The 240,963-nt window shown below is 41.8% G+C and overlaps 1 protein-coding gene, 1 long non-coding RNA gene and 2 pseudogenes across 2 annotated transcripts; 3 read left to right on the top strand and 1 right to left on the bottom strand.

Moving 5' to 3' along the window:
• Nucleotides 1–328: 328 nt before the first annotated feature.
• Nucleotides 329–239,749, top strand: MACF1 (microtubule actin crosslinking factor 1). Its single transcript, XM_054721590.1, has 99 exons — nt 329–437; nt 19,198–19,259; nt 34,481–34,570; nt 38,807–38,884; nt 42,473–42,565; nt 62,794–62,960; nt 63,960–64,072; nt 64,175–64,281; nt 64,667–64,786; nt 64,935–65,030; nt 66,024–66,151; nt 66,235–66,328; nt 66,533–66,687; nt 67,332–67,608; nt 68,817–68,945; nt 70,292–70,369; nt 71,184–71,345; nt 72,985–73,089; nt 73,687–73,782; nt 75,847–75,972; nt 78,430–78,582; nt 79,633–79,787; nt 84,137–84,263; nt 84,797–84,980; nt 85,425–85,594; nt 89,796–89,974; nt 90,603–90,741; nt 91,833–92,026; nt 93,243–93,405; nt 94,834–94,917; nt 97,414–97,521; nt 97,713–97,811; nt 99,897–100,049; nt 100,341–100,429; nt 105,616–105,751; nt 109,496–114,910; nt 115,812–115,961; nt 117,234–117,449; nt 117,530–117,679; nt 121,605–121,838; nt 124,112–124,261; nt 125,112–125,345; nt 126,880–127,083; nt 129,300–129,818; nt 130,575–130,751; nt 131,009–131,132; nt 132,433–132,641; nt 132,981–133,298; nt 135,087–135,253; nt 137,413–137,569; nt 139,398–139,515; nt 144,406–144,468; nt 145,129–145,370; nt 146,176–146,305; nt 146,985–147,184; nt 149,986–150,481; nt 151,151–152,622; nt 181,523–181,684; nt 181,877–182,047; nt 182,690–182,856; nt 186,670–186,829; nt 187,159–187,485; nt 188,404–188,488; nt 189,287–189,528; nt 190,390–190,596; nt 191,819–191,938; nt 192,385–192,492; nt 196,021–196,239; nt 197,239–197,442; nt 199,063–199,294; nt 203,917–204,143; nt 205,581–205,703; nt 205,801–205,902; nt 206,514–206,615; nt 206,708–206,881; nt 206,972–207,127; nt 207,427–207,624; nt 208,471–208,599; nt 209,275–209,448; nt 211,851–212,006; nt 212,093–212,299; nt 212,429–212,548; nt 212,949–213,118; nt 214,177–214,336; nt 215,314–215,508; nt 215,854–215,982; nt 217,100–217,243; nt 217,704–217,892; nt 219,007–219,127; nt 219,712–219,875; nt 221,397–221,559; nt 222,720–222,874; nt 223,679–223,753; nt 224,864–224,881; nt 227,897–228,014; nt 234,388–234,599; nt 235,117–235,227; nt 237,349–237,478; nt 238,186–239,749. The coding sequence occupies exons 1-99, from the start codon at nt 329–331 to the stop codon at nt 238,440–238,442; spliced, it is 22,446 nt and encodes a 7,481-aa protein (XP_054577565.1). The 3' UTR covers nt 238,443–239,749.
• Nucleotides 86,679–86,779, top strand: LOC114235067 (U6 spliceosomal RNA; annotated as a pseudogene).
• Nucleotides 95,331–108,477, bottom strand: LOC129150391 (uncharacterized). The gene is made up of 3 exons (XR_008557139.1): nt 108,372–108,477; nt 99,285–99,318; nt 95,331–95,477 (listed from the first exon to the last, which is right to left on the bottom strand). It is a non-coding gene; the product is annotated as an uncharacterized LOC129150391 (long non-coding RNA).
• LOC103294759 (sterile alpha motif domain-containing protein 13-like) lies at nt 202,116–202,451 on the top strand (annotated as a pseudogene).
• Nucleotides 239,750–240,963: the final 1,214 nt, after the last annotated feature.

The following is a 240,963-nucleotide window of genomic DNA, read 5'->3' on the forward strand; positions in this document are numbered from 1 at the left end:
TTGAGTCAGCCCAACACTAGCTTAGGCTCTCCTTTCACTCTCCTGGTTCCTCCTTCCCCTCCCCCGCCCCCTCTGGCCAGTTGTTTCCTGGGCTTCGCCTGAGATACACTGTACAGCTTTAGTCCCTGTCTACCACTGCGTGCTGAAAAAGGCAGGCGGGATGGAGGAGAGGCCGCCAGGAAGTTTCTGACACACTGAACTGCCGGCTTCTGCCTCTGCTGATAGTACAGGAAGGACAGCAGTAACCTCAGTAGAAAGGCATTCAGAAGCCTGCACCGAGCTGTGGGCTTGTGGCTAACTCACTGGAGGAGAAAGGACCGGCCTGGAAATGCCTCTTTTAGATTCATCTTATTTGCCATCAGCCATCTTTATTTTGACTCATGTTCTTGGGATTGTTGGTGTTTTATACTGGAAGAGATGTGCCAGAGGCAGAGCAGGTAACTGGTATTAATTATTCTTTAAATCTATGGTGGGGCTTTTGAAGGTGGGGTAAATGACGGAAGTCTTACCAGTTGCTTTCCTTAAAGGGCCAGTACATCCTTTCAGCTGGGATGCTGTCAGACCTGTGTGTGTGTGTGTAGACCTACTGAGAAAACTGGTCCCAGGGCAGCCAGTGCCCATTTTAGGACCCACACTCTTTCCTGTTCTGTGACGCTGCCTGGCTGGAGGGTGCTGGTTTGATGAGGTGATGTCTGGGCTCGAGGCTGAGGGAAGTGGCAACTATGCTGACTTGTGTCCTTCCTCAGAGAATCAAGCCCTTCCTTTCCTTACTTTCTCAATCTCAAAGTGGTTTGGGGGTCTTTGTTTTTAACCTAAAACATCCATTAACTCTGTCACCTTCCTCCAGGTTTAGAGGTGGGGAAACTTGTAGGTTTAGAGAAGTTTCTGGATTTGGCACAGTTTCGGGTGAGGAAAGACAGAAGAGGAAAGGTCAGTGAGGAAACGGGGTGCGTGTCCTTGCCGAGGGGCATCTTGGAACACCTCCGAGGGTGCCTCTGTTCTCCTCGATGTGACTGAACCTGTCCCTTTCCCCTCAGGCAGCTATACAGTGTACTCACGTCATCCCGTTAAATGCAAGGAAGTTAACTGTTCTTTTCCTCAAGGGACTGGGCCCAGATATGAAAAATAATTTTAAAAAATGGTAACAGACCCTTCTTTACATCCCATATTGCTATTGTTTACATTATTTTCCTTTAACTTCTAAACACCCAGCGCTGAGGTGTGCAGTGTGTAGCTGATTCTGAACCTCCAGAGTTGAAGATTAATAAAGTCTAACTTCTGCTGGAGTACATCCTTGGGTCCCAGTGCCTTCAGTACTGTCATTGTGATCTGCTTACTCTTCCAAGCCAAGTGTCGAGATACTGTTGCTTTGTCTCTTACAAGTTAAGATGGAGGTTTGATGACATGACTTAGATTTCTATTAAAAGTTCATGAATGCTTGACAGAATTAGAATTAGATTCAGTCATTCCCCAGTGTCCTTTCCAGTAAGTCCCAGAAAAGTTTTGACTAAATATTCAGATCCCAGTAAATGTATCAGCAAAAATAGGAGAACATTAGAAATATGTTTGCTTGTGTGGTAGTGTGTTTAAAAAGATACCACCAAATGGCTTTCCTGAAATGTGAACCTGTATTTGAGCATAAAAAGACATGAGTTAGTTATTCAGCCCTATATAATATTTCATACATAATGAGAAAAGAAATATTCAGAGGTGGAATTGATGTTTTCCTTTCCCTATGCATTATGGTAATGACATTTCTAAACTTATAGTCGCTAATATTAATTAATATTTTAAAAGTTTTCTTCAGCCCAGCTGGCATGGCTCAGTGGTTGAGCATCGACCTATGAACCAGAGGTCATGGTTCAATTACCAATCAGGGCACATGCCCTGGGTTGCAGGCTCGATCCCCAGTGTGGGGTGTGCAGGAGGCAGTCAATCAATGATTCTCTCTCATCATTGATGTTTCTATCTCTCTCTCCCTCACTCTTCCTCTCTGATTTCAATTAAAAAATATATTTTAAAAAAGTTTATCTTTAGTGAAGAATTTTTTATGGACCTTAGGAGTCATAGTCCTATCTTTAAGTGCTTAATTTTTATGTTTTAGAAATATTACTTTCATAAATAGCCGTAAGTACTTTGAAATAAAAGGAAAAATCCTATATAATAAAACCCTAATATACAAATCAACTGAGCGGTGGAACGACTGGTGGAATGATCGGTCACTATGACGTGCACTGATCACCAGGGTGCAGACGCTCAATGCAGGAGCAGCCCCCTGGTGGTCAGTGCACTCCCATAGGGAACAGCAAGCCTGGCTTCTGGCTGAGTGGCTCTTCCACAGGGGGAGTGCTGCTCAGCCAGAAGCTGGGCTCACAGCTGGCGAGCGCAGCGGTGGTGTCAGGAGTCTCTCATGCCTCCGCTGTAGGCGGGCGGTAAGGAGCAAGGGGTCTTGGACTGCGAGAGCCCCAGACTGCGAGAGGGATGTCTGACTGCTGGCTTAGGCCCGGGATTGGGCCTAAGCTGGCAGGTGGACATCCCCCAAGGGGTCCTGGACTGCGAGAGGGGCAGGCCGGGCTGAGGGACAACCCCCTACCCCCAGTGCGTGAATTTTGTGCACCAGGCTTCTAGTACTTTATAAAAGGTTTTTATTTCTATGAAACAAATTCATTCCAGTACCTAACAGTTATATTGGGAATGTGCTATGTTCAGTTTACCTGTAAAATTAGAGCAGTGGTATTTCAGTTGGAGACTATGGATACCAAAGCTTCCATAGAAGTACTTAGAAGATTCTGCACCCATTTTATTATCATTTCAGTTTTCAGGCGTAGTTTATTTTATAATTTATTTAACATAACATCTGTACTCTAATGTACTACCTTCTGATTGGACATCACCAGAATAAAGTTTCTCCATCATTTCAGTGTATATATTTATACTGCTTATCAAATGTACATTTGATTAAAAAGGTGAAGATTGTATCTTCTGATTTTTTTTAAAAATTGGAAGTGTGTATGCTAGTACAGAACATACTGCTGAACATAGGACCTGTGCCTACTAAATTCTGGGCAAGGCTCAGTTGTATGGGCTCAAAGTGCTCCTTCTATAATAGTGAGTGGGCAACACACATCTAAATGATAATATTGTAATATTGGCTTAGTGTGCACTAAAATTTTTATGTTTATTGTCCCACTTTTCACATTTACATATCTATAATAATAAAAGTGTAATATGCTAATTAGACCAGACGTCCTTCCAGATGACCTTCTGGATGAAGCTGGGGCTGCAAGGGAAGTCCAGGTCCTGGGTGCCTGCTGGTGGCCGCAGGGAAGCCTGGGTCCCAGGTGCCAGAGGGAAGACGGTGCCGGCAGCCAGGGGAAGGAAGGCCAACTCTTGCACGATTTTCGTGCATCGGGCCTCTAGTTCTATAAGAATGTACATAGCTTTTAGATATTGAAGGTAGTTAACTTGGAAACAGATATTTCTGCTATGTTTTTAGGCTTGTGTATAAATATATTTGAATAATATTCTAAGATTACAAGGCAAACTAAAACTGTGACTTTGTTTCTATTTTTATTGATCAGTTTAAAAAAATAATTCCCTGCAATAAAATATAACATAGAAATAAATTGGATGCTAAGGTTGCTATAACTGTAATTAATTAATCTCTAATTTCAATCAAAATTACCTGGTGTTATTTGGCTTTAATGTAAGTAACATAAATGTGAACCTCTAAAATTGATTTATGCTATTAAATACTGCAGTTACGTGTTCTTTATGTTGCGTTCCATATAATATTTGTTTGACTAAACGTCCTCTTGTCAGAGTTGAAAACCGCTATCTGGATATTTTCTGAGGTTCCTTTAGCACTGCAATTCCAAGATACTGTGTTATAGTAAGTCCTTACCATTTGTATAGATTTCTTGTTTCTTCTACTCTTAAAGTTGGTAACATCTGCTATTTTGCTCTTAGAGTTGGAAGGTACCTTACCTATTAACTAGTCCAATTTCTTACTTAATTCTACCCTTGTCAGAAATCATTCTTTCCCGGGCCTGTGTGGCTCAGTTGGTTGGAGCATAGTCCCATACACCAGAAGGTGGCAGGTTCGATTCCTGGTCAGGGCACATAAACACATGTTTCCTGTTGGTCCTTGCTTTGTTGGGGCACATATGGGAGGCAGTAAATTAATGTTTCTCTCTCACATCAGTGTTTCTTCCCTCCCCACCCCTCACCCATTGAAAACATATCCTCCAGTGAGGATTAAAAAACTTACTTAAAAAAAAAGTCATTCTTCCTTTGCTTGAAGGGATCTGATTGTTGAACATACATCCTATGATCTATTCATTGTGTTGGTAACTGGGGAGTTCTTTTTTAAGCTGAAACTTGCCTCTTTGTAATTTATGTCCATGAGTGCAAATTTAGTCTAGAGAAGATCAAGTCTACTTTCTCTTCTAAGTGTCAGACTTACTTATATTTGAAGGCTGTCTTCTTCAGCCTAGGGATTTACCTTTTCATTACTATATATGGTTTCTTAAGTCCTTATCTTTCTAGTATTTCCATTGGCCAGTTAAATTATTTTTGCTCTGAAAATGTGTGTGTGTGTGTGTGTGTGTGTGTGTGTGTGTACAGGTAAAGGGAGTGCAGCACTAATCACTGATTACTATTCCTTAGCTTTTCTTAGCTATCTTTTTTCTAGGGGTTATGGGTCCATTGTGAGATTTGGTTATATAAATACATGGCTTTTACAGCCATGTTCCCAAGCCACTGTCTCTTCAGCAGATGTAAGCAAGATACAGAAAGACATAGACAGTCTGTACGGAAGCCATATAATACTTGTAAGGCAGAGCTTAGCATTCAATTAGTATTTAGAATTTTAAACAGTTTTCAATACTGTTTAATGCTGTTTCAGCACTGTCCACACTTGCATTCACATGCATTATCTCATTCCCCAGTTTTCCTCCTGTTTTAGTTTGTGTCTTCAATTTTTCATTTTTCTCTCTAGGACTGTTCAAATAATATCTTTCCCCTATGTTTTCTCATCCCACAACTACCCCTAATCTATCTTCTATCTGTAGCTGGAGTGATCTTTCTAGTGTACAGAGCTGTCTGTCACTCTCCTGCTTAAAAATTCATCAGTACTTCTCTGCTTTTAAAAGTAAGTTCAAAATCTACAGCATGGCCTGAAAGGCTTTTCATGATCTGCCCCGGCCTTTTTCTCTAGTTTCATTTCCTGTCTTGGCCTTACAAGCAGCTAGTTAGTAGTCCATCATCATTTAAAAGCTTGTAGAGCTCTACCTGAAATGCCTGTATCCTCTTTTCAACTGGACTCCTTGATGCTTGTCCTTCAAGGGAAGTAGTTGCCACCTCTGGAAAGCCTTCCTTGACTGAAGTAAGATTTCCTCTTCTGTGCTTCAGTTGCACTCTGTTAGTACTTCTTCAAACCTGTATTGTCATCTTGCTTAGCTGGTCTCTCTCTCCCCATTAATTAGATTATATTAGACTGGATGATCTTTAAGAACACCAAAGAACAGGGACTCTTACCTCAGTTTCTCAAGTGTTTGAGACAAAATAGATGTTAGTAAATTGTTACCTGAACTAATAAATAAAGGAATTAAGGTAGCATTAGATGTAAACTGTAGCAGTTTAACCATGTCCTGTTCATTTTTGTATTTATAGGGCATGGCTTAGCTAGAGTATGGCCTAAGGTGGTGCTCATTATAGGTTAATTGAAGGATATAGAGTGGCCCTGTGTTTTAGTTTATTAATATCTCACATTGTGATGGTATAAACAGGAAAGGAACTTTATAGTTACTTGAAAAGAACATTTGCGATTTTGTCTGTTTGCAAAAAGACAAATTTTTTTCCTCTCTTGGGTCTTGTTTTCTTTTTTTAAATATGTTTTACTGATTTTTACAGAGAGGAAGGGAGAGGGATAGAGAGTTAGAAACATCGATGAAAGAGAAACATCCATCAGCCGCCTCCTGCACATCCCCTACTGGGGATGTGCCCAAAACCAAGGTACGAGCCTTTGACCGGAATCGAACCTGGGACCCATCAGTCCATAGGCTGACGCTCTGTCCACTGAGCCAAACCCATCAGGGCGGGTCTTGTTTTCTTTATCTGTAAAACAAAAGGTCTGGATAATCCAATCTCTCTGTCTCTCTGTCTCTCTTTTTGGTGTTAATTCTCACCTGAGAATATTTTTCTCATTGATTTTTTTTTTTTTTTTTTTTTTTTTAGAGAGAGTGAAAGAGTGGAGGGGGGAGGGGGGAAGGGAGGGGGGAAGAGAGAGAGAGAGGGGGAGAGATTGGTTGCCTCCTGCATGCGCCCTGACCAGGGCTGGGCATTGAACCCACTACCCTTGACTGGGACCCTTTGGTGTAAGGGCTGATGCTCCAACCAATGAGCACACTGGCCTGGGCAAACAATTCAATCTCTTATGATTTTTTCCATTTTTAATATCCCACTAGGAGGACTAGTTATAATCCCTGGATCTGGACTGTCACTTTTTTTTTTTTTAAAGCAGCTCCATCTCCATCACACTGTTGAGTCGTTAAACTTAAGATCATTTATAAAATGGCTAAACCCTGTACATGAATTGTTGTCACTCCTCCAGAGACTGCTGTGCGTTTGGTTTTCTTAAACTTCTGCATGAGACTGTAGGTATCGTAGTTAAATTTTGTCCTGTGAGATTTGGTGCAGCTTTTTGAGATTGCTTTTAACTTTTATTTCTCCATTTATAACATTAGCTGAGCATCTTCCATTTGTATTAGCTAAAAATTTGTTAAGCTTATAATGGCTACTCAATAAATAGGTGACATATATTGAATATATATTTGCTCAAATAACTAAAGCATTTGATGTTTTAATGAAGATAGAATTTTTATCTTTTTCTTTCCCTAGCTTTTTTTTTTCTTTTCTAGATTTGTGCCATGTGGTAGAAGGACCACTAAACTTGGAGCCAGAAGATCTGGGTTCTAAGTCCTGGCTCTTCTGCTTACTACTGTGTGATGCTAGACAGGTCACTTAGTTCCCTGGGACTTCAAATTTCCAATCTGTATGAGAAGAGGAAAGGTCTCTGATTTTCTGTGATTCTGGCAGTGTGATCATCTGGCTTATGCTTGGATGTGGTATGGAATTGTGGCTGAGAGCAGGTTGAGAGTTTGGGGTCAGACTGCCTGTGTGTTCAACCCAGTTTTTGCCCTTACGGGCAGAATAACATTAATCTGTTTTATCAGTAAAATGAGGTTAATAATACTGCATGGTTGTTTTGCGTTAGAATGTATTCAGCACATGGTAAGGACTGTATAATTGTTTGCTATCATTATTATAATTTATTTTTACTAAAGATATCACTGAAGCCCTAACTGGTTTGGCTCAGTGGATAGAGTGTCGGCCTGCTGACTGAAGGGTCCTGGGATTGATTCTGGTCAAGGGCACATGCCCGGGTTTTGGGCTTGATTCCCAGTAGGAGGCAGCCGATCAATGATTCTCTCTCATCATTGATGTTTTTGTCTCTCTCTCTCTCCCGTCCTCTCTGAAATCAATAAAAAAATATAAAATTCTTTTCAAAACAAAAGATATCACTGAAGACAGTACTTTCTTGTGGGCTGTTGGGACAAAATAAGTGCTTGTCTTTATCATTGGGAACTAAGAAATGAAATAGAAGCCAGTGTGGGATTATATAAAAAAGTTAGTGATGTATTATATGAATCATTGTGTTACATATTAGAAAGAGAGGCTCCTGCATCAGCTTTAATATTCTTAAGTAGTGGGTGATTTTGGCATTTTAGGAAATAAATATATCATTTTAATTTTCTGTGTGATTGTAAGAAAGTCAGTAGCTATAAATTCTCAGATAACTTTTGGTCACGTGGAAATATTGGCTTACACCTCTTCCTTCCACTCAACATTTTAAAGATTTACAGGTGGCAGCCAGACTCACTTTTTCCTGCCTCTAACATCCCTGGACATCTAGTGAATGATGAAATGACTAAAAGTTGGGCAAAAACAAAGGGGAATGGCTCGGTTAATCACTATACTAGTCACTATACTAGTACAGTTGGTCTCCTCTGGATAATTAAGAGCTGACTCTCCTAAAGTTCTCTCTCTGTTTTCAGCAGCAGCTTCCCCTTTGAGACTCAGGACCTCCTGGGAACCTGAAGGGAAGGAAGGCCTGGTCTCTTGGAGCTAGACTGACCTTGTCCCCAACACTGCCCCCTACTTTCTTCAGTCTATAGTGCCTTCAGGGGAAATAGTTCTGCTTGGATGCCAGGGAAGTGAGGAGAAGGCAGACTTTGGTTTACCTTCCTTAGACCTTACCCAGTAATGATTATTTGATTTTTGGAGACTGTGAAATTACTATTTCTAGAAGTTGCCCCACATGTTCATTTGGGACATGCTCTAAATCACCAGTTGACCATAGTCAAGTGTTTTTATTTCTTAATCTTCCCAGAATATTCCACCTTCTTACATATATAGCCTGTTTAGTTATTTTGGTTTAGGTCCCTCTCAGAAACAGCAGGGTATAACAGGAGGCATAGCTTTGGAGTTGGATAGAGGATATGAAACCTTGGTTAAGTTATTTAGCCTTTTAAAGTCTTAGTACTTTCATCTCTAAAACAGAAATGGTAATATCTTTCTTAGAGTATTGTTGGGATTAAATAAAATGATATTTAAAGTTTTTAGCACATTACCTGTGAACTCACAGTTACAATAGATGCTCAATTAATTTTAGCTTAGGTTATTGAGTGCCTTCTAAGTGTGTTAGAGATTGGGATACAAAGACAAAAGACCGTCCCTGCACGAGAGGAATTTAAATCTGATAAAAGGAAAGGTTACTAAATATGAGTCAGGAAATGTCTATTCCTTCCTGTTCTCTCTTCCCTATTTCTTATGCATTTCTTTTCCTAGGACAAGGTAAATTCTAGGAGGACCGTTCCTCTCCAGGGCTGACTAAGAAGAGTCTACTAAGAGGAACAAACTGAGTAGAGTTGTCACAGGTTATCAGGGTGACCGGGAGCTTAGTCAAGGAGAGATAAAGTCAGCCCTGAGTCCCGTTATTAGTAAGTAGTAACAGGATTATTAGCAGTTTGTAGGGGGAGGGATGCCCAGCAGGGAGTGAAGGAAGCTGTCAGGGGACTGAGGCTGGTCACAGGGCTTGTTGAACTTACTTTTTTTCACTTGCAGTCTTCCAGGCTAATCTCTGGAAACTTGCTTTCCTGGGTGCTGCCCCTCCCTCCCTGCCTTCAGGAACAGGATTGGAAGAAGCATTAGCCTGAAGGAGTCATTCTATTTAGGGAGCTGGAGCAGAGGGCCAGTGATTAGGCCCTTATCTGCAGTGAGGCCTTTCTGAGTGGCGTGGGGCCTGGATTGGGTGTCTGTCCTGATCGTGGACAGAAGCTTGGCTTTTCTGTCCCCTGGTTGGGTCAAAATTGTGAAGAAGCGATAGATGGGCTGGGCCATCTGAATAAAAAAGGCCTCATTGTGTTTCTTCAGCATTCCAGTGTCTGGTACAATTAGCCAAGACTCAGAAAACAAGTTGGACAAACAAGCAAGCAGCCTCCACTGGTGGATAAAAGGATTTCTGGCACAGCTGAGTTAAGTGCACTGATTGTGAAGGCAAAGTGGGAAGGTCTGGGGAGAGGAGGGGATTTTGGAATAGCATTCCTGGTTGGATGCGGGGGGAAGAATGGAGCAACCAGGAAAACAGTATTTTTGAAGTTGATAAAATCTGCTGTGCTAATCTACCTGAGAGGCTGGCTGGGGCTGGGCTACTCTGTCAAGTAGGTGGAATCATGGTCAGGGAGAGATGGTGACTCTTCCCTTCGGGCAGCTGTAAATGTGGGGAAATGAAGCTCCCTTTGGAATGTAGGAAGCTGTTAGCAACTGACAGTGTATGGCTCTCTCCCTCTGTGGGGCCTTCTCATTTGGTTAACACTATGTGTACTTCTTCCTGAGAAGAGGCAAGCCCGAGGAACGGTTGTTGGGCAATAGATGCACTGTTTCTGACTTGGCAGCAAGCCATTTACCTCACCAGCTCTCCTGTGATTGTCTATGTTACACCAGGTCACAAGCTTCTGCTCTGCAAACAGAGGGTAACTCAAAGACCACCTTCTACCTGCTTACTCACTTAATAATAACTTGGCTGTACTTTTACATGTGAAGCGCCCATCTCTGCTTTTTTGAATAGGATGCTATTTGCCTGAAGACCTGGACCCAGTTTTTGGAAGTGCCCTAGGGAGGAGCTTCCTCTCTGACCTCAAGGCGGGGAGGAGATCAGTAGGAAGTAGTGGGTGGAGCCATTTCTCTGTACTTCTGCTGTCTGTCTTTCTCTGTTCATCGAACAGCCCTTTGGCTATCTGTTCACCTCGAAGGCTTTTTTAGGTGCACAGGCCACTAGCTGGAGGTTCTTTGGGACACCCTCCTTTTAGGTGGGGTCAGCAGACACAGGGGTGCCATGTGGTCCAGTTACCAAGATGAGCACGAGTTCAACGCCCACCTGGTTTGTCGCATGTGCTGTATGGGTTAGTATGTGAAGTTTTTTTCTTTGCTTTGGCCTGAGAATCTCAAATAGCCCTTGATCTCATTGACTCATAGTATTGCATGGGCTTTGAAGCCTTGTAGGTATTACAATCTTTGGGCTTGTTAAAATGTGCAGTGAAATAGACTGGGGTGCCCTACTTCCTGGGGAACTTCTTAAGCTTGTAGTGACTGGCAGTTAAGAGCCTAAGCTTTGGGTGTGGGACTGTTTTATAGAGCCTGAATTTATGCTAATGCTTTTGCCTGAGTCAGGAAACCACTTTTAAGGTTAAGTTGTATAGTTCTGAAAGTCCAGGGTGTATTTTTAGCAGAAGTTGGTTGGTTTCGGAGTCCACCTCTGAGCACACTTGAGGGGGTACGGAAAGGGAGGAGTCATGGCCTAGGTTTCCTCTTTGGAGCCGATTGCTAATTCTCTTACACTTACTGTCTCTGCCAGCTTTGAGGAGGGACGAAGGCTTGAAGGTGGTCTCGGATGAGACCTAAAGAAGGGTGGGAGGCTAGAAGAGTCTTTTTTGCTGTGGCTTTGATATCTCATGATAAAGGAAAAGAGTTAATTTAAATACGTTCTGTGACCTTGATTAAGTGGCCTAACCTTTTTGGCTATAAGTTTTCTTGGCTTCTAACTGTAGGGTATACAGACTGGTATTTGAACTAAACATCAAATCATCAGTTCTGGATAAAATAAAAAGACAAGCAAAATGTAGTGTGCCTTTCATAAAGCTAAACTTATTTAAAGAATTGTTCTTTATTCTGAAATAGTTTCCTTCCTACATTTTTGATACTAAAATGCCCTTTACTTTATGAAAGAATTGTTGTTAGGTGGTAGTTTGTTTTTAGATGTCCTCATTTAGCAAAAGAAAGAATTGACAACTTTTTGTTAGGTTTTCTAATTCATCTGGAAACATTTACTCGTTTGTGAAATCTAAGTTTGAGAACTACTGGATTGATAATCTAATATCTTTTGATTTTATATTCTGAGTCTTTAAAGCAGAACAAAATTGTGACCCAAGTAGGCAGATTTTCACTAAAATTGAAATCGCTGGGACCTCAGAAGAAATCTCAGAAGGAGAGTAGCTGAGCTAGGTTCAGATCCTGTCTCCTGACTATTAGGCCAGTACTGCCAGATATTTAAGTGCTTTTTGAGAAACAAAGCTGGTACTATACTAATGTTTGGGGCACAAGGAGGGAATATTCAGTTATTGCCAGGTAGTCTAGCTTTTTGTCTTCCCGGTAGTATTGAGATGTCCTCCCTGCGATCTAGGGAGAGTCTTCTGCATCTGAAAGTGCTTAGAGATGAAAGGGTCCCTTTTCTGTAACCAAGTGTAAGGAAATCTAGAATCTTTATGGAAAGGTTCAGGGCAAAAACATATCTGCCGCTCACCCTACCTCTTAATCCCCTGGTTGCTTCAATTATCTGCATGAGGCTCCTGCTCTACCACTTAACAGCTATATGAACTGGAAAAATTGCTTAACCTTTCCATACATTGTTTTCCTCATTTGTTAAAAGGAGATTAAAATAGACCCTAATTTATAGATTTCATTATGAAGGATATATGATATTAAAGCACTTAGCCCAGGGCAAGCTCCCCAGGTGATTTTGATATGTCTGATTCACAGACTGGTATTTGGGAACCATTGACCTAGTCCAAACTGCTCATTTTATAGTTGAATCTCAGACTCAAAGAGGGGAGATGAATGGAGGTACCGGGCCTAGGAATCAAGTAGAGCTGAGTTGAAATTTAACTTTATTACCTTGTAATCTTGGGCAAGTTACTCTTTGGATTTTATCTTTCTAGTAAAATAATATCTAGCATACAGAGTTATTGAGCATTAGAAACAATATGTGTAAAATGCTGTTAACGATTAATATTATTAGGAGGCTAAGGAGTCATTGAAGGATTTTAAGGTGGATAGTAACAAGATCAGTAATATTAGAAAGATTGCTGGCATCATTGAGATAAGGGTGATGACTTAGTCAGTTTGGGCTGCTGTAATAAAACCACAGACTGGATGGCTTAAACAACATATATTTATTTCTCACAGTTCTGGAGGATGGAAGTCCAAGTTCAAGGCAGTTGCAGATCCGATGTCTAGTGAAGACCCTCTTCCTGCTTCATAGATAGCTGTCTTCTCACTGTAATCTTCACATGGTAGAAAGAGGGCGAGAGAGCTCTCTGGGATATCTTTTGTAAGAGCACTGATCCCATTTAGAGGGCTCTGGCCTCCTCTCTTAATATTATCTGTCACATTGGGGGTTGGGATTTCAACATATGAATTTGAGGGGGAGGTACAAATATTCAATTCATAACAGATTGATTATAGCAGGGAAATTTGTTAGAAGCAGGAAGAAAGGAGCAGTTTTTGACAAGTTGAGCTTGAGATGAGCATGAATTTTTTAGGAGGCTATTAGACATATGACTGGTACTTAGGATAAAGGCCTTAGCTGAAGATATGGATTTAGCAATTATCAGTGTATAGGCTATAATTGAAACCATGGGAGTAGGTGAAATTATTATGGGAGAATGTAAGATAACAGCTATTCTTAACTTTTTTTTTTAAGCTATGTTTTTTGGTTTGTTTGTTTGTTTGTTTGTTTGATCTCACAATGTATATAACACCCAACATTTTGCATTTAGTTTTAGGTGATTTGGAACATCCTCCTCTCTAAACCAAAAAGAAAGGAGGAAAACCAAGGTAGAATGGAGTGTCAGATTCAAAAGGGAGAGTGGGTTTAGAAGGTGAAGGAATGACTAGTAGTGTCTTCTGGGTTGGCAATTAGGGGGTTGTGAGGAATCAATTTCAGTGAATTTGTGGGGCTGGAAGCCAGGTCACATGGCGGAGGAGAAGGTGAGCAAGTAGACAGTGAACCTTGTCCAGGAAGCCAAGGGGAAAGAAAGAGAAGTTAAAAGGTATACAAACTAGGGATAATGGTTGGATTAAGGTTCCTGAGGAGAAGGGAAGAGGAGAGGATCCAGATTTTAGGTGGAAGAACTTGCTTAAATTATTGGGAGGGACATCTCTGCCAGTGAAATGAAAATAAAGAACAATAGGTAGTGGTAACTTGGTGGCCTGTAGTGGTCTTAATAAGGTTGGACACAAGTATTAAATCCTTCTAATTAAGTAACCCTCAAGTGATTAATTGATGCTTCAGTGTGCTCAATCTAATAATTTCCCAGTGGGCAGTTGGGTTCTCCTTTGTCAGTGTATAGCCTTTGGTGGGACTAAGTTTATAAGAAACATCTACAAGAATATCCCCTTTTCTGTGATTGACTGTTTCCCTCTCACATAGGGTACCTCCTACAAATTCTACCTCCAGTGTTAGGTAGAAAATCTTAGCTGGGCCTGGAATTAAATGAGGGATTTATGTGGAGGGTGCCAAACTTAAATTTATTATAACCTTTGGAACTCTGAGCTATTTGGAGCTTTCTGAAGGTCTGTGATAAAGTTGCTCTTTGGCTTCCCTAATGAATTTCCTTGCTAAAATATTAAGATCTTTAAACTTCAGGCACTGCAATATCCTCTTGTCATGATGCTTAAATCAGGAAAGAACTTTCATGTAATTGATGGGTCTGCAATATAGGATCTTAAGAAAGGATCCTTCAGCTTTGGGGCAAAGTTGTTCTATAAAACCTTTCTGAGGAACTATGGCTCAGGTTTAAGCAGGCTAACTGATCTTGGGAAGGGCTTGAAATCATGTAGTCCTTAGGAATTATATTCAGAATAAGTACTTGCACCTTTTCCCCTGGATTGAAAGTCAGTTTTTTAGATAATTGGAAGCATGACTGATGTGATACCATCAGATTTCCTTAGTCCACTATCCTCCTGGTAGGGCTTAGTAGGTGAACAGAGGGACTCTTTATAGTAAAACTGTTAACGTAAAAACACTCAAACCTGTAAAGAATTTTTGTGAGTTTATTTGAGCCAAACTGTCGACAATTGCCGGGAAGCAGTATCTCAAGGGATTGGGATAGTGCTCCAGAGAATGGCCGTTTCTCACCTATTTTTATACATTGCAATCAAGGGAAGGGTGGTAGGTGGGTTACATGAAACCCATTGCTGATAGATTAGAGAGGTGGGAGAAAGCAAAGGGGGCGGGGAACCCTGGGATTGGATAAAAAGTAAAATGATAGACACATACTTAGGTGGGTGCAGGATAGTTAACAGTCAACAATTAACATGATAACAATAACAAGGAAGGAATTTGTGGTATCTGTCCTGGCGCACCACGGGGTCCAGAAAAAGGGAAGTTACAAGTTACCCAGACATTTCAAGGATATGTTATCATAGATGCAAAAAAGACAGATGGCTCAGTTAAGGTAAAGGCTGACCTTGTCAGTGAAGATACTGGCCTAGGAGGTGACTACCCACCATAACTGCTTTTAATTAAAGTTTAATTTCAGACCATCCTTTGTGGTTACTTTAGGTCTTTGAGTTTGCAAGACTGCCATGCAGGCCTTCCCTGAGCTTGTCAGGTTAGCACGTGGCCCCTTTCGTCCACAAAACAGTAAAGACTTGATCATGCTAGTCACATCTTTAGGTCTAAAAGAAATAAGGCAGTGGACTAAAAAGAAGTCACATGAATTCCACCTCTTCTTTAAAATATTGATTAGTTTAAAAGTAAATCTGTTAATCTTTTCTATCTATGTATTGTTTAACCTGTTACGGCAAGCATATATAACTTTTATAATGAAAGAAATTCTAAAAAGAAATAATAAAGCGTGATTTCTGAGATAATTTTGTAAAATTAGAAACACTATTATTCTTGGTTAAGAAGGTAATAAATATAGTGAAACAGTGGCTCTGGCATTGGTGAAAATGTAATGGGCGGAGTTTTTAGTTAGCTTTATGTCTGCACGTTTCAGCACACAGGTGATACTTGCTGGGATGTTGGGGTTTTTACATATTGGACTGGACTCTTGTAAGATAACTTTGTTCTGATTTCATTCTATGTATTTCTTTAGCCAGTCTTCTAATATATTGGCCAATTTTGTTTTAGTTTTAGGTCTAATAAGTTTTAGATCTTTAGCTGTTAGAAGCTGTGGGATGTGGGATATAAAAAAGTAAAATATGGTCTCTTTCCTTAAGAGTTAATGATCTTATTAGTGATGTAAGAATAAGCTTTTGAAAAGTTCAGAGCTCTATACAATTATGTAAGTGCTGATGGAATGATTAGCATAGTAAGTACCATAAAAATTTGGAGAACAAAGAGACTACTGAGAACTGGAGTTGTCAGGAAAGGTTCTCAAACACAAAACTGATCTTGTCATTCTTCTATTAAAAATCTTTCAGTGCTTCCCTTCCCTTTATCAGTTTCTTGGTGATAATGTTTGGACTCCTGTGCTTGTCATGAAAAGTCATAATTTGGTCCATGGCATCGTATCCAGTTTTAAGTCTTACCACTACCTAATACACATCCCGTCTTTCAACCATCCTTAATATTTGCTGTTCTTTGAGCATGAATTTGCAGTAGGTGAAACTTCATGTAGTAGCTTTGTCCCTTCTCTTGTTAACTTCTTGTTAACTTCTCTTGTTAACTTCTTGGTAACTTCTCATCTTTTAAGGTTTAGTTAGTCATTCACCTGGAAACTTTCTCTAACCGGCTCCCGTGCTTCCTTCCCCTTCTCAGATGGGCTGCTGTGTTCTTGAGCACTATGTGCTTTCTCTGTTACAGCACTTAACAAATGTATTGAAGTTACTTCTCTTCTCTGCTAGACTGTTACCTCTTTCAAAGGTAGAGACTGTGACTTTATGTAACATAGTCTGTTCCAAGCAGTGTAGGTCCTTAAAATTTTTTTCATTAAAAAAATAAATGAGTGAGTGAATGAGCTGGGTTTTAAAGAATAAATTGAATTTGAAGAGGTGGAGAGGAAGAAAGTAGCATGTCACAAGGAGAAAATAACTAGTATGAGCAGTGTGTCAGTGACTTCGATGAGACTAGTTGCAGGCTGATTCTGATTCAGTCTGTGGATGATACAGGCTTGGAAAGGATGATGATGATGATGACGATGATGGTGATGATGATGTTGGATAACTGAGTCAGCATCTAAAAAGATCAAGTGAGCCGAAACCGGTTTGGCTCAGTGGATAGAGCAGTCGGCCTGCGGACTCAAGGGTCCCAGGTTCGATTCCGATCAAGGGCATGTGCCTTGGTTGCGGGCACATCCCCAGTAGGGGGTGTGCAAGAGGCAGCTGATCCATGTTTCTCTCTCATCGATGTTTCTAACTCTCTATCCCTCTCTCTTCCTCTCTGTAAAAAAATCAATAAAATATAGTAAAAAAAATAAATAAAAATAAAAAGATCAAGTGATTGAAATATGTTGGAATGACAGTGATTAAATCTAATAAAAGTCCTGGTTTCTTCCTAGCCAGTTTGGCTCAGTGGACAGAGCGTTGGCCTGCTGACTGAAGGGTCCCTGGTTTGATTCTGGTCAAGGGCACAGGCCTCGGTTGCAGGCTCAGTCCCCAGTAGGGGGCGTGTAGGAGGCAGCCGATCAATGATTCCCTCTCATCATTGCTCTATCTCTCCCTCTCCCTTCCTCTCTGAAATCAATAAAAATATATTTTTAAAAAATTCTGTTTTCAAATACTTGCAGGACTCTATGAAGTGAAAGATAGATTATACTTTTTATTTTAACAGTTCCAAAGAGAGCCAATAGTTAGAATTTATAAAGAAGTAGCTTGTGAAACTTTATGGAACTATTAAATTAGTATGTGTTCTGTTATGAGGTAGTGACTTCTCTATTATCTTGTTATTTTTTTTTGTTTTTGGTTTTTCAGTTACAGTTTACATTCACTATTAGTCTCAATGTGGCTTCTTCTGTAGATCATTGTTTATAACTTCTGTTCAGCTAGTTTTCAGTTGATTATTCAGGTTGATTGATCTATAACTTAGTTGTAAATCCATCTTGGCACTGGGAGAAGGTGAGTGAAACTTCCACCTACTCCACAGCCAGCTTGGATCTTCGTCTGTTATCTTAAGTTTTAAGTGTCAGGAATATTGTAGATGGTTTGGACAGACCTTTTAACCCTGAACATATGATTCTTTATTGTTGAAGGGATTGATGTATCAGCAAGGAATTAAACTATATAACTTCTAAAGTACACTCTAATTCCTAAGATCTGTGGTCTATAGTAGGACGAGAGAATTGTTCCTTGAAAAGCAGGAAAGGATTCAAGGCTGAAAAGAAGGATTTGAATGTAAGACTATTGAATGACTGTAAACTTAGAAAGTAAGTAGATGTGCAGTTCGCCTGAAGTAGAAAGAGAGCCTGGCATTGTTTGGAATGATACCTGTGTAGCTTTTAATAGGGAGCCAGGAAGAAGGGAATGCTTGGGCAGAGGAGCGAACACCTAACTGAAGTTTGTGTGAATTACTAGAGAATCAGATTTGTGTAATTCTGCCACTTTCTTCTGACATGTTCTCTGACTTGGAGGAGAAATGGAATTGTTAAGCAGTGGTGATAATTCAGGTTTGGAGATTGTCATGTGAACTGAGTAGTAGAAGGTTAGGCAGGTGGGAGTTGCTGGGGTATTAATGATGGCAGCTTTGAATTGCTTAACCATGTTGTCTAGCATAGACTTGGATAATGCTAGGTGCTCTTAATACAATAAGAATGGAGTATTGGAGGTTGAGAATGATTAGGAGGTATGAGAGACTGATAAAGATGACTGCTAAATAGTTGTGTGACGAAGGAATGAGGCCCAGGATGTGGCATTGTGGTGGCTGGATATGAATTGGAGACGAAGGTAGGGGAGCCAAGCAGGCTCAGATGCATTGTCAGCAAATATGTTGAAGTAATTTGGGGTTCCTGCCAGATGATACATGTGGAGACAATAAATGTGAACCAAGTTGTCAGGGAAGGTTAAGGCAAATTTGCCATGTGGAGGGGGCAGGAAGCAGGAAATGGTCGACTGATAGTGAGGATGATTTGAACAAGATGGTATAGGAAATGGCATGGACTTCAAATAAATAGAAAGAAGTGGGGAGGATGGGTCTGTGTCCTGGAAGTGCCTCTGGGGAATTGGCAGTTGTGGGAGAAAGTGAGTTCGTCACAGGATTGGGCCTCTGTGGAGCAGTCATTGTCAAGTATTGATAGTTTCTGTCAAAGCAGTGGACAAAATTGAGACCAAAGGAGAGTTTGCCTAGAAAGAAATGCGGCGAAAGGAGGGAGGGAGGAGATGTGCAGTGGGGTAAACGGGGCAGCTTTGGGAGTTGGGCTGGTTGGTAATGGCTGGAGAGGAAATTGGAATGAAGGCAGTGGTCGGGGAGGAAAGCACTGATCGGGCCGAACGGCATATGAAGAGTGAGATTTAACCACTGCAGTTTGAGTGTCCCAAATGCCAAGGCCACTCCACTCTTTCTGTTGGTAGTTTTCACAGCTTTGGCCTTTTGGAGCTTTCTGTAGGGGAAGCAGGGAATCCCTCTGCTCTCCAGAGAATTATGACGCGAAGGAGACTTTACCATGACATGCTTTTTGAGTCCCGTGATTCTGTGTCATGGTCAGGACAGAAGAGAAAGTTCAGACAGGCCAAACCCTCCCAACAAAAGACACTGTTTCCTTGTCGGTGGAAATTGTCTCCATGGTCCTGGAGGAATCGGGGTGTGGGAATTTGTCCCTCAGGTAGTGCTAAGCCAACGTCTCTGTGTTCCCTTTACAGATGAACGGGATCGCGTTCAGAAGAAGACATTCACCAAGTGGGTCAACAAGCACCTGATGAAGGTAGGAGGCGGCTCTAGCACGTCCGCTGCTGTAACCTGGGTCTGCCGGCCCCTTCTCTCAGATAGGTCAGACTGCTTGCCCTGGGCTCAAGTTGCTGGAGATACATGTGACTTTTTATTTTTATTTTTAAGATGAACATAGTCATAACAGTATGGAAACTTTTACTGATCAGTTTTTTGGCGAGGACAGTAATATATGACATTACCTCAGAAGGCTGAGGTTGAGGATATTGTGGGGTGATTCTGGGATTCAAAGAACACTTTTCAAATTATTTTATAAGCCCCTGTTTACATTTTTATTTTTAAGTCTAATTACTATGTAAGGATGGGGCAGTGGATTTTGTGTTCTCTCTCTCTGCACAAATCTTAAATGTTCAGTTTAAGAATTTTTTCATATATATATAAAACCACCATGCAGTTTAAAATACAGAACACCTCCCGAATGGCAAGGGTTGGGGGCAGATTTTATTAATTATTTTTAAACAGAGAAACCAAGGTAGAGACCTGTTAAGGATGCAAGTAAGGATAAACAGTATGACTAATGTGGCAGTCAAGGTTTGAAAACTGTTTTTAGTTATAATCATTACTACTTTGGGAAAGGTCACAGTGGCCTCTTTTTTTTTTTTTTTTAATATATTTCACTAGAGGCCCAGTGCACAAAATTCGTGCACGGAGCGGGGTTGTCCCTCAGCCCAGCCTGTACCCTCTCCAATATGGGACCCCTCGAGGGATGTCCGACTGCCAGTTTAGGCCTGATCCCAGTGGGCAGTCGGACATCCCTCTCACAATCCAGGACTGTTGGCTCCCAACTGCTTGCCTGCCTGCCTTCCTGATTGCCCCTAACCGCTTCTGCCTGCCAGCCTGATCACCCCCTAACCACTCCGCTGCCAGCCTGTTTGCCCCCAACTTCCCTCCTCTGCCAGCCTGGTCACTCCTAACTGCCCTCTCCTGCAGGGTTGATCACCTCCAACTGCCCTCCCTTGCAGGCTTGGTCCCTCTCAACTGCCCTCCCTTACAGGCCAGGTGCCTCCCAACTGCCCTCCCCTGCTGGCCATCTTGTGGTGGCCATCTTGTGTCCACTTGGGGGCAGGATCTTTGACCACATGGGGGCAGCTATATTGTGTGTTGCAGTCATGATCAATCTGCATATTACTCTTTTATTAAATAGGATAGAGGCCTGGTACAGGGGTGGGGGCCAGCTGGTTTGCCCTGAAGGGTGTCCCTGATCAGGGTGGGATTCCCTTGGGGCATGGGGCGGCCTGAGCGAGGGGCCTGTGGTGGTTTGCAGGCCAGCCACGCCCCCTGGCAACCCAAGCAGAGGCCCTGGTATCTGGAATTTATTTTCCTTCTACAATTGAAACTTTGTAGCCTGGAGCAGAGCCAAGCCTGGGGCTCCCTCCGAGGCCGCCGGCAGCCATTTGTGTTGGGGTTATAATTGAAACTTTGTTGCCTTAAGCGGATGGGCCCTGGCCAGGGTGTGTGGAAAGCTTTGCTTCCCCTGTTGCCGGCGGCAACCCTGGCCTGCTCTCTCAAGCTCCATTCTGCCGCCATTTGTTTGAATTTGTTTACCTTCTATAATTGAAACTTTGTAGCTTGAGTGGAGGCTTAGGCCTGGCAAGGGCAGGCGGAAAGCTTGGCTTCCTCTGTTACCTAGGAAACCTTGCTCTCTGTGGCTGTAGCCATCTTGGTTTGGGTTAATTTGCATACTCGCTCTGATTGGATGGTAGGCGTGGCTTGTGGGTGTGTCAGAGGTATGGTCAATTTGCATATTTGTCTATTATTAGATAGTACTAGAGGCCCTGTGCACGAAATTCGTGCACGGCGGGGAGGAGGGTAGCGGGGGGTGTTGTCCCTCAGCCCAGCCTGCAGTCTCTCCAATCTGGGACCCCTCAAGGGACCTTCATTTTTTCCTTCAAGAGTGTGGTGGAAAAACCCTAGATTACCTTCTTGGATTCTTATAACCCAAATTACCAAGAACACTGCAATTGGTGGTCTACAGGGAGCTTAGCCAATGAGTTGTCAGAAAAGGTATTTACTCTCAAAATGGTTTGGCTCAGTGGATAGACCGTGGGCCTGCAGACTGAAGGGTCCCAGGTTTGATTCCTGTTAAGGGCATGTACCTTGGTTGGAGGCATATCCCCAGTGGGGAGTGTGCAGGAGGCAGCTAATGGATGTTTCTCTCTCATTGATATTTCTGACTGTCTATCCCTCTCCCCTCTTCTCTGTAAAAAAAAAAAAAAATCAATAAAAATTTTTAAAAAAAGTTGTATCCTCTGCAGCTCATGCAGCCCCTGGGTTGTGTCCACTGGGCTAGGGGCGTGTCCCTGCCACCCAGTGGTGGCTACCGGGGTCTCCGCACACCCCAGAGGCCAGCAGCCATCCCCCTGTGGAGAGCGCTAGGCTGGGGGCGTGGACACAATCTGCCACTTGGTGCTGGAGCTTGGAAAGCCTCTGGGGCGGGACGGGAACATCCCCGTCTCCAAATGCCCCAAGGCCAGCAGCCAGCCCCACCATGGGCCCCAGGCTCGAGGCTTGCAGGGACCCTGGGCAGCACGCAGCGGTGGCCGCCAGGGTCTCGGCAAACCCAGGAGGCCAGCGGCAGCCTCCTCAGCAAACCCAGGAGGCCAGCGGCAAACCCAGGAGGCCAGCGGCAAATCCTGGGCGCCTGGCTGGGGCGTGCCCCAAACCGCTTGCAAAGGCTCCTGCACAAAGCGGGAGTTTGGGGCCACGCTCCCAGCCAGGCGCTCAGGCTCGGGGCTTGCAGGGACCCCGGGCAGCACACAGCAGTGGCCGCCAGGGTCTTGGCACACCCCAGAGGCCAGCAGCAGCCCCCGGTCCTGGGCGCCTGGCTGGGGGCGTGGCCCCAAACCGCCGCTTTGTGCAGGAGCCTTTGCAAGCCGCTGGGGGCAGGGCGGAACATCCCCGAGTCGCTATAGCGTCTCGGGGATGTTCCCGCCCACCAGGTTGCTTGATGCCTACACCCATAGGCTCTGAGTGGCCAGGGGGCGTTCTGGGACCCCTGCCGCTCAGGACCTAAGCACGGGCCTACAGGCTAGGAGTGGCCTGGGTCTGGAGGATGTTTCCTGGACCCAGGCCGCTCAGCGTCCGCATATGCAAATTAACCACTATCTTGTTCGCTCTGATTGGCTGTGGGCGTATCGGAGGTGCGGTCAATTTGCATGTTTCTCTATTATAAGGTAGGATTGATTTTTTTTACAGAGAGAGGAAGGGAGAGGGATAGAGAGTTAGAAACAGAGTTAGAAACATCAATCAGCTGCCTCCTGCACACCCCCTAATGGGGATGTGCCCGCAACCAAGGTACATGCCCTTGACCAGAATCGAACCTGGGAACCTTGAGTCCACAGGCCAATGCTCTATCCACTGAGCCAAATGGGTTAGGGCTCATAGTGACCTCTTAATTGCCATAGCCAATAGCCTAGTTTTGTCTTCCTCTTATTTGATTTCTCTGTAGCATTTTCATACTGTTGATTGACTTGCTAGTCCTTAAAGCTTTCTCTCACATTGGCTTCTAAGACACTGCTTTTTACTGAATTACCTCTTTCCTCTTATGCATGCCCTTTACCTGCCTCTTTCACTGGCTTTTCTTCCTCTGTCTGACTCTGTGTTGATGTTCCCCAGGGTCCTAACCTTGGCCATTTCCTTGTTTTGTTCTCTGTTTTCTGATTGGCAGTCTCGTTTGGTTGCATGGAATGCAAGGAAGCACAAGTAGAAAAGGATGCAGGGCGATCTCACAGAATCTGATGTCTAACTGCATCTGGGCTTTATGAAAACTAAACATTATCGGACAGCTCCTGTCCCTTTTTCTTTTTATGAGGCCTTGTAAGCTCTCATTTTAATTTTTTTTCTGTATGTCTCCTACATTTATTTCTTTGCATTTCTCCCATTACTTGTGTTCCTCAAGGGTGATGCAAACCCCTGCAGCTACATGATTCTGAGGACACAAACAGGAACGCCTGATTGGCAGGGGTTTTCTTTTCCTCCATGGGTCAGGTCCCATCTATAGTTCAGTAATTAGGGGAGATGATTACATAAGTCACACATGGCTCCTTAGGGCCACTTGTTTGATGGCATGCAGGTGAGGGTGATTTTCAAGCTGCAAGTTATGGATGAGGAAGTGATGATAGAGCCCTTTCCTGAATTCTTCCCTAAACCAAGGACCTGCCTATTCCCAGACCTATCCTTTATTCCACATATCCCAGATTGCTAATAGTTTTACTCATATACCTAGCTGTCCAAGTTGGGAACCTAGAAGCATGCTATATTCCATCTTGCCAATCGTCTCTCCCTCTCACCAACTCCAGTCAGTCATGTCCAACTCAGAAAGAGTTGCACTGACTTCTCTTCTCCATCCTTATTAACCTCTGCTCTAGTCCAGGGCTCTTCATCTCTTGCCTTAACCACTATTAGTTTCCTAATAAAGTTTTCTATAATAATGGTTATGATAACAGTAGTGGTTTATTGAGTGTTTACTGTAAATCAAACATTCTGTACTAAATCCTTTACATGGATTATTATATCATTTAATCCTCCAGTGACCTTTAAATTTTTTTTCAATTACATTGACATTCAATATTATATTAGTTTTGATCCTTCAGTAACCTTGTGCTGTAGATTCTATTAATACTCCCATTTTAGGTTAAGTAGCCTGTATAAGGTCACACCACTAGAAGGAGGCAGAAGTGAAATTTTAGAACTTGGGCCTTTGTAGTACTGGCATTGGCTTCTTCCTACTTTTCCAGGTTTCTAGCATCATATTTCTCTTGTACCTTAAGCTCTTGCCAAACTATGTGCCATGCTATTTTATGACTCTGTATCTTTGCGCATGCTGCTCCCTCTGTGTGGAATACCTTCCCAACTCTGTTCTGCCTGGATAAAACCAGCTAACACCTCCTTAATATTTTCTTGACTCTCCCATATGGAATTGACTACGCTTTGTGCCCTTCCCTGTACTCCTTATGTACTTCTGTTACAGCGCCTACAGCATTTATCTTTCTGCTAGATTATAACTTGAAGGCAAATACTGTGTCTTACTTTTTCAGCGTGAGGACAAAAAGGAAGGGGAGGGAAAAACTGATGTTCTCCTCTAATCCTTTCAGTGTGTGTACCAGTTGCCTCTTGTTTGATGACATGTAATTCTGTCATGATGTAGAGCCCTTTACAACTGGTTCCAATCTGTTCAGCTTCATTTCCAGGCATTCTCCCCCGTGTAGCCTGTGCTGTAGCTACACGAGACAGCCCACTGCTCCCTGAACACTGTGTACTTTCACACCTCTTTGCTTATCCACTTTTCTCCCGCTAGAATGCATGTCCCAGCTCCCTCTGCCTGACTTTTACCCACTTACCCGTCAAGGTTCAGGTCCATTATCACCTTCCTGAGATTCTGACCTTCATCCCTTGGACTAAATTAATTGCAACTTCATTTCTATTTCATATCACTTTGAAGATGTGTGTTCACACATTGATCTCCTCTGCTAGAGTGCTCATTGAGGGATAGACTATTGTGCTACTTTCTCTACCAAGCACTGCACCAGGGACATAGAAGTATCCAATAAAGATTTGTTGCCTTGAATAAATAATATTTTGATAGTTTTATAGCTTACATGGCACAATCTTATCTGACTTGATCCTTGTAATAACCCTGAAAGAGGTAAAAGTATTTTCTTTTTTCAATTTTCACAACTAAGGAAAGTGAAAATTAGGATGAAGTGACTTCCCAAGATTATACAGCTAGTGACTGGATGGAGCTAAAGATCACTCATGAGTCTTCTGACCAAAATTACTGCTTCTTTCCACTGAATATGCTCCCAACTTGCCCTGTGTTCATACCTCATCTTTGACACCTGGAAGAACTGAATTTATCCTGCCTCAAGCTTATCCCCCTAAACTCTGTAGTTGACTACAAATGCTCTAGTTCCCTGCTATTCATCTGTAGCCCATGTTGCCTGTTGGACCTCTCCTTTGCCTCAGTGCTGTGTGATGACAGGAGGCCCAGGGAGAGAGAAGCTAGACAAACACATCCTAACATTGTTAGAAATTGGAGACCAGCCAGAGCTTTACTTAAATCCCTGGCTACCTGTCATCTCTTCTCAGACTTCCACCCTTAGGTTCCAACAGCATGTTCTCATTTTAGATGTTTCAGAGGGAGAGTCACTGCTAATCAGAATCATTGTTCCCATGCTGGAGTTCTTTGCACTTTGGGCTGAGAATTAGGGATCGAGATTTGTTTTTTATAACTCAAGCATTCTTTGCTTTATTCCCCAAGTACACCCAGGTGAATGTTGCCATTGGCAAGCAGGCTGATATAAGATCAAAAGAACCCAGCCTCTCAAGTTCTAGATTTAGTCAACCTAAGATCTTTTGGATTCCCAAATATCCTTTTGTTCTGGAATAAGCAAATTTTATCTTTATATTTGAGAACACTATCTGTCCAATCTTAAAAGAGATTTACTAAGTATGTAAGCATCTGAAATATAGCAAGAACCTCATTTAGAGAACCAGCAAAAAGAAAAATCTGGAGTTTTAGGCTATTTTTAAAAGATCCTTGCCATATAACTAGGTCCTGGTAGCTGATAAAGTATATCACCACAAAGAAAACTTCAAGAAAGGATGAGAGGATGTGACGGAACTGAGAGCATGAGCTCCTAAGATGGAGGAGAAATGCTTTCTGTGGTCAGTTTCTGTTGACTTCAGAGAAAGGCTAATATTTAATCTAGCAGATGGAATAGTTTGTTCCATTTTTACTCATGTATGCAATCTGGAAGCCACTGGCCTTCCTGGAATTTTAGTTAAGAATTCCAGATAAACCAGCAAAGGTTTTGAACTCTATTTTTTACTGTTTTCAGTTTTTCTCTGAGGCTCTCTAATTGAACACAGGGTAGTAGTAGACAGCCACTCTCTCCGGTGCAGCCTCTGTTGTAGCCACATGAGACAGCTCACTGCTCCCTAAACACAGTGTGTACTTTCACACCTCTTTGCTTATTTTTATCTGTGGGAAAGGTCGGAAGGAGACGAGCAGGGAGTTTACTTTAAGAGACTGACAAAGTAGTGTTGGTTAGACACTGAGAAAGGAATGTTGCTTTTGTTGCCCAAGTGCGACCATATGGTGGTGGTCTGTGGCTATCTCTGCCTGGACCTGAGTTTTCAGATCTTGATTTCCCTCTAAGTGCATCTAACCCCCACTAACGGTTTTCGGCCTGCATCTGGGCTTGGAGTCAGTTCCCTGTATCCAAGTGCCTGTCTGTTAAGGAAAGCTACCCATTGTGAATTTTTAGTCATCCTCGGGGGATCTTGGTTAATTAATCAGACTTTGCTGGTACCACTGTTAGGTCTCTCAAAACAGAGTGAGGGTAGAATTCTTATCTGCAAAGAGCCTTATACTTTGTTCCTCTCTCAGTCTACTTACCCCAGCAGGGATTCCAGCCTCCCTTCGTACTCCCTGCATTTGAGCACCGTTCTTTCCCGAGTGAAAAGTATAAGTCAACTGTCATCTGTATTTTTTAGCATTAGGCTTTTTCTTGAGAATAAATTTGGCTACTGAATCAATATGGAATTTCCCTCTTATAGTTTAGAAATATGTAAATTCAGAAAGCCATAAGTTACCAGGCTCACTTTCACTTTTCCTGTATCCTTTTTAATAAGTGTAGATGAGAGTTAATAACATACTCTCCTCTTTTAAACTTTCTCCTCTGAAAGAAAAATAAATAAAAATAAAACTTTCTCCTCTGACCTATTTGCTGCTGCTGTTGTTCTTCAACATAGTTTGGATCAAGAAAATTGAGCTGCTTGTGTTTTCTTTTAACAGTCTTAGAGCAAGCATGTCAAACTCAAAGGCTAACACGGGCCAAATAAGATTTAAGTTTATGTGGGCTGCAAAAAACCAAAAGCTTCAATTTTCATAGAAGCGTAGGTTTATTTCGATAGAGACATGCTGAATACAAAGGGCTGAAATAAATGAGTAACTGTTAACATAAAATAATAGAACATTTTAATAAAAATTAATATTTTTTCTTGAACATTAACTTACCAGACACCGAATAACTGCACAAATTAATAAGCGTAATGCAAATAAACCTATTTTTCTTGTTCTCCGAAAGCAAAATATTTCCTGTTGTGCACACCAAACAAGTCAGTCCAAGACTAATGACGTGGCAATCGGCTGCTAAAATATTCGCTGCTAGTATTAGTGGAGAGAAATGGTGCGCCTGTGCGTAAGGTACTTAAAGGAAATGAATGCAACACGATTGTAGTAATCAGTCATTAGTGAACGTTGTAGTTTGTTATTAATAATTATGTATAACAGGAAATTGTAAAAATTAAGTTATGAAATTTTTATTAAAATGTTTCTTACATACCATTATATTGGCTGGGTCGCAAAAATATTCATTGTGGGCCTTGAGTTTGACATGCTTGGTCTTAGAGATAAACTTTTCTAGATCAGGTTTTCTGCAGATATCAAAGAATACTACATGATAATCCTTGGTTCTTTGGGGCGGGGGTCAGTCCTTTTATAATTTAACTAGAGGTCCGGCGCATAAAATTCATGTGTGGATACAGTCCCTAGGCCTGGCCTGCGATCAGGGCCATCTTCCCCAGCTGCCCCCCCCCCACCCTCACCCCCCCCTAATTCCCCCGTTCGCCATCAGGTGATCGGAGCCTGCTGGCTGGGGGGAGGAACTGAGAGGTCAGCCGTTCCACCCACCCCCGCTGCGGGTTGCCCTCTGTGTGGGGTGACTGGTGGGGCAGGAGCCTTGGCCTGGCGCCACCTGCTTCCCCCGCCACCCACCCCCGGTTCCCAGTTCACCATTGGGCGATTGGAGCCTGCCGGCCAGGGAAAGGGACCAAGAGGTGGTCAGTGCACCTCAGTGACTGGTCAGGCGGTCGTTCTGCCATTTGGGTCAATTTGCATACTACCCTGTTATTATATAGGATAATGTTACTAACATGTCATTTCTGCCCTTCAAGTCTCATGGGAGCCTTGTGAAGGGAAAGAGCACTGAACTCAGAGTCAGGAGACAGTGGTCTGACACTTCCCAGCGAAATTATATTAACTTCTCTGGGCAACACTTTTCCCATCTGTAAACTGAGAGTGTTAGAGTTAAGTAATCTTTAAAGTCCCTTTGGGCTCAGATTCTGATTCCAAGCACTTAAGTGCAATTTATTGCCTTTGCTAAAAAGCCACTCAGAAATTGGGGGAAGCTGTTTCTCTTTACTTAACTTCAAGCCAATCTTTAAAAAAATTGGAGGGCAGAGCTTTCCTTGGCTTATTACTGCATTGGGGGGTGGGGGTGGGGGGCGGTGAGGAGGATTGACCTGGGTTAGGATGGACTTGGTCTCTCAAAATTCATTAATTTTTCAAGATAGCTTTTTTGAGATTTAATTCACATATACAATTCACCCATTTAAAGTGTATAATTCAGTGGCTTTTAGTGTATTATCAGAGTTGTATAACCATCATCACAATAAATTTTAGAACATTTTTATCATCCCAGAAAGAAGCACTGAATCCTGTAGTCATTACCCCTAACCCCTCTATATCCTCCCATAACCCCAGGCAACCATGATCTACTTTCTGAATATAGATTTGTCTATTCTAGATATCTCGTATAAATGGAATTATACAATATGTGGTCTGTTTCTTTGTTCCACTGGCTTCTTTCACTTAGCATATGTTTGTTTGTGCTTTTTACCAAAATATAGGAAATTTTTATTATATGTCAAACACTGTACTGAGCATTCTAGGGACAATATTTCTTAAAAATCTTCAGAGCAATTTTGAATACATAGGTTTTATGATCACAACTTTATTTTTTATTTATTTTTATTTTAAAAAATTTCTTTATTGATTAAGGTATCACATATTTGTCCTCATCCCCCCATTCCCATCCCACACCCCTCCCCACTCATGCCTCCACCCCCCTGTTGTCCTTAACCACTGGTTAGTCTCATATGCATGCACACAAGTCCTTTGGTTGATCTCTCCCCTATATCCCCACCCTCCCCTACCCTCCCTCTGAGGCCCGACAGTCTGATCCATGCCTCCTTGTTTCTGGGTCTGTTCTTGTTCATCAGTCTATGTTGTTCATTATTTCCCCTAGATGAGTGAGATCATGTGCTACTAGAAATACACTTATAAGAACTGAAAATGAGACAAGCAATAATGGTTATGCTGAAAGGCAAATGAATCAGTCTGTAGTGAGTTTCTTTTTGGGCCATCAGTTCTTTTGGGACCCAATTTCAATGTCAAACAGTTCCTTATATACACATGTCAGCAATGATATTTCAGTTCTGGATGGTGGACAAATGGTGGTAATGCAGGTCCGACCCTCTCTGGTTTGGTCCTGGGCAACCTGCAGTGATGCACAGCTGCTGACTGCTAGTATGGCAAGGCGACATCAGCATCTTCCATCTCTGGACTGCTTCTCTTCTGTCTTCATGACTGGAGTAGTCCTGTCAATTCCTCTCTGTTGCTGGAATCCACATGGTCTCGGAGTTGTTTTCTGAAAATATACAAACATATTCTCGACCAAAAGTCAATACAGGAATATTTTCTATAAATTTGACTTGGGATCCTTTTTCATTTTTTGCCCAAATGATTTTCCTCTGGCTTGTTTTGACACCATAGCATATGTTTTCAAGGTTCATCCATGTTATACCATATATCAGTACTTATTGCTGAATAACATTCCATTGTATGGATGTACCACATTTAGCTTACCCATTTATGAATTGATAGATATTTGGGTTATTTTGGCTACTATGAACAATGGATGCTGCTCTGAACATTCATTCATGTACAAGTTTTTTTTCTGGACATGTTTTCAGTTCCCTTAGGTATGCACCTGGGAGTGGAATTACTATATCATATGGTAACCTGTGTTTAGCCTTTTGAGGAACTGTCAGCCTGTTTTCCAAACAGCTACACCATTTTACATTCCCACCAGCAGTATATATGAAGGTTCCAGTTTCTCTAGATCTCCATCAAACAAACAGTTATCTGTGTTTTTTTTTAAAAATATTTTTATTGATTTCAGAGAGGAAGGGAGAGGGAGAGAAAGATAGAAGCATCAATGATGAGAGAGAAGCATTGATCGGCTGCCTCCTGAACGCCCCACACTGGGGACTGAACATGCAACCTGGGCATGTGCCCTGACTGGGAATCGAACCATGAACTTCTGGTTCATAGGTCGATGCTCGACCACTTAGCCACGCTGGCTGGGTTGTTTTTTAAAAATTATTGTAGCCATCCTAGTGGGTGTGAAGTAAGTATCTCACTGTAGTTTTGATTTTCATTTTTCTTATGGCTAATGATATTGAGCATCTTTTCATGAGTTTAATGATATTGAGCATTTTTTCATGTGTTCGTTAGCCATTCATATATATTCTTGAGAGGCAGTCACTAATTTTGCCAGTGATTTTCACAGGGAGTACCAATAGTCAAGGACCTGGATAGTTGAAGTTTTCCACTCATTTGTTGACAGAATAGCATTATTGTTTGTTGGAGACATACATATTGACGATTCCTCAGCACTCTTGGCTTTATGGCTGCCTCTAAAACTTTTATGCTTAGTTCACTGGACTTTTTCTTAAGATATTTGTGGAAAACTTTAGAGTCAGCCTAGTATTTGCAGAAGAGGTAAAAACTTTAGAATGGGGCAGACCTAGACTTGACCTGCCTGGCCATTTACTAGCAGTATGACCTTGGGATATTAATTGAGCCCTCCAAATCCCATCTCTGCATTTGAAAAATTTCTGACATAGAAGAATGAGTAAATGTTAGCTAGTTCTTTATCTTCTCTTGGCAGAGCTGTGACCAATATGCTTCAGAAACAGACTGTTGTCCTCTGTTCTTGAAAATTCTCCGGAAACATAAACATTAGAACAGCTCACCCCAATCGCCTTTTCTATTACCTCTGTCTGTCTCTCTCTCTGTTTCTTTTCATAGTTTTTGTATTAAAATCAGAGAAAGACTGAGAGATATAATAAGCTAGTTTTCCACTAAGTTTCTTATAAGGTTGTTGAATTTTGCTATTTACAGACATAAAACATAACTGGAATTTTGAGGCCTTCATGTGAAATTAACTTCACATTTCAAAGTGTCTCCTTTTTCTTTTCAGTACTCTGTGGTATTTAGTGTCCTACCTATAACACGATCTCACTTGGTCCTCAACCCTACTATAATTCATTTAAATAATTATTCAGTGCCCATTTCCAATTTTTATACGCTGTGTTCAAGTGTTATCTATCAAAGTAAATCCTTCACTGTTGTCTCTTTTCTTCTTAAAATTTAATACCAAGTATTTAATATTTTCTGATTTATTATTTTAACCTATCGTTCCTTTGTAATCTGATTTCCATTCCACCACTCTTTAGAAAAGTATTATCACAGAACACTCTTATTTATAGGAAAATTAATAAAAACCTTTCTTAGTCCTCATCCTCCTTGTTCTGCAGCACAAGATACTGGTGATCACCCTTCCTTGATTATACTTCCTTGTTGTGTTTTTTTTTCCCTACCTCTTTCACCCCTCCAGCCCATTCTTGATTGCTTTCCCATCTCTGCCTTCTAATTTTGGCTATTCCCTCAGGCTCAGTCCTTAGCACTCTGCTCTTTTTTTCTTGCCCCTAACCCAGAAAGCCCAACATTTCCCATATCTCTCGCCTAGCACCTCTATGCATATGACTTCTAAACTGAAATTCTCAGCTGACCCAAATTGAATTCTGGTATTTCCAGCTGCTTCAAGAACCATTTCCATTTGTAGCTCCTTTGTTGCCATTTTTAATTCAATGTATTTAAACCTTTATTGCTGAAAGTATTACATATGTCCCTTTTTCCCCCCATTGACCTCTCCCACCCCGCCCCTGCCCCTCACCCCAGGCCTTCACCACCCTATTGTCTGTATTTAAAATTGAATTTCTCAAATCCATTCCCTTTCCAACTCTCATGACTGCTTATTTCTGTTAGTGAGGCACTGTGGTTGTTCCAGTTGCAAAGTTTGAAATCTTGGACCTGTTTGAGGGAGAGGTCTTGAAATCTTGGAGCCACTGGTGTGCTTGGAACCAGCTTACATGGACTCACAAGAGCCAAATGTTAAATTTTGTGAGCTTGTTGCTAAGCATAGCCATTATTAAAAATTAAATTATATAAACTTACAGTTAAATACATTCTACTTAAAATAAAGGTAGTAAATACTCAAAACTCATTACTTCATAATTATTTTACTACATGTTATTAGTGTCTATGCTCTTGAGGTTAATTATGTAAATTGTATCTCTGTGATGAAAGTACTATATAATGGTGTGCTACTGTACTTTTCCTCCCGACATCACACTTAGTGATAAATTATCAGCTTGAAATTGGTCATGGTAGGAGTATTTACACCCTGGAAACCAACAAATGCAGTAAGTCTGAGCTGGATGTATTGTTTTGTTCATTGTCTAGACTTAAGTGATGGAAAAAAATGTAAATGTTGCAGATTAAACTAAAAAATGTGTCATGTCTATAGCGAGTACCTTGTAAATAGCACAGAAATTGAAGAAATGTCTTTTAGTATTTGAAAGCTATTATGCAGTCATCATGAACCATTTCCTTCATTTGGGTAATCTGCCTGCCACCTTATTCCTTAACACACACACACAAACATGCATACCTGGCATATTTCCACCTCTGTACCTTGTCTTACATGTTTTCCCCATCTTCTATCAAAACATTTTGTAATTTTTCAAGTCCTTTCTCTTTCAGGAAGTCGTCTTACCAGAGATTTCCAGGGTTTATCTTTTCTGATTCCGTTTCTATTTTGAATGCTAGATATTACAATGGGAAAGGACTGTAGTTCAGTTTTTGACACAGATGTAGAAATCTCAATATCCTAGTCTCTGCTTGAAAAATTCCAGCGACTAGAAATTTACTGCTTCTGAAACTAATCCTTTTTATTGTTGTCTAGAAAATTATTTATTTCATGTTGAAAATGAATCCTCTTCCTTGTAATTCCTACTACTCTTCTGATTCTGTGATGTGAGTGTCACTCAGTGAAGTTATCACTAGACTTGGAATCAGAAGACCTGCCACTTGCCAGAACTATGTGACCTTAACATCACAGAGCCTCAGTTTCTCCTGTAGAATGTGGATCATAAACAAACCTCACAGGGCAGTAATTTGGATTTAGTAAATAAAGGAGATTATGGCTGATTATAAAGCATAGTAGTTCATGGCAAAGCCTAAAATTCGAAAAGACCAAGCAGGCCAGCTTTCCACTTGTGACATTGGGCAGGTTATTGACCTCTCTGTGCCTCATTTCCTCATGTGTAAAATAGGATAATAATGAAACCTGCCTTATAGATGTGAGGGATAGAGGAGATAACGTGAAGAATTTTGCACAGTATTTGACTTTAACCATACATTTTTTCCAAAGTGAGATTTGTTTTTCCATAGTTTCTGTTGTAAAATTGAAATTGTTTTTCCCCAAAGGGAAATAATTCTCAAATTCACTATTAGAAATACTTGGTAAGAGAGGGGTTACATTAGATGTGCACCTATGAAGCGCTGGTACCTAGCATTTTAGTTTTCTTTGTAGCACTCTCTGGAAGCCTCTTCTAATTCTGGCTGGACTCATCTGACCAGCATTGGCCATTGTATCACTTTTTTGTGTTTTTTTTTTTAAATCCTCACCCGAGGATATTTTTCCATTGATTTTTAGAGAGAGTAGAAGGGAGGGGGAGAGACATAGAGAGAGAAACATCGATGTGAGAAAGACACAATGATTGGTTGCCTCCTGCACATGCCCAGACCAGGGTTAGGGATTGAGCCTGCAGCTGAGGCATGTGCTCTTTGACCAGAATCAAACTCGGGACCCTTTAGTCCATAGGCTGACGATCTATCCACTGAGCTAAACTGGCTAGGCAGTACACATTTTGATCCATAATAATTCCTGAGGTGTTTCAGGATGATTAAGACTCCCTATCTCCTTGTCCAAACTTTTAGAATATTGTTCAGGGTTGGCTAGAGGGTGTCATAAATCTGGCTTCAAGTTTAAAAACACACTTCTGGTAAGTGTTCATGTGTTGTATTCCAACCTGAAAATTCCTGAATTTTATTATTGTTTCCAGCTTCAAATTTTTAAATTTGTCTTTACAGAAATTCTTGTGTAGATAATAAAATAATTTAAGATTAAATAAAAAGCAGTCTTGTTTTACTCTCTTGCACAGGTCCGCAAGCACATCAATGATCTTTATGAAGATCTACGGGATGGCCATAACCTGATCTCTCTGCTGGAGGTCCTCTCAGGCATCAAACTGGTGAGCTTCTCTCTCCTAATGAGTGACCTCACAGGTGTGGTCCATAAATGACGTATTGGTCCATCTTGCTGAGTGGTAGGGCAGTGGCCATCACTGCTTGCTCTGTTATGTGGGAGGAAGAAGTAGAAGAGATTATTGGTGGACTTTATGTCTAACTCAGACTTACAGTTTACATATGATGTGTTTTTATCTTAATTCAAATATTCTCACTTATTGATAGGTCCAGGTATTGGTTATATTCATTTCATAACTGCTTATTTTCTCCTTGTTTTTTTTTAATCCACTTATAGACACTAGTAGTATTTTAAGAATAGGAGGTTCACATTTAAAGGTTTTTAAATAAGGTATAGTTTTCTTCCTAGAGTTTTATTTCTAGTCTATATGGAGTCTTTCCTATTTATTGTGAATTGTTTTATTTTCTGTTTTCAGCTCAGGTTCTAAGTTTACATTTAAAAGCCCAAGTGTTTTTTGTTGTTGTTTGTTTTCAGTTCACCTCCCTTCTGTGATACACTGAGTCTCACAGGTGTGGAGAAATGCTGAGGTTGATGTCTGAGCACAGCCCTGGAGACAGTATATTCGGGCTCCTTGGACAATGAACTATGCCTGCCTCCTCCTAGAATGTTTAAACATTGCTTATGGGAAACACCTACACATCTGAGGGCAAATCTCATGGGAGCCTCTTGGCTTGTCAGATGATAGTCTTACACTTGCTTCGTTTGCAGGATCAAAAAAAACTCAATTTCCATAGATTTGAGCCACATGGAAGCAGATGATCCTTTGCAGTTTCTGTTCTATCTCTAGCATCACAGACGATATAGTTTTCATTGAGAACAGTCTAGGGTTGAATACTGGAAACATCTGCGAGGAAGGAGAACTGAGGAGAGGTGCACAGCTTGAGTCGTCTGGGAAATTCAGCCCACCCACTGCCATTGGTGATTCTTAGTCATTGTTGTGTTTTGAGTACAGAATTTGGCACATTAGATTTTACTCCCTAAGTAATACTGAGCTTTTTCTAGGATTGGGTTTGGATTCCCTTAGGCCCTGTGTTTTGTTTTGTTTTTAATCTTTATTGTTGAAAATATTACGTTTTTAAAATCTTGATTGTTGAAAGTATTACATCTTTCCCCCATTAACCTCTTCCATCCTGCTCCTGTCTGTCCCCCTCCCCACAGGCCCTCACCACCCCATTGTCTGTGTCCACGGGTTATGCATATGTGCATACAAGTTCATTGGTTGATCTCTTCTCACCCACCCTCCCCTGCCTTCCCTCTGAATGGCTCTGTGTTTTGGTTTCACATCTTTTTTGCCTTGCAGTAGAATTAATTTTATAATTTTTAATGGCCTACAATTGACAGATGCTCTTATCAACATGGCCCTCACAAGGTGAATTCTAGTTCTTCTCTGGCCCTCATTTATAAGTCTCACATATATTCAGAATTTCACCTTCACTGAGCTGGACTTTACTCTTCAGTGCTCACCAAGTTATATTTTGTGCAATTTGCCCAGTTCTTTGATGAACTTGCAGTGAACTTATAGTGGAAAGTGACATTTTTGGTGACATTGCTTACAAAACAGGTTAAAACCACTTCAATGTAATTTTCCTAACCTTTGAAAACCTACAAGTGTTTATGGAGATATTCAGAGGATATCATTTTATCATTGAAAATAATCCAAATATCTCTTTCATGGTTATTCACATTATTTCTTTCTCCATTGATTCATAAATCAGAGAGGGTGGGTGGCTATGGAGGATTGAAGATGTGTTTCAACATGAGACATGCTCAATAAAACCATCTGTTCTGGTCTTGCATCTTTTTGGGTGTGGGAGGGTATTTTCATCCTTTTTGTTTAATGTTGCATTCATTTCCTTTTCATTTTTGTATTGTGCATTTTCTGTTACTCTGTCATGTCGTTGCCTTGGTTGGTGGCCAAAGGAGCCAGCAGGGCTGAAGACCCTCCGTCTGGTGAGCATGCCCTCCTGGCGCCATGCAAACAGCGAGGAGCAGGAGGAGGAAGATGATGATGATGTAGTAGGTCCTCCCAGCGATGCCAACATCCCAGCTGGCATTGCAGGGCCGTCAGAGAGTCTGAGGTTCTCCAGGTCTCCAGTTACCAGGATCTTCCTCACTATCCACCTGGGAATTTGGGTCCCAAAGAATGTGGTTAAAACGAAGTATGTCCCTGGCACTGTTAGATGATCCTGAAGTGGGAATTATTTTGCTTATCTGAGAACGGTTGGCACAGAAAGAATAATGGTGTTGGAGGTGTCAAGTTCCTTTGAGACCTGGAGACCCTTAGCTTTCTTGTGGCCTTGCTGTGTTGCCTGAGTCCAGATTGCAAAACTGTGGAAAGTTTAATTGATAGCATGGCAGTTAGTTGCTTATCCAGACTAACTGGTAGGTACTCTCTCTCCACCTCTCAAGCCTCTAGGTTTTCACCACACACCATGTCATTTGTTTTCAAAGTAGTCTGTTGTTTGCAAACCACTCACTGCATGGAGATACTCTGCCTTGGTCAATGATATTGCTAGTTGCTGCAGAGGACACAGATTTAACCTGCATGTTCTTAAGGTTATTTATTTTTAATAATTGTTCTTAATCCTCACCAAAGGATATGTTTATCGATTTTGTGAGAGAGAGAGAAAGAGAGAGAGATTGATCTGTTGTCTCCTGTACGTGCCCCAACCAGGGATCGAACCTGTAACCTAGGTATATGCACTCACCAGTAATTGAACCTGCAGCTTTTTGGTTTACAGAACAGTGCTCCAACCAACTGAGCCACCCAGCCAGGGCAAGGTTATTTATTTTTGGTGGGGAGTACATAGGAGTAAAGATTAGGATGTGTGGAGGGGCATTTCCTGCTTGTAGGCCATAAATTATAGCCCATAATCTTTCTCAATAAATAGGATTAGGCAATATTTCCATTCCCTGACCTCCGAAAGTCATCTTTTCACTTCACTGATCTCCTTTCCCATTGCCTTAGAATCTTCAGTTTCACAGGCTCTGCCATTTTTTAAGCCATATTTACAATAACAGCTGAAATGACTGAGGAGAGGTACTTGCTAAAAAGACTTTTCCTAAACCTTTGATTTCAGAAGTTGCCCAGAGAAGCGTCAACATCCTTGTAGATTATCCTAGTTTGGGAGTGTTGCTTAGAAGTGTTGGGGGCGCCCAGGGAGATCTCTCTGCCTTTATCTTTCCACCTGTTGGGTCATTTTTTGTTCACTTCAACTTGGGAGAAGGTTTCATCTGCAGGTGCCCACAACAGAGCTACTTTACATTTTATCAGCCTTTAATTAGTCCCAGTTTGACATTTACACATGAACTGGGTATAGTCTAGTGAGAGTGAGGTTTTAGTCCCAATGTTAGGAAGATAAAAGCAACATTGGAAAGTAAGCAGGAGGAAACATTCCAGAAGTAGATAGCCATCCTGCATGTGCTCTTTGGGCAAACAGACCTCCGTACTTTGGAGTGGGTGGCAGTGGGGCTATGGCTAGGATACCAGAAGCACCGGTGGAGATGGCTCCTCTGCTGGGGCTGTGTGACAACCAGGACTAAGTGATCGGCAGCAAAGTCCTTTGGTTCTCATGTTGAACTTCCCTATATCACCAAGGTTTTGTTAACTTGGGTATTTCTTACTGGAGTAAAGGGTAACTTTTCTGCATGGACACCCATCTTCCTGGAAAATAGGTTTCTTCCTGATTTTTGCCTCTCATTTTGGATTTTTTAAAATGTATTTACTGAGCATATGTAACTCCTCATTCCTTAGTTTAAAATTATCTACCTCTGGCATCTTTTGTTAGGTTTACAATAAGGTTTGCTCTGTCCATTACTGTGCAATATGCAATTATGACTTTCCACTCTGCCTTTACAATAGCATTTAACTGTGATTTTAGGAGCCAAAGAACCGAAGTCTTTGTCCAATCAATTTCACCTCCAGAAACAGGTTCTGCCATGTAGGACTGCAGAAGAACCTGCAGAGAAGCTGCAGCATTGGTTCAGCATTAGTAGTCAAAACTTGCCGTGTATTCACGGGAATTATAGCGGCTAATAAGGCCTCTGGGAGGCCTAACAGCATGGTGACCCAGACAGGTCCTGCCATTGGAGGTGCTGTATGTAATGCTCCCACGCCTGGCTTCCACCGTGAGGAATTCTTTGTCTTTGAAATGCAAGTGGAACGTGGTCTGGGTGGATAAATTGGTGTAGCTAAAATTAACACTCCCGTTTTTGTTTGCAGCCCCGAGAGAAGGGCAGGATGCGTTTTCATAGGCTGCAGAATGTGCAGATTGCCCTGGACTTCCTAAAGCGGCGACAGGTAAGAGCATCCCGTGGTTCCTCATTCAGCCAGGAAATGTTGGTATGAAGTTCCTATTTAGGGAACTTCTCCGTGCCCCTAGAAAGCCCTCAGTAATTGCTAAATTGGACTGACCCAGTTCTGTCGTACTTGATAGTGAGAAGTTGTATTTTGGTTGGACAAATCATTTGGTAGTCTTTACACAGAGCTGTGGCCTTCCTGAGAGGGAGAGTGTCCACAGAGAAGAGTTAGATGCTAAAGATTGAATTGTGTGAACCCACTTTAGATGGAGGTCAAAGGGAAGGTGAAAGGTAAACCAGCAAAGAAGATGGAAAAAAGGTGTAGCACCCAGGAAAAGGGAAAACCAGAGTGCCACATTATCATGAAAATTAGATGCGGGGGTGGTGTCATGAAGGTCTGAGGAAGAGGTCTTGGCTGTGAGACATTGATGACTTAAGAGAACAGTTTTAATAGAGCAGAAAAGTGTTTAGAGTGTATTGGACCTGGATACAGGAAGGGAAAGAAGGTTATCACTTTCTAGATAAGGAAGGAAGACGTATTTTTAGACATAGGAGGAGAAGACAGTGAAGAGAGAAAGACTGAAAATGAGTGAGGAGAATGAAGAGCCATGGAATGCTAGCCCTACGAGTTTTCATTTATAGCTAAGGAAACGGGGACAGGTGAAATGACCTGTTCCAAATCACAGAACAAGTTAGAGCAAAGTTAGGACTTTAACCCAGATCTCCTGATGCGTAGTTTAATGCTCCTTCCTCTATCCATGCTGTTTTCTACACACCATCTTTCTTCCCATTGCTTCCTTAGTTGATGGAACTAAGTCCAGGGGGTGAGGGATGCGATCCAGAGCACAGCGGCGTGGTTCTCTTTGAAAAAGAAAAAGAAAAACGCCTCTCTTCTGAGATACAAGGAGAAGGAAGGATGGCTGGATAAAGATACTGTACAGAGATAGTTTGTGGTGGAGAGGAAGATGGATGAGGGGGTCAGAGTTCATCTGCTTAGGGAGAGCTGTATGGAAAAGGTTTGGGATAGCTACAGTTGCTAGGCAACAGCAGGGGACAAAAGAACATTAAATGGTATGCATATTTTTGAAGTTCATTTTTTTGTCACTCTTATCAGCAATTTTTATTAACTTGGGAAATTTTCTTTCTGTTTATTCCCCCAGCAGTTTGCTTCTTATATGATACTACTGTATTGTTGTTTCTCTGTTTATTCTAATGCACTGTAGGCCCTGTGAGGACAGGAAACATGAATTTTACTTAGCATTTTTATCTTCATCACTTGTCATAAAAATGGTCCATAATCGGCACTTCATAAATATTTGCTGAAATAAATTGACAAATGAAAAGCAGTAGGAGGATTGGAGGCTAAAGTGTTTAAGGTACTAGAGAAAGCAGCATTGAAATGTCTGTGTCTAGAGTTAGAGGAAACCAGAGGGGGCTTTAATGAACAAGGTAAATTGAGAGGAATTGATATGACCCAGCAATCCGACCCCTATTTAGAAGCCTAAATAAGGACCAAGCGTGATTTGGTTACTTTGGTGGAATGAAAATGTGGGCAGGCAAGAACAGCGGACCCAGAGAATGTGGGCAGAGAGAACTCTAGAACAGTTCCTTGTAATGGTGGTGTACAAGTTGTAGCTGTGCAGGTGGCCGATGCAGAGGAAAAAGGAAAGTCATTAGAATTGAGGAGGCAGATAGGGTGATGTTTGGGTCATTGAGATAAGTGCTAAAATCACCAGGAAAGACGGTAGGAAGACGGTGGGAAAGAGGAATAGGAGCTCGGTGCTGAAGTCGTCCAGGAAAGGGTTAGCAGAGATTGGGACGTGGTTTGGCCCAGGGGGATGGACTTCAGAATAAAAGGGAAAACTGATGGAGGTGGGCCTGAGGAAGGTGGACTCAGCTAATACTGACCGACCAGCTGTGGGTTGTCAGTGATGATTGGTTACAAAAACTGCATTCTCAGATGGGAAGGGCAGCTTCTTCCACCCCCTGAGGGTGACTGAGATACAGAGAAGGGAAAGAACTTGCCCGGGTGTCTTAGTCATTCAGGCTGCTCTAGCAAAAGCACCATAGACGGGGTGACTTATAAACAACAGAAATTTATTCCTCACAGTGCTGGAGGCTGGGAAGTCTAAGATCAAGGCAGATTCGGTGTCTGGTGAGGTCCAGTTCAGAGATAGCTGTCTTTTAGCTGTGTCCTAACATCATGGAAGGGGCGAGAGGGCTCGTTGGGGGTCTCTGATGTAAGGACACTAATCCCATTCCTGAGAGTGCCACCCTCCTAACTTCATCACCCTAAATGCCTCAATTCCAAATACCATCAGGTTGGGAATTAGGGTTTAACATCTGCGTTTTGGAAGGCACATGCATTCATTCTATAGGACTGGCCACTGTGAGTGCAAGGGACGATTGAGGCTTCTGCTTAGTCACTGGGGTTCATTGGAGTCGCACAGGTTTCAGTTCAGTTGAAGAGATAATGGAAGGCAGCTCGAGGACAGTTTGCTGCGATTGAACAGGAGCTCCGGGAGGGTTTGACAGAAGAGGCTCCCAGGGGTTGAGGTGGTGGCAGAGGACTGGTTTTCCCAGGCCACTGTTGGATTCCGCACTGGAAGGCCCACATCCCAGGAAACCCCTCCGTTTCCTGCTCACTGGATGGTTGATCACCCTAGTGGGGGAACAGTCTGTTTGTGTGTGCACATAGTGTTGTTGGAGTGAGATTTCAGGAGTAAGGCAGATGCTATGGGAGTCAGTGAGCAGGGGGGAATATCAGTGACAAAGTGAATGGAAATGGAGTGAAAATGGAGACTGGAGCAGATCAAAGACTGATGAGGGAGAAGAGGCATCCCTCCCTCCCCCTTAACTTTAAATAAATATGGTTGTGATGACTTAATAAAAAAGCAACTTACAATACCATGTGCTTGCAAGGTTGCTTTGCTGCTGGGAATGTAAAATAGCACAGTCACACTGGGAAATAGTTTGGCAATTTCTTACAAAGCTAAACATATACACATATGACCCAGCAATCCCACTCCTAGGAATTTACCCCAAAGAATGAAAACATATGCTCAGAAACCTGTACATGAATGCAGGAGTTTTATGCATAATTGCTCCAGGAAACAACCTCAGACCTTCAGTGGATGAAATGGTAAACAGTGTTGTGTATCGGTACAGTGGGAGACTGCTCAGCAATAAAAGGAGCTACCTATCGATTCATGCAGCAACTTGGATGGGGATCTCAAGGGCATTGTGTTGAGTGAAAAAAAGCCAGTTCAAAGGATTATATACTGTATGATTCCAGTTATATGTCATTCTGAAAAAAGCAAAACTGGAAACAGATCAGTGGTTGCTGGGAGTTAGGAGTGGGGGCAGGGTTTGACTACAAAAAAGGGCAACAGGGTGTCATCTTTTTGGGATGATGGAACTGTTCTGTTATTCTTATTATGGTGATAGTTATACAAATCTATACATGTTTTAAAACTCAGAATTGTACACTAAAAGTCAATTTAATTGTATATAAATGATGAAAATCTATAAAAATGAAATCAAAACGAAAGTGACAGAACTCTGAGAACAGCTTTTCTTTCTTTTTCAGGTGAAACTAGTGAATATTCGCAATGATGACATTACAGATGGCAACCCCAAGCTGACCCTGGGCCTGATCTGGACCATTATTTTGCACTTCCAGGTAGGGTCTGTGAAAGTTAGGGTCCTGGTTGCTTGGTTTGGACATGGCCTAGAACTTGCACTGTCTTCCACAGGCACCCTGAGCCTTCCTTCTCTGTATTTGGCAGTGAACAAGGGTGACAGTGGGAGTTGGAAAGAAAGATAAGGATTGACTTGGAAATAAAGCTTTTGCAGCCTAAACCCAGAACTTCCTAATCATTTTCATGATGATCATTTTCATGATGCAAGGGGATTTTTCACTTGTTTTGCTTGGTCCTGTCATTGGCAGTGTGGTTATTAGAAGTCTGCTCAGCTGAGTCAGAACTGGCTCTTTAGGTACTCAGAGTGTGAGGGTGGGGGGCAGATGTTGATTGTGATGCTTTAAAAGGGTGCAATGAAGGCTTTTATTTTTTTATTTTATTTTATTTTATAATATATTTTATTGATTTTTCACAGAGAGGAAGAGAGAGGGATAGAGAGTTAGAAACATCGATGAGAGAGAAACATCGATCAGCTGCCTCCTGCACACCCCCCACTGGGGATGTGCCCGCAACCAAGGTACATGCCCTTGACCGGAATCGAACCCGGGACCCTTGAGTCCACAGGCCGACGCTCTATCCACTGAGCCAAACCGGTTTCGGCGCAATGAAGGCTTTTAATCCTGCTTTGATGTAGACTTTTCCTCGTCTCTAATGATCTTAGAACAAGCCTGGTTAATGTAACACTGTCTTAGTCATTTGTGCTGCTTTAATGAAATACTACCATAGACTGGGTGGCTAAAGAGCAGACATTTCTTTTTCATATTCTGGAAGTTAGAAATCTGAGATCTGGGTGCCAGTATGGTTGGATTCTTGGTGAGTGAGGGCCTTCTTCCTGGTTATATCCTCACAGGATCTTTCCTTAGTACATGCAGGCAGAGAAAGAGATCTCGTGTTCTTCATCTTTTTATGATGGCATTGATTTCATTATAGGGGCTTCACTCTCATGACCTCATCTAAACATAATTACCTCCCAAATGCCCTACCTCCATATCCAATCACTCTGGGGACACAAACATTCATTCCATAGCAAGCACCTAAGTAGCTGGATTTGTATATGTGTTTGTAAGCACAACCTTGTAGCACTCATCACACCCAAGAACAGTGGCGTCTTGGTAGTGTTCAGTCACAGGGCTTTCCTAAGGCCAGTCCTTTTCAAGTAAGTATAGCCCTATCTTTATAAAAAGACTGTCTGGAATCACTAACAAAACTAAGCAAAGCTATTTCTCAGGCAATTCGCCCATACCCAACTGCTGTACAGGAGGCTGATTAGAGGGAGCACTTCTTGGGCAGGTGAGAAAAGAAGGCTGATGTGGTATCTCAAAGTATTGACTCCTGGAGTTGAGGCCTTGGGATGTCCTACTTGGTGAGTTAGCGCCACCTGCTGGTTCAAGGCAGAACAGCAGGTGTACCATAATTCCTAAGAACTTGAGAAAATTCTGAGAGTTTAGGGCTTATTTCTTGGGGCTCTGGTTTGGAGCTCGTGCTGACAATTGACAGCATGGTAGGCTTAGGAAAGTGTGGAGGTAACATGTATCTTTGTGGGACCACGGGGTGGCCTTGGGCATCCTTTGGATATAGGGATAACCAGGGACATGAAATTGGCAAGATGTTCCTTTGCAGGGTGGGAATCAGAATCCAAACAAGGTGCACAAATTGCATTAAATTTTCCTCCCCATTTCCTTGCAGTTTGTTGAATAAATCAGGTCTTTTGTCCTATAAGGTTAATAAAGATACTGATGGCATCTCTGGCATGTCTTCTAACACTGTCCACCCCTCTATCGTATTGCCTATAAGCTGGGGGGTTTAGATCGAGACCCGAGGCTCAGTCACATTCAGGTTCACTTGGGGTTGGGGCAAGGATGGTAGTGTTATGCTGTATACTTTTATTGCTGTACATCAGGAGACATATAATGTCTGTAGTCTCTCTTTTCATGATAAGATTAATTAGTGGGGTCAGGTGTTATCAGCCTGATCCAACCATTCTGCATTCCCTGTTAGCTCTTCACCTAATAGTTTTAGCAGCTACTGATCATCATTGCCAGTTCCATTATTTCATTAGAAGTTGCAAAATAGTGACACTCAAATTCTATAAATTTTTTTATTATTTGTCTGGAAAATTTCTATAAAGAAGAACTTCACCATTATCAGTTACCCTGAAAGATAGCTCCTATGGGAGAGGTAAGATAAAAAATAAATAATCCCAACTTTCCCTCTGTTTGCCAGTTTTTAGAATAATTAGTTGGTTCTCTGAGATTTTCCAGAGATGACCAATGGAAGTTTTTTTGTTGACACTCTCCCCCTTGCCCCCCCCACACACGCAGTTATTATTCTTTATAATACTCAGATAGCTTCATCTTGGGCCAGTAAGAGCCTTTTCAAGTTGAGATTCTGAGTCCTTAGGCACGAACCCTATAGTCTTTTTTTTCCATTTTTTCTGATGAGATGAGATGAGATGCACTCTTTGTACATGTATTTTCTGTCCCAGACCTGAAATTAGCGATTTCTCCAAGGAACTCAATTCTTTTTAAAAAAATATATATTTTATTGAATTTTTACAGAGAGGAAGGGAGAGGGATAGAGAGCTAGAAACATCGATGAGAGAGAAACATCGACCAGCTGCCTCCTGCACACCCCCTACTGGGGATGTGCCCGCAACCAAGGTACATGCCCTTGATCGGAATCGAACCTGGGACCCTTCAGTCCAAAGGCCGATGCTCTATCCACTGAGCCAAACCGGTTTCGGCAGGAACTCAGTTCTTAACCGACATTCTGAGTGCTCCTGGGTGGCCGTTGTTTCTGACTTTTTCTCTGGACAGAGCTTCCAACATTGTGTACAGCAGGTCCTCGGGTTACGTCGGAGATCCATTCCTACGGTGCGACATAACGCGATTTTCGCCGTAAGTCGGAACCCACCTACATAAGCACCTACATCACTCACATGGAGCACATACACAGCAGTAATGCAGTGAAACAGTAAAAAAATTTAAAGGAAAGATAACAATTTCTGACCTTTACTTGTGGTAAATAAATAAAAAACATAAAGCACATATGTACATACATCAAAATGACGGAACTTTTTTTTTTAATAAGTAAATGGGAGGGAGGTGGTGATGTAACCACGAAACGATGAATGTCGAGTCTGATGTAACTCGAGGACTGTATTTCTCTTTAAAAAAAAAATCATTAATTTATACTGATATTTCTAATACAGATTTAGAATTACAGTTTTTATCTTTTTCTTTGACTTTGTACAGGGGTGGGCAAAAGTAGGTTTATAGTTGTGAATATATGAAACAGTTAATAAAAGTATTGTAATAATTATAACTTGCATGTCCTTTTCCATATGAACAACTGTAAACCTACTGTTGCTCATCCCTGCATTTATATTCTTTTTTCTTAGACTGAAATCTTGATCGTAACACAGTAACATATCACATATTTCCTTTTCTTTTTACATATGTACACATATGTCTGTAAAATCATACGTATTTTATATATTTGAATCAAAATAACAATATCAGTGTTATTATTAACAATATGATCACTAAGAAGTTTATGATTTCTTTGCAGTTTTTTTGTCCTTAATGTAAATTTCCTAAGGACGTACAAATAATTATATTTTAAAGTCATTTGAAATAATTTATTTGTATTGTTAAACCAGCAAGTCAATACATAATTAGGCTCATTTGTTTTTATTTGCTTTCAATGTTTAGGGATTTTTTTCTCTTTCAACTTTATTTTTCATTATATAGATTATATTATATACATTATATGTTTATATTGTTCCAAAGGGGAATTCTTAAAAGTGAGTATAAACTGTATTCAAAGAGGTCTAGTGTTCATCTCTGCTCCCTCCATCCTGTTTCTTCCCTTTCTCTATAGTTAGCTAACCTTAAACATTTTTTTAAATCCTCACCCAAGTATATGTTTTTGTTTTAAAATAGATTTTTCCAGTGAGAGAAAGGGAAGGAAGGGAAGGGAAGGGAAGGAGGGAGGGAGAGAAGGAAACATCTATGTAAGAGAAACATTGATGGGCCCCAACCAGGGATCTAACCCACAACCTAGGTATGTGGCCTGACTGGGAATCAAACCTGCAACCTTTGGTGCACGGGACAATGGCCAGGGGTTAACTTTTTAAAAACATCTTTTTTGGTTATTTTATTGTTTTGTTTTAGGAAAATACATACTTAAAAAAATTTATTGAGGTATATTTTACATACATGAAATATTGTATATTTCAGTGATTTTTATGAGTTGTACAACAATCACTCTAAGCCAGTTTTAGAACATTTTTATCATTCCAGTATTATCCCTCTTGCTCATTTACAGCTCTCTATTCCCATCCCTAGCCTCAAGCAACCACTACTCTATTTTCAGTCTCTTTAGATTTGCCTATTCTGGACATTTCACCTAGTGGAATCATATAATATATGATCTTTATGTTTGGTTTCTTTCACTTAGCATAATATCTTTGAGATTCATGCATGTTGTAGCATGTGTCAGTATTTCATACCTCTTTATGCTGAGTAGTATTCTGTTGTATGGATATACCATATATTTTGTTTGTCTGTTCAGCAGTTGATAGATATTTGTGTTGTTATGTTTTTGCTATTATAAATAGTGTTGCTATGAATAGTTGAGTACTAGTTTTTGTGTGAATCTAAGTTTTCATTTCTCTTGGATATATACCTAGGAGTGGAATTGCTGAGTTGTATGATGAGTTTATGTACAACTTTTTAAGAAACTGCCAAACTGTCTTCCAAAGTGACTGTACCGTTTTACATTCCCACCAGCAATGTGTGAGGGTTCCTGTGTCTCCACATCTTCACCAGAATTTGTTGTCTGTCCTTTAGATTAGAGACATCACAGTGAGTGTGAAATGATATCTCCTTGTGGTTTTAGTTTGCAGGAAAATGTATTCTTTAATCGAATTCTACAAACATTTACTGAAGACTAGCTATAAGCAAGGTCTTAGGTAGAGTTTGTGGGAAATATAAAACTGAACTAGGCACAGAATCAATCCAGTTCGACTATATGGTTCAAAGGAATGACAAGAGACGTACTATAAAATAACTTGATAGAGATTAAACAATCAGGGAGGTATGGGACAGGGAGGTGGAAGATAGCCTGTACTCAATAACGGATTTTATAACTTCCAGGGCTTTTGACCTAGCCCATTGCTCCTTACCCTGTTACCAGTTTTATTGAAAGACTAGAGGCCCGGTGAACGAAATTCGTGTAAGGGGTGTGTGTGTGTGTGTGTGTGTGTGTGTGTGTGTGTGTGTGTGTGGTGTGTGTTTGTCCCTACCGGGATCGGGCCTAAACGGGCAGTTGGACATCCCTCTCACAATCCAGGACTGCTGGCTCCCAACTGCTCGCCTGCCTGCCTTCCTGATTGCCCCTAACCACTTCTGCCTGCCAGCCTGATCATCCCCTAACCACTCCCCTGCCAGCCTGATTGATGCCTAACTACTCCCCTGCCAGCCTGTTTGCCCCTAACTGCCCTCCCCTGCAGACCTGGTCACCCCTAACTGCCCTCCCCTGCAGGCCTGGGTCCCCCCCAACTGCCCTTCCCTGAAGGCCCGGTCACCCCCAACTTCCCTCCTCTGCCAGCCTGGTCACCCCTAACTGCCCTCCCCTGCAGGTTTGATCGCCCCCAACTGCCATCCCTTGCAGGCTTAGTCCCTCCCAACTGCCCTCCCCTGCTGGCTATCTTGTGGTGGCCATCTTGTGTCCACATGGGGGCAGGATCTTTGACCACATGGGGGCAGCCATCTTGTGTATTGGAGTGATGGTCAATCTGCATATTACTCTTTTATAGATAGGATAGAGCAGTGGTCGGCAAACTGCAGCTCGCGAGCCACATGCGGCTCTTTGGCCCCTTGAGTTTGTGGCTCACGAGCCGTGGTTTGCCGACCACTGCTCTAAGGTATCACCCAAATCATTGTCCTAAAGCAGTTGTCGGCAAACCACGGCTCGTGAGCCACAAACTCAAGGGGCCAAAGAGCCGCATGTGGCTCACAAGCCGCAGTTTGCCGACCACTGGGATAGAGGCCTGGTGCATGGGTGGGGGCCAGCTGGTTTGCCCTGAAGGGTGTCCTGGATCAGGGTGGAGGTTCCCTTGGGGTGTGGGGCAGCCTGGGCGAGGGGCCTGTGGTGGTTTGCAGGCCGACCACGCCCACCGGCGACCCAAGCAGAGGCCCTGGTATCTGGGATTTATTTATCTTCTACAATTGAAACTTTGTAGTCTGGAGCGGAGCCAAGCCTTCTGCTCGCTCCGTGGGGCAGCCATTTCTGTTGGGATTTATTTATCTTCTATAATTGAAACTTTGTAGCCTTAAGCAGAGGCCAAGGCAGGCCAGGGCAGGCGGAAAGCTTGGCTTCCTCCATTGCCGGGGAAACCCAAGCCTCCCTCCTGCTCTCTGTGGCTGCAGCCATCTTGGTTGGGTTAATTTGCATACTTGCTCCTGATTGGCTGGTGGGCGTGGCTGGTGGGTGTAGCGGAGGTATGGCCAATTTGCATATTACGATTTTATTAGATAGGATATAAACAGCTCTGGCTTTGTCTTCTGCATGCATATTGGCTACCTGCTTTTCTCTTTTGCTATTTCAAGCATAGTGGAATGTCTGTTTTGTCTTCTCGTGGATGGAAGCTTTTCTGCCAGAGTATTTTCTCAGATGCAACTGATTACTAATTCCTTTCTTTGCTTTTTTGAAGTCTTGGTGTTTGCATATAGTACTATCTAAGTGTTTGGGAGTGTGGGAAAAGGTTCTCTGTCTCTGCAAAGCTTTTGGTTGGCTGATAAAGAATTATATAGAGCTGTCCTCCTTGTCTTGCTTCAGATAGGACGTGATATGTATCTTGCTAGTTAGGTATCATTGTGGTTTTCTAGTCTTTTATTATGGAGTGTCTATTAACTGTCTTCACCAAGAACATGTGCTATATAAAGCAAAATGGAAATGCAGAGTACAACTATTAAATGTTAGGGGATCAGTAAAATAGTCATAATAGTTTATCTTTGTTATTGGTGAAGTAGAATAATGATATAGATAGAGGTCATGGTTGTCATATCAAGGGAGTATTCAGTTGAAGGAGAGGCTGGTTCCAGATAAAAAAATTTGCTACTACTGCCTGGCTGGTGTGCCTCAGTGGTTGAGTGTGGACCCCTGAACCAAGAGGTCATGGGTTTGATTTCTCTGTCAGGGCACATGCCCAGGTTAGATCCCCAGTAGGGTGAAGCAGGAGGCAGCTGATTGATGTTTCTCTCTCACCAATGTTTCTATCTCTCTTTCCCTTTCCCTTCCTCTCTCTCTAAAAATAAATAAAAACATTTGTAAAAAATTTGCTACTTACTGATGTGACTGGTAGTATTGATAACTTTATAAAGATGTTTATGGTTTCCAAAATGTTTAACACATATTAAAAAGAGATGTGCTAAATGGTAGGGATTCTTTTTATTTAAGTTTTTAGTTATGAAAATTTCAAGTACGCAGAAAAGTATATAACATCTTCATGTGTGTGTGGTCACCTTCAAAATTAAACAGATGCTAATATTTTTGTTACATTTACTTCAGGTTTTTTTCTCTTTCTCTTTAAAGAAATAAGACATTTTAGATACAGCCAATTTTCTTGCTCCCTCCAACCCCCAGGTAAATACTATCCTGAAGTTGATGGATGTCATTCCCATATATGCTTTTGAACCTTTCTGACAGAAGCAGTATTCATAAGCAGTATGCGCTGTAGTTTGAATGTTTTTATGTTTGACCCAGAGGTATCTTCTACATATTCTGCTTTTTTCATCTAAACTCTGTTTTTGAGGTTTATTCATGTTGATAAAGGAGGACCTGATTTGTTCATCTTGGACTGTAATGTGAGTGGAGCCCCTGCCACCGTGCAATAGCTATTGTTTGCAGTCTATTATTTAATTGTATGAAGAAGGCATTCATTATTGCATTTGACATCTGCGAACATGTGTCCTGGCAAGAGGGTGTTTTGGATAGCTACCTGGACTATAATTGCTGGGTTGTACACGTTCCTTTATTTTGCCAAATTACTCTCAGAAGCACTGCATGACTTACAGTGTTGTGTTGGATAACACCTAGTACCATTTGACATATTTGTTGTGTGGATCCCTGCACTAGGGTGCAAGTTTCATAACAGCAGGAATTTTGTCTCTTTTGTTTTCTGTGACTGGCATAGAATAGGCATTCAGTATATGTTGAGTGAAGGAGTATTTTATGAATTTGATCTCAAAAAGTGTGGTTGGGTAGTCTAGAGAAATAGACTGTGATGTCTGTTTTCCTATACCCATTTCCTGATGAGCAAACAAACAGAGACCAACTGACTTTTTTGGGTTTTACATCTAGATAAAGATAAGTTCTTGGAAGTCAGAATCTAAGGAAATTAGTTTTCCAACTCTCAGTTGTTTATTAAATACTAGTGTATATCTAGCACTGAAATGTGAAAACTTCAAGGAGTTCAGATCAAGAGTGGTCTTAGATGGGTGGCCTTGAGGATTACTTTTTGGTGAACTTTACGGTGCTTAGTTCTTGGCATATAGATGAGGCACTGTGCGTCTCTGGAATGAATGAGGGAGCTCTTTCACTCTGGAGTCTCACTCTGGCTGTCTTTGTGGGATTCCTATGGAAAGTAAACAGTTAATGAGAAAAAGCCAAAGGAGAAGCCAGGACCAACAGGTAGGCCCTGCAGGTGCTTTCCCAGAAGGCAGCAGGCCACTTGTTGAGAGCTCAGCTAAATGAGAAGAGACCCAGGGAGAGTCCTGGTGATCAGAGTGAACGTAGTTAAGTAGTAGAAGCAGAGCCTCCTGCAAAGAAAAAGAAGCGCCCAAACGTTGGACCTTGGAACATGCCTTTTCCTTAGAGCAGGCGTCCTCAAACTACAGCCCGCGGGCCACATGCGGGTGTTTTTGCCGTTTTGCTTTTTTTACTTCAAAATAAGATATGTGCAGTGTGCATAGGAATTTGTTCATAGTTTTTTTTTTAAAACTATAGTCTGGCCCTCCAACGGTCTGAGGGATAGTGAACTGGCCCCCTGTTTAAAAAGTTTGAGGACCCCTGCCTTAGAGCCTAGTCAAGAAAAAGAGTCTGTTAGGCCCTGGTGGGTGGCGGTGGTGGTGGAGTGTCTTTTAGCTCCAGGAATAAATGGGAAGCAAAGGGGTTTACTGTAGACCAGGCACTGAGCCAAGCACTTTATAGACATGATCTCATTCACCTTTTCTACAGCCCCATTTAGTAGTTGGTGGCGTTCATATTTTACAGGCAAGGAAACGGAATCACCTAACAAGTTAAGCTGCGCAACTGCTAAATTAACAGAGCTGGGAATTGAACCTAGGTCCGCCTTAGTAAAATCCCTCTGCTCCTTTCCTAGCCAGTATTTCTTTGGAGCAGAAGGAAATAAAGCCTGATTTGTCCGACATATGCAAAAGTTTAAAAAGAAAATCCTCCCAGATCAACCAAAGGACTTGTATACATGCATATAAGCCTAACCAATGGACATAGACACCAGGGGGGTGAGGGCATGAGTGGGGGAGTTGGGGGAGCAATGGGGGATAAGGACACATATGTAATACCTTAATCAATAAAGGGGAAAAAAAAAAAAAAGAAAATGCTCCCAAAAGTCAATGTGCACAGTTCTGTCAGGCTTCTCAGAAAAACCTACAGCAGCAACAGTCATATTAAACAGCTGTCTCTTTTGGCCCTGAGTTGATCAGTGTCAGGAATTTGGTTTGCTTGTATTTCATGAATAAAATTCAAGCTTAGCCCTTAAGGTATGCATCTTAAAAGTTCCAGTTCTCTTGGTTCTCTTGGTTGGAGGAATGAAGGCCTGGTGCCTGCCTAGAGAATTGCATTGGAATGCCAGATTTTTGGTGAGTAAATGCTATCTGGTAGGTAGCCTGATTAAGTTGATGTCGCAGGCTAATCTCCTTGTCTTGTTGTTTGCTGTGGCCTGTGATGGCCATAAGATGGTGCTGCAGCTTTGCAGTTGGCAAAGGCTGAGGGAGAGCTGCCACTGCAGCTGTGAAGCACAGGTCGCCAGCAGGGCCTCAGAAGTGGTTGTGTGGGAGCTGTTGATTTAGGGCTTCTCGTTGCTCTCCTTTTGTGAGGGCGACTTTTCAGTGTCCAGGGAAGGTGGGTAGAACTATACTGATACAACTGTTTAGGGCTGACGTAGCTAGCGCTAGGCAGGCTGCTTCTCGCTGTGTGGGCTGGATCCTTTTGGCAGAGACGAAATAACTGCAACTCAAGAAACTCACATAACCTCTTCCCTTCTACTCCATTCAGAGCCCTTTGGGTGGTGGTGTGTCATCTGTCAGGCACTATACTGAAAACTGGGGTGGACAAATCCCAGTGACATAACAGGGTGACTTTTGAATCCAACTTCTTCTAGACCTATTCTTCACATTTCCTGCCCTGTTGCAATTTAAGGAACAACCATCCGGGCCTCATTTTAGCAACTTCCTCCCTTGCTCCTAAATAGCAAAGTGTTACCTCTTTGTTTGAGACCTGGGTCCAAGTGAGTCTAGTAGCCAATTCAGAACAGTGGGGGACCTTCTTGTTTTACGTAACCAAGTACTGACTTCCATCCCTGCCACAATTAGAGCTCGTGTGACATGGGATTGATCTTAAAAGTCTTAAACAGCAATTCAGGTTCTGGCTTTGCCACTTACTAGCTGTGTAGCCTTGAGCAAACTAATCAACTTTCTTAAGGCTCCTGTCAAATGTAAAATAATAGTTTTGACCTTTTATGGTTACTATGAGAATTAAATAAGATAATCCATAGCTTAGCACAGGGCTCAGCACAGAGCCAATGCTGAAGTAGTTAGCTGTCAGCAGCACTACGTCCTCACATAGCCTTTCTGTTGTATTTGGAAGTGGTGTCCTTACCGAGTGGTCCAGATCCTGCACTCAGAACTGGTTTCCAGGTTTTTCCTGTGTGTCATTGGTCAGCAGATTTAACAGGTATTTTTCCCTCCCTCCCTCCCTCCCTCCCTCCCTCCCTCCCTCCCTCCCTTCCTCCCTCCCTCCCTCCCTCCCTCCCTCCCTCCCTCCCTCCCTCCCTCCCTCCCTCCCTCCCTCCCTTCCTCCATCCCTCAATAAATGCTACGAGAGGCTACATCTTTAAAGCCTGTGTTTTTTAACTCTGAGAATTAGGCTCTAGTCTCTCTTAGGTTATAATTTGATTAAAATAATTTTATTTCTGACCAGAAAAAAATAGAGAATATGTCTATCTTGCTAGATATTTTCTTATAGACGTCTTGGTACAACAGTTGAAATCTGTTTCCTTTCAGAGTCTGGGGGCCATAATTGCAGCATCCCCAGCCCTTGGCCCTTCCGTTCCTGGTTGGTTCCAGTGCTGGTTTGCTTTTTCCCTTTTACTCCTCCTCCTCCTTCTTCCTTCACATTACCTTCTCCCGTGGCCTCTCCTCTTCCCCCTCCCTTTTCCCTTTACTCTTACAATCTCCCCCTGCTCCTCTCCCTCCCTAATTTCTCCCCTCCCCTGGTTTCTAGCTCCTTTTTGCTTTCTGTTTGTGTTTCTGAGGGCAGTGCTCCAATTACCTCATATTTGGAGAGATGAAGCTGCAGCCAATCCGGTTTCTGTCTGCTTTTAGGTCAAGTGATTTCTGAACTGCAGTGAGATGCTTTGAATTTGTCTTGTTGCAGCTCTGAGCCTGTAAGATGGCTGTCTGAATCGGCAGCGGCTGGGAGAGACAGAGAGAGGCGGGGAGGGAGGGAGAAAGAATTGGAAGGATTGCCGGCACAGTGCATGTTTTTAAATGTGCATCTAATCCGATGAAACCACGGTTGGGATTTCTCTGGGATCCCAGGACTGGCTTAGCTGCATTTTTGCTGAGATTAGGAGAGAAAAGCGATGGGAAATTCATTGGGCTGTGTGAAGGAGCCAAAAAATTCAGTAGCTATTCCTGAGAAGGCTCCTCTATCTCCTAAGAAAAGGGTTCGGTTCAAAAGGAAGTGGAGGGGGAAGAAAACCCCTACTCCAGAGGTATCCCCTGAGGAAGAACCCTTGGAAGGAACCGGAGTCACTGAAGAAACAGAAGCCCTAAGGAAGTTAATAGTGAGTCTCCAGAAGGAGGAAGGAGTGGGAGGGGTAGAACATCCCCCTCCAGACATTTTAGTGCCTGAGGACTCGGCCCCCAGCTCAGGAGTGGGAGATCAAGGGATGATCCTGCAGGTGAAGGAGAGATTCCAGGGGGAGATCCAGACTGCCCACCTTTTGCTAGAGAATGACTCATCAGTTGCCGGAGGGGTCTGGGATTCCCCGGAAGAGGGGATGACTGTCATCGCTCACCTACTTGATAACCCAGCAGAGAGGAACTGTGAGAAGTCAGTGAGCCAACTGGTGGAATTTCCGAGGACAGCATCCTGCAGCAGCAGGGCTGTGCTGCTGCCTTTGCAAGGAGAGACTGCCGTGGAGAAAGCAGACACTCCGCCGGGATGTCAGAGCAGCACCTTCCCCAGCAACACAGGAAATGAAGACCAACTTCCAGAGGGCTGGAGTGTATGGGGAGGATCCAAGGGTATGTTAAGTGCCTCTGAGACAGGTTCCTGGATTGCAGAGCATTCTGTCCCTTCATCACTGTCGGAGCAGTCGAGGGGCCACAGAGGCGCAGAGCCTGTCCACATGGGTCGAGTACCCCATGAGGGTCTCAGACTGCCCGCTTCTCAGAGTGATTTGTCCATCAGTGGCATGACTGTGAGCATTTTGCCCTCCTCTGGCTATGGCAGCAGTGGGCCGCACTTATGTGGCATCCGGCCTAAAGATACAGAACCGGAAAGGAGCTCCGTGTCGGTCTCAGAAGAGGACGGCACCCTTTCTTTGGAGGCAAGCCACACCCCATCATGGGGTCTGGAGGAGGTAGGTGGGCCTGTCCAAGGGATATGCAAGCAGCTGTTTGGATTCCTGGCCCAAAGCTTATTTAAGTGGAGTGGAGTGAGCAGTGAGGATCTTGGGGCTTCTTCTCAAACTTGGGCCGATGTCAGGGACTGGGAGTTAGTGACTGCTGGGCTTGGCAAACAGTCTGCCTGAGGTCTGCCCCTGGATGCTTGGAGCCAAGCCTTGTCTCTGGGGAGTCCCTAATTCCGGGTAACCAGGCAGCACAATTGCTCGAGCTTTCTGGTGGGGCTATCTCAAGGTGCATTGCTAGTTAGTACTTACTCTCGGGCAGGTCTGTTTATCAGCTTCCCCGCACAAGGAGTTTGTGGTGTAGAGTCTCTGAAATGAGTGGAGAAGGGGTGAGGAATGTTGAAGGGCAGAGGAGCTGACTTCAGTGTAATTGCTCTTATGACGCTCTTACTAGAGCTGATGCAATCCCACTCCTCGGGGACACAGCTAGTGACAACACTCATTCAGTATTTGTAGAGGGGGACAGGGATAGTGGTCCTTCGGTTCCTAGTTCCGGCATTAGATGAAAGGGACATAGAGTGGTCTGGAGATTAATCCAGAGAGGGGGTTAGGGCAGTTTGAAGGTTTGAGGCTAGAAAAAGTTGGTTTTTGGATTGGATTTGTTTATGGCTCTGACAGGTTTTTGTTCGTGAAGTATATATGAAGGCATTGGTGGTGGTGGTAGTGATGGTGCTGGGTGCTGGGAATGTTTTTAGGATCAAGGAGCAAGTGAGAATTCAAGAGCTCTGAACCCTGAGAGGGAAGGAGGACTCAGCAAGGCCCTGGGTGGCAGTGACTGAAGTTATAATGCACCAGTGACCAAAGAACTTTTGTTGGCATGTCACCCTCTGCAGCAGAAATAAACACTTTAGGATCCCAGAGCAGCAAGAGGCGGGAGGTGAAGTAGGGCAGCCGCCTTGATGTCTGCACAATAGGGATGTGGCCTACCTGCTGGTGCCTGCTTATCACCAGCAGCATGAGGCTGGGGAGAGACACACACTTTAAGCTGATGTGTTTACAATGTCCTCTTTGGGGAAGAGTTTCCTGCATAAAAAGGCCCATCTCAGTGCCCTTTGTTATTACAGAGTTTGGAGACTCCCAACAGTTGCAGGGGAAAGTGGCCACTGAAAAATATTCATTATATGGCTAGGCAAGAGGCCTCCCTGGACTTTCCCATATAAAAGTGTATATGTGTGTGTGTGTGTGTGGGGGGGGGGGGTATGTGTGTGAAGGTGGGAAGGAAGGCAACCAGATTGCTGGGGTGGGTGTACAAGTATTTGAGTTTCACTAAATAAGAAGGAATATCAAAGTCAGCTTTCGTCTTTGTGTGGAATGGATCTAGAGTAGTTGGGGATAAAACCAACTGCTGAACTGGTTGCTCTTTTGATACCACTAGCGTTGAGTTGAAGTTGTGGAGGCATCATAATATTTTAGGATTCATGCTGATAAATGAGAGAGATTTTTAGAAAGTTAGGAGTATAACATTTTAAGGGAAATCAGTTCTAGATAATGGACTGTAGGTGACCATGGCACTTTTAGTATGGGATTTCCTCACTGGGAGGGAAGGTTCAGAACTACTCCATGAGGAGTCTTAAAGAAAAGATTGGCCCGGCAGGCGTGCGTGGCTCAGTGGTTGAGCATCAGGAGGTCACTATGACCTCCACTAGGAACCAGGAGGTCAGGGTTTGATCCCCAGTCAGGACACATGCCCAGGTTGTGGGCTTGATCCCCAGTGTGGGTGTGCAGGAGGCAGCTGATCAATGAGTCTCTCATCAGTGATGTTTCTATTTCTCTCTCCCTTTCCCTGCCTCTCTGAAATCAATACAAATATATTTTTAAAGAAAGGAAGGAAAGAAGGAAGGGAGGGAAGGAGGGAGGGAGGGAGGGAGGGAAAAAATAGGTGGGAGAAACCTTTGGACCATGATCAGTAGTTTGGCTGTATTGAGAGTGGTGTGATTGTTTTGCTGTTCAGTATGTTTTGTGTGCTTTTTTGTTTTCAGTATGTTAAAGCAGTAACCCTCTTCAGAAAATAATTCAAGTTCCAGAGAGGTGTCTGTCCTTGGCATAACTCGGGCCATACAATCTCTCTTGTTGGTCTGTCCAGAGCATCGTAATGGGACTAGGCTGTGGCTGGACATACACTTTGCAGTGGGTTTTGGTTCTTTTCAGGATAGAAAGAAATGGAAACTCATTATTCTTGTGGGTTTTAGATAAAAGAAGAGAAATGGCCTGCTTTCTGTTCATCTGGTATAGTTGATTCTCTCCTTGTCAAGAAATAGTTAACACAGAAGTAGGATGGCAGGGGTCAGCTGTCAAGAATGGTTTCAGAGTGACAAGTAGATGAGGATTTAGAGCTGGATAGGAGTGGGTTAACAGCATTGCACTTTGATGTCAAACCAAGGCCTTCTCTGGCCCATTCCTTCTCTCAGGAGAACTCCCTACTCCATCAATATGCACAATACCTGGCTTTTTGGAACAAGGAAAATTGTTGAAAATCCCATCCTCCTCCCTATCTTGGCTCCCACTGCCAAGTTCCTGCCCACACTGTTAGTGGATTCTATTGAATAAAGAATTTGGCTCTATTCCAATGTCCTTGCCCCACACCCTATAGACCCTACAATCTCGGGTGATAGTGAGATCTATAATTGGGGGCTAGTAATGCTGAGGAAGAGATCAGTTGGTATATTATTTTCTGGGCTCATTCTTTCAGTTTACAAGTATCCCTTTCCGAGTTCTCCTCCTTAGTTATAGGGAAAGTTGTTTTACTAATATTGGTTTTGTATTGCAAGAAGAGAGCAAAATTAACTAGATGATACTATTGTAGGAATGTAGCAGTTAAAATTATAGCTAAGAGTTTTATTTAAGAAAGTATTTTTTCTTTTTTTAAAATTTTTACTTAAAAGGAATCATCATTATTTTGTAGGTATAACAATGGTGGTATGATTATATTAAAAAGAGTGCTTATCTTTTAGAGATACATACTGAAGTGTTTATGGAAGAAATGATGTATTTGGAATTTGTTTCATAATAATAGGGGATGGATGAAGTGGGTAGAGTATAGATGAAACAGGATAAGTTATGAGTTGATAATGGCTGAAACTGGGTTATGGGTATGGTCTGTCTCTTTTTGTATGCATTTTTAATTTTTCATCCCAAATGGAAAGTTAAGAAGAATACTGGAAAAATTATTATATGCTGCATGTACAAAAAAGGATGAATATCTAGAATACAGGAAGTGTAGTATAGGAGTAGTGGTTACAAGTGTGGAGCTAAGTTGGGATTTTTGTTCTACTACTCACTAGCACTATACCTTGGAGCAAGTTACTTAACTTCTCTGTGACATAATTTCCTCATTTGTAAAATGAGGATAAGTATAGTATATACTTTGTGGGGTTGCTGTGAGAATTATATTTAGTAGAATTGAAAACTATCCATATTCTGTGACCTAGGATTTCCATTCTAGTTATTATATTCCCTAGAGGGAGCTTCAAGATTCTGATTGGAATACTGACCCCCGACCTCTATCTGAGTCTGATGTTGGTTAAACACAACTGTCATTAGATACCTCTATCCAGGAATTTTTCATGAATAACTGTTCTGTACCCTCTTCTGCTCTCAAGTGAAAGTTTTTAAAGTCTGGTGCCTTCTCTGTTATGGGATGAGGTCAGCTAGAAACTTCAGGACATGAGAATCAAGTATCTGTTCATTATACCTAGTCTCAGTCCCTGAGAGTTATATATATAGGCTTATCCAACATACAAACTCCTCAGCCTGGTATTCCAACCACACCTACTACCTCATCATCTATTCTATCTAATCTTTTCTCCTATATCAGTTGCCAGTTTGCACCTTCTTATTTTAATAGGTCAACCCCTTAATCATCTACTATTCCTGTTTTAACTTATTTTAACTTCCAGTCTTTGTATCCACTTTCTGCCTAGAATTCATTTCCTCTTTCTCTTCCTCTGTTCTATAATATCCTTCAAGTGTGTGTTGAAATCATACTTCTTTAAGAAATACTTTTTATCACTTCAATCCATACTTAGTATTCATTCTGCCAAGATCCTCTTTTGGATATCATCATATGCTATATTATTGTTGATCTTTTGGGTCTTAAATTATATGTAACTTTTTCATGTGATCAACCACATATGACTAAATATAAGGTAAGACTTTTTTCCCTCCGGAAATTAGCCCTCAGAAAAAAGAGATTCTTTTTGTATTTGACTTTATAAAGTCTTTCTTATTGGTCTGTCAGTGAAATCATAGTTATTTCATTGAAAAGGATGAATGAATTTGGGTCACCATCTGCTAGTTCAATTTACTAGTATATCAGTTTTTGTAGAGATCAACTGACATAATTGATTAAACAAAAGGAGAGACCAAAAATTTAAGGAAGTTTTAGTTACTGTTCTTGGGAATTTAACCTCCTAATTTGAGGTGTTAAAGATAATTATATATAAGTAGTAATCACATTAAAAACTTAAAATTGCTCAGATATTTATAAAACACCCACAGACAACAAGTGGTCACATTACAGAAATCATAAGTAAGCACCAATAGAATGAATGAAACAAACAAACAAAAAAAATCCAGTGTTAATGCAACTGGATTCTTGTGGCTGAGAGTGAAATTTCCAGTGACTGCATGTATCTCCGAAATCTTAGAAATGTAGAAGATGTTTTCTAGAATATTCAAACAACAGCTTTATTTTTTTTAAGTAGATTTATTGGTGGAAAAGACATTGATGTCAAAGATGCAGAGTTTGAATAACATGGTTTTATGAAATGTAAAAGTGAAAAAGCATTAAACTAATGCATTACAGCCCTAGCTGGTTTGGCTTAGTGGATAGAGCGTCGGCCTGTGGACTGAAGGGTCCTGGGTTCGATTCCAGTCAAGGACACATGCCCGGGTTTCGAGCTCCATCCCAGTAGGGGGTATGCAGGAGGCAGCCAATCAATGATTCTCTTTCATCATTGATGTTTTCTCTCCCTCTCCCTTCCTCTCTGAAATCAATAAAAATGCATATTAAAAAAAGAAAAACATTAATGTATTAGATGTACCACTTAATTTTTAAACAATTGTATGTGTAAATAAATTTCAAAAAGTGTATGTATTCAAGAGAACCACAAAGCTTCCCTTCCTCCATTCCTTTCTTCCATTCACCTGTTAGCATTTGGGAAAGTTTGCGGACTGCCTTATTTCAGCCAGATATGGCATGTCTTAACTAAGAACTTGCAGAGCAAGCATGTCTGTTTTTTGTCCCCCCCTTTTCACCTGGCTAACTTCTACTCATATCTTAAAACTCCGCATAGATGTTGTTGTCTCAGAGAAGTTCCTTGGAATTGCTAGTTGGGTTACTTGCTTATCTCTGTCAGTGTTGACCTGTCTGTACAGTATATTGTCTCCTCTACTAAATGGCTTGGACTTGAAGCTCAAGGTTGTGCTTTTATCTTGAGATACCAAGAACTTAAACACAACTCCTTGAACATAGTTGTTGATTGCTCGAGAAATAACAACAGAATAAATAAATGGTGTTACGCTTTTTTTGTTCTTCTTTGTGGTGCCTGGAATTGTGTTAAGCACAGATGAGTTGTTTAGTAAATACTTGTCAAATTATTAAGAACTAATGAAGTTACTAGATATGTTTCAGAAAAGGAATGAATCAGGCCTTCACACGGTAGGCGTGCATGGTCTCTGGAATGGCAGTGAGGCTGCTCTCCCTCTCTGCAAGGCGGGAGGGAGAGAGCCCCCCGACACGGGAGCTGGGTTTCTGCATTTGGCAGATTAAGGTAAAAGCTTCTGTGTATTCCAAAGGACAGCACTGTGCACATCATGTGTGAGTATTAAATGAAGAGGGACAAACGCCAAATTTAATTCCTGAGATGGCTGTGACAATAATCCCGTTTTTCTCATTCAGTTCACAGTCTAGGAAGGGCCTTAATCCAACCCTCCAGGGACCCAAACACTTCCCTGTCTCATTAAAGCTTTTGTAGAAAATCCCAAGTAAAGCTGTTCATTGAACTATTTTCAGTGCAATATACAAAGAGACTGTGATTGGCAGATGGGTAATACTATCAGACTGACTGTGGTTGTACCGGACATACAGTCATGCAATGTCAATTAACTGGAATTTCCTTTTGAGTAAAAAACACAAAAACTCATTTTGTTTATTCAAGTTCTATCCCTTTAACTTCAACAAATCTATTTCCTGTGCCCAACAATGTGTTGCCTTAATATGTATGTGAGGGGCTATAGTGAAAGAACTGGGATAGGTCACTGGTGAGGGGTGATCTGTCATTGAAACAATAGCTAGAAATGTGAAGGAGAACTGGAGTAGAATTGGCACCAGGGAGGGGCTGTTTTCACCGGACTTACGGGATGATGGCTTGGGTGCTGTTATCCATTATTGTTGGGTCCTCAGCTTTGCAATCCTGTAGCTGCCCCTCACCCCCTGTACTTGGAGTTGATTGAGTTTTAGGGGAAGACTTACAGTGTGATAATACTTGTTAGAGATTGATTGATGCAATTTAATTAATTTACAATAAGAATAAAAAATTAATTGAAAAATATCCTTGGGTGAGGATTAACAAAACAAAAAAAGAATTTAACTGCCCAGTGATACAGTATTTGAAATGGCCACTCTGCATTTTGTTGCTTTAGGATATTATATGGGAAGGACATAATAATCTGAAGGTTGTCAGATGACTATGGGGTCAGAGCAGAGAGGTGGTGGGTGGAGGATGGATTTGTAGGATGAATTTATCAGCTGGCATTGTCAAAGTTTGGCAGCCTGATTGAAATGTATCTATCAAGGGACGAGAATCTTGGAATGTGCTGGGTAGGCCACCATTTTACTGTCAAAATCTTAGAGGCAATACTTACTGATTTCCCCTTTCAAGACTCCATGCAGGCTACCCATATTCTTTTATTCTCATAGCCTTTTGTTGGACATCTTAGTAAGATTAGCCTGCAGCTTTCTTTCATATTCAATAAAGTATTAGTAAAAGTTCCTAGCCCTGGTGTTTTCGTTTTTTTCTTCCGAATTTTAAAGTATCTTCTGCTCATGTTTAATCTAACCTATTATGAGTTGAGTTTATAAAATTAATATTCAGAGACTCAAAAGTGCCTGTTGTCGATTGTCCCTGTACTGACCACCAGGGAGGCGGTTACTCCCTGCTGCACTTAATGGAGATGTCTGAGAGACCATGCCTTCCCTGCCCAAACCTTCTTCTAAGAGCCGTATGTCTGAAGGGAGAAGGTTACTCCATGTCCTATCTTTGGCAGATCTCTGACATCTACATTAGTGGAGAGTCCGGGGACATGTCAGCCAAGGAGAAGCTGCTCCTATGGACCCAGAAGGTGACAGCTGGTTACACCGGAATCAAGTGCACCAACTTTTCCTCCTGCTGGAGTGATGGGAAGATGTTCAATGCACTTATTCATCGATACAGGTAGATGCAGTAGAATTTCAGTATGCCTGGAGGGGCTTCTTCTCATCTCTTGTTTGTAATTAATTATTATGTCACTTTCCCCCTCAACCAAGAATCAAGAATCTGATTCATTGTATTCATTTAAAAAGGAATGTGTACTGAACTCCTAGTGTTCTAGGCCCGTGATCGGCAAACTGCAGCTCGCGAGTCACATGCGGCTCTTTGGACCCTTGAGTGTGGCTCTTCCACAAAATACCATGGCCTGGGCGAGTCTATTTTGAAGAAGTGGCATTAGAAGAAGTTTAAGTTGAAAAAATTTGGCTCTCAAAAGAAATTTCAATCGTTGTACTGTTGATATTTGACTCTGTTGACTAATGAGTTTGCCGACCACTGTTCTAGGCACTGGACACAAATAGCAGTGAACAAAACAGCAATTCCAAGTTCTTGCTTTCATGGAGGTTATTTGTTTATTAGGCAACATACAAATACATGTTTGCTGTCCTACAGTGGTAAGTGCAATGGAGGGATAGAGAGTGACAGATGGGGGGTTGTGGTATTTTGGACAGAGGGTCAGAGATGGTCTCTCTGATGAGGATGTTGGAGCAGAGCCCTGAGGGCGTGAGTCATGCAGGCCTCTAGGGGTCAGAGTGTTTCAGTTGGAGGAAGTAGCGAGTACAGAGGGCCTGATGTGGAGGTTTGCTTAGAGAGCTGAGGAAGAGCAGGTGGCTGGAGTGAGATGAGCGAGGAAGACAGGAATTTTGAATGACAAAAATAAAAATTAATACACTTTTAGTGGTCATAAACATGCCCCCCAATTTTCACTCTGTAGTAGCTTATGATACCTTTCCCTTGAAACACAACAAGGCTACGGCTGTGTAAGTTTTGAATTGGGGAGTACTGGGCTCCTGGAGTGCAGTTGAAAATGGAGTTAGTACTAGGTACTTTTAAGGTTTTCTTTGTGTGAACTCATGTGTGGCGTGTAGACAGTGACCTTCCATGTGTGTTGGTGGACTTTTACAGGCCTGATCTGGTAGACATGGAGAGGGTACAGATCCAGAGTAACCGTGAGAATCTGGAGCAGGCTTTCGAAGTGGCAGAAAGACTGGGCGTCACGCGGCTACTGGATGCAGAAGGTGAGAGTGGACCCAAGTTAAGTATGTTTGGCAATATTTACTGTTCCTTCTCCTGGAAGGTTCCTTTGTTCTGACTAAGACATTTCTTACCCTTCCTCTCAGATGTGGATGTGCCATCTCCAGATGAAAAGTCTGTAATCACTTATGTGTCTTCGATTTATGATGCCTTCCCTAAAGTCCCTGAGGGTGGAGAAGGGATCAGTGCTACGGTAAAAGAACACTTAAAATACCTTCTGACTTTGATTTGTTTGGGTAGAATGTATTGAGTCAACCATATTTCTCATGGTATACAGAGCATTTTTATACAGAGCAAACTGGATTTATACCGTATTCATACACGGTCATTGTCCTTGGTCCCTGGGAGTGAGTCTGTCACTAATTTTGTAGCATCTAGCCTAGACTATTCTAGGTGTCAGGAAATTGAATCCCATCTTGGGAGCCCTTGAGGAGCTTTGAAACTGGGACTCTGAGTGTTACACTGAACAGGAAAAGGATTTTATGTGGTTTGGGGTGGCCTGAGCTACTTTCTGATGTGCTTGTTTTTTATACTGCTAATCAGAATGAAAATGTGTGGTATTTACCCTTTGACATTAGGAAGTAGACTCCAGGTGGCAAGAATACCAAAGCCGAGTGGACTCCCTCATTCCCTGGATCAAACAGCATACAATATTGATGTCAGATAAATCTTTTCCCCAGAACCCTGTTGAACTAAAGGTAAAATTATGGACTTGCATTGATTTTTTATAAATTAATTCTGAGGAATAAGTCTCGGAGCTGTTGCTGCTGGTTTCTGGGTGAGGTGGTACCAAAATTTGGGCCACATTGTTTGTACCCATTTATTCACCACATTTTAATTTTGTAGGCACTTTATAACCAGTATATACACTTCAAAGAAACAGAAATTCTGGCCAAGGAGAGAGAAAAAGCAAGAATTGAGGAATTGTATAAGTTATTGGAGGTAAGGAAGCTTATCCTTTGCTGAGACTTGGGGGTTGCTGGTTTGCTCTTTTGTTGTGTCTTTGTTAGACCTCCTGCATCCTCTTCCCAGCCTGCATTAACAGCAATATGCTAGGGTGACAAATCTGGCATCATTCTCGGCTGGTCTTGAAAATTTGTGGAAAGGGGCAGTAGAAACCATCTACATTTTCTAAAGGGCCTATTGAAAAGTGAGATACATTTAGCACTGGCTATGTGACTCAGTTTATTGGACGTTGTGCCATGCACCTAAAGGTTGCTGGTTCAATTCCCAGTCAGGGCACATGCCCAGGTTGTGGGCTCCATACCTGATAGGGGGGTGTGCAGGAAGCAGCTGCTGGATGTTTTGCTCTCACATCAATCTCTCTCTCTCTGTCTCTCTCTCTCTCTCTCTCTCTCTCTCTCTCTCTCTCCCTCTCTCTCTCCCTCTCCTCTCCCTCTTCCTCTCCCTCTCCCTCTCCCTCTCCCTCTCCCTCTCCCTCTCTCCCTCCCTCTCTTTCTCCCCTAAAGAAAACAAAGCAGACAAACAAAAAACAAAACAAAAAATCTTTTTTAAAAAGTAACATGCATTCAGAAATTTAGAGTTTTGTGTGAGTTTTCTTATTTCTCAGAGAAACTAAGTCTTCCCTAAGATGGAAAGAAAAGAGACTTCCACTCACATTTTGATTCCTAGAGAATTTGGAGCTATAGAGATGGGCATTTGAATGGGGGTTATTGAGAGGACAGGAGGAGTTATGTAACATGTATCAGGAATGGAAGGCTTTAGAGCAGGAGTCCCAGCATTTAGAGGTGATTGTTTTGCTCTCACCTCAAGGAGAGGTACTGCTAAATATTCCTATGTTGTCTATTATTAGACAATGGGAAAACTGCTAAATGGCTGGGTAAAGAAGCAAGAAGTGATGGCAAAGAATAAATTAAAACCAGGACCTGGGGCATGGCTGTGCTTTGGACTAAAAGGATCTCTGGGTTTTTTTAGGTGTGGATTGAATTTGGCCGAATTAAACTGCCTCAAGGATATCACCCTAATGATGTAGAAGAAGAGTGGGGAAAGCTCATCATCGAGATGCTGGAGCGAGAGAAATCACTTCGACCAGCCGTAGAGAGGTGAGTCCAGAGCCTGAAGCGGATCTGACATTACTGGGATGCTTTGGGCCCTACACTTGACTATGGTTTTGATCTTATTTTAGGCTGGAATTGCTGCTACAAATTGCAAACAAAATCCAGAATGGTGCTTTGAACTGTGAAGAAAAACTGACACTAGCTAAGAATACACTGCAGGCTGTAAGTCTCTGACTGTTTTGTCTCACTTCTTATGTCAAGTTTTTCACTTCTCGCCCTGTGTTCCAGTAGTTGAAGTTAACATTTGAGGCTTCCAGCTGTGCTACTTCCTTACTCTTGGAATTTCAGTGGGCCCCTTGGCTCCCTAGTCCTAGTGGGTGGGAGCAATGGGAGTGTTCCCACTCTTACTCTCCCTTTCTCCCTCAGGACGCTGCTCACCTGGAGTCAGGACAACCAGTGCAGTGCGAGTCAGATGTCATCATGTACATTCAGGAATGCGAAGGTCTTATCAGGCAGCTGCAAGTGGATCTCCAGATCCTACGGGATGAGAACTATTACCAGCTAGAAGAACTGGCTTTTAGGTGAGGAACATGGAACTCATACAGAAAGTTTGCTTACTGCTGAGGCTCATGGCTCAAGAGTCAGGTATTGAATTTTGTGACTTGACCTTAGAGTTCAGGAATACTACAGGTATTTTGGCTGGGAAATTCTCATGGTGGAGGACAAATTCCCCTTATTGCAGGCCCTGCCCACTAAGTAAGTGTAGGGTTTCCTAATCATTGTGGTATCTTATAACACCCCACATACTTCAGAGTGGCCTGCAGGGGTGGGTACCAGATCTGGTTTAGAATGCTGGTGATCTGATACGTCACTTTGTAGAGGAGGAAACTAAGACCCACAAAGGGGATGAAGATCACCCAAGACACATGGCTTATACAGAGCCAAGACTAAGACTTACATCTTTGGACCCCCTAATCTATTGTTTATTTTGTTATACCACCTTCAGGTTATATACACAGGTATTTGCTTCCCTCTAGTTAACACTGTAATTTGATATTTGCCTCTCTGCCATCTCTGTACAATGAAGATGTTAATAATATCACTTTGCATTCATGTAACACTTTCTTTTCTGATATCCTCATCCTTGTCAAATGGATAGGGAAGATTTTATTTTAAAAAGTACATTACAAATGTAAGTCTCCTCCTTTCTCTTCTTACATTTCAGGGTTATGCGTCTGCAGGATGAGCTGGTCACCTTGCGCCTAGAGTGCACAAACTTGTATCGGAAGGGCCACTTCACTTCACTTGAATTGGTTCCACCCTCTACTTTAACCACTACTCATCTGAAGGCAGAACCCCTGACCAAGGGAACCCATTCTTCTTCTACCTCCTGGTTCCGAAAGCCCATGACTCGGGCTGAACTTGTGTCTATCTCGTCCTCTGAAGATGAAGGCAATCTCCGATTTGTGTATGAACTACTGTCTTGGGTAGAAGAAATGCAGGTGGGTGAATATTCCAAATGCTTGTACAGTGCACAGCAACTTATCTAAGAGGACTATGTTGCTCTGTGTCCCTTAATTATTGATGCTGCCTAGGACTCAGACTCCTGTTTTCTTAAATTTTAAATGGATTGGATCAGCTCAGATCCTCAAAATTCCACACTGAATAGCATAGACTTTTCTGACTTAAAGCCATTAGAGAATTTGTTCCCTTCAGTTAACTGTGCTCCAAGTGGGAGCTTGTGGGAGAAGTTGCAGAGTCTATAAATCTCAGTTATTGTTTCTGAAATTTCCTCATTGGCAGAGAAGCTTAATTCTTCACTTTTTGTGTTTGGCCATAACTCTTACATTTAAGCAAGGCTTCTTTGTTTCACAATGCTGAGGGGCACTTGAAAAGAAAACTGTTTTTCAATTACAGTTGACATAATATTATAGTATTAGTTTCAGGTGTACAACATAGCGAGTAGGCATTTATATATAACTTACGAAGTGATCACCCCAATAAGTCTAGTATCCATCTGACACCATACATATTTACTGTAATATTATTGACTGTATTCCCTATGCTGTACTTTACATCCCTAGGGGGCACTATTTACATGTATTCTAGGACAGCGGTTGCCAACCTTTCGGACTTCACAGACCATCAGTTGGCGACAGCTGTTCTTGGATAATGGTTCAAGTTCAATATTGTCCTCCTTATCCTTCTAACCCTTTTGTTTGTGTGAGATATTTCCCATCTTCTGATGATGGAGTCCCCATGTACCAATAAATAAAAACATTCAAAGACAAGCTAATGTTTTAAAGTTCATTGGCCAATAGTTGATGCCGTGAATGAAGCTTATTATTTTCAGATATTTCTTTCTTATATCCATTTTTATTGTGAAATGAAGAGACTCTATAAAGGGAAATGCCTGAACTATAAAGTTAAGCATCTTCAGCCAGTGGAAACACCTTCCTGGTTGGTAAATTTAGGAACATCTTCCCATAATGCAGCAGCAAAAGCCTGCCTCTGCTGCTGTAGCTGGTGGGGTTTAGTTTCTAGCTCCTTGGGGGGTGATTATGGCATATTTTTCTGTACGAGATCATAATGGAGATATCCTTTTGCCAATCCTCTGCCTCTAGCCCCCTTGTCCAAAAGTTGATTGTGACAATTTTCTTTTTCTGCCAACTTAGCAGTAAGTTATTATATATGTGTTTTTCTTTTTCAGATGAAACTGGAGCGAGCAGAGTGGGGCAATGACCTGCCTAGTGTGGAGCTGCAGCTGGAAACACAGCAGCACATCCATACGAGTGTGGAAGAGCTGGGCTCAAGTGTCAAAGAGGCCAGGTTGTATGAGGTGCGTGGCAGTCAGAATCCATTAGGGAGGTAGTCAGGGTGGGTAACAGGGCAGTACGCACGATACAGCTGTCCCTAAGGAGAAGGGGGCTTTGGCAAGGAATGGTAACCATAAGCAGCACTTTACAGCAAACTCCTTTTCACATGAAATGTCCTTTTGCTCTTGAAATAACCTTGTGGGAAAGATACTTTTTTTATTAACTCTTTTTGGCAAAAATGAAGTGATCCTGAAAGCTAAGGTCAGTATTGGTAAGTAGTGGATGCAGTTTCCAAACTCAGACCCTCTGTTCCAAAAGTTCATGCTCTTTCCACTTCACCTTCTGTCTGCAGTAGAGAGCTGGTGTAGAAAAATTGTTCGGTCTCTCTTCTTTACTCATTCTACCTTCCCATTTTTTAATTTCTTTTTTTAAAATATATTTTTACTAGTAGCCCGTTTGCATGAAGATTCGTGCAATAGACCTTCATTCACCTGGCTGCCTGCACCAGTTTTCTGCCGGCACCGGGGACCCAGGCCTTGGCTGTGGCCACCGCCTTCTGCCTTCTTTCAGGGTCGGGGCTTGGCCCCGGGCGGTGGTCTTGGGCTCGGCCGCACCCAACATCCCTGCTAAGGATCGCAGGAGCCGACCCCCTGGTCGTTGCCTGCGATCTGTGCAGGCTCCCCGCTGGTGCCCGAGGCTTTCCCGGCCTTGGGCTCCGCCACACCCCAACGTCCCTGCAACGGTTTCCTAGTGGGCGTGGCTTGGTTGGTGGGCGTGGCTTGGGCGTAGCGAAGGTGCAGTCAATTTGCATATTTGTCTATTATAAGGTAAGATTGCTTTCAGAGAGGAAGGAAGATGGAGCGAGAGCTAGAAACATCAATGATGAAAGAATCATTAATTGGCTGCCTCCTGCACATCCCACACTGGGGATTGAGCTGCAATCCCGTCATGTGACTTGACCAGGAATCAAACTGTGATATCTGGTTCAGAGGTCAATGCTCAACCATTGAGCAACACCAGCTGGGCTCCTTTTTTTTTTTTTTTTTTTTTTTACTTCAGCTCTCCACTTCAAAAAAGAAGTTGAATGATTTTGGAATCCTTAGGCATAGGTTTTGTTTTTTTGTTAAGAAACTTTCCAGAATTACTAGAATAATAAGACAGTATTCTCCCTGCTGAACTGTTCCTCGTGTAGTGCTGCTCCAAGCTGTAAAATCTGACCCAGAAGTTTATTATCTAAGCTTCTGTTTTCTCAGAGTAGGTGGTCTCTACCTGTGTGCAGACGTAATGTTTACATATTTGAAACCATGTCATAAATATAGTTTACTTATCCTATCTCTAATGTGTTCCTGTTTCATTCCTTTCTTATCAGGGAAAAATGTCTCAGAATTTTCATACTAGTTATGTTGAAACTCTTGGAAAGCTGGAGACGCAGTATTGTAAATTGAAGGTAAACTGACTAACTCTGTGTTCTGTTCCTGGAGAATCTGGTTTCCTCCCAACACCTCCTTTCCCTAATTTGACTGTTTTCGTTTTCTGTTTATTAAATTACATCATGTACTTTGCCATTGTTCATATGTATATAATATTTTCTTAATGGAGCAGAACCACTGCCCCAGAAAGTTTTAAGTAGAGCTATCTGAGCTATCCTGCTTTCCCAAAGCAGTGGTTACCTGTGGTTTGTTTGTTTTTTAAAATATATTTTATTGATTTTTACAGACAGGAAGGGAGAGGGACAGAGAGTTAGAAACATCGATGAGAGAGAAACATCGATCAGCTGCCTCCTGCACACTCCCTACTGGGTATGTGCCCGCAACCAAGGTACATGCCCTTGACCAGAATCGAATCCGGGACCCTTGAGTCTGCAGGCCGATGCTCTATCCACTGAGCCAAACCAGTCAGGGCGGTTACCTGTGTTTTGAGACACCAAAACTAAAAGTTTGAGGTTGATAGGGAAGGGACTTCTCCCTGTAGTCTTCCTTCCTGTCATTCAAGATTGCTCAGAGTATGACGGGCCCAGGATCATTCTTTATCCAGGGAGCCCCACAAAGGCCAGGTGAGTTCCAACTTTTAGCTAAAATTGACAAGGGTTCTGGAATCCTGTGCCAAACTTGTACTAAATCTAAGTCAATGGAGAAGCACCCAGAGTTTAAAAAACAAGACACAATTCATTTCCTGAGTTACTCTTCACTTTGATGTCAAGTGTACTATCTTCTGCAGATGAAAGGCTGGTGGTTTAACTTTGTAATCCTTGCTTTGTCTAGGAAACTTCTAGCTTCCGGATGAGGCACCTTCAAAGCCTGCATAAATTTGTTTCCAGAGCTACAGCTGAGTTAATTTGGTTGAATGAGAAAGAGGAAGAGGAACTAGCATATGATTGGAGTGACAACAATCCTAATATCTCAGCCAAGAAAAATTACTTCTCAGTGAGTCTAGCACAACATGCCTGTCATATTTATGTAATAGCAGCAGAAGGAGACAGAGGGTCTAGCCTGCTGAGAGCTAGGGTTCCTGGATTTTCATTCTGCTAGACAGAAATAGGGACCCTGCTTAATGCATCTGTATATGTGAGAAGTATCCATGGAGAGAGGGAAATCCAGCCCTGGAATGAATTACTTAGAATGCATTGAGAAAGGCAGAGTCTTGGGTTCATGGAGCAGCATGCAAGTAGAGTCATTTCAGAAGCAATATAGCTTTGTGGTTAAGATTATAGGCTTCAGAGTGCACTAGACCCAAGTTAACTTATCCCTCCACTTACTAGCTCAGTGACTTTGAGTACATTTTTTAATCTCTCTGGACCTCTGTAAAATGGGATAATAGTACCCCTTCACAGGGATTTATAAAAGACTCAGTAAGATTTAATAACTAATAATCTTAGTATTGTTTAACTGAAGTATACTCTTGGCTTCTCAGAAATGCTGAATTCTCCATTTAATAATTTTTTTGGTCTCAATTTCTTTTTTAAAAAGTAAGTTTTTATTGATTTTTAGAGAGAGAGAGGAAGGGAGAGGGACAGACAGAGATAGAAACATTGAGAGAGAAACACCAATTAGCTGCCTCTTGCATGCCTCCTACTAGGGATGGAGCCTGTAACCCAGGCATGTGCCCTGACTGGAAATCAAACAGGTGACCTCTTGGTTCATGGGTCAGTGCTCAACCACTGAGACACACTGGCCGTGATCAATCTCTTTTTTTGTGAAATGGGAAGGAAAATTCAGCATTGGACTATGGGACAATGCTTTGTATTCTTTTCAGTGAAATATGTATATAAATAAGTAGGGTTATTTTTTGCTACTTTTAGTATTTCTACATCTCAGAGGATTTTTAAACATTTTATAAACCCTCTGCAAATAGGAAACGTTTTTACTAACACTTTAGATACTTTAATTCCATTAATTTAGAAGTGTGGTGTGTTTTTTTTTTTTAATATAAGCTATTCCTGAATAGAGAGTGGTATAGGATCCTTCTGAAGTAAAGAAGAAATAATAGATATGATAATACAATAAACAGTCTGTATGAGGATGGAAATAAAGCCCTGAAAGAAATGTAAATAAGGTGCTTGGAAAGCATCAAGGAGGACCAGTCAAATCTGATCCTAAGGTTCAGTACCCAGCTTCACAGAAGAGCTGGCATCTAAACTGGGTCCTGTAATGTGAATAGAATTTCGAGCCAGAGGTGGACACCATAGTCTAAGGGAATAGTCTTAGCAAAGCCAACCAGTCAGTGATACAGATCCACTGTTGTGTCAGGTGCGGTGTTAGTGGGTGCTGCCATGAACTGGCCACTCTGGCCAAGCTATTTCCTTTCTCTGCTTCCAGTGCTCATCCTGTGTTCTCCCACTTACTCAGCTCTGGCTGGGGTCCCAAGTCCTTTGTGAATCATTTGCCAGTAATTCCAGCATTTTTGCTCTTCTCTGAAATCCTTTGGCATGTATTGTTCATGCATCTCATTTTGGCATTAGCCACAGTGTTGCAGGCTTTTTAAAGGCAGGGCAGGGAACAGAGCCTTTTATTGCTACTCTTCCCTTAATAGCACTTATTGCATAAAGTTGAATTCAATTTTCAGGAGTTGACAATGGAACTGGAGGAAAAACAGGATGTGTTTCGGTCTCTACAAGATACAGCAGAGCTGCTATCACTTGAGAACCACCCAGCCAAGCAGACTGTGGAGGTATGTGACTTGAGAACATGTAAGGGCCAAGTGCTCAGAGGTGGTTGTTTATAAAAGTACTCAAATCAGAGGCTTTGTTCTGCTGCAGGACCTGGAGGAAATGCCCAGGATCGTTTGTCTTGGCGTTTCTCCCTTTTCATCCCAGCCCCCAGAAGACTGCAAACAGTTTTGATGGTCTATGGGCAATACTACGAGAAACAAGATTGAATCCTAACTTCATGGGGAAAATGGCTTGGACCACATATTTTCCAAATAACTGTCCGGATAGGTCCTGTCTCTTGTTGATGTGGTGCCTTTGCCCAGAGAAGTGGAGCAATCCAGGAGGGTTTATTTATGCCTGGGTTTTGCTGGCCAGATCATGTAGTTGCAACCGAGTGTGGAAGAGGCCTTTTCTATGTAACCCCTTCTAACAAAATCATGTTGGATAAAAGACAAGCCTCTTGCTTATGGAAGCATTGAGCGGCTGCCAATCAAGTATCGCCATGTATCTTCTGTATCCTCTCTGTCATTAGCAGCCTTGTCCTTGGAAGGGAGCATTGCACGCGTATTTTGGGTCAATTAATCTCATGCCCTGCTGTCTGTGCTTGGTGGTTGCAGGCTTACAGTGCCGCTGTCCAGTCCCAGTTGCAGTGGATGAAACAGCTGTGCTTGTGTGTCGAGCAGCATGTGAAAGAGAATACTGCTTACTTTCAGGTATGTGGGCTTTGTGTTTTTCTGTGTGCATGTTTATGTGTAACTGTGTGTGTGTATGTTGTAGAGGATGAGAAGAATATTTGTTTTTATTCTGGCAAGAGATTTTGTGTGTCTGTGCATATACACAGGGGTGGGCAAAAGTAGGTTTACAGTTTATATGGAAATACAATAATCCTATCTAATAAAGAGCTAATATGAAAATGGTCATCACACCCTCGCGCCCTGGTGTCCTCATGCCCTTGCATAGGAACTGCTCAGACACTCAACACTGGGGAGAATGGCCTGGGGAACAGCCAGGCACAAATGAGTTCACGAAAAAGGCATGGGGACCAGCCAGGCTGTGGCCTGGGAGAGGGACAATCTGCCCGCCCCGCAGTCCTGGGCGCCTGCGGCTGCGGCCCAGGCAAAGCCGCCCGCCCACGGTCCCCTGTGGCTGTGGCTGGCCCGGGTCCTGGGTGCCTGCAACCATCCGGAGGAGGGAATCCTGGGTCCTGGGTGCAGGGTGAGGCAGAGGCGGTTAGGGGTGATCAGGCCAGCAGGGGAGTAGTTAGGGGTGATCAGGCTGGTAGGGGAGCAGCTAGGGGTGATCAGACAGGCAGGCAGAGGTGGTTAGAGGCGATCAGGCAGGCAGGCAGAGGGGTTAGAGGTGATCAGGCAGGCAGGCAAGTGGTTAGGAGCCAGTGGTCCCGGATTGTGAGAGGCAGTTGGACATCCCCCGAGGCGTCCTGGATTGGAGAGGTTGCAGGCCAGGCTGAGGAATCCCCCACCTCCGTGCACGAATTTCATGCACCGGGCCTCTAGTTAATAAATAATAATGCAAGAATAAACTCTGTTTTGTGTACTCAAAATTGTAAACCTACTTTTGTTCACCCCTATATATGGGAAAGGCAAGGTTAAAAACTGATCTGTGGCCCTAGCCAGTTTGGTTCAGTGGAAAGAGCATCGGCCTGCAGACTAAAGGGTCCCAGGTTTGATTTGGTCAAGGGCACATGCCTGGGTTGCGGGCTTGATCCCCAGTGGGGGGCGTGCAGGAGACAGCTGATCAATGATTCTCTCTCGTTGATCTTTCTATCTCTTTCTCCCTCTCCCTTCCTCTCTGAAATCAATAAAAATGTATTTTTTAAAAAGCCAAAAAAGTTATCTGTGTCAGTGATCTTCTGTTGTATAAACCAGCAACCTAAAACTTAGTGGTTTAAAATAACAATTATTTAGTTAGATCATGATTCTATGGGTTGGCAATTTGAGCTGTGCTCAGCTGAGTGGTTTTTCTCAACTTGCCTGGCTGCAGGCAGCTGGCAGGCAGGCAGACTGGGGGCTGGTTGGTCCCAAATGGCATCACTCATATGTCTGACTGTCTCTAGCATCCAATAGGCTATCCTGGGCTTCTTCACAGTGTGCCTGTGTTCCACAAGCAGCAAAAGAGAGGAAGCCCCAGTCACACGTACTTGCTTCTGCTGTCACATTTGTTAACATGCCAGTGGCCAGAGGAAGTCATGTGGCCATGCCCAGCTTCAAGGGGAAGAGAAATTGACTCTATCTCTTGATGGGAAGACCTGTAAAATATTAGGATCATTTTTTTCTACAATTTGTCACAGCATGCAAAATATACTACTTGTTTTCAAGTGAGGATGGGCAGAGGAAATAAACTATTATCTCTGTTTGGTTTTGTCCTAAGTTAAATCATCTTCCTGATCATGTTGTAATTACATCAATAAATTAAAACATTTGATAACTCAGCATCTAGGCTTTTGTGAACTATACCTCACAACCAAGTGCTGTTTCTAGTCAGAAGTAAAGAGGAATGAGCATTGATTTCTGAGAGGGTGAAACAGACTGACTTTTCCATGGGGTTCAGTAGGCTTTGTGCTGGCCAGCACTATTTCCCGGCTGAGGCAATATAAAGCCTCCGGTTTATACTTTCATGGTCTTTGTAATGAAATATCACTCTCCGGAGAGTCTAATCAGCTTTGCTCAACTCTGCATGGTAGGATTTTTCTTTCTCAGTTAAGATCTTGGTGTTGTGATGTAATGAACACAAGGCATGCCTTCCTTCTATCCCCACAGTTCTTCAGTGATGCACGAGACCTGGAGTCATTCTTGAGGAACCTCCAAGACTCCATCAAACGAAAATATTCCTGTGACCACAACACCAGCTTATCCCGCCTTGAGGACTTGCTCCAGGACTCAATGGTGGGTGTTGCATCAGTGGGATGATTACAGAAACATACTCTGAGAAACAGAGTAAACCCTCTCAGCTGCTGCTGTTTATATCCTTGAAAGCTACAGGGCAGTGGGTCATTGTTATAACGTTTGCCTCACATTCTAATGGAATTTAATCAGTTTTTCTTTCTTTTTTCTTTTCTCTTTTCTTTCCTTAAAGAGGTTGCTAATAAGATTCCTTTGGGTATGTTATTGAAGTAAAGGCCTAGTCATCTCCCCTTGAGCCACTTAGTGCTCATCATACTTTCTTTGCATTGTTCCTAACTATTTCAGTTCAGTAGTTGGAGCCAAAGATGAGGTATAGGGTCGAAGGGGATTGACATAAAATTCTTTTTAAGTCTCTCATGTGAAGAGAATTTTTAAAACAAAAACTCCCAATGAACTAGACCTGAACCAAATTTTTCCTCCTTCACAACGTTCTTTTGGTAATGATGAGGCTCTAGAAAATGGAATTTAATTAAGGACATTAAATCTTTATATATAATGCAATATTCAGTTTATTGATGTAGCAATATTTACTTTTTAAATATTACTGCATTCAGTATTTAATCCAAAACAGTTTTATATTTATTTCTTCCAGTGAGCTATTCCTTCAGGAGTGCTGGTGTAAATCAGCAGCAGGGCTACTTGCATTTAGTGAATGTATTATTACATAGAGTTGGCAAGGCAAGGCTCAAGGTACATCTCACAGTGAGACAGAAATATGTATGTAATGGGGAAATTACTTTTTCTGTATGAGAAGCCAGGGAATTGTCACATTTCAACAGACAACTATAAAGGAAGCAGAATAATACCAAACAGTGCCATTTTTTGTGTGGGTGAGACTTGGGCATTTGTGAGCATTAGTTAATTTTTAAAATATATTTGCAGGTATTGTAAACCTATGAATGGGTTTACATTCAGTGTTTTAACTGGGAAAATAATCTGTTAATTTAATTAATTTGGAATGAAGGGTAAAAAGCTGATTTTCAGATGTTGTCTCTAGAATGTCTCTCTTGGAGGTACTTCAAGTATGAAGGAGGAATATAATAATCCTTGGCTATTATCTCCTCCCTCCCACAGAGTACCTTCCTGTTGTAGGGTAACTCCTCTGCAATTGTTATATCTTCTCTTCTCGAGGGTCGCTGCTCTGTTCCCTCCTCTCCAGGTCAGGGGCATCGGGTTGGCGGCATCATCTGGGCATGGAGTCACCTGGGTCTGCTCCTCAGCTTGTCCTCAGCTTTTCGTCAGGTTCGGGAGCATCTGTCCTGGCATCTGGTTCTTTGCAGAACTTTTACCGCGCTGAGCACTTGGTCTCTGGAGTTTGAGATGTTTGGCTGTGGGTTAGACAGAAATTGACTTCTTTATTGCAAGGAAAATGGCATGGGTAGACCAGCTCTCAAGTATGGAACCGTGTGGCTGTCTCCCTGATATATTCCATTCCTCTTTCTTAACTAATAAGTTAAAGTTGTATTTCTTCCAATCATGCTCCCTGGGACAGGCAAAGGTAGTTTATTTAAGCATTTCTTTCTTTTTTTACTTGCATATTCTTAATTCCTTAATGGCATTTCTTAACATTATTAACTCTTTATTCTCATTACATTTACTTCCATCCTAAGAAAGTCCTCTTCTGGGGAGTTTTTATACCTCAAAATGGGCTTGAAACATCCTGGTTAATCTTTTACTTTAATGGAATTGGCAGTAGATTGCTACCAATTTTGTTGACAAGAGGTTCATTAGTTTTTAAGATAATTGGGTTTGCAGAGACTTGAGAGTTTTAATTTTGCATGGTACTGCTTTCAAACCTATCCAATTTACATGGCTATCGCACAGCAAGATACTAAAAGGTAAATCCTAAATCATTTGTCATGATGCCTTCACCAACTGCATTGATTGTTGGTTGAAGACCTAAGATCTTTCTGGAGAAAGTTTGATTCAGTTTTAGAAACTACCATAAAATATTTGTGGTAGATATAATTATTTTTAAAAACTTAAAGAGCTTAACTCTGGCTTCTCCTAAGCAGAAGGCAAGAACTGGCTTCTACCAGTGAAAAATTGAATAATAACAACAATAACAACATAGTTGTTATTATTGTTTTTGACGTCTATGTTCTCTGAACTTATTTGGGGAAATCCTTTGCTAACTTAAAGCTGTATTTGGCAGCTAGACGTTCTTTTTTTGTTTTATGTTTTGTTATTTTGCATGCTGCTTTATGGTTGGTTAATTGAAAGGGCACAGGGAGAAAACTGCACAATTTGAGTACAAAAGCACCTGGTAGAAGACAAAAACAGTCTCCTTTCTTCTGTATCCTTGTGTTTCTAAGACGGCTCCACCAAGGATCATTTAACTGAGAAGTGACCTTCTCTGAGCAAGTGGAGCACTCAGTTTTCTCTGTTAGCCACCCTGAGGAGCAACAGTGTCCTTCTGATTTTCTTCTCACTTTGTAGGATGAGAAGGAACAGCTTATACAGTCCAAGAGTTCTGTTGCCAGTCTTGTTGGGAGATCAAAAACAATTGTTCAGCTAAAGCCACGCAGTCCCGACCATGTGCTAAAGAGCACCATTTCTGTGAAGGCCATCTGTGATTACCGGCAGATCGAGGTAAGGAGGTGGAAAGGATATTTCTGTCTCTAGAGGGAAGGGAAGGGAGAAGGGAAGCCTTCGGTCAGGACTATGATAATGAGGAAAGATCAAATACTAGAGTTTTTAACATTTAGAATTGAAACAAGGTTCTTTCACTTGGATCATTCCATTCAGTTCATCTTACCCCCCCCCCCCCACCCCCATCCAGTGCATTCTTTATCCTACCACCAGCACTTACAAACAAGTGTCATTCCCCTGCTTAAGTCCCACAGCAATTCCCTTTTCTTTGTAGAAAGTCTGAATTCCTTAACGTGGCTTCAGGGTCCTGAATAATTTTTCTTTACCTCTCTAGCCAAGACTGGGTCATGTCCCTCCTGTGCATTCTCAGTAAATTGCATGTGTCATTTAGTATTGTAGCTGTATATCCCACCAGAATATGTGGAATATAGACCATGTTTGTCAGCTTAACCTTTCTCCATTTTTATCTCTAGTGGCCTAGCATACTTCCAGGTAGATAGTAGGCTCCATAAATATTTGTTATACAAAAGAATGAGTGACTTTTTCTGTACTTTTCTGTCTCAATTCTGTCCATAAAATAGGGGTAATACTGTTGGTTACTTATCATCCAAGAGAAAGAACTGGTGATTCCAACTACTTAAACATTTTCAGGGATTTGGGTGGGACAACAGAAAGGGAGGAGGAGGAAGTATCAAAAGCGAAGTTGTGAGTACTCATGTCCCTTTAATTTTCACTCTAATGGTTGTGTGTATGGAAGATTGCTCTTGGAGGTCTTACTGTCTCCTTCTACCCTTCAGTCACTGAGTTACTTGACATGTAACAGGCATTTCATGAACACTTGCTTCCTGGATTTATTTGATGTCCACAACCTTTCCTGTGTTGTGTATTTTTACATGATATCTTTTTGTCAGAATTAGGGACTCTCACTAAGTGATGGCAGATCTCCAAAATGATTTTTCTTGAGGATTTTGTAGCCTTGGGATCAGGTGCCAGGTAATAATGGTTTGTTGATTTATCCATTAGCAATAACTTATAAATCTGTCTCTTCAGATTACTATTTGCAAGAATGATGAATGTGTTTTAGAAGATAATTCCCAGAGGACCAAGTGGAAAGTGATCAGCCCCACAGGGAATGAGGCCATGGTGCCATCTGTCTGTTTCCTCATTCCTCCACCCAATAAGGATGCCATTGAGATGGCCAGCAGGTAACTTGGCTCAACTGCCACTCTGTACTGCCACCTCTGCTCTTTGACGTGGGAGAACTGATCTCCTTGAACAGAGCAACTAAATTTAAAGTTTCTTTTGAGAAAGATCCTCTATTAGGATATCAAGACTTAGACTGCCAGCCACATAGTAAATTTTCAGTAAATGCTTATCTTCAATTGAGATATATTTGGTGATATATATATCTTTTTTAAACAAGTTCTTGGTTATAAACAGTTTAATCTCGGAAGATTGATTTATGTAGTGACAGCTAATTTTCTTCTTTAATTTATATTTTATTAGAGTAATATGTACATATTTTTAAGAGTTGAAGTATACCAAAACACTTATAATAAAAACTACCAACTACCCTCTCCACCCCAGACTTCTGCTTCCAAGTGTCAATTATTTTTAACTCTTTGAACAGATTTTTCAGGTTTTAATTCCAAATTTATAAATAATGTGATTATTTTTCTGCTATTTTCTGATTTTTTTCAACTTTAGAAATTATCTATTGACTTCCTACTCTAGGATATTAACATTTAACTTGCCACACATATACCTGCATAAACTTCTCCTTTTCCCATCTTCCAAATGTAGTTATGCCACAGTTTTTGTTTAAACTGGTATTTTTGTGTTGTTATATTAAATGGCTTATAGCTGAGCCACACAGTACTGTAGGGGATGGTTGTGAGATTTACCCCTGTTGTGTCTTTCCTCTCTAAACTCATCCATCCTCTGCCACTCTCCTTGCTCAGCTCCAGGAACCCTCATCTTTTTCCTGTTTCTCAAACACCACAAGCATATTCTTGCCTCAGGCCTTTCACTTCCTCTGCTTGCTTTCAAATATTTATGTGATTCACTCCCTCGCTTCATTCAGTTCATCTTACCGCCCACCCCCACTCACTGCCTGTCACTTTCTGTCTCCTTTACTCATCTTAATTTTTTTCATAACACTTAATACAACCTAACAGATTATATGTTAGTTTATTGTCTCCCCCCTCCTGTTAGAAGTTCCAAAAGAGTAGAGGTTTTTGTCTGTTTTGTTTATTTCTGTAGCCTTAGCACTAGAACCATTCTGGCACATAGTAGGTGCTCGGTAGGTGGTTGTTGAAGGAGAGAAAGAATGAGTGGGTGATTGAATATAATTATAAGTAAATTATTTTATTTGCTTTTTTTTTCATTTGCTTTCTTGTATAACTTTTTGTTTTCTTGGAGTTCATAATTTTTATTTTTAAATACATTGTTATTAATTTCAGAGAGGAAGGGAGAGGGAGAGAGATAGAAACATCAGTGATGAGAGAGAATAATTGATCAGCTGCCTCCTGCACACCCCACACTGGGGATCAAGCCTGCAACCCGGGCATGTGCCCTGACCAGGAATCGAACTGTGACCTCCTTGTTCATAGATCAGTGCTCAACCACTGAGCCATGCTGGCTGGGCTGGAGTTGATAACTTAAAAAAATTTTTTTTATTTATTGGAGTGATGTTGTTAATAGGATCATATAGTTTCAAGTGTACATTTCTATGATACAGGATCTGTATATTGCATCATGTGCCCACCACCTAAAATCAAATCATCTTCTGTCACCATATATTAGGCCCCCTTCTGCCTTACCCCCTTCCCTTTGGTAACTATCACACTCTCTGTGTCCACGAGTTGTTATATATCCCATGGATGAGTGAAATCATGGTTCTTAGCTTTTCCTAACTGACTTATTTCACGTAGCATAATATTCTCAAGGTCCATCCATGTTGTCACAAATAGTAGTATTTCATCTTTTCTTATGGTTGAGTAGTATTCCATTGTGTATACATACCACATCTTTATCCAGCCCTATGTCTAAGGACACTTTGGTTGTCTCCATGTCTTGGCCATTGTGAGTAATGCTGCAATGAACATAGGGGTGCATATGTCTTTGCAAAAGACACATTTTTTAGCCAAAACCGGTTTGGCTCGGTGGATAGAGTGTCGGTCTGTGGACTGAAAGGTCCCAGGTTCGATTCCAGTCAAGGGCATGTACATTGGTTGCGGGCACTTCCCCGGTGGGGGGTGTGCAGGAGGCAGCTGGTCGATGTTTCTCTCTCATCGATGTTTCTAGCTCTCTATCCCTCTCCCTTCCTCTCTGTGAAAAATCAATAAAATATATATTTTTTTAAAAAGACACATTTTTTAGGTTTTTTTTGGTGGATACCCAGAAGAGAGATTGCTGGGTCATATGATAACTCTATTCTTAGTTTTTGATAAGTCACCAGGTTGTTTACCATAGTGGCTGTACCAATAATTGTTTTGTTTTTAAGTTTGCTTAGTTGTCTATTTGCATATTATGAATTTATTCCCAAACTTTACTACATTACTGTAAAAGACTGGCCAAACACTATAGGTACTTTCTGTTTTATTATTTTCTCTTGGAAACATCTCTCCAGTCTGAACCTGCTGTGTAGGCCTCAGTACTGCCTCCCTGGCATTTCCCTTCATCTTCACCCTGAAGACTTGCTTTGTCTCTCTTCTGTGTGGACCCTTTGATTCCTAGAAACCAAGTCTTATTTGTTGATTTATTCCCTGGTTTAGGAGAGTACACTCTCCAGGAGCCTACTGAGAAAAAGTCCATGAGAAGTAAAGTTTTTGAGAGCTCTCATATCTGAAAATGTCTTTCTTTTCTCTTCATAATGAATGGGTCAGTTACGAATTTTCATAATAAAATTCTTTTAAAAGTTATTTCACTCTGAGCCTTGAAGACACTGTTCCACTGTTTTCTATCTTCCAAGGTTTGTTGTTGAGAAGTACAGTAGCATTCTCATTCTTTATCTTTCTTTATTTAAAATATATTTTTTATCTTTCTTTATCTTTCTTTATTTAAAATATATTTTTTATCATTCTTAATAATATATTTAAAATATATTCTTTCTCATTCTTTATCTTTCTTTATTTAAAATATATTTTTTATTGATAATAGTGTTATAGATAAATCCCATCCTCTCCCTTCACCCCCTCCTCCCAGCCTTTACCCCCCCTGCCCAAGTCTATTGCCCTATTGCCTGTGTCATGGGCTATGTATATAAGTATATAAGTTATTTGGTTTATCTCTTCTCATCCCCCAACTCTATCTTCCTTTTTTTTTTTTCTCTTAAGTTTATAAAACTGTCAGATTCTCCCTTTGTAGTGAGCAGTACTATGCTTTTGACAGATGCACAGAATTGCGTATCCTCCACTACAGTCACAATACAGATCAGTTTGATAATTTAACCTTTTGAATGAAATATTTTTCTTTCTGAAGCTTTTGAAATCCTTTTTGTCTTTAATCTTTGGAGGAGATGCTCTGTCCTCAGGTGAATCTTTGTGCTTACCCTGAATACAAACTGCAAACTCACATCTTTAAGCACTGGGGAAATTTTTGTTGGATTGTTTATTTAATTATTTCCTTTTCTATGTACTGCTCTTGCTTTTAAGAACTCTCATTTGATCTGAACTGATTCTCTAATTTTCTTTCTGCTTTATATTTCTTTGTGTTTTTGTTCTTTGAAATGTCCTGAACTTTTATTTCAACTTTGCTGATATTTTAGTGGGATTTTTGGGAAAAGGGAAGATCTATAATAATAAAAGCATAATGTGCTAACTAGACCAGACAGCCAAACTACCTTCCGGACGAAGCTGGGGCTTCCAGGGCCGAGCCCCTTGCAGGAATTTCGTGCATCGGGCCTCTAGTAAACTAATGAGTTTAATGTCTTTTATTTTTAACTGACAATCCTGGCTTCTAGTTTTTCATCCTATATTAATATCTCACATTTCTCAATTCAAGCTTATTTGGTATTTGTTGCATGTGTCTGTGTATCTGTGAGTTTGTCTTCCAGAAGTTGAGACTGAATTAGGCATGGGATGCTTGAGAAAAAAATCTTCTCAAGCAGTTTCCCTCTATATACCAGATGATTAATTGCTATTAACTTTTAAACATTTTAGCAGTTTTGTAAATATACCGAACATAGCAAATTACTTTTTAAGTGTTGATGTCATTTTTCAACAATTCCAAGTGAGATTATTTTATCTCTAATTTTCTCTGCCATTGCTTTCTCTGAGTATTTTCTCCCTCTAACCCTTGAAATGATGTTATATTCAGGTAACATTTATGAGATTGCTAAGTGTGTGCTGACATAATATATATAATGCAGCAAATGAGATTGTATGAGATCTCAAGTTATTTTGTTCTAAAGATGCTGTGCATTTTTTTTGAAAGTATTTGGCTTGTTGCCTATCTCTGCTCAGCATATAAGCTCAGTTCTGCTAATCACATTTTTTTCTGAGATGGTCTCAAATTTTAGAAAAGCTATAACCAGGTTCTGTGTTGTTCCTAGAGTGGAGCAGTCTTATCAGAAGGTGATGGCCCTTTGGCATCAGCTACATGTCAACACCAAAAGCCTTATCTCCTGGAACTATCTGAGGAAGGACCTCGACCTTGTAAAGACCTGGAACCTGGAAAAGGTAATTGTGAAAACATCACCCCAGGCTCACATCCTACTGGCAAGCTTTTTTCAGAAAGAACTTTTTTTCATCACTGAGATCCTACTCACCCAATCAGAATAAAATGGAATCAGGGAGACTGGTTCAGGGTTAGGGGCCTGAAACTCTTAGGAACTAGAAACAGCAGCCTGAATGGTTAAGAAATTCCTGATGAAATAACATATTTGGTCTTCTTGGCAGAAGGAGAAAGTTGTAGGCTTCTCACTGCAGGATCAGCATCTCTTTTGCACAAGTGTATGTAGCAGGGGAGTATGGTGAATTAGCCAATATTAGGGTTATGTCCAAGGGGGCGCAAAGGGTGCTTCTGGGGTGCGAGTGCTGTTCTACTTCTTAACCGAAGTGCTGATTACGTGGAAGGTTCACTTTGTAAAAACCAGCATAATTACAGTTATGGTTTGTACATTATTTTGTGTCTATGTTAAATGTAAAAAAAGAAAAAAGGAAAGTGTTATGTTCCCATTCTGGTGACATTTTTTCTGGCTTTTCCTGTCTAGCTTCGGTTATCAACACCAGAGGAGTGCCACCAAGTTATGAAGACCCTCCAGGCCCACTATGAAGACTTCCTGCAGGATAGCCGGGACTCCGTGCTCTTCTCCGTGGCGGACCGCCTGCGTTTGGAAGAGGAAGTGGAGGCTTGTAAAACCCACTTCCAGCACCTGATGAAATCCATGGAGAATGGTGTGTGCGCCTTGGGAAGAGGAGGAGTACAGGTGGAATGAGAGTTCTGAAGGGTGCTGCCAGACCCTGCATATAAACTCGAAAGTACTGTCACCACTAACACTGAAACCTTGAGAGAGAAAAACTCGTAGAGATGAATTCAGATCATGGAAGAAGAGGCCATATTTTAGTCTTTATTGCTAATCAACCCATCACATTTTCTTGTGGAAATAATATGTTTGGGTCCTGAAAGATAATATTTATAATTATCTTTATATAGTTATATAATTCCGGGACTTTAGGATCAGGCAATAGGTTCCCCATTTAAGGCCTTGCTTTCATTGGTGGAATATCAGGTCTGCTGGAACTATTGGTACCCTCTTGTCTGAGGGTGAGTCTGTTTTTCCCAGACTTGCTGATCTTTACTGTGGTGTGTAATGGTCTTCTGTGCTTATGTATTCACAGAGGACAAAGAGGAAACTGTAGCCAAGATGTACATTTCAGAGCTGAAGAATATCCGGCTGCGCCTAGAAGAGTGTGAACAGAGGCTAGTCAAACGAATTCAGACCCCAGCCAGCTCTGGGACTGACAAAGATGCCCGGCAGGACAGTGCATTAAGGATTGCAGAGCAAGAGGTAAGCCCTAAGAGAAAGGGGGGTGTTAGTTGCACAGTAAATGCTTTCAGAATGAATTGGACAGCAAGAGAGTATGGGTCCTAAGAAATAAGGCAATAGACTCATGGCGATCCTACTTCCCGGCAGCCTGTAAGTGCCTTTACCAATGGAAAAGCTTGATTTCAGCTCCCACTGTATTGCTGAATGTTGATTAGTTTCTTACACGGTTGGGAAGGCAAGCAGACTGGTGAGCTGCTCTAAGCGCTGCATTTGGCTTTGTATTTAAAGACTGCTTTGTGGAGATGCTCTCTGCTCTCTTATGTGTATGTTACTTTCTATTACATGGTTACTGCCAGCTATGTGACTCAAAAATGTTAAAGAATCAGATTCTACTCTGAGTTTTAGTGCACTTTCTCTGTGACTTTGAGCAAATTAACTCTCATCTTTAGTTTTCTTTCTTATAAAATGGAGATAATATGTGAGTCACAGACTTGTTTTGAAAATTAAGTAACATAGTGCATATAATAAACTTTCTGGAAAAATAAAATGCTATAAAAATGTAGGGTAGTATTCTTGAAGTAAAAGCAGCAAATACTAGTTGCTTTATTAAGTGCTCAAAGGCATGCGAAGAAAAGTTGCTTTTGGTGTATAGTGTACTTAAAAAAAGAATAAAATGTTTAAGTCACAAGAAACTTCAGTATAAGACAGGTTGTAAAGCCCTAGCCAGTTTTGTTCAATGGATAGAGCATCAGCCCGCAGACTGAAAGGTCCCGGGTTTGATTCTGGTCAAGGGCACATATCTGGGTTGTAGGCTCAATCCCAGGCCCTGGATGAGGCATGTGCAGGAGGCAACCAATTGCTGTGTCTCTCTCACATCAATGTTTCTTTCTGTCTCTTCCCCTCCCTTCCAACTCTTTTCTAAAAATCAGTGGGGGAAAAAATATCCTCTGGTGAGGATTAACAGAAAAAAAAAAAAGAGAGAGAGAGAGAGGTTTTAAGATAGCACCTAGTGTATTTCCAATTAACATTGCTCTAGGAATTTAGAGCGTTATAGAACATTTCTGCTTGGGGTAGTATGAGAGAGCTCTGTGAAGAATACTAGATTTGGTGCTCACTTTTCCAATATACTAAAATTGGAATAATACAGAAATTAGCATGGCCTCTGTACAAGATGACACAGAAATTTGTGAAGCATTCCATATTTTTATTGCCTGTTTGCTCCAGGATCTTATTCTCACAGAATACTTACCATTTAATTAAAATCTACCATCAAAAAAACCCTTAGATTTGATCTGAGAGCTTTAAGGGAATGAAAAGAATGGCTAATGAGGTGTCATTTTTTTTTTTTTTTTACCTTTCTTAATTTTTCTTAAGCTTGAAGAGGAGGTTGAGAGGGCAGTGTAATTTTCATTGGCCTAAAGGGATCTAATTTACCTATATGAATCATATATGAACCTGTAATTCTTATATTGAAATGTTTTACTTTTCTGTAATGATCCGAAATCTATTTGTGCCTACAAAATAAAACATTCTAGGAGATGAAGGTTAATATTCAGCTCTTCTAAAGGACCTCTTTTTTTTTTTTTACTTTTTATGAAATAGATTCAGATATACAAAAGTATTGTTTTTTTCCCATTAACTTTTAGAAAAAGGAAGAGAGACACAGAGAGAAACATCAGTGTGAGAGAGGAAGGAGAGGAGAAAGGAGAGAGAGTGAGAGAGAGATCTGAGGTACATCAATCCACTGCCTTCTGCACACTCCCCAACCGGGGATCAAATCTGCAACCCACGCATGGGCCCTGACCAGTAATCAAACCAGCCACCCCTTGGTGTATGGGATGATGCCCAACCAGCTGAGGTACATGGGCCAGGGCTCAGATATACAGAAGTTTTTATTCTTCACCTAGATTTATCCTTCACCTAGATTCCCCAAATGTTAACTTTTTTTTACATTAGCTTTACATTTTTTTCAACATTTATGTATACATAATATTTTCTTTCTTGAGGGAAACTTCCAGAAATTATGTCCTTTAACCCCTAAATACTTCAGTGTGCATTTCCAAAAATAAGATAGTCTCTTATGTCACCATAGGACAATAATTAAAATTAGGAAATGAATATTGATGTAAGAATTTATTAAAATTTTATCAGTTGACCTAATAACCCTTTTTGGGGTGGCATCCCAACCCACCCTATTCCCCTTGTAAAAAAAAAAAAAAAAAAAAGTAATTTTGGTACAGGATTCAATCCAGTATCACACATTGCATTTAGTTGTGATATCTCTTTACATTTCTTTAACCTGAAACCATTATTTTTTTTTATTATTGTTTAAAGTATTACAAGTAGTAGTACATATGTCTCCTTTTTTTCCCCATTGACCTTCCCCCGGCCTTCCCTACCCCCGGAACATGCCCTCAAACGGTTATTTTTTATAGTCTTTCATGAGCTTAACATTTTTGAATAGCGCAGGCCTTTTATTTTGCAAAATGTCCCTCTATTTGTGTTTATCTGAGACTTCTTCACGATTAGAAATAGGTTACACATTTTTGGTAGGAATACTACAGAAGTGTTACTGTGTCCTTGGTGAATAATACTCAGGAGACGTGTTATGTTGATTTGTCCCATTACTGGTGATAATTTTTATCACTTGTTGATATTTTCCCCTTTGTACTTACTATCAATTTGTGGGGAGATACTTTGAGCCTACTATGTAAATATCTTGTTTTACAGCAAACTTTCACCAACTAGTTTTAGCATCTGTTGTTGACTCTTTTTTTAAAAAAAATATATTTTATTGATTTTTTACAGAGAGGAGGGGAGAGGGATAGAGAGCTAGAAACATCGGTCAGCTGCCTCCTGCACACCTCCCCCCCCCCCCCCACTGGGTATGTGCCCACAACTATGGTACATGCCCTTGACCGGAATCGAACCTGGGACCCTTGAGTCCCCAGGCCGACGCTCTATCCACTGAGCCAAACTGGTTAGGGCTGTTGTTGACTCTTGACTGAATAATTGTTAGTATGACTGTTGCCAAAAAGGCATTTTCTAATTTTGTCATTCCTTTTGCAGTATTTAATTTCTATTCTATCAAATGGAAAGAGCTTGCCTCCCCACCTCTCTCCTTCTTTATGTCAGTATAGATAGACTGATGAATTCATTTTTTTTTCAGTGGTTTGTAGTTTGCTACTACCTTTATTTTGATGTTCAAAATATTCCAAATTTAGTAATTGGTAGCCCCTTCAAGCTGGTTCCTATGTCATTTTAGTGTTTTTGACAGCTTAATTGTTGCTTTAATGGAAGGATGGAATTTTGGGGTTCTTACCCCACCATTTTTGGTGATGTCACTCCTAGTTCCTATGTCATTTTAACATGTCATCATTATTCTTTAAGTGCTTTATTAATTCTTAATAAAACAAAATATTCCAGGTTCACCTTGCCCTAGCTAGCCCCAACCCTGGGATCAGTCATTTCTCCAAGGAGTCCTGCTGCTTTTAGGAGGAGAATGTTATTTAGAAACCAAGATTTGGGTGCTGAGTGTGCTCACCGTTGTTGGGATGTCATTGCTCTAGGACTGCTCAGCAGATAGAGCTAGAAAAATGCATACTTAAAAATACATATGCAAACACATACAAACACACTCCTATGTTTTACACACATATTTATACATGTACATATAAATATACATATGTGTGAGTATGTATATATAAATATATCACAAAAGTATATCAGTATCAGTCTGTCACACACATACACACGCAAAAACAACAACAACATCTATGATTTTATGTGTATCTTATCTCCATCCAGTTCCACGGGGCTTATTCTGACCTTTCCTCCTTCCCTTCCCCAAGACTGAAAAACCTACTTGATATTATCCTTAGCAAATTCACTTATTATTCAGTTCTTACATGTACAGAGAGTACTTTTAGAATTGCTAAGTCTTATTACTAAAAAAAACAAACCTATTAACTGGAGTTCAACATTTACTTATAGTTCTTTTTGTTGTTTGCCTAAAAGTATATTAACAGTCCAGATACATTGTTCAGAAATTGTGTGTGTGTTCTTCCCCTTCCCCCCCCCCCCTGCAGTGCTGTTTCAGAGTTTATTCAACCACTCTCTTATAGATGGCATTTAGGTGGCTTCCAGTATTTTGCTGTTACAAAGACTTCTTCCTAACTTGTTTAATCTCTCTTATCTTTACTGTATGTCTTGTTCCTGACAGCATACCCAGGACGATTTGCAACAACTGAGGTCAGACTTGGATGCTGTTTCCATGAAATGCAACAGTTTTCTTCATCAGTCCCCATCTGGTTCAAGTGTTTCAACTCTGCACTCAGAACTCAATCTGCTGGTAGAGAAAATGGACCGTGTGTATGGTCTCTCCACCGTCTATCTGAATAAGTGAGTGAGCTGAGGACTTGGGTCCAAATGGCAATGTTTCCATTGGGATGAGAAGGGGAGGTGCCTGGAGTGTTTCAATCAAGAGAGATTGCAGATCTTGAAGATTGTGTACCCATGATAAGAGACCATGGCTTCAGTTCAAGTATGAAGTGGGTACATTTGGGCTCCATTGAACAAATGTCAGTGGAGAGTTGATTTGCAGTGTTAGGATTCTTTTGTACCCCATTTCTGTTTGATTAGATATCTCTAAAAAATAAAAATAAAAAAGAAAGAAAGCAAGAAAGAAAAAGGGACACTAAAGAATAAAAAGTAAATATTTAAGTAAACTACGTACAAGTCTTTGAAGCTCTTCCCTCTAACTGCCTATCTCCAACTGTGACCTTGAGGAGAAGCAGATTGTCGATGCTTCATAGTATTGTTTCTGGCCTCACAGAGTCTACCATGTGTGTGTGTGTCCCACTGCCACCTAGAATTTTATTTTGAATTGGCTTAAATTGGCACCACATATACCATGTTCTCTTATTTTTATGAAATTGCTTTTTTACAGTTATGTTTTGTGAACTTCTCCTTTGTGTTCCAGGTCTGTAGCCCATTTCATGTGTTAATGAAAGTGATTTTATCCTCATAGGCTCAAGACAATTGATGTTTTAATGCGTAGCATTCAGGATGCTGAGCTCTTGGTCAAAGGTTATGAGATCAAGCTGAGTCAAGAAGAAGCAGTACCAGCAGATCTCTCAGCTCTGGAGTCCCATCGCTCTACATTACGGGTTCGTTGCTCTGAGTTTCTTAGGAGGTTGACTTAATACAGGGGTAAGCAAAAGTAGGCTTACAGTTGTATGTGAAAGACAGAGTTTCTACTTGTATTATTATTTATTAACTAGAGTCCCAGTGCATGATTGAATCATGCACGTGTAGGGTCCCCTACACGCTTTCGCTTTTCGCGGTGGAGCTGGGTGCCTCTCCGCTGGTGCACCAGGCCTTTCAGAAGCCTCCGGCTCGGCGGAGGATTCTGAAAGGCCTGGTGCCGGAGCAGATAGGCACCCAGCTCCCCCACTTTTGATGGTCCGTGGCCGCTGAGGGGGGCTGCCTGAGGGGGGCTGCCGTGGACACCTGGCTACCATGCCGTTGAGAGGCGCAGCTGGGTGTCCGCGGCAGGCCCCCTCAGCGGCCGCGGATCTGGCCGTTGAGAGGCACAGGGGGCGTGAGTCCTGCCCCCTGCGCCTCTCAACAGCAGGGTAGCCCCCCTCAGTGGCAGCGGATCCGTGCCTCTCAATGGCCAGATAGGCCACCCCCGAGTCCCGCCCCCCAGCCTCCCGCCGCCCAATCGTGGGCGTAGCGGAGTGATGATAATTTACATGTTACTCTATTATTAGATAGGATTATTGTATTATTTATTTGTATTACAACTGTAAATCTAATTTTGCCCACCCCTGTATATCCAGGGCTTTGAGGTAGCAGAGAAATACAGTTTTGGATGGTATGACACTGGTTTTAAGTTTGTATTTGAACTGGGAAGAATATCATATTTAATATATTTTAATATGTTTTCAAAGAATAGATAGGTAAGAAAACCAAGAGTCAGATTGGCTAAATGACTTACTTGGTTTCATAGCTTATAAGTGATAGAGCCAGGTTCCAAACACAAGTTCTTTGCACATTTCTCTCTACTATACTGCCTGCCCTTGGCTGCCCTGTGTGCTTGAGGACATGGAGGCATTTCTGGCACAGACATTATGGGGTCTAGCTTCTGAATCACAGATATAATGTGACACGTCCTTGTTGTCTACCTTAGTCTGAGTCTTTCTTACCTCAGCATGGAATATTTTTAATCTTGTATTGCTGTGCTTGTTTTGAATAGCGCTGGCTTAGTGATGTCAAGGATAAGAATTCAGTGTTTTCAGTCCTGGATGAGGAAATTGCCAAGGCCAAGGTGGTGGCAGAGCAGCTGAATCGTCTGACCCCAGAGCGAACCCTGGATTTGGAGCGCTGCCAGGAGAAAGGCTCCCAGCTGCAGGCACGCTGGCACCGGGTCATTGCCCAGCTTGAGACCCGGTGAGTGGCAGCCCTACCCTTTTCTCCTGTTAGTGGTCAGGGACTAGATTTTAAACAAACTAGGATTATATCTGTGTATTCGTGTTTAAAGGTAGGAATTGATAGGGAGAGGTAGAATGAAATGATGTTATGAATTTTGTTATGAGTCGGCAGTGATGGTCATAGTGCCTCTCCTGTGTCCGAGTCGTACCTGCTTCAGTGATGATGACAGTAGGATGGAAAGAGGACGTGGTGATCTTCTCTCAGGGACAGCACCGGGGTTTCGGGCCTCACTTTACTAGCTTTGAATCTAAATATGAACCATTTTCATAGTGGGCCTTTGCAGAATTTCTTGCTTTCTTTCATTTGCTAATTCATTGGTTTTATCCCTACAACTTGAGATCCTACTTCTGATGACTAATTTGAATAAGAAAGATCGAAAACTACTTATCTGGAGCTAGGCTGGGTAGGCAGATATATAGGGAGAGGAGTTATAGTAACTCATATATAAGTTTGGATTGATTCTCTATAATTGAGTTATTATTCCAGTGCTAGCTAGGCTAACAAAAATGTTATAAGAAATAACAGTAGCCCTAACCGGTTTGGCTCAGTGGATAGAGCATCGGCCTGTGTGGACTGAGGGGTCCCAGGTTTGATTCCAGTCAAGGGCATGTACCTTGGTTGCGGGCACATCCCCAGCAGGAGGTGTGCAAGAGGCAGCTGATCAATGTTTCTCTCTCATCGATGTTTCTAACACTCTATCCCTTTCCCTTCCTGTCTGTAAAAAATCAATAAAATATATATTTTTTAAAATAACAGTAAATAATTACTATTTTTCACCCACCCTACCTCCACTGCCCTCCTCAAGAAATTAGAGTGATCATAAATAATAGCTGGGGTAACCTGACAGGTACTCTGTCATCAGGGACAGAACTGTACACTCAGTACTACCTTACTGGCAACCTGGTAATCCTTGGCCATCTAGGTAAAAAATTTGACAAGGATTATCATGGGATGCCAGGCCCTGGGCAGTTTCTAGGGCCACCAGGACACAACTGTACCATAGGGCACTGGGTACATGCATAACTCTCAGCATAGTATTGGTGTTCCCCTCAAGTAAAGATGTATCCTCTGTGGTTGAGCTCAGCTGGACGCATAGGCTCCTGAGGGAATTGTCTCATTTACTTCATTGTATTGACACCAAATATCTAACGGCAGTTTTTCTCTGCTCCTCCAGCCAATCTGAACTAGAAAGTATCCAGGAAGTTCTGGGAGATTACCGAGCCTGCCATGGAACTCTCATCAAATGGATTGAGGAAACCACTGCCCAGCAGGAAAGGATGAAGCCAGGCCAGGCAGAGGATAGCAGAGTGCTTTCGGAGCAGCTCAGCCAGCAGACGGTGGGTGCAGCAGTAGCACAGTGGAAGTTGGCAGGGGCTGGGGGTTAGTTCATCATAAAAGATGATGTGCTAGCAATTAAGCTTCACCTAAATGGTAAGACATTCTGAGCCCTGTCTTTTGAAAAGGTTCAAGCAGGATGGTCTCAAGATACTGGTGTTGCATTTAGCCCAGATTTAAGGTCCCTTTTAATGCTGAGTTTCTTTGAGTATAATATTGAAATCACTTGATGGACAGGTTAAAATTATTTTGGTTTTGCCCTGGCCAATTTTGCTCAGTGGTTAGAGCATCAGCTCTCACACCAAAGGGTCGAGGGTTTGATTCCTGGTCAAGGGCACATACCTCAGTTGCAGGCTCCTTCCCAGTCTGGTCAGGCACATGCATGAGGCAACCAAGTGATGTTTCTCTATCACATTGATGTGTCTCTCTCTGTCTCTGTCTCTCTCTCTCTCTCCCCCTCTCCCTCCCTCTCTTTCTCCCTCTCTCTCTCCCCCTCTCCTCTCCCCCTCTCTCTCTCTCCTCCCCTCCCTCCCTCTCCTCTGCTTTCTAAAAAAAATTTAAAAATCAATGGAACGAGTATCCTCAGGTGAGGATTAAAAGAAAGTATTATTTTGTTTCTTATTTTGGTTTATTTTTTAAGCCTCACCTGAGGTTATGTTTTTATTGATTTTAGAGAGAGAGAGGAAGCAGTGGGAGGGAGAGAGAAAACACATCAGTTGCCTCCCAAATGCACCCTGACTGGGGATTGAACCTGCAACTTAGGTATGTGCCCTGACTGGAAATTGAACCTGCAACCTTTTGGTGTAGAATAATGCTCCAACCAACTGAGCCAACTGGCCAGGGCTGGTTTATTTTGTTTCTTGATATTTAATTTTATTTTAGAAGGATTAGAATATGGAGGAATGCAAACCCAGGGAAAGCTGTGAGTGTAAGAAAATTATTTCATTCAAAGCAGTTTTTATTTGTTGGTATCTTGGGGTCTATTGTTTTGTTTAGCATTACGGTTAGGTTGCCTGGATTTCAATCCTGGTTTGCTCACTAAGCAAATTACTTAATCTCTCAGTGTTCTACTTCCCCATCAATAAAACGAGCATAGTCTATTATTTGTTCAGCTGACCTCAAAGTTATTGTTGTTAGGATTAAATGGAGGGATACATGTAAAATACTTAGAATAGTGCTTTTCAAAGTGTGGACTCCACACCAGTAGCATCATCTGGGAACATGTCAGAAATGCAAATTCTCAAACCTAAACCCAAACCTACTGAATCAGAAACTCTGGAGGTGGGGCCCAGCAATCTGTGATTTATGCTGTCTTCCAGATGATTCTGATGCAGGTAAGGTTTGAAAACCATACCTTAGAACCTAATAGATGCTCAGCTGATTCAGTGATGGTAATGACAATGGTAATGGTGTGATATTTTGGTTCCTAGGATCTGTTTGCAGAAATTGAGAGAAATCAGACAAAACTGGACCAGTGTCAAAAATTTTCCCAGCAGTACTCCACGGTTGTAAAGGTAACTCTGCCATGTCCCAAAAGGAACATGTGACCTTCCGCTTAGGAAGACCTGCATTGTCACTGTAGGTTTCCCACTGCAGCTCTTCTGCTGCAGGCTGGTCCCAGCCTTCAGTTAGTGCAGCTGGGTACTGCTCATGGCCCACATTGGAGGGTGCTCAGAGAGGCACCAGGTGTCAGCTATGATTTGAAGAGTCTTCATTTGGTGACTCACAGGCCTCTTAAACTTAATATGTCAAAAACAGAATATTTGGGTTTTCTCATCATCTTGCTTATCTCAGGATATAGTGTCACCATTTTCCTATTTGCTGAGGCAAAAAAAACACACCACAGTGACCCTTAACAGTTCTTTTTGCCTTAAACTTTATGTTCAGTCTTTGAAGGAGTTGGCTCCATCTTCCTATATGTCTTGGACTTGACTGCCTCTCATTACCCACCCCTCACCATGTCCCTGGCTCACGTCTAAGTGAGGCATCTTCCTTAGACCACTGCACCGCCTCCGAGCTGAACGCCGGCTTCTGCTCCTGCCCACAGGCTGTTTTCCCACAGTCGCAGAATCACCTTTTTAGAGAAACTACATGTCACAGAATTTCAGACACCAACTATTATATGCACTATCAAAAAAGCAGAAACTCTGCGACTTATGCAAATGCCATTGATTGTAAAACATATTCTAATTCTGGAGCTACTAAAATATGGGGAAAATTTGTACCTTACAATAGATGAAACATAGTAAATTAGATCATATTATTCTCTTGCTCAAAACTTTCCAAAGATTATATCATGTTCATAATAAAATTTTAGATTCTTATATGGTTTATGAGCCATGTCTGATCTGCCCTCCTCCCCATTTCTCTGATAACATCTTTACATAAAAATGACCTGTGATTATTATATATGTATTTGTTTATTATGTGTCTTCTCACTACAATGTAAGTTCCAGGGGAGGGGCAAGGTTTTCTCTGGCTTGATTTCTACTATGTGTGTAGCACTCAGAACAATGGCGGACACATAGTAGATGCTCCACAAATAATTTTTGGTGTACGGGATGATGCTTCAACCAACTAAGCCACCAGGCCAGGGCTATTTTTGAATGAATGCATTTCTTTAGTTAACAGCAGAAGACTTGGTGTCACTAAGATTTGAGTTCACAACCTAGCTTCACCGTTTTCAGGCTTTAGAGCACTTAGCCTCTCTGATTATCTGTTGCAATATGTACACAGTGGGAACAGTAACAACCCCACCGAGTGATTGTAAATATTAAATGGGATAATGTATGCATAGGACAGTGCTGCAAACCTAAATACATTCAGTAAATGGTAGCACGTGCTTATATTATTATTACTCTTTTATTATTACCACTACTATTGTTTTTCTTTAGGTCGCTTAAGGCACCTATTCCATGTTTTCCTCCTGCATTGTTTTCTATGTAGACAACAGAAAGCAGGATATTCTAGGCAAAAGGAACTGCATAATCAAAGGCACAGAGGAATGAACATACAATGATTAGATGAGGAAATAGGGAATATTCTAGTTTAGCTAGGAGGAGGCTGGGCCCAGCCTTAAAAAGGCCTGGTTCAGTTCTTTTGCTTTACTTACTATTCTTGCTACTCAAAATGTGGCCTTTGAACCAGGAGCAACTTGTTAGAAACGCAGAATCTTCAACCTCCCAAATCAGAATCTGCATTTTAACAAGACCTCCAGATGATTTGTATGCATGTTGATATTTGAGAAATTTTCGCTCTAGGTCATTGAAAACTTTTAAGCAGAGGAAAAAAGTGGTCATCTTTGTTTTAGAAAAGTTATTTTGGTTGTCCTAGAAAAGTTACTCTGGTGGAGAGTAACTAAGAAGCTCTTGTACTTGTCTTGTAAGAGATGAAGAGGGCCTGACTAGGGCATCACTCTCAGGATTACAGGGGACATGGCAAGAGCATGGCCATATGAGTAGAGCATTGGTTTAGGGATTCTAATCTTGACTTTGTTGCTCACCCACTAGTTAATTAGGGAAATTCACTTCCTGTCTCTGGGCTTTAGTTGCCCATGCATGGAAAGGATGGTCAGTAAACAAACTGCAAACTGAGAGGTCAGCAACTATGACCCACAGGCTAAATCTAGCCTGTACACCTATTTTCATATGTGTCCCATAAGAGGTGGCTAAAAAAAGGGGGGCAAATAATACTTTGTGACACGTGAAATTTATAGGACCTTCATTCAGCTGTCAGTGTCCATAGGTAAAGTTTTATTCTAATACAACCATACTCTTTCATTTACATATTGTCTATGGCTGCTTTCATTTACAATGGCAGACTTGAGTAGCTGTGACAGAGATAGCATGGCCCAATAGTGTCCATCTGGCCCAATACAGGAAAACTTTCTAACTTTCAGTTTAACAGATCACCAAAATGCCTTCCAGTAATGAAATACTCTGATTTCTGTTACATGATGTGTGTGAGCTATAAAGCCCTATGTAAACATAGTGACATTTCTTCCTTCTCAGGACTACGAATTGCAACTGATGACATACAAGGCCTTTGTGGAATCACAGCAGAAATCCCCTGGCAAGCGCCGTCGCATGCTTTCCTCTTCAGATGCCATCACACAAGAGGTGAAAGGGTGGGGAGAGGACATGTGCCACTGTCTTCCCTTAAGGAGATTCCTTGTCTGGGTTGTGCAGTTTGATTTACAGCTCACCTTTCTGTTGAGCATGTGACTTCATGAAAACTTCCTGTTATTTTCAACTATTTAAATTTACTTTTCTGGTGGGTAATTTATCTAAATTGTTTTTTTGAACCATAGTTCATGGACTTAAGGACTCGCTATACAGCATTGGTGACCTTAACAACTCAGCATGTAAAATATATCAGTGATGCGCTCCAGCGGCTGGAAGAGGAGGAGGTAAGGACAGTTGGGTCCTAAATCGTCTTGAAAGTGGAATTTAAAACCCTGTGTCTCATCCCTAGCCGGTTTGGCTCAGGACAGAACATTGGCCTGCACACTGAAGGGTCCTGGGTTTGATTCTGGTCAAGGGCACATGCTCGGATTTCGGGCTCGATCCCCAGTAGTGGGTGTGCAGGAGGCAGCGGGTCAATGATTCTCTCTCTCTCTCTCTCTCTCTCTCTCTCCCTCTCCTCTCTCTCCCTCTCCCTCTCCCACTCCCTTCCTCTCTGAAATAAAAAAATATATATTTAAAAACAACAACAAAATCCCCCCAAAAACCTGTGCCTCATCTGTCAAAAGGTAAAGTGCACACACAGCCAATTTTCTTAATTCATAGTAGTTGTGTTCTATGAGGTTGCTGAAAACACTGCATTGGTGAATACTGAACTCTTTGCAGCTGGAGAAATATAGGGTTAGGTTCCTACAAGCCTCTGGTCACAACATTTTTGTTCACAGAAAATGCATAAACTTGTATTATGTGTGTTTTTCTTTAAAAACACCTGACAATATATTTTGTTGATTCACTGACATTGAACTCATGGCCAAGAGCACTATAACTCACTCCTAAACAAGACTTATATAACACACATTATCTCCATAATGCACATCACAGCCTTCCTGTGCTTAGGAATGCAAGACGGCACCTCAGCACCGCATTTGGGTTCATTTTAAACAGCGAAACCACTATCAGAAAACACAAAAATAAGAAAACCCTGGCACTCAACAGACACTTGTTTACAGTATGAAAGCTGGATCAAGGCAACAGAGTCACCTTATTCTACCCCAGCTGGGAACATTGGGCACCTGAAATATTTTGCAACCACTCTGTGCATGTCTGGGAATGACTGTGAAAATGCACAAATATTGATTTTGGGGTTATAAAAATAATAACTATTAAATCATGCTTTATTAATGACTTTTATTCACATCATTCCTTCATACTTAAAATATTTCCATATTAAAGATACTTGGAAGTGGGAATGTTGGACATAATATAGTCAGTCCTCATAATTATTCACAGATTCCATATTATGTCCAACATTCCCACCCTTAAGTATCTTTAGTATGGAAATATTTTAAGTATGAAGGAATGATGTGAATAAAAGTCATTAATAAAACATGATTTGGTAAAGGGAAATATTGGAAACATCCAGATTCTATACATGAAATGCTATGAAGCTGTTAAAAATAATAAAATAGGTTTACATGCAGTGACAAGGGAATATAATTAAAACATATTATTTTGGGGGAAAACAGGTTAGAATACTATGTATAATTATGGTCTTGTAATTATAAAAATCTGTGTATTTGTAAAATAAATTTCCATATATCCAACTATGCTTATAAAAAGAAATGCTTTTGGAAACATTAACCCATAGCAATTTTTGCCTGTGTGAATTAGCAAAATACGTCCTTTATGTCAATATCTACCTCACATGATCTCTGTAGACTTTAATCTCTTTACCTGTAAATACAAGAATTATGAAAATAAGTAAGCTGTGTATGTGAAGAGCTTTTTAAAATCACTAATTACTGAATATCCATCACATATAAAACAGTGTGCTTTTAAAGAAAGGTGCTGCCCTACCTGGTTTAGCTCAGTGGATAGAGCATCAGCCTGCGGACTGAAGGGTCCCAGGTTCGATTCCGGTCAAGGGCACATGCTTGGGTTGTGGGCTTGATCCCAAGTGGGGGTCATGCAGGAGGCAGCCAATCAATGATTCTCTCTCATCATTGATGTTTCTATCTCTCTATCCCTCTCCCTTTCTCTCTAAAATCAATAAAGATATTTAAAATAATAATAATAATAATAAATAAATAAATAAAAAATAAAGAAAGGTGCTAACCTGTATATAATGAACTTATATCCCATAGTTAGGCACTTGTGAGCAGTGCTCTCGGCTGGATAAATTATATTTAATTGGGGATTATTTTAACTGCTTACTGATTTAGGTAACTCTTGTGTCTCTATTTTAGGAAATCTGAACTTAGGCAAGTCTAATAAGATGAACCAATATACTGATTTTCTATTTTCTTTTCTAGAAAGTGGTAGAAGAGGAAAAACAGGAACATGTGGAGAAGGTGAAAGAACTTTTGGGCTGGGTGTCTACCCTAGCAAGGAATACACAAAGCAAAGCTACCTCATCCCAGACCAAAGAATTGACAGACATTGAAAAAGCTATTTTAGAACAGCAGGTAAGTAGAAGGTCTATCTTACTCTTCCTGGGTACAATAATATATGATCATGTATTAGGTGGTATAATACAAGTCACATATGGGCCACCCAGGAGGGATTGTTATCTCAGTAAATGTTAACTTATGAAGTTATCTTATAGTTCTACCTTTTTTAAAATCAGCTCTACATAGACCATTATAATCTGAGCTAAGCTGTTTTCACCTTGAATTTTTTAAAAGTTACTTCAAATAATTTTTGATTCTTTAATTTTTTTAGGTTCTGAAGCTTTTCTCTTTATTTCTACTAAATAGGTTCTGGCAGAGGAGCTGACAACCAAGAGAGAACAAGTCTCTGAGGCCATTAAAACTTCACAGATCTTCTTGGCCAAGCATGGTCATAAGTAAGTATTAGATGAGAGATTGTGGCACACCTGGGAGACCAGATCCACCTGGCTAAACCTTAGGGTCATGATGAGAATTCAGGCTGGAGAATTCAGGGCAGCAAGATTCAGATGATGAAGAACTTTGTAGTTCATGTTGAGAAATTTGCATTTTACCTTGTTGGCTATGTGGATGAATCATAAACATGATTGGATTTTGTTGAAAAAGGTTTCTAGAACAGTTTTTTTTTTAATTTTTTATTAATTAAGGTATTACATGTGTCCTTATTCTCCCATTTTACCCCCTACCCCCTACCCCCCACATTCATGCCCTTACCCCCCTGTTGTCTGTGTCCATTAGTTAGGCTTATATGCATGCATACAAGTCCTTTGGTTGATCTCTCCCCCTTACCCCCACCCTCCCCTACCTTCCCTGAGGTTTGCCGTTCTGATCGATGTTTAATAGAGAATGTGTTGACTTGGGGCAAGAGTAGAGGTTGTTCTGATAATATAGGCAAGATATGATGAGGATGGAAAGGAGACAAAGATTCTAAAGATCTTAAGAATGATGAATTTATAGAGTTTGGTGACTAACAAAAATGATCAGATATAACTCTGGTTTCTGGCTTAAGCCATTGGGTGTATGGTGATGCCACTCACCAAGAGAGGTATTACAGGAGAAGTTATGGATTGAGGGAGAAGAGGGCAGCTTTAGTTTCATATGTTAGGAACGTGAAAACCCCACAGGACATCTGAATGGAAGTGCCTAGTCCCTAGTATGTATTAGGAAGCACCTAACACATTAAGTTATCCAATGGGCAACTGCATATGTGAATTTAGAATTATTATTATTTTTTATTTTTATTTTTTTTTTGTGAATTTAGAATTAATACGAGAAGTCTAAAGCGATGGAGATTTGAGTCATCAGCATCGTAGAAACCATAAGAGTGGATTAGTTTACAAGGGCTCAGGGGTTTCTCAGTGCTTTTCGCCCTGTAAAGGAAGCCTTAGAAAAGTAAAAGGAAAATGATGAGTTATACCTCAGAACCCAAGAGAGAACAGAATTCTAAAAAGTAGGGAGTGGTTAGAAGTCAAGACTGAGACCCGTCTATTAAATTTGGCGAGTTGGAAGTTTTTGGTGACTGGTGAAAAGGTGGGGGATGATGTAAGATTTAGTGTAGTGGAGAGCACTTGAAGTGAGGAAGGTAGTGATAATGAAATTAGACACTCTTTTTTAAAAAAATATTATTTTATTTCCCTAACCACTTTGGCTCAGTGGATAGAGCGTCGGCCTGCGGACTGAAAGGTCCCAGGTTCGATTCCGGTCAAGGGCATGTACCTTGGTTGCAGGCACATCCCCAATAGGAGGTGTGCAAGTAGCAGCTGATCAATGTGTCTCTCTCATCGATGTTTCTAACTCTCCCTCTCTGTAAAAAATCAATAAAATATATATATATATATATTTATTTTTTATTGATTTGGGAGAGGGAGGGAGAGATTGAAACATCAATGATGAGAATCATTGATCGGCTGCCTCCTTCATGCCCCCTACTGGGGATTGAGCCCACAACCTGGGCATGTGCCCTTGACCGGAGTCAAACCCGGGATCCTTCAGTCCACAGGCTGATGCTCTATCTACTGAGCCAAGCCAGCTAGGGCTGAAATTAGACACTCTTTAAAGAAGCTTGACCATAGGAAAGGAAAGGAAAGAAATTATAAAGTAGAAATAATTAGAATAGAATAGAATCAATGAAGAGTTTTGTTTTCTTAAGAGATCAGCGGGAGTTAACTGTGTTTATGGACAGTGTCTCAAGGACATAAAAGGAGAAAGACTGAAGTAGTAGGAGAAAGGTGCCAGAGGATGTGAGAGAGGATAAGATTCATCACTGGGTGGAAAGTACACCTTAGACAGAGGTTGAGACAGCTTTTCTTCTGAAGTCTGAGAAAAAGGAGATTAAGAAAGGTGTGAATAAAACATTTAAAAATTAAATAAAAAAGGGAGCATTTGAGATCTTTCTCTCCCTGGCATATGTCACCAGTTGGGCTCAAATAAACTCATAAAAATTCTTTTTTTAAAAAAAGGAAAGAAAGATGTGAATATAGGTTAATATGCCAGGAGTGAAGCCAGAAAGTGAGAGAATTAGTGCCCAGTGGTCTGTATGTTGTCTTTGAAATAGGTAGAGAGCCCAGCCAGCGTGGCTCAGTGGTTGAGTGTCGACCTATGAACCAGGAGGTCATGGTTCAATTCCCGGTCAGAGCACATGCCTGGGTTGTGAGCTCAATCCCCAGTGCAGGATGTGCAGGAGGCAGCCGATCAATGATTCTCTTTCATCACTGATGTTTCTATCTCTCTCTTCCTCTCTGAAATCAATAAAAACAAATTGTTGTTTTCAATCCTCGCCAGAGGATATTTTTCCATTGATTTTTAAAGAGAATGGAAGAGAGAGGGAAAGACAGAGAGAAATATCGATATGAGAGAAATGCATAGATTGGTTGCCTCCTGCACGCGCCCTGACCAGGGCCTGGACCAGGGAGAAGTCTGCAACCAAGGTATGTGCCTTTGACTGGAATCGAACCCTTTAGTCCGCAGGCCAAATCTTTATCCACTGAGCCAAACCGTCCAGGGCTAAAAACATATTTAAAAAAAAGAAAGAAAGAAATAGATAGAGAGGTTGTTTGCCGAAAGGTTGACCAGTCACCAAAAACTTCCAACTCGCCAAATTTAATAGACGGGTCTCAGTCTTGACTTCTAACCACTCCCTTCTTTTTAGAATTCTGTTCTCTCTTGGGTTCTGAGGTATAACTCATCATTTTCCTTTTACTTTTCTAAGGCTTCCTTTACAGGGCGAAAAGCATTGAGAAGCCCCTGAGCCCTTGTAAACTAATCCACTCTTATGGTTTCTACGATGCTGATGACTCAAATCTCCATCGCTTTAGACTTCTCGTATTAATTCTGAATTTACATATGCAGTTGCCCATTGGATAATGTTGAGGGGAAAGAAGGAAGGATTGACTCAGACTACACTTAAATCCAGTGGAGGTCAGAGCCCAGTAGGATCTCTTCTGCATGGCTGTGGGATTTCTCCCTCACTGATTATACTTAGCAACCTGCATGTGGGAGCAGAGTTTGATTGATCTGGGGCTGGAGTTTTATCAGTTAATGAGCATGTAAGGAACTGATGGAGATGAATACTGTGGGGTCTGGAAAAGAGAAGAAACTAAATATAATAGGATTGATTAAGAGAAAATGGAACATCAAGGAAGACTTGGGAAATCTCAGTAAGTTGTAATATAAGTCACACAGTTCATTCTCAAAAACATAATGTATAATGAGAAAGGGAACTTGCAAAATTTACCCGATTCAAGATAGTGATTGCCTCTGGGGAGGAAGGGAAAGTAATGGGGTGGTGACAAATACACATTGGACTTTATATCTGTAATGTTTTATTTCTAAGAAAAGGATCTAAAGCAAACTTGGTAAAATTTGGTAAAGCTGGATAGTTGGGTAATGACTAAATGAGAATTTGTTTAAAATATTTCATTTTTAAAAGCGGTATAGGAGTAAAGAAAGAAAACTGGAAAGGTAGGGGTATAATTAGGAGCTATAATCAGATAGTAGATTCTTAAGTTTAAAAGTGGAAGAATTATCCGGGTGAGGCCTCGTGCACCTAGGCCCGGGTGAGCCCAAGTGGCCCTGGGTCTGGGAGAGGCCAAGCGTCCCTGGGTCCGGGTGCGACCATGTGTCCCTGGATCCGGGTGAGGCCTCGTGCACCTAGGCCCGGGTGAGCCCAAGTGGCCCTGGGTCTGGGAGAGGCCAAGCGTCCCTGGGTCCGGGTGCGACCATGTGTCCCTGGATCCAGATGAGGCCTCGTGCACCTAGGTCCGGGTGAGCCCAAGTGGCCCTGGGTCTGGGAGGGGCCAAGCGTCCCTGGGTCCGGGTGCTACCATGTGTCCCTGGATCCAGATGAGGCCTCGTGCACCTAGGTCCGGGTGAGCCCAAGTGGCCCTGGGTCTGGGAGAGGCCAAGCGTCCCTGGGTCCGGGTGAGACCATGTGTTCCTGGATCCAGATGAGGCCTCGTGCACCTAGGCCCGGGTGAGCCCAAGTGGCCCTGGGTCTGGGAGAGGCCAAGTGTCCCTGGGTCCGGGTGAAGCCAGAGCCTGGGTCCGGGTGAGGCCGTGTGCCCCTGGATCCATCCGGGTGAGGCTGGGTCCCAGGCCCGGGTGAGACCACGCGCCCCTTGGGTATGGGTGAGGCCACGTGCCCCTTAGTCCGGGTGACGCCGTGCCCCTGGGTTCGGCCGAGACCAAACCAGAGGGAGTCGGACCTCCGTTACCGCCATTTGTCCACCATCCAGAGCTGGGGGGTCAGTGCTGACATGTACACATAAGGAACTACTGGACATTGAAATTGAGTCTCAAAAGAACTGTTGGTCCAGGGGGAAGCTCGCTACAGACTGATTCATTTGCCTGTCAGCATAACTATTATTGCTCGTCTCACATTCAGTTCTTATAAGTATATATCTAGTGACACGTGATCTCGCTCATCTAGGGGAAATGATGAACAACATAGACTGAGGAACAAGAACAGAACCAGAAGCAAGGAGGCATCGATCGGACTATCGGGCCTCAGAGGGAGGATAGGGGAGGGTAGAGGGAGGGTGGGGGGAGGGGGAGAGTTCAACCAAAGAACCTGTATGCATGCATAGAAGCCTATCCAACGGTTAAGTTCAACAGGGGATTGGGGCATGCGTGGGGAGAGGGGTGGGATGGGAATGGGGGGATGAGGACAAATATGTGACACCTTAATCAATAAAGAAATTTAAAAAAAAAAAAAAAAAAAGTGGAAGAATTTTAGATGACAGCAGGGTCCAAATTTGCCCTTTATGGGTGGGGCTGAAGTGGATTGGAGGCCATTGGGATTGAGAAAATTGCAGGACTACAAGCTTAGGGTGTTATAGACAATTGGTGACATGAGCATTGACATGGTGACATGAGCATCAAGAATCATGACTTGATTTGAGATAAACAGGAAAACTGTGAGTTAGAAGCCAGTGTTCAGTGAGTATGGAGCTCTGATCAGATGATCCACAGTTAGCACTGACCAAGAAGAATATCATCCAAGGTGGAGAAGTCATGATTATAAAGCCATAGAGGAGAGTTGGAGAAAGGTTTTTCTCTAAAAGAGCTTTAATGCTTCATCTTCCAGGCTCTCAGAAAAAGAGAAAGAACAGATATCTGAGCAATTGAATGCCCTGAATAAGGCTTACCATGACCTGTGTGATGGTTCAGCAAACCAGCTTCACCAACTTCAGAGCCAGTTGGCTCAGCAGACAGAACAAAAGGTACTTTCAATTTTACTCTCCAAATGTTGGGAGGGTACCTTTTGAATGGTATGAAAGTATCCTTGCTAACTGAAAGTCATGATCACTAGCTTTCCATGACCAATGTGACTTAATTTTTTTAACCTCACCGTAGCAGCCATTTGTCTTGTGTTTCTTACCTGGGGTTCCATGATGTGTTGGTCAGTCAAAACTCTGGAAGGCATTTATGGCTAACTCTCTAGATGTGATTCACCATTTTTGTTGTCTTCCATTACATAACTTTTATGTCACAGAGCAATAAGATTATTCCTTTGTGGCATTGTTACTCAAAAGTTGATAGCCAAGAGTTCTGAATATTGAGAAAAAAAGATCATGAACCTCTTTCCCTCATACTATTTTTCATATCTACTAAATAAATAAGAAATGTTTATTTTCAAAGCAAATTGGTGGATTAGCTGCACTGACTGAGACGCTGGTTCCCCTTATCCATGGTCATCTCATCATGTGACATCTTTACCAGTTCCCACTCATGTTCATTTCCTGGACCATATGGAAGTTGTTAAGTTCTTGCTGGTTGTCCTAAGGTCTTCCTGGATACTTGTGTATATGTAAACTTACCATATTATATACATGTGTCTCTGGGATATATATATGTGTGTTTGCCTGCTTATTTCCTATGTTGTGAAGCAATGGCCAACTTACGTGGGGCAGGCCAAAATTAAAAATCATGTGGTAACCAAATTTAGTCTAGATGATGCTAAAAATGATATTCAGATAAATATTCTTTGACTCTGGTCCTTGGATATGAAATTTGTGCAGCAGGAGCTAGAGTTGTAAAGACCATAAGACAGAACCAGCTATGATTTATTTGAGAATAGATTTTCAAAAAGAAGTGCTGGTTTAGCATTCTCTGTGTAAGGTAGCCCACTTTTAATGGCTTGTTGCTTCACCATATAAGGGTGTATGTGAAAAGTTTTAACAATTGCTTGCTGAGAACATCCAGTTCTCAATTTGAAAGGTTAAAGCAAAAGGGAGAAAATAAAGAGACAAGCTGCTGAGCACCACTACATTGAGCATGATGTGTCCCTGTTACCGTTTGTGTTTCATGTGAAGTATTGTTCTGATTAACTGACATCCTTGCTTACAAGTTTCACTAACCCTTTGGAGTTTAAGCACAAATGCACAAAGGGAAAAGAGGACGACCTGTTTGGGGTTCTTTTTTGCAAAAAAAAAAATACCAAAAAAACAAAAGTCGCATGCTGGATGCTAACACCAAGCTTACACTGTGTGTGCCATACGGCTGAGCTGCTCCGTAAGGCTCTCTCTCTTATCTGCTCAAGGCGTGCCCTGCAACTCTGGTAAGTAGAAGCCTTTTATGTTTTTTCTTCTTCTTCCCCTCTTCTTCTGCTTGTTTAGGTCAGGATGCCCATGTTTGGTGGGTCTGAAAAGGATTTCTCTGGATATTTCCCAGCTCAGTGCTTCCTGCCTGTCCTCCAGTTATGAGGGTGTTGGAAGGAACAGTGTGTAGTCTTTTCTCTTAGCCTAGACTCCAGGCATTTCTTCAGTATCAGCATTCTGAGACTCCATGAATCTCACAGAAGAAATTAGAAGTTCACAAGAGAACATTTTCCTTTGTCATATTTTCTGCTTCTGAATAGTTTTACATGGATTTTCTCAAAGAAGTTTTTTCCTATATCTCAAAGGAGTCATATGGCTGTGTAATTTCTCCTTTGCTCTCTATAGAACAGATACCTAATAGATTTGCATAGCATACATTTACCTTATACAAGTTAAATTCTGTATTCTGGGTAAGAAAACAAGGGGTGTATATTGATTAATATTTTAAATAGTATGGAGGATTTGTCAGTTATTCCATTATTTGAACAAATATAGTGATATAGAGAAATGAACCAAATCAGTTTCCTCATTGCTATCCATTCTGTATTCCTTATAGTGTGCAATTAACCAAGCTTGAAATCCTCAGTGAATATTTTAAAATCTGGGGGAAATAGGTTAGAGTTTAAGGGTTTTCTTATAATTTATCAGTCTGTTTGTTTATTCATGAAATGTTTATTGGAATCCTGGTACTGTTCCTAGACTCTGAATGGGCAGAGTACCTGTCCCTCTGGTGCTGCTTCTCACGGAGACAGAAATGAAATGCATTATTTAGGCGTCAGGGAAGTGCTTGGCAGTTGTTTCAACAAGATCCTCTGTGGATAAGTTAAAGAGTTAAATAAGGATCAGAAATTAATACTGACCAAAGAAGGACAGATAAAACTATCCATAGAAAATGCAGATAAAGAACATGAACAAGAAGAGCTAGAAAGTTGGAGAGTAATAAAAGGGATGAAGTGTTGTAAGTGGTAAAACACTTGAATAATTTAATTTTTTAATACCATCATCTATAATAATAAAAGCATAATATGCTAATTAGACCAGACAGCTGAATGACCTTCCTGACGAAGCCGGGGCTGTGAGGGCCGAGACAGCCGCCGTGGCTGCGAGGGCCGAGCTCCTTGCACAAATTTCATGCATCAAGCTTCTAGTTTCATGATAAAAGGCTTCAAAATTAGAATTCTTAAGGAGCTGCTTTTAGGCTTTTTTTTTTAGACATTATATAAGAATTACCTTATTCACTCACCTCAGAACCTGACTCCTTTGTAAGATGTGACTCTACTGTACTTACCCTTCATACTCCTGGATTCAACTGGGAAGGAAGTATAATACCCCAAGATTCAGAGTCAGACTTTGATTTGATTCTAGAACTCACTAGTTTGTGACCTTGAACCCATTACCTAGCTTCTCTGTGCCTCATTTTCTTATCTTCAAACTAAAGGTTAAAATAATTGTTTTCTTAGGATTGTTGTGAGGCTTAAATATTAGTAACCAATAAATATATTAAGTGTCCAACAAGTGATAGTTGTAATCATGGTGGTTACTACCCATTCTAGCCTGGATTAGAAGAAAAATTACTAGTGGTTTCAACGGTGAAGGTCCCAAGTCTGTTCTTTCCTTGACTTGCTAATTTCAATACCTAGAGCTAATTTAACTCAGCCATTGCCTTGGCAAGTGCTAGCATTAACCACCAAGAGTATGACTGCCCCAGTTGCTAAGCAGCTGCTTGAGTAAAATACACAGGATCCTTTATTCAGATACAGAACTGTTGTGTGGATATTGGGATGCTTAAATCTCTCTTCTAGTCCTGTGGACTGGTCCTGCTGAACTCATCAGCAGGAAAATACCACTTCAAGAGGCTTCCACAACACTGAGAAGTTGTTATGTGGGGTTGAATTCTCATTTTGGGGAACTGGTATGTGTCTTAAGAACCTTTGTGGTCCTAGAAATAGCTGTCCTCTCACTTTCGCTGCTTGCTACTTTGTAGAGCCTGTCACTCAGATATGCTTAATGCTGTCATCCCTCAAGTAATCTGTGAACTTCTTCTGGCCATGTTAAACATTCTGCAGTTTAGACAAATTCTTTTTTAGCATTAACTCTGTCAGGCTTCAGAATATTTCCTATACTTTGGGGCCCTTCCCAGGCTGGGTATTTCTGGTGGTCAGAATTTGATATACAGGGTGTTGCAAAAGTAGGTTTACAGTTCCTGTGGAAAATAATACAATAAGTAATAATACAAGAATAAATGGTTTCGCATTCTCAGAACTATAAACCTACTTTTGCCCCACCATGTAGTATAATTCTTTGAATGACTCCTTTCAACACTTGTGCTTCTCTAATTTAATTTTCTTTTTCATTTTTTTCTTTCAGGGTTGCAGAGCAGTTGCTGGGGTGATTGACCTAGGCACAGTGGAGATATTTCCCCTCTTCAGAGCCATGCAAAAGGGCCTCATTGACCAGGACACAGGCCTGGTGCTCCTGGAATCGCAGGTTATCATGTCTGGCCTCATTGCCCCTGAGACTGGTGAAAAGCTCTCTCTGGAGGAGGGCCTGGCCAGAAACCTCATTAATCACCAGATGTACCAGCAGCTCCAGGAGCTACAGGATACACTGTCCGTAATAAGCAGACTTAGTGAGAGCAAAGGCCCTCTTTCTGTAGTGGAAGCAATTGAGAAGAAAATTATTAGTGAGAGAGTTGGACTGAAAATCTTAGAAGCTCACCTGGCAACCGGAGGCTTCAGTCTCCCCCTTAATGAGAACTTTATTAACTTAGAGGAGGCTTTTCATCAAGGCCTCATTTCTGAATGGCTTCACTCAGAGTTAGAGTCTCACCTAAGATCATCCAAGAATTTGATAGACCCCAACACAGCTGAGAAAGTTGGTTTGCTGGATTTGATGCAGAGATGCATTGTCCACCAAGAGTCAGGGTTGAAATTGCTGCCTGTCAAGCAGTTGGCAGGAGGAATGGTGAGCTTGAAATCAGGCCGGAAGGTTAGCATTTTCCGTGCAGTTCAGGAAGGCCTAATAGATAGGCAGGTCACTGTCCGGCTGCTAGAAGCTCAGCTTTTTGCTGGTGGCATAGTAGACCCAAGAACAGGACACAGACTTACAGTGGAAGAGGCTGTAAGACATAATTTGATTGACCGAGATATGGCCTGTGCTATTCTCATAAGGCAGCTTCAGACAGGAGGTATCATAGATACTGTCACGGGGCATAGGCTGACAATAGATGAAGCAGTGAGCAATGATCTAGTAGCTGCTAAGATTGCCCTTGTGATTCTGGAGTCCCTTTGGTCATTCATGGGGTTGCTATGGCCTGAATCTGGAGAGATCCTCCCAATTACAGATGCCCTGGAACAAGGTATTGTGTCTACTGAGCTAGCTCATAAAATCCTTAGTGGACGACAGCACATTAAAGCTCTATTTCTACCAGCAACCACAGAGATTTGGTCCTGGAAAAAAGCAATAGAAAATGGTATATTGGACAAAGATCTTGCCAATAACTTAAAATCAATTTGCATACCTGATGTGATGCCCCACATGCAATTAGCAGATTCTTCAGAACAAAGCAAATTGAACATTAATCCTGGAGCATCAGGTCTGTCGTGCAGCAAGGGCCAAACTGAGGGCATGGCAAGCCACAGCGATACACTGTTGTTCCAACTGATGACTCATAGCTATATTAATGTGCGGAACGGACAAAGGCTGCTCCTGCTAGACAATGAACTGATAGAAACACTAACAACAAAAGGTGAATATCAAGCAAATCCTCTAGAAGTGTTTGGAATTGGACATCAGAAACCAGAAACTTCCAAAGAATTAGAAGAATCAGTGAATGTGGAAATAACAGAAACTTTCTGTGATAGGCCGACTGTGCAGTCACGTGAATTCCACTCTTCTCAGAACAAAGAATATCCCAATCAAACAAATTGCATGGAAGCAGAAGACAAAAAGACCATCATTGTAACAGAAGGTTCCCCTACAGAGAACCCTGAAAAAGACCTATTTGTAGAAGAACGAAAAGTGAGAAATCCAAATGTTGATACTTTGAAGGTCAGAGGTCAAGTTAAATCAGAGGTAAAATGGCAGTTAGTAGGTACCAAAAAGGAAGATCTAACAGAAGTGTCTACCAGAGAAAATATCAGCAGAGGATTTCTTCTTATAGTACCCCCTGAGGAAACAGAAGAGGTGACCTCGGTGGTAGAAAAAGATCCTGTTTCTATTGAAACACCAAATGAAGAGTGGCAGACTCTCAGAGATGCTTCCTTTATATGTCAGAAAGAACAAGCAAACCCACTTGAAACTGAACATATTCCAGGTAAAAATAGAAGACCTCTCATAAAATCCCAAAGCAAGAAGTCACAATTTCAGGTAGAGAAAACTCTAGATTTAGACTCAGAACTCAAGTCTGAAAATGACATAAATGTTCATTCTCTGGACAAAGGAAGTAAGGATGACCATAAACAAAGTCCAGAAGAACAAACCATTATAGGTGGTAGTTTGATGATGTTAGAAAAAACAGATGAGGCAGATCATGGTAGTGAAACTTCCTTGTCATGCAGTCCTCCTTCAGAATTGCTTGAAGAAGCTACCTTAAACAAATTATCTACACAATTACTAGATGGTGGTATCTTTCATGAACAAACAGGTCAACAGCTGTTACTGAATGAAGCAATAGCCAGAGGTATTGTGCCCAGTCACACTGCTGTGAAACTTATGGGAAAGCTGAACATGTTTCGGGGCTTCTTTGACTCTCAGACTTGCGAATCTTTGACAACTGAAGAAGTCATTGATGAAGGTCTGATGGATGAGAAATTACTACATAATGTCCTCATGGCAGACAAAGCTATTAGTGGTGTCTTAGACCCCCGTACCCACACACTCTGCTCGGTGAAGGAAGCAGTTGCAGTTGGACTTCTTGACACACAAACAGCCACCAGAATTTTAGAGGGGCAGGTGGTGACTGGTGGAATCATTGACCTGAAACGAGGCAAAAAGGTTTCAGTGACTTTGGCCTTAAATCTTGGCTTGGTGGACAGTGCCGACCAGACCGAGCTTATAAATCTGGAAAAAGCGTCCAAAGGCAAAGATGCTGAAAAAACTGTTAGGGAGAGATTAATTAGCTTACAAATGGAAACAACTGGAATTATGGACCCTGATAGCAAGGCCCCTCTAACAGTTATGCAGTCCATTGACAGAGGACTTTTGGAAAGAGAGGAGGCCATTCAGTTGTTGACTAAACAGGTGGTAGATGGAGGTATCATTCACCATATATCTGGGATGAGACTTTCTGTTGATAATGCCTTTAAACATGGCATCATTGATGAAGATTTAGCCGAGCAACTCAAAAAAGTTGAGAACTTAAGCCTCCATCAGTTTTTTCATCCTGAAACAAAGGAAACTATTTCCCTCCCTGAAGCTATAAAATTAGATCTTGTTACCCCAGACTTGAAAGGAGAAATACAAGAAATTCAGGCATTGACTGGAAGCTTTGTGGATCTCATTTCTGGCCAGGGATTGACCTTGGCAGAAGCTGAAAAAGAAGGACTATTAACTAATAAAGCAATATTGTCTTCAGGATTGATGCATAGGATTGTAGATCCTGAGAATCACAGAATTGTTCCCTATTCAGAATTAGTAAAGAAATGTAAGATTGATATTGAATCTGGACAAAGATATCTAGAAGTAATTCCTTTCTCAGACATTAAAGATGGAGTGAGTGACAAAGTTCTTACATTGTGTCAAGCAACTCAGCTGGGAAAAGTAGACTTTGCATCAACACTGAAGGTTCTGGAAGCTCAGGCAAATACTGGGGGAATCATAGATACTGCTACAGGACAAGGACTGACATTGGCATCAGTTTTGGAACAGAAATTGGTGGATGAAAACATGGTCAGAATTATTGCATCTCATCAGGTACTAAATGGAGGAATCATTGACATATTTAATGATCAAAGAGTAACTTTAAAGGAAGCTATTGAGAAAAGATTTATTAGCCCTGAACTGGCAACTTTGATCCAAATAGATACTTTAGAGTCCAGTGATCAGGGGTCTCAGATTGAAAAGCAAGATGGAATTGAAGTATGTGAACTGAAGAAGGAATTTCTGAGGAAGGAAACGTTAATTGCTTGTAATCAGACTGCAGAAATGAGTTGTGGTAAAGAAGAAAGTGAAAAATTATTTCAAATTGGAAGTCAGTATGCACAAGAACAGGCTAAAAGGAGAGTTTCTGGTGAGGAGCAGGCAAAAAAGGGCAGAGAAATTTCACTTAAAGAATTTGAGTGTAAGGATCAAAATAAGAGGAGAGCTTCTTCAAATGCTAAAGAGTCTGTCAGTATCATAATTCCTAGTGATTATAAAGGCAAATCATTGGGCCAAGGTTCAGTGACACACCCTCACTTAGAAGTTTGTGATTCTAAAGTCAAAGAGGTGGCTAGTACCAACATAGAAAAAAATACAAATGAAGAGCAGGAAAAAGTAGTGTCACAAATAGAAATTCTTTCTCCTATGAAACAGTCTGCATCAGATTTAGATCATAAAGAAATAAGGGAAAAACAAAGAGAAATTATTTCAGAAGCACAAGAATCAAATTGTGAAACTTCAGGCAAATTTCTGAGTGAGCAGGTTATTCAGAAACCAACAAATACTAGGGAGAAAAGGAAGAGAGAGAAGAAGGGGATAGTTATAGGAGACAGTGTCAAAACATGCAAACCAGCAGTTCTTTCAGAAGAAAAGTTGGACCAAGAAACTGCCATTAGAGGTGACCATGACTCCAGTTTAAAGAGTCAACCAGTGGAAATTGCCATAATTGAAAGAGGGAAAGAAGCTGATAGAGAGGTGGGGTTTTCTATTTTATGTAAAGCTGACTACTCTTCTTCCCCAGTGATACCCAAAGAAGTTTCCGTAAGAAATCAAGATGCTTCAACATTTTTCAACTCTAATCAGGTCAATGAAAGAGAAGTAAAAAATCTAAGCCTCTGCTTAACTGTAAAACCAAAAGAATTTTTATCACAAGAAATTACAAGAGGGGCTCAGAGCGAAGCATTCTCTTCTATGACTCCAAGACCATTGAACTACCAGGAATCAGTTGGAAAAACCCAAATTTCAGACACATCCCAAATTTCCAAAACAGACAAGTCTTTCCAAGGAACCACCAGACAGGAGACCAACTATCATGAAGATTCCTGTATTACTTCTAAGACTAAGGAAACCAAAGATCTGATCTTGTCATCTAATGAACAGAAAGCAAAATCATACCAAGAAGTACCTTTTGACTCAACAAAAGCTCTTAAATTGGAAGAAATTGTAGATTCTAGAGTAGACCCAAAAGAAGTCAGAAAGGACTTCCATCATCAGGATAGCAAAAGTGATAGTGAACTTTATGGGATTCTTGAATCTAAAATCGTAGCAACTAAGGAAATAACTGGAGAGAAATTTCTAGAAATGTCAAACCCTATAGTTATAGGTGCAGAAGCAGGGTCCTTTGAAGGTATGGTGACGCAGGGAGTTCCCAGAGTCTTAGTGTCCCTTCTTCCAGAGAAATTGTTCAAAGGTGTATCTCAAAAAGAGAGTGCAGAGCAACAGGGTGCCACCATTAGTCCCACTATTCCAAAGGCCAGTGAGTCAAAGACAGTGCCCCTCATATACCCTACAATGAAGGTGGATGAGGAGACACCACCAGAAAAGCTCAGAGAAAGTCCTGGAAGTGAACAAACTCCCTTCCTGACTGCACCGAGGGGAAAGGGAAATGAAGGTGTAAACACGGAGCCCTCCAGAGCAACTAAAGTAAGTTTCCCAGTGTTGCATTGTGTTTATGTATGTGTGTGTATGTATGTATATGTATATGTATATGTATGCCCATACATATAGATATACATACATACACACATATATTTTAAAGATATAACTGGTTTAATGATAAAACCCTTGACTGGATTCTGAGTTTATGTATGAATAATTATATGCATGCATATATTTCAGGGCATTAGATAATTCTATAAAATATAACTTAGTTTGGGGAGTATTTGAGATCTTGCTTTCCAGAAATTGTCATAAGTTTGGTTCAAACTCTTATAAAAATTCAAAAAAATAAAGTATAACTTAATTTACCATTATTGTTTTTTTTGTTTTTAAATATATATTTTATTTATTTTTACAGAGAGGAAGGGAGAGGGATAGAGAGTTAGAAACATCAATCAGCTGCCTCCTGCACACCCCCTACTGGGGATGTGGCCGCAACCAAGGTACATGCCCTTGACCAGAATCGAACCCAGGACCTTTCAGTCCACAGGCCGACACTCTATCCACTGAGCCAAACCAGTTTCAGCTACCATTATTTGTTTTTAACACAGTTGTTGGAAACTTAGGCAGTGGCTCGAATGTTTTTCTGAAATTTGCAAGAGTTTTAATGTAGAAACTAACATTGAAGCTAATTTGAAATACTAGGGTGATGCTATCTAAAGTTAGAATAAGTTTTGGAAATTTTGCTAAAAGGATGCTTACAGATTGATAATTATGAGCTTCTGCTCCCAAAGGAAGTTAATAAAATCACTTCTTTCTCTCTTGATTTGAGAAGACATAGACAAAATAGCCTGTTATTTCATCATCAATAAGATCCAGCCTGCTTTAAAAAGCAGACTTAAAGGAGAATATCAGGCCTGAGTGAGTTTTCTTTTTGGCTCCACAGAATATATTTAACCGGCGACTCTGTCTAGAGCATGATGAGAAGCTGGTATCCTATCTGTCTGTATTACGAGACATTGAAATGAGGACCAAACAGATTCAACCTGTGGAGCGTAGCCTGGCAGAGCTACAGGATCTGCGATGTCAGGCCAAGGTAGGTTCCCAGAGACTTCCTTCCTCCAGTCCCACCAACTTGGAGGAAGTAGAGACTATTATGGAAGAAAAAACATTTTCAACACCACAATTTAAAGAACAAAAAACAGATTGAAAAGGTGTAACTGGAGACCTCTGACTGGGAAATACTGGTTCACAGAAACTACAACAGAAGAGACTCAACGGAAGAGCAGTCTGCAGTGTTAACTACAGTAGGGAGACCAAGTACAGTGAGGACAAAAGGGGGATTAGCACCTGAAAGTCACTAGTGACCTTGATAAGAGTGGTTTCAGTGGAGTGGTTTGGTGGGCTATAAACTAGGATGCAGTGAGAATAGATGGGAGATCGGAAGGTGGGGACAATTAATGTACATCGTTCTTTCCAGAAGCTTGGGAGTGCAGGCAAGGAAGGAGGTAGGACACTGGCTAGAGGAGATGGACTGAAAGAGGAATGTTTTGAGTAGATTTGGGGGGCTGAGGAGAAAGAAGAAAAGGAGAACTTGAAGTTAGAGGAGAAAGGAAGTAATCACTGATGAAATGAGGTTCCTGAGAACATAGACTTAGACAGTCTTGAGAGGGAGGAAGAGTAGCTTTCACCAAACCCTAGTGGTTAAGAGTCATCACAGGATTGGAGTCACAATGAGGGAAGAGATTGTAGAGATTTACCAGATCTCTCAATATCAAAGTATGACCTTGGGTAGGGTGGCTGAAGGGGAAGTAAGGAGGATGCCCAGAAGAGCTATCTAGCTTTCCACACTTTATTTCGGGCTTCTCTACTGAAGATTAGAATACTGTAGACTAGCTGAGTAGGAAGGCTGGCTTGGGTTATTTTTATGCTCTTTGGTTCTGTCCCCTTGGAATTTAGAGGGGGAGTTGTCCTTTTTGATTGACTTACTTTACATAACAATAATAAGACATAATGACATTCTCAGAGAGGCAGCCAGCTGTAGTGGACCCAGCACTGCACTGAGACAGAAACCTGAGTCCAAGTCCTGGCTCTGTTGCTTACTGTCTGGCTAACCGCAGACAAAAGTTTACATTCAAGTGCTGAGGCATCTCTTCGGTAAACCCAGAATTACAGTATCTACACAGCCTACCCCAAGAATTAGTGATTGTGAGAACCACATAAACTAGTGCATATATATATCAAAACACCTTAGAAGCCCTGAAGCCTTTACAGTCATGAGGTGAGAGAAAAATATTTTCACAGCTGATTCCTACATAGCAAGATTTCTAGTCTTGATTTTGGAGGTAACTTCACTTTATCCCCTCAGGTGTTAGACAAGGAGCTAAAGGATCTGTCCACCTTGGTGAGTCAGGAATTGGAGTGTGTGAGTCAGATTATCATTAGCCAGCCTCAAGAAGTCCCTGCTCAACTGTTGAAGGCTCTAGAGAAGGATGCCAAGAATCTTCAAAAGTCCCTCAACTCTGTGAGTGACAGCTGGAGTTCCAGACTACTCCAGCTCCAGAATGCTGTGGAAGTGAAAAAGGTAGCTTCTTGTTTTATTCACAAAGTCTGAGCAGGTTTAGAGACTTTTATCATCGTCTAATTTGCCATTTATTTGTTTAGACTAGAGTGTTAAATCAGCACAAACAGCTAGAAGGCAAACTTCAAAATCTGAGAGCCTGGGTTGGCGATACCATTCTCATTCTGAATAGCAAGGAATGTAGCAGTGAAGCAGATGCTGACAGCCTGAATCAGTGTCTCCAACAATGTGAGGTAAAATCTGTACCCTTTCTCAAGCTTTTGTCCTTTGAGTTGTCAATTTTATTTTCCTGCCACAGAAACCAGTACTTATCTTTCTTGGAAAGTTTGATTTTCCATTACAGAGATAATAAAGTCTGCTGTATTTTTTAGGTTGTCATACCTCTGGCACTTTAGTGATTATAATTATTTTTCCTTTCAGCTATTCTCTGAGAGAGTCTACAGAATGGCCTATTATTATCAATGGCCTCTTTATAACTGAGCATCTACTGTCTTTTCCTTGTTTCTGTTTTGCCCAAGATCTAATCCTATGCACACACATCAATTTCAGGAGAATTTTTGGTCAATGATCTAGAATGTGGCTTGGCAAACTTTTTCTGTAAAGGACCAGATAGTAAATGGCCCATTTCTGTGGCAACCACTCAGCTCTGCCATTGAAACGTGAAAGCAGCCATAGACAGTATATAAATGAATGGTTGTGGCTGTGTTATAATAAAACTTTATTTACAAAAATAGTTGACAGGCAAATTTGGCCAGGCACTGTAGATTGCCAACTCCTGATCTAGAGAGATGCTTTTCTTCTTGTTAAGCCCCAAACATAAGTCAGTGAGAGAAAGATACAGGCTCTGAGATACATTTGAGCCAGAGAATTTTCCCCTGAACAATGTTCCTTTTTTTGGGGGCGTGGGGATGTTATACTTAAGATACTATTAGATATTATTCACACAGGTTTTTCCATCCTTTGCTTAAACTCTTTAAAGTCAGAGCAGAACCAGAGATGGTCCCTCCTTTTGTTCCACCCTCTCCCTTTTCCCTAGTCTTAAGAGAAGCAGACATAAAGGTTTGTCCATGGTCAGGCTCCTTGTATACAACTTCATTCCTGTTTGTCTTGCAAGAACTGACCTGTCTTCTTCTTTCATACCCTTTTATTCAAGACTAGGGGCCCGGTGCACGAAATTCGTGCACTGGGGGTAGGGGGGTCCCTCAGCCCAACATGCCCCCTCTCGCATACTGGGAGCCCTCAGGGGATATCCTACTGATGGCTTAGGCCCGATCCCCACGGGAAGTGGGCCTAAGCCACAGTCTGGCCTCCCTTTGTGGGAGGCAACCGGGCTGGTCAGGGGAAGGCACCAGCCCCATCACCCCGCTGCTGCAGCCACTGCCAGTCACCACAGCCACCAAGGTGTTTTCATCAACACGACCCCAGTCCCTTTACCAAGAAAAAATGACAACTTTCTTTAGGCATTTTCAAGATGTGTCTTTCATAGGATATGCATTTCTTTCTTTCTTTCTTTCTTTTTTAATCCTTGTCTAAGGATATGTTTCTATTGACTTTTAGAGAATGTGGAAGAGAAAGGGAAAGACAGAAACATCAAAGTGAGAGGAACACTTTGATTGGTTGCCTCCTGCATGAGCCCTGATCTGGGCCCCGGCCAGGGAGGAGCCTGCAACCTAGGTACATGCCCTTGATCAGAATCAACCCAGACCCTGCTGTGGGCAGGCCGAGGCTCTATCCACTGAGTCAAACTGGCTAGGGCAGGATATGACATTTCTTAGCAGCGGACCTTCGTTTTTTTCTCCAGAAGTGTGGTGGAAGAACCCTAGATCACCTTTTTGGATTCTTGTTACCCAAGTTACTGAGAACATTACCGGTGGCATACAGAAAGCTTAGCCAATATGCAGTCAGAAAAGGTGTTTCCTCTATAGTTCACACCAATCACCGGCTGTGCCCTGCCCAGGCCTAAAGCCTCTGGCCAAAGCTTTAGGCCTGGGAAGGGGACCACCAGCTCCCTGTGATTGCAGACACCGCCCATTGGGCAGGGGACCCCAGCTCCCTGCAATCCACCACAGGAGCAGACCCCCTCGCAGGAGCGGACCCCCAGTTGCCTGCGATCCATCACAGGCTCCCTGCTGGTGCCCAAGGCTGGGAAAGCCTCCGGCGGAGGCTATCCCGGCCTTGGGCTCGGCCGCATCCGGCGGATCTCAGGAGCCGACCACCAGTTGCCTGCCATCCGTCGCAGGCTCCCCACTGGTGCCCAAGGCCGGAAAAGCCTCCTGCGGAGGCTATCCCGGCCTTGGGCTTGGCCGCACCCCAGTGTCCCGGCGACGGATTGCAGGAGCCGACCGCCAGTTGCCTGCCATCTGTCGCAGGCTCCCCGCTGGTGCCCAAGGCCGGAAAAGCCTCCGGCAAGATGGTTTCCTGGTGGGCGTGGCTGGTGGGTGTAGTGAAGGTACAGTCAATTTGCATATTACTCTATTATTAGGTAGGATATCATTGGGAGATGAGTAGCAGACTCTAGTTCACTGACAGGGTATTATAAGAAGCAAGGGTGAGAAAAATTTCTATGACTTACTGGTAGTATAAGATATAAAAACATATAGCATCTCATGCATGCATTGGTTCCTCCCCCCATTATCCTATTTAATAAAGAGGGAATATGCTAATTGACCCTCACGCCGCCACAAAAGATGGCAGCGCCCACAGCCAATAAGGAGGGAATATGCTAATTGATTGCTCTGCCCTCAAAGATGGTGGCACCCACAGCCAAAAATGAGGGAATATGCTAATTGACTGCCCTGCCCTCAAAGATGGCAGTGCCCACAGCCAATAAGGAGGGAATATGCTGATTGACTGCCACACCCTCAAAGATGGTGGCGCCCACAGCCACATGATGGCGGTGCCCAGTTCCCTCAGCCCTGCCTGTCTCCAGAGTCCCCCAGTCCCCTCAGCCCCCCAGCCACCCAGGGTCAGCCGCCTCGGGTGGCAGCTGCCCATGCCCAGGGCCAGCCCAAGGTGCAGGCAAGCCTTGGATGACAGCTGCCCTGCTGCCCAGGGCCGCCTGAGGCTCTGGTAACCAGGGCCGGCCGAGGCTTGCGCTGCTGGCAGTGGCAGCAGCAGAGGTGTGATGGGGTGTTGCCTTCCCCTGATCTCTGGGTTGCCTCCCTGCTCTGGCTTGCCTCCTGCCCCTGAGGGCTCCTGGACTGTGAGAGGGGGCAGGCCGGGCTGAGGGACCCCCCTCCAGTGCATGAATTTTCATGCACCGGGCCTCTAGTAAGTTATATGAATTGTTTCATGGGAAGAGAGCCACAGTCTAAGCCTTGTTTTCCTAGTGATAGTTTCCTAGTCCATGTGTTCACAGTTGAAGGAAGCATGGTCTAATGGTAAGTAACCAAGGGCCCTCCCAGCCTGCTTTGCAGGGTTGCTGACTGCTCTCACTTTCAAAGTGATAGAGATATAGATATCTTAATTGTTTTTATTGCCATTGAAATATCCAGTGTAACAGTTGGTGGCCACTAAATTTTTGTGGGAAAATTGCATGCTTTTAATGGTCTGAAAATAGATAATTTTAGTGTTTAGGCACTTATTACTGCTTTAAGGGAGCAATATAACTATTATATAAGAAAGTCTGACTGTAATCCTTCATAGTTCTAAAATGTATAAGCAACATTTTTTACTGTAAAAATCATATTTTAATGAACCACAAATAAATTGGATATTTTCTCACTTCTGACCTACCAATAACTAACGGCTGGACAAATACAAATAAATTTTGAACCTAAGAAAATAAATTAGGCAGATATAGTTTGGACCAGAAATTTATGTTGTACTTTTCAAACTTTAGGAAAAAAAATTCTGCAGAGGTCTGAGATTAGTTCTGGGGTAATTCTGTTAACAAATAAATGAAAGCTTGCTGCATTTGGATGTCAGTACATAGTAAAGGAAACTGGTTGTAACTCGTGAGGAGTGTGGAAAGACCAGAAGTGCGAGAGACTTCCAGTGCTTATTTGGCTCTAGGAATGATAAGTGTCGGTTACAAAATAACAGAAAATTAGCCTCTCATTGATTATGTTGTTTTTTTATTAAAACCAACAGCTTCTGCTTCAATAGAGAATTAGAAATTGCATTTCTTTTTTTCCCCCTTTTTTCTACTTACCTTAGGATTTGAAACAGCCCATGGCTGAAAGGAAATCTGAGCTGGATGCTCTTGCTTTTGATATTCAGTTCTTTCTCTCCGAGCATGCCCAGGACTTGTCCCCTCAGCAGAACCGGCGGATGCTGAGGCTTCTGAATGAACTGCAGAGGTCTTTCCAGGACCTCGTGGCGCACACTGCAGCTCAGATGAATGCCTTGCAGGGTCATCGTCAACAAGTGGAGCAGGCAGCCCTGGTCAAGGTCAGGCTGAACCAGCAGCTGGGCCCAATTTGTCTTTTGGGATGTCCTGTGTTTGGGTTTTCTGGCCAGTATACATCTACCATGATTCCAGGAGCCTGCGTTTACCAATTTTGAAATGTCATGTCATTCAGGCCATTTTACAGCAGGCAGCTGTTCTGGCTGTTTCTCTTGCCATGTTTTGGTTTTATGTATGCGTGTGTGTGAGAGAATACATGTGTTTACATGTGTATGCATGTGCAAGGATTTTTCTTTTTTATAAGACTCTCCCCTCACTGTGTCTCATTGTCTCTGACTTTCAAATGAAAATCACATCCCCAGACCTCTTTTCTCCCTTAACCTTCTTATGAAGGCTGTTAAAAACATTTAGATACTCTGAGCTCTTGAGAAGAAGTGTTAAAGTCAGTTTTATTCTGGGCTTTTGAAATGATTAACACTCAGATTCCTTGACAACCTTCCAACAGCTGACAAGGAAATTTTTATCAGAATCATATTAATTTTTTAGGACCTCTAAAGCAGCGGTCGCCAACCTTTCGGACCTCACGGACCACCAGGGGTCCGCGGACCACCGGCTGGCGACCGCTGTGCTAAAGTATCATTATTTTCCAGCATCTTTCTTCACACTGTTGTGCCCAGTGCTTATTTTGGAAAAACCATGTGTAGAAGCAGCGGCGATACATTTTTGGGAAAAAACTAACCACCCTACCACTTTTCATTGCTACCCTTTCTTGCAAAAGTTAACATTATTGTATAATGGTAACAACCTTAAAATACCAAGAATGATGCTTATACCATTTCTGCTGTTTGAATAATAAATTGTAATTCAGCAAGATGATATTAGAATTGTCATTATTACCACCAGCAAATCTATCTCAGGATCTGCTTTATTAAATATTGTATAGAGTAGAATAGAGCTTTTGAGTCAGGCTTAAAGGAAAGTAGGTTAGTCAATTTTATATGTCCCCCATTACTGCTTAGCTGTTTCAACTCTATTAAAATCTAAATAAAATGCTAATGAAATAGTTTAGGTTACTTTTCAAATCTGAAAATTTGCCCTGTCCTCACTTAGAAATGTATATAGCCTGTGGACAGTTACTGAAATAGCGTTGGTCTGAGCCTCCTTAAGTAAGACACAGCCCAGATCCAGGGTAGGCCCCTGAGCTGCAACCAGTGCTACAACTGCATGTGACCATTCTCTCTGAGCACATAATTAATTCCACAATGTTTATTAACCTTGTAATTGTCGGAAGTGTTCTGCTTCTCTATATTTGCCCCGGATGCATGTGTATGTCTGTGTGTTAACTTGTTTGCTTTGCTTTTTTCAGATTCAGTCTGCACCCATCCTAACCCATGAAGATCCCGTTTTACAGCTGAAGAGCTCTTAGGAGTTCTCTTGCAGAGCCCTTCTATTTGTCCTAAAGAGGGGGAGAGAGGGCCAATTTTGGCACCTGTTTGTAAGTGCAGGTGACTAAAATGCCATCAGAAGGTAGAAACTGTTGGAAAATGGTTTTAGAAGGATGGTCAGGAGAACACATCATGCTCAATTGCTCAGTCAGGTGCTTCAGTGTCAGGCAGCTGAGATGAGATCTGGGATCAGGCACAGAAACATATTCCCTCCCTCCCCTTGGGCCTGGCTTTTCTCTTTGATATCAGTGTAGACAACTGAACGACAGCCAGTTGCTAATGTTGGCACTTTTCTTTCTCAAAATAGACAAGCCCCTCATTCCGATTTAAAGGGTGTCTACATTTGTGAGACGTTGGATTTATAAGTCTGCTAAATTATTAAGAAGCTTAATTAGATTATGAATTGTCCAGTTTCTTGATTTTTTTTCCTTCTAGTACATCCTTCTAATTTTCCATATTTTGACTAATATGTAGCACATATTAGTTCTGGTTCTTGTAGAGGAATTGGCCAGAACCACTATTTATTATCATCACCATTATCATCTCTGGCTTTTAAGCATCTGGGCTCTTTGTTCCCATTTCTAAGGATAATAACAGCAGTCTGGCAAAGGAGCTCCCAAACCCAAACCTGGGAGCGTTCTCACCTGAAGTTACCTTACCCCTCATTATAATCCAGACCATAGACCCAGATCAGTGGATTTTTCCAGATGAGGGGAGCTTTTTAAATATGATTCTGTGCTTTTCCCTGTTCTAGTCTCCCACCAACTTTTCCATTCTTAAACTATAACCTTGTTTTATATTTCAGGGAGTTACCTTGTTTTTGTAAAATGAGAATTATTAATTGTCTTTTGGCCCCTTTGCATTTTAATTAGACCTTGCAGAAACAACAAAATACTTGTCATGAGAAACTGGAGGATCTTTGCAGCTGGGTAGGACAGGCGGAAAGAGCATTGGTGGGCCACCAAGGTAGAGCCTCCCAGCAGGATCTTTCTGCTTTGCAGAAGAACCAAAGTGACTTGAAGGTCAGTATACGTTAATTCATTTTTTTTTTCATTTCGTCACAAATATTTATAAAGGATTGCTATGTGCTAGGCACGTGCTTAGTGTTAGCAACATAATGGTAAATAACCCTGCTCACATGATGCTTACAGTCTAGTGGAAAAGACAGATATTATAAATACTCACAAAAATGTACAAATAATTATTAACTATTATACATATAAAGGAAAAGTTACATGAGAACATATAACAGAGACTCAACCTAGTCTAGGATGTCAGAAAAGATTACCTTGAAGAAATGTCGCTTAAACTGAGAAATGAACGATGTGTAGGGGTTAGGGAATGCAGGGGTGGGAGATGGAAGAGAGTATGTAGGCTGAGGCCTATGTATCTGTCTTCAGGTGGGAATGGGATCGAGCACTACATATCCCAGAACTGAAAGAAAGCTAGTTCAGTTGGGCTAAAAAGAACAAAAGGAAGATGAGTGAATGATGAGGCTGGAGACTAGGCAGTACCCACATCTTGCTAGTTCTTATAGGCTACAGTAAGGATAAGGAGAGGAGGAAGGACCCACCTGGCCATGACACAGCTAGAATCCTGTTGTCAACTCTTCTTTATAGAAGAATGAACTCTTCGAGGATAACTCATTACAAAATAAAAATCTCTGCTAGTCATCATGTTTATGGTTCTCCTTTTTTGTCTTCACTAAATATTTTCTCAGAAATTTCAATTTAAATTTTGCTTAAAAAATTAAATACTAGCAGAGACATACGTCTGTTGCAGATATGTCATCCCAGCCATTCCACCTTCGTACTATTAGGTCTTCGGCATACTAAAGTTGAAGGCTCTGCTATCCCTGTTTTCATGTGTTAGGATTTACAGGACGACATTCAGAATCGCGCCGCCTCCTTTGCCAGTGTTGTCAAAGACATTGAAGGGTTCCTGGAAGAGAACCAGACCAAGCTGAGCCCCCAGGAGGTGACAGCTCTTCGGGAGAAACTTCATCAGGCGAAGCAGCAATGTGAGGCTCTCCAGGCACGGACGCGGGTGGCCCAGAAGGAGCTTGAGGAAGTAGTGACCTCAGCCTTACAGCAGGAGACTGAAAAGGTAACCAGACTGCTGTGACACTTGGTATTTTTCAAAAAAGAAAATATTGGTGCCTACACAAATGAAAGGTGATGAGGAAACTGCCTCACACAGAGCATAGAGTCATGAAAAGGGGCTGTTTCAGAACAGGCCTGTGAGCAGGTACTTTATCTTCATAAGAAATATTCTGAAGAACTTTAAGTCGGGAATAATTAGTAGGAAGTTTATATTACAAAAAAAAAAAAATTGGCATTCTGTGTATTTAGTACTCTGAATAATAGGAAAATGTCAGAAAGAATTTAGTGAGGAAGGGTGGTATCCTGGGGAGGAAAATGCAAATGGCATATTTCTTACATGAATCTAGACTGGTGATCCAGGAGTGTGTGTGGGGAGGGGAGTATCTGGGGAGTCTCCAAGCTTTTTTACTGTAGTTTCAGGGGGATCGTGGCACTGGGATAAACCCATGACAAGGTGAAGTCTCAAATGGTCTTTTGCACCCCACTTGGCACTGGCAGATTGAATTAAAATACTCTGTCCAGCCATGGACTCTGGTGCTAACAGGGAGGTAGAGAAAAGAGAAATAAGTTACCTGAAGATAAAGTCTGAACTATGTGAATGTATCCCTTGTCATATCCTTTTTAATTAATTAAAACACTTGAAGAATCATAAAATCGTTTCAGTACTCGGTGTTCTGTTTGGCAGAGGAAAGGCTGGAGAAGTCTGTATTTCCCTTAGGAAGGCACAGCCAGGTAATTGAGTATGCCAAGCCAATGTATCACTTTTGCATGCCTAGAAAGAATGCCATGAGGCCTTACTGGGGTGCCAGGATTAAATCACCTCTTAATAAAATAAAGCCTTTTAAATCCTAGGATTTCTCCCCTCCCCTCCCCCCTTTTAATTGATTTTAGGCAGGAAGGGAGAGAGAGAGAGAGAGAGAGAAGAGAGAGAGAAACATCAATGTGAGAAACACCAATTAGTTGCCTCCCATGTGAACCCACAACCTAGGTATGTGCCCTCACCGGGAATCGAACCTGTGACCCTCTGGTGCACGGGACATGCTCCAACCAACTGAGCCACACTGGTCAAGGCTCTCACCATCTTTTTTTTTTTAAATATTTTATTGATTTTTTTACAGAGAGGAAAGGAGAGGGACAGAGAGCTAGAAACATCAATGAGAGAGAAACATCGACCAGCTGCCTCTTGCACACCCCCTACCGGGGATGTGCCCGCAACCAATGTACATGCCCTTGACCGGAATCGAACCTGGGACCTTTCAGTCCGCAGACCGACGCTCTATCCACTGAGCCAAACCGGTTTCGGCTCTCACCATCTTTTAAAGCAGTAAGATATACACAAAAATCTAGAGATTATTTTCAGTAATTATTTTTTCAACAGATTTAGCTGCTTGTTCTTTTTTGTGAGTTCTAAGATTGACTATACCCAATCTTAGAGCTTCTCATTTTCTTTAGCGTCAAAATTTCCCTCTTGATTTAACCTGTAACCTATAATTGCTGAGTATCTAAGGCCTTCTCTTAGACTCCCTTTACTCCTTTAGAGTAAAGCAGCAAAGGAACTGGCAGAGAACAGGAGTAAGATTGATGCTCTCTTGGATTGGGTGGCTTCAGTGGGATCACCTGGTGGACAGATGGAGCAGCTGTCAGGAGCTAGCCTGGAGAAAGGAGCCTTGGATACCACTGATGGTCACATGGGAGTGAACCACGCCTCAGAGAAACTGGACAAGCAGTATGAGAAGATGAAGGTGAGGATGTTGCTTGTCCTCACTGTGCTGGGGACTCCCTTCTGCCCTGAGCAAGTCACCAGTACCTCCTTGCTCCTGAATCCAGGGAACACTTCCCAGTTCATAGTCTTTGACGTCTCAGCTACTCTGCCCTTGATAATTGTATTCCTTTCCTCTAAGCACCGTTTCACATACTGGTGTGCTTTTAACATAGTCCTAGACTTACTCTCATCTTTCAAAATATACTTTCCTTGGGTAGTCCGATCCATTCCTGATACTTCAATTACCATTTGTACTAAATAATTACATATGTATATTTGACTCTAGCCCAATTGCTGTCCTGAGCTTCAAGCCATTATATAAATCTGTCTTTCTCTTGACAAGTTGAAATCATAAGCATCTCAAACTGAAAAATGGAATGCCTGTTTACTCTAATACCCCCCTCCTGATCAAACACATTCTCCTTCCTGTATTAATTGCCTGAATTAAATATCATTCGAGACTCCTTTCCATGCCTTACTGTCCCATATCGAATCAGTCATCAAATCCCATGTTGCTTATATCTCTTTCACAGGCAGCCACACGTCTTCATCCCCATTGAGATATTATTGTAATTTGGACTTGTATTATTATAGTAGCTTCTACTGGTCTCCTTGCCTGTTGGCTTTAATCCTCCAATTCCTTTCCCACACTAAGTAATCTTTCTGAAATGCTATATCCTTTTAGTGGTTTCCTATTTTACTTATGAAACCATTTCTTTCTTACTGTTTATCTCTACTCATTTATTCCTTCATTTAGCAAATATTGAGCATCTGCTATATGACGGGCATTGGAGATAAATCAGTGACTAACCAGATAAACTGTCTCCTGAGACATTACTGGCACATGCTGGCACATTATATTGCATTGTTGAAAGATAATTATATATTCAGGGCACTTAAAAAACACACGCATCACATATTTTAGTAGTGCTACCTTCTTAGCACAAACAATTTGGTTTAGCTGGCGTGCTTCTGTTGGACGGCTTGTGTGGACCGTTGCCTGTTGTGTACTAACAGGATTTCTGCCTCTGGCATCCATTCTGTGCTTGGGAGATTCATTGTAGTGTGTCCCCCACAGCCCTGGCACTCTTGTAACAGCACAGAGCAGAGATGGTTCTGCTGTCCTAGGAGCCTTCCTGACACCTCTTGCTGGTAGCTGTCAGCTTGACCAAGTAGTATTTCCAACCTAGGAAGGAAACAGCCTTACTTATAGTTGGATGGGTTGGAGGATGAGAAGGGGACATCGGGATGGTACATAGACACACGGTGGTACTAGATGCTCCTTACTAGTTATTTGAGCAGGATATGTTTCTCACCCCAGCTTCTCTGAGAGGATGTTGGAATCTGAGGCTATCATATTATGGTTGATACAGGTTTAAACCAGACAATATTCTGAAGAAAAGTAGGCTTGGTCCTTCTCTAGGTAGTTGAATCAACAATATAGATCGTTAGGAACACTGAAGGAACTCCCTCTGACTTCTGTTAGACTTGGGAAGAACATTGTTCGAACAACCACTATTGTCCTTCTTTCACTTATATTCCATTGGAATAGAAGAAAGGTCCACATTGAAACACATGGAGACAGCACACACAAATTACCTATGCTGTCCTGAAACACAGCTCACTCTCATTAATGTATAAATAGATTAGTTAATGAATTAATTTCCTTAGATCTTTCCTGTTAGGACAGTCTCCATAGATAATTGACTGACATATTTCATGGCTAAGAATTGGCAGTTTTTATGGTGTTCCATGTATGGCTCACCCAGCTTATTCTTTCCTTGCATTCATATGGGTAATTATAAGTTGGTCATTTGTACCTTCTCTTAGACTTAGGATGATTTAGTGAAGAGGGTCGGGTCAACAATTCATCCCTTAACTACCTGCATGACCTTAGTCAGTAATACATCTTTTTGGTATTCACTTAACCCCATCTTTAATATGGATATTATATTGTCTTCCTACAATGTAGATTGTGCCGCAATCAGATGAGATAATACATGTAAAATATCTTTGAAAACGTTAAGATTCTGTATGTGTCAGTTCAGCTGAAATATGGCATAATGCTTAGAGAGATTGGTGATTTCTGAGCAAGCTATAAAAGTGGCCTACAAAAATCTCTACTTCTAGTAGACATAACCACATTATTGTGGTGTCCATGCTAATTGTCCTTTGTTTGGGGGGATTTTTTGCCAGGCCCATCACCAAGAATTACTATCTCAGCAGCAAAATTTCATCCTGGCCACCCAGTCAGCTCAGGCCTTCCTGGACCAGCATGGCCACAATCTCACACCTGAGGAACGGCAGACGCTGCAGGAGAAGCTAGGAGAGCTAAAGGAACAGTATGCAACTTCCCTGGCCCAGTCAGAGGCAGGGCTGAAGCAGGTGCAGACACTAAGGGATGAGCTGCAGAAGTTTCTGCAGGATCATAGAGAGTTTGAAAACTGGCTCGAACGGTCTGAGAAAGAGCTGGAGAACATGCACAAGGGAGGCAGCAGCCCCGAAGCCCTTCCCGCCCTGCTAAAGCGGCAGGGGAGCTTCTCGGAGGATGTGATTTCCCACAAAGGAGACTTGAGATTTGTGACTATCTCAGGACAGAAAGTGTTGGACACTGAAAACAGCCTGGAGGAAGACAGACAGCCATCAGCAGCTGGAACCTTAGTGAAGGACAAGCTGAAGGATGCAACAGAGAGATACACTGCTCTGCATTCAAAGGTATGGGAGAGGCTCGTGGCAGCCTCTGGTGAACCAGTCGTGGCAGCCCTCACAACTGTGGGTGGTTTCTGAGACTTAGAAACCTCAGGACACAGTGAATGAGCTAATTTGTATATTGACCACAGGCAGTGTCTTTATGAGCTATGCAAAAATGCAAAACATGAAGGCTCAGGGGCTAGTGCCCGATCCTAGCAATATCAGCAGCATGTCTCACTCCAGAGGTGCTGGTGGAGGTGCTTGCCTTCTGTATCATGACCAGCCCACAAGGGCTCCTTGGAGGCATAGCGCAGGGAAAACTTAAACCCAGTGCATAGTCTGTATTCCTGGACAGAGCATCGAGGGTAAATCTGTATTTTCCTATCAGAGAACTCCTTTTAGCTCCTAAGGCATAGAATCTAGTCAGTTCTTCCCACCCGTCTTGTGCTTTGTATCAATACCTCTAACCCTCAGAGAGCAAGATTTTTCTCAGTCCCATTTCTCTTGCAACCTGATGTATATTTCTTTGATGGCTTATCATACAGCTCACTAATCTTCCCCAGTGTGTAACAAAGTTGAGGTGAATAGAATGGATCAAACGATGAGGAACCCACTCATAAAAGGTAGTTGCTGCTTATCTATTCATGGAGGCACTACCCCTAACTGCAGTCACAGTGACTTCTCTGTAACAAAGCCAGGCCTCTCCTGGACTGTGCCTAGGATGCTGCTGCCTACGGCCTGGCTTGCCTAAGTTTTCTTTCTCTCCTTTCTCCGGCACAGTGTACACGATTGGGCTCTCACCTGAACATGCTGCTAGGCCATTACCAGCAGTTCCAGAGCAGCGCTGACAGCCTGCAGGCCTGGATGCAGGCCTGTGAGGTCAAAGTGGAGAAGCTCCTCTCAGATACTGTGGCCTCTGACCCTGGGGTCCTGCAACAGCAGCTTGCTACAACAAAGGTAAGCCAGGACACAGGCTGTTGTAGTACATGCCTTACAGTACCCAAAAGTAAAGCAAATATTGGCCTTTAGGTTAAAAACAATGGTTGGGATGCCTTGGACAAGATCTTATTCCTAAACAATTTATTCTAATATCGGTGGCTCTGTTTAAGCTGAGAATTATTCTATACAGTGGCTTAGTAGCTCTTATGTTCCTAGAACCAGCTTTGAGTACGCACTTAGATGTTTTTCTTTTGTCCTTTTTCATCAACAAGCAGCAGTTGCAAGAGGAATTGGCTGAGCACCAAGTACCTGTAGAAAAACTTCAAAAAGTAGCTTGTGACCTCATGGAAATTAAAGGGAAACCAGCCCCAGACCACAAGCGTGTTCAAGAAACTACAGGTATGAAACAGGCATAGTGCTGTCTAATTCCTAGTATGTACCTCTGTTCTGTAGTAGGTCCCATTGTGTTGTACAGGTGTCTGGTGCTCACTGGGTGCTGAGGCTATAAATGTGAATAGCTCACCCTCCCATGAACTTTATTCTTATATCATTGAAGGACCTTTGCAATCTGGCTTCAACGCCTTTTCCCCCAGGCATTCTGCCTTCTAGATACACCCTACGTCTTTCCTTTCCCAAATAAACTAGTCATTTCTTCATTGCTTTACCCCTGAAGTTTTTCCTGTTGCTTAGCTGATAACATTAAATGAGGGCTTACCATGCATGATGAAATCTTACTCATGCTTCAAGATGTAGCCAAGAGATTGCTTCCTTTGTAAAGTCCTGACCACCACCACCACCACCACCACCACCTCCCAAAATAAATAAAAGATAAGAAATAACTGATTTTCTTTCAGGCCTCTCTAGTACTCTTTTTTTTTTTTAACTTTTAAAATATGTATTTTATTTTAGAGAGAGAGGAAGGGACAGATAGAGAGAGGGAGAGAAATATTGATGTAAGAGAGATACAGAGATTGGATGTGTCCAACTGGGGATTGAACCTGAAACCTAGATATGTGCCCTGACGGCAATTGGAACCCATGACCTTCTGGTGCATGGGATGATGCTCCCAAACCACTGAGCTACACTAGCGAGGGCAAGTCAATTAAACTTTGTTTCTCTCTCTCTAGCACCCCTTAATACCACTGTAGTGCTTAGGATTTTATTTTCATGGTTAGTTGTGCCTTCCTCTGTCTACCCTCTCTTTCAGAGTCTTAGGTTTGAAGAAGGCAAGGACTTTATCACAATTATCTATAGCAGTGATGGCGAACCTATGACACGCGTGTTAGCACTGACACGTGTAGCCATTTCTGATGACATGCGGCCGCTGAGGCAGCCGCATGCCGAGGTTGAAACATTTGCTGCTCCAGAGGATGAAACATTTGCGAAATAATGTTTTTTCCTCAAAGTGACACACTACCCGAGTTATGCTCAGTTTTTTGGCGAAGTTTGACACACCAAGCTCAAAAGGTTGCCCATCACTGGAGATTGTTCAGTATGTAGCACAATTTCTGGCACGTAATAGGTGCTAAATAAATTGTGCTTATGGAATTTGGCTCAAATACTAATGTCCTTTAAGCTTATTCCTTTTATTTGTCTTGATGTCTGTTATTATAATTAACATGCAACTTAATACATTTTTTTTAAAAGCACAACACAAAAATAGTCTTCACTCTCTCTTTTCATGGCCATGTTTTTCCAGATTTCATACTTAGCCATTTCCAAAGCCTCTCCTCTAGCCTGGCTGAGCGCTCTGCTCTGCTGCAGAAGGCAATTGCCCAATCGCAGAGTGTTCAGGAAAGCCTGGACAGCTTGTTGCAGTCCATCATGGAAGTTGAAAAAAACCTGGAAGAGGAACAGGTGGCATCCCTGTCATCAGGAGTCATCCAAGAAGCTCTGGCCACTAATATGGTAAGACCTCTATCCCAAGAGTTAGCATAGAGTGTATTTGCCATGTTCCATAATTGCATCACTTTGAAAAAGTATCAAGAGAAGAATTCATGTTCATGAATCTTCTGATGATGAGACTTAGACGTGATGACTAATCCATATGAAGTTATCCCTACCCAATTTCCAAATCATTGTTAAACTTCAAGAACAATGGGGATTTCAAGGCCATTTGGTGGAATGGGTTAGAGAACTAGGAGGACAAGATATACGATGTTCTGAAGGCTCAGTTTCAATCCTCCAACCCTCCAGAGGAGATAAATGTGTAGTTATTAGAAGTTTGACACATCTTCTTGATGACAGAAATTGAAGCAGGACATTGCTCGGCAAAAGAGCAGCTTGGAGGCCACTCGTGAGATGGTGACCCGATTCATGGAGACGGCAGACAGCACCACAGCAGCAGTGCTGCAGGGCAAACTGGCGGAGGTGAACCAACGCTTCCAACAGCTCTGTCTGCAGCAGCAAGAGAAGGAGAGCTCCCTAAAGAAGCTCCTGCCCCAGGCAGAGATGTTTGAACATCTCTCAGAAAAGCTGCAGCAATTCATGGAAAACAAAAGTCGAATGCTGGCCTCCGGAAATCAGCCAGATCACGATATTGCACATTTCTTCCAGCAGATCCAGGTGAGGCTATATAAAGGGAAATGGACAGAATAAAGGGAAAAGCAGGGCAAGGAAGGGACCAACATTTACTGAGGACATAAGATGTCAGTCAATATCCTGGAAACTTCACCTGCATTATCTTAAAGAATTATCACAGCCATCCTGCAATCTAGGTATTGTTTGTCCACTTTTTAGAAACACACCTAGTTTTATTTTTCGCTCGTACTACATGTTCAACCTAAATCAGCAGGATACTTAGCTTATCATGGTCAGTCGGGGATTCAAGTTGATGGAAACTTCATCCTGACAAAGTTTTTATGATTGCTTCAATGGGAAGAGGGAATATCATGTGCATTTACATTTTGCTAGTCAAAGCAAGTTTCACTTGAGCATACCTGACTATGGTGATATGTAATCCTACCAAATATCTAGAAGGCACAGAGCTAAATATATTTGGTGAAGAGTATTACCTACCAAAGATACATATATCTAGGAGTGGAAGTGTTAGGTCATAGTATGTGCTTACACTTAATTTGACCAAGGAGTGGCCAACTTGAGCTCTGGCAAGGCTGCACCATTCTGTTTCACTGGTCTGTCCATTCATATACCATAGTACACTATTGTTAATTATAGAGGCTTGATGATATGTTTTAATATCTGGTAGGGCTAGTCTCCCTCATCACTTTTTTATTTCAGGATTTTTCCTAGCTATAATTGCATATTTATTTTTCCATATGAACTTTAGAATCAACTTTATTAGCTATAGAGAAGAAGGTGGTATTTTTATTTGGGTCACATTAAATTTACCTATAAAGCCCAGCTGGTGTGGCTCAGTGGTTGGGTGTCAACCTATGAACCAGGAGGTCATGGTTCGATTCCCAATCATTGTATATGCCCAGGTTGCAGGCTCGATCTCCAGTGTGGGGCATGCAAGATGCAGTCGATCAATGGTTCTCTCTCATCATTGATGTTTCTATCTTTCTCTCCCTCTCCCTTCCTCTCAGAAAAAAAAAAATTACCTATACATACATACATATATACATGCATACACATTTTTATGGATGTATTTCCATTTATTTAGGTCTGCTTTTGTATCTTTCATAGTGTTTTAAAGTTTTATTCATAAAGGTTTTATATATCTTGTTAGTTGATTTCTAAAATTATACCTTTTATGTTGCTATTATAAATGAAGTTTTCACATTTGATTTTAATATGTTAATTTTATATTTTGATACCTTACTGAATTACTTCATTATTTGATTTAGTTGTATTGTTGATGCTCTTGGATTTTGCAAGTACACTTTCATATAATGTGAAAAATGTAGTTTTACCTCTTTTTCAATTTTTTAAAAATATATTTTTATTGATTTCAGAGAGGAAGGGAGAGGGAAAGAGAAATAGAAACATCAGTGATGAGAGAGAAGCATTGATCAGCTGTCCCCCTCATGCCCTACCCTGGGGATCAAGCCCACAGCCTCCTGGTTCATAGGTCGACACTCAACCACTGAGCCATACTAGCCGGGCTCTTTTTCAATTTTTATGCCACCAATTTTCTCTTACCTAATATCTTCAATAGTGGGGAGAGTGCCTGTTTTACAAAAGAGATCGCCTGTAGAAACTTAGAGAAATTTATTAGCTTAAGAGCACAAGCTAGTAAGTGGCAAAGCCATGATTGAATTTTAGGTCTTTTTTACTCCAAAACCCTCTATTCTTTTCATTCTGTTATACTGCCTAGGTATCGTTCATTTCTTAGTGTGTATTTATTTATAAGGATCAGAGGGCTTAATACATTGCCTGTTTGCTTGACAGGAGCTCAATTCGGAAATGGAAGACCAACAGGATAACCTTGATACTCTTGAGCATCTGGTCACTGAACTGAGCTCCTGTGGTTTTGCACTAGACCTGTCTCAACACCAGGACAGGATACGGAACCTCAAAAAGGACTTCACAGAGCTACAGAAGATAGTTAAAGAAAGGTGAGTTCCCATATGTGTTGGTCAGTGTGGGGAGCTAATTTTTTCTTGCTGTTGAGTGAAATTATTACCTCACCATTCATTACCAGAAAAGAACTCTGCTATGGCCCAGCCAGTGTGGCTTAGTGGTTGAGTGTAGACCTATGAACTAGAAGGTCACAGTTCAATTCCTGGTCAGGGCACATGCCTGGGTTGCAGGCTTGAGCCCCAGTAGTGGGTGTGCAGGAGGCAGCCAATCGATGATTCTCTCTCATCGATGTTTCAATCTCTCCCTCTCCCTTCCTCTCTCTGAAAATCAATAAAAACATATATTTTTTTTAAAGGGGAAGAAAAAAAATCTCTGCTACAGAGGGATAAACGATTTGGAAAGTGTCTCTTTCAACCAGAGCTACCCAATCTACTTGATGCTTAGTGGTTTTTCTATTACTAAATGATGAATTCCTTCTCAATAATGGGGCTCAGTTCCCTCTCTGTACCATCAAAAGCCCAGGTCACCTGGACCAAACAGAACAAATTTGAGGCAGCAAGTAGGATTGTGGCAGGATTTGAAATAAAGAGAAAAATTGGAGACTTCTCAGACATAATTAAGGGTTATATTGGCACTCACCCTGCTTGTTTTGACAACAGTTATTTTTTTATTATTATTAATCCTCACCAGAGGATATGTTTATTGATTTTAGAGAGAGAAAGTGTTACAAAATTTACCAGGGACCAAAAAATACACAGGAGTACCGGAGATACAGGAAAAACCCATTTATTTTCAGATGTTCCGCATGTACCGGTACAGTGACTCAGGGGAGACTGTTTCTCTCCAAATCCTGAGCAAGCCAATATGGAGGGAGCTCTCCCTTTATACCTTTTTGGTTTCTTTGTCCCCCAAATATGGATGGACTTCCGGACCTTTCGCAGGCTTTGCAAAAGCCCCGGGTGTTGGTTTGGGGGCTGTGAGACCACACCTAAAGGCCTGGCCTGGTGCCAGCACTGATAACCCCCTCTGGGGGTTGTGTATTGTGCATGGCTTATGGCCTCTGTAAAATGGGAGTACTTAGGTAAACAGGTCTTGCAAGAACAGATAATTAAGGAAGGGGTAGTGACTAAACTATAAGCTAACAGCAATGTGCATTAGGTTACTGGCACAGATTCAGATTGCTAGCCCCCAAAAATGTCTCATTTTCCCCATCAGAAGGGAGAGAGAGAGAACATGAATCCGTTGTCTCCTATATGTACCCCTATCTGGGATTGAATCCGCAACCTAGGTATGTGCCTGATTTGGAATCAAACCCTCAACCTTTTGGTGTACAGGACCAACTGAGCCACCCGGCCAAGGCTTGACAACATTTAAGTTGCTGTTTTTGAAGTGTCTGGGTTCTTTTTTCTTTTAAGGCAAACATGGGAATATATATGACAAAGGTGGCTGATTTCAGGTAATCAGCTCACTGTTGAAAAGCCATGATTCCTCCACTAGAATACCTCACATGGATTTAAGAGCTGGTTAAGATTTTTCTCTTGGTTTAGCCATAAATATAATCTTGATTTAGCAGATGATGGCCTTAGTGACTAGAGGAAAGTAGTTGCTCAAATCAATGCAGGTAATTTAGGGAAGGAGAAGGGGATGAAGGCCAGGCAAGCTTTGTTTTTCTTCCCCTATGCTGAGGCCATTTCCAAACTGAATTCCAAATTGATTTCTCCTTTCTCCTGGATTTATTTTATTTTGGTCCCTAGTGTACTTACCCTAACTTCTCAGAGCCTCTTGTTTTAGCCTTTTCCTTGTTAAAGGAATTAGCATTTGAATTAGGCCTTGAAAGAGTCAAATACCTAAAGAGTATCAGAGCTGGACTTAAGATCCAAAGCCTACATTCCTTCCAATTGTATCATAGAACCTAAATAGCAAGCTCCCTGTAGTTTTTCTCCCTTTCACTTTAGCTTAGAGTAAGATTGAAGACTCCTTTCCCCAGAATGTCCAAACAAGGGCAACAGATTCCTTAGTTTGATGCTCTCCTACATTATATGTGGTTGTTTAGCCAAAGCTGCTATGGAAAAGATGATGGGAAGAAAAGGGCTATTAGGAAATGATTCCTGGAGTCCCAGAATGAACTTAGTTTTAGTTCAAGTTGACTTCACACAGCTTAGTCTGGCAAGTAACAGAACCTCTCCGTTGATAGAGAGGAAGATGCATCGACTTGCCAGGAACAATTGGATGAATTCCGGAAGCTGGTTGGGACCTTCCAGAAATGGTTAAAGGAAGCTGAAGGAAATATTCCACTTGCAGAGACTTTCATGAGTACTAAAGAGCTGGAAAAGCAGATTGAACACCTGAAGGTAGGTGAACAAAAATATCTCCAGGAATTGGGCTAGACAGCAGTTTAGAGGCATGTATGGACTCATTTCCAATTGTGGTGTGAGAAATCCAAATTATCCATCTACATTAGAACTGAACGTCCTACCTACACCTACCCCTACTCAAGCACTGAGCACCAAAAATCTATTTAAAAACCAAAACCAAAAATATAATTTTGGAATAATACCTCTGAAGTTTCGGCTGTTTCTTGGATGCCCCTTATGCTATGGTAGGTCATAAAAAATTTTTGTAAAAGTCCAGTTCTTAAGTAGCTTAAATTCTCATTGTATGTTTGAGAATTAGACAATTATATGTGAGCAAGTAACAAAATATATGATCAGGAAATCGAGGACATAATTAGTCCTACAACTAATAAAGGAGATGATATAAAGAGATGGTTGGGAGATATCTTCAAGACAAGGACCCCTTTTTTCCCATCCCCTGCAGAATCCCTCTGTACCATTTTTTATTTGTAGTCATGGGGCTCTGCTTATACCTCATACACATTCTTCTTTTAATTGAAACCAGCCTCCAACTAACTCTTACACATTTGTCCCCATTGTCTTAATAAAGCAGGATTTATCTTGAACAGATAAGAGTTTGATTGCCTTCACAGAGTCTGTTCCAGGAGCATCTGCTGTAGGGAAATTCCCTAGAGCAGAGGTTCCCAGTTTCTTGGTTCACAATACCCTTAGTGTTTCAAGGAATTTTTCATGGCAACACAAGGCCAAAAACAAAAATAAAAAACCTCACTTGCTTAGTGGTCAGGTCCAGACAACTTAATAGTAGTTGTTCACATGGTGTCCAACAGATGTCACTGTATTTCCCTCAAAATTTTAAAATACCCTGTGTCAATACATAGGTTAGTAACTGTTATCCTTTGGAATCAAGCCTGAGTAATAAAGAATTGACAAGCTGAGACTTGATATGGTTCAGTCTGAAGCTAGGCAGCATGAGCTTGCTAGATGTTCATGGCTCTGGATCTTTCTCTGCTGCTGCTCTGCAGCTTCAAATCAAAAGCAAACTAAGAAGATTTCAGGGAACGTTAGGAAGGGATTGCAGGCTAGGATGATGTCCCAGCTTTGCAAGGAGTAAAATCTTACTGCTGTGGCAGGCCATCCATATCTCAGAGATAATACAACCTGGTACTTTTGACATAGAGCAGATGCCATTGTTTCCTAATGGCTTCCTATAGAAGTGAGAGCTTTGACTTCAAACCCAATATAATGTTCTCTTGAACATACAAAATATAACCTATGATTCTGTATATTTCTCTATATCTCAGTATCTAGCTCCTCATTTTACTCTCCAGTGACCATTTCTTTTTTATTCTTTATATGCATGCTGTTCCCTTTGTTTACTTGGCAAACGCTTACCTTAACTCAAAGCTTTCCTCCCTCTAGCCAAAGCTAAATGTGTCCTCTTGTGATCTCAGGGTTGACTGACTGTCCATATTTCTGTAATAGCATTTATCACATTATAATGCAATTGATAATCTGAGCTCTTGGTTCAGAACTGTGTCATTGTCTTACTGTGTATCCGCAGGGTTTAGCATGATGCCTGGCCTATAGTAAATGATGCATAAACATTTGATGAATGAATGGATGGCATGAATGAAAAAGTCCTGAATATTCCAGGATATCATTCTTTCACACCTTGGCTATCTAAACCAAGATCTTGAAATGGTGAATATATGAGGATGGTCTCTTAATGCTTATAAAAACTTTAGGGAGTATATGTAGAACAGGTGTCTCTCCTATGAGGAGAAAGCTCCCAGATGTTACCTTAGCTGTTTTGTTCTTTAAACAGGGTCTCTTAGATGACTGGGCAAGTAAGGGAACTTTGGTAGAAGAAATCAATTGCAAAGGCACTTCTTTAGAAAATCTCATCATGGAGATCACAGCACCTGATTCCCAAACCAAAACAGGTGAGTTCAAGCTCTTAAAAAATGTAGTGAATAAACTTCATTCTTTGCTTTGGCCCTTGTAATGATCTCTTTAATAAAAGTCAGAAACAAGGTTGGATATGAGAACAAATGTGTATTGGGGGAAGGTGGGTGGTGCAGGTCCGTGAAGTAGTCTTTCCCCCTTCAATCTGATCTATTTTCCATTTTCTATATAAGAGTACTCCATTTTGGAAAATTCCTTCCCATGATAGGAAAAAGAAACTTGTTGGCCCACTTGTTGGCTCAGTTAAAATGGAATTTTCTAACTTGAAAATTTTCTCTTTTATACGTGGGAACAGGATGGCTATGCACATCTTTAAATTGGGGTCAGCCTTAGATGGTATAAGCATGGTTTCTTGGGAGAGGCTAGATATCCTATATAATAAAAGCCTACTGTGCTAAGTGTCTGGTTGTCCGGTCATCCATTCAACCAATCAAAGCATAATATGCTAATGATATGCTAAGGCCACTCAACCGCTAGCTATGATGTGCACTGACCACCAGGGGGCAGACGCTCTGGCTGGTAGGTTAGTTTGCTGCTGGGGTCTGGCCGATCAGGACAATTGGGACTGAGTGAGGTGGGCTGGACATGCCCTAGAGCCCTCCCACAGTTCTTCCCCGCCTGGCCGACCTCCTGCATCCCTCCCTGGCCCCGATCCCTAGGTCTGGCCTGTGCCCTCTCACAGTCCGGGACCCCTCGGGGGATGTTGGAGAGCCAGTTTCAGCCCAATCCTGCAGGCCAGGCCGAGGGACCCCACTGATGCACGAATTTGTGCACCGGGCCTCTAGTTTAGGAAATAATATCGGTACTCCAGGGACTGGTACATTTCTTGGAAGTGGACATAAAGATTGTGCCCAGATACATGAACAATCTCTGGCTGCAAATTCAGTCTTTTAAATAAATCCACTATGAGCTCAATGACTTAGTAGTTGCTAATTGGTATCGCATAGGTTTTATTACCAGACTATGTTAATGTACCCCTACAGTCGCTTAAATAGTATGGGAAAGATTACCTTTTTTTCCTCCTGAGGATGGCTACTTTTCTGTTGTATCCTAAAGTTTAAAGATCTCTTGTCACTAACTAGAAGTTAAAATTGAATTGAACTCAATATTGTATTATTTAAAATATTGACATTTCAGGAATTGATTTTTTTATATTCTAACATAAACCTCAAAATTTAATGACTTGTTGGTGTGTGACTATATCAGGAATTGGCAAAACTTTTTCTATAAAGAGCCAGATAGTATATATTTTATATTTTATGCCTGTGGGCCATATGGTCTCTGTCACAGCTACATGCCTCTGTCATTATAGCACAAAAGCAAGCATAGATAATATATGTATATGGGTGTGGCTTTGTTCCAATAAAGCTTTCTGTGCAGAAACAGGCAGAGGGTCAGATTTGGCTGGTAGGCTATAGTTTTCTAACTCCTGGACTAGATCACTGGTTTTTCAAACTTTTTAAAGCATTATAATCTTTTATTTTTAATTTAAATCTCACATATAACTCTACTACAGAAAACAAAAATGATATTTTGTTGGCATAAGTTTCCCTTATAAGTTATTTTGGTATCATCTGTTATGAAATCCATTAATGGAGAATATTGAGACTATCATTGTGAATATAAAATTTTGAAAAAGGATTATTAAATGACAGCTTTATCATCTGATTTATTTCTAAATTTTGTTTGGTTGCATTGTATCCAGAAACTATAGTTCACATAGATAAGCAGTTGTAAATGATGACAAATGTTTTTAAAGGTTTATTTTATAATCTCAGAGTACTCTCCAATTAAACTGAACTAGAAGCTTGAAAGTGATGTAGTAAGACATTCTTTTTCAAAGTTGAATCACCAAGAATATTCAATGAGAGCTCTCATTTTTTCCTTAAATAAAGAAAATACCTAAAACTGGTGACGAGGACAAAAACAGTCTATAACCTGACATAATCATGACTTGAAGTGTTAAGAATTCTGTTATTACATAATTCTACCTAATGTGTGTCTACTCTTAGAAGATGTACCTCAACCTTTTTTGACATTTTATTTAATGTAGTACGCATATCCTATAGATATTTTTCTTTGGACATGAGTGGACATGTGTAGGTTTGAATATTGTAAAGTGTTAGTGAAGAGCTACAACCTTCCAATCAGTGACACTCAAAAAGAACCTTAAATGTGTGCATAGAGGTGCAGGAGCTTCTTTATTGCTCCATCTACCCCCCCAAAAAATACCATACAATTGGCCCTTAGTATTCACGGGTTCCTTATCTGTGATTGCACCAACTACAGATCAAAAATATTTTTAGCCCTAACCGGTTTGGCTCAGTGGATAGAGCATTGGCCTGTGGACTCAGGGTCCCAGGTTCGATTCCGGTCAAGGGCATGTACCTTGGTTGCAGCTGATTGATGTTTCTCTCTCATCGATGTTTCTAACTCTCTCTCCCTCTCCCTTCCTCTCTGTAGAAAAAAAAAAAAAATCAATAAAATATATTTTTAAAAAATATTTTTAAAAAGTATTATGTTGCCCTAACCGGTTTGGCTCAGTGGATAGAGCGTCGGCCTGCAGACTGAAGAGTCCCAGGTTCGATTCCGGTCAAGGGCGTGTACCTTGGTTGCAGGCACATCCCCAGTAGGGGGTGTGCAGGAGGCAGCTGATCGATGTTTCTCTCTCATCGATGTTTCTGACTCTCTATCCCTCTCCCTTCCTCTCTGTAAAAAAATCAATGGAATATATTTTTAAAAATAAAATAAAAAGATAAAAAGTATTATGTTGTTGCTGACATGTGCTGTGTAGTTAGGCCAAAGATAGTTGCTATACTGAATATGTACAGAGGTTTTTTTCTTGTAATTATTCCCTAAACAATACAATATAACAACTACTTACATAGCATCTACATTGTATTAGGTATTATAAGTAATCTAGAGATTATTTAAAGTTTACAGGAGAATGTAGGTTATATGCAGAGACTCTGCCATTTTATATAAGGAACTTGAGCATCCTTTAGTTTGGTGTCTGTGGAGGTCCTAGCATCAATCCCTTGTAGATACTGAGGGTTTTCTGTAAATTGGTTGTATCTAGTGGGTTAAGGATATGGTTGAACATAATTGAACATGCGTGCTTTATTGCCATTTCTAAATGAATGTACTTTCCGGCATATAAGATGACTGGGCGTATAAGATTTTCCTGGGTTAAAAAGTCGTTTTATACGCCGAAAAATACGGTATATTGGACTATATTGATGGGATTAGATATAATGAATTAGATATATTGGACTACCGTATTTTCCGGCGTACAAGACAACTTTTTAACCCAGGAAAATCTTATACGCCCAGTCGTCTTATACGCCGGAAAATACGGTAGTTAGAAATATATTCTGAATATTATGGTGAAGCCGAACATTTACAGAGCCCCTCCTTAGGTGCTTTGAAAATCAGTTTAAAATCACTAGCCTGAGTATTCTCAAAGTTCTCTTCCAACTCTGAAAAACCATGAATATTCTAGTTCCTTACATTTGTATAGTTCTTTTTGTTTCATAAAGTGCGTTCACATATATTACCTCACTATCTTTGTCCAGCAACCCTGTGAGAGTTGACAGGATAAGTAGTATTATCTTCAGATCCAGGGAAGAATCTGAGGTCTGTTCATGGATTAGAGCTCTCATACCGGGTTAGTGACAATCTTGGCTAGAAACTTCTCCTAATTACGAGTCCAGTTTCTTCTTGGCTATCCCCACACTGTAATGGAAGATGATCTTTCTGTGTGGTTCCTTTTTCATTGAAAATACACTAATGTTAACATTTAAAAGTTTTATAATGACTATTTTTAATATAACTGCACATGACTTTTTCCACAGTGAAATCAGTGCACAGGAGAGTTTTATTCTGTCCTTTCACTGTAACATTATATCACAAATATTCTTCAGAACTTCTGTGAAATCTTTATAACTACACGATGATCTGGTTTTTACTTAGGAAACTTCTCTGAAATACAGCAATAAACTTGGGGAGAATATAGGTGAAATTGTGGTAATTAGAAACAGAACCAAAGACCCACAGCAGGATTCATGGGAATGCTTATGAGCCAAACTTATTGGCACCTCAAATTTCTGTTTTCTGGTGGAAAGAGGGGAGCAGAAAGTCATGAAAGATAGGGAATCTTCCTTTTTTTAAAAAAAATACATATGTTTTTTATTGATTTCAGAAAGGAAGGGAGAGATAGAAACATCAATGATGAGAGTGAATCATTGATTGGCTGCCTCCTGCACGCCCCGCACTGAGGATCAAGCCTGCAACCCAGGCATGTGCCCTTGACCGGAATCGAACCTGGGACCCTTCCGTCTGCAGGCTGATGCTCTGTTCACTGAGCCAAACCAGCCAGGGCGGGAATTTTCCTTTTGAAACAATATAAGAAGGGCTCATTTTAATGTCTTTGTTAAAAGAATGGTGCTTTTTATGTCCTTGACTGTACTTACTTTTCATTTTTATTATGTTGAAGGACATTGATATTAAAGTTGAACCTTTTGGGCGTTAATTATAAATCCTCATTTCAAAGTATGTCAGATACCATTCAAGGACTTAATCATTTTACCACTCCATGCTTCACAAAATTAGGGCAGGGCCCAAAGAATTTGGTTTTCCTCCAGAAAGAATTAGGGCTTATTACTGCTAAAGAGCTGAAACACCTCTAGTGACACTTTGTGGCCTGGCAGCTAAAATGATTTGTCTCTTCCCATGAGTATGTTGTCTTGTGCTGTGTTAACTTCCTGATAACCTGAGCTTAAAGTGAGTGCCAAAGAACAAATTCAGTGCTTCTATGTATTCCTAACACGTTTGTCTTGCCCTGTTTGTCTCTCTGTCCTTCTGCTCAGGTTCCATATTGCCCTCTGTAGGAAGCTCTGTAGGCAGTGTAAACGGATACCATACCTGCAAAGGTGAGAATGCCATTTCAACAGTGCCTCTATGTTGTGTGTTTTAGGACAGTGTTCACGTTTGCATCTGTGTATGTTTCCATATGTGTGGAAGAACTGCTGCCAGGATGGGTATGAGGGTAAAAATCTAGGGAGGAGCATGTAATGCCTCTTTGTTTGCTAGTGGCAGGATAAAGACGTTGGCAGCCAGGGAAATAAAGCTAATGAAATAAACTGGACCATTAGATAAGACCAATAAGGAGAGACCTTGAAGATAACATATGTGAATCTTTGAATTATAAAGAAGCTATACAGGATAAGTAGTCTAGTGTAGCCTTCAACCTCCCAATTAGGGGACTTCTCTGTAGTTTAGAGAAAAGGGAGCAGAAGAATGCTCCAAATCCTTTGCTCTCGTCATCTTGTTGTTCCCATGTTTATTTAGCATTTTATTTATACATTTGAGTATACTAGTTTAATGCCAAAGTCATAGAGTAGATGAATGAGAACTCTCTTGCTCTGTGTATGTAAATAGGAATTTCTATGTGATTTAACAGGAAGGTAATTTCTCATTCTGTAGAAGGATTAGGAGAGGTTCTTAGTCCTGATAAGTAATTTAGTAGTCAGGAATCAATGGGGTTGCTCAGAGAGCTATTCCCAACCTGATTTCTGTTTCTATCATATTAGATCTGACTGAGATTCAATGTGACATGTCAGATGTAAACTTGAAATATGAGAAACTTGGGGGAGTACTTCGGGAACACCAGGAAAACCTTCAAGCTGTCCTCAGCAGAATGCAGGAAGTTCACAAGGAGGCAAGCTCAGTGCTACAGTGGTTGGAATCAAAAGAGGAAGTCCTAAAAGCCATGGATGCCTCTTCATCTCCAACCAAAACAGAAACAGTGAGAGCCCAAGCTGAATCTAACAAGGTACTGTGTTTCTATTAGCTGCATCCCAAACACTAAAAGGAAGGGACTATTATATCAGTGTTCCTGCCTGAGCCCAGGGACCTGAGATGAGACATGGCCAACCACCTTGGTCATGATGAGCAGCATGGTTGACTTTCAAATGTTTAATATACCTAAACTCTCCTCGAGAATTATCTTACCTATGAAATTAGAAATTGTTGTAAGTCAGATGTTCAGAAACCAAACCAGGTGTGTTTGCAAAGAGAATAGCCCTCCTCAGAAGCATGAGCTCATTGAGAATGGGATCTCATTTTCTGTATGATGCTGCAAACCACACATCCTCAACTAGGCACCTTTCCAACTCTTGGAGGGCTCTAAATAGCAATTGCAGTATGTGCTTAAGATTGACATTTCGAACTAAGAAAAATATCAGAAGGAATAAAACCATGTACAAAATATTGTAAAATATTTTTACCAATTTTTTTTGTATTCCAGTTGAGCATAGCATGTGATCTCCAACTGCATAAACATCTTCATCATCATCATGATTGGATCGTGACACTTTTAGATTATTGGGATTAAGAATTTCTCCTTATTGGGTTCTGCTAATGTGTTGTACATAAAAGAAATTCAGTTCTGCTATTTAGATTTTCATTTTAAAGTAAAAGTTGAAGTAGAAAGTTTAAGTATCTTAAAATCACTAAATAAGTTATAATCAGAATTAGAGCCTATAATTGCCGCCCTATCTTCCAGTCTTTTTTTCCACACTCACATCTTTGTTTCCTGTCCAGAAATCTCATGGCATACATGATGTTCTTTCTCCTAGGCCTTCCTGGCTGAATTAGAACAGAATTCTCCAAAAATCCAAAAAGTAAAGGAAGCCCTGGCTGGATTACTGTTAACATATCCCAACTCACAAGAAGCAGAAAACTGGAAAAAAATGCAGGAAGAGCTCAGTAAGTTATCACAAGGATGCTACAGATTCACCTGTCTAAATTGCTTGTCTTCAAAGCAAATACAGAATTTCAGCACATTGTGTAAAGCAGGAATTATTTTTAGTTAATTTTCATAAGCAAACAAGAGGCCCAAATCAGGTTAGAGAGTGAGCTTGATAGGGAAAAAAATCAGAGATTCCACTCAAAGTGGCAGAAGTTTGGCTTTCTTGGGCAAGTCAAAATGACAATCTGCTGGGATCAAGAACTAAAGAGAGTATTGGTGATAAAAATGAAAAAATGGGAAATCTAAATAGTGAAAGGATAGATAAATTATGCTGTGTTCATATTAAACTATAAATTATGTAGATAAATACTAGTATGAAAAAACATTGGTATCAAAGATGTTTATAATATAGAAAGTTTTCAAAACAGGCTATAAAATAACATCTATGTAAGATATTTTATGTGTGCGTATATGTAGTTCAATTTTATCACATGTCTAGTTTCCTATAACCACCAGCACAATCAAGAGACAAAACTGTTATTTTAGTTAAAATTAAATGTAAGTTATTTTTAACTTTATAAATATTTAAATAATGCTCCAGGGGTCATTTCCTGTAGTTTATTTGAACATAATTTAGGGACTAGGACTGTGGCTGATGAGAGTAAAGAAATACATTTTCCCATTTCCTCTCTACAGATTCCCGATGGGCAAGGGCCACGGAAGTGACAATGGCTCGGCAAAGGCAGCTAGAGGAATCTGCAAGTCATCTGGCCTGCTTCCAGGCTGCAGAAGCCCAGCTCCGGCCCTGGCTGATGGAGAAAGAACTGATGATGGGAGTGCTGGGGCCCCTGTCTATTGACCCCAACATGCTGAATGCGCAAAAGCAGCAGGTCCAGGTGAGCAACATCACTGAGTGCTTTAGAGCAAGAAGTGGGATCCTATAAACCTGGGTTTGAATGCAGCTTCAGTAAGTAGATTTCATATGACCCTGTCACGTCATTTACTCTCTCAGAGTCTCATTTCCTCTGTTTAAGTGAGATATTTCCTTTTTTTTTTAAATCCTCAATCAAGGATATTTTTTCCATTGATTTCTTGACAGAGTGGAAGGGAGGGAGGAGGGGCAGGGAGTAAGAGAGAGAGAGAGAGGTGGGAGAGACACATCGATTGGTTGCTTCCCACTCGCACCTCAGCCAGGCTGGGGATGGAACCTACAGCTGAGGTGTGCCCTTGACCAGTAGTTGAACCCGAGACCCTTCAGTCCCTGGGCCAATGCTCTACCACTGAGCAGTTGGCCAGGGCTAAGTGAGATATTTCTAACATCTTTATCATGATGTCTGTCAAATAGTAAATAGTCAATAACTGTATCATTAATATCATTAGCAGGCAGTAAGATCAATAGATGTGAAAATGAGAACTTCTAACTAAATTGTAGAATTATATTTTACTTATAATCCCCAGTGGTAGTCAGTAGTCATCCACATTACTTAATGCAATGTCTTATATCACCTAGCTCTACTTAAATTTTTTCTGCTGATCAAACTAAAAAAAAATTGATATAAGTGCCAAACATCATAGAACTTTAGGTGGGTCAAAGCAATGCATTTCCAATGAAATTCTGTCTAGAACCTTTCTTTGTTCTACATTCCACCCCAAACTTGTTTCATTTCTTCTCACCATCCACCAAGTCCCTTAAATTAAGACCTAAGTGTAGTTTTTGAAGGAACCCTTTCTTTTAGCCCCGGCATCCAATTAATTATCAAGTCCTATTTAATGCACTTACAAGTATTTCTCTAAGCTAGTGGTTTTTTAACTTTTTAAGTCTCAAAACCCTCTTTTTTAAAAAAAATATATTTTATTGATTTCAGAGAGGAAAGAGAGATAGAAACATCAATGATGAGAGAGAATCATTGATTGGCTTCCTCCTACATGCCCCACACTGGGGATCAAGCCTGCAACCCAGGCATGTGCCCTAGACCGGAATTGAACCCAGGACCCTTAAGTCCACAGGCTGATGATGTTCTATCCACTGAGCCAAACCAGCTAGGGCAAAATATATATATATATTTAAAAGAGCAGCATTGTTTTATACCTTTGCAAATCTCTTTAGTATCTGACTTAATAGAATATTCTCATAGATTTTCTTTTCTGTTTTAGCATTCAATCTGTTGTGTTCTCAGATCTCATGTAGCCTCTGGAAACTCCATTGAACATTTGTGAGAGAATAAGAATTTTAAAAGGAAAATAACATCTTAGTATTATGTTAAAAATAGTTTGACCTCATGGGTCCCTGGTAGGACTCCCGGGGGCCCTTGGATCATAATTTGAGAATCACTGTTCTGATCCTTCTCGTCTCCATTCTGAATGCCTCAGATGGGCTTAATCTCAGGCTTTTATCATTGCAACAATCTATACAGGGCTTTTTTGTCTAGTCTCTCCTCTACACTTCAGTAAGTAACTACACGGTTACCAGATTATCTCTTTAAATCATATATCTGAATATATTAAAATATTTCAGTGACTCTTGGCTGCCTATGGAACAAAGTCCAAATACCTGCTCAGTGTGGTACTTAAGGCTTTTCCCAGTCTGGTACCAGTTTTTCTTGCCAGCCTCATTTTTAGCTCTCCCCCATACACCCTAGTTTCTACCCACACAGATAATGTGTTCTTTCCCAAACATGCCACTTTCATACAGCCCTGTGCCTTTGGCGATCTTCTCTGCTCATTTGGGGAGCTCCTACATACTCCTTATTGTGTCATCTGTGAGGCCTTGCCTAATCTCCCTCTTCTACTTTTTTTCATCCCCACAGAATTGATCGCTCTTGCTCCTTGCTTTCACAGTTGCACATTCACATCAGTGTTTTATCATTTTTACTTTTGTTATGTTCTATTATTGTTCATTGCTTACACATCTGTTATTCCCTGAGGTCATGTCTTACTTGTATTTTTATACAGAGTAAGTGCTGAGTACTTTCCATAAAATTTCTTACTTAATCTGTGCAATAGTCAATTAAGTACTTCACTATCCCATTTTACAGAGGAGGAAGCTGAGATTTGGAGAACTTTTGAAAAGTTGCCTAAGTTTATGCATCTAGAATGATAGAGTCAGTTCTTGAACCCAGACAGTTGACTGCAGGACCTGTAATCCTAACTTTGATGAGTAAGGCAGTAGATAGAAAAGAATAAAAAGGCAAGGTACTTGCTTTAAAGAAGCTCATTATTTAATTGCGTTCTATTATAATGTACAGGTTATATGTGCTATAGGAATTAGAAAAAGGAAACTAAGGAAAATGGAGGTATTGAGAGTTGAAATGACAACCAGCCAGTAATATAGCTGGCTCTGGGATCCAGGGTTCCTAATTCAGAGGCCTGGGTTTTGCCTGGCAAAGCTGATGAATGCCAATCCAGAAAGGAAACTGATTTCTCAGCCAAGGCCAACCTTAGTAACTGATATTGAAATAGAGTAGGACAAAGAAAAAAAAGAAATTAAATAGACAATCAGTGATGCTCTTAAAACAAGTTTTTATTAAGTAGTTGTTATAAACGATACTCTATTTTCCTAATAACCTGGTGCTTGGAGTTTTCTGGCTTGTTTTCAGAAGTTGGCACTACTTGGCACAATCCAAAGTCAGTTTTTGTTTTGACACTGATTTTAGATCTGTTTTTCTCTCTAAACATTCTTGTGTCATTTCTATTACAGTTTATGCTAAAGGAATTTGAAACACGCAGGCAACAGCATGAGCAGCTGAATGAGGCGGCTCGGGGCATCCTAACAGGCCCTGGAGATGTGTCTCCATCCACCAGCCAAGTACAGAAGGAACTCCAGAACATCAATCAGAAGTGGATTGAACTAACTGACAAACTCAATTCCCGTTCCAGCCAAATTGACCAAGCTATTGTCAAAAGCACCCAGTACCAGAAACTGCTCCAGGACTTATCAGAGAAGGTGAAGGCAGTCGGACAGCGACTGAGTAGCCAGTCAGCCATCAGCACCCAACCTGAGGCTGTGAAGCAGCAATTGGAGGAGACCAGTGAGATTCGGTCTGACCTGGAGCAATTAGACCACGAGATTAAGGAGGCACAGACACTCTGCAATGAACTCTCAGTGCTCATTGGTGAGCAGTACCTCAAGGATGAGCTGAAGAAGCGTTTGGAGACAGTTGCCCTGCCTCTCCAAGGTTTGGAAGATCTAGCAGGTGAGTTGGGTTGAGGAACACACTACTGCCGTTATTAGTGGCAAACCAAAAGAAGGAGTGGGTTAGTGGTAGCCATAGAATTTAGGAAGACTCTCAGGTAGCTTTTGGACTCAGAATAGGGTTAACCTACCCCTTTGTCCAGCTACAGTGAGAACTATTATGGTCATTACACATTGATTGGGCATTAGCAATATGTGAAGCGATACATAACCTGGTCCTAGAGATTTGTGCTCATAGATGTGCTTATAGGTGGAGTTACACACCTGCTTTCACTGATGCTTACTTATTTTCTTTATATCGTGCACCTATACATACACATACACATATACAAAATTAGAACATGTTCTTGACTTCTTTATGGCCTTGTACAAGAAAAAGATTGTCATTAATTCATTGCCTCTTTTTCTGGAAACATTTATGGCTTTTTACCAGCTTAGAAGTAAAAGTTCACTCTTACTCAGATCACCTTACACAAGCATGTCAAACTTGCGGCCGGTGGGCCACGTGACCCATTAAAATAGTATGTGGAGGAGCCTAGCTATGTGTCTCTTTTATGGTAGGCCCTCAATTAACGTTAGTTTCCTTCCCCTATTAGACCACATACTCTCAGCAAACATTTTAAATGCCAGCTCATACTTGATTGATTTAAATTTTATTTTCTGATTTCAGCTGATCGCATGAACAGACTCCAGGCAGCTCTTGCCAGCACCCAGCAGTTCCAGCAAATGTTTGATGAGCTTAGAACCTGGTTGGATGACAAACAAAGCCAGCAAGCAAAGAACTGTCCAGTTTCTGCAAAATTGGAGCGACTCCAGTCTCAGCTACAGGAGAATGAAGAATTTCAGAAGAGTCTTAACCAACACAGTGGTTCCTATGAGGTGATTGTGGCTGAAGGAGAATCTCTGCTTCTTTCTGTACCCCCGGGAGAAGAGAAAAGGACTTTACAAAACCAGCTGGTGGAGCTCAAAAGCCATTGGGAAGAGCTTAGTAAAAAAACTTCAGACAGACAGTCCAGGCTCAAGGACTGTATGCAGAAAGCTCAGAAATATCAGTGGCACGTGAAAGACCTCGTGCCATGGATAGAAGATTGTAAGGCCAAGATGTCTGATTTGCAGGTCACTCTGGATCCAGTGCAACTGGAGTCCAGTCTCCTCAGATCAAAGGCTATGCTGAGTGAGGTGGAAAAGCGCCGCTCCCTGCTGGAAATATTGAACAATGCCGCTGACATTCTGATCAATTCTTCAGAAACAGATGAGGATGATATCCGGGATGAGAAGGCTGGGATCAACCAGAACGTGGATTCCCTTACAGAAGAGCTGCAGGCCAAAACAGGGTCACTGGAAGAAATGACTCAGAGACTCAAGGAGTTCCAGGAAAGCTTTAAGAATATTGAAAAGAAGGTTGAAGGGGCCAAACACCAACTTGAGATCTTTGATGCTTTAGGTTCTCAAGCCTGTAGCAACAAGAACCTGGAGAAGCTCAGAGCCCAGCAGGAAGTGCTGCAGGCCTTGGAGCCTCAGGTGGACTATCTGAGGAACTTGACGCGGGGCCTGGTAGAAGATGCCCCGGATGGATCTGATGCTTCCCAACTTCTACTTCAAGCTGAGGCCACCCAACAAGGGTTCCTAGAGGTGAAGCAAAGAGTGAACAGTAGTTGCATGGCAATGGAAAACAAGCTGGAAGGGATCGGCCAGTTTCACTGCCGAGTCCGAGAGATGTTTTCTCAATTGGCAGACCTGGACGATGAGCTAGATGGCATGGGTGCTATCGGCAGAGACACTGACAGCCTCCAGTCTCAAATTGAGGATGTACGACTGTTTATTAACAAAATCCAAGCTCTCAAGTTAGACATAGAGGCTTCTGAGGCAGAGTGCCGACAAATGCTGGAGGAAGAGGGGACACTGGACTTGTTAGGGCTTAAGAGGGAGCTAGAAGCCCTGAACAAACAGTGCGGCAAACTGACAGAGAGGAGCAAAGCGCGTCAGGAGCAGCTGGAGCTGACGCTGGGCCGTGTGGAGGACTTCTACAGGACACTGAAAGTGCTCAATGACATGACCACCGCGGCAGAGGAGGGAGAGGCCCTCCAGTGGGTAGTGGGGACCGAAGTGGATATCATCAACCAACAATTAGCAGCCTTTAAAGTAAGTCTTGCCTTTGTTTTTTTTATTTTTTTTTTTTCTGTCTAATATGAGTATTTTTTTTCTTGTAACTTGGAAACTGGTTGAGTGTATATTTTCACTTCTGTCCCGGTTTCATTATTCCCACTAACATCGCCATCAAAGTGTACTTTTTTGGAGACTAAACAGTCTCTTGGACTTCTGAGCAAAGGTTTGAACATATTTCTACTGTAATTTATTTCAGTGTTTATAACCAATTAAGGGTATATAAAGAAATGTCCAAATCTTATCTCTTACTCTAAGAATCTCCTCTTATGAAATTCTGGAGATTTCAAATTAACCAATTTGAAAATAGCAGTGAATGTCTCTTCAGGTTCCTGGTCTTCAAATTGAGGTGTGAGAAGCCATAAGATAAACATGGGCTCATCTTCCTAAAGTGTTGGGGGTTTTGTTTTGTTTTGTTTTTCACATATTTCAAAGGAAGATTATTGGTGTATTGTTTTATTTAGAATAAAATGCAAAATTCTCATGAATTATTAAGATAAAACATGACACTTCAAAGAAAATTTCCAATTATAGCAAGTAGCTTAAGACTGCACCCTAGGCTCCTCAAGTGTACAAGTCCTCTGCCTACAGGAAAGTGTGAGACTGCCTTAAATTGCAAAAATGTTTTAATTCTTTTCCTGAGTCATAATTTTAATCCTGAGGTTTTGCGAGTCTGGTTTAAAACAACAGAGGAAGATGAAAGGAGTTGACTCAAAGTGCAAATTGGCTGAGTCTGGGTCTTGGCTCTCACTGCATGAGCCTTTCACCCTGAGTTGACTTTGTTGTAAATACCTAAAAGCACCTCACTCTGCTGTGGGAGGCCTCTCTGCTGCTCTTTCCTTCCTCATGCACGGAGTAGATTTGGAAAGGATACTTTATTTACAGCACTTTATTTCCATCACTAGTGTTAATTATTTCCACTTCAATAGTGAACACTCCTGCCTCCAGAGTTAAGGTGTTCTCTCAGCCCCTTCCTGTAAGAATTCTTCCTGTTAAAAACATGGGTGGAGAGGTGTTGTTGTCACCAGGTCAGAGCCACGTGGTCCTGAGAAAGATCACAGATTTGTAGAAAGAGCCAAGTTCAGGAAGGTGGCTGTTTCAGAAGGGCCCCTCCAGGAGTTTGTGGTATGTTCAGCATTGAAGTGAGACATGGGCTGAAGGCACCTCACCATGTTTGGAAATACTGCAGTTTGGAGTAACAGTCATCATATTTGGGTTTCTTGAAGCACCCAAGAAAGGAAAGGGTAGGTAGAGAAAATTCAAACCCATGAGCCCACTTGTTTCCCTCTTAGAAACTCCCACACCTCTGTTCCAGTGGCAAGGAGATATTCCCTGCTTCACCATGTGCGATTGATTTCCTCTCTTCCACTGTAGGCATCTCGAAAGCAGAGATTCTTCTACAGACATGCTTCATTGATATAATTTACTTGGATTTGGATTGCTTAGAACTCTAACCAACTAAATGGATTTCTTAGAAAACTAAAGCTAATCCCTTTAGGCTTCAAAATAGTTTACCAGCTATATTCTGGTTTATATGGGAATTATTTTAAATTTTATTTGCCTAATTTTCTGAACACTATATTGTACATACGTTTTTCTTTATGAGTGCAGGTTAACATTACTAAAAAGATGATAATGTTCTCTACTGTGTTGATATCCTCAAGAATATTAGAGACATTTGGCCTGCTTTATATTAAATACTAGAAGCCCATGCACAAAGATTCGTGCTAGAATGGGCCTTCCTTTCCCTGGCTGCCGGGACCTCCTTTCCACTCCAGCCCAGCCCCGGAGCCGCTTCTTTCCACTCGGCCCTGCCTTGCCACACTGCCCAGAGGCCCTGAGAGACTGGGGGTGGGACAGAAGGCCTGTGTCAACGCCATGGCCACTACTCAAGCATCTGGGGTAGCTCAGTGCCTGTGTATGCAAATTAACCGCCATCTTTGTTTGGTTAATTTGCATATCACTCCTGATTGGCTGGTGGGCGTAGCAGAGGTATGGTCACTTTACATGTTTGTCTATTATTAGATAAGATTCCTAAATTACTATGCAGTTTGAGTTCTGTGTTGTAAGTTTTTGTTTCAGGCCTCTACATTGTTGTACTGGTTGGACAGGCAGTGTGTATATATGTAGTTTTTTGTTTTTCTTATTACCATGATATCAGGTATTAATTCTCACTGCTATTACTTCTCACTACTGGCACTGGACCTGCCTTCAGCAATCTACCCCTTCCTTATCTCCAGTGAGCTAGAAAATGAAGTAAACAAGCCTGTTAAAATTGTGTTAAATATGAGCTGTAGCATTCTTGTTTCACTGACCTCTGAAAATAACCCTCCCATCACCAATACTGTGGATGTGAAGGCTGGGACCAGACACTGATCAACTGGTCACCTGCAGAGAGGGTTTATCTACAAGGGACTGATGTTGACAGAGCAAGACTGGAAGAAGAGGGAGAGAGAGTGAGTGAAGTTCTATGTCCTGTGTCTATCCTTCGCATGTCGGGGATGGAAATCAGAAACCAGGTTCTCCCTTATAAAGCTCCACCTTATGTAGTCAAAGGCTTGGGGACAGTTTTTGTCTCCTCCCAGCAAAGGTCTTTGGTCCTGAGGGGAGGATCATACTGCTGGCTTAGTTCATGGTGAGCTCATGGGAAGTAAAAACAATGAGGGGGGAAGCTCTGGGTCAGTTCCCTAGAGGCTGCCTAAGGGACGGTCTTCTCAGACCCATTCTAAGGACTGAGTCATTTTCATGATTCGAGTGTTGAGTTCCTGGGTTAAGGTTCAGCAATAGATAAAACTCCCCTCACGCCAGCAACACGCCATATTCATAAAATGTGACTGCTTCCAGATTTAAATTGTTTTCAATAAGGGAAAACCAGAGATGAAGATAAATATTTTAAACACAGCATTAGCTTTAAGTTTTTAGCTTTTTCTTTATAATGGGATCATCCTCTGCTGAAGAGAAGAGGATATAAATCTAGCTGACTCCACTGGGGTTGGGTGGACTAGACACGAGTGAAGTCTGTGGAGAACCTCAGGCTTACTTGGGACTGCAATAGTGCTGATAAATACATGGAGAGGCAGTTAGAAAATTTATTTTCTTAAATGAACATGAAAAACTATAAGTTGTTATTCCTAGGAAAGATTTTCCCTCAATTGCTTCTAAATAATTGATAGAATCTGGCCAGCCAGAGTGGATCTAACAGATAAGCATGGAAGACAGCCCTTTTCCAATCTAAACAGGCAAAAACCTCAAGGCACTTTGCTGGATTCAGCTCTTTATTGGAAGTAGAAAGGAAGAAGCCATTCCAGAGCTCACAAATGAGAATACTGAGCATGCTTTCAGAAAACTGGAAGGAAAGACTTTGGCTACTAGTAATCTCTTCAGGAAATTCTCTTTTCCTGATCAGGAGAGTCTCTTATTATTGAGGAAAAGGAATTGTATGTACATAACAGGACACTAACAACAAAAGAGGGAACTTTATTTCACTAAAATTTAAGCCAAAGAATTCTCCCTAGGTGAACTTTCTGGGAAGGGTAGAAAAAGACTTGAAATTTGGAAAAGAAATGTAGTAAGTCTGAAAATGACAAGAAGCTTTCCTCATTTTGAAATTCTCCCTATGTATCATTTGTAGTCAAGAATTGAGATAATTCTGATCCTTAAATCAATTCCTCCCCTGTACCCTACCCCCACCCATGAACCAGCCTGGCCTTTCAGTCTGGAAACATGTGGTGGTGTTGGCATCCTACTGGTGAGAAGTATCAAGAAACCTGGGTATGTCATGTACTCTATATCTTGTATATATTTATATTTACTATGTATTCAGGCCAGGCTTCAGACTTGGAACTCTACCACTCAGCAACTAGAAAAACCAAGTGGGAAAAATTGAAACGTTTTTAGGGTATGTAGATTTCTCAAAAGGTTCACTTCAACTGATGGAGCATTTGAAGCATCCAAGCCTGTTGGGTTTTTTCCTCCCATGTCTTTGAGGCTGGGCTGGAGGATATAGGTGAGGCAGCAGGCTTCCCTAAGACTGTTCTCAGTCTTAATTCAGGTTGAGCCAAGCCCAGGGTCAGGGACTGCATACACTTGCAACTTCTGTCTGGAGACTCAGCATCCTACTATGAAGCCAGAACAAGAAAGCCTTGTAAACCTCTTCATTGGATTTCCAACCTTAGGCTTCCCTGTGAGCATATGTGAAAACTTGGAAGACATGGTCTGACATGGAGTTGAAAGACTGCCAATTTACACAAAGATACTTATTCCTTCCTTTCAAATAATTACAAAGACAGTATCAGTCCATCTATGTTTTTGCCAGTTAGGTTCACTAGAGAATAAAGCAAATGAGATCAGCATCGTATACCTACCCTTGGAGGGAAAGGAAATCACTCGTGGTATGACCTGTCACCTGAAGGTTTAGGTATCTGCAGATTTACAGCAGCCAAGATAAGTTGACTAGGCACCCCTACTCCCACCTTGTGCAGACCTTGGCTTGTAAGTGTGTTTTCCCCCTTCCTTAAGCTTGGCTACTTCAATAGTAACCACTAGGGTCCACGGAAGTTAAGAGAATGCCCTAGAACAGGGTCTCTCAACCTCTGCACTCTTGACATTTTGGGTTGGATAATACTTTGTTGTGAGGGCTGTCCTGTGCATTGTAGGAAATTTAGTAGCATCCCTGACCTCTACCCACTAGATGCCAGTAGCTACCCTTCCCCAGGTTGACAACCAAAAATGTCAGTAGACATTGCCAAATCTCCCCTAGCAGGCAAAATCTGCCTCAGTTGAAAACTACTGCTCTAGAAGAAAATTGCCATCTCTATGTGGGAAACAGTAGTCAGTTGGAAAAAACACTGTTGATTAAGTTAAATTTTGGGTGGGGCGGGGGCGGCTTCTTCTGGTAATCTGATTATAACTGTGTGGTAGCAACAAGTGCCTCTAAGTCTGCCTTTCTTTAGGCCAGGCCCTGGCTGGATTCTTTATTTTTGCTGGTACCAATCTGTGTGATTTAAAACCTCCTTGTCACTTTCCCTGGCATCTACAATTTATTTTGCATAGAGTTGTTGATGCAGGTGTTGGTCGATGATGCATTTCTAAAGAGAAGAGGAACTTCCTTGTGGAAATACTTCAGGGAGCCTCCTTGTTCTGTGTCTTTAAGGGGAGACTACAGTTTGTCTGTTGTTCTCCGCAGCCCAGGAGCTCACAGTTTGGCTGCTGATATTAATAACCCAATGTGACCATCCCCCATGTCCCCTCCCCCCAAGAATTCCAATGCTCTGTAATAATCCTCTCCACCCTCACCGTAGGACCTGGGTGGGGAGATGGTGAAGGAACCTTTAAGGCCTTTAAGTTTGCTTCATGGTGAACTTTTTCCAGCCCCATTTTAAAGTATCATTAGTATTCTAAATACCAGCATTACAAGCAAAATCCCAAGATAGCAGCCTTTACATCATCTTAAAGGAGCCTCATTCATGCCTCAGTGAAGGTAGGAAAATCTATAGGAAGGTTGTCAAGAAAGCGTTGATGGATCTCATAAAAATCTGTTTGGAAATTTTAAAGCAACTAAATGAATATATCTTCAACCAAAAGGAAGGACTGAACAGTTTGATTTACATTTACTGAAATTCTTTTTTTTTATAATATATTTTTATTGATTTCAGAGAGGAAGGGAGAGGGAGAGAAACATCAATGATGACAGAGAATCACTGATTGGCTGCCTCCTACACACCCGCCACTGGGGATCGAGCCCACAAGCCGGGCATGTACCCCTGACCAGAATCAAACCCAGGACCCTTCAGTCTGCAGGCCGATGCTCTATCCACTGAACCAAACCGGCCAGGGCTACATTTACTGAAATTCTTCACATCTAGTGTCAGCACGTAACATTTGCAACTAAGGTTCATCATATGATTTTTTTACAAGAAGGAAGAAAACTATGTTTCCAGAAAAACTAGAATTTACCCCCGGCAGAACTTGTATTTATTGTTGAGTATTCAGTAAGTGAATACATTTGAGATTAGCACAGACTTGCAGAACAGGATAGTTTCTTGCTGTGTCTAGAAATGCCTAGTAAGTGGTCTCAGCCTTAGCCTAGTCCTGGAGCTTCAGAAAAGAATCCTGGGCACTTTCAGGCTAACCGGCTGGCACAGGAGCTGTAAGCAGTGAGCCTCTAGGAAGTGGGATGAGTTGCTTTGAAGGGCACTTCATTGTTAGAGTTGTTTGGTTCACCAGGAATAAAAGGAGTGCTTCAGGGAGTCATGTCAGGTCACTGCACCCAAGGGCTGTCTCCTGCCAAGCAGATTCTTCCCCAGTCTCAGCTGTCCCGGTTGGGAAAACCTAGCTATGGGGAGAATGTGCTCCCTCCCCACCTTCCTTAGTACTACACCACTGCACTATCCAGTGTTTTTCAAATACCAGTCTCTGGTATTTGCTGTGGAAGATTAATGGGGTACACTTATGCCCTAGGTCTTCACAAACTATTTTCCTACTACCAGTGCTGTGATTTGAAATGTGGACCTTTTAGGACTTTGGCCACCCAGGGATGAGAATAAGTGCCACATGGTAATGGTCCATGGATCCCTATGTGGGGGTAGGAGAAAGGTGTTTCATATTCCTTCCTGTCCATCCTTACTGAGCACTTGTTACCAGTACTTGCGATGGGTGCTGGGGGTCTCAGAGAGTCTCTTGTTACCAGTGTAGTATGGGAGATGGACACAAAGAATGGCAGTGGTGGTGATGTGGTAAGTGCAGTAAGAGAGACCTATGTCTGAATGGTCTCTAATCCTAACCTCCCTACCCCTCCTCCCTGTAAATCAGACATTTGAAATCCAGTTGCAGATAGGAAAATAGACTTGAAGATGTTAAGTAGGTTTTTCAAACTGAATATCAAGTAAATGTTAGAACTGGGGATGCAAAAGTCTGTTTGTCACCCAGTGGTTCTCAACAGTGATTGTCAATTGGGGGACATTTGACAATGTCCAGAGACATTTTTTAATTTTCATGACTGGGGGTGGGCTGCTACTAGCATCTAGTGGGTGCCATTGAATACACAGGATAGCCCTTGCAACAAAGAATTATTCAGCCCACTTCTGGAAAAATAGGGGGTTTGATAGTTTGCCCTCTTCTTATTCCATGTAAGAGTTAACTGATGAAATAGTTGCACCACCTAGGGAAGCTTCATGGTTTTTTTCTTTAAAAAAAAAATAAGAAATTGTGTTGGTTCTGAAGTGACTTACTCAGATCTGTTGGATAAAGTCAGGATCTTAGTGAACTAATTTGAGTCAGTGGCTAAAGAATGCTCTCCATGCTTGACCAGTCCCCACCCCACCCTGCCACAAGGCTCCTGCTGTGGAAATCAGTCATCTGTGTATCTCGAGCTGCTTCCTGTAGGGTGTGTTATGGAATGGCATCAGCCCCTGCACCAGCTGGGAGTACTGATCTCAGTGTGATTTTATCAGACTCTGCCTCTTTTGAGCCTTGCTGTTGGGAACAAAGGATCCTCTGTTCAGAATGCAGAGAGCTAGTGTGATTGGACAGTCAGCATGTACGCACTTGGTTCCCACGGAAAAAAAAAAAAAAAGACATAAATTATGCTGTAGCTTTCTAAAACGTGGGCTTCCAAGGTGGTTTCCCCTTAGTTCCTGTCTGTATTCACCATTCTCTCTGTGAGTGCTTAAGCTCCCCACATCAATGCAGGAGACATCTGATCTAATTAATTAAATGGCAGTATCCTTCAGAACTGGTCTACATCTAAGCCTTCAGTCTTTTCCTTCTCCAGTGTTGGAAACTACATTTTTAAAAAGTTTTTTATTATTTTTTTTATCATTACCCGAGGATATGTTTATTGATTTTAGACAGAGGAAGGGAGAAAGAGAAAGGAACATCAATGTAAGAAATATCGATCAATTGCCTCCCAAACATGCCCCGACTGGTATCAAACCCACAACCTTTTGGTGTATAGGTTGATGCTCCAACCACCTAGGCCAGTGGTCGGCAAACCTCGGCTCGTGAACCACATGCGGCTCTTTGGCCCCTTGAGTGTGGCTCTTCCACAAAATACCACAGCCTGGGCGAGTCTATTTTGAAGAAGTGGCGTTAGAAGTTTAAGTTTAAAAAATTTGGCTCTCAAAAGAAATTTCAATCGTTGTACTGTTGATATTTGGCTCTGTTGACTAATGAGTTTGCCGACCACTGACCTAGGCCACCCAGCCAGGGTTTGGAAACCGCATTTTAGATCTCCACTATCTTTCCAGTTTTATTTCCTATATAGACCATCCACTCCATCCACTTCTCCCAAAAACTCCTTATATATTTTACCTATTTTATTTCTACTTATACCTGAAGTCCCATATTTCCACAAAACCTTTTTGATCTCCCCAGCTTACTATTCCTGATCTTCTACATTGCTTAAAATGTGTAATCATTTAGCCTTTATCATATATTGCCTAATCATATAGCTGGAGATTAGTAATTAGTAAATATTTAACTGATTGGATGAGTGCTCTTTATTTCTCATTCAAAATGCTGTCTGCTCTGCAAGACTTGAGATATATGCTTGGGTGTCCTGAGAAATTCTGATCCTTGCCTGGATTCCTCCCCTCTCCATTTTGCCTCTGGGCTCCCTTCCTTCCCTCCTAGTTAGCATATTTTAAAGGAATACAATTTCATTTCAGTACTAACCTGAACAAAAGCAAAACTAAGAAAGAAATTTGCTATTGCAGATATACTTGAAGAAAGCCAGACTCTGAAATACTGCTTTGTAGTTACCCATCACTTTATTTATTTATTTTTAAATTTTATTGTTTAAGGTATTACAAATAGTAGTACATATGTCTCTTTTTTTCCCCACTGACACCCCCATCTCCCCTACCACCGCCGCCCCCCTCCCCCGCACTTGCCCTCGTCCCCCTCCCTTGTCTTGCGTCTGTTGGTTGTGCTTATATGCATGCAAAGAAGCATCAGACTGTCCAACTACAGCGGGAAGGTAGGGGAGGGTTGGGGGGATAAGAGATCAACCGAAGGACTTGTTACCTATCACATTAGAGTCATTGTCATTTATTCAGCTAGTTGGCAGTTAAGAAGAGTCTTCAGACTTCAGTCAGCTTGGCGTATTGGAAAAAAATTGAGTATGAGTTTGAGTCAGAAATATCCAGCTTTCAATGCTGGCTCTATCATTTACTACCTGAGTGACCTTGAGGGAAAATACTTAAACTCTGTATAGTTACTTCAACTATAAAATGTGAACAATGGTAAATCATAACTTTGGGGTTTTTATGAAAATTTAATGAAGTGATACAGGTGAAAGCATTAGGCATATATTAAGTGCTCAGTAAATAATAACATTCTTATATTTTAAAAAAGTTTATTCAGACTTATAAATTAGAATGTTGTGAAATATTTTTATATTGAAAAATAAGGAAAGTTATGCCCTTTGTACCTAGGGATGATCATTCTCCAAAAGACTTGATCTAAAGCCCAGCAGAGGATTAGATTCATTCTTTTCTTCTTGGAAAACTGGAAATAAGGATAAAGTAAAATTAGTTTGATGGTAGCAATGAAACAAGGTGGGCAAACAGCCTTCCTGAGCAGCTTTTGTGGAGAGCAAATAGAGTAGCAATGCATAGGTGGGTTTAGGTCTATAACATAGCTTTAAATTATATATATTTACTCATTTATTCATTCCTATCAGAATCCCACAGCTAGCAAGTATTTCTGAGGCCATTTTGACCTTGGCTAACGTGCTCTACAAATCAATGTTATTTTCATATCATTAACCAGAATTAACCAGAAGCTAGTACCAGCTCAGTGACTTCCTTCATCACAGTTACCCATCAGATCAGCTTTAATGATCTCAGGGTCTTTGCCTAATTAGCTTTTAACATAGACCATGTTCTCTTCCTCTGCTGCCATACAATGGCAGCTACCAAGTCAGCATCTTTGGGAGAGACACCTCTTAATATTAATCAGTCATTAATTAAAACATTGAGATGTGAAAGAAAAATGTCAGCCTGATTTCGGAGGAAAGCAGCTTAAAAACACAGATGTAATTAATCTCTCTGCCAAACACATGTACCACATCAAGATGTGTTATAGCATAGCTTTAATTCTTCACATTTTCAGCAAATTATGGATTTCTAATACTTGGTTATGTGTACATATGATTCAGGGGAAGAAGATGATAAGAATTGAAAGAGCCTTAGTCAGTTTGGCTCAGTGGATAGAGCGTCGGCCCACAGATGAGTTCGAGTGTGGTCAAGGGCACATACACTTCCGTTGCAGGCTCGATCCCTGTTGGGGTGTGTGCAACAGGCAACAAATCAATGTGTCTCTCACATTGATGTTTCTCTGTCTCTCCCCCTCCCTCTACTTTCTCTAAAAGTCAGTGGAAAAATATTCTCAGGTGAGGATTAAAACAAAAAAATTTTTGAAAGAAATTGAATTTATCTTGGGTCTTCTCCTGCTTGAATTAATTGCATCCATTCAAATGAACCATTTACTATCTCATCTTGCAATTCACTCCCAAAAGGAGAGCTCTGATTTTGGCCTAATTCTTTAAATTTAAACCTAAATTATTTGTTTGTGGTCAGTGTTAAGAATTGCTTTAGAATCAAAATGAAAGAGACAGTTTTCAGAAATATCTTTCCTCTGTATTATTTATTCTACCTCCTTTTCTAATACTGGAGAGAGGACCCCCTATAGCAAGATTTCTTGGAGATTCAACCCAGAGACCTGTTTCATAGAAATAGCCAAACAAATTTGTGAAGTAATTAACTTGTGACAGTTGTAAAGTCATGCAACTCTATTACTGGAAAGACTGCTCTCGGTAGTGAAAACGCACATGGTCACTTTCTCTGGAAAACCTCCCCAGAACCACCAGGCCACATCCGGCCCCTTAGGGAAGAAGAGCCCAAAGAGACAAAGAAAGACTGGCTAGAAAGGTGACATCAGGATAGTCTAGTGTCCTGGAAGCCAAAAGAACAGAGCCTCAAGAAGAAGGGAGAGCCCTGGCTGGTTTGGCTCCGTGGATAGAGCATCGGTCTGCAGACTGAAGGGTCCCAGGTTTGATTCTGGTCAAGAGCACATGCCCAGGTTGCATGCTTGATCCCCAGCAGGGGGTGTGCAGGAGGCAGCCAATCAATAATTCTCTCATCATTGGTGTTTCTTTCTCTTTCTCCCTCTCCCTTTCTCTCTGAAATCAATATTTTAAAAAAATTTTTTTAAAGGGAGGACCAATACTTACTTTTTCACCACTGGTTATACTTACCCCCTATAATCTGATCCCGTTCCTATCACTGTGCTGAAACTGTTCTCTTGGAAGTATTCATCTGTTATGCAGCATTTCTTAAAACCCTCCTGTCCATTTACTTCCCATTCTCTTCTCTGGCTGCTCTTCCGCTTTCTTTTTTGGTTTGTCTTCCTACCTCCCAAACACATGCTTCCTGAAATTCTGTCATCTGCTTTGTCCTCTCTCTCCACATGAAACCCCAGGGATGTCCCACCCCTTCACTGTTGTATTGGAGAAGGATTCCAAATCTGTAACTCTACCCTGAACTTCAATCTTTTGTGTGAGGGGCCTTTCTGGACACCTCCATTCACACGGGTAATCTTTGAGTCCTTCACACTCAGTATGCCCTAAATTGAATGTGTGATCTTCTTCAAATATTGTCTTCCTCCCTGCTACTGTTTTATAGTATTACTATGCCCTCAAGAATCCAAACGTAGTACTACAGCATCATTTTACATTTATTTTCCCCCCTAAACTCTACCTTCTATCTGGTCAGTTGTGAAGTCCAAATATTCTGCCTCTGCAGTTTCTTTCACAGCCTCCCACCCCCAATTTTCACAAGTTCAGGCTTTTTGTTACCTGTGTAATCCTCCTGATTGCTTCAACTTCAATCTTCCTATCTACAATCTATTTTATACATACTGACACCAATGCAGCATCTGCAGACCTAGGCTCAACCTTAAAAGCCCAAGAATTTAATAGCTGTGTTACTTTGGACAAGTAAGTTTACCACCTCAAGTTTCATTTATAAATTAAGGATTTGGATTTTTTAAAGTGAGATAATAATACAGATTAAATGGCAGTTAAATTAGAACCGAGTCCCAAATTCTAAGCAAACTTTCCATACACTGCTCAATAATTCTCATGACCTCTGGTAAATTTAAATAAGTAAATCTTGATGTACTAATGGGTTTTCTGAATAAAGCATAAATTCCCTGGCTTGGCATTCAAGGGCCTTGATGAACTGGCCTTGAGCTACTTACCATTCTGACTTCTCATTTTTCCTTTTCATGTGCTCTGTATTTAAGCCTCACTGACTTCCAATTTGCTTCGTTAGGATCCATGCCTTTTTAGGTTTTCTGCTTCTAACGCTTCACTTAGAAATCCTTGTCTTCACCATCTCTGTATGTGTGTACAAGTCCTAATGAGTAAACTTATTCCCTCCATAAAACCTTCCCTGGTTCCCCCTGCTTCCTTCCCTTCCTCCCACTCTTGTCAGGCATTTTTTAACTTGCAAAGCCCCATACTTTTGTCATCACCACTGCCTTGGTGAAGAGCAAAAAGAGGAATTAATACACTATGTTTTGGAAAGTTTACAAGCACGAAGGAGCCTATAGGGGTCATGAGAGTTCCTGCAAATGTGTGGAAATTTTTCTCATGGGTTCAGGAGCACGTGAGAACTCAAATAGCATCAAAATCCGTAGTATCCCATTTAAAACAAGCTTAACATCTTGCTGTATAAGCTTAATGCGTCACCTAGTAGCCATCTTTATACAATAAAAGCACCAAAGGATGGTAATGACTGATGCCCAACAGGTACAGACTAATACTGTGGCATTTCCCCTTGCCAGTAAATAAATGCTTGTAAAGTCTAGAGATCCTGAAATGAAAGGCATTTTGTAGATTTAAAATGGGCAAGATCCAACCAGTCTTCTGTATCTTCTCTAGTCAGCACTAATCCTCCGGGAGAGGTGGGGTGGATGAAAAGGCATTATAGAATCTGAGGAAGTGTGGATCGGGGTCTCCAGATCATCAGAAGGGTCTAGTGGTTTTAGTATAGAGCAGACAAAGGCAGAAGACCAGGTCTAAAACTTGGAAAGGGTGTAAGGAGACTCCTTAATTAGGAAGATAGCAGGAAGGGTCCGCATTGTTCTTTCTTCTAAGTTCACTGAAGAAAAATTGGACACCAAATTCTGTTCTTAGGAATTTCTAAATGAGCAGAGAATTCTTTGAACTCTGTAATCAACTAACTGGAAACTAATTTGAAATTTGGCTTCAGCACATATATTTGTGGTTGCAGAAGTGGGGGAAGCATCCAGAGTGGTTATCTGGAGCTCCCTGTACTTCTCTTTTAAAAAGTTTGCACACAGCATGTGAAATGAACAGATGCTTTTTTTGTTGATGTTGGAGCTATCAGGGCAACAAGAGGCTGAACACTGTATCAGGTATTTATTTCAGTCACTGTGATGGCTCTTGGCAGAGTGCCACATACCAAAACTAAAGAGAAACTCATCAACACATAAAAAACATAAAACACGTTGTGGAAAGAGACATTGTGCTTCCTCTCGTGATTTCTTTCTAAACACGTGCTGATAATAAAGAAGGAGCAAAGCAATCTTTGGCTTCTTGGGGGTGGGGGCTTGGGGGTTGGGGAACTTTACCTAATCCTTTCTATAAGGTTGTGTTGCACTTTGGGGTAGTTTTTTTCTGTAATGCTGCCCTAATATGCTTAGAGTGTGACTTCAGTTGAAAAGCAGTTTGAATCCAATCTTCATAGTTGCTAAAACACTCCACTTACTTATTTTATATTATAATATGGAGCATTGGTGAGAATAGGGTAGATAGGTGTGGGAAGGGGAAAGATTGAATTGATTGACACCTGACTGGTGAGGCAACAGGAAAGGAATTTCTGCCTGGGAAGTTTGTGATTCCACATCAAGATCATTTTTTATAATAGAATAACCACCCACCCTTAGTCCAGAGCCAGAATTCCTCAGATTCTTCCAGCCAGAAGGGCCCTGGCACACTAACAGTGTTATGATATCTGAACACTTAAGTGAATGTATTTGGCCGGAGAGATTTGCTAGTGAAATTGATCTTGCCTTCCCTAGGTTTTTCCAGTTGTACTGAATAATTAAAAGAAAATTAAAACCTGGATTCCCTGAAATGTTAAGTATCAGATCTGTAAGTTGATCAAGCCCCTAGGAACACAGTGTGTCAGAGTTAGAAGGAAACTTAAAATTTATTCTAAACAAACTGATAACGGATTTTAAAATCTGTTTCCGCAAATCTCTGCCAAGTGATTGCATGAATTTCCGGATTGCTTGAATTTCTGCTCAAACACCTCCAGAATCAGGAATTTCACCACTTTAAGGGACACCCTATTCTTTGATTAGCTGTGAGAAAGCTTTGTTTGAAATGTGCCCTTGGATCTTCGTGTGTCAGCTTAAGGAGATAACTGTATCCAGAACAAGCTTCCTTCCTCCCTTGTTCCAGTCCTTCAGATAGATACTTCTTGTTTTATCATATTGCCTGGAACCTTCTCTAGGTCAAGCAATTTTTTTTGTTTTTTGGTTTTTTGTTTCTCTGCTGTTTGTTCCTCAGGAGACAGGGCTTCTAGTGTCTTGCAGTGTGGGACCAGGAGGACTCAGGATTCTGAGGCAGCTCCTTTAAATGTTTTAGAATATTGCCGAAACCGGTTTGGCTCAGTGGATAGAGCGTCGGCCTGCGGACTCAAGGGTCCCAGGTTCAATTCCGGTCAAGGGCATGTACCTTGGTTGCGGGCACATCCCCAGTAGGGGGTGTGCAAGAGGCAGCTGATCGATGTTTCTCTCTCATCGATGTTTCTAACTCTATATCTCTCTCTCTTCCTCTCTGTAAAAAATCAATAAAATATATTTTTAAAAAAAGAATATTAAAATTAGAAAGACAGTCAAGACATAATCTAGTCTGTGCCCCTCTCAGTTTACAGATGGGGAGAGAGTTTTTCAGATTTGAGTGGGCTGAATGGATCAGCAGCTTCTTTCAAAGTGAGAAATAAAGTGTAAAAAACAGTTTGCCGTTGAAAGGTCTTTTATTTGTTTAATTCTGAGAACAGGCTTCAGCCCACATCTCATTTTTGCCAAGGACCTCTCTGGCTTCCTAAGTAAGGCTCAGCTGAGGGTTGCACTGCCAGATCTCCATACACCAACTATTGGCTTCACTTACTGTTTGAGTAAAGGATAGAAATAACTTTTCCATAAGTTTGACTGTCTATATTGACCGCATGGTCCAACTGAAATTTTAATAGATTTTTTTTTTGCCCTTCAGAAATGTAGCTGCCTCTAGTGGACAGTTTCCTGGGTTTCCCCTTGAATTTCTTGAACTGTCACCAGGTGACTTAGCTTTTCTAAAAGCCAAAAAGCTGTGGGCAGAATTGTGGGCCACCTTTCTATAGCATTTTCTATCATCAAACTGGAAGTACAGATCCATGCATTTCAACTGGCCCTAAAGAGGCTCAGGTTTCTTGGGATGTGTGCAGCAATCAGGGAGCCCAGGTGTTTGGCGTGGGACACTGCTGCTGGCCTCTCCACGGAGTCATTGACCCCACTCAGTTCTGTGGGCAGAAAATGTGGTTGGGAAAAGGGACCAAGACCTGTTGTGAGGAGGAGGAGAGAGAAGGCGCCCAGAGTTTCCCAATAACTTGGTCTCTGAGTTTGACCGAATTCCGTCGGACCCCAGGAAAGTGCCGGGTTCAAGGCCGGAGTGTTCCTGGGCCTGGCAGGGGCGCCCTAAAGGTGACATTGGAGGGACGGAGAGCCTTTGGCGGCAGAGCTGGAGCCAATCTCGAGGCAGGCGGCCCGCGGCAGCCGGCGCGACCCTGCCGGCAGATGGGGCCCCGAGTGGCCCTTGCCAAAGCCGGCTGGCTGGGGGCGGCGGGGGTGCCCCTTCTGGGTTCGCTCGCTCTCGGGCTGGGCTCGGAGCCCGGTGAGGGGGGACGCGGCGGGGGCGACGGGGGGCGGACCAGGGGGAAGAGGGCGGGGCTTTCCTTTGTCAGGGGATTTGCGCGGTGCGGCGGCGGCTCGCCGTGCGGCTCCCTCCTCTCGCCCTCTCGGGGCGGGGCTTTCCCTCCAGCAGCGGGTGCGAGGGGCGTGGGCCTGCTGAGCCGAGCGGCTGGCGCCCGGGCTCCCTGCCCCAACCGCGCAGAAGCCCCTCCTTCCGGGCCTCGGCCTCCAATCCTCTCCGCCGCCCCCTCTCTCTCGGCTCCGGTCGCTCTACGCCCGGCCCTCGCCCGGGCTCCGCCTCCACCCTCCTCCCCCGGGTTCTCCTCTTCGCGCTCGGGGCTTCCAGGGGGGCTGCCCGGGCGGGGCGGCGCGGCGCGGCGGCGCGGAAGGGGAGGAGAGCGGCCCGCCAGCCCCGCACTTCCAGCGAGCGCCGAGCGAGCGGCGCGAGGGAGCAGGGCTCGCCCCCGCGCGGCCCGAGCGGAGCCTTTTGTTCCCAGCCAGAAGTTAGCATGCCGGGACCGTGACAGCTGCGGGCGGGAGGCCGGCGGGGCCGGCGGCGGCGGAGAATAGAGGTGGCTGCTTGACATGCAGCCCGCGGCGCGGCGACTGCGGGCCGGGGACTGGCGGCGGCGAGGGAGGCGGCACCCACAGCACGCGGGACTTGGCTGCCGGAGGGACAAACTAACTTCCTGAGCGCGGGACCGGAGGCCAGCGAGGCCCGGAGCCACCTGCCAGCCTGCGGTGAGGCGACCCTGGCCGTCGGGGCGCGCGGCATGGCGCGGGGGAGTGGGCCGCGCTGAGCGAGCCCTTCCCACAGACCCTGGGCGGCTGCTGCGCCTGCCGCCTCTCAGGCCCGGCACGCCGGGCTCCGCTCGCCTTGTTTTGCGGCCACAGCGCTGGGCTGTGCTGAGAGCCACAACAATGCCATGATGTTTTGGAGACAGGAAGCCCCAAACTGGTCCCGAATGAAGGACTTCCTGTGTTTAAAGTTGCAGGAATATCCGCCGACCAGCCCAGTTCAATTGCAAACACCCGAACTAGGGAGAACGAATGGCTAATTCAGACCAGCTGGACTCTCCAGGGGTGGAACTGAGGATAAAATGAGAGGAATTCTTAAGAGCTTGGGCTATACATGAAGCCTAGAGAGGCTGTGCCATTGTTAAAGGACACAATCGGTATAAATCCTCTGCTTCCAACTCTCCTTGGATGAGAAGTGAGTGGAACTAGATATTGAATAAGACTTGTCAATATCAGATGATTTTTTTATTGCTTATATTAGAAAGAGCCGTGCTCTTTAAAAAGAAAAGAAGCCATACCAGGAATTATTTTGTTTGTTGAGTAAATTATACCACTTACCTGCAACTATGAGGCTGTTAGCCCGTGAAAAAAAAGCTGTTCCTCTTAGAGCGTCTCCCAGAATGGTTTCAAAGTGGAACTTCCAGGTCTTTATAGAGGGCAAATCCAGTTGGTTGCTTGGGATTATGAACATGTAAAGGAATTTTTAATTTACACAGAATGCATTTTTGGGGAATTCATGAAAAACATTTAAAAGGTTGATGGTTTATTTTGATTGAAGAAGTATGGGTAAGCCACTCAGCAGGCCAGACTGTTTAAGGCGGAACCCCACCTGCCTGGGGAAAGGAGAGGAAGAGGATGGCTATATAGAGGATTGCTATGTTCCACAGCGATCTATATATGATACAATGAGGATAAATGAACAAATTGACCAGGGGTCAAAGCTTAATCAGACTTCAAAAAGCACCATGGAAAAGATGGAAGGAAGTACTATATCCAGCAACGGTACGTTAGGAGCAGCATCTAATGTTTTTGAGTCTAGAGCACCAGAAGGCAAAAAGCTAGATGAGCGAATAATATTTGATGCACTGAAGCTAAGCAGTGATGTGCAGAAGTTGGCACCTGTGCCACCCAGAAGGCGTCCAAATGCAGAACGCAAAGACAACGTTAACAGGAGATCATGGAAGTCCTTCATGCCACCCAATTTCCCAGAATTTGCAGAAAGGATGGAAGCTTCTCTCAGTGAGGTTTCAGAAGCTGGTGCTTCAAATCCTTCCTTGCAAGAGAAGAAGGAATCCAGTTCTGCATTAACAGAAAGTTCTGGTCATTTGGACAACAGGGAACCTCAGTTAGAATCAGTAACTCTGGAACATGTGTCCAAATCCATAGGCATTCCAGAAGTGCAGGATGTGAAAAACTTAAGTGGAGACTGCCAAGACTTCAGATTTCAGCAGCACAGTGAGAGCTCTCCCCATGAATTCCAGCCTCTAGAATCAGAAGCTGCAGCACCAAGCGGGAACACAGATCTGATGCAGGAACACAGATTCTCAAGTGCGACCTGGCCCAGAGCCATGAGAGGTTTGGCTAAGGGAGGCTTTCGAGAGAAGCAGCACCCCCTTGGGGACACAGCTTGCGCTGTGGAAATGCCACCTCTCTCCCCTTGCCTGAGTGAAGAGCTGTTGGATCCAGAGTTGCATGTTCTCATAACCCCCAGTCTAAGAGAGAAAACAGAGTCTGAACTAAAGTTTGAGGAAGATGAGCGATGGATTATGATGGAGGCTGAGGAGGAGTGGGAGGAGGAGAAGCTGTCAGAGAGAGGAAAGACTTTTCTAATGGCAGATGAGAAAAAGAACAGCCTGGTGGATATTTTTGAAGAAAGAGAACAAGCAAACACTGTAGCAGTGGTAGAGGATGGGTCCCATTGCTCAGCTGCTGTCTTGGAGACTTTAGACCACCTAGCTCTCGGTCATATTTGTTGCTCTGATGACCTACAGCCAGCTGAGAACCACTTGGCTTCTGTTCTTGAGGATACACCTCTTGATTACAGTTATATTCTCACAGGTGAGAGTGCTGTAGGTGAGCTGAAAAACAAAACTGCCCAGGAGCTAGAGGGCCTTGTTTCCAATTTAGAATACACTGTTGATCCTGTCAGTTCGGAGCAACTCTCTGACACAGATTCAGTGCAGATGTTTCTTGAACTTGAAAAAGAATGTTTATGTGAAGAAGAAATAACTCCTCTAGTTGAGCTGGAGAACCAAGCTTCTGAAGGGCTGGCCCCATCCCAGGATACAGAAAATTCACTTGTAATTAGTAATTTTCCAGGGGCTGCCTTAGAAGAGGAACATGTAGACATTTTAAATGTAAGGGTGAAAGGTGATGATACTGGATTGGATTGTGAATATTTTAATGCCCTGGATTCTTCTCAGGTGCCTAATGCTGTGGAACTTATTGCCCACTTTGATATCATGAGGGACACTCCCACTGTTATTGCGGAGTGTGAAAAAGTGCCTTTTAGCCCCAAGACTGCAGGGGAATTTAAGTTCAGACACCCAGCTGATCTGGAGTCACCGGGAAAGCTGGACCCAGGAGGATTGCCCAGCTCTGATTGCAGAGCTTCTCATGAAGAAAACCTATCAGCCTTTGAAGCTGAGCTAGCCAAAGAAAATGGCAGTTTGTTCCAGGTAGACTGCAGTCAGATTGAGGGGAATGTTGAGAGGTCCCCCCTCAGTTCTGCTTTTAGCTATGAACTAGCAGATATTATCTCAGGATCTGAAGTAGAGGTGTTATCACATGGTTCACATTTACTAACAGATGAGATTCATTTGGAAAATGAGAAAGGAGCTGTTGATCAAGAAAACAGTCTGACTTCCTTGGGAACTGTGGACCCTTGTGAGTTGTCCATGGAGAAAGTTTATGGTGAGGCACAAGAGCTGGGTAATGAAGCCCAGCTTTTGGAGGACCAAGCCCTAGCACATTTTCATAGAGACTTCCCAGAGCAGGTCTTCCAGGATCTCCAGAGAAAGTCCCTAGAGTCAGAGATTCAGAGTCCTCACCTGCTAGATGGAGGACGGAGACATAGCAGTGATGGAGAGGGAACTGTGAATGACCTAAAGCCCAAGCTGAGTGAAGGGGAGACAGAAATCAGAGATTCAGAATCATTGCTAAATAACTTTATGGGGGAACAAGTTACCAAAGCTAGTAATGCCGAACCAGTTTTGGAGGAATTGATACCCATCCCAGAGAAACCTGCCCCAACTGCTATAATGCCTACTGTCGAAGATGCCCTAGATGCTGCAGTGTCCATCCCAGAGGGAACTGCTATAGCTGCGGTGACATTGTCCTTTCCAGAGGAGGACATGCCAGTTGCTTCAGTGGTCACCATTGAGACATATGTCCCAGCTGTTGCAGTGCCATCCACAGGGGAGGACATCCCAGAGGGCTCTGTCAACCCAGCTGCTGCAGTGCCTGCTCCAGAGGAGCCCGATACTGCAACTGTTAGGGTGCTCACCCCAGAGGAGCCTACAGTCCCGGCTGCTGCAGTGTCCACCCCAGAGGAGCCTACAGCCCCAGCTGCTGCAGTGCCCACCCCAGAGGACCCTGCCACCCCAGGTGCTGCAGTGCCCACTTCAGAAGAGCCTGCATCCTCAGCTGATAGAGCGCTCATACCAGAAGAGCCTACAGCCCCAGCTGCTGCAGTGCCCACCCCAGAGGAGCTTACAGCCCCAGCTGCTGCAGTGCCCACCCCAGAGGAGCCTACAGCCCTAGCTGCTGCAGTGCCCACCCCAGAGGAGCTTACAGCCCCAGCTGCTGCAGTGCCCACCCCAGAGGAGCCTGCTGCAGTACCCACCCCAGAGGAGCTTACAGCCCCAACTGCTGCAGTGCCCACCCCAGAGGAGCTTACAGCCCCAGCTGCTGCAGTGCCCACCCCAGAGGAGCTTACAGCCCCAGCTGCTGTAGTGCCCACCCCAGAGGAGCCTACAGCCCCAGCTGCTGCAGTGCCCACCCCAGAGGAGCCTGCTGCAGTGCCCACCTCAGAGGAGCCTACACCCCCAGCTGCTGCAGTGCCCACCTCAGAGGAGCCTACACCCCCAGCTGCTGCAGTGCCCACCCCAGAGGAGCCTACAGCCTCAGCTGCTGCAGTGCCCACCTCAGAGGAGCCTACACCCCCAGCTGCTGCAGTGCCCACCCCAGAGGAGCCTGCCACTCGAGCTGCTGCAGTGCCCACCTCAGAGGAACCTGCCCCCACAGTTGATAGGGTGCCCACTCCCAACGAGCCCCCTACTCCAGCTGCTGCAGAGCCTGCTGTGGAGGAAGTGTTCCCTGCTGGTGTTCCCATCCTGGGAGATACTGTCCACACTGACTCAGTGCCTATATCAGAAGAAGGAACTCCTGTTCTAGGGGAGTCTTCCTCCACTGGAATGTGGATCAAGGAGAACCTTGATTCTCCAGCATTTGGGATAAAAGAGGTGACTGGCACAGTGCTGCATGGGAACGTGCCTCTGGCTACAACTGATGGATTAAATTCAAATGAGGTAATTGTTGCTCGTTTTGTTGGGGAGAATCTAGAGAGTAAAGGGAGATTTGCAAGTTCTCTGACTTGGTGGTGATTAGAAAGGCACAGGTACTCCTTTGGTTCTCTTTGGGGCTTCTGGTATTTTCTGGTCTTTTTATTGAGTTTATGGCGGAGGGGCGGGGGAGATAGGTCTTACTTTCACTTGGCAAAACTATATACTTCATATTTTTTTTTATTCAGAGATAACAAAAACCTAAGGAAGACATGGATGTATACAGTTGTTAGTTTACATTTTGAAAAAGACAGGGATGTATACAGTTGTTAGTTTACATTTTGAAAAAGATTATTAGCAGGAATGGGTGACTCTTCTTTTGAAATTACAGTAAGCATGTTCTTTGCCTAAATCAAGAGGCTGTTGATTGATCAGTGATTATCAGCAGTCACGTAGAGGCTAGAATATAGGTTTTGGAATGAGACCTGGGATAGTACTTAATCACTTTGGGAAAATTAGTTAGATGTCCTGAGTCTCCAGTTTCGTCATTTGTTAAGGCAGAACCCTGTGAATTTTGTGAGGATAAAATGCCATAACCCATGGAAAGCATCAAGTGTATTAGATTTCAATCACTATCAATATCCTCCCTCTTTCCCTTTCAAATAGATATGTTGGTTAGTTGAAAGAATTCACCAAAGCATGTTGGGTTAAAGCAATATACAGATGTGCAAATTATTTTTTAATACAAAAAGCTGTTTATTAAAGCCAAAATAAGTCATAATGTTTATGAAAAAGAGGGGTTTCAGTCATCTTGTCAAACTTTGTGTCCTGAAGCAAGTCACTTTCCTTTCCTGTACCTCTTATTTCTTAATCTATAAAATAAAGGAGTTGGGCTAAATGTTCTCCTGGGTCTCCCTTAAAGATTTTTAAATTCTTAATGTTAGAGAACAGACGATGTTAGGAAGCTGTTGGGAACAGTGCTCACTCCTAAGTCAAAGGAATATGAGATCAGCAAATTCTCGAGTTCACTGCCTGGTGTCATTTGATCAGTGGTAAGCAGTGGAGTGAAGGACTTAAAAGTTTAGTCCTGGCCAGGTGGCTCAGTTGGTTGGAGCATCGTCCTGTACACCAAGAAGTTGCAGGTTCAATTTTGAATCAGAGCACATACCTAGGTTGTGGATTGCGTCCCATACAGGAGACAACCACTATATCCTCGGGTGAAGATTAATTAAAAAAAAAAAAAGTTTAATATAATCTAATATAGCCGGGGGTTTCTGAGTGTGGAGGTGGTTTTGGTTTTACACTATCCTCAGGACCCAAATAGTACCTTCCTTGTAGTAGGCATTCACTGTTGAGTGACTGACTGACTGAGTATCAATCTCCATGGATGCTACAAGAAAGGTGGGTTCTGGTAGTTCAGTAGGTTAGAGGGTTGTTCCTGTATGCCAGAGTTGTGGGTTCAGTCCTTAGTCAGGGCACATTCAAGAATCAGCCAATGAATGCATAAATAAGTGGGACAACAAATCAATGTTTCTGTCTGTCTATCTGCCTCTCTCTCCCTCCCTCTCTCCTCAAATCAACAAATAAAAAAAGGGAAAAAAGAAAGAAGGGTTGTTCTCTCATCCACTCCATTGCAGAGCTTTCAGGTCAGCCTTAGCTGGCTACAGTTCATTTAAACATGCAACTACCAGCAACAACAAAAAACATTTTGACGGTGAGCCATAAGCTGCCATTTTTGCCACAGATCCTCCTGGTGGTACCATCTTGGGCTTCACCAATTATTTTGTAATGTATCATTCCATCAAATTAGAATGCATCACCTTTTTTATTTTTTTAATATATTTTATTGATTTTAGAGAGGAAGGGAGAGGGAGAGAGAGAGAGAAATATCAATGATGAGAGAGAACCATTGATTGGCTGCCTCCTGCACGCCCCCAACTGGGGATCGAGCCCGCAACCCAGGCAGGTGCCCTTGGCCTGAATCGAACCTGGGACCCTTTAGTCCGCAGGCCGATGCTCTATCCATTCAGCCAAACTAACTAGGGCTGCATCACCTTTTAGATAGATGGGTTTGATTCGGTTTTCTGAGTTTTAGTGAATTTGGGATTAACACCAAGATCCCAGTATTCTATCCAAAGTCACTGGCATTATTAGTTATACAGAATATTTCTAGTGTAAAGCCTACAGCAATAATCAGTGAAATACAGAAATTAAATTTATAAGGAGCCAATCAAATCTGCATAAAAGAAAAAATTCAGGGAAACCCTTAATATCAGTTCTCTGGGATTTCTGTTTCCCCATCTATAAAATGAGTAGATGGAGCTACATAATCTCTTAAGGATCCTTCTGGCTACAGTAGGTAGTCATTTCATGACATGTCCCTGTTATAAATGACAGGAGAAGGAAATAATAGCCCAGCTGCAAGGTAGTTCATCACCTTTGAAGTATGGTTACTTTATGGAATATCTGGAAGCAAGATGCCTACATCTCTGTACAAAAGGAGAAATCTGCTCCATAGCCATAGACAGGACTGTTAACCAATAAGAATGTAGAGAGGCTATTTTGAAAATATTTATTGAAACAAAATAAATATCACTATAGAGTATACAAATTTTGCTAAATTGATTTTAAAAAGTTTTTCCAAGATGAAAACTATGGATTTCATTTCTTCCAACAGGGTTTCTAGAGGTAATTGAACCTGTCATTTTTTATACATAAACGCTTAGAACTCAACAAGTGATTGTATTCAGAATGTGATTTACAGTAAACTGCTTTAGATCCTCTGTGTGTGTGTACAAATGTATGCATGTATACATGGTTTACATAGATGTAAGCTTTTTAATAGCAATACATGGTTTACATAGATGTAAGCTTTTTAATAGCAATAATGAGAATTTGGTAAAGAAGCAAAATGTCAGAATTTGTTTGCTATTTCTATAGTGGGATATAGGCCCACTGAGAGCAATTTGTAGTTACTTAAATGCTTTCTCATTTATAGACTTACTTAGTCTTATTTCCAATCACTGGGGAAGAAATAAACCTTGTGTATAAAATAGGGGTTCTATAAAATTAAAACTTGCCCCAAAAGTCTTTAAGCAAAAATCAGAGAGCCCCAGAATCTCAGTTCAGTGTTTGAATGCTTAGCTGATCTGCAGAACCTTCATTGATTTGTTGGCTTTCCCTAACACTATTGCTATACAATGATTCATTTATTCAGTGAATAAGAAATAAGAGGGATATTAAATTTCAATTGTGGTGTCAGGGAAAGGATTTTAAAACTAAACCTAAAGGATAAATAGAAGTCACTTAGCAAAGAATCAGAGGGAAGAACATCCCAGACAAAGGAAATGGAAGCTGGGAAGAACTTAGCGTTTTAGAACTAAAAGACCAAGGAGCCAGGCCACAACGACCAAGGGTTCAGAAAGAGTGCCTTGAAGTGAATCTAGAGAGAGGATGCAGTGACTAAGAAAGACATCCTCAAAAGTATCATACCTTAGCCCTAGCCGGTTTGGCTCAATGGATAGAGCGTCAGCCTGCCGACTAAAGGGTCCCAGGTTTGATCCGGTCAGGGGCACATGCCTGGGTTGAACAACCAATCAATGATTCTCTCTCATCATTGATGTTTCTATCTCTCTCTCTCCCTCTTCCTTCCTCTCTGAAATTAATAAAACTATATCTTAAAGTATCATACCTTAAAAACCATGAGTGGCTATTGAAAGATATTAAGTAGGGGAGTGGTGGTTCCATTTACGTTTTATAAAATATTTTTTTATTGATTTCAGAGAGGAAGGGAGAGGAAGAAAGAGATAGAAATATCAATGATGAGAAAGAATCACTGATTGACTGCCTCCTGCACGCCCCCCTACTGGGGATCGAGCCCGCAACCCAGGCATGTGCCCTTGACTGAAATCAAACCTGGGACCCTTCAGTCTGAAGGCTGACACTCTATTCACTCAGCCAAACCAGCTAGGACACCATTTACATTTTTTAAAGCTTATTTTCAGTTTAAAGATAGATAAAACTGGTCCACACTGATAGTAAACATTCTCAACATTATTTGGGGTTTATAAATCTCAGATTTCTTTTGTCTTATGCTTTATTAATTTGTATTATGATAGATAATTGGCATAAATACAGAAAAGACTGAATGGTTTGCAAATTTTTTAAAAAATCACACTGGTTCCCAGCTGGTGTGGCTCAGTGGTTGAGCATCCACCCATGAAGCAAGGAGGTCATGGTTCAGTTCCCCGCCAGGGCACATGCCTGGGTTGCTGGCTTGATCCCCAGAGGGGGGCATGAAGGAGGCAGCTGATCAATGATTCTCTCTCATCATTGATGTTTCTAGCTCTCCCTCTCCCTACTTCTCTCTAAAATCAATAAAAACATTTTTTTTTTAATCACACTGGCTACTGTGTGTAGAATGGATTTAAGAAATCAAGGACAGAGAGGCCTGCTAGGCTACTGCAATTATCCAGGTTGCTTGGACTAGAGAGATGTAAGTAGATTTGAAGACAGTTGAATAGATTCAAGATATATTTTGTAGGTAGAATCAAAAAGACCTGATAATGGCCTCTGTTTTAAGAGGGAGGGAGAGGAGATATTGAGGATGGCTTCTAGGTTCTGGTTTGTGTGACTGAGTGGATGGGGACAGTAGTATATTGTTGATTTAGGGAAGAACAGGTTTGGGGGGAGAGGAAAGTAGGAAGTACTGTTCAGTTTTGGAATGGTTAGGTTCGAGGTGCCTGTGAGTCATTTGCATGGCAGTGTTAAGAAAGTAGTTGGATATACAGTTTTAAAATCATAAGCATTTATCAATATTAACATTGAAAGCCATAGGAATGGATAGAATTGCCTAGAAGAGAGTATAGAATGAGAAGAGGGCCCAGGACTGACATTCTTCCTTTATCCCTGCCCCCAGACACTAGCATTTGGAGATCTAGAAGAGAAAGAGAAAGAGAGCAAAGGATCAGTCAGGATGAAAACTGAGAGAATATGGTATTACCAAAGATAAAGGCGTTTTAAGACATTCTTTGGGAAATTTTCTGTTTTATGTCTCTGTGTATCTTACTTACATCGTGCAACAATTTTTACTCGTGTTCTGCTGTGGGAAATGCCTGCCAGCTCTGGTTAGTTACTAACATGGCACAGTCCTATTGAAATACCAAGGAGTAGGAATTTTAATGTGTCTAAAAGCACTGAATTTGCAAAACAGCTTTATTTGGGAGTTAAGAGAAGGGAGCAAGTGTTTTTCAAATTTACTTTCTTTAATATTCTGTTCACTGTATTCAAAATAAATATTTAGATAGCATTTACTTAGAAGTGCTTTCCTATATGTTTAACTTTCTGAAAAAAATACCCTTATCTGTCAACACAGACCATAGAAAGGAGGTAGGAAACAAAGGAAGAAATCTAATGCTTCTATGGGAAATAGTCATACACAAAGTAAATTCAGATTTTAATAAAAGAATTAGCTCTGTTATATAAAAGAGATTAAGGTATTTAAATATTTGCTTTTCTGTGCCATTAACCTCATTATCCAATAGAATTTCTTGCCAAGGTGGATATATTCACTATCTGTGCCTTAGTAGGCACTAGCCACACGTGGCTGTTGATGACATGCAATGTGGTTATAGTGTGACTGAGGACCGGGATTGTTCAATAGCCACATGGAGTTGCTGGCTACCATATTAAGACAGCACAGAAAGAATATAAATGTCACTCATAGTGTGAGACAAGATTTGATTGTTGGTGAAAGGAGGCTCTTCAGTGGACTCGACATCCTTCCTCTGTATCTTTGGCTGTCTGCTTCCTTTGCTTTTCCAACCCCCACCCCGCCACCACCATTTTGTTGCACCCAAGCAATTAAAACATGGAAGTTTTGTTTTGTTTTTTCCCCCTCTGCTCTGACTTTTCTTCAGTGAAAACATCTTTAATACAAAATGGAATCATGGCACTTGCTTTTTCTGGGAACCATGTTGTTGTGGGGAAATAGTCATTTTTAGCTGAACTGCCTTGTAGTGTTGCCTAACAAAATATGGTGTAATCAAATTATAGTATAAAATGAAGCCCACTGGTAATTTCCTTTGTAACCTTCCTCTTTTAGTGTCCCCTGGGGCTTTCCCTCCCTGGTGACTCACTTATCCAGCCATACACCATTCTTTCTATAATCCGTTTCCTAATCTTAGTGTAATCTGTGGTCTCATATAGGCCAAAATTAGTCTTATCCAAGGTTAAGAATTTTTTTTTTCACATTTATTTTTGTTCTCTTCTATTTTCTGTCGTCCTTCAGCCTTAATTGACTCACCTGTCTTACTGAAACTGAAGGAACTTTTTGTGGAAGAAAAAAGGGTAGGAAAATATCCAGATTGGTGAAATATGGCTGATTTTTATCCTCTGATGATTGAAAGAAATCTGATCTTAGGGACAAATATTTATTTCATTATTTTCCTTAAAGTGGCAAAAGTATTATTCTTTCCTCCTTGGTTCCTTTAGAAACTTCTAGGTCATAATGGAGTGGAACTGCAGTAGAAACATGCACATTGCCTGTTACACTTGTTCACATTGTTTTAAAATGCTGTTGTTTTGTGGTAAACATGGATATACAGTGTCATTTAAAAAATATTTTATTTATATCTGCATCTTACTCAGAGTTATGTCTCTGAAGTTGTTAAGGACATTTCTCAGGAGTGGCCCGTTTCCCTTTGTAATTAGAGAAATACTGTTTCAAGATTATTGTCTGTGTGTGGTCTGTGGCCCTGAAACAAAATGGAGTTAAATGGCCACAGGGGGATTAAGCTATGAGGTTGGCATTTTTCATACTGTTAATATGTTTTGGCTAATTGAGTTATTAATCCTAGTCAGAGAAGAGCATTGCATATATCAGTGGTCACTTAAAGCTTTTCCCCAAGGTATTTTTAATCTTAAATAGTAGTCATTTGGTATCATTCTTCCTTTCCGAATTGATATATATATATATATATGTGTGTGTGTACACACACACACACACACACACACACACACACACACACATCACATTTACTTATATTTTCAGGCTGATGCTTCTCTCTTCTCTATTGATTTTTACGTTAAAAATTAAGCAAACAGATTAAAGATGAAAAAGAACCTCATGAGTCATCCATTGGGTTAAAGACCTAAGTAGTGTTATAGCTCTGTAATTACTTGTCCATAGGAGGTCATATTGAAATATGAAATTACACCCGGCAGGTGTGGCTCAGTAGTTGAGCATCGACCCATGAACCAGGAGGTCCAAGTTCAATTCCCAATCAGGGCACATGGCCGGGGTTTCAGACTCAATCCCTGGTAGGGGACATGCAGGAGGCAGCTTATCAGTGATTTCTCTCATCATTATGTTTCTGTCCCTCTCTGCCTCTTCCTTCTGAAAGAGAGAGAGAGAGAGAGAAATAGAAATATGAAACCACGTGTTTCCTTAATAGTTCCTTATACATAATGGCTTGTTTTCACTTTTTATTCCTGCCCTCCTTTGTTAAATCATATATTTCCCAAATATAACTTGTTGCTGTGTTGTAGAGGGTCTGTTTGCCTTGAGATTAAATCTTCTTTGGCTTACAATTATCTAGATGTTTCAGAAAGAACAGGTGGATCCTCTTCAGATGAAATTACAGCAGGTGAATGGTCTTGGCCAGGGATTGATTCAGAGTGCTGGAAAAAACTGTGATGTGCAGGGTTTGGAACATGACATGGAAGAGATCAATGTTCGATGGAACACACTGAATAAAAAGGTAAGTGATGGGGGGAGTGCAGGGAGTAACAAGTATACTGGGAATGGAGGACAAAGAAAAGGGACATCTAAATCTAAGATTTCCCTGAACATAAATAAAAATTTAGCAGTTGCAATCTGTAGTTACGTAAAGGGGTCAGTAGTAATTTAAAAAGCTCCCTTCTTATAATGAGCCTCCATGTCTGTGATACAGGTTGCACAAAGAATTGCACAACTACAGGAGGCTTTGTTGCATTGTGGGAAGTTTCAAGATGCCTTGGAGCCATTGCTCAGCTGGTTGGCAGACACTGAGGAGCTCATAGCCAATCAGAAACCTCCATCTGCTGAGTATAAAGTGGTGAAAGCACAGATCCAAGAACAGAAGGTAAGTGAGAATGTTGAGACAGTGAATTGTAACAGCCGCAGAGAATGGCAGACAACACATTTGCTTATAGTTTAAGGAGCATTAAGATCGGGAGTTTTAGTAAAATCCTCACATACTTTGTGTGATCCTAAAAAGAAAGTAGGAATTTATTTTTATCATCTTACCTTAATGTATTAGCTTACTGTGGCATGTATTGGACTGAATAATTTTACATATCCATGTATCCTATTTCAATATTTCAGTCACACCTTTATTTTAAAAGGTTTTTGGTGTTTTCAGAGTCAGCGATATTCTAAATAGTGTATATATCATGTATAATGTTCTATCTAGACGGGGGGTTTTTTTTGGCTTAATTTTAATTTCAGTGTGTTTTTCTCCTAGTTCAAAGTAAGTTTCCTCTTAGTCACATAATGGCAGTTCACTGCTCTATTTAAAAACTTAAGTGTATGAAAAGTTAATATAGATAGTAGGAACTATGCTGTATATCTTATGTTTTTGCCTCAAGGTGGAAAAAAAAAGCTGTTACTCAAGTAAGCTTAGGATTTGGTGGGGTGGGGATTTTTTGTTTGTTTGTTTATTTGTTTATTCTTAAAGTGACCCCATGTTATCACTTTTCATTCTCTTTAAACATGTGTAAAATAGTTGCTCCAGCGACTCCTAGATGATCGAAAGGCCACAGTAGACATGCTTCAAGCAGAAGGAGGCAGAATCGCCCAGTCAGCTGAGCTGGCTGACAGAGAGAAAATCACTGGACAGTTGGAGAATCTGGAACGTAGATGGACTGGACTACTCAGCAAGGCAGCAGCCAGGTAAAGCCAAAGTGATTCTAAGAATGGGTCAGGGAAGGTTTGTTGTGTCCTGTTATTTACTTGCTACCACTGAGGTGCTCTGAAAGCTCCTGGATGCTTCAGCAGTGCTTTGGAAGGTGTGGAATGGCTATATCTTGAAAAGGGATACATTCTTAGAGGTGATGCTCATAATAAAAACACTCTCTTAACTCCTGCATACATTTCTCAGAACTGGAAGATTCATTGCTCTGTCTTATTCTGCTGCAGATAGTCATGGTTCCAAATGACAAGACGCAGACTCCTACAACCCAGCCAGTTATTTTCTGAGTGTTTGAAACAGATCTTTTCCCTTCATATTTTAAATAATGTTTTTGATACTTGGAATTGAAATTTATACTATTTCTTTTCTGTCAGCTTATTCTAATATTAGATGTATTTGCATAGAGGACCTTGTCTATGGTTCTGTTAAACGTGTGCATTCAAGAAATGCATGAACTTTACTTCAGTGAATGTTCAAAAGACAGGCCTCCAAGGTAGTGCTTTCTCTTTCCACAGCTCTTAGTTACCCCAGTGTCACTTGAGCTTAATAAGTCATACGTATGTCTTTACTTTTAGCATATACAGTTCCCAGTTATAAAAATAAATGCTAGCTAATCAGAAATCATTATGAGAGTAATAGAGTTGATCATTTATTATTGTAGCTGTTCAGTTGTCTAGATAGCCAGTGGCAGTCTTCAGATAACTTCCACTTCAGTCTCTTTACTTCTACCTACTTTTGGCTTACTTCTTTCTTTCTTTCTCTTAAATTTTTATTTATTGATTTGAGAGAAAGAAAGGGGGAGAGTGAGAACGAGAGAGAAACACCAACCTGTTCTTCCACTTATTTATGCATTCATTGTCTCTTGTATGTGCCCTGACCAGGCATTGAACCCACAACCTTGGTGCATGGGAATGATGCTCCAATCAACTGAGTTACCCAGCAAGGGCTGGCTGATTTATTTCTTACCTGAGTTTGCAACTCAGATACTTTTTACTTCCAGATTGCACTGCTGTTCCTCTCTCTCCATACATTTTCACCAATATTGCCATTAATCTTCCAGTTATCTAGGCCTAAAACCCCAACCCAATTGTTACCCTTCCCACCTGCCCCAATTTTGTGTCTCACACCTACCAGGATGCTAAATTCTATTCATTTTACTTCTACAGTGTCTTCCCAGTCACATACCTCGGTTCATGACTAATGCATTTTCACTTGGGCTAGTTCACATGAGTAGCTCATCTGAGGTAGCTTCCAAACTCAGCACTCAGCACTCTACTGTCACCCTCAGGCTTTTGCCTCTTCGCATGCTCAAAGACATTTAATGACTCCCTGTTGCCTATAAATAAAATCTAAACTATTTAACCCAACATTCAAAGCTTTCTACTATTTGGCCTTAACCTATCTTTCTTAGTTTTCACTATTCTTCTTAGTCCTTATATTGTAGGTAAAGAAAATCATATTTTGTTCTCCAGTATCTTCTGTCAGTTTCCTCATTCTTTCTTGGTTGGTGGTTCTGCATCTTCCATGAAATACTTTTGGCCATCTTCCCTTCTATAAAGCTTTTCCTTATTCCTCAAGCATGAATAACCTCACCTTCCTCCTAATTGTCGTAACTCTTTATCAGTGCTTGTACTATTATGGTCATTTTTTATGTAGTGCTTATCACCCAAGTCCATAAGTTCACTAAAGTCATGATTTGTTTCTAATGTATCTTTTTATGACTCATCTTCTACCCTACCCAGTTTTATCCTACTAGCCTAACACAGTTTCTAGGCCATTCTTTTAAAGAAAAATGCCAAGAGCAGCTTCATTTGTTACAGACATTCTAAAGACTTTTGTTTCAATTTTTAATACTGTATTTTTGATGCCTCTAAATTATGTTAGCTATTCTCTTTGCTACTCTTAAGTCCTGTGTACATTGAGTTCTTAAAACTTTCAGATTCAAAATTAGAGATGAGTCAGAAAGACATAGAAATTAGTTGCAATTCTAGTTTAATATTAATCTTTAAAATAATATATTTTGTTGTATTAATTAAAGATATATTTTGAAGGCTGGCATAAATAAGAAAGGAAATTCTATACTTTATAATGACACTTAAAAATGGCATCTAAAAATAAATTTTCCTTTATATTCAAACATAATTGAATATCCAGATAATTAAAATGGCAACTATTTATATTTAAACTATTTCTTATTAAAATAAGTTTGTGCCGAAACTGGTTTGGCTCAGTGGATAGAGCATCGGCCTGCGGACTCGGGTCCCGGGTTCGATTCTGGTCAAGGGCATGTACCTTGGTTGCGGCACATCCCCAGTGGGGGGTGTGCAGGAGGCGGCTGATCGATGTTTCTCTCTCATTGATGTTTCTAACTCTCTATCCCTCTCTCTTCCTCTCTGTAAAAAATCAATAAAATATATTTTTAAAAATAATAATAAATAAATAAATAAAATAAAATAAGTTTGTCCAGGCTCTTGCCAGGTAGCTCAGTTGGTTAGAGCATCATCCTGATACATCAAGGTTGCAGGTTCGATCTCCAATCAGGGCACATACAAGAATCAACCAATGAATACATAAATAGAACAACAAATCAATGTTTACCTTTCTCTCTCTAAAAATCAATTTAAACACACACACACACAATTTGTCCATAGGACCTGGCACAAAGTAGCTGCTCAATAAAGGTTTGCTGAACTAAAGTGCATCCTATGTTCCTGGGCCTTTTCAAATGTGACATAGCATTTAGTCTGTTCTTAATGATTCAAAGTCATCACTATGCCTTTATTATTAATCTATATGCTGATAGAGTTCTGTGGTTGTTTTCCATGCTAGACTGCCTCCAGTATTCAGGCTTCCTCTCCCCTTTGTAATCTGCTGTTTTTCATCTATAGGAAACTTGAAATAAGCTAAGTATGGATGTTTTACAGAGAGGAAGAAAGAGGGATAGAGAGTTAGAAACATCAATCAGCTGCCTCTTGCACACCCCCTACTGGGGATGTGCCCGCAACCAAGGTACATGCCCTTGACCGGAATCGAACCTGGGACCCTTGAGTCCGCAGGCCGACGCTCTATCCACTGAGCCAAACCGGTTTCGGCAAGTATGGATGTTATATAAAATAAAATTTAACATTTCAAATGAGCTATATAAAGTCCATAGTTCTGCCATTTGTGTTGGCAAATTTAGCTAGTCAGGGATTTTTTTGTTTTGTTTTGTTTGTTTGTTTTTTCCTTAAATCTGGATTCCAAGTTATATTCTGGGGCTTGAAATTACTAGAAGCCTTACTGGATTTAGGGAGGTGGGAAGGGAGTTCTAGTTCATAGTCTGCCTTCGCATTTCAAATGCTCTCTTCTCTTCACTCACAAAGTGAAGGTAGTGACAGAGGAAAAAAATGAGGACTGGTGATTTTTTAACTTGTTTAAACTTTATTTTAGTCTCATGTTCAGATGATGCATGAGCTACATTGCATAGGAGAAAGCGTTAGAAGATCTGATTCTCATTCTCATGGTACTATTTCTATTCACTGGGTACCTTGGAGGAATCTTTCTGTAGCGAGCGGTTCTCTCTTTTGGAATAGTGGGATAGTTATTCTGCCTGCATTACTAGGTTATGGCAGAATCAAAATAAAGGTAATGCTTATGAAAACCTGTAAAACAGCAAAGTGCTATATATGTGTATTCTGTTTACTATTGATATTTAAAATGTACCTAGTAAAGATTGATCTTTTATTGACTATAGTACTGTTATCCATCTTAATGTGACTTTTTGCCTTAGCAGCTTGTTCTGTATATTTGTGTAGGCATAAACAGCTGGAAGATATCCTGGTTCTGGCCAAACAGTTTCATGAGACAGCTGAGCCTATTTCTGACTTCTTATCTGTCACAGAGAAAAAGCTTGCTAACTCAGAACCTGTTGGCACTCAGACTGCCAAAATACAGCAGCAGATCATTCGGCACAAGGTAGGAAGTAGTTGTGGTAAATGAAAACAAAGAACTGGAATCAGAAATCCTGGAAATTGGAAAACTGCCTGCAACAAGATGTGTTATTTTGGGGGGGAGGGTTAAAGTTTAAAACATGGTCAAATTATTAATTGGAGTAGTCACATCCTTAATAGATACTGACTAATATGCTACCATCATAAAAAAAACAGCTATTGTGTTATTTTTGCCCTTCAGTAGATAAACTTTTTGTATTGTTAATTTATTTCATCACTTGTTGTTCATTGTTTCATGTTTACTTTTCATTTATTTTGTTTCTGTTATTCATTTTTTTCCATTTGGATTTCCAGGCTCTGGAGGAGGAAATAGAAAGCCATTCAACAGATGTGCACCAGGCAGTCAAAATCGGGCAGTCCCTCTCCTCCCTGACATGTTCTGCAGAACAGGGTGTGCTCTCAGAAAAGCTAGACTCATTGCAGGCCCGGTACAGTGAGATTCAAGACCGGTGCTGTCGGAAAGCAGCCCTGCTTGAACAAGCACTGTTTAACGCTAGGCTGTTCGGGGAGGATGAGGTGGAGGTGCTCAACTGGCTGGCTGAGGTTGAGGACAAGCTCAGTTCAGTGTTCGTAAAGGATTACAGACAGGATGTCCTGCAGAAACAGCATGCTGACCACCTGGTATTCATGTTTTCCATTCTTATTGTTTATGTTACCAGTTATTTTATAATTTTGATTCATGTTTCTCTTCATTTCTTTGCTTTTTTATTCCTACCATTTCAACTTTATATACAAGTGCATACTTGTTGCTTAGAATTAATACTTGTACTTAAACTGAATCAGTAATTCTAGAAGATGATCCAGAGTGTAGTCAAGGGCCATCTCAATTCCAATTCAGGTTTTACATCCTTAGGTAATGTATCTCACCCAGTTTCCATTTGAACAGAAGCTTTCATAAAACCAGATTGCCTAAATAGTTCCCAAGGTTTGGTCATATAGCTATAACTTTAAAAATATTTCTAGAATTTATATGATCAAATTCCTGGGGTTCTGCATCATCTTAGAAGGAATAATTTGCCCTTTTCATTTCACCAAATGAAATTCATTTCATGAGATTTCTTTGGGGATGGTAAAAATAGGCAAAGCAAGGGGGGGTTTGTTGTTTTTGATCATCTAAAATTCTTCTGCTTCATTGATTTCAAATATTGAAAGTTTTTAATCAGGATTTAAATCTGCCTACTTCTTGCTGACATTCTTCTTTTGAAATTTCTGTCTTATTCTTTGTTTTGGACATAGTAGATATTTTTATGAATTCTGCTTTACCTTTCTCAGGTTCAGGTTTGGTAGCAATAGATTGTAAAGTTGATTTAATCCTAAAACTCTTTTTTCATCCAGTACAAAAGAAAGCTTGCCTATAAGTATCTGATTTAATTATCTTGAATAATTAATGGTGTAACCAAAGAGATAATGAAAGAGTCAAATATCTGTTCTAACTAAACTGGTATTCGTCTCCTTACTTTAAATTTCATCTCTTAAAGGTCTCATTTCTTTCCCTTTGTTGTGCCGTAGTTTAGGATTAATGGTATTCTTTCCTTTCAGGCTTTAAATGAAGAAATTGTTAATAGAAAGAAGAATGTAGATCAAGCTATTAAAAATGGCCAGGCTCTTCTAAAACAAACCACAGGTACTTTGAAAAGTGCATCTCTTAGCACCTCTATATGTTTACAATCACATATCCAGGGAAATAGCACCCTGCATTAGCCACTTCTCTTTGGATATAGAAGTTTAGTATTCACTGTTTATATTACCATGTCCCCATCGTGTGTGCTTTCCTGACCCCTGTCAGCCAACAGCCTGGGTTTCTATTTCCTGCTAACCCTTTTGAAAACTAAAAGACTTTGTGTCTCACATCTGCTTATAGATGATAACTCCCCCTGTCCCCTAATATGTTGAATGCCAGCATTCACTGAAAGGTTTGGGGAATGTCTAGAAACACCTGCAGATGAACTCCGATCCTAATAATCTCAGAAGTGGCTTCTTTATTTTTTTAAAAATAATTCTTTATTGTTGAAAGTATTAAATATGTCCCCCTCCCTCCCCTTTTGTCTCCCCCCACCCCCAGCTCTCCCCTGTCCCCAGCCCCCTGTCCCAGGCCTTCACCTATTGTCTGTGCCCATGGGTTATGCATATATGCATACAAAGTTGATTACCTCCCACCCACCCACCCTCCCCCACCTTCCCTCCGAAATTCCGAATTCTGTTCCATGTCTCTGGATAGAAGTGGCTTCTTTATTGATTAAAACGTTTATTTCCCTCCTGTGTTAGTGTGGGATGCTAGGTGAAATCACTATCGTAGGAAGAGAGCATCTATAAAATGTAAGCTCTGATTTGAAGAAAGGAGGATTAAGGAACTCGCTCATCTCTAGAAGGTGACTCCCTCATGTTCTCTTAAACATGAATAATTGTGTGTGCCTTCCCACAGGTGAAGAGGTTTTGCTTATTCAAGAGAAACTAGATGGAATAAAGACTCGCTATGCAGACATCACAGTCACTAGCTCCAAGGCCCTCAGAACTTTAGAGCAAGCCCGGCAGCTGGCCACCAAGTTCCAGTCTACTTATGAGGAACTGACTGGGTGGCTGAGGGAAGTGGAGGAGGAGCTGGCGGCCAGTGGAGGACAGTCTCCCACAGGGGAGCAAATACCCCAGTTTCAGCAAAGACAGAAGGTAAGCTGTCGTTTCACACTAAAAGGAAGAGGATTCCTCTTAGAATCCTTGCATTTAAATTCTTAAGTTTTATCACTAACTCTACCTTAAATCTAAACCAAAAATTTTTGTTTTCCTCCTTTCTTATTTACTCATGGACAGTAAGACTGTACATAAAGGCAGACCACTTGTTATGTCTGAAAAAGAAAAAAAAATGAATCTCGCCCTAGCTGGTTTGGCTCAGTGGATAGAGCATCAGCCTGTGTACTGAATGGTCCCATGTTCGATTCTGGTCAGGGGCACATGCCTGGGTTGAGGGCTCGATCCCCAGGGTGGGGCATACAGGAGGCAGCCAATCAATGATTTTCTCTCTCATCATTGATGTTTCTATCTCTCTCCCTCTCCTGTCCTCTCTAAAATCAATTAAAAATATATATATTTTTTAAAAAGTGGATCTCAAAAACCTAGGAAGTTTACTTTGTGTAAAACATTTAGAATTCACTTTTATGATTCATTTGCTAAAGCGTGCTGCATGGTTATGTTTGATTCTCTTGCAGGATCTAGTGCAGTTCTGGATGCACAGAAATAGGTACTTAAAATGCCTAAGTGTAAAGCACTGAAGTAAGGAGGGAAAAGAAGGAAGCACTAATAGTTTTATGCAAAGAGAGTTTGGCTCAAGAAGTCGTACAGACAGTTCTAAGCAGCAGCTAAGCCTAAAATCAGGCTTGGAACGATTGAAAAATCTGAGACAAAAAAATAAGTAAAGGAAGGAGGTCAAAGCCCTGCTGGGATATGTGGCAGAGACACCACTTTCCACCCAGCACAGCTGCTAATGTGCTTAATTTAGCAAGGTCTGGCCTGAAAACTTTTTTCCCTCCTTAGGAATTAAAGAAAGAGGTCATGGAGCACAGGCTGGTGTTGGACACGGTGAATGAGGTGAGCCGTGCGCTCTTAGAGCTGGTGCCCTGGAGAGCCAGAGAAGGGCTGGATAAACTTGTGTCGGATGCTAATGAGCAGTACAAGCTGGTCAGTGACACTGTTGGACAAAGGGTAGAGGAGATTGATGCTGCTATTCAGAGATCACAACAGGTAATGTTTATAAACACCTCTGCATTACTATATTAGGCAATGGAGATATGTATATGAAATACAAAACTATGACCCACATAAATATAGGCTCAGGAGTAGGAAAAATGAGATGGAGGTAAAGCAAATGCAATAATTTCAGTGATGAGAAGTAATTGGTAAAGGTATGTAAGGATGGATTTGGTTTGACCCAAACTATTTGACTCCTTTGAGCAGAGAACTTTGGGAAGAGTCTTAAGTGCCTTCTCCTTAGCTAATGCCCTGTACGAGGCAGGTGGTGATGGGAGTAGATTGTACCTAGACCACAAGATCCAAATGCATCACAATCTTAGTTTGACATACTCAACTGTTTAGCATTAGATGGAAGAGGGAGGGAACCAAGAACTATAATTACTATCAAATATGCCAACCAGAATAGCAGAGCCATCCAAAATAGTACCCTCCCAAGTAAACACAGGTATCATATTGCACTCCATCTTTTTTCCTCCCCACTTTCTTGAAAAAGTTACTGGCTTTTCTTTGTAGCAGGATATGCATCTAATTAATATGCCATGGTATAAAAATAATATTACATGATTTCTTGGGTTCATAGTGATAAATAATTGCTTTGTGAACCACACAGAAGTTTGCTCTGACTGCAAGTGCATTCCAGTATGTCTTGATAGATATCTCTAATCTTAGATAATTGAGCATAAAATTATCATGCTTGAGAGCTTTCTTTTTTCTTTAAATATTAGTGTAGATTGGCAGAGTTGAAGAGGAAGAGATAAAAGATTCAAGGACCCAGATCAAACAGCAGTCAAGTAGAATATGTTCTTAGTTTTTTTTTGTCACTTCTTAACTTTGTAAAGGTTTGCTTCTCCAGCTGAGGGAGTACTTCCAAGTTAACTTGACTCAGCTGTCTGCTGCCATGTTAGTTTATATTTAAACATGACTAAACCTATTAATTGTATGGATAGGAAGAAGGATTGACAGAAAGAGCACGGCCTCATTACAACAGATTAGAAGTATATTTTGTTTTAAGAGTGTCAATTTCCATTGTTGTTCCTAGCTGTAGGACCATTAACTAGATTCTGTAACTTCTTGCTAAAGAAGTTGAAATAGGATCAACTCATATTTGTTGAAGTATAAGCAATTCTAAATTGTCTGCATTTTGATTTTAATTCTAAGAAGGAAGGCCCTGGCTCTATATAACATGGTCATTTTTCGTCAACATGTCTATTAGTATGAGCAAGCTGCTGATGCAGAACTAGCTTGGGTTGCTGAAACAAAACGGAAACTGATGGCCCTTGGTCCAATTCGTCTGGAACAGGACCAGACCACAGCCCAGCTGCAGGTACAGAAGGTAAGTGTAACACTGACATATCCATTGTGTCCTGAGCTAGTATAATCAGCTTAGCTTAGAGTGACTAGGAGAGAGTGTCTGACTACTGTTCCAAGTCAAGTGGAATGATGCAATGTCGTGATGGTGGATAGAGATTAATTTTATAAATATTTGGTTAGGATGAGGAAGAGTTTTTTTGCTTTGTGAAAAGGTAGAAATAGGCTCATTAATCTAGGAAAGGTTAATAATTTTATGAATGATTTTCATGAGGGAAGATATTTTTGTAAGCTATTAAAAGATAAGCATTGAATATGTGTGGATAGGCAGAGTGTCAAACTAGACAAGAACAATTTTTGATGTGGCTTTTTTAAACGAAGAATTTTTCATAGGTATGTCTAACTTTTCACTGACACAGGCTTGGGATCCTTTTACTTCTTGATTTAAATTGTAATTTACTTTTCTCAAAGGCTTTCTCCATTGACATCATTCGACACAAAGATTCAATGGATGAACTCTTCAGTCATCGTGGTGAAATCTTTGGCACATGTGGAGAGGAGCAAAAAGCTGTATTACAGGTGAATTGCATTTGTTTTTTCACCATATTCTTGTCTTGATTACCGTGAATTAAAAGTACAGTTGTGAAATTATATTTTAAGAAGGTTAAATTATAGTTTTTTTCCTTCATTACTAATAATGAGTGACTTTGAGTTACCTTTCAAAAATCTATGATAGATTTTTTGAAATCATATGCAGATATTAATTTTTTTCTTCAGGTCCTAAAGATTACACCCATTTCTAAAAGCTTGGCCACGAGTTAGTTTGTACACCAGTTTTATTTTATTTTTATACTAGAGGCCTGGTGTACGAAATTCGTGCACCGGAGGAGGTGTGCCTCAGCCCAGCCTGCACCCTCTCCAATCTGTGACCCCTCAGGGGATGTCCGACAGCTGGTTTAGGCTAACTGCCTCTGCCTGCTGGCCTGATCGCCCCTACCTTGCCCCCCTGCCGGCCTGATCGCCCCTAACCGCCTCTGCCTCGGCCCTTAGCCTAAGCTGCAGTCTGGCCTCCTTCTGCGGGAGGCAACCTGGTGGATCAGGAAGGCACCGCCCCCATTACCCTGCTGCTGCTGCCACTGCCGGCCTGATCCTGGGCCCTTTGCAGCCGCGCCTCGGCCCTTTGCCATGGCTGCCTGAGCCTGGGCCCTTTGCAGCTGCGGCTGCCTGAGTCTCGACCCTCGCAACCACTGCAGCTTTGTCCAGAAGGACATCCGGAAGGTCGTCCAGAAGATCTCCAACCTAATTAGCATATTATCTTTTCACTAGTGGCCCAGTGCACGAAATTCATGCACCGGGGGGCAGGGCGGGCAGAGGGTGTCCCTCAGCCCAGCCTGCACCCTCTCCAATGTGGGATCCCTCAGGGGATAAGCGGCAGTCGGACATCCCTCTCACAATCCAGAACTGCTGGCTCCTAACTGCTCGCCTGCCTGCCTGATTGCCCCTAACTTCTGCCTGCCAGCCTGATTGTCCCTAACTGCTCCCCTGCTGGCTTGATTGCCCCTAACCACCTCTGCCTCGGCCCTGCATCCAGGACCCAGGATTCCCTCCTCCAGCTGACCACAGGCACCCGGAATCCGGGCTTCCCTCCCTCTGGTCAGCCATAGGTGCCCAGGCCGGCTGCAGCTGCAGGGGATGGTGGGCAGGTGGCTTCGCCTGAGCTGCAGCCGCAAGTTCTGGTGCCCGGGACCGCGGGGTGGGCAGCTTCTCCATCTCTCGGGCAACAGCCAGCTGCAGGTACTGGTGCCTGGGACTGCGGGGTGGGAGGCTTCTCCGTCTACCAGGCTGTAGTCAGCCGCAGGTGCTGGTTCCTGGACTGCAGGCGGGCAGCTTCTCCATCTTCCCTGGGATGCAGTGTGAGCGACTTCTCCAGCTGGTTGTGGCCTGGGATCATTGGGCAGGTGGCTTCTTAGTCTCCCGGGCCACACCTAGCCTCAGGCGCTGGGGTCCAGTTTCTCCATCTCCCCCAGGATGTGGGGCAGGCGGATGTGAGGCTTCTGCTGCTGGCTGCAGACTGGGATTAGGGGGCAGGCGGCTTCTTCGTCTCCTGGGCTGCAGCCAGCCTCAGGCGCTGGCGCCCAACTTCTCCGACCCCCACAGGCCCGGAGTGGTGGGGGGGCATGGCTGCCGCCGCCATGTTTTCAGGTTAATTTGCATACTCACTCTGATTGGCTGATAGCATGGCAGAGTGACAGTAATTTGCATGTTTCTCTTTTATTAGTGTAGACTAGCGTTCCCGTTGCAGGAAAAATCCTGCAATAGGGTTTCCTGCTGCACTCTACCCCACCCTGCCTACTCTCCTCCCTTGTCCCCTGCCCTGCGTTCTCCGCCAGCCCCCCTGCTTTTCTAGCTTCTCCGTCAGCCCGCTCTCCTTCCTTCTCCCCTGGCCCCGCCTCCGCTCCTCCCTTCTCCCCCAGCCCGCCTTCTCTGCCAGCCCACCTGCTTTTCCCTTCTCCCCCGGCCCCGCCTCCGCTCCTCCCTTCCCCCCCCTGCCCGCCTTCTCTGCCAGCCCACCTGCTTTTCCCTTCTCCCCCGGCCCTGCCTCCGCTCCTCCCTTCTCCCCCGGCCCCACCTCCGCTCCTCCCTTCTCCCCCGGCCCCGCCCCTTCTCCCCCGGCCCCACCTGCTCAACTTCCTTCTCCCCCGGCCCCGCCTCCGCTCCTCCCTTCTCCTCTCCCCGGCTTGCTTGCTTCTCTACAGCTTTGCTCCCTTCTGCAGCTCTTGGCTTTTCTACACTGTCTTGATATGCAAATTAGCCGCCATCTTTGTTTGGGGTTATTTGCATATTTGTCCTGATTGGTTGGTGGGCGTGGCTTGGCTGGTGGGCATGGCTTGGCCGTAGCAAAGGTGCGGTCAATTTGCATATTTGTCTATTATTAGATAGGATTAGTATAGATAGGGTACAGGTAACCATTTTCTTAGAAATATTTGTAAGTTGACTGCACTACTTATCCCAAACATACAGCACATAAATGCCAGGTTTGTGGAGACTTTATTTTTTCAATTACCATTTACATACAGTATTATTTTATATTAGTTTAAGGTGTACAGCATAATTGATAGACAATCATACTTTAAAAGTGTTCCCTCGATATTTTCAGTACCCACCTGGCACCATACATACTATTATAATAGTATTAACTATATTTCCTATGCTGTACTTAATACCCGTGTTTTATAGTTACCAATCTGTACTTCTCAATCCCTTTGCTCTTTCACCTACTCCCTCACCTCCCCTCCCCACTGGCAAACATGAGTCTCTTCTAAGTCTGTGAGTCAAGTCTGTTTCTATTTTGTTTATTTGTTTTGTTCTTAATTCCACATATAAGTGAAATCATATGATATTTGTCTTTCTCTGATTTCACTTAGCGTAATACCCCCCAGGTTCATCCATGTTGTCACAATGGTAAAATGTCATTCTTTTTTATGACCAAGTAATAGTCCATTATATATAGGGACCATAGCTTTTTTATCCACTCATCTGCTGATGAGCACTCGTTTACTTCTATATCTTGGCTATTACAAATGATGCTGCAGTGAACATAGGGATGGATATATTCTTTAGAATTAGTATTTTAGTTTTATTCTGATAAATTCCCAGAAGTGAAATCACTGGGTTATAAGGCAGTTCCATTTTTTAATTTTTTTGAGGAACCTCTATACTGTTTGTGGAGACTTTTTTATCAGAGGAAAAAAGGCAAGTTAAACTTCATGGGCAAAGACTCCATCATAGCCCCTGAGATGTTCAGTCTTAAACTGATGTATTATAATAATGTATATCTAAAGTTGTAAAAGGTTATTCACTAGAAGGTTAATTTTGCTGTGTTGTGTTATGCTATTTTACTGTATTTGAAATAACTTTCCTATTTTAAAAATTATACAAATAACACATACATATTTGATAGGAAAGTTAGAAAATTAAGGTAAGTATAAAGAAAATAAAAATCAGTTGCAATCTTACTAGGTTATTAGTTCATATATTTTAACATTTTATTACTTATTTATTTAGACTTTTTAATGTATATATACCTACTTTTTTTGTTGTTCATAGGAAAAGACGGAGTCTCTAATACAGCAATATGAAGCCATAAGTCTGCTCAACTCAGAGCGTTATGCCCGCCTTGAGCGGGCACAGGTCTTGGTGAACCAGTTTTGGGAAACTTATGAGGAGCTCAGCCCTTGGATTGAGGAAACTCGGGTATTGATAGCACAATTACCTCCTCCGGCTATTGATCATGAGCAGCTCAGGCAACAGCAGGAGGAAATGAGGGTAAGGAGTATGCCTCATTTAATTGCAGAACTGAAAATGGGCTCCATGATCTATTCAAGTTTATATTAAGAAAGTCTTAATCAGTTAGAATTTCTCTGCATAATAAAAATACATATCTGAATTATTTCTTTTCTCCTTTAATATGAATCAGGTAAAGAATACGTTTATAGAGATATCAGGAACCTGGTACTGCAGAAGTAAACATCAAGGGAATTTAACATCTTTCCAATGACAATGGGATGTTGTTAGACTTAGGGTGTGGTTGATGCTCTTTCCATTGGTTAGGCCCCAGCTGGAGTGAGTGAGAGCCAGGAAGGACTGTCATAAAGCATTTGCTGCAAGTAGATAAGATGAAAGGGAGATTTGTGGACACATCAAGGAATGCTATGACCACATTAAAAAGATACTTTTTTAATGTTTATTTTATTTGGTTTATGGCTTGTGCTTATTCCTATCTCTGTATTCCTGTAAGTGGGAGGATGTAAACCAGAAGTAGCCAGCAATAAAGTCAAGAAGAGGTTGGATTATCAGAAATGTTGCTCTTTGTAGCTTGTCCTGCTTAGTATCTCTGTCTTGGGAGGAAGATGGATATTAAACCATGGAAATTACAATTACTACATTCAAGTATTTATGAGTGTAGAAGATGGTGGGATAAATTTGTATTGGAGGGTGAGAGTTAGAGAGAGGATGTGGCCTGGGTGATGGGACATCTGAACTGGGTTTTAACAATTGAGAGAATCGAGTAGTGTCAGAGCCCAAGACTTGGGTGCTTTTCCCCCTCCATAAATGATGAAATGCTGGGACTTAGTTACTTGGTTTGTTTTTTCAAAGTTGGTATGAGCTCTGATCAAAGCACATGAGGGTAGGGCGGGAGGGTGGGGGGTGGGGGATGAGGGGATACTGACACATATGTAATACCTTAATCAATAAAGAAAAAAAGCACTTAAGCAAATAAACTGGTATAAAAATGCTTATTTTAATCCATATTTCTTTAAATAGCAACTAAGGGAATCCATTGCTGAACACAAACCACATATTGATAAACTGCTAAAGATAGGTCCTCAACTAAAGGAGTTAAACCCTGAAGAGGGTGAAATGGTGGGAGAAAAATACCAGAAAGCAGAAAACACATATGCCCAAATTAAAGAGGAGGTGCGCCAGCGGGCTCTGGCTCTGGACGAGGCTGTTTCCCAGTCCGCTCAGGTACGTGTGTGTCTTAAACTCATATAACCTTCAACGTCCTTTAGTCTGAGCAAGATGTTTCTATATCAGATACACCTCCATGCTCAGGAGTGTCTAGACCAGCATGCTGATGGTACATTACCGGAGACTAGGAACCTTTGTTGGTCTGCATTTTTATTGCAAGGATCATGGGTATGATGCGATGCAAGGAGGATAAAATGCGTCTTAGTTGACACATTGTCTGTTGATAGTTACCTTGAAAATTCTATATTGTGATGATCCTTTAGCAGGGATAGTTCTGGGTAAATTCATCCTGAAAAAAACAAATGCCTGAAGAAAAGTTATATTCCTATTGGACCTGTTACTTTTGAGACTTAGAAGACAGCACATTAGATCTCTTACCCGGGAAGCCACCAGCTATCTCCTAACTCAAAGAAAGATGCTTGGGTAGAGAGAAGAGCCAAAGAGAAAGAAACCACAGTGGAGCAGTGGAGTTGACGCATGTAACTGCATACTTTTAACTAATATATTACTGTTAGTGGTACTTTTGTGATGTCTGGGTATTTTATTCCTGTTTAGTCAATATTCTTGGTTAATATTTGTACTTACTCAAGTTTTTCCCCCCCTCCACCTTCCGTCCCATCTCCCACTCACATTGTGGAATGTGTTACTTTGTGTTGTTGCTGCCTGTTCCTGTCTTCCCCACATCGTCACATTTCATTGTTGTGTTGACCGCGCCCACCATTACAGATTACAGAGGTAAGGTACTCACCCCCACTGGGATTAGGGTATTTTTATGAAGCTGAGAATTGAGGGTTACCTATCAGGAAATTTCCCTTTACTTCAGTGGGATGCATTTTATTAGTGCCGTTTATTATGTCAGTTTCATTTGGGATGGAACCTAGAAGTGAGGGAGTGATGAGAAGTGATTTTGTTAAGGAAATCCACCATGTATTTTTATAGGACACTTACAGTTGATAGGATTTATTCTGGTTAATGAATTCAGAGTTGGTTTTAGATAGCTTTTTTTTAGGGGGGGGGGGAGCTCTTTCTCCTCTCTCTGCTTCAAATTGTAAGTGAAATTTTACAATTATAGTCATGTTATTCAAAGTACCAGAAAAGTGGAAAGGTAGTTACTCTTTTAGAAAAAGGTTAGATTTGGCCTTCCTTAATTACCTTTCATTGTGCCAACATTTTCCTTTCTCACTGTCATATATGGTGGTTATTAAATTGCATGCTATGATAATTTTAACTCCAAGTCATTGAACATATTGAGTTCCCCATTCATTTACATAGTTGGTGGAGGGCACCTAACTTGTTGGTCTAACCTATTGCATGCAACTATCATCTGAGATTTGACACACTGAGTCTTACCAGTTTCATAGTGTTGTCTGTTTCTCGTCACATTTCTGGTATATTACTTAATTTTTTTATTCTTAAAATAAACATTTGTTTTCTTGTTCTGATGGGCCAGCTCTGGTGTATGCCCAAACCAATTAGCCAACCCCAACAGCCATCAGGCTAGGCTATGTGCAGTTTCTCCTAAACAGTAGTAGATTTATACCTTGACCTTATTCCTTAACATTTCCCCCATAAGTATGATTAAGTATTGCTGTGGCTAATGGTCTGACATTTATTCAGTTCCATGATAAAATCGAGCCCATGTTGGAGACTCTGGAGAATCTTTCCTCGCGCTTGCGTATGCCACCACTGATCCCTGCTGAAGTCGACAAGATCAGAGAGTGCATCAGTGACAATAAGAGTGCCACCATGGAGCTAGAAAAACTTCAGCCTTCCTTTGAGGCTCTGAAGCGCCGTGGAGAAGAGCTCATTGGACGATCTCAGGGAGCTGACAAGGATCTGGCTGCAAAAGGTGCTTGATGAATTGAATTATTTTTAAAGAAAATTAATACAATAAATTCTAGGCTGCGGTTACCTTCAGTGTCCCACCAGATGTACTTCATTGAATGTGAAGGCAGTCCCCAAGTAATAAGTATTCCAGAAAGTCATTTGGAAGTCATTTAGAATTCAGAACACATTTGCCCATTGAAACAAGGTTACAATTGGTAGTTAGATTCCCAGGCCAGAAAACAAATGTTCCTTTAACCCCTAATATGAATGAACTGCAGTATCAATCGTGTGTAGAACATACTACCTTTTATAACATTTTCTATAGGAAACATAGCAAGTGCAACACAGAACACTGGAAATAAAGTTCTCATCTCAGTCCTTTTACAAGTTAGGGGTTTTGTATCTGAGCAGTACATTTATGTATGTATGTATGTATTTTAATTATTTTATTTTTTTAACCTTTATTGCCAAGATTATTACAGATGTACCTCTTTTTTCCCTCATTACTCCTCCCCACCCAGTTCCCACCCTGCCACAGGCCTTTGCCACTCCATTGTCTGTGTCCATAGGTAATGCATGTGTCTATACAAGATGTTTGCTTAACCTCTTCCCATCTCCCAAACCCCCTTCCCTCTGAGAATTGTCAGTCCACTCCATTTCAATGCCTCTGATTCTATTTTATTCACCAGTTTATTCTGTTCATTGGATTTCTTATTTGTTTATTTTGATTTTTAGATTCAATTGTTGATAGGTATGTATTTGTTGCTATTTTGTAGTTCATATTTTTTATCTTTTTCTTTTTCTCCTTCTTTCTCTTCTTAAAGAATGCCCTTCAACATTTCATATAGTACTGGTTTGATGTTGATGAATTCCTTTAGCTTTTTCTTGTCTGTGAAGATCTTTATCTGACCTTCAATTCTAAATGATAGCTTTGCTAGGTAGAGTAATCTTAGTTGTTGGTCCTTGCTATTCATCACTTTGAATATTTCTTGCCACTCCCTTCTGGCCTGCTTAGTTTCTGTTGAGAAATCAGCTGACAATCATATGGGCATTCCCTTGTAAATAACTAGCTGCTTTTCTCTTGCTGCTTTTAAGATTCTCTCTTTGTTTTTATGCCTTGGCATTTTAATTATGATGTGTCTTGGTGTGGTCCTCTTTGCGTTCCTCTTGTTTGGGGTTCTCTGTGCTTCCTGGACTTGTTAGTCTATTTCTTTTACCAGGTAGGGGAAATTTGCTATCATTATTTCTTCAAATAGGTTTTCAATATCTTGCTCTTTTTTTGTTCATACCATATGGTAATATTCATACCGTAATGTGAATGTTGGTACACTTGAAGTTGTCCCAGAAGCTCCTTATACTATTTTCATTAATTTGGATTCTTATTTCTTTTTGCTCTTCTGGTTGGGTGTTTTTTGCTTCTTCATATTTCATATCATTGATTTGATTCTCAGAATCATCTACTCTACTGTTGAATCCCTATATATTATTTTTTTATTTCAGTCAATGTATGCTCAATTTCTGACTGGTCCTTTTCCATATTTTTGGCATTTTCACTAAGATCCTTGAAAGTCTCCCTTAAGTCCCTTGGAGATTTCTAGAAGATTCTTAAGTAACTTTATAACAGTGGTTTTCAATTCTGTATCCAGTAGTTTGCTTTTTCCATTTCTTTCATTTGTGACATGTCTTTGTCTCTGCATTTTGGCTGCTTCCCTGTGTTTGTTTCTATGTATTGGGTAGCTGCTAAGTCTCCTTGAGTTGGTAGAGTGGCCTTGTGTAGTAGGTGTCCTATAGGGCCCAGTGGCTCAGCCTCCCCAGTCATCTGAGCTGGGAACTCTATTGCACCCCTTTGTGCGCTGTGTACACAGTCTTGTTGTAGTTGAGACTTGATTGCTGTTGGTGTCACTGGGAGGAATTGACCTCCAGGCCAATTGGCTGTGAGGACCAGCTGCAACTACAGTGTGAGAGCTGCTGTGCAGGAGACACCCCTTCAGTGGGGCTTTGGTGCTCACTGAGTGTGTTGCTTATGGATGTGTAGAGTTGTGATCTGGTATGGTCTGACATTGACCACTGGGTATACTGCCTCTTGGATATCCAGGGAGGTGCAGTGTCAGCCACAGGCCGTAGCCACCCAGCAGGAGCTACAGAGAGATCTACAAATTCCTCTTCTTTGTATCAGGTTTGGAAGTGCCCAGATGAGGCCCAGCTATGAAGCAAGGCAGGCTGGGTCTTGGGCCTTTTATTGATAGGTTTGGGGCTCCCTGACTCAGCAAGGACAGGCCATTCATATGCAAAAGCTCTGCTGCACACAGCTTGGGTGGGGTTGTAAATTGGATGGGGCAGAGTCTCAGGGAATCACCAAGGTGGAGCAAACAGAAATGGCTGCCAGTCAGCCCTCCAACTGCAGAGGTCCCAGAACAGGAACAATGACCCCCGCCAGCACCTCCATTTGGTAGAAAGCTGCCCCCGAGTTCCTGCCCCAATGCCAGATAATCCAGTTCCTCCTCATAAGTGTGTTCCCCAGAGCCTCACCCCGGTGCGGGAGCTTGTAAGTTCAGTTCGTGGTGCCGGCCTTTTAGGAGGAGCAGCTGGGTCTCCAGCAGCCTCTGTCACTGAGCCCCAATCCGCACTGGTTTTTACAGCCCATAGGTCTTACTGCCCATAGGGACTACTTTTCCCAGCTCTGGGACCCCTTGCTCCTCATGGGTGCCCTCCGCAGAGATGATCTCCCTCCTGATTAAAAAAGGACGTGGGTGGTGTACCCGGCCGGCTGCATTGGGGCTGGGCGCTTGGCAGCCACCGAGCTCTGAGCCTGGGAAAGCCTCCCGGCGCTGGCCACGCGGGGAGTTGCTGAAGTAAAAGAACCCTGCAGCCTTCCCATGCTCTCCATGGAAAACAAGGAAAATGGCTCTGTTGGTGTAAAAAATTCCCTGGAGAATGGGAGACCACCCAGTCCTGCAGACTGGGCCATGGTGGATGTCGTCAATTACTTCTGGACAGCGGGATTTGAGGAGCAAGCTAGTGCTTTTCAGGAACAGGAAATTGATGGAAAATCCCTGCTATTGATGACAAGAAATGATGTGCTGACAGGACTTTAGTTAAAGTTGGGGCCTGCTCTGAAAATCTATGAGTATCATGTAAAACCTCTGCAGTCAAAGCATTTAAAGAACAACTCTTCATAGTACAGTCAAATTGGGGTCTCACACCTCAAAAATACATAATGACATAATTTCGTTTCATGTGATGAAACTTTGTAAACAATACATACATGCGTATATGTAAAGAATTTCAACCAACTGAAATGTCATCCTATTGGATAGACTAGGTAGGCAATCCATCAGCTGACCTGAATTCAGCTAGGAGGAGCAAGGAGAACAGGTGGATGGGATGGTTTTCCTTGAGGAGTTTGTCAGAGTACAAAGAAATCAGTGTTTGACATGAGTAGATGCTCTTGCCCAGAAAAGATTTGAAGTCATAAGGACATTCTTCGTTTCTTCATAGATGGCTTTCCTAAAATTCTTTTAAAAATTTAATGGGATGAGCATGTTTTGGTTACAGACTTGGGGAGGGGGAGAGAGAGAAAGGGATCGCTGTCTCCCTTGAGCTCCCCTGCTCCTTAGAGCTTGTGTTACTGGGATGGAATTTCTGACACCCTTTTTTACAGAGGTTCTTCCACTTGACCTTACTAAGTTTTCACTGGGATATGCTGCAACTTTTGAAATGAACATGCATCTTGGCCCCTTTAGAATCAGAACCATAGCTCTGAAAAGAAAAACTCTGTTGTGTATTGGGGATATCCATCCATATTCAGCTGGCTTTCACAGGGGGTAATGGTATTTTCTGCATAGCATTGCTTTTAAATTGATTGTTTCCGAAGAAAGCATTATTTCACTTTATGGTTGTATTTATAATAATTGGTTTCTGATGAAATTTGCCAAGAATTACATATCAAAAAGCCTTGTTACTAGTAGAGAATATTTTTATGTACATTCCTTCATGATGGTGTAATATTTTTAAAATTGCTCTGATGCTTGCTTGATTCCTGGTTTGAGTACTTGTTTTTAAGAACTTGAAAAGTTGGAGTTGCTACATCTCTGTTCAAAAAGACATTTGTTCAATCTCTGTGTGTTGATGCCCTGTTGGATTGTGTTTTGTGGTTGCAATAAAGCATTGCTTCAGTTTTTAAAAAAAGCATGTAGGTGTCAGACCAGCCAGTTCTATGCCTTCGCACTTCCTACCAGTCTCAGTGTGCTTTCTTCTTCACTTCTCTAGTTGTAGGACTTGCATTCAGCTAGTTTTCCGGCGGTTCTGACTGATGGCTGTTCTGTATTTTAGTTGTAATTTTGATGTGGTTGTGGGAGGCGGGCGAGTACAGGTGTTTACCTATACCACCATCTTGGTTCCTCCTCCTGAGCAGTGCCTTTATATTAGATGGTAACTCATTCCCAGATTATGTCTGTGATCTCTTTATGTGGGAAACCAATGTAGGTGAAAATGTAAATGTAGACGTAATAATAAAGCTAAGGTAGGTATATATAAATTCTTAGACCTTCTTGAAAGATAATTTCAGTGAAAATGTGAGGATTAGATGGTATTTCTGATGAGGGTTGGAGAAGTCCTATTCTTATCTCTTTTTTACCCCCTCAGAAATCCAGGACAAATTGGATCAAATGGTATTCTTCTGGGAGGACATCAAAGCTCGGGCTGAAGAGCGAGAAATTAAGTTCCTTGATGTCCTAGAACTAGCGGAAAAGTTTTGGTATGACATGGCAGCTCTCCTTACCACCATCAAAGACACCCAGGACATCGTCCATGACTTGGAAAGCCCAGGCATTGACCCATCCATCATCAAGCAACAGGTTGAAGCTGCTGAGGTAAAAACAAAACTTCTCTTACGTGTTTGTTTTCTGAAAAAGGCACTTTTTCCAAGTATGTTGTGTTAACTGCTTAGCTAAGCTGAGTTGCCTTAAAAGTTGTTTAAGTTTAAGAGGATATTGTCCACTTGAAAAAAGTATCTGCTCATTATAGTATGTTTCCTTTTTTATTATAAATACAAGTTTATGACCTCCACTAACTGTGATGGGTTCCATCATACAAAACTAGTTTTCTTGTCAGTTTTAAACTTAACAATTCAAATTAATAGAATATGTTTAGAAAATTCGGTTTTGCTTTCATTTCTGAATTTAGTCCTTGCTATAGTGTACATCAAGCATGTCAAACTCGCGGCCGGCGGCGAGTTTAAACAAGGCATGCGGCCCGCCGGCCACAAGTTTGACATGCTTGGACATTATTTTGTTTTTCGAGTATATTTCTTTAATGCAGAAAAAATAGAAGGTAGAAAAGCAAATAAATTCTGGATTCATCATCCAAAGATGATAATTATTACCTTGACATACCTTTTTCTAGTCTTTTAGGGGAGCTTAGTTTTTATTTTTATTTTTTAAATACTTTTTTTTTTTTTAATTTCAGAGAGGAAAGAAGAGGGAGAGAAAAATAGAAACATTAATGATGAGAGAGAATCATTGATTGGTTGCCTCCTGCATGCCCCTCACTGGGAATGGAGCCTGCAACCTGGGCATGTGCTCTGACCAGGAATCAAACCGTGACCTCCTGGTTTATAGGTCGATGCTCAACCACTGAGCCACTCTGGCCGGGCTAGTTTTTGTTTTTTTTATTAAATGCATTTCTCCCCTCATTTGTTCATTTAGTATAAGCTAAGCCTGTCTTAATATTATCTCTCCCATACCTTCTATTTCAGCTAGTCTCCCTCTCCCCACCCCTGTCATTTTTAGGACCTGGCAGGGAACTAACTTTGTTCAAGATTATGTAGCCTAGTATTCCTATTATTCTAGTCTCTCTGCTCTTAAATTTGTGACTTGTGCTATAATGTTTACCCTTGTTGACATACTTCTGTGTGATGTATTAGACTTTTGGCTATAGATTATAATCTCCTTGGGAGCAGGAAGGATTAACCTTTGGTAAATTATTTAAGCTCATTATACCTTTCTCAGTCTGTTTCATATATATTGTTCTAGGTAGTTCATAGATATGTACATAAATATGAAAAATAACGAGTCTGAAACGTCATTATGTATATAAGTGAAATAATAACAATACATAAAACATCATTATGTATGTAAGTGAAATAATAATGAAATAATAACGTCGTTATGTAAGTGAAATAATAACAATGTGAATTTTACAGATTCTGTTCAACATCTGCTATTGATGGAACTATAGTTACATTTGCAAAGCTTGGGAAGTTCTGTTCTGCTTCTGTTTTGGCTCATGTTTTGTTCATTTACATGTAGACTATTAAGGAAGAGACAGATGGTCTGCATGAGGAATTGGAGTTTATTCGAATCCTTGGAGCAGATTTGATTTTTGCCTGTGGAGAAACTGAGAAGCCTGAAGTGAAGAAGAGCATTGACGAGGTGTGGAGAAATAGATAAGGAGTTTAGACAAAACATTTGTGGACTTAGACTGAACAGAAGTATTAATTGAAGAATCTGGTTGACTGTTTTCCTCTAGATGAATAATGCCTGGGAGAACTTAAACAAAACATGGAGAGAGCGGCTAGAAAAGCTCGAGGATGCCATGCAAGCCGCTGTGCAATATCAGGACACTCTTCAGGTGAGGACCAAGAGGTTACCCCCACGGAAAACAGCTTCCGTGGTGTCATATTCCGAATCTAGCATAAGAGCGGATCATCTTTGTAGGACCGCAGCATTATCTAACTAAGGCAACAAGCTCTTCCTGTATTTCTAGCCAGAGTTCCCCACTTCTTATGTGAAAAGTACTAACATCCAAATTTCTACTCTTCTCATCATGTGTTCACTATACTGACTCTTGTGGTGGCTATCCAGGGAAGCTGGCCTTACAGGGAGAGCCGCTGGCTAGAGATTCCACACCCAGCTTATCTTGAAGCACAACTTGGCACAGTAGCTTTAGCACATCCTAAGCTTGCTAGCCAGCCATGAGAAATAGTAACTTTTGTCCCTACTTAGTTTTGCCAGATCATGGTTTATTTTGGCCACTATCCCAATGTTTGCTTCATTCGTAAGTCCCCATATTATTTGAATAAAGACCATTATTCTTTCCCTCTGCACCTCCCTCCCCACCTAAAAACACAAACAGTACTTGGCACTTTGATTTATCTCTGCTTATTTAACAGAGATAATGCTAATTCTTTCCCGGTTCCTTGTGTTTTTGTTTTTGACTGCTTATTTGTGTGTTTATTTTAGGCTATGTTTGACTGGCTAGATAACACCGTGATTAAACTCTGCACCATGCCCCCTGTCGGCACTGACCTCAACACTGTTAAAGATCAGTTAAATGAAATGAAGGTTTGTATCTGGGAGTGGCTTTTGAAGAAGGATTGCTTCTTTTAGTTTTTAAAGACTTGATTTGATGTTAACATTAAATATGTCTTTGATAGGAGTTCAAGGTGGAAGTTTACCAACAGCAAATTGAGATGGAGAAGCTCAATCACCAGGGTGAACTGATGTTAAAGAAAGCTACTGATGAAACGGACAGAGACATTATACGAGAACCATTGACAGAACTCAAACACCTCTGGGAGAACCTGGGTGAAAAGATTGCCCACAGGCAGGTAAGGCAACTGGTGGAGTACATAAATGGACTACTATCTACTGCTTTCAATTTCCTAACAATTGTTTCCTTTGTATCGTTTTCTGAGTAGCATAAGCTAGAAGGGGCTCTCTTGGCTCTTGGCCAATTCCAACATGCCTTAGAAGAACTAATGAGTTGGCTGATTCACACTGAGGAGTTGTTAGATGCTCAGAGGCCAATAAGTGGAGATCCAAAAGTCATTGAAGTTGAGCTAGCGAAGCACCATGTAAGTGTTTTATTTTTTTAATTTTTAAAAAAATATTTTCATTTCTTTATTGATTAAGGTGTTAGATTTGTGTCCTTATTCCCCCATCACCTCCCCACCTCCCCAACTCATGCCCTCACCCCCCTGCTGTGTCCATTGGTTAGGCTTATATGCATGCATACAAGTCCTTTGGTTGATCATCTCTAAGCCTTTTGGTTTCAGACTAAATATTGCCACCAGAAGCCTTTCGATGTTGTGTACCTTAGAGAACCAGGTTTGATGTTATCAGTAGAGATAAATTGTTGTTCAACATTTTTTAGGTTCTAAAAAATGATGTTTTGGCCCATCAAGCCACAGTGGAAACAGTCAACAAAGCTGGCAATGAACTTCTTGAATCTAGTGCTGGAGATGATGCCAGCAGCCTAAGGAGCCGTTTGGAAACTATGAACCAATGCTGGGAGTCAGTGTTACAGAAAACAGAGGAGAGGGAGCAGCAGCTTCAGTCGACACTGCAGCAGGTCCGTGCCTCGTCCAAGTTAGGCAGGTGGACTGTGCAGAGCTGTGCACGTAACATTTGAAGAAAGTCTAAGTCACTGAAAGGAAAGCAGTTTGGGTAGAGCCCCCTGTGTCTTGAGAGGAAGATAATTTCTCTGCTGGAATTTGTCTGGAAAGAACATCTTTTGACTTAATGGGGTTTTTTGGATTAGTTTGTAGCTAATCTATTTACAATTCAAAGTTAGTAGATTTTGCTATAACAGACCTGTTCACGGATTCAGTTATGTCTTAGATTAAGTCATGACCCTCCATATTCATACTCAGCAGTACCTTAGTCCAGAGATCACAGAACAACCAGTGGTCCGTGGACCACCAGTTGGCGACCACTGCCTTAGTCAATTCATTGGTTATATCAGACATTTATAATACAGGGCTGAGCAAAAGTAGTTTTGTAGTTCAAATAGAATAATTTATTAAGTAATAATACAAGAATAAACTTTTGTGTGCTCACAACTGTAAACCAACTTTTGCCTACAAGGAGGTCTGGGGAATTCTGCTAGATTCTAAAAATAAATAAATATATTGGCCCCATGCCAATCCAATAGCAGAACAGCTCTGCCTGAGAACAGCCCAGTATTCCTCCCTCAAAATAGATTCCTCATGCCCTGGCCAGGTAGCTCAGTTGGTTAGAGTGTTGTCCCAATACCCCAAAGTTTCGGGTTCGATCCCTGGTCGGGGCACATACAAAATCAACCAATGAGTACATGAATGGGTTAAAGTAAAAAATAGATTCCTCATATCATTATTTAGAATGTTTACTTTTGAAGCTAGGATTGACTACTGACCTTCCTAATGTCTTTTCACAAAAGGCCCAGGGTTTCCACAGTGAAATTGAAGATTTCCTTTTGGAACTGACTAGAATGGAGACCCAACTTTCTGCATCTAAACCCACAGGTGGACTTCCTGAAACTGCTAGAGAACAGCTTGACACACACATGGTAATAGAGATTTCCTGAAATTGAGCATAAGCATCCCATAGTCAGTAGCTCCTGATGTGTATCTGGGAATCTACAAAGTAATGCCTTTTTACTGATATTATAATACAACCTGGAGGACTCCTGCCTACATACGGGCTTTTAATACCCTACCACATGCAGCAGTGGTGATGGGAGAAATTGGCTGGAGATACATTGGTCAACTGGTTAATTCTGAATGGGTCAGTTTGGTGGGCACAAGAATATTGACTTGAAGGTGAGAGCATGAAGAAGACAGATAGATACATAGCACAAATGTGGTTGTATTTAAGAAAAATACTACTTCAGTGGTATTTAGGGAAACCCAACAGATACTAACAGTTTTTCAAGAAAGTAGCTGAGAACAAAAGGCATAATGTTTAGGCAAATTATTCAGAAAAAGGAAGTTAATGATTGGGGTTTATATTTAAGGATCTCTGATCCTTAAAATAATTCCATTTATTTGGTGACAAAATTATTTTAATACTAAGCAAGAATGGTGATTTCATTCCCTAGTTGTTCAACAGTTTAAATCCAAAAGAAAGGGTTTTAATCAAGGTGAGACCTTCCTGGACCTTTCCAAACTGTGCTTGTAAATGTGTGTGTGTGTATCTTCCAGGAAATTGACAGTATTGATATCTTTCCTGCCTTTTCTTGTAGGAACTCTATTCCCAGCTCAAAGCCAAGGAAGAGACGTATAATCAACTACTTGACAAGGGCAGGCTCATGCTTCTAAGCCGTGATGATTCTGGGTCTGGCTCAAAGACAGAACAGAGCGTAGCTCTCCTGGAACAGAAGTGGCATGTGGTCAGCAGTAAGATGGAAGAAAGAAAGGTATCACCACAAAAGACAGTGTGTGATTATGGTATTTGAGTAGTGTGCGTGGTGATGGCGTGTAATTACCATCTCGTTTCTGGGAAGATTTTTTAAAGACCAGTATATTGAACCAGAATTTGTAGAACTGATGTCCTCAGAATTGCCTTCATGCTAATCATCCCTCTTTTCTGTCATTAGATTTCTATTTTCCATCCGTGTCAAGTTGCATTGATGGTACTAATTTCTGCCAATATTTGATTTTATTCTTCATTCTTTTTCTGCATCTACCAGTTAAGACATTACTGCCTATTACTGCTCAGTGGGACCCTATATCCATTGTTAATCAGATTTGTTGTGTTCCTACCTAAAAACAAAGTTATGTAGGAGTTGCTGACTTGGGATTGGGAGGGTGGGAGCAGAGCATGCAGGGAGTATGACAAATAATGGCACACAAGGAATTTGGATTCTAGTGTAAGTACGGCATGCAGAGAATTGTACTAAAAATCAAGAGAGAAGTAAATTATATGGCCCCTTCCCACTCTTCCCCCAAAATCAAATTCTCTTCAAAAGAAAAGTGATTAGGGATCAAAGCACTGGTTTTTATGAGTACAGAGTCTCAGAGTATCTCTGCAGAGTATTTCTGTGCTGGGCAGATCAAATAAAATGTGTGTGCAAATCTCTTGGCTACATGCATTCAACAAATAGTTATTAAGCATGTATGTGCCAGGCACTGTGCTAGGTATATAGCAGAAACTATAAAGGCATGGATCCTATCCAATTTAATGGGAAGAAGAACACAAATGTTTATATATAACTGAGCATTTGAAAAGCTGAACATTGATTTTTCTAGAATTCTTCTAATGTGGGGTCTGGTAATTTTGTTATATAAAGACTGGCCCGAAGACCTGAGTGTATGGATGCATTCTAATTCTTGTACCGTTTGTTGCCTATAATTCCTGCAGAATGCAGAACTAATACCAATTAAAGTAACTATGGCAGATTCTGGCTCAAAATCAAGAAGTTTCTAGAGGATTTTCCCAATAATGGAACAGGCTGCCTCAAGAAATAAATATTTAACCCATCATCAGTGGAATTGGTAAAGTACAGGCTAGATGTCAAGGATAGTTGTTGCTGATTTGGCAAGAGTATAAAACAAGTATAAGAGCCCTAGCCGGTTTGGCTCAGTGGATAGAGCATTGGCCTGTGGACTGAAAGGTCCCAGGTTTGATTCTGGTCAAGGGCACATGCCTGGGTTGTGGGTTCGATCCCCAGTGGGGGTCATGCAGGAGGCAGCCGATAGATGATTCTCTCTCATCATTGATGTTTCTATCTCTCCCTCTCCATTCCTCTCTGAAATAAATAAAATATATTTTTTTAAAAACTAGTGGAAGATTTCCTGCCATCTAGGAACTTGGTATCATATTAAATTCTAAGCATTTCTGTGATAGATATGAATTTGCTTTATTTAGATTAGGCTTATACGTTTTTATAGCATTTATTATAGTGGTTTTTTAGGTTATAAAAGTAACCTGAAAACACAATGAAGAAAATAAAAGTTGCATATAACCCAATTAACAGGAATTAACATTTGTAGTGTACATCTTGGGTTTTCTTCTGTGAATATTTTGGATGTCTTCATTTTTAACAACCTGTCATTAGTCTGCTTTGCCTGCCTGGTATGGGCCAGGGGCAGAGGCCCTTACCCAGGTGTTGGGAGTAGCAGAGGCCCTTACCCAGATGTTGGGGGTAGAGGTCTCTGTGGATGGAGCTTGGAGACTTTGTGCAGTTGGGTTGTGCACTTAGACAGTTGCACATGTCCTGACCGAACCATTGTTTTTGTCACCTGATTTAGATAAAAACATCTAAAAATTTATGTCTAGGGTTGTCAGCTTTTTGCTTAGAATATTAGGGCTTTTATTATCTTTTCTGCTTATAGCATAAGAATTAAGTTTCAGACTCAGGCATTTTTAGGTGCCGTATTTCCTGAAAACATTTGAACAGGCACTGCAGTGAGTATTTACTATATAGTAAAGTGCTTCTCATTGGTTGTTTTTCATGCCACAAAAAGTACATGCAAGGAAAATGAGACTCTGGCCAAAGAGGGTTGCAGACCTACAGCTGTCACCGTGGAGCTGTTTGCTTGCATTGTGACTGGTTTTACTCCTGTTCCTTCATGCCCCTGGGAGTGGGGAATCGCAGAGGAGAGCTCAGCTGCAAACTGTGTCCTTTCTCATAAGCAGTTGTTTCAGACACTAACATTAGAATGTCCCCTTCTTTGCAAACAAGGCATGTTTGGAAGTTGGTTAAATGAGGCTTCCTTTTTAGAGGTCATTTCATTTGGTGTACAATTCACGCCTTTGTCCTTGAAGCTATAATTCCTGAATTTGGCACTTTTTGTGTGTGTTTTCATTGAAATTCAGTCAAAGCTGGAAGAGGCCCTCAACCTGGCAACAGAATTCCAGAATTCCCTGCAAGAATTTATCAACTGGCTCACACTCGCAGAACAGAATTTAAACATCGCTTCTCCTCCCAGCCTGATTCTAAACACAGTCCTTTCCCAGATAGAGGAGCATAAGGTAACTATGACACTAGGATGTTGCCTTCCTTTGAAAGGACTGGTTGTCTTATCTTCCGTTTAAACACAGCAATATTTTCCCACCAGGTTTTTGCTAATGAAGTAAATGCTCATCGAGACCAGATCATTGAACTAGATCAAACCGGGAATCAGTTAAAGTTCCTTAGCCAAAAGCAGGATGTTGTTCTGATCAAGAATTTGTTGGTTAGCGTCCAGTCTCGATGGGAGAAGATTGTCCAGCGATCTATTGAAAGAGGGCGATCACTAGATGATGCCAGGAAGCGGGCAAAACAAGTAAGTTACAAAAGAAAGGTTCTGATTACTGAACAACCTCTGGCTGCAAGTCTTGAGTCTCTGGATGAATTCACATAAAAGTGTTGTATAGTTCTTTACTGTTATAACTTATTTCTTATAAAATTGTAGTTCCACGAAGCTTGGAAAAAACTCATCGACTGGCTGGAAGATGCAGAGAGTCACCTGGACTCGGAGCTGGAGATATCCAATGACCCAGACAAAATTAAACTGCAGCTCTCTAAGCATAAGGTAAAGCAGTTTGTGGCTCTTAGGGCCTGAGCTCGGTATTTACTAGAAATTTTATCTGGGTAAAAACATCAAGATGATGAAGCCTACGTTCCATTTCATGTCTAGACGTGTCTAACTGTGACAATTGCTCATTTAAATAACAGTTCAAACAAAGTGATTGTGGGGGTAAACCTTAAAATTAAAACTCTAGGCTTCTAGAAATTCTAGGCTTTTAGAAATATGCGCTGCTGTGACATAAGCAAAGACTTATAAATACTTAAGGGTAAGCTCTTATTAGTTCAAGAAGTAGTCACAGTCAAATTGTATCTAATTACCAACCTAGAAACACTCAAATTTTTCTTTGTTCCAAATCAAGATGATATCTCACACCATGTTTTTTTTCTTTTCATTTTGGAAACAGGAGTTTCAGAGAACTCTTGGTGGCAAGCAGCCTGTGTATGACACCACAATCAGAACCGGCAGAGCCCTGAAGGAAAAGACTTCGCTTTCTGGTGATACTCAGAAACTTGACAACTTACTGGGAGAAGTCAGAGACAAGTGGGATACTGTGTGTGGCAAATCTGTAGAGAGGTGAGCATGCATGTCCCAATACTACCTGAGAGACTGTTACTGGACTCCATTAAGTGGTAATAAAGCATATGCATCAGTAACAGGTTTTATAGCATCTCAGTATCTCCAGTTCAGTGAGGTATGAAAATTTTGAATAAAACGTATTGAAATTCTTTTATTTTACACTTGAACATTATTGTATTAGAAAGAGAGAAGCTCACAGTAATAGGTCAGTAACTCAGTATTTGTAAATCACCAACTTGTAATACCACTAGCTGTCTCGCTGAGGGCTCTCACCATGCGCTGGACCCTGTGCAAAACCTCTGCGTGTGTGTTACCTCACTTAACCAGCATGACATCTGATCTGTACTGAGCAACTTCTCCTGAGTATGTGCATAGCAGTGCCTACTAATCATGTAATCCTCAGCAACCACTGAGGTGTGGGTACCGTTATTCCCGGGTTACAGATGAGGAAACTATCATTAAGAGGTTTCTTAACTCCCCCAAGATCACTCAGCTACTAAGCAGCAGAGCTGGGATTTGAAACTATTTGGTTTGGTTCTAAAAGTTGTACTTTATCCATTTGTACCCACTATGCCATATTCAATATTACTATATTGCTATCTAATTTATACTCGCAAATTTTTGGTGAGGCGACTAAGGTTCAGAGAGGTGAGGAGACAGGCCAGGGACTCACAACTGGTATAGAGCTAGGAGTTGAACTCTGACTCCAGGCCATTACCAAAACCATCATCCTGTACTGGAGTGGTATAAAGTAATGGACACAGGCAGACCTTGGTCATTAGGGTGTGTCCGTGTGTATAACTGCTGGACTAAGATGCCAGAAAGGGCATCTTTGCCTGTCTCCTACCTACACTGTGATTAATTCATTCTAGAGAGTGGTTTGATTTAAAATGTCTAGGCATCTCTCTCAGTCACTTTTTATTGTGTTTCTAACCATTTCAACCTGGAGGTCCCTCTCTATGTAGAGGTCAAGCAGTATTTCCTTTCAGCAGTCAGAATTGTGGGTCATTCATCAATAATACCTAAAAACAGCAAGGTTTATGTGCTTTTCTCAGGCAGCACAAGTTGGAAGAGGCCCTGCTGTTTTCGGGCCAGTTCATGGATGCTTTGCAGGCCTTGGTCGACTGGTTGTACAAGGTGGAGCCACAGCTCGCCGAGGACCAGCCTGTGCACGGGGACCTCGACCTCGTCATGAACCTCATGGATGCCCATAAGGTGAGGGGTGAGATCTGGGCTGCATGGAGGGCAGAGCCGTTGGGGCCTCCACCTCTGTGCCTTCTCCTCACGCTAAGGGAGAAAAGAAGTCTGAAAGAGCTGGATCTCTGCTTGTGAGGGAGGCGGCTCCGTGCTCTGCAAGTTTAAACAAACTGCTGCTGGGATTCTACATCATTCACAAAGAATTTACCAAAATTGGTTAGATTTAGATTTGGCAATGTGTGAACTTCACTTTGAGGTTTCCCCACCCACTTCCTATTTGTATCTCTCAGATGACTCACAAAATACATTTAAAGTCAGGAGCCCCTCAAGACAAATATTACGCTGAATGCTAAAATGAAACTGCTCTTTTACTACTTCTGAACCTTACAAGCTCAGCACCATGGGCAGCAATACTACACTTGTCATGTTGAGCATTTAATTTACCCTGAATATGTCATACTCATGGCATATGTGTTCTTTTTTTTTTTTTATTAATATATTTTATTGATTTTTCACAGAGGGGAAGAGAGAGGGATAGAGAGTTAGAAACATCGATGAGAGAGAAACATCGATCAGCTGCCTCTTGCACACCCCCTACTGGGGATGTGCCCGCAACCAAGGTACATGCCCTTGACCGGAATCGAACCTGGGACCTTTCAGTCTGCAGGCTGATGCTCTATCCACTGAGCCAAACCGGTTTTGGCTGGCATATGTGTTCTTATTTGACTCCTACAATTCTGGAAATGCTTTAACATTATTCCCATTTTATGGATTAGGAAACTGAGACTCCAGCTAAGCAACTTATCCAAAGTCACACTGCTCATATTTTAGAGCCACCTTTTCTAGTTAATTTTTCTTATGCCTCATCCTGCCTCCCTCTGTGCATAAAAGACACATGACTGCAACTTACCAAGGAAATTGGAACTAAATGATTACTTCCTGTATGGTTTTGCTTCTTGGATTCAAAATATTTCTCTTTACTGATTCTCCTGAAGGTTTTCCAGAAGGAACTGGGAAAGCGAACGGGAACTGTTCAGGTACTGAAGCGGTCCGGCCGAGAGCTGATTGAAAATAGTCGAGATGACACCACATGGGTAAAAGGGCAGCTCCAGGAACTGAGCACTCGCTGGGACACTGTGTGTAAGCTCTCCGTCTCCAAACAAAGCCGACTTGAGCAGGCCTTAACACAGGTCAGAGACGTTTGTTGGGAAAACCCCAGGGATTTCAGTTTGAACAGATTTATTCTAGTTTCTTTATCAGGGTCGGTTCCAGCCCATCTCAAAATGAACACAATGTCAAACATTGGTATTCTGAATGTTCTATAAGACTTTAGTATTGATTTGTATTAGAGAAATAATGAATTCAGTTCGTTTTCAAAGATCTACGAATGAAAGATAACCTTTGTGGGACTTTGATAGGGCCATCAAATTCCTGTGGTGCACTGAGGAGTTTAGTCCTAGACCCTTTCCTTGGCATACCCCGATGGTCAGGACCTTGGCTGCAGAGAGAGGTTCCATCTTTTGTGCTTATTTCAGGCGGAAGAGTTTCGGGACACAGTCCACATGCTGTTGGAGTGGCTTTCTGAAGCAGAGCAAACACTTCGCTTTCGGGGAGCACTTCCTGATGACACAGAGGCCCTGCAGTCTCTCATTGACACCCATAAGGTAATCCAGCCACAGGACACAGTGACCCGTGCCACCCACCACAGTGAGGACTGCCCCCACCCCACCAAAGGAAGGCAGCTTTTGCTTGTAAACTGCAGACCTCTTGTACAAAGGAACAGCCAGAGTGAGGCCAGCTTGCTGTTTAGCAGGAATGACAGGGAAATGACTGGCAATTTTTGTGACACCTTAAAGATTTTGTTTTTACAAACATAATACATGTAGGTTGTAAACAAGTCAGTCATCATGGCATTATATAAAGAAAAACGTGGACTGTTCCACCTCTGTACTCCTCACCTGCACACAATTTTGTTTCACTTTCCTCATTGTTACTAGTTTCAGGCCCTGTCCACTCCCACAGAACCTCTTACCTGAGCTGCAGGACATGCAGCATCTGGGCCCTCAGTGTGACTGTCCTAATGAAGTGGGAATGTTTGCTATTTTAATTTTTGAGTTACCCACTGACTGGGAGATTTTAATCTTGGTTTTGTCATTATATTCTGTTTTAGTTGTTTTTTTTAAAGTAGTGTTTTATTGCTGTTATTTGTCCAAGACAATACTTGTTGCACACATTGAAATGAGTAAAAAAAGGATTTTTTTAAAATGAGATAATTCAGAATAGGAAAATAGGCATTTCCAGTTTGGGTAAAGGGACATACCTCTTGTGTCCCTAGTCCTTGTCATCTACTGGAAAGCAAATGCCAGAGATACCTAATAGAGGCATTTAGAGGTCTGTGTCAGTGAACACATGGAGGGGAAAAATACAGTGAATTTTCTAATTTTTTCCCCCTTATAGTATAAACAGTGCTATCAGAGTAGGTTTTGTGTGTGTGTGTGTTTTTAATGATGGTGTCTTATTTATTGATTTGTTGAATTTTTACTTTTATTTTTATTTTTTTAGAGAGAGAGAGGAAGGGAGAGAGAAGGGAGAGAAGCATCAATTTGTTGTTCCACTTATTTATGCATTCATTGGTTGATTCTTGTATGTGCCCTGACCGAGGATCGAACACACAACCTTGGTGTATCGGGATGATGCTCTAATCAACTGAACTATCCTGCCAGGGCTAGAGTAGATTATTTATTTAGTTAGTTTTTATTTTGTAATCTTTTTTTTGTTTAGGAATTCATGAAGAAAGTGGAAGAGAAGCGAGTGGATGTGAACACAGCGGTGGCGATGGGAGAAGTCATCCTGGCTGTCTGCCATCCTGATTGCATCACTACCATCAAACACTGGATCACCATCATCCGGGCTCGCTTTGAGGAGGTGGGTCCCTGACTTTAGAGGAAGATTACACCTGATAAAACGGGTTTACAGCAACAAAATACAACAGAGCTCCCTCCATAAGAAATTTTTCACTCACTGGGAAAAATCTCAACAAGATTAAGTTAGTGTTTTAGTAATGAATGCTTTCTTGGTACTGTGCTGAAATCTGGAAGACTAGTGTTTGTGTAGTGATTTGTTAGCTGATTGCTTCCTATGGACATGTGCATATTCCTCCTCCATCCTCAGAAGTCCTATGTTTAATAGGATGTACTAGGTTTACTTTTAGAAGAGCTGATTTCTCATTCTAATTAACGCAGCTCTATCACCAAAGTAAGAGCTAAGTCTCTTAACTGCTTGGGTGGTCTTTGCCCTAAATAGTCATTGTTAGGATCAGATGAAAAGGGCTTTAAAAAGAAAGGGATTTGCTTGACTAAAGGAGGCAATGATTTCTCTCCCCCAGGTCCTGACGTGGGCTAAGCAGCACCAGCAGCGTCTTGAAACGGCCCTGTCAGAACTGGTGGCTAATGCTGAGCTCTTGGAAGAACTTCTGGTGTGGATCCAGTGGGCTGAGACCACCCTCATTCAGCGGGATCAGGAGCCAATCCCTCAGAACATTGACCGAGTTAAAGCCCTTATCGCTGAGCATCAGGTATCTTAACCACATCCTGTGGTCACTGGTATTTCCTTTGCCCTATGTGTATCCTATTTAAACTGTTGCTTAACATATTCCTAAAGACTTAGCTTAAAGCATCACACACTTATCTCACAGTTTCTGTGGGACAGGAGTTGGCATGAATTTGCTGGGTTCTCTTCATAGGGTCTTATTGGGCTGAAATTAAGGTGTCAGCCAGTGCAGCAATTCTCATTCAGGCTCATTCAAGTTGTTGGCAGAATTCATTTCCTATGGTTGTAGGACTTAGGTCTCCATTTTCTTTCTTTAAATTTTTATTGAATTTACTAGAGGCATGAATTTGTGCACTGGTAGGGTCCCTAACGGCTGCCAGCCGGCCGGGGCCTCCCGCCCTTCCCCCATCTGGCCCCACCCCCTGGAAGAACTCCTGGTGGAGGGGACAGTTTGCATACTACACTTTTATTATATAGGATTTGGGTGACTGGTTAATAAAATTATATAGATTTCAAGTATACAATTCTATAATGCATCATCTGGATATTGTATTGTGTGTTCACTACCCAACGTCAAGTTTTCCATCACCATGTATACCCCCTATACCCTCCTCTACCTCCACCCACTTCCCTTTTCCTTTGGTAATCATCATATTGTTGTCTGTGTCTATAAGTTTTGTTGTTGTTGTTGTTGTTGCTGTTGCTTAATCCCTTCACCTATTTCACCCAGTCCCCTTTCCATTTCTTGCTGACTGTCAGCCAGGAGTTGCTGTCAGCTCCTAGAGGCTGTCCTCAGGTCTTACCTATACGTGTAACAAAGCAGAAAGAATTCATCCATCCGCTGCCAGGTGCCCGCCCTAGTCTTCTTTGGCACCCTGAGTGGCACTCATTGCTCTGACTTCCTGGTGTTCCTCACTCACCTGTGAGCTCCTTGAAGTAAGAAGCTGTGTTTTATTTTTTCAGGCCTTCATCACCTAAAGTGCCTGCTCAATTGTGTTTCTTGGAATGAGTGAGACAGTGTACAAGGCATCTATCAATACATCTGTCATGGGCTTGGCCTTTGTTAGTAAGAAGTTGCCTCATGCCATCTTAGTCCAAGAAAACTCTCAACTCTTTTTTCTATTGTTTGTATTTAACAGACATTTATGGAAGAGATGACTCGCAAACAGCCTGACATGGACCGGGTCACCAAAACATACAAAAGGAAAAACGTAGAGCCTGCGCATGGGCCTTTCATGGAGAAATCCCGCAGTGGCAGCAGTATGTCCCCGCCGCTATGTTAGGAAGCTTCACTCCTGCTGTAGACGATGAGCACTTTCCAAATATCTGTCAAAAAATGTCCTTTCCGTTTTCAAAAACCATTGGATTTGAACTAAATTCTTTTTTTTGAAACTCACATTTCTTAACACTGACATACAGTAACTACTACATTTTCTTGGATTGTTATGAAATTTCAAAATAAGTCAAGCAAATTATTTTGCAGTGATTTTCCATTGTTTTGGTTATCAGTGCTAGCTGTTTATATTTGGTTCACATTGACTTAATCATAAACTAAATGCGCTTCGCTGGCACCATTGCAGTTTTAGTTGATTTGACATTTCCTCAGTTCACCAAGGGAGGACAGAATTGATTGAAAATATGAGACAAGACCTATTGGCTTGGAGGAGAATCAGTCGTTTTGAAATTAATATGTTTCTGTATCTAAATATCGCCAGGTGCCATGTTTCTTTTCTGCTAGTGATTGGATGTCACTATGAAGGTCTAAGTCCTTACATGTGATAGTGTGTCTCTTCCTGAACTGACAAATTCAGCTTTTCTAATCTTGTGGTTATTTTTCCTTTTAGGGAAGTCCTTGAGTCAGCCAACACCTCCTCCCATGCCGATTTTTTCACAATCTGAAGCAAAAAACCCACGGATCAACCAGCTCTCTGCCCGCTGGCAGCAGGTGTGGCTGTTAGCGCTGGAGCGTCAGCGGAAGCTAAATGATGCATTGGACAGACTGGAGGAGGTAAGCCCTGCCAGGCAACATCCTTGGAGGGAAGTGACAGTCCTTCTGAGGCCTCTAAACTTTCCAGCAGCAGAAACAGGCATCTGTGAGTCTCCTAGGAGAAAAGACACATGTATGAGTAAACCACTCACAACAGAGTAGGCCAGAAAGCAAGCAACCAGCCAGGCGTGAGGGTCTGTGATCTGACCCTCCTCAGTAGCTGGCTGTGATCAAGAAGCAGGAGTATAACTTTGCAAAATTACCTCCAGGTATGTAGCTTACCACAAAAATTATTATTGAGCCCTTTAAGTAAAGATAAAAGCTACACAATTACAAAATAAGAGTATTTTTATGATCTTGCTATTCTATTAGTCTTCACTAGATTATGAAAAGCAAATGTATTTTGAAGTACCAACACCAGTCTAAAAAATATAATGCCACACTGTCTAGTTCCTAAAACAAACCTCTGGTATCTTCTACATTTTTTTATTTGTGCACATCAAAGCAGCTATGCCCGGAAGTGAGTATTCTGTGCTTTTTGTTGTTGTTTTTGTAGTAGGTCAGTTGAGCTTTAAGCATATTTGGTTTTTGGCTTTTTCTTTTTTTTCCTCATTCCTCCCAACTTTGGAGTTTGAAAGACGAGGGTCTGGAAAACTGCTGTACTGTTTATTTTTATATATTTTATTGATTTTTTACAGAGAGAAAGGAAGAGGGATAGAGAGTCAGAAACATTGATGGGAGAGAAACATCGATCAGCTGCCTCTTGCACACCCCCTTCAACCAAGGTACATGCCCTTGACCGGAATCGAACCTGGGACCCTTGAGTCCGCAGGCCGACGCTCCATCCACTGAGCCAAACCGGTTTCGACAAATTGCTGTACTGTTTAAAGTCATCCTACGTCAGTATCACTAACATAGTCCAAGTAGCTAAACATCACCTTGCCCACTTCACGGGCCTGCTGCTGTCTGTCAGAGCCAAATGTTTATTTAGCATGGAAGTCAGGCAGGCAGTTCGCCCCCTCTGGTGCCATTCCAAAGAAACATGCTTACGTGCAGGGTTGGATTCTTAATGCTTCCAGCCAGAATCAGATTATCTCATCTCAGAAAATGGTGGGAAATGGGAGCCTGTTGAGGTGCACCTCTTGGTCACAGTTTCTTCCGAGTCACGTTAAGTGAGGAGTGCTAATAAGCACTTCTCCTCTGGTTAGAATTCATTCCCTGACAGCTACGGTGATCCTTTGAAAGAGGGCAAAGGGAAAGCAAGGCTGGCTCCACCCTTTGGCATTCTCCTTGCCCCGTGTTTCTCGTGGTGGTGGTCAGTCACTTTCTCCTGCTGCTCCGTTACACCACAGCCCGTGTGGCAATCGTGGTTCTCCCTGAAGGAGCCAGATGGTGCCTCCACAGAAGAGGCAACACAGGTACCATTGTTGGTGCCCTGCAGAAGGCCTGCATGTCTTTACTGTGTGTCTGAAAGTTTTGGTGTGCTCTGGGCAGGTGTGAATGCCAAAATACAGGTTTTGTTAACACTCCTGACTTGTCTAGTTGAAGGAATTTGCCAATTTTGACTTTGACGTCTGGAGGAAAAAGTACATGCGTTGGATGAATCACAAAAAGTCACGGGTGATGGATTTCTTCCGGCGAATTGACAAGGACCAGGATGGGAAGATAACCCGTCAGGAGTTTATCGATGGCATTCTAGCATCCAGTGAGTCCAATCATAATTCCAAGCATGGTCACACCTGGATTCCCTAGTTTGTAAAGGCGATAATCTGGCTGAACTTAAGGAAGTTAAGGAAGAACTATAATTGCTTACTAAGATTGGTCTGTCGTTTTTCATGGCGAGAAGAGCCTCATTTTGCTGGGAATAAAAAATAGCAGGTCTTGTTTGAGGTATAGATAAGGAGCTAAGTTTTGTGAGTAATGTGGTTCTAAGCAAAATGTTTGAAAAAATACATTTTTCATTACATCAGTTTGACACATAACAGCTTATAAAGTGTATGGTCTCATTTATTTTTAGCAAAATAAGTAATTGAGGCGTAAGCAGTTAAGTGATTTTCCAGGGTCACAAAGCACATCCCACAGCTGTGCTACTTTACATGGGTAGCCAGGGAGGGCCTGTCGGGGGTCATATTTGAGCTGAGACCTAGATGATGAGAAGGCTTCAGCCAACTCAAGGTTTGCGGGAAGAGAGGCAGAGGAAGCAGCAGGTACAAAATGCTGAGGTGGGAATGAACTTGGCACGTTCTAGGCGTGAAAAGGTTAGCATAGCTGAAGTGTAGGAGGTAAAGCTGGAAGGTAGGCAGCAGCTAGTTAACTAACGCAGGGCCTTGCAGGTCCTGGCGAAGTGGTCAGACTTCATTCTAGAAATAGTGGTACAGTGGTCAGCCACCAGAGATTTTTGGCTGAGTGACAATATAGTCTGATTTACGTTTTAATAAATTAACTCTGCTACTGAAAGCATTCACCTCCTTTGGAAAGCAATTTGTCAGTAGTCTAAGGCAATTATCTAAACAGAAGAAACTTCATCCTAATTTCAAGTTGTCACTATTCTGAAATAATTTAAATAATAATAGTGGAGTGGATAAATAAATTAAGTTGGGTGGTAGGTCCTTGGGTGGTTATAATATTCTGTTTATACCTTTCAGTATATCTGAAATTGCACTTTTTTAAATGCTTGGTGGGGCAGGGTAGTCTATAAGCAAAAACTTAATAGTCTATCTTCTAGGTTTCTAGAGTTGAGTGTGAATTGCTTTTTAGGGGAAAAAAATCAAGACATAAATGTTTTTTCTTTCAAGTGGTATTTATTTACCTTCCAGCCAACCGTGTAAGCCTCTTATTGTTCCAAATGTGATTAATTTTCTCCAGAGTTTCCCACTACCAAGTTGGAGATGACAGCTGTTGCTGACATTTTTGACCGAGATGGGGATGGCTATATTGATTATTATGAATTCGTGGCTGCTCTCCATCCCAATAAGGATGCTTATCGACCAACAACCGATGCAGATAAAATTGAAGATGAGGTATAGGAAATAACTGTATCTTGAGTACATTTTTGACCATAGCTTTCTACTGTCCTGAGGTGGGTTGGGTAAGGTTGCCACATCAGCCCTGGGGCTCGTCTGTTGGGAGGTGATTGTTGGGAGTTGTTTAGGGATCCACTTGTGGGTGACGTTGCACTCTAGCTTAGCCAGAAGGCTTCTCACTCAAGTGGGTCACATTTGTGTGGTGCTCTAAAGTTGACAGAAAACCTTACCTGGTTCACAGAAACTTTGTTGCTTAGTCCTAGACTCCTAGTCCTAAGTATCCGGCCTCAGCATCCAGGGGAGTGGTCTTCAAACGCAGCATTTAAGGGGTGAAATGCAAGTAATGTTTAAGATGTTGTGGACACTAAGCATTCTGCCTAGTTAAGAATTGTGTCACATTGAAAATTCAAGAGCAAATTAATCAGTAGCACATAGACATCCTAGGATATGTTGGTCCTGGGAAGGGAGGCAGCAGGGCAGGTCTTGGGAGTGGCCTGGAACTCCCCAGGCCTGACTTCAGGCCTGCTAGGTTGGAATTCAGATCAGTTCATAATTTGCTTTATTAGTTGATTTTGATGATAGCATATTAGCACATTTCTTTCTTGGTGTCTCAAGTATCCCAAGTTCTAAGAACAATGTGTTTTAATTTGGAATAGAAGATAAATGTTTGTGTCAAAAACCTGAAATGCCTTAAAAATACATATTGAATAGCTTCTCTGTTTAAATGTAAAAAATTTTTATGGTTTTTTTTTTAAGAGGGAATTTTCACATTTTTCTTTTTTTGTTCTTCACAACCAATAGGTCACAAGACAAGTGGCTCAGTGCAAATGTGCAAAAAGGTTTCAGGTGGAGCAGATTGGAGAGAATAAATACCGGGTAAGGAAGAGAAAAGCAGTTCTGTGTAGTGGTGGTTTCTCCTACATGGCCCTTACAGGCGAAAGCAACCTGACACATGGCGGACTCAGCGATCCCACCTTCCCACTGCCAGTGCCTGGAGGACCAGAGCCAGTGGGACCTGAGATGTGCCTATAGATTCCAGATGTCAGGTGTCCTGTTGGGCTAAGCATAATGCCCTTTCTAGCTCCATCTGAAAAGCAGTGCTATATCTAGCTAACAATAGCTGTACTTGAGTTCAGTGTAGGAGACATTTCAGAGCCCTCTCTTTACTATTGACCAAAGTCTTTTAGGGGAGTGAAGACACTTCTATAAGATAAGGAAACAATTATCTAATGACAGACATTCACCGAGAGCTGGTCTTTGTGAACCTAAGGGGTTCCTGGGCTCAGAGAGAGCTGGAGGGAATGTGTCAAGGCCCTAAGGGACACTCTGGCCGCTCTGGGCTGGGCTACAAATGGTCTGGATGCCCTGGGTGGTGCCAGGCTCAATAGTCTTCGCTACAAAGCCATGCTGAGTGCGGCCACAACTGACAGTGAACTATGCTGTGTTTTAGCTTCTTTTAGGACCAGGGTCTGAAACAGGGCTCCTAAAATATATTCAGCAGCTTGTCAGGAATTCTCTAAAGTCCTAAAGAAAATCTGTGATTGGCAAAGAGAATTTAAGATGGCTATGTCACATTACAGTAAGGAAAAAATGGGGGGGGGGGGGGAATAGGAAAAAATCTAGGTTCCATTAATACATCAAAAATGTCTTCAAAGTATACCTACAGCACACTGTGCTGCTCATAGCCAGGGAGTGTTGGGTGACTCTGCCTTGGACCAACCCAGGGCATTTAGTTACTAAAACTCCAAGCAGTCTTCTGCTTGCTTGTTGGGTTTTGTTTCTTGGGTTTTTCAATTACCTATAAGAGAGATGAATTAATAAGAGCAACATAGGCCTGTAAGAATGGTTAACATATGTCACTGTACTTGAAGACTGGTAACATGATTATATGACTTTTGTTCCTTAGTGTTAATTTGATAAAATGTTCTCTTTTTTTTTTTTTTTTTCTCTTCCATTTCCTTCGTCCTTTACTCTTACTGTCTGTAGTTCTTCCTCGGCAACCAGGTACAGTTTGCCTTGCAACGTTCTCCTTGGTGGAAATGGTCTGTGTAGCTATTGCTGCCTGTTCTTTGCTGTGGGGAGAGGACATAATCTGAAGCATGCTGGGGTCACATCTGGTTGTCTTACCAAGTGGAGACACTGCTACAGGGCTAGTTGTAGAGCTGTCTTAGCAAAAGGTGATAAGTCTGTATTTTTTAAAAAGGAGATGAAATTTTGCATTTAAAATTGGATTGGCTGAGGATGATGGTATTATGCTGGGCTGAGTTAAAAGTAATATAGTTCAAGGAAATTGAAGCTGTGGTATCATCAGTACATTTTTCTAAAAACCTGGTCTTGTACTTGTATGTTGGAAGTCAGAATACCAGACAACGCAATTCTGACTTATACCAAAGTCTTCTGACAGTAAACACAACTTTTATAATGCACACTAAGTCAGAAAGTCTTGGGGTATTTAAATATTGTGTCTTTAAATACCTTACAAATAATTATAGTTACTTGCACTTATGTTGTATTTTATCAGTATAAGGTACATGAGAAATGTAGTGTGGACATCATAATTGGCCATAGCCTGAAGTTTGTCAATATGGCCAGCCAGCCAAAATCTAATGGAATCAAATTAGAACTGCATCAAAGATTGAGTGCTTTTTTTACTCCACTTGGTAACTCTAACCTTTTACCATAGATCTTTTTGAGGGTTCTGGGGTCCTGTATCTTCAAATGGAAGGAAGTTGCTTGGGTAAAGTATGTCTTGTGATAGGAAATCAGAAAACACTAAGAGTTAATTTGAAGCCCTCAATCAATGTTAAATCCCAGGCACTGCAGTAATTACTAACTACAGTAACCTTTTGGACCAGTGAGAACAGAGAACAAATAAAGACAAGAACAGCGAAACTGGCTCTAAATAAATCATTCCATAAGGGTGCCAAGTCATACCTAAAGGATGTGCCTGTAGCTGATTGCTGCATGCAGGTGCCAGGGGCCCCTGAAGACTGAGGTCCTCCTCTACTGCTCCACTGACCACATAGGATCAGATACATTCATTCTAATGTTGGGAAGAGAATTATGAAGTTCATTTTAAACCCGAGGCCTAAAGAGTTAGATGCAGTCATGTCATAGCCACTGCAAGAGGCCATGTCCCTGTAAGGGATTTTCCATTTGAGAAGGAAACAGAAATTACTGTTGCCCCTAAGACTATTCTGAGGTCTTTGCCTCACCAGCACCCAGCTCTGCCAGGTTTTCAGGGTCCCCATTTTTAGAGCTGCCATAACCCCTTCCACCACTTGTCACCCAGCCCTCAACTTCCCCAGACACTTTGGCTACTGGCTTGGGTCAAACCTTCTTTTCCCCATAGCTCAGCAGAAACAAATTAGATTCTTTCAGAGATAGCTTTAATAGGAAATTAAAGAGGAAAGAATGAAATAAATGGAGTAAAGGCTGACAAATAAATTATAGGACACTCTAACGTAAGAACAAAGAATATCTTGGGATCCCTTCCCAAGTTACCCTGGAAGGTACATGGGCCCTCATTTCCTTTCTCTCCTCACCTACCTGGAGAGGACCTCCAATTGTGACTCGGGCCGTCACTGCTCTTGGGTCTGGTGGAATCCTCAATTCCTCCCCAAGGCCTCCCCGTTGTCACTCACTGGGTCAGGGTCTGAGGGAGGCTCCTGCAGAGGCCAAAGGGGCAGCTTCCTTCCCGGGACAGGACGTTTATTCCCTCCCTCACATCTCCGGGTCCCCACTTCCATGCTCTTCACACTCCACCTTGCTGTTGCTGGGGTCACTGCTTAAAAACTTCACAGCTGTATGGAATGATATAGAACGATTTTATTTTCAAAGTAAGGGGCTGGGGAGTGGAATAATACATTTTTAGTCACCTCGCCTATATAAACAGTGAACTTGAGTCAATGCAATATAATACAGAGAATTGTCACAAGTATATTAATTTTAAGGGAGGCTGGTCATGTGTCCTTCCTTCACAAACATTCTTTTTGGCATTTTTGGTTTTTGTGCCTAATTTCAAAGTTTTAGTTCTCCTTTATAACTTTGAAAATCCTAATTAAGTGATTACATATTCCCTTCTCCTCTCTTCCCCGCCCCCCCCCCCCCCCACACACACACACAATTTTCTTTGAATTAAATAATTTTAGGAATACTATTTCTTCAACCATTTGATTTTTGTTTCGGGATCTCAGCATGATTCTCTTTTGTTGCCTCTTAGTTTATTTTGGAAAAAGGATAATTTATGCAATGGGAAACTTCAATATGTTAACAGCTCTGAGAAACAGGAATGTTAGGCAAGAAAAAATATATCAAAAAGTCCTGCTTGTCTTAACATCCCAAAATGATTATTGAATACAGTTGAATATATAATCCACATGGTAAATTATATAACATGGTAAATTAAAAATTCGATTTCTTCAACTAAATTTTAGTATAAATACTATTTAATCATTTGTTCAGCTGAAGAAACTTTTCTGCTGGTAACATCACAATCAGTACTTTGGGTTTATTTCTGAAAATCTGATCATGGAAAATCAAATTTCCATCTAAACTTGTAATGATGATGCTTTGCAAGGGTTTCCCGGAGGCTTGAAATACTTGCCATTCTCCATTTAACTTGAGCACACTGTATTCAGAAGTCGACGTCCACCTTACAGCCACCTTTCCTTTTATGAAAACAAACTAAGATAGTAAGTAATTTCCTTGTTGGGTTTTAATTTGGCCAGAATGTTTAAAAGAATCCAAGTGAGCTAATGTTTTGTATATCCTTCTCCTCCCCCTTTGGTCAGGGGTATGGCCATCATAAGTTAATTTTATTCCACTATACTGATCATTAGCTTTATATTTCAGTTCTTCCATATTTTAAATTCTTTAGTGAAAAATGCAAAATAATGAGAGTTCAAATTCTCCCCAAACTGTCAGATTGTCATTGCGTCTGAATACAGTCTGCTTTGAAAAGGCCGCCTGGCCTGCACCAAGGCACACGCACTCATCGGTTTCCCCTTGGTCCTGCAGTTCGGAGACTCCCAGCAGCTGCGGCTGGTCCGCATCCTGCGCAGCACAGTGATGGTTCGCGTTGGTGGAGGATGGATGGCCCTGGATGAATTTCTAGTGAAAAATGACCCCTGCCGAGGTAAGAAACCATCCTGAGATGAATTACACGTTAGGTATGCCCTCACCACTGAGCTTCCGTGCCTGCACAAGCTGCTGGGGGTCTATTTGTTTATTTAGTTGTTGAGCTGCCCAGATGTCACCTTATTAGCACAGATCAGAACGTGGGAGCGACAGAGTAGACCAGGGAGAGAGCAAGAGAGGTTGGTGCTGTTGGGGAGACAGTAATGAGAATTGTAAATTTATTGCTGTCAATGAATACTTTGGTTTGAGGTGTTAAGTAAACACTAGGCTAGAAAGGAGCCTGATAAAGCCTTTTAGGGTCCCTATTGGTGTTCCAGATCCCTTTGCCTGAAACTTGGGGAGGGTAGTGGGCCCCTCCCATGCAGGGAAGGACTGGGGAGCTCCCTTGACGAGGAGGCAGGATGAAGAACACCTAGCAGTGAGCCTCATCACTTCTAAGACAGATGGTCACCTAAACAAGACCACGGGTATCTGTCTGCTAAACATGAAAAGGCTGGTGTGCCCACCCAAAGGCCAGAGAAAACGGTAAACATGATAATGATTGATGGCACCTGCAGCTAGAGGCGTGTGAGGGCTGCAAAGGGAGAAACGATCAGGTTCCAGCTGCTAAATCCTCTTCAGCTGCACCTTCCCTTTTTCCTACCAGCCGAGCTGCATGGGGGTATACAGGAGGCTCCAACTGTCTGCCAATTTGTCTTTCTTGACCCAGTTTCTGCATTTCCTGCTCTGTCTGTGTTTATATTTTTTTATTCTAGTTCACCATCCTGGGAGTAAAATAAAGCGCTCTGATTCCAGCTCTTCGATTTCCAGTCAGTCTCCCATAGGTTGGCTTTTAAGCTTTGTCCCTCTTACCCACACCCCAGCCTGTTGAGAATGGCTTTGCTTCTTAAATTGTAGCATCTTTTGGCTCTGTGGTAACTGCTGCCTTTAAGAATGCTTTGAAATAGCCAAACCATAGCTTTTCTAACTATTGTAAGTTAGCAGAGCATAAAATACTCCTTAACAGAACCCATAGAATTTGTTCTGAGTTTCTACTTATTTAACAAATACCTATATAGCTTTATACACAACACACTATTATAAGCACTTGACAAATAATAACACACCTCTGTGAGGTGTAAGTACTATTGTTATCTCCATTTTACAAAATAGGAAATTGGAGTACAGAAAAGTTAAGTAACTTGCCTGAGGACAGACAACTCATAAATAACAGAGACAGGATTCAAGTCCAGGACAGTCTGGTTCTAGAGTATGTGCTCTTGGTCTCTGAGACCAGCATACCCACCATCCCTTGTATGTGTACTACTAGTTCAGCCTGCATAATCAAATTATTTAGGCTTACTTATAAACCTATCAGAAATGCTTACAGTAAGTACAGTTATATGACTTTTTTGGAAGTGAGCTATAGTCATATTCTGAAGCATTTATGGTAGAGCTAAAGGGTACAATTCTCACGTAGTTCTTATTTTAACTCATTGTGCATTTATTCCAATAAATGAGAGTAATACTTTTCATCAGGAGTTTCTTTTTTAAAAAATGGTTAATTTTGAAAACATCTATTCTGGTCAAAACTGGAAAGGGTATAATCAGTTTTAGAATTTAATTATATTGCAAACCAATTTCCTTGATAGAAAAGGCCTCTTTCGTTCTAAATGAGGAGCAATATGTTTCATTTTAATCTTAACGGTAAAACAGCATTGTTCCTTTCTAAATCTGTTAATAAGGTTTTATTTTTCGTGTCATGTATGTTTGGACTAAACAAACAGAAGGGATACTGCATGCAACATTTTGGGATCTTTGGTTGCCTGTTTGCTGCCTGCTCTACTTGCTCTATCTATGGTGACATTGTGCTGCTGGCCAAAAAGAACACTGCCTGCTTTGTCCTCTTACTAGTTAAAAGTTGGAACCCCAAGGAAATTTGGGAGGGCCATCTAATAGCTATTTTCTGTGGAACAGAGTAGCCTTTTCAGCAACCCTTGGAGCACACAAGGTAAGGCTTTCCTCTGTCTCTCCAGGAGTCCTCCTAGAGCTCAGCAATCATCTCAGTTGCATTGATTGTGGAGTTAAGAACTCCCCTGCAGTCTTAGATGTCACGACTTTACCAGTGATGGACAGGATGAGCTACTTCTATTCGTGTAAAAATTGTGCTAGGAGGTGAACACTTAAGGAGTGGATGAATGTAATAAGTAACTTGGAAACACATGAGCACTGCTAAAAAGAAACTGTCTAGGATCCTATAAAGATTGCTATGACTTCTAGAAGCTTCTGGGGTAGATTTTGTATTCATTTGTGTCACATATCCTTGGTTCTCTGGACAATAGAGACTTATACTGAGGACGGTATAAAATTTGACAGGTTTGTAATACCAGTGTGCATGATTCCTTGTTACCTCCTTTTACACACAGTTTAAAAATATAAAAGAGCCCTAGCCAGTTTTGCTCAGTGGATAGAGCATCAGCCCTCAAACGGAAAGGTTCGGGGTTCAATTCCGGTCAAGGGCATGCACCTTGGTTGCAGGTTCCCCGGCCCTGGTAGGGGTGTGCACAAGAGGCAACCAATCGATGTGTCTCTCTAAAAATTGATGTTTCTCTCTGTCTTCCCTCTCCCTTCCACTCTCTCTAAAAATCAATGGAAAAATATCCTTCAATGAGGATTAACAAATCCTATCTAATATAAGAGTAATATGTAAATTGACCATACCACCGCTACACCCACAAGCCATGCCCACCAGCCAATCAGGAGCGAGTATACAAATTAACCCAACCAAGATGGCTGCGGCCACAGAGCAAGCAGGAGACTTGGGTTTCCCCGGCAATGGAGGAAGCCAAGCTTCCTGCACACCCTGGCCAGCCCAGGCCTCCGTTCAAGGCTACAAAGTTTTAATTATAGAAGATAAATAAATCCCAACAAAAACGGCTGCGGCCACGGAGCAAGCAGGAGGCTTGGGTTTACCCAGTGATGGAGGAAGCCAAGTTCCTGGCCTACCCTGGCCTCTGCTGAAGGCTACAAAGTTTCAATTATAGAAGATAAATAAATCCCAGATACCAGGGCCTCCATTTGGGTCGCCGGGGGGCATGGCTGGCCTGCAAACCACCACAGGCCCCTTGCCCAGGCTACCCCATGCCCCAAGGGAACCCCCACCCTGATCCAGGACACCCTTCAGGGCAAACCAGCTGGCCCCCACCCATGCACCAGGCCTCTATCCTATCTAATAAAAGAGTAATATGCAAATTGACCGTCACTCCAACACACAAGATGGCTTCCCCCATGTGGACACAAGATGGCCAGAAGGGGAGGGCAGTTGGGAGGGATCAGGCCAGCAGGGGAGGGCAGTTGTGAGCAATCAGGCCAGCAGGGGAGGGCAGGTGTGAGGGACCAGGCCTGCAAGGGAGGGCAGTTGGGGGCAATCAAGCCTGCAGGGGAGGGCAGTTAGGGGTGACCAGGCTGGCAGAGGAGGGACGTTGGGGGCGACCGGGCCTTCAGGGAAGGGCAGTTGGGGGGGTTCCAGATTGGAGAGGGTGCAGGCTGGGCTGAGGGACACCCCTCCCCCCCCCCCCCCAGTGCATGAATTTCGTGGACCGGGCCTCTAGTAAATAATAAAAAGACAAAAGACATCTCAGCACATCACTGTAGCCAAATTTAAAAAGTGAAAATACTCAGCAAGGTAGGTTCCTGGCACTGCCAGATGGGAGATTTCATTTTCTGAATTCAGTCATGCCAAAAGTTATCATGATGTTTTAGATGGAAATTAAAAACAGTGCCTGGCCCTGACTGGCATAGCTCAGTGGTTAGAGCATCAACTTGCCCATCAGAGGGTCTCAGGTTCGATTCCCAATCAAAGGCATCTACCTGGGTTGCAGGTCCCATCCCACCCCTGGTCAGGTGGGGAACAGGAGGCAACCAGTCATCGTGCCTCTATCACATCGATGTTTCTCGCTCTCTCCCTGACCCTCCACTCTTTCTAAAAAAAGCAATGGAAGAAAATATCCTCATGTGAAGATTAAAAAAATAAGTGCCTAATTAATCAGTACACCTTTACCAATTTTTGAGCATTAGACAAAGTAGTTTCCCCAAATTTTAGTGAAAATCGAGAAGAACTTTATTTATGAAGATTTAAATGGTATAATTTGGCTTAAAATTTTTAATTATAGTAAAATACACACATAAAATTTATTATCTTAACCATTTGAATCGATAAGTTCAGTGGCATTAAGTACATTCACCTTCTTGCTACCATCACCCATCCAGGAAACTTTGGTCAAACTAAAACTACCCGTTAAACCAAGAGCTTAGAACTGAATTTTAATTAGAGGTCTGCTCCAGCCAGCATAGGTGGCCAGAATAAGTCCCTTAGGAAATGATGGCCTTTTTAGTGGTTGAAAACTGAACTTGAAATGGCTGTCTTCACAGTCTAGTCCCCAAGATGTGATACAAAAAAAATACCTTTAAATCATGGTAAAATGCATATTTCTTCACTGCAGAACTTCCCAGAGCTTACAAAATGATGATTGCATTAGGTCTGGGGGTCTGGGGGTCACATACAGCTTTTACTAAACTCCTTTCTGTAGGAAACTTCTCAAACACCTCAGTTTTGGAAATTCTGCTAAAAGGAATGATGCCGTGGAAGATACTGAGCTGTTTACAGATAGGAAATTTTTATTGAGAAATACATTCTGGGGAGGAAGGAGGGAGAGATGAGGAATAAGATGAGAACCAAGGAGGCCAGTGGGAAGCCTGTCAGCCCTCCCCGGTGGAGAAGATGCTACGTGAACCACGTGGTGTAGGAGGGCGTGGGAAGGCTCAGGATTTACGAAGCAGAATGATTAGAAGGTAGAGTCGGTAGACAAACTGCCACCAGGAGGGAGGCGCCCGCATGGGCTCCCAGGTTTCTGGCTCTGCTCATGTGTAACCAGTGACTGGAGGTAACGTTTAACCTCCGGGAGTGGCGTCTGTGCTGGGATGTATTGGGGAGTCAGGCACGACCTCTAATGGCACTGAAGCCTCAGGTGGATGGGCGCGTCACCAGGATGAAAGTCTGAGGGAGAACGGGACTGTGGACAGAGCCCAAGGGATGTCAGTGCGGAAGAAGCGGGCAGGAGGGGGGAGGAAGAGAAGCAGGCGAGCGTGTCCTGGGAGCCGAGGGAGGGAGGGTTCAAGAAGAGAGCAGGCAGCAGTGCCCCCACGTGCACATCACAACAGCAGGGAGCTGTGTTACCTGCATGTTGGCAGGGTTTTACTTGCACTTATACACTTGTGTGTTCTCATTTCTTCCCTCTTCCCTCCCTCATACAGAGCACTGTAAATAGAATATGCTCAATTCTATATTTTGGAGCATGTCCATTGGTGTAAAATTTTGGAGATCAATTGAGTGGGCACAATCACTTGTAATCTCTAAACTTGTAGTTTCTAGCCACAGTAAAAAGCCTAATGTAGAAAGGAACCACAAATGTTTTGTTTTTAATAGTTCCCTTCCCCTGGCTTTTCCATTTGTTAGATCTATCTAGTAGTGAGCAGTTTAGGTGGATGAGGAGGTGGAGGTTTATTGCAGGATAACACCTTTCAGTAAGAAGTAATGAGGAACATATTCCAGGGGAATTGTTTCTTTAGATTTATGGTATCTTTCCCATTCAACATTTGTGTTGGCCATACTTGGTATCTTCTGACCGAATCCAAATTTTAAGTTCTGGCTTACAGCTCCAAGCCATGGATAGCACCTGTGCCTTCAGTGCTGTTTCCGACTTCCACCTTGACATTCCTCTCCCCCTCACAGACGTCCTTCAGCTTCTCACCACTTTTGGTTCCTGACTGGCAGGTTTTGTGCATGGTTTGATCTCTCTCTTCCCTCACATGTTTACTTCTTGATGATTCTGTCCTCATCTTTCTACCGTCCCGAGTTCCTGGACCCCTTTGTTTAGGATCATTACCAACTGAATTCAATAGAAGAGTGATCTGTTTTTCTCCACTATTTCGTTACCGTGTATCTTGCAAAAGGTACGCACGTCCTGTGAGCGAGAAAAGAGTGTTTGGTTTCACCTCCGAGGCTGGAACTGCTGCGCCTGCTCTCCCTCGCCCAGCTAGGCGCTCGCCCAGGGGCCAGTGGCCAGGCACGCTCGTGACAACAGATTGTAATGGCGCTTTGTATGCAACGGTGTTTTTATTATAGCAAACCAAGGGGCTTATTGGGTAATGACTGCTGTGGGTAAGGCTCATGACAAGGCTGATAGCTCATGAATTTATCTCTATTTTAGAAGGATTAAACATGGTACTAAATCCATAACTTACAGAACTTATGATGGGGTCAGGCAGCTATATGACCATCAATGACGTATTTTTTAAGATTAACTGACATTGTGTGTTTATTCCCTTTTTAGCACGAGGTAGAACCAACATTGAACTTAGAGAGAAATTCATCCTACCTGAGGGAGCATCCCAGGGAATGACCCCTTTCCGATCTCGGGGTCGAAGGTCCAAACCATCTTCCCGGGCAGCTTCTCCTACCCGCTCGAGCTCCAGCGCTAGTCAGAGCAACCACAGCTGTACATCCATGCCGTCTTCTCCAGCCACCCCGGCCAGTGGTGCCAAGGTATGTGCTCACCACCGCCGTGGCGCCTTCCCAGATGTTCATTGTTCAGTGTAGCCTCTGAAAGGCCTCTGTGAGGAGGAGGAGAATATGAAGACGTATGGACCAAGTTCCCCTAGACCAGGCTGACCGGGCGGGCCTAGCAGTGCAAAAATACAGGGCCTACACCAAAGGCACATTTATTAAAATATGTACTCGGGGCATTAGGTCAGAAGCGCTTTTTTCAACATAATCTCAGTGTGAAGTTGAGTGCAGCCAGAGTTACTGATTTTGAAAATCCTGGCACTGTCCATGCAGCTGGGCTAACGGATAAGTTTGTTGTTAAGACAGGTTATATAGGAAGACTGCTATTGCCTTTCTGCCTGGTCCATCTCATCCGTCGGACTGATATGCATTTTATTTTGTTTTCTGTTTCTTTTAAAATTTGGATCTTTTATTTATTTTTTATGTTCCCAATTTGCTCCCTTTCTGTTCCATTTTCAATGTTTCCCGTCCTTCCCTTTGGATTTCCATTTCGCAGACGCCACTTCAGTTCTCTCGCTGTTATGACAAACCCTGGTTGGTAAACAGTAAAGCTGGCACCCCAGTCAGGGACAGCCATTATCCTGACCTCCAGCTGCCCAGCCCCGAGGTAGAGTATGGCCTTGCTGACTAAGGACACGGTCAAGACGGGGCCCTGGCTGAGGCCGAGAGCGCGCCCAGCTGCTCTCCTGGCGGAGCCCCTGCTCTCTTCTGTCCTCGCGGTGCTTCTCTCACAGCTGATTCATCCAGTGAGATGTTTTTCAGTGTTTCTAACTCAGTCATCAACATTGGAGACAAGTAAGAGATGCCTAAAACTGGACTGTTGAACAACTTTCTAACAGGGTGATAAACATTGGTCGTGCCTAGTGACTTGTTTAGTGATACGTTATAATCAGGCCTCTTGGAGTCTCCAATTATCAGATACCCAGATGAGTTATGAACACTTGAAATTCACCTACGGTGCATGTTCAGCAGTTTCCTATCTTTGCTGAGAACAAGAGAGTGGTTGGCGTCACCGTGCTGGTTTGAGGCGTGGGTGCTGCCAAGCCCAGTATCAGCAAAGGATGCTCTGAGGCTCAGAGTTTAGCTTCTGGATTTCCTGGCCTAGGCACTTAGGTTTCTGTAGCCTTGATTTGAATATACATGAACAATTAAGCGTGTTCACGTGTAAAATACCCAAGCATTTGGAAGAGCAGTGTTTCAGAAACAAAACATAGACTAGCAGCTTGTCTGATAGCAGGACAAATTGCATTCTAGCTTCTCTGGTAAAACTTTGGGTTCTTGTGTCTCAAAAGATAGCACTGCCTTGTCATGTAATGCTCAGCCAGAGAAACCGGAAATACAAGAACCAGTGCCCGTGAATGGACTGCTCTGGGATGCTTCCACTCCAAGCTGGTTTAGAACATGATCTGGGGACACTTCGACTCAAACCCCCGGGCTCAACCTGCTTGTCTTGCTTTTCTTACTTAATGGCTCCAGTTTCGTGGAAGTTTTAAAAGTTCTAAAATGTTAAATGTTTTAACTGTACACTGCAAATTCTCATAGGATTCTGCTAGATCAGCCTTTGGTTTAGTCTTAAGGTTTTACCTTTCGTTTCGTTTCGTTTCAAGGTTTCATCTTTCCTTACCTATTGGTGTTCTCCAGCCAGGCCCACCTGGTGACTCCCAGCCCAGGGTCTCTGGGGCTTGGCCTCCCGGCAGCATGTTCACAGCGGCAGCTTCTGAAACTGGTGCTCTTCCTCCTGTGTGGGCCAGGAGCCTTTGTGCTTGAATGTTAATCACTCTCTGTCGCTTCTGCTGCTTCTTTGTAAATTAAAGAAATACAAGAATCACAATGAAATGGGTTGCTTTACTCTCCTATTGGTATAAACATCTTAAAGGTCCTGGAAAACAATTCACCCAATTGATTTCAAGGAAAAATTAGAATAGTATGTGCGGCATGAAAAGATGCTTAAAACAGATTTAAAATAGTCTTTCTCCAAATTAAGTCTGCTACTGTCTTTAAAAACAAACACTCAACCCGGCCAGTGTGGCTTAGTGATTGAGTGTTAACCCATAAAACCAAGAGGTCCCCTGTTCGATTCCCGGTCAGGACACATGCCTGGGTTGTGGGCTCGATCTCCAGTAGGCCTGCAGGGTGGGTATGCAGGAGGCAGCTGATCAATGATTCTCTCTCATCATTGATGTTTCTGTCTCACTCCCTCTCCCTTCCTCTCTGAAATCAATAAAAACACATATTTTTCAAAAGGCCTGAAAGATCTTAACTTGACTGAAGTTGCTGTACCTACCTAGTGACAGAGAGTGCAGTAGTATTCAGAACTCCATATTAAATATTTGGGGCCAGAACTCATACTTCACATTTCTAACCCCAAAACATTCATACTTAGAATTGTTTGGATTTTTTTCTTTTACTTATTCACCATACTTCAACCCCTTTTAAGTGCTGGGCTTTTACTATTCGTGGATTTCCTCCACCCCCATTTCCAGTAGAAATTTGTCAGTCAGATAAAAGGTATTGGAAGCATTTTGAAATTTTAAATTGGAACATGAACCTTTATTTTGAGAATCATCAAAATACATGACCCAGGACTCTTCCAAAATAAATCTTTGTTTTCCTGGACTTTTAATTTGCTTTTTCAATCAATTAAACATAAGGAAACCTTTTAAGTTTTTAAATTGAATTTCTATCAAAGATTTCACCAAGTAAATAAAATATTTTTATTTTCTTTAAGGTTATCCCATCATCAGGCAGCAAGTTGAAACGGCCAACACCAGCTTTCCATTCTAGTCGAACTTCCCTTGCTGGTGACACTAGCAATAGTTCTTCCCCAGCCTCCACAGGTGCCAAAACTACCCGGGCAGGTAAGTACCTGTGCACCGGGATGGAGGTGGGAGGGGCCAGGCTGGGAATTTGGAAGCCGCAGCCCCTCAGCTTCATTGCTGCCCAGGGAGCAGATCATGAGAGTAGCACTTGGGTGTGATGCCCCGAAAGACAGACCTGCACACCGGCTGGCCTTCACTTTTTCTCCTGTCACTGCAGCTGGCTCAGACTTGCCTTCAGAGAGCAGACACTTTCAGTCAAAGCCAGGCCACCTGTTCCTCGTCAGAAATGTAAAGATAAGAGAACGTAAGAAGAAGAAAGGGCCTCTTGAAGCGGGGCCTTCTCAGAAGCCCAGTTAGTGTTGGGACGGGCAGTTTGCTAGTAATTTCTCCAACACCCCTTATTTATTCTTGCTGCTGGTGAACTGAGAGAGTCAGAGAAAGATCCCATATACCGTACTTGCCATCACTTTGCCCCCATTCTCAGTCTACCCAGATGTTACTCCAGCTAGAACCCTGCTGGACACTCCGTGGGGCCAGCTGAGGAGCAGTGCTGCTGAGGAAAGCTGGTTTCTGATCCTCAGGAGGCAGGCCTCTCGAGTGAACACAGAGCCAGGAAAGGTTTTAGCCTCTCTGTGTAGATGAGGAGACCGGGGTCTAGAAAGGCTCTGATTTGCCCCAGGCCACACGGTATTAGGTTCAGAACCTGACATCTCTGCTAAGGCTGCTGCTTTATTCTTGAATTCCAGACCCCAAAAAGTCAGCCAGTCGCCCTGGGAGCCGGGCCGGGAGTCGAGCCGGGAGCCGAGCCAGCAGCCGGAGAGGAAGCGATGCCTCTGACTTTGACCTTTTAGAGACGCAGTCTGCTTGTTCAGATACTTCAGAAAGCAGTGCGGCCGGTGGCCAGGGCGGCTCCAGGAGGGGGCTGAGCAAGCCTTCCAAAATCCCAACCATGTCCAAGAAGACCGCCACTGCCTCCCCCAGGACTCCGGGCCCCAAGCGATAACACTACAAGCACCCGAGCCTCTGTCCTCTTCGAATCCTGCTCCATACATTCTTTGGGTGTATATTTATTCTGAACGGGAGAAGGTATATTGTTAAAAGTGTAAAAGAATAATTGTGTTATGAAGCTGCCTTATTTTTTTTCTTTTTGTAAGTTACTATTTTCATGTGAATATTTATGTAGATAAAATTTGCCTCCTGGTAACCCTATAATGGATGGGGCCCAGAAATGAAATATTTGAGAAAAACAAATGAAAAGGTCAAGATGAGAATATGTATTTAAAAAAGAAAGAAAAAAAGCCACTAAGGGTTTCTGTATGCGCAGGGTTATAAACCTGCTTTATCTTTTAGGGTTATTCCTAAATGCATCTTCTTTATAAATTTGACTTGCTGTCTCAGCAAGATAAATTATATTTAAAAAGTAAGAATCCTGCAGTGTTTAAGGAACTCTTTTTGTAAATCACAGACACCTCAATTAGAACTGAGGGGAGGACACTTCTAATTGCTTTTTTCATTGTTTTTAATGTGTGATTTTAGCTGAAGAGGGAACCTCATCTAGGTAACATTTGCACATGATACAGCAAAAGGACTCCACTGCAATACTGTCTCTGACACATAGCTGCTAGAATTCAGGGGTGAATGTAACTAACTGTTCAGAAAACGTCAGAACGTCGGGATTTTTAATAGTCCTGGTTTGTAACTTATATCCAGCCCGGCCACCAGTAACTCCTGTGCTCACCAGGACACCCAGGCACTTGGCAAGGGGAGATTCCTTGGTGGCTTCTGAAAGATAGATTCGTTTATCTGCACTTTTTGCTATTTATTTAAATGGTCGATCAACTTCCCACAAACTGAGGAATGAATTCCACAAGCCTATTCTGAAAATGTGGACATAAAACACTTGCTCATCCTTTAAAGGAGTTCACCAGCACACTGTTAACAAGTCCCGTTTGCTTCCGTCTTTTTTTGTGTGTAATAAAGTCAACTGACCAAGTGACCATGAAGAGGAGCTGTCTGGGCTCCTTTTTTAGCTGCTGTTCCTCTTCAGCTCCGACCACGTTGCTGTGTGATTATCTCAATTGGTTTTAATTGAGGCAGAAACTGAAGCTCTACCAATGAACTGTTTAAAAACAAGACACTTTTGTATTAAAATTGCTTGCAGTAACTAACATTTTATATTTCCTGATTTTCTTTTCAACCATTCCCTTATATATAACATGTTACTCTGGGATCTGATTGTGTTTTTGGTACTTGAATGCATTATTGGAATCAAAATGTCGTGATGGATAAATTATGGAGCTTATTAATAGATTTTTTTCTTGTTTATTTTATCATTAATTTTATTTAACAAGACAACAAAGAAATAACCATACTATTAATGTAAACTTGTAGGGAATCTGTCCCACTTAAGTGATTAAACAAATACCAATATGTAAGAAGATTTATATGTTGGAAATCACAGAGATCCTGCCCTTGCTGGTATGGCTCAGTGGATAGAGAATCAGCCTGTGGACTGAAGGGTCCCAGAAAGAGGGCAAAGTGATGGCAAGTACAGCATGTACCTTGGTTGCAGTCTCGATCCCCGGCCCCAGTCAGGATGCATGCGGGAGGCAACCAATTGATGTGTGTCTCTTGCATCGATGTTTCTCTCTCTGTCTCCTCCTTCCCTTCCACTCTCTCTAAAAATCAATGGAAAAATATCCTCGGGTGAGGATTAACAGAAAAAAAATCATAGAGATCCTGGGGTTTGAGACAATGGGGCCGATTTCCCACAGTATACTGAAATCTCTGGTTAAATCACAGAATTTCAGAGGTGGAAGAAAAATTGGTCATCTAACTCCTTTGTTTTACATAGGAAGAAACGGATGAGAAAGGGTTTTGCCTGAGGTCACAGGATGAATAAATGGCAAACGTGGGCCGTGGGCCGTTATTCTAACCTTTGACTCGATTCAAGTCCTGCAGTTCTGTTTCCTCCAGCCCCTCCTTGACTTTAACTATAACTATAGCCAAATACTAATGACAGCAATGGGAATTAGCCTAGGAAATAAACAGAAAACCAGAGGGGTTCAAACTCAGACACCTGTTGACTCACTAGGCCCGTGGTCGGCAAACTGCGGCTCTTTGGCCCCTTGAGTGTGGCTCTTCCACAAAATATGGCCTGGGCGAGTCTATTTTGAAGAAGTGGAGTTAGAAGAAGTTTAAGTTTAAAAAATTTGGCTCTCAAAAGAAATGTCAGTCGTTGTACTGTTGATATTTGGCTCTGTTGACTAATGAGTTTGCCGACCACTGCACTAGGCTGTGCTCTTGTGATTCGGGAATTTGGTTAAATGGACCATGTTTGCCAAAGCTGTTTGAGACTAAGTACCCAGAGTCAAAGGATCTGCAGCCTGACAGCTTCTGAAGGGCGTGCTTACTCTGTTCTCCATGGAATCAAGTAGCTAAGATGCCAGGACTTCGTGTAGGATAGCATTTTCACCCAAAGTTGCTTCCCCCTCTCAGCCTCCTGGCTGCAGAAACATGCTGAA

This window comes from Eptesicus fuscus, chromosome 9, assembly GCF_027574615.1.
Source record: "Eptesicus fuscus isolate TK198812 chromosome 9, DD_ASM_mEF_20220401, whole genome shotgun sequence".
Lineage (NCBI taxonomy): Eukaryota > Metazoa > Chordata > Mammalia > Chiroptera > Vespertilionidae > Eptesicus > Eptesicus fuscus.

Coding starts and splice junctions, on each gene's coding strand:
- MACF1 (XM_054721590.1), top strand. CDS start 329: ATGCCTCTTTTAGATTCATCTTATTTGCCATCAGCCATCTTTATTTTG. Junction 117,450..117,529: donor ATGCTGTGGAAGTGAAAAAG/GTAGCTTCTTGT, acceptor TTATTTGTTTAG/ACTAGAGTGTTAAATCAGCA. Junction 192,493..196,020: donor AGCAAAAAGCTGTATTACAG/GTGAATTGCATT, acceptor TGTTGTTCATAG/GAAAAGACGGAGTCTCTAAT.